This window comes from Barbatula barbatula, assembly GCF_947034865.1.
Source record: "Barbatula barbatula genome assembly, chromosome: 17".
Taxonomy (NCBI): Eukaryota; Metazoa; Chordata; class Actinopteri; order Cypriniformes; family Nemacheilidae; genus Barbatula; species Barbatula barbatula.
The window spans coordinates 13,456,803-13,745,160 of NC_136780.1; the positions used below are offsets into that span (position 1 = coordinate 13,456,803).

At 39.5% G+C, this 288,358-nt stretch overlaps 16 protein-coding genes across 20 annotated transcripts; 7 read left to right on the forward strand and 9 right to left on the reverse strand.

The window, feature by feature from the left end:
* The first annotated feature begins 14,231 nt into the window (after positions 1–14,231).
* ttll9 (tubulin tyrosine ligase-like family, member 9) lies at positions 14,232–17,533 on the forward strand. The gene is made up of 13 exons (XM_079478156.1): positions 14,232–14,266; positions 14,406–14,498; positions 14,581–14,692; positions 14,804–14,989; positions 15,091–15,159; positions 15,277–15,367; positions 15,448–15,488; positions 15,617–15,704; positions 15,818–15,876; positions 15,989–16,185; positions 16,551–16,664; positions 16,742–16,863; positions 17,004–17,533. The coding sequence occupies exons 3-13, from the start codon at positions 14,648–14,650 to the stop codon at positions 17,081–17,083; spliced, it is 1,092 nt and encodes a 363-aa protein (XP_079334282.1). The 5' UTR covers positions 14,232–14,266; positions 14,406–14,498; positions 14,581–14,647; the 3' UTR covers positions 17,084–17,533.
* Positions 17,534–18,093: 560 nt separating this feature from the next.
* On the reverse strand, positions 18,094–22,014 carry fam217ba (family with sequence similarity 217 member Ba). Its single transcript, XM_079478157.1, has 5 exons — positions 21,642–22,014; positions 21,337–21,540; positions 21,155–21,254; positions 21,013–21,071; positions 18,094–20,486 (listed from the first exon to the last, which is right to left on the reverse strand). The coding sequence occupies exons 2-5, from the start codon at positions 21,441–21,443 to the stop codon at positions 19,127–19,129; spliced, it is 1,626 nt and encodes a 541-aa protein (XP_079334283.1). The 5' UTR covers positions 21,444–21,540; positions 21,642–22,014; the 3' UTR covers positions 18,094–19,126.
* Positions 21,918–23,835, forward strand: ppp1r3da (protein phosphatase 1, regulatory subunit 3Da). Of its 2 annotated transcripts, none has more exons than XM_079478159.1 (2): positions 21,918–22,180; positions 22,472–23,835. In XM_079478159.1, the coding sequence occupies exon 2, from the start codon at positions 22,522–22,524 to the stop codon at positions 23,425–23,427; it is 906 nt and encodes a 301-aa protein (XP_079334285.1). In that variant the 5' UTR covers positions 21,918–22,180; positions 22,472–22,521; the 3' UTR covers positions 23,428–23,835. The 2 variants fall into 2 exon arrangements, with proteins under 2 accessions (XP_079334285.1, XP_079334284.1); XM_079478158.1 differs by having other exon boundaries at positions 21,929–22,202.
* Positions 23,836–24,338: 503 nt separating this feature from the next.
* sycp2 (synaptonemal complex protein 2) lies at positions 24,339–39,054 on the forward strand (the record flags this gene model as incomplete). Its single annotated transcript, XM_079478289.1, has 44 exons — positions 24,339–24,362; positions 24,462–24,602; positions 24,692–24,824; positions 24,907–25,007; positions 25,128–25,152; positions 25,237–25,322; positions 25,511–25,599; positions 25,869–25,903; positions 25,999–26,177; positions 26,269–26,321; positions 26,562–26,607; positions 26,719–26,823; positions 26,976–27,036; positions 27,191–27,339; positions 28,681–28,755; positions 28,863–28,967; positions 29,054–29,153; positions 29,238–29,404; positions 29,499–29,573; positions 29,660–29,726; positions 30,209–30,319; positions 30,946–31,238; positions 31,408–31,520; positions 31,599–31,635; positions 31,714–31,778; positions 31,868–31,910; positions 31,979–32,022; positions 32,147–32,204; positions 32,290–32,452; positions 32,657–32,721; positions 32,831–33,007; positions 33,108–33,384; positions 33,465–33,700; positions 33,929–34,174; positions 34,247–34,301; positions 34,373–34,549; positions 34,683–34,823; positions 34,998–35,143; positions 35,318–35,412; positions 35,497–35,596; positions 37,670–37,728; positions 37,906–37,984; positions 38,160–38,216; positions 38,309–39,054. The coding sequence occupies 44 exons, from the start codon at positions 24,339–24,341 to the stop codon at positions 38,378–38,380; spliced, it is 4,725 nt and encodes a 1,574-aa protein (XP_079334415.1). The 3' UTR covers positions 38,381–39,054.
* A 125-nt stretch (positions 39,055–39,179) lies between these two features.
* Positions 39,180–69,343, reverse strand: phactr3a (phosphatase and actin regulator 3a). The gene is made up of 12 exons (XM_079477658.1): positions 69,137–69,343; positions 53,034–53,195; positions 47,800–47,955; positions 46,651–46,848; positions 46,352–46,571; positions 46,123–46,265; positions 45,577–45,730; positions 41,369–41,424; positions 40,637–40,698; positions 40,210–40,350; positions 39,941–40,017; positions 39,180–39,712 (listed from the first exon to the last, which is right to left on the reverse strand). Exons 1-12 carry the CDS (start codon positions 69,240–69,242, stop codon positions 39,697–39,699), a joined length of 1,491 nt encoding a protein of 496 aa, XP_079333784.1. The 5' UTR covers positions 69,243–69,343; the 3' UTR covers positions 39,180–39,696.
* A 600-nt stretch (positions 69,344–69,943) lies between these two features.
* On the forward strand, positions 69,944–77,379 carry pigt (phosphatidylinositol glycan anchor biosynthesis, class T). Its single transcript, XM_079478794.1, has 12 exons — positions 69,944–70,331; positions 71,363–71,540; positions 71,648–71,775; positions 72,202–72,302; positions 72,785–72,871; positions 73,475–73,562; positions 74,096–74,193; positions 74,302–74,458; positions 74,656–74,856; positions 74,961–75,126; positions 75,216–75,299; positions 75,368–77,379. The coding sequence occupies exons 1-12, from the start codon at positions 69,977–69,979 to the stop codon at positions 75,618–75,620; spliced, it is 1,896 nt and encodes a 631-aa protein (XP_079334920.1). The 5' UTR covers positions 69,944–69,976; the 3' UTR covers positions 75,621–77,379.
* Positions 77,236–79,840, reverse strand: wfdc2 (WAP four-disulfide core domain 2). Its single transcript, XM_079478795.1, has 6 exons — positions 79,625–79,840; positions 79,082–79,219; positions 78,657–78,794; positions 78,232–78,369; positions 77,803–77,940; positions 77,236–77,628 (listed from the first exon to the last, which is right to left on the reverse strand). Exons 1-6 carry the CDS (start codon positions 79,719–79,721, stop codon positions 77,576–77,578), a joined length of 702 nt encoding a protein of 233 aa, XP_079334921.1. The 5' UTR covers positions 79,722–79,840; the 3' UTR covers positions 77,236–77,575.
* A 12,749-nt stretch (positions 79,841–92,589) lies between these two features.
* Positions 92,590–171,546, forward strand: lgr6 (leucine-rich repeat containing G protein-coupled receptor 6). Of its 2 annotated transcripts, none has more exons than XM_079477866.1 (18): positions 92,590–92,984; positions 122,729–122,800; positions 139,928–139,999; positions 148,588–148,659; positions 152,358–152,573; positions 152,935–153,006; positions 158,371–158,439; positions 159,102–159,173; positions 160,088–160,159; positions 160,726–160,794; positions 161,600–161,671; positions 163,021–163,086; positions 163,311–163,382; positions 164,062–164,133; positions 165,734–165,859; positions 166,760–166,914; positions 168,046–168,126; positions 169,407–171,546. In XM_079477866.1, exons 1-18 carry the CDS (start codon positions 92,800–92,802, stop codon positions 170,639–170,641), a joined length of 2,850 nt encoding a protein of 949 aa, XP_079333992.1. In that variant the 5' UTR covers positions 92,590–92,799; the 3' UTR covers positions 170,642–171,546. The 2 variants fall into 2 exon arrangements, with proteins under 2 accessions (XP_079333992.1, XP_079333993.1); XM_079477867.1 differs by lacking the exon at positions 92,590–92,984 and adding an exon at positions 115,055–115,180.
* On the reverse strand, positions 171,503–177,405 carry ube2t (ubiquitin-conjugating enzyme E2T (putative)). 3 transcript variants are annotated; one of them, XM_079477868.1, is made up of 8 exons: positions 177,263–177,368; positions 177,103–177,183; positions 176,930–177,039; positions 176,010–176,079; positions 175,813–175,918; positions 173,477–173,575; positions 172,716–172,799; positions 171,527–172,542 (listed from the first exon to the last, which is right to left on the reverse strand). In XM_079477868.1, exons 2-8 carry the CDS (start codon positions 177,159–177,161, stop codon positions 172,426–172,428), a joined length of 645 nt encoding a protein of 214 aa, XP_079333994.1. In that variant the 5' UTR covers positions 177,162–177,183; positions 177,263–177,368; the 3' UTR covers positions 171,527–172,425. The 3 variants fall into 3 exon arrangements, with proteins under 3 accessions (XP_079333995.1, XP_079333994.1, XP_079333996.1); XM_079477869.1 differs by lacking the exon at positions 177,103–177,183 and having other exon boundaries at positions 171,503–172,542; positions 177,263–177,405; XM_079477870.1 differs by lacking the exon at positions 177,103–177,183 and having other exon boundaries at positions 176,930–177,050; positions 177,263–177,367.
* Positions 177,406–178,803: 1,398 nt separating this feature from the next.
* LOC306906690 (SCAN domain-containing protein 3-like) lies at positions 178,804–180,702 on the reverse strand (the record flags this gene model as incomplete). Its single annotated transcript, XM_079478290.1, has 1 exon — positions 178,804–180,702. The coding sequence occupies one exon, from the start codon at positions 180,700–180,702 to the stop codon at positions 178,804–178,806; it is 1,899 nt and encodes a 632-aa protein (XP_079334416.1).
* Positions 180,703–181,063: 361 nt separating this feature from the next.
* Positions 181,064–183,254, reverse strand: LOC306907164 (putative methyltransferase YdaC). Its single transcript, XM_079479085.1, has 2 exons — positions 182,506–183,254; positions 181,064–181,760 (listed from the first exon to the last, which is right to left on the reverse strand). The coding sequence occupies exons 1-2, from the start codon at positions 182,939–182,941 to the stop codon at positions 181,564–181,566; spliced, it is 633 nt and encodes a 210-aa protein (XP_079335211.1). The 5' UTR covers positions 182,942–183,254; the 3' UTR covers positions 181,064–181,563.
* Positions 183,255–189,795: 6,541 nt separating this feature from the next.
* On the forward strand, positions 189,796–202,552 carry etv7 (ETS variant transcription factor 7). The gene is made up of 8 exons (XM_079478067.1): positions 189,796–190,023; positions 190,523–190,628; positions 190,963–191,127; positions 191,217–191,336; positions 200,271–200,435; positions 200,693–200,835; positions 200,986–201,086; positions 201,757–202,552. The coding sequence occupies exons 1-8, from the start codon at positions 189,988–189,990 to the stop codon at positions 201,938–201,940; spliced, it is 1,020 nt and encodes a 339-aa protein (XP_079334193.1). The 5' UTR covers positions 189,796–189,987; the 3' UTR covers positions 201,941–202,552.
* Positions 202,553–203,851: 1,299 nt separating this feature from the next.
* Positions 203,852–207,486, forward strand: pnpla1 (patatin-like phospholipase domain containing 1; the record flags this gene model as incomplete). The annotated part of the gene is made up of 8 exons (XM_079478291.1): positions 203,852–204,056; positions 204,804–205,036; positions 205,194–205,259; positions 205,378–205,587; positions 205,811–205,871; positions 206,382–206,612; positions 206,693–206,825; positions 207,225–207,486. 8 exons carry the CDS (start codon positions 203,852–203,854, stop codon positions 207,484–207,486), a joined length of 1,401 nt encoding a protein of 466 aa, XP_079334417.1.
* A 15,216-nt stretch (positions 207,487–222,702) lies between these two features.
* On the reverse strand, positions 222,703–224,412 carry kcna10a (potassium voltage-gated channel, shaker-related subfamily, member 10a; the record flags this gene model as incomplete). The annotated part of the gene is made up of 1 exon (XM_079478292.1): positions 222,703–224,412. The coding sequence occupies one exon, from the start codon at positions 224,410–224,412 to the stop codon at positions 222,703–222,705; it is 1,710 nt and encodes a 569-aa protein (XP_079334418.1).
* Positions 224,413–246,833: 22,421 nt separating this feature from the next.
* On the reverse strand, positions 246,834–248,321 carry kcna2b (potassium voltage-gated channel, shaker-related subfamily, member 2b; the record flags this gene model as incomplete). The annotated part of the gene is made up of 1 exon (XM_079478625.1): positions 246,834–248,321. The coding sequence occupies one exon, from the start codon at positions 248,319–248,321 to the stop codon at positions 246,834–246,836; it is 1,488 nt and encodes a 495-aa protein (XP_079334751.1).
* Positions 248,322–261,934: 13,613 nt separating this feature from the next.
* LOC306906899 (potassium voltage-gated channel subfamily A member 3) lies at positions 261,935–267,743 on the reverse strand. Its single transcript, XM_079478624.1, has 2 exons — positions 264,982–267,743; positions 261,935–263,074 (listed from the first exon to the last, which is right to left on the reverse strand). Exon 1 carries the CDS (start codon positions 267,614–267,616, stop codon positions 266,072–266,074), a length of 1,545 nt encoding a protein of 514 aa, XP_079334750.1. The 5' UTR covers positions 267,617–267,743; the 3' UTR covers positions 261,935–263,074; positions 264,982–266,071.
* Positions 267,744–288,358: the final 20,615 nt, after the last annotated feature.

Below are 288,358 nucleotides of genomic sequence, written 5' to 3' on the forward strand. Positions count from 1 at the left end.
CGCCATAAATATACATTTGTTGTGGCTTGGGTTAAGAAGAATCTACTTTTGCTTTGCACTGAGATGGAGACGATGAATAGAAATGCGCTGGTGTCTGAAATGGAATTGTTTTGAAAAAAAAATTTACAAGTAGAAACGATCACTGTTTATTCAATAAGGACATTGCAAAATGCGTCTTAAAGCTGTTTTGTTACTTGTGAGTTTGCTTGACATTTTGACCCACGGTAAGTTCCGAAAGGATATCATCTTACTTTTAAAATGACAAAATTATTTCTGTTAGGATAAATGTTAAATAACAAGTTCTATTATTTATAAAATATGATTATATAGGCCTACATGATTATATTTTGTATATTATGCATAAATCAACATTTATAGATATGTGGCCATTCAAGTCCAAAATGTAAACCTCAGGAGTGACAGAACAGTCAGTATAGATCCAGCATCAATGTGAAAGAATGACAGCATGACAATACACTGGATAACTGTGATACAAATCCAGGTTATCGCATAAAAATATCTTCTGAACTTTTCCTATAATACATGTATTAATGTGAGTGTTGTATTACTTTAAAGTGAATATTGTTTTCTCTTTTACCATCTTTTCTGGTATTCTGACCTGCGTTTTAATTTTAAGTTTTAAGAAATTAAGTTTTAATTTTCTGTAAATAAAAAACATTTGGAAGAAATATAATTAGTCGTTCCGAGAATAAAACTAAAATATTAATTTTACATAAACACATACATATAAATATTAAAATCAGAAAAACTCTAAATGGTCTTTGAAACGGTCTCTTGCTTTTTTCTGTGGCTATATTTGTGTGTTTGATTACGGTTCAATTTTCTGTTGAAATAAAAGGTGCACCATCATCGGGGACGAGAGAAGGGCAAGACTCAAAGCTGAGCTCTCCTTCAGTCTTCTCCTCTGAATATCTGAGCAGAGGTTTGCATCAGCAGTCAGAATCATCAGCAGTCATTTCAAAGTCAAACTCCCACCCAAGATCCAAACGCTGCACTTGTTACTCTTTTAAAGACACAGAGTGTGTCTATTACTGTCATTTGGGCATTATCTGGATCAACACACCAGGGTAAGTACATTTATTATTAGTCCATTACAAATGAAAGTCAAATAAAAACAGTCCCAACTAGATAAAGCTATTGTCATGATCGCGGGTGGTGAGACACGGACAGAGGACCCAGGTGTAGACAGCGGGTAAGGGCCTCTCTCCACACAAAACATGAGACTCTGTCATGATCCTGCCACTAAACCAAGAGAAACATGACATGATGCGGCAGAATCATGACAGCTATAGGGTTTGCCCCATGCAGTTCTTTGTACATTTCGGTCTTGATATTTCTGCTATAAGTAACAGTAGAATATTGGTCACATTAAGCATTAGGGTTAACTGATGCAGCGTGTCTTGTCTGTGCCAAGTGAGCAATAGCCAAAATAAGCTGTAAGTATGTAAGGCTCCCATACTCCTACCAATATTTGCTCTGCATACAGTAAATCGCAAACAGAGACTTGTTATTGCTGCCTGTGAAGAATCACTCTCATCTACTGCAGCAAAGACTCTTTAATGAAAAAGCTATGTGCATCGCTGTACAATTTGTTAATCATGTGTTTTTTCCAAATGAAATATACTAAGGGAAAACAAAACAAACTTTGAGTAAACAAAAAATAATTTAGATAACTTATATTGACAACTTAACACCTTATTAACTTGAATATTGATAAGTACAGTGCCATTCAACATTCATGGCGTGATGTTGCTTGCGATTGCGGTTGCTATCAGAACTGCAGAATGCATATAAACATCATTTACAAACATATAAGATACAATAGATAATAGAAATAGTTAGTTGTGCATTAAGTGGCACAAACATGTTTTGATGGGATGTTGTATGTTCCTATGGTCACTGTCCATGGTGCTGAAACATAGAAGAAATGCCTTAAACATTAACTTAAAAGAGCTTGAGATAAAACTTATTTCGGACACATTGCATAAACCTTTTTAATAAACTACATTTATTCTGGTTTCAATATCTAGCCGGTCCCTTTCTGCATATAATATAAAATATAGTCCATGCGAATACCTAACCTTGTAAATTTGGCAATTATTAAAACAATTGTGTTAAAAATACCCCATTTAAGCTTAATTTTCCATGCTTTGCCAAAATAATGAAATGCCATAAGTTATCGCATGCTTTTCCAAAACGCCACAGGACTTTAAATGAAGTTATGACACAGAGCTGTTTGAAGTGTTGAAGTGAATTTCTCAACATAAATATTGACAGACGAGCCCTCGGGCCGCTGGTTCCACGGTGAAACCAAATGGTCAACATCAGACCAAACGCCTCAGATCTCAGCTGAGAGATGTTCATAACGTACCAAACAGAGTGGCAGAAGATCAGAGAGAGGCTCATATAATTGACATAAAACGTCTTCCAGATGAGAGCGCAGAAAGAATTTTTGGCCAGAAAATCCCCACCTCTTGCTATGCATCAATGCAATGTCATTTCGTTTAAACTTTAGTCTCTCTCTCTCTCTCTCTCTCTAACTATCAGTATTATATTGGTTTACACTTGTATAGATCACAAAGCATGCTATGCAAGGTTTCAAGGTATATAACTACAAGCCTAACTCAAACCTTTCTTTTCTCTCTAAGCTACTTGTTGCTACTCAGTAAAATGCCTATTTAACACCACATAACCTTTATGAGCCCTTTCAGTCTGGTTTTCACCCATGACACGGTACTGAAACAGCCTTGGTTAAAGTTCTTCTCTTAGCCTCTGACTCTGGTGCTCTTAGCGCTCTCCTTTTATCAGATCTCGGCTCAGCTTTTGACACTGTTTGCCATGAGACACTCCTCACATTGCTCTCAGAAATTATAATTTCTGGCACTGTCTCTCAATGGTTTTCCTCCTATTTGTCAAGGTGTCAAAATAGTTTTACACAACACGACCTAAATCAGCCACCAAATTCATCAGTTCTGGAGTACCTTAAGGTTCTATTTTGGGTCCTCTTCTTTTCACTATTTATATGCTACCTATTGGACAAATAACCAAAAGGTACGGATTTAATTTTAATTGTTCCGCAAAATTTATTTTAGTTTACCTTACACCTCAGTGTTTCCTCCACCTGCTCTATCAGCTTACATAAGGGGACTTAAGCTCTGGCTGGAGACAAATTATCTCAAATTTTACTCTCATAAAACAAAAATAATTCTGATTTGCTGATGCCCTCCACATCAGTTCAAAATCTTGGTGTTTTCATTGATTCCACTTTCTCATTTAATGATTACATTGATAAAGTGGTGAAAACGGCTTTCTTCCACCTACGCAATGTCTCTCGAATACGTCTCAGTCAGCAAGATGCTGAATCTTTCATACATTCCTCTGGTTTCTCTGCTTAAAACATCAAGCGATTACAAAATGTTCAGAACTCTGCAGCTTGCCTGATCACCCACACAAGAAAGAATGATCACATTATGCCTATCCTCTATCACCTCCACTGGCTTCCGGTTTAAAGATAACCTCGGTCCCAAATATTTATCTGACTTACTTAGGCCTTATTCCCCGGCTCGCTCCTTACGATCTTTCGGGGTAGGTTTGTTAGTCACCCCAAAAATTTGTCTGGTAACTATAGGAGCCAGGTAATTTAGTGCTGTGCAGCCCAGATTGTGGAATAATCTGCCTCAAAACATCCGTCAAGCATCCTCCGTTCTTCTTCAAAAACCTTTTAAAATCTCATCTGCTTTCTGAATATTACTCCTCAGTTCTTGATCTGTGATTTTTTTTCTGAATTGTTCATTGTAGAAATGTAATCTGCCCTCTGTGCTTGATGTTAATGTTTATTTGGATTGTTCTTATATTGAATTTGGAAAGCTATTATTGGGCCATATTGCTTTCTATGTTGGGCGTTCATTGAAATATTGATAAGATTATGTTACAACAGATTCTTCTACCAGGGAGGAGGAGTTCAGCCCAACATGTACCATATGCTATCTGATTTGAATTCTAATAATCCCTTTAGGACGACTGTGAATGTTCTGGCTTTCCTAAAATATTTATGTTCTAATATTCATATAGACAGTGCCTCACAAACAGTTTAAAAATTTTGCAACATCTTTTCAGACCTAACCCCTCTTCATTTTAGATTGGCCAAATCCGCCATCAAAAGTCAGATCCCAAATCCAGATTATTTACTACATTCATTTTAACAATTTTAAGAGAAACATCAAGTCCATACATATTTTCTGAAAGACCCTTCACATAAAGCTGTTGAGTTGTCTGCCCTTTCCAATAATCTTTTGCAGAGGAAGCTTGTTTTCATTTACCTCACATATTCTCATTTTTGCATTTGTTTCTTTTTCCTTCAAAAAATTTACATATTGACTAACTTGAATAAACAATCATCTTTGAGTGTCAGTAAATCTCAGTGTGTTGATTCAAAATGGCTCATTTGTAACTCTGAACCACAAAACCAGTCTTAAATAGCACGGGTATATCTGAAGCAATAGTCAACCATATATTGTATGGATCAAAATAATAAATGTTTCTTTTATGCCAAAAATTAAAAAAAAATATTTTATGCCCAAAATCATTAGGATATTAAGTAAAGAGCATGTTCCATTAAGATATTTTGAAAATTTCCTTTGGTATACATACGTATACCAAAACTGTATATATGTGAGGGGATGCAGCAAAATCAGGAAAAAAATGTCAAGAAACACCTTTAAACTTCACTCGCTGTTGAACGCTCTTTTGGAATTACCCGCTTAAGTTTGGTATCTGTGTAAATTTTTGCTTTCGGGTTAATTTAACAATACCACTGCAGTTGTAAGCCAAAAGACAGCATTGAAACAAACCTGTTTCTTCTTAGCAACGGCCTGCTACAACACCTCTGATGGACAACTTCAAAGGCAATTTTCTCAATATTTAGTTTTGTTTGCACCCTCCAAATGTTAAAATAGTTGTATCTCGACCAAATATTGCCTTACAAACCATACTTCAATGGAAAGCTATTCAGCCTTCAGATGATGTATAAAAAATTTACCCTTATGACTGGTTTTATGGTCCAGGGTCACATATTAAAATTGCCCACGGCTTATTCATGGAACTTATGTATTGCATCACTAAAAATACTGGACATGTTATGGCCTAGAATTTTACCATCAAGAATAAAGTCTTTAACATGTTCATGTAACATTTAGATTAGTTCTAAGTATTTTTTGGTTGTGTTTTGTTCTAACATTGGTTTAGTTTCAAAACGGCAGAAAGTGCCATCTATCTCCAAGTTTTATATCTGTCCTGCCTTTCTGTCTGCAGGCGTACAGTTCCTGATGGCATATCAAGTCACCGCAACCCTCAGCGACTGAAGCGCTCAAGTGGCACAACACTACACAATCGATACAAAGTGTCACGACTTCTAAGACACATGGACACGTGAAGGGAACATGCAACAGTGTGAAAGACAGATGAATAAAGATACTTTTCTGGATGAAACCTTTGCCTTTATATCATTTATGTATGTTGCAGACACTTTTACCACTTTAAGTGACTTACAGTCAATTTAAGTTATACACTTTGACTGTGTTCCCTATAGAATTAAACCCACAACCGTTCTGTTTATACAAACCGAGCTGCAGAAACATCTACAGAATTTGTGATCAAGAACTTATGACCAGTATCAGCCTGGACACATAAGTAAGCACAGGTTTTGGATTGTACAGACCTCCCAGCATTCCTCAGCGTGCTCTATTTCCTGGAAAAAGCCCAGACGCATCTGGTTTGCGGTCCAAGTGAATTCCTTAGAAAACTCTTTGCAGATTTTGGATGCCTTCGTGGGACCTGCGCTATGGGCCTATAACATAATGGTGTGGAGACAGTTTATGTAATGCAAATATAAAGTCGACATCCTTGAATTGAAGGAAAATGAGATTTGCATAATTCCCTATGCATTATTATTCACTTGGGACATCTCCAAAAACCCACAGAGGGATTTCTGGGCAAAGATGAAGTGCCTATTTAGTATTTGTTTGGAGGCTTTTTCAACATTTAACATTATGAATACATTTTTGTAGTAAATGAACGAGGATATTGTAAGCATAGATTAAGCATTACCTTTTCACATTTTCAGTGAAATTTCACCCCAAAATTATGTGAGATAAAAAAACATCCTTTACCCTCAGATTGTTCCAAACCTCTATACGTTTATTTGCATTGCAGAACACACAGGAAGAAGTTTAAGAATGTCAGATCTCATCCACTATTTACTGCCATAGTAGGGAAAATAAATACCATACGAGTCAATGGGGGATGATATTTGACAAACTTCCTCTGAATGTTATGTTATGTAAAATTATTTCTAATATGTTTTGCAACTTTATATGTTTGTAAAGCTGGTCCAGAGCATACTGGCACTGTTTTTCTACTGTTGATTTGTCTCTCAGGTCAGACACATCAGATTCTAATAATATGCCTGAGAAAACATATCACACCTCTTGCATCAATCATCAGTGAAGTTAACATCTAGGGTAATGTTTCAGTTCTAGTGACCTGGCTCTAATTCATTATCGATTAATACAAGCGAGCTCGGTCACAGTCCCCTCACGTGGGCTTGTCCCTAAATCAATCCCAGCATGCCTCTTGTTTTTTATCATCGAAACAGTGGAGCCTTTTAAAAACAAGGGCAAGGTAATTGCTTTTAGGCGTTAAGGGAAATTTTGATCCCCCTGTGACAATCTTTCACAGACAATTAAGCTTGTTGTCTTGTTGATCGACAGTCTGTGCCGGAGGAGTTATCAAACTCATTCTAGATGCAGCTGACTGGAGCACTTTTATAACAAGCTATTTTATTACACTAATTCTCAGGTGTATGATGCATGCATGTATGATATAATCCGTGTTCAATAAGAGATTCTTAGAAAGCAAACACAATATAGTATTGTATGTAGATGTCAGAATGAAAGATCTGAGAACTAAATACATACTGAATTCATGTTTAAACACAGAGAGCGTAGTTGACTGAAAACTTGTGAAAGTAATGAATTGCTCTCTCTGTTGCTTTGTCAGAGATCACTGTGCAATAAAAGTTTATATGAAATGAACTGGTTCACAACCAACTGTGCATCTGTATTGTGATGTATTTCCAAGTTAACGTAATTTAATAACAAACAGAATATTCAAGTAAAAATGTAGGAATTTTTTTTCATTGCTTCAGATATATTTCCAGAAAATAATGCAGTCAAATAGCAAATAATTCCCTAATAATTGTTTGCAATTATATAATATACTTGTTTGGCATTTCAATTATATAAAAATGCCCACATAAACATGTTTGTACATAATTAATATTTACATATGTAATAAATGTGTTGTTGACAAATAATAAAAGGCATTGTATGTGACAGCAAAACAAAATAACAATGAAGATAAATATGCCTTAAGCGATTTTATATATACATACACACATACATATATACATACACTGTATATATATATGTATATATGTATATATATATATATATATATATATATATATATATATATATATATGTATATATATATATATATATATATAAAACAGTTAATAATTAACATTATTAACACATTAACATATGCACGGTTTCTTTGTCAACTAACCATATTTATATTGAAATATAATATAGTTAAAACATGACACTGATCATAAGGAATAAGGTTTTGTGAAAGTCAATAGGGCACAAGCAGGTTCAGTTTTGATTTTTATCTGGGTTTTTTTGTTCTCTAATTTTTCGTATTTTCTGGTTTCAAGAGATGTTGATTGGGTAATTTTGTTTTTTTTTGAGGTCGACTGTCATTAATGTTTAGTATTGTGTAACGATAAATCGTTTGAATGCAGTTGTACTGTGAAAATTCAATTTCCTAATATAAGACCCGCTAAATAGTTTTGGTCTTATCCAATAATTTAGCTACAACCTTTAACAATTTGGCAAGAGTTTGGATTGAGGAGAGAGAGCGTTTTGCTGTAAATGTCAAGAGATCCTTTGCAGCACTAAGCGGACAGTCTGATGCATTTGGTTGATTAGAAGGTTTGGCTAAAATCTGTCTGGATCAATATGTCTACCCTTAAAACTATTTTTCCTAAGTCTGAAACACATGTCATGCTGCTCTTGTTTTCCTCTAAGAGCATCAAAACCTCAAACCAGGACAGGGTGCATATAGAAGTTAATCTTTTCTGGGATCTTGCCCTATTTAGGAGCTGAGCTGTCAGGATAAAGACTGCACGCCATATCCCGCAGATAAAACTCCTGTTCTACACTCTCCAATATCCTTTCACACCAACATTCCTATTTCATTCCGATGGATTCAGATGGATTAGGGAAGATCTATGCTATTGACTATGGACCACCGCCAAAGAACAAATATGTTTTGCATCAGATACCTTGCTTTTACTTCACATATTTATCAAGGAGAGATGAAGGATGAAAAAAGTGTAGACTAGGCAGTGGACATGGTAGGAATGGATAGTTATTCTTTCCCTGTGCAGCGAAACATTTTCTTGTAATCCAGGGATAGAATACACGATACCACCCTGCTTTGTATACTTTCAAGGGTGGACTGATCTGTTTAACTGCTTATTGATCATAATGATTATCGTATAGAATTCTTCCATCTAAGAAACATCTCTAACCGCGGCCAATGTGTCTGCTTTAGATGCGGAGAAACCTATTCTGGTATTTATGACCTCACGAATAGATTATTGTAATTCATTGATGGGGGGTTCTCCTGCAACGCATCTGAATAAGCTCCAACTGGTTAAAAATGCAGAAGAGCTAGAGTGCTCACATCATCAAAGAAATTTGAGCATAAAAGCCGAATTGACCTACGTTAAGCTCCTCTCCTCAAACGAAGATGAGCCAATGACAGCTGAGTATAAGTTGCACAGGGACCAGAACTCGGACGACTTGAGGTTTAAGCGCCATATAGAATCAATGCAAATCGGAAGCTCTCGCAGTTTCTACAGTGTTTACAAAAATGGTAAAACCATATGCCTGGGGTAACACTGATTCCAGGTATCCGGAGAGGATTGGGAATGGAAATTATTTCATTTCATTAGCTGAACCTGAACAAGACACAGCAAAATGAGGGCGCAGTAACCTGGAAAACCCCAAAGAAAACATTTGTCATTAGTATCATGATTACAAGTTATAATTTTCATGTGTTCTAGCAGAACGTTAAGGTCATCATGTGCTTCAACAGGGTATCACTGGCTAAAAACTGTATGGTAAGTGAGTCCATGCTGACACACTAACCTGAATAGCTAACTGTTCTCGCATCATGTTGATTGTAGGTTAAGAACACATAAACAAAGTCAACATGTCACTACTATATTAAAAAGGTTAAATGTAAATGAATTTAATCTAACCCTGTGGTAAATTAACAGTATTGTCACTTGCCAAAATGACGACCGGCTTCTCCCACTTGCATTGTGATCTGTAATCCCTTGCTTCCAAATGAATCTTATTATAAAAAATGTTATGCTGTATATCCCTCAATGATATATTTAAGTCCCACTAGAATGCTCCCCATCGAGAGTGTGTGCAAAATGTGTGAAAAAGCTATTGGGACAAGGCTTTCACACTGACAGCTCTCATTGTAAGACATTTGCGAACTCTGCGTGTTTGTAGGAGTTAGCGTCAGTGTCTGTTATCACTGCACTGGCTGGCTATTAAGTTCTGTGGTATATGGAGATACATACCGAAATAGTAAGTGTCGCTTACGTACCAGTTGCGTAGAGAGATACGAAGAAGTGCATGTGGAGATGCGATGATAAAGAAAGTCAAAGTTGCTTACTTGTGACCCTGAAGTTTGTTTCTGGGAATACACAACATATTTGCGACGAGGATGGCCCTGCTCGCTCTCTGGCCCCCCTGCTTTGTTGGAACTCTGACCATACTGTTTCATGAGTTCGCTTAGCAGATAATAACTACGGAAGAGGGATGGATATTACAGTATGTGGATTTTTGCGTGCTGTCCTGGGGAGAGGGCTCCTCCGAACCCTGAGCGTCCAACCCCTTGTCAAGATTCCCATTCTGTTAAAAAGGTGGCTTATTGGAATGTGAGAACTGAATATGGAGGAACCATATTGAGTTGGGAGTGAGTCGGTTTCTGGCGCCAACAGCCTGAATTTCTGAAATGCAAAAGGGGAAAGTGAGTCGGCTATTCTGTTTGGGAACGTGCTTCACGGTGAGAGGGAATTGGTCGCAGGCTGAAATCCAAACGAGGCGTCTCAGGCATCAATGTGGGGGAGTGCGAACTGCCTTTGTTTATGCAGTGCACAGCCTCCTAGTTGTCGCAGTGGACAACGATACAGGTAGAGGACCCCTCCTTTCCACACAGAAATGCTGCAACGACTAGAGGGTATAGTTTGAATAATGCTGTAGCTGTGAGAGGCTCCGGTAGGCCTGAGAACTGGGGGGGCCACTTGGAAGCGACCGTGGTAAAAACCCCCGAAACTGATGGACTGGGTGGCCTCGGTGTATAAATTGATATCGAGGGGGTGAGAAATCGTGATTTTGTAAAAGAAGGAGAGGCTGTTCCATTGTTTGAGAAAGTTTATCCATAAGCTTAGCTCGTTGCGGCACGAGCTAGTTAGGGATAATCGATCCTCTAGTGCGTGGACGGAGGATGTGAGAGAGAGGTGGTGTGAAATGAAAGGGCGGCCTTGTGGGATGATGTGCATCGTGAAATTTAAGTAGCCGAGAGCAGAAAGCAGCTTGTCTTTGGAGCAGTGTGTGTTGCCGATGAGGTTTGAAGCGACCAAAATAGTCCTTTCGATTTTTCCCTGGGCAGGGATGCCTAAATTGATTCCTAAGAATCCGATGGACGTGCACGGACCCTTGATTTTTGGAAGAGGCTAGGGGATCCTGCGCTTCGAAGGAGTCATCGTTTGCATGAATTTCAATCTCTGCCATGCTGAAAGACACTAGAAATGGTGAAGGTCTTCTTCTTTAAGGTTTTATTGGCGGTTGAAAAAAAAACAAATGGTGTATTACCGCCACCAACTGGTATGGAGTGTAGATCAAAATTACTATAAAATAAAAAAATTCCATTCCCAATCCTCTCTGGATACCTGGAATTAGTGCTACAAGTACCCCAGGCATATCGGTTTAACATTTTTGTAAACACCGTAAAAATGGCGAGAGCTTCCGATTTTACAATGCTTCTATATGGTGTGTGAAAACTCAAGTTGTCCGAGTTCTGGTCAGAAATTGCTTAGACTGCGATTTGCAGTGAGAGATGCAGCATCACAAGAGCGGCTGGAATCTGATGGGATCATAGAAAAGTGGAGTCATCTCAAATGGGTGTCGCCGCTGGTGCTGGTGGTCATCCCCAAAAAATCTAGAGGAATTTGTTTGGCTCTCTTAAATCAACGCAAAGTCAAAGCCGTGGTGGCCGAAAGTCACCCTTTGTCATTTTAAGCGCCCAGTCCTGATAACAATATTTATAATAATAATATACCTAAATTTAATATACTTTGATTGAATAATTTACAGTTTCAGAAAATCCACTAACATCAGTGTACATTGCATAGAGAAAACTTAATATCACGTATCTTAAAAAAATGTATGGTACTCAAAAGTGCCCCAGAACTGTTTGTTTTCCTACATTCCTCAGAATATCTTCTTTTGTGTTTAACAGAAGCAAAAATATACAAAAAATGTTCCTACTATGGCAGTCAATGGTGCTTCAGAACTGCTGGTTGCTAACATTATTCCAAAATATCTCTCTTTGTGTTCAACCAAACAATGAAATGTATGTCTGGAACAACTAGAGGGTGAGTCATTCATGACAGGATTTTCATTTCTGGGTGGAGTATCCCTTTAATACCGTATATTCGCTTAAATTTTCCCCTATTATTATTATTTTTTATTATGATGTATGTAAAGCTGCTATGCAATAGTGGATAACGCTAAATTAATTAAATTGAATTAAATTGTATTGAATTGCACATGTTTGTTCCCAGACACTAAAGTTTGAATCTGCCTGCCTTTGTTTGTAGGTCATTTTATATTATAAAGCATTTATAATGTAAAATAGGCAAGATGCACTTAACAAGCTAGATAATTTGGCAAAGGTCAGGAAAGGTGTATTTCCATAGATAACATTTATTTAGATTATGCTGCCACCTAGAGTATACACAACATAAGTACACGTACAAATGGTTTCATGATTGTGAATTTTTGCATTTATTAGCTACCTATTCATTAAAATGTATTGCACTTTTCCAGGTACATCTGATAACAGCTAAATTAATCACATTCTCAAAATACTGCACTTTCAGACAGCTGACAACTAGGCATTCGACTTCATGCGTCGCTGCGCAGACCGATCCTCTTATGAAATCACTCTTCCGAGCTCTCGTGGTACTTCGTTGTCATACGCCGAACGGCCTGCGCAGTACAGTTGGTGCGCTCGGTGGTTGTTGGCATGACAACACACACACTACACAGCTAGTAGTCTCACTCTGCGCGTTTATTTAGGCTGCTTGCTTTTTCAACCATGTCCAAAAATAGGGTAAGACAGATTCTCTTAAATTCAAAACCCAACGTGAATGATTCATTCATTTGCGTGATATTTTGTGCTTAAGCCGAGAATTATTATCGCATGCTGCCGAAATAAACGCTAGTAATACAACCCGAATTCAGGAATTCAAGTTGGGACGTCTTTTAAAGTTGAATACAATGAAAACTAACGGAATTTCATGAGCCAATATTTTATTCCGAATAGAACTCAGATAACACAACAAATGTTTAAACCGAGAAACTTTGCGCTTTTATCCACTAAATTAAAATGTAATGCCTGCTACAGGTGTTAAAAGAGTTGGGAAGGTGGCATGTTTTCACCATGGTGTAGCATCTCCTTTTCGACGTCTGGGCATTGACGCTATGAGTTGCTGGAGTTTTGGTGTTGGTATTTGGTCCCATTCTTTCCTTATATAGGTTTCCAGCTGCTGAAGAGTTCGTGGTCGTCTTTGACATATTTTTCGTTTAATGATGTGCCAAATGTTCTCTATTGGTGAAAGATCTTGACTACAGGCAGGCCAATTCAGTTCCCGGACTGTTCTACAACGAAGCCATGCTGTTGCAATAGCTGCAGTATGTGGTTTTGCATTGTCCTGCTGAAGTATACAAGGCCTTCCCTGAAATAGACGTCGTTTCGAGGGAAGCATATGTTGCTCTAAAACCTTTATATAGCGTTCACAGAGCCTTCCGAAACATGCAAGAAGCCCATTCCGTATGCACTTCTGCCCCCCCCCCCCCATACCATCAGAGATGCTGGCTTTTGAACTGAACGCTGATAGCACGCTGGAAGGTCTCCCTCCTCTTTAGCCCGGAGGACACGGCTTCCGTGATTTCCAACAAGAATGTCAAATTTGGACTCGTCTGACCATAGAACACTATTCCACTTTAAAATAGTCCATTTTAAATGAGCCTTGGCCTACAGGACACAACGGCGCTTCTGGACCATGTTCACATATGGCTTCCTTTTTGCATGATAGAGCTGATGGGACGGCGGATTGTGTTTACCGACAGTGGTTTCTGGAAGTATTCCTGGGCCCGTTTAGGAATGTCATTGACACAATCATGCCGATGAGTTATACAGTGTCGTCTAAGGGCCCGAAGACCACGGGCATCCAGTAAAGGTCTCCGGTTTCTCAGAATCTTTTGATGATGTTATGCACTGTAGATGATGAGATTTGCAAAGCCTTTGCAATTTGACGTTGACGAACATTGTTTTTAAACAGCAGTCTATCACAGATTGGAGAGCCCATCTTTACTTCTGAGGGACTCTGCTTCTCTAAGACATCCCTTTTATAGCCAATCGCGTTACAGAACTGATATCAATTAACTGAATCTGTTCAAAACTGCTTGCTTTTTTAAACATTTTTTGCCCCCGTCCCAACTTTTTTGAGACCTGTAGCAGGCATTACATTTTAAATGAGCTAATTTGGTAGATAAAAGCGTAAAATGTCTCATTTTAAACATTTGCTATGTTATCTATGTTCTAGTGTGAATAAAATATTGGCTCATGTCATTTGAAATTCCTTTAGATTTTATTTTATTCCGATTTAAAAAACGTCTCAACTTTTCCGGAATCCGGGTTGTAGTTAATAAATGTCTTCTGCGTTATAGTGACAAACTTACATCAAATTGCAATAAACTTACTCTACTCAGCAGACACCTGCACATAAAGGTTACCAGAAGAAAAAGGAGGGGTAAGTCTATTACATGTATACGGTAACGGTGTATCTACAATAACCTGTTTTGTTTTCCACCCATTAAAACGGAAGATAGGTGACAAAATAATATACTGGATAAATCTGAAGGCACAATGTGACTTCATTTTGATCTTAGGGAGGGGAGGAGCTGTATAAGGTACAGATGTGGTCTGACCAACACCATCCAGGACGTCCTTAACCACAGGCCAGGCTGGGTAGAGGTTAAAGAGTGAGTGATGTCCAGCATTCTCCTTGTACCCTGTTTGTAAACCCTTGTATAATGCATTTGTGTGGCTGATTCATCTATACAGCGATGGCGAATGGGACTTTAACTGGTGTGATGTTGGCTGGCTCAGAGAAAACTTTGATCACTTTTACATGGGGGAACACATGCGAATATGTCACTTCCGCAACCACTATGAGGTCAGTCTTGCAGCCTACCTAAAGAATGACCTGAAAGTAATGAATGTATCATAATATAGACACGTTACTATTTCCCACCTGTAAATGATGTTATTGTGCTGCATTTTACAGTTGACCCGTAAGAACCTGATGGTGAAGAACCTAAAGAGGTACAGGAAAACTCTGGAGCGGGAGTCAGGCCGTTCGGAGGCGAGCAAATGTGACTTTTTCCCCCGCACATTTGAACTGCCAAGTGAATATCACATCTTTGTAGAAGAGTTCAAGAGAAACCCAGGGAGCACGTGGATCATGAAGCCAGTTGGTGTCCAAAAACTGCTATTAAGTGTTATTTAAACAAGTACCTTGTGCACTGTACTGACAAATATGTGATGCATTGTTACACTATCTCCCAAAAACAGGTGGCACGATCACAAGGGAAAGGCATTTTCCTCTTTCAAAAACTTAAAGATATCACAGATTGGAGGAAGGTAATATACATTTCTTAATCTTAAAGAAATTTTTCATTATTTGCTTTTTGGAAAACAAAAGGAGATTTGTTTGTTTCTTCGCGCAGCTATGGCATGCTCATTCCGTTGTTTTTCTAGGACGGGACCCGATCTGAAGAACAAAAAGATGAAGCTCAAGTTGAGAGCTATGTTGCTCAGCGTTACATAGAGAACCCGTACCTTGTTGCTGGTATATAGGATGTTTGATTTTTATTTGATTAAACCCGAACTTTACAATCATAAATGAATCATATTTACCACTATTACCAGGAAGAAAATTTGACCTGAGAGTCTATGTTCTTGTAACATCAGTAAGTAAGCTATTTTATATTTTATTCATTTTATTGCTTTTTTACCCATAAAACTCCTGTGTGCGCTATATAAAGCTAATAGTGATGCAGAATTTACATATGACGGCAGCGAAACACATATTTTTCAGTATGTTCCTCTGAAGGCCTGGCTTTACCGTGAGGGTTTTGCACGATTTTCCATCACTAGATTCTCTCTCAGCAGTATCGACGATCAATGTATCTTTTGCATATATTTCTGGATTACACATATACACTGTTTCTTACCATGTTTTATTGTATGAGAACAACCATGGAATTTGCTTGTTTTTCCCTTATACTTAATATCTCAGATGTACATCTCACCAATGTTGCTGTGCAAAAAACAGCTCCTGATTATGACCCTGAGAAGGTATGTAGAAGGAACAGTACATACTGTTTTGTTTATTAAAACTTGAACAAAAACGGGTAATCTCTCTCTCTCTCTCTATATATATATATATATATATCTTCCTTATTTTTAGGGTTGCAAGTGGCAAATGCATCAGTTGCGGCGGTATCTGACAGCTACACATGGTTTGGACACAGTGCAGACTCTGTTTAAAGAAATTGACAACATATTTATACGCAGTCTGCTTAGTGTACAGAAGACAATCATCAATGACAAACACTGTTTTGAGTTGTACGGATACGACATATTACTGGACCAGGATCTAAAGCCGTAAGTCACTAGTTTGTGTTCTAGTATCTAGTAAAATATGTAGATTGATGAGTGCAGATCTGTGTTGAACTTTTGTTGACTCAGACATTTTATGGCCAAAAGCTCCCTTTGCTGTAAGTTGAGCAATAAAATGTATCAACACAAATATTTTTGAAATAGCACATCCTATTGATTTACATCCATTGAGCATATGGTGTAATGTATTTTTGAAAACAAAAAGTAATTTCTGGCTGCCAAGCAAGATCAATTGGCAAACTATAATCTGTTGCCTGTAAGTACATTTCACATTCCAAGTACATGTGGATGTAGGAATATCATGCATTTCTGAAAACAGGAGTATTTCATGCGAGTTGGTTATCGTGCAGGTGGCTGATTGAAGTAAACGCCTCACCCTCCCTAACAGCCAGCAGTCAGGAGGACTTTGACTTGAAATACAGACTGCTGGAAGACACCCTGCACGTTGTAGACATGGAGGGCCGGTAAGATTCGGCAAAATGATATAATACAAGCAAACACAACTGAGTCCTCTTGGACACTTTTGTCAAAAACACTTTAGTCTGACAGGCAAGGAGAAGAGGATCGGAGGATATGACCTGATGTGGAATGATGGACCTGTCTACAAAGATGATGCCCTGGAGGCTCTGGGGGGTTCTTCCCTTATAGCAAATACACACCTTGGTAAGTGTTTGAGATTTGGGCCTAAAAAAAATTATTAATGGAGATTTGTGCTGTTTTGACATCAGAAACAGGACACAAAGTTTGCCCTAAAATGGCAGCATTTGATTCATATTTTAAATCACTTGATTTGTTTTATACAGGCTGTGTGAATGACCGTGAAAAGCAACTTCAGCTGATTTTAAAGCCTTTCCCAGGACAGAAGAAGCTCTGGCGGATCTAAGGGTGGGGCCAGAAGGGCACTGGCCCCAGTTGAAATCTTATTGGCCCCAGAAGTGCCCCTGTCCTATCAGCCCCTCTATGGCCTACACCTGCGCGTTTTGATAGATCGGATCACAAGTGAATGAATGAATGAATGAGGCATTTATATAGCGCTTTATGCATTTTCCTGTACGAGGGAGGTCTCTCCATAACCAGTGTGCATCATCAACTTACATTCACATTTGGCAGACGCTTTTATTCAAAGCATTGTACTATACATCTGTTTCCATGTATGTTCCCCTGCGATCAAACTTATGAACCAAATAGTTCAGCGACGAATAATAGTGTCTGACACTCAAAACACTAAAGTATTTTGTCATACCAAAAGTTTTTGAAGTATATATGTTATGTTGGCTTACTTACTGACCAATACTCATCTCTGTTTATCATTAATAAACCTGCATCATTCTCCAACTCATCTCCAGTGGGTTTTTTTCGGAAATCTGGTAGTGCCAGCAGCAATTGAAAAACCCCTGCTTTTAAAAAATCTTTGATCGGCCACTGAGAAGACATGTCAACATGTCTGTGAAAACTTCTGAAAAAAACATAAGTGTTTAAATATGGATTTAGAGTGCATATATTATTATTTGAATACATAGATTTACATTGTACACACTATGTCTTTGTTTAGTTTTATAACAAGAAAACAGTTGAATGAGAAAACAACTATTGGTAACCCTTTACAATGCATTAGCTAACATTAACTAACAATGAACAATACTTACAGCATTTACTAATACATTATTAAAATCAAATGTGTCTGTTGACATTAGTTAATGCACCACGAACTTGCACGAATAACTGTATTGACATAAACTAACATTGACAAGGATTAACAAAATGCTGAAAAACGTAATTGTTCATTGCTATCCAATGTTAGCTAATGCATTTACTAATATTAACCAATAGCACCTTATTGTAAAGTGTTACCCAACTATTATTATTGCCTAAATAAATTCTGTAGACATATACTGATGGTGTAATGAAAACTGTTTATTTGTATTTCATAAAAATAGCTGCATTAAACTCTACCAAAATAAAAGCACGATTTGACAAAGAGCAAAAGTTCATATTCTGGATTTGTTTTGCCTTATAACGGAACAATACAAAATGAAATGATGCTGCATACATCTAATATAGAAATGCAGAGCCATGTATGGCTTTACTCTGCATCAGCCAGCTTTCAAGTGCAATATTAGACTATATAATCCCAAAACCCACTAACATAATTGTTCCTTTAAAAACAAAACATGCCAATTGATAGTCGATTTAATAACCTGAAAAGTTCTCAAATAAATAAGTATACAAACACAGACAACCTCAGGGCTTATCCTGGGCTCAGGTCCAGCTCCATCAACAAAAACTTACCATAAGCCATCCAAATATCACAATTTCACCACATCTAAAACATATATAACCCTTTGTTATATGTTCAAAAACTAAAAACAAAATATTACACGGAACATTCTAGTCTTATGGTAAAAGTAAACAAAGGGCAAACCATAGTGATAAATAGCAATATAAATAACAAGATGTCCCTGCGAATAACACATTACAAAAATACACACAGCCATTACAAAACAATCAATATTTATCTTAAAAATATACATTCTTTAACCAATAGTGCTTGGTTGTCAAACGTCACAAATTGACATTCTCTGCCATCAAAACGAAAGATGTGTCCACGCATACATGGTTTAAGTATGCCTTCATTTAACGAACTGCTAATTTTACACAGGATTTGTGCGTAAGTTAAGGTAGACTTCTTGCAAGTATTTAAACATACAAAATAAATATTTTTAAAGAAATCGACTTCCTATTTGAAAACAATAAAAGCCATGATTTCTAAGAAGAGACACATTTTCCTTATTTATATTATTTAACAAATAACTACAATAATTGGAGTAATGTTGGCATGATCTGTTCTTACAGTATGAGATATTGTAATATTTTGAGGCTGTTGCAAATGCAAAACCAAACAATCCTGAAAATGACAAAGCGCTTACTACTTTGCATACTGAGCATGTTTAATTTTGCCAGTATTTTTGGCAGGTGTGGATTTAGCATTACAGCTGTCAGCCACAGTTCTTTTAGCTCTTATTCGTAGTTCCCCTGTTTCGGCTCTCTGCCCATCTCTATCGCCTCTTTTCAGCGGACCACCACCATCGCATTTAACAGCGCCAGCGACCCGCTTGTCAGCACTCCCGCATTTCACTCCCAAGGCCTGATCTTTCCGTCTATCCGTCTCGTTCGACCTCCCGGTCTTTCCTTTTCCACTTGTAGGATGGGATTTGCCTGGATTAAGTTCCTGGGACGCTCGGCGCACATTTCCCGCAGCCTGCATGTGCTTCTGGTGGACTCTTGTGGCTTGAGGACTAAGCAGGTGCTGGTTTTTGGATGTGTTGGGGTTTTCGGAGGCGTAGGCCCTGCTTTCGCTGCTGCTCCTCTTTTGGGCATTGGCCGGCGGGGCTCTCCGTTCAAGAAGAGGACTGAGACGGGAGTGTCCCTGATATGCGTATGCGGAGCAGCTCCCCTTGCACAGCGGGTAGCGGATGTGGCAGTGAGGGCAGACGGGGCGAGAGAGTTGAGAGAGCGATGGGCTGCCGGTGGAGGAGACGAGGGTCAAAGGAAATGCACGCTGACCCTGTGGAAGGCTTTTCGGGGAGCTGAGACGTGTCGGAGGGGCGGTGTGAGGCCTGGGGCGGTTTGCACTGGGAGCCTGCCCTCTTGCACGGATTAAGGGAACGTTGTGCCGTCCGCTCTCGGTCTGAATGGTTCGTATCTGGTGCCATTCCAGCTGCAGGAGGCGTTCCAGATTCTTCTCTAGCTGCCCTACAGGTTTGGGCCTTGGAGCCCGTTTGCCTTCTGTGTTGAGGAAGATGGCGAGCTGCCTCAGGCTCCACGTGTTAAACGGAGGTGGCAGGAAGTCCGGGTAGCAGTAGCTGTCGTCATCATCATCATCATCATTCTCCAACATCGTTGGTCCGGGAATGTGGGGATGCAGGTCCATGGTGTTGATCACCTCCGCACGGAGGTTGAGCTGAGGTGGAGTGCAGGGGGAAGGCAGGACAGGGAGCCTCTCGGAGTCAGACAGGTCACTTGCGCTGTCTGTGTCGTCCTCCTTGTGTTCCATGAGGCGGAGGGCTTCCAGGTGCGAAACTTGTTTTTGCAGGGAAATCGAATGAAGTACTGGCTGAGGAGCCAAGGGCAGTGAGAGAGCACGCTTGCTTTTCTCTAAGGACACATGGCTCTTGACCAGCTCACTACAGCAGTGAGACTCAAGCTGTATCTTCTGCCTCTCTTGTCTACGCTCTGTGCATGAGAGTTTGGGACGGGGGGGCTTCATGTCAACCTCGGCCTGTGTGCTACAACAAGAATGTTTTTTATATTGCGTCAAATGTCGTGACATGTGATATTTTATAAATATATTATTACATGACGTTTGATTTTGATTGCTCAGTCACAAGATTATTAAATGGGGTTTTTTGGTATAATTAATCTCAACACAATTAGTGAACTGTAATATTACGATGATTTGTTTTCAAAGTGACCACTTCATATTTTGTCACGGGTCTATAGATAAAAAAATTGCGTTTTTGGCTATGTGTGTCACATTTGGATGTATAGCCATGTTCAATAACGTGCACCCATTTAGGGTGGTGATATTTGGAAGAATGTTAGTAAACAAACAGATCTCATCCCCCATATACTGCCGGAGTAGGGAAAATACATACTATGGAAGTCAACGGGAGATGAAATCCGTCCGGTTACTGACATTCTTCCAAATATCTTTCTTTGTGTTTAGCAGAAACAAGAAATGTGTACAGGTTTGGAACAATCTGAGGATTTCCATATTTTCATTTTTGGGCAAAATATCCATTTAAAACTCACCCACGCAAAGTACCAGTAGTTGGACTCTTAGCTTTCTTTGGTTTGATTCCATTTTGGACCTTTTAAAAGACCATGGGAACATATTTAAATTGTTGCCAACATGAATCTATAAACAGAAATATGATGTATATGAGAAACTTACAGTTTCGGCTTTAGGCGGAGGATCCTTCTCCTGTCCCCTTGTCACAATTTTCTTAACGGGCTTTTTATTCTGGTTCACGTTTCCTCCTCGGTTATTATTGCTGCGAATAAAGCATCATTGCTCAGAAACGTTTTCTGCCATTTCTGTATTTCTCAATGCAACTTTGCTCTATTCAAACATACCTGACAACAATCCCAGTGTTTTCTGCATTTTTCATTCTAAACTTCTCCTTGCCTGGCAGCCTCTTTAGTGTCGCAGACGCAGTCCGTTCCTGCATGATGGATCCCATCGTAATAACAAATACTACGTACTGGAGGAAGATCGCAGTTGCGATCTTATCAAATGTCCCATTTGTGAGCGAGCAGACGCACAGCTTAAGAACACAGCTGCAAAAACAAAGCGAAACGACACTTCATATATTATTATAGTTCGCATGCAAGTCGAACGCAACAACTTATTAAAGCGCGTCAGATAACCCGTTTCTTACCGTTGACGTTTAACGCGGACAGCTATCACCTTTGCGTCTTGGTTATGAAATCCCCAACATCGTGCAATATGCGAAATTCGCTGAAATCGTTGTTACTACGCATCACTTCAACTGCTCGTTCAGTGTTGTTTACCTGCTGCTTTGTATGTCGCGTCACTCTCGTCGTGATCCTCGACAGGCATGATGGGAATTGAAGTTTACAACGAAGCGCGTGCCAAAAGCGCCCTGTTTTCGTTTATATCATATATAAAACGTGTTACTATACGTAATAGGCTTAGGTCGTGTGTACGTGACCGCTGACGTGACAGTTCTACGCAAAGTCAACACCGTTGGATCACAGCCACAGACAGCATTTCCCGTGCACAGCTGACACGTTGGCCACGCCCCCTGCGTTTGTCACGCTCTCTTTCCAGCTTTGCGCAGTTTGCATGAAATGCATCTTAGTTGATCACGTACTTCACCTCTGCATGGATTTATTGCATGCCACCATTGCGAAGCACTTGCATTAACATCGAAGGATCTACAAATGCGTCTTGAAGGTAAACACGACGGATTTTACTGGTGAGACAATGCAACACGAACTTAAAGTTATTTTTGAGTTATGCAAAGCGGCTCGGTGCTGTTTCGAAAGAGTTAGATGCAGTTTTACTTAAAAATTGTTAATCAATCCATCTGAAATGTATGTGTTAAGGAAAGCTGGTAAATCTGTCGTGTTTCCACAGCTGCACACTGTGACCCATGGCAGACGTGCACGTTGTTTTTCGTGGAATTTACCTGGAATATATATATATATATATATATATATAACGTCGATTGTTTCTCTTTCTAAGGTCTCTCGACCTGAGTTTGTCTGCATAAGGTTCACAGCAAAGAAGTAAACATGGCCTGGTCTATGGGATGTTGCCAAAACGACACACCTCCTGAAGAGATGAATGCCGACCTATTTTTTGCCAGGGTATCAGGTGACTCAAAAAAAAGTTCCACATTGAATTTGCAGGGCATGTGCTTCTCAAAAACAGACTGGGAGAAAAGACCTGTGAAAATCCGTCCGCCGAGCCCAAGGACCTCTCCAAGGCAATCTGCGGGCCACAGCCTGTCGTGTGAATCCCCGACCAAATCCATCATCCAGAGACGGAGTCAGTCTCTCCCGTCTCCATCAGAGAGGAGGAGGCTGAGTCGCAGAGCGAATGTTCGATTTGTGGACTCCTTGGGATTGGATTTGGCAAATGTCAAGGTCTTCAAAAGGGGAGAAGACCCGTTCGTCCCCGAGCACGTTCTCTTCCGGCTTTTAATGAATGCCGAATTAAGCTCAAGTAAGAGGCTGGAGATAGCTCTACCATATTTGCAACCAATGTTCCCTGTGCAACCAGGTGACTCCTCCAACTTCGTCGAACATCTCCGTGGACAAAAAGTGTGTTTGGAGCGGGTTTTGTGCTACGAGCCCGGCATCATAGGGATCGTTCAGGTGGTAAACTTGGCATATGAGAAGGAAGTGACTGTTCGCTACTCTTTCACAAACTGGAAGAGTTGCACAGAGACCAAGGCTAACTGGGTTGCGAGCAAATCCATTTCAGATGGAACTTGCTGTGATTCTTTTCGGTTTCACCTTCCAGTTCCTCCGTTCATCCTTCATCCCGGTGCAGTGCTGGAGTTTGCGATCTGTTATAAAGTCATGGGCACTCAGTTTTGGGATAACAACGATGGACAGAATTACAAATTAACCTGTCAGAGTTATAATATGCCTGTGCCAAAGGAATGTGAAGACAGCATGATACACTTTATCTAAGGGCACTGATGTTAGCATAAACTGTTTAGGGCACTGGTTTCACTTTATTTACATTATTTGTAGCCAGCAGAAGTACTGTAGGATTTTAAGGTAGTCTCTTGCTAATTCTATTCTGAGAATAACTTAAAGCCATATGAAATGACCTTTAAACACAAAGATGTAAGACTGTTAAACCAAATGTAGCACCACTGATGGGAGAAGCAAGTGACTTTACAGTATTTTTGTACATTATTTTGTGATTTATTGCACTCTTTTATCTACTTATTTCACTTTGCAGTACATTTTACATTATATTTGGCAGATTTTCATAACATTTGTAGAATAAAAGGGAATAACATGAGCTCTGATGTTGATGAAATAAATAAGGAGAAAATGTCATTTTCTGCAACGTGTTTCTCTTCACTGCGCAGCTGCAAGCGGGCACGCGCACCCCGATTTAATTTCCCGCGTTATCAAACTGACTGTTAAACACAGTCGTCTATCAAGACACGTCTTTTTAAACGCGTATTTTAATAAGCCGTCAATATTGTATTACAGTTTCATTCAAACTAGTATTTGTTTTAACATTATACGTTATTATTGAAAAATGATCTGAACGTTCATACCGAACACCACAGTGTCAATCATCATCTGAGGTAAGATCCAGACGCAGCTAACCGGCTAGCTACGATGCGACGCTACGCCGTCAAATGAACAACAAAAAAACACATCTGTAACGTGTTAATAGTCACATTTTATAATAAATACATTCAAATCGTGAGACAAATTTATTCTGACTGACTTTAAGAGACATCAGAGTCGTAATGGTAGCGTAGATTTAAGTAACGTCACTTAGGTTTTCTGTAACGTTACTGAGGTCAAAGTTCACGTCTACTGTCTTCAACGTTTTAAACAGGCCGTTTCTGTGCATCATGGCACCATTAAAGGACCGTCAGGTAAAAATGACACCCATTGAACCCTTTCAAACTCGATTCGGGCTTTTTTTATAATTTCCGTTTAATAGCGCAACGTTGTTCTTATCTTTTTACATTCAGGTGGAGAAACTGTTGGACGAGGCCCTCAAGCACAATAACTTTGAGGCTTTAGAAACCTTCTTGCAAAATGAAAGCAAGCAGGACAGCAGTTTTCAATGCTCCAGACAGTTTATCACTAAACTGGACAAGCTGTTTGTCAGGGTTTGTTGTGTGATGTGTATAATGTATGTTAATACAACGCTTTACTGTTTGAAACTCGTGTTGACGTGTGTTGTTTTGTATCCCTGCAGGAGCTGGACATTGGACACGTGTTCAATGCTTGTCTGGTGCTTACCATTCTACATAAGCGGAGCGAGACGCTGGTCTTTCCAGGGGGTGCAGGGATATCTGTGATGATATCTCAAGGGCTTATTAGAAAGATGAGTACATCCCTTTTATGCAGTCTTTATGTCTTCTTTTGCTGACACAAAAATGTAATACTGATTTAATATGCATGTTTACATGGTGCAGTGGTTCGAGAGAGCCAGAAGGTTATGGGAGGAGGCAGGGTCGGCAAGAAATGAGCTAATGATAAAGCTGGCTGAGGACTTCTTTGACGCACTGATGGTTAGTAACATTTTTGGGGTGAAAGCTTATGTAACGGTCATTGTTATTTATTCGTGTAGTGGGTATAAACAAAAGGGATGGGGAAAAAAACTGTAACATCTCTCAATGGATGTTTTTCAGGTTGTTCATGAAAGTTGTAAAGAGGGTGAGTAGTTTGTTTAGGATTCTTAAAGTATATGAACTTACCCTGATAAAGATTCAAAAATGGGTAAAGAACATTATCCATCAGGTCGGTTTGAAGTTACTGAATCTCTATTCAGTCACATTGGCAAAGTGGCCTCTGATCCCAAAATAAACGTCATGATCCAGAAAGAGGTGAGACCTTTTTTAGCTTCAGTCATCACTATTATATGAAAGCAATTTTGACTTTATCGTGAACTCATGCCGCACATCCAACTGTGTCATGACAAGTCACTTATGTTAGCATCTTTGAACAGACTTTTCACAAGTTAGAGAATGCATTATTGGAAATTATTGGATTTTTTTATTTCCTCTGATGGCAGGCGGCAAGGAAACTTAATCTCATTCTAGCAAAGATTCCCATGGAGCTAAAAAAGAAGATCTTGTTGTCTCGGGAGGCCTCAGCTATGATGTAAGTGTGACAATGATGTGTTATATTATGGTGCACCGAAAGGAATACTTTAGCATACTGTAACATTGTGTCTACACCGAACGCGACAAGAGACAATAGAACGCATTAGATCCCATTATAATAATTTTGTCCATGCTGGATGCAGCGCAACGTGACAATCCCATTAGAACAAGCGTCCGGTGTAGACACAGTGTAAGTATTTATGTTTATTCAGGAAAAGAGATTCATATATTCCTCTAATCTTAAACTTGTTTTTATGTTTTATTAAGGAGCGATGTGGCCAGCCGAGTCCTCCAAGGTGGAGGTTAGTGACAAAACCTAAAATATTATGTTTGGTTCAAAAAGCATATAAAGTTAAACAATTCTATATTGTTATGAACGTTATTAAACCCGTCTGAAGACTTGGACTGTGGCTGCATGTCTGCTTCTGTTTAGATTATGACCTGCAGGTTTCTTTAATGGAGGCTCTCTGCAGAATGACTTCACCAGCTCAGAGAAGTGAACTAGCTGAACGCTGGTTTACCATGACATTTGTCTCCTCTGCGTTCAAGAAGATCAAGGAGTCTGAATTTGAGACTGTGATTATAGCCCCCAATTATAATACAATCATATTTCAATAATTTGAGGGGAATATCATTTCGTATGGGTTTGCATGTCTTTTTGAGACAGGATTGTAGGAGGTTTCTAAATATGGTAAATGGCATGCTAGGCGATGGGAAAAGGTACTTCATTGTTATTAATTATTTGGATTATTAAAGGGATGGTTCACCCAAAAATGAAAATTCTGTCATCATTTACTCACCCTTATGTCATTTCATACGTGTATAAATTACTTCCTGGACATCACTGATTACAATTGTAGGAAAATACCGGTTTGAAACAACATGAGGATGAGTCCATGATTACAGAATGTTCATTTTTGGTTAAACTTTCCCTTTAAGTTTTGTTTTTATCTTCCACAGTGTATATTCCTACCCTTGTCTTGAGGCATTTTTGGACAAACATGAGGTTTGTTGTAACATATTACCAGAATGAGTATTGGAATATATGCTGTACTATGTTTGCCTTTTTTGACAGTGTGCATGTAGGCTTTTGTATAAAGTGGTATTATATTAACAGCTTCTCATGCCTGTGGATGAAAACCTTGAGGCGTTCTGGATTGATTTTAACCTCGGGAGTCAAAGCATCTCTTTTTACTTCTCTGTGTCTGATAAGGATGCCCAGGTATCGGCACTCCATTGCATCAGTCCTGCGATTTAGTTGTTACAATACATTACAATGTAAAACAAGATATTTTAAAACTTTGATATTGCATAATAATGATACGGTACGATGTGATTTGCAAACGTTGGTAAAAGTTTGCTCTCTCCTATAAGGATGGCCAGTGGGACACGCTGTGTATATCTGAGAATGAGGTCAACAGTTACACAGTGGAAGGTAATCTCCTCTATTAGATTTGCCTGTGAATGCGCTCAAGACCCACTAAAAACTTTGTGACTCCAGAAGTGTTAGCATTGTTTTAGGAACAGTGTTTTTGTTTAGAATCGCTTGCCCTTCAGTTGTGGTGTTATGCTAATGTTTGGTTCCACAGAGGAGAATGGAAGATATGTTCTTAACCTGAGTTTGACCGACCCGATCAGCATCGGCAGCTTTGAGGGCTCCAGAGTCACCATCAAATTCAGCTCCTGTCTAGACATCCCGCAAGCCACTGAGAAAGTTTATGGTCAGGATAAAAACAGGGTGAGGGAAGCGAGTTAACTTAGACTGTTTATGAGAATGACATGGCAAAGGCTAATCTCATAAATATATAGTACTGTATGTCATGTTTTTGTTGCTAGGTACCTTTACTGGAGGTCCAGTTAATATTCTTAATCCAAACCAGTGTGCAAATGTATGTTGATGCTTTATCTCAAGATCAGAAGTCAATAGTAGAGTATTTGCTCATATCCAAGATGTTAGAAATAATAATGTGAACAATTTAACATCAAATTACATTTAGAGAAAAATTGTGCAAAATAATTTTCACGGTGTAGTTTGTCAATAGCATATTGATGTTCTTTTTATTTAACTCGAGCACACAAATGAATATGTTTGGTTCAGGTAATGGCTTCAGTGAAATGACCCATATTTGTAGGAACCTGGGCCTATACATGGACAGTTAACAGAAAAAGGAACATGCTAAGATATTTGGAAGAATGTAACAAATCTCATCCCCCATTGACTCCCATAGTATTTATATTCCCTTCCATGGTAGTAAATGGGGGATGAGATCTGTTTGGTTACATGCGTTCTTCCAAATATCTTCCTTTGTGTTCTGCTGAACAAAGACATTTATACAGGTTTGGAAAAGCTTGACTGTGAGTAATTCATGACAGAGTTTTCATTTTTGGGTGAGCTATCCCTTTGAAAAGGAAGTTATATCATCTTAGGTCTAATCCACACGCACCAGGGTGTTTTTATACAGAGTTTTTCCTTCTTCGTTTAAAAATAAATTGCGTCCACACAAAAATGCAAAAACACACTGCAAAGCGCTATCAAAACCATGCCAAACCAACAGGCCCTACCCAAACCTACCCATAAAGCCGTGTTGGCCAATCGGAAGCCTGGAATCTGACAGCAAACAAAGGAGATAGCGGCACGTATCCCAACATCATACGATAAATTTCCAGTTTCACCGTCTCTAGTTTCTAAAAATCTTCACCTTGGCCGGAGTTAAAAAAAAAGTTTGGTTTCAGTGACCAGGTGCTGCGTTTGAGTGTGGACGAACGGCCAAACCGCATAGAAAATGCTGCGGTTGAAAAAATACCCGCGTTCGTGAGTACAGGGCCTTAAATTCAAACTTTAAGGGTGTTTTTAAAGCTTTTCATCAAAAGTCTGAATCTGTTGAAACTTACATTAAAAGTTTGATCTGATATGCGGAGTAAACTCATGTTTTTATATTATTATTATTATATCATAGGAGCTCATCATTTGCTTAATACATCTACGATAAGGCTTAAATTGGCACGGCTAATGAAATGTGCTGAGGGGAAGAAAACATCTGCGTTGAGAGCAGGGTTTTTTTCTTTTTCCTTTTATTAGAAGTCTTTTAAGAAGACTCCCTCTGTCGTGAAAACCCCAGTTCAGGTCAGCCTATGCTCGCAGGAGAGTTCACAGGTAGGTCAGGTTATCACTATATCCACGAAGTAGAGAAAGTGAATAGCAGCATTACAAATATCTGTTGTTTACCAGCATTTAACTGTGATGTTATGTTTATCAAACAGGTTCTTGTCCTTGAAAGTCAAGTGTCAGATGAGAGAGAGTCATCATCCGTAAAACACGGCTGTCCTGGCCAGTCTGTCACACATCTAACTCCAGATAGAAACAAGGCAAGAGTATTTTTAAAGTCAAGGGGTCAGAAGGGGGTCTTGTATTATTGCTCTAAACTAAGAGAATAAATGTCTTATTTTCTCAGATTGTAACCCCAATGAAAGTATCTGAGTCTTGCATGTATATCACTGGTAGTGTGGGGCATAAACAGGGCAGCTGTTCTTCCAGCTGTGTGCTGCCTGCAGGTGGGTTCATTAATCTACTGATAAAGTCATAAAGAACATCCATCTTTGCCCATGATTAAAAATTGGTTTCGTTTCTCATCTCAGTGTCTTTGACAAAGTTAAAACCGGCTCTACAGATGATGAGTTCCTCAGAGAGGAAGAGAGAGTTTCAGCTTCGAGATCTCATGATGTCCAGAACATCTTCCAGTATTTCTTCACTCAATATTCACTGCGAGACCAACCAAAGGCAGACTCACTCAATTCAAGCACGTGTACGGGTTTCCATTTCTATAAAGCACGGTTATCCTATTAAAGCCACCAGTTTGGTTTTTCTGTATTGATCTTAAGTCTTGTGTGTGTTGTTAGTCTACCCCTGCTGTTCAGAATGTGGACAAACAGAAAAGCAACAAAGGCGAAACTAAAGCACAAAAACACCACAAGGTATTTAAGTCATATTCATTTGTTATTTTAGTTGTTTGATCATTCTGTATAAATGTATAAGTCCTCTCTTCTCTTGCTCTCTACAGCAGATTACTGTGGACAGCGTGTTAGAGATCAAGCAAGCCGACCACCAACATGAACAGGAGATTATTGGTATTGTTATATTGTACATTAAACATGCTACAAAATTCCACTGCCCTGATAATATAATGAAGCGCTTATAAAGGTCCAGTTTGTAATTTCTTGACTGATATATTGAAAGAATTACAATATTATATAAATTATATATATATAACTATGTTCAAGGATGTTTAAAGATCTTACATAATGAAGATGTTTTTTCATCTTAGTATGAAATTCTGGAATTCACCGTGTTGTTTCTACAGTAGCCCTAAACAGACAAACTGCTCACCAGAGCGTGTTTCCTAAATACGTTATCTCATTCGGCAAAGAAGCAGAACGCAACAACATTTTAGTTCTGTGTCAGCCACGTAGTGCTTCGAACGGGAGGATTGAGTGGTGGAGTGAACCGTTGGTTGCAATTCGTAACCTCACCTCAAGATGCCGCTAAGTCTCATACACTGGTTCTTTAAGGTTGTTTTGCTAGTTAGTCGTTTTCTTTCTTTATGTAAAAGATGGCAACATAGTCCCAGACACCCAACCTGCTGTGAGCAAAAGGAAATTCTCTGTATCTGGACCACTGTTTGCTTTGCCAAAAGACTGCACGGTGAGCCGGTCTATATCAAGTAAGTGACAACTCAGAAGACAGTTCATTGTAAATGATATTTTAAAATATTACACCCACACATAAACACCTTTTGTATAACATGATTCCCAGGAATCATTGATTGTGATGGGTCAATAATGCAATTTACCAATTGACCATTCTCATATGGGTTATTGAACCAAGGCTGATGGTACGTTGCCTTACATATACATTAGTGGCTTAAAACATTAACCTGTTTTCACGGTATGCCTAACCCCTTTTTTAATCATTAGACGGCATGCATTTTAAAGGAGTAGTTCACTATAAAATACAAATTTTGATCATGAAAATTATAATTCACTCATCCACATCGTCATACAAGCCTTCCATGTGTTTACATGTGTCAAAAGGCTCTGAACAACGGTTTCCAAGAAAACAAAAAATGATATACTTTTGAATTATAATGGACATTGTATTTTTTAGTTAACTATTCCTTTAACTACCAAAATGCGAGTAAAATACAAAAAAAAAAATTCGCATCATCTCATATATCAAAGAACACTTTCATGATCTAGTATTTTTAACTAATCAATTAGAAAGTCACTTATAATTATATGAATCAGATGTTGCTTTGTGTAACCTTGCATTTTGTGTAACCTTCTCCAGATGGAAGTTCTTTCCCCCCTCTTCAGCGTCTGTCCCCGGCCCAGCGTGCATTCAGAACCCTGACCCAGAAGCAGCTGCACACCCAGCTCACTCAGAGACTGGAGGAGGTGCTGAGGGACCAGCACGCTCCAGATGGCCACACACCCACAGACAGGAAAGCCTCCTCACTGGATCCCTGTGCTACAGGTCAGGGGAAGGAGAACGTGAAGACGTCTATAAGGTCCACACCCGCTAGACCTGCGCAGAAGAGCAGGAGAGTTCAAGACAAGGCTTCATACTCAGACAAAAAGAATGTAAGATGTCTTTTGATTTGCGATCAAGTCATAAAATATGAATTCATTTGAATGTCGAGTACAATAAGTGCTGCCTAATGTATGCTTGGCCTGTGTCGTCTCTGTCCATTATTTCCTTTTAATGTATATTCCATACATGAAATAAACTCCATGTGTTAATGTTCTGCAGAAGCGGCCCACAGCAGACAGTATGGTGAAGATGATATCCAGTCATTACAAGAAAACTACCAAAGCAGCATCCCCTGTGGCCAGTGCCCAGCTTAACATCGCACCTACAAACAGGTGACGGATTGACCATTCTTTCAGCCACACCTATTTCCCTCCTTCATCACATGATATCTCACCTTTCTGTTCTTTCAGATATCTGTTCAATAAAAGCTGGTGTCCATCTTCCACTGTAAGTCATCCAGACAGTAGGGATCATAAAAGGTACATTTAACACTAGATAAAGAAAGTTTTAACTGTTGTGTTACAGGAGAAAACTGCTACCCGGAGTCTCAAAACACTGGGACAATCCAAGAAGCCAATCCAGGACATAGAGTACTGCATCTTGCTTCATTCCCTCAAACCAGAAATATCGAAATAAAACATATCTGTTCTATTTGATCGAATATCTTTTCTCTTTTCAGTGATGTTTATGCTTTTAAAGAGGACACATTAAACATTAACGTGGTAAGCACACAGTCATCCTCAAGAAACCTTGCTTTTAATGTTGTCATTAATAATCATTTCTGCTTCAGAAAAAGACTGGGAAGTCTTCTGAGACATCCAGAGTGGACAGCAGGTAATACTGTTAAAATGTTTTAAATCAGCTCCCCCTCTAGTGGAGCCCAGTAGAATTACATTTCCTTCTCAAGAAACCCCGCTCTTGTATCTTAATGCACATTTTGTTTATTTCTCTCTTCTAGTGCCTTTAGTAACTCTTCCGCTTGCACGAAGTCTGTTACAAGACCTCAGCCTCCGAAGGTTCAGTGTTTCTTCAATTATACATGAGATGCAGATTTAATATAAGCATATAATAGTTGGTATTGTGTGTGTCCTTACATCCTAGGCTGTTACTAAAAACATGAAGAAAAATCTGTTTAGCGATACAGACACGGATAATATGACCGAGGTCAGCTGGCTCAACTCGGCCAACAGAAAACCCAAACCTAAAGTGGCAGACTATAGCAGGCAGCCGGTCAAACCCACCATCCCACCAGCCAACTCTTCATGTACTCAACACAGATCTCTCTCCTGGATATTCATTCTGTAGTTGCTTTCTGACCATCTGTGTGCACACTGTACTGTTAAGACGGATTGTTTCTTTTTAGCGAAGATGCATTTGCATTTAAGGAATAACTGAAATATCTGTTAATAAAACTATTACTGCGTCTTTCATGTGATTTCACATTAAATAATATTTTTTTCTGTTTTAGTTAAATCTCCATATACACCCTTATCTTCACCAAAGCCAATGAAGAAGCCAATCAAGCCTAAGCAGGTATGGTGTGTGTGTATAAATATATATATATATACATAAAACAAATTTTTTCACTTCCTCTAAACCCACCCTCATATTTCACTTTTCTGCTGGACTGGCTGTTGGAAAGAAGAGGCATAAGAAATTGGTTGAACGCCAGGAGGATACACTTAAGGCTAGCATCGGTAAAAGCAAACCCTCAGCAAGACCTCAGAGAGCTGCAGCCCAGACCAAAACCTACAAAGAGCAGTCTGAATCAGACCACGAGTCCAGCCAATCAGAGAGCGAAAAACCACCACCACCTAAGGCATGTGTTTTTCACTTCTTTCTGCTTCTCCTCAGTTATATATTTTATTCTAGAGTCAAGATCTGGACATCAATAGCCTGTCTCGCTCTCCTCCGAACAGAAAAAGGCATTGTGGCGAACAGCAATGCTTCCTCAGACCGTCCCAGCTCAAACCACAGGACGAGGACTAAAGAACGAGACTAGCTCTTTTGCCAAAGAACACCTCAAGATAAGCGAAAAGAAAGACAATGAGTCAAGCAGGAAGGAAAATAGTCCAGGGCATCAGATTGTGAAGAAGGCCCCATCCACTCAGGGCTTGGCGAGAGGACTTAAAGATTCCTGGATGGCGAGACTGTCTTCAACGTTTGCCTCGCCTCCCTCCATTGAAAGGATGAGATGTAAGAATAATTGAACTGCTGTAAAGGAGATATTTGCCTTAAGAGAACACTTTAACACAGACAATCTTTTCTTTCTACAGCGGTTGAACTAACAACAAAAATGAGGTCCCATACTACACCCCTGCGTTCTTTGTCCATCTCTCCAATTGAACCCGACTCCCCTCCACCAGCGTCGCTCAGTCCTGTTAGAGACGTCCAGGGCTCCTTGTGTAAAACACCGGGGATTAAAGGTGCTGTTAACCCTCCCTCTGTCTCCACAACAACACCTGTTTCCACATCCACCAGAAGCTCAAAGCAGAAGCCACCTGCTCCTAAGGTAAACAAGCAGGATTTGATTTTATATCAAACAGTAGATGTTCTACTTTTAGGACACATTAAGATGGCGGTTCTAATTATACGGATGCTCCGTATAAAACGTTCTGTTTTCGTAATTTGAAGGTTTTACATAAAGTACTTTTGATGAATGTGTTTTGGGACACTGCAGGTGGCTCAGCACATTCTGTTCCAACATTTCAGATCTCACTTTTCCACTATTTCACGTCAGCAGGTTGAACCGAGTCCGGTCCACTCATTACTGAGCCCAACTGAGCCCTCCATCACACCCATTGGCAAAGAGAAATCCACTCAGTCCTCTTCACTCATATCGGCAGACCTCCAGGAGGAGCAGAAGGGCGTCGTGAACAGGACCCGTCGAGCATCTTTTGACAGGAGGTCCATCATATCTGTAACAATGAGTCAGTCTTCACACATATCTGTGAGCAACACGGCCTTGATCTGCACCGAGATGGAGGTAAAAGGGTTTCATAACTACATCTTTTGGTAGAATTACATTTTAGTAACCTGCTTTGTGTCATATTTTTAGAAAACACCAGCATGCTTTAGAAGATGTAAGGATAAGATGCCTGAATTCAAGTCAGGTGAAGAGATTTCCATGTTACGTATGTTTGTTAGTAGTTACAATATAAAAATTAAGCTTTTTTATCTTTAGGTCCGTCAGTTGCACACAAGCCTCCCAGCTCGTGCCACTCAGCAAGTCTGTCAGAAGGAGAAAAGTACAGTGAGGAAGACAAAGAAAACAGACCTCCTTCGCCCTCCCAGCTAGCAATGAAAATGAAGCCGAGAAAGCTTTTCAAGTCAAACGATAAACGTGCACCTCAGAATAAAGGTTCACTAAAAACACAATGCAGCTTTTAATTCTACATTGGAGAAGTCAAGTTGAAGTTATTCAAAGTTGCTGTTCAAATGTCTGTGCACTGGACAGATTAACATGGACATAACTTTCTGTTGCTCTGCCTTAGATGTTGATGTCAAACAACCTGTAAACAATCAGAGGAGCTCAGAGGAAGAAGAAGTGGAGGAAACGGTCGCAGATAATAGACGAAGAAAGAAATGCTACCCAAGAGGCCAGAACAAAAGAGCCAGAGAAACAACTACATCCAGTAATGACAGTCTCGTGGGAGAAAGAGTTGGGAACAAAAATAAGGCCTGATTATAACGAACAAATTACTGACGGATTTGAGATTTCTTATACAGAACTGATTCGAAGCTCACACGCAAACAAGTATGTGTTTGAATGTGCTGTGAATTAAATGTATGTTAACATATGTTTACAGCTGAAGGTGAGGAGACATTGTCATCTTATATGAGGTCGAGATGCATGCAGTCTGCCGTGGAGGAAGATCCAGAGCTGACACAGCCTGCTCAGGAGGTGGGCTTTATCTGCCATCAGTTCAGCTCAGAGCTTAAGAGGAAGATCAAGGTGCTTGTGGTCTAATTTTTATCAAAACAATCATCTCTGGCTAAAGGTCAAGAGACGATTAACCTTCAGCTATTGAAGGTTCACTTCCTTACACTGTGCCGCTGATCTCGAATCGTTCGATGACTGTTTGTTAGCTTAGTTTTTTTTTACTAATTTGTCTGCTGTGTTTGTTAGCATCGCTCTAGGAGAATGGATCTTTACACCAGGCAGTCTTTAAAGACATTTCAGCAGCACATGTTCTCCGTCAGAGTCCAAGTACATCAGTACAGGTCAGACATACTGTTTAGAGGGAGGGCTTCAACCGATTTGATCTGTAACTCTTTTTTTTTTCTTCTATTTCTTTTTTTACATAGTTCACAGAAGCTGGAGAAAATAAAACAAGTTCTGCTGGGTGAAATAAAAAACCTGGAGCAGGATGACATTGCTCTGAGGAACATGGAGGAGGAACTGACGGTAATATAGAGTGCTGCGACTCATAAAGAGCTTGACTTTGCTGTATCCAAATGAAATTATTAAATTATTAAAGGAATAACTTGGGAGTTGCAAAATAATACATTCCTATTTTAGAAATCAAACGGATCAAAATGAAATAATAATGTTTCAATTTAGGCGGCGGTGGATTTAAACCAACATTGTATGTCAGGGTGTCCGCGCGGTAGTAAAAGGTAGTAAAAATAATCTACCACAATTATGCCCTTTAAAGGTAGTAAAAGGTAACAAACACAATTTGACTTGGTAGTAAATGTTTCATCACCACCCCAATATATAAGTTTCCATTTTTTGCTTAATATTTGTGTCTCCATGTTTTATCTTCATCTAGCCTAGTTTAAAAATATATACGGTGCTAACAGGACCCTGAGTGAGTCGGAGTTGATAGCAATGACGTAGATGTAAACTGTAGAGTTCCGTGGTTGATAGGCTATCAGCGACGCCAACAACATTTTCTGCCTTTTTGCCTCATTTGATATTAGCCAATTGCTTCTATTTTCTACCAAATTTACAGTGTGAAATGGGGAAAAGTTTTTTCGCAAACTTGGGTTAACGACCCGTCATTTAAAGACTGGCTTAAGCCCGTCAGGAGGAATGACCGGGAAGCATTTTGCACTGTCTTCAAAAAGACTATAAATGTTACCTGAAACGGCATAACAGCTATGAAGCCACACAGTGTATCGAACATTCAGCAGCAGCGGCTTCGCGTGAAGGGGGAGCAGCTCCCTATTTCATTGTTTTGCGATGCTAGCAGCACTACACATGTCGCGGAAAATCATGCCAAATCGAGGTCAGCTGTCGTCACACCACCTCAGCAGCAAACCAGTGCCACCAGCACCACCACAACAGCGATAGCCAGACAGCAGACCTTACCTCAGGGCTGAGGTTCTCTGGTGCCTGAACCATCATTCATATAATTCGAATCAGGGCATTGGGTAAAACGGCGTACATACTTGGATTCTGCATTGCTCCACATTTTAAGGCGGCATACTTGAACATTTTGAGTTTACTCGCATCATTCGCGCATGAAATTTGCTTCATTAGACGCGAATTCGCGTCATGGGAGGGGCTTCTGCCGCTCGCTCACAGCCCTACTAGAGCAAGCTCCTGATTGGTTAACGCTGAACTAAAAAGTTTAGATATTTCAACTCACGCGAATGCTCAATTTTCGCCGCCTTATTCGCGCGAATCGCACCGCAAGTAGGTCATAGAGTCTTTGCATTGACTTAACATGTAAATCACTTGCGCTGAACGCTTCATTCGCGCTTTGTGTGAACCAGTGGTCTCCAACGTGGTGCCCATGGGCATCTGGTAGCCCGCATTAACTCTGTAAGGTGCCCGCTAAACACAGTGCTCACCAATAATGCTCAAGACAGTTGACAAATCTGTGACTATACCGATCAGCCAAGTGCTACATCGTCCTGAAAGTTTATTATTAGCAAGTGTCATAAGCTTTAATATATTCAAGTGCAAAAATATCTGAAAGAAAACTGAATTTGGTTCTGTGAGCATAAAAATAAGGCTTCACATGTTTGAAGTTTGAAAGTATGTTATCAACAAGTAGCCCTTTACAGCAGGCCTATTCAAATAGCGGGCCCGGGGGCAAATTTGGCCCGATTGAAATTTATTCTGGCCCGCGACAAGATTAAAAAAAAAATGTCTAAAAATTAAAAAAAATCTACGAATCTGCTGCGGCGCACAGATAATTATATATATATACATTTGCATTTACATTTATTCATTTCAACCGGCAACCTTCTGATCACAAGCCCAACGCTCTAACCATTAGGCCACAAGGCACTTTGTTGTAGGTTGGAGACCCCTGGTGTGAACACACCCTTATAGTAAGTAGTAAGTGGTGCTTTGCATACCCCCCTCCCCCCCAAAAAGGGCTGCTGCTTGATGTCGTGTTGGTAGTAAAAAATATTTTGGAGGTGGTAAAATAGGTAGTAAAAGGTAGTAAATTAATCTCTATGATTCCTGCATATACCCTGTATGTGTAATTTAATCTGGCATTTAATATTTGTTTATGAACAGACGTACTGGAGAAAGCAAGCCTCGTCTTTTCACACATACCAAGAGAAAGGAACCTCGAGGTAAAAATAGAACTGCTTCTGCATAAACTTGACGTATGCAGATTCACAAGGTCTAATGTGAAAATAAATAAGATCACTAAGAAGATCTGTGGATTGTTCTACAAATTTGACCAATCATTTTCAGTTTTAACTGTTGGATTTGTAATCCTTGTCCTCTACTCCACCATTTTGTCTCAGGCTAAAGCATTTGAAAAGTACAATTCAGACCACTGTGTGCGATGGCTTACAGTATGAGGAAGAAATCTTCTCATCCGAGGTGAGGATTCAATCTATATTGAGTGACATCTTGTGAGTATTCTCTATACTCTGTGTTCAACCATATTTGCCTGATCGATCAGAGCATCGCTCGTCATCCAGGATCAATTTAAATTTGGTGGGTTACTACATTGTAAACATCTCAATTCGTTTCTAAAACTTGGTTTTCGTTCCAGATGTATTCGATGAAGGAAAACTTGAAGACAGTTCAGGAGCGCTTTTTCAAAGAAATGGTGAGATCAAGTAAAGCCACAGATACAATGTGAGGCAGATATTTTCTAGTCAGGGGTCAGATAAAGTTTGAGTCCATTTTTTTACTTTGCAGCAAGAGGAGGAGTTGTTGAATGTGAGAAGAGGACTACAAACCTTGTTCCTCCAAGATGCATCCAGATTCTGACCAGAGAAAAAATGCCAACTGCTGTATTTTAGATGTTCTTAAAACATGTTTACATGCTTGAATATTACACGTGTTATGTTATTTAAAAAGCAGTATTCTTTTTAACTGGTTGAATACTCTTCTCTAGAAAAAAGTTTTTTCTTGCATATTTATATTATATAAAAATATAGATTTTTAATTTAACAATAGCTGCGAAAAGCCATTCAAATAAGTCAATGATAGAAAATTATTTATTTGTGGATTGTTAAACTTTCAGCACCGTCAGATTTATTGGTGTGAAAGGTTCAACAAGGAAAATATTAGTTTAAATATACCGTATGAAATGTTCGTACAGTCAAAGCAGCAACATGACAAGAATGAAAGCTCTTTTCTCTAGTATATAGTTGTAAATATTCTCAAGATTCTTGATCAGCAAGATCCGGTAAATGGGGTTCAACTTATGTAACAGAGTGATGTTAGTTAGCAGGCGCTCATTTGACACATAATTTAGACAATGTTTTAACATTATAATACTACATTGTATGAATTAAATGCGTATTGTTTCCTTCCTTTGTGAATGCTCATTACAGAAAAGAGATTCACTTTTGTGGCATGTAATGTTTGTAAAAAAAACTAGAGATGCTAGAGTTATTTTTCCATGTTGGACATCTGAGAATAAATATTTTGTGACTTTTATAAACGTTTCTTGACTAAAAGCTTAGTATTGAGATGGTACTACTATCATCTACTTACTACCAACAATGTTGCCACAACTTATGTAAGTGCTTTTTGCTAAACAAAACAAAACGGGAAGTTTTTTCAAAAAAGTTTTATATTTTCAAGACAAGTAGTGCTTACAAAGATTTTTTTTTCAAGTGATGACATGAACAACCCTGTTCAGTAGAACTTTGTACAGTTGATATGAAACTCATTTATAGCAGGTTTATCAACCCCCAAGTTTTCTTTTTACTGTTTTTATTTTTAAGTTTTTAGGTTTTTCAGAGCGGAGCTGGTTACAAATACACAAACATTACCCAAAACAAATTCATCTTTTCTTCGCAATCACTGAAGTCCAGTTTAAAAACATAAAAAACTCAATTTCCCAGCTACTTCACTCCGTCACGTTTAATGCGGCCGCACATTTTCCTCAGGTTTCTCCCTGCCGCCGCTCATGGTGGAGATGCAGCCGCCGGCATTAAGTAAACCCAAACACCATCCGGCCCAGGGCGCTGGAAGAATAAGAGAATCCCACGGCCGACGCCACGGCTCTGGAAGAGGCATGTCCAGGATTTAAACACAGACGTCACTCAGTATTTTCTTCACAGAAGAAAACCCTCTCAGGGCCTGTGAAACCTGGTTGAGAAAATCAACAAAAGTGACTTTCCTAATCACGACCATCACATGCTTGAACAAGACTCGATTATAATGATTTTTAGTGAAAACAAGCTGATGAAGCTCCGACGGACTCGGTGCTGAAGAATCAACCTGTTTGCAAAAAAACCCACTTCTGTGTCTCTTTAGTGCTGTGAATCTAAAAATAGCACAGGCACATCTGTGAGAAGTTCGTGCATTCATGCTGACCTTGTTAGGTGCTTGCTCGAAGCGTGAACCTCCATCTCGGTGCTTTTGAACTCGTTGAGCTCTTTGCGGATAGCTGCCTGTATAAATAAAAAAGCTCCTTTGATGCCTCTTCAAGTGCATGAGTAAACACAATAAAATGTGCGGGCTATTTGAATAGAAAAAGCATATGAACTACTGATACCGTTTCGCCTCTTTCAGTGCGGTCTAGCTATATTGTCTAACATAAAGCGTGGCTACAGATTTGCTGACATCCGTGTTGTGTCACATACCTTGTCGGCTGCAGACAGTCTTGTCCAGGGTTTGTCAGCTCTCCTGTCATAATCCTGGGCTTTGGCAACCTCCACATAGTCACTGAAGCGGATGAGGATCTTTCGTTCCCTTAGTTCATCCACTGTTGGCCTCTGGTTGAGCTATAAGGTAAACAGCGACGTCTTAATACGCCGGCCAAAGTTAACCTGCCTGCTTACACAGACTCATTCTGTTCTGTATGAGGTCTTGGAATCAAACACCTTTGGGAATAGGGGCTTCAATCCAGGGTGGTGTTATTCAGAAAACAACTCAACTCCCATAACCAGTTACTAAGTACGTAATGAAGACCTTGATGTTTATTTAGAAGTTGATAACTTTTTCTAGCTGATCCGAGATGTATTTTTTCAAACCAACAGCAACATTGAATTGAGCCGTTGCATTGTTTACCTTTCTGTTAAGCCTCTGTTTGATCTCTCTCCTCTCTTCCTGTTCTGTCTGATCATTCCTCTCTGAAAGAGGAAGAGAGAGGTGATGACCACACACAATGATGTCATGAAGAATCTGATGCTCACGCAGGGGTCATTGCAGGGTTCATTGGACTCCCAGCTCTGTTTAAGCAATACTTGTTTGTGCACCACTGCCAGGTTGACCGATGGGAAATAAGATCATTGCATAATGTAAATACTACTGTTCATGAGTTTAGGGTCACTTAGAATTGAAGAATAATAAAAGACCTAACTTCTGTGTCGTCGCCAACTTTTTGTGGTAGTGTATCTGCAGATGCTTTTAACGCATTAAAGGAGTTCCCATATACCGTTTCCCCGATATTATTAAGTCTGAGACATCCTTTTAATGATTAAATGATTTGTCTATAAAGTTTGTCAAACGACAGCGCGTTGCATGCTGGGGCGGCGCCGCCATCCTCGGAGGATGTTTACAAGCGATTGTTTTGTTTTACTACGTCATGAGCAGCAGTTTTGTACAGTATAGTTTAAATATAAAATATAAATAAATGTAGGCCTACATGTTAAGCAATGAATGTAAAAAGGCAGCAAATATTATTTCGATGTTGTTATTAAATAATTTTGATTCTTTTTAAGCACCAACAGTGAACACACCCATATTTTATGAAGTCATGCATTTATCATTATATTCATAAGATCGATCAGTACCACTTACGTTTTAAGATATTTCTGCACTCGAGCTCTTCAACGGCCGGCCGTTGACTGAGTCTCCTGCAGAAGAAGAGCAGAATGAGTTTTTGTACCATGATTTCTCCTTCAGAGATGCTAAAGTGTCCGTGCTCCAGTGCGCTCCTCATCTGGATCCACGGAACTTCCTTTCGGCAGCTCGCCATTCAAACATTACGGCCTGATTATCTAATACAGTGTCTTCCGATTCTCTTCAATATTACATAGTCGGTGAGTAAACTTGTGTCTTGTGCTCAGTGTTGTTGTTCGCACCACGGGGAGCTCTCTCTCTCTCTCTCTCCCCACTGTTCAATGTAGCGGTGTCATAATTAGGTTAAGCGATTCCTTTCATCGTTCCACAAATGAAAGCAACAGGAAGGTTAAATAGTGTGAAGAAAGCATTCTTTAGGCTACTGTAGATCAAAGTTTCTGGCTCCTTACTAAGAAGTACACACTATTGTCTCAATTATCCTCATGAACATAAACAGTAGATTTAGAGTAAAAAGTCAAATGTAATAACCGTTGTTACATTAGAACCAGAAAATATGAATGAATTTAATGGTTATAATAGGAATTGTATTGTTTTTTTTGGAAACTATAATGGTGCTCACAGGTAGGATTCCGTTGGTGTCAAAAATATTATAGTTCTGTTTTTATTGTATTTTTGTCCATATTTTAAATTAGCTTTCATTTTGTTAATTTAAGTAAAATGTGAAATTTGGTTAATTCGTTTTTGTTATTTTGCTAAAAAATTTTTTTTAATTGTTTTAAACGAAAAAGTTAACGGTTCGCAGTTGTTTTTTACTGAACACCCTTAAAATTTCTGAGATGGTTTAATTGTGTTTTTTCTGCAAACTTATTTGACAAATATAAATGAGTTAGATTGAATACTCCTAATATTATCACAATTGATATTTTTATAAGATGATAGTACATTTCTGGTTTCTATGGTTTTATTACAAAAAAGCAAAAACTGTGTTTTTGGTTAATTTTCATATACATGTGAAAAAATATTTATATGATATAAAACTTATTTGGTTGAATGTGAAAAACAACTCGAAATAAATACTGAATGTGAAATATTATTCAATCTTTTTTGTTTCAGTGGATTTTGCCATTTTGTCCATGATTTGTACTTATAAGAACACTACAATGAAGAGTATTTTAGAAATATATGACAGCCTCAACAGGAGATTTTTCTAACAAATAGAGAAATATTTCAGCCAGTTTTCACGGATACATTTTTAACTTTAGCTCTTTATTTCCATCATTTGCATTCTGCAGTCTTATATAAACCAAAATAATGTGTAAAGCAGTCAGTCATTGGCTTTTAAATACTATGAATGAGTAAACTGGCTTAATAGAATATCATAAAATGCTACACTTAATCGTCTAAAAATGTCCTTAATGCTTTTTCATTTAAATAGTCAAAAATATACAATAATATTCCTGAATTGACATAAAACTACGTCACCAACAAAAGCCACCTGTAAGTGCTACTGATCCTGGGTAGTAATGGTTATCTGCTGCCGCAGGTTCGCATTCATATGAACGTGAAAACACTTTATTACATTGGAAGTCTGGCAGTGTAACACTCACGTGTCACTCTTATAAGCTGAGTAAGTGACGGGATTCCAGCAGATGTGGCACCATTAACATTTCATGAACTGAAATGGAGAACTACTCCCAACGCTCCTCTTTGGAAGCCGCCTGGAAATTATTGACCTGTCTCGTGGGTTGCCTAGCAACAGCAGCTTCCCTGTCGATGCTGAAACAAAGAAAGCTGACCGTGCTACGCTGGAATTGGTCTGCATTGCATATACAGCTCATTATTCATAGCGGTTCATTTAGATGAAATGTGCTTTATTCTGACATGACATCATCAATTGTGAGATCTGGTTATGAGACCTACGATATGTCGACCGTGTGTGTTGTATTCACTGCTGCATGCACGATGGAGCAGGGAAGCGTGCACTACGATCTATTATTCACCAGTCTGAGCTCTAAAAATAGCCCCGGCCGTGTCTTTCTTCTGTCAAAGAGTAGAGCAGGGTAAGCCAAAGATAGGAGGGTCATGACACACTACTGCAGCGAAGTGTCATCGTGTGTTTAGCTCAGAAGCATGTCCGGCAGGCGCAATGACCGTCACACTTGATGATGACCTCGTTCAAGCTTTCAAGAACTTGATCGTATGCTGACTAACCCACCTTTCTAATCTTAGATTAAAAGCCTAAATTTTTAGGCTCGATTCTGGTTCTCAGCAACATCATCAAATAGGGACGATGGCGTCGCACATATTATTATATAACAAAATAAATAGAAATAAATGTTAGCAACTGTTTCTTGTACCTTTGTACTAATCCAGTGTCGGGTCAAAATATAAACATCTTCTGTAAATAGGATCGATTTTAGCTTCAAAGTTAAAATTCCTTTATCATTTATTCACCCTCAATACAAACCTTCTGCAGAACACAAAAGATGGATTTTGAAGGATGTTGGTAACCAGACAACACTGAACCCCGTTGACTTATATGCACACAAAACCACTGAGACATTTCTATAAACATCTTATTTTGTGATCCACAGAATATGTACATGCAAGTTTTGAACTTAACATGAACGTAAAAAAAAACGATGAGAGACTTCTTATTTTAGGCTGAACTGTCCCTTTAAGAAGCCATTTAATTCAGTGAATGCAGATGGATCATAAGCACAAATGCTAAAATCATATGTTCATTTACATAAGTGCGAATCCCTGTACAGTGTCATAAATTGCCTCACGTCTCTTTCTGAACACATCTTCCGTCATGGTTCCACCACCGCAACATAACTGGTCGAGATCATTTATAACGGGGTGTGGACATTGCTCAGGACATTTTAGATCTCCTCTCATCAAAACGCTCTCAAAGATGAAATGAACCTGAACATGACGGCTGTTTCTTCTAAGAATCAACAAAGGGCTGGTGAGAGATACCACGGCTGACCGCAAGAGTTAACACGAGCAAAACTCACCGTCTGCTCTTTCCCTGAGCATTTCTCACCACTTTCATGTAAAGATCAGATATTAAATATTGCATTGCTTCCGGCCATCTGCTAGCCCTATATGACACCTTTGTTTTTATTTGATTTGACATCTTCGCACTCTGTAGTGTTTATCATCTTTAAACCCCTGAGATCTACATCTTAAAAACCATTTATTTGCACGGACCCCAGTGTAAGTATAATACCCTTTTAAAGTGTTTGTTGATGTGTTGCTTCGAACTAGACGGAACAATTATGGTCTTTATATAGGGGTGTGACAGTTCAACATCTAATGTCAAAGTCCAGAAACCTACCTCATGAAAGCTACACACCTATACATAATAACACAACCAGATGGACCACAACATGAACCTGTTTTTTATAAATCTATTTATAAAGTATTATCTGTCTTTAGGTCACTTGGGAATGATTACACAGTGTAAAAATGTTTTGTTTCGCTCGACCTTTTTATAGCTTGTGTACGGTTCTGTGGTGCTTATAATTGTGGTTCTATTTATTTTCATGTAGCATCAATGTTTTAGTGTATATTAAGCTCATTTATCACCATATATCGGTATATTGCACATAAAGAAAAACTGTACACGTTTTCACATATTAAAACAATTATCTTCTAGTTGTCACTGTACTCTAGACATTTCTGCAGCACAGGGAAGGTGGGATGAAGCTATGATGGGTGGCTACGTCTGGAACTTGGTTGGTGAGGACAGTATTAGTCATAAAAGACAAAAACGATCAAACGTACACGTCTGAAGTTTTGGTACGACTCATTTTTAGTAACTTTTATATTAAACTGTTGTTTTGAGCTATGCGTGTGAGTAATAATACTGAAATGTATAAATGTGTGAAAATAGTTTTTAGGTATTTTTTTGTGAGTACCGTCTATGATAAAAGAAAAATACGTGATTTTTTTGTATTCAGCATGTTAAACTGTAAAATGTAAGCGAAATACAACTTGTGCAAAAATGTGTTACATTGTGTTATTGAAAGAAATGCATAAAGTATACACCGAACATAACAGCAAGATTTACTAGATATTAATAAGACGCTATAATTAGGCAGAATTCATCATTTGTGTTCATGCTCTCACAGTCTGAAAGACACCAGCAGGGGGCGGTGTAATATTTGATATGTTTGGATAACACATGTGGGACTCACTTGGCGAGTTTCATTTCTATCTGTTGCCGGATCTCCTGTCTCTCCTGGTCACTCCGTGTCGGAAAAATGTTCCTGTCCTCCAGCTCCTGTTTGCTGGGCCGGTTTCGAAGCTTCACAGCCAGCAGCTCCTTCCTCATTCTCCTTGGCAATGTGCCTGCACACAGATTCATATTTTTACCATTAAATGACACTACAGGACGACAGATCGCTACAGACAATGATATAAATGATTATCTAACCTTTCTACCAGCAATGATTGACAACATTGTGTGTGTAAAGGAATTTATGTTTGTGCGTTTTTTTCTAATACAAGTTCAGAACTGGTGACATGTGACAGGCTATTTGTATTTCCATAAGAGATAACTTCACCTCTCAGTTTTTACATTTTGACCATAAAACCAGTAAACACAGGGAACACTTCACCAGTATGTAACCAGTCAAAACCCAAAACCCAAAATGTATTTTAATGCAATTTAATTACCTGAGGGACAAGTTGACTATTGTCGATTCTTTATTGTAGTACTACTGTATATGCGATAAACCCACCAGAAATGACAGACTCATTCCAGCTGTCGATGTCACAAATGATTCCTGAAGCATCGGTGAAGCAGTGGTCCTGTCTAACATTCTCCTTGTTTTCCTCTGCCTCCTTCCTGTTCTCACAGTCTCCACTTGGCTCCCGCTCGATGCTATTGATAATGATACGTATTATAAACCTCCCACAAACCAAACTCAAATCGGGAGATATGAATAATAATTATATGACCATATTTACCTATCTTGTCTTAGCTTTGTTGCCAGGGCACGGTGCAGTTCCTCTATTATACAGCTAGGGGGCAGCGGCGGACGCATGGTGCCTATATGTGGCGAACCAGTAGCATTGCCAAAAGGCCCCCGTAAAACCACAGGACTGGGGCCGTCAGGGATTCTGGATAATTCTTTCGTGAGAAAACAGTTTGACTGAGGCACAGCTGCGATGGCGATTTTACTCGGGTCTGCAGAAACAAACAAACAAAGTCACGTAACGCAAGAATTGAGCTTAAGTGTGTTTGTCATAGTGTGGAATGAACAAACCTTCCTCAGCGCTGAGTTGGGACGCGAGATCGCAGTGACTGTTCGGAGGAGACTGTTCCTGTGGTTCATCGTCTTCATCTTCTTCTCCGTCCTCGGCATCCTCATCAACGTCTTCATTCTCATTTACAGGAACCACCTCCTCTTCCTCCTCGTTCGAATTTGTCGAACTGTCAAAATATGTGTCTACTGCCAAATGATCTATAACAAAAATGGAAAACAAAACAAAACTCATTGCACCTGTTTGGGGGATTTAATGCTGTGTTCACACCAAACGCGAAGCAGCGTGTTCCTCGCTATTTATTACGCGCATGAATAGTTCCTTATTTCATCATTTTATGCGAAAAACATCAAGCGAAGAGGAATGTCTTCACGCGTCAGGACGTGTCAATCAGCTCTTGGCGCGAAATTCTCAGTCGGGCTGAAATTTTTCTCCGTACGATTCGTGGCATCTGCCACATTTTATCGCATTTTTGATCTTTTTTGTTTTTTTTCGCTGTTTTATTCATATGGTTCTTTCTACATCAGTCCGCCCAGGGATTCCCCAGGGTCCTGGAGCACGTAGGATCAGGCATCATAGCACTACGCTTCTAACCAAATCTCGAGACTTGTAGTTCCAACCACACAAGTTTGCTATGCTGCTAGCGTTTTATCGTTGGAACGATTGTTTCGGGACACACTTGTAATGTTGACCTAAGCTGGAACGAAGGAACTTGCGACCATAGTTGCCTAATGATGCTTTTGGGAAAAATGACCTGTTGACATGATCTGGGACATGCTATTTTTATTAATGCAAAAGTAAACTTTTTTATATTTGAGCTCAAATAGAGTATTTTAAAGTATAGCTGTACACATTTTCTTTAGGTGCTTCCTGGGAAAGTTATCAAACAGTATTGAAGGTGTAAACAGGTGTGTCCTATACATACTGGAGACTTTCCCAAAATGTAGTCAAATTTGTCTACAGGTATGTTCTCTGTCACGGTGTTTACAGTTTGTGAAATTCAACCTACAACAGCTTTCCCATTTCTACACAGCCTACTGTGTTAAAACTAACGTTTAAACATTAAAAGCAGCTTTATTGGTAGGGTCAAGTGTATTGACCCTTATCACCAATGTTTCCCCATCATCTCCAGTGTCATTGAGCTCACTCACCGGTAGGGAGATTGTCTTGCTCTGAGCTGAGGTACTCCATGCTACTGATGCTGAGGATGGGCCCCTGAGAGCCCGGCAGCCGGATCTCTGCATCTGAGATGCCCTGGATGGGAGAGCTTATATCTGGAGAGTGAAGTCCACAGGCCAGGGCCACATCTATACACAGATGAGCGTTCATTAGATTGACAAACACATATTAACCTTCAACCTGTGCTTTTCTTCACACGCACATACCAACCCATCACCCATCTGTGTCATCATCCGGCTAATGTGATTGTGATGTAAGTATATGGTGATTCAGGAATATTATTTGGGCTATATTTTGTGGATTGTAAACCTCTGGTCTTTGGTTTAGTGCTCTATGTACACCGCCGTTGGGTCTCTGTTGTGGCCTTTATTACACACACATTACATATGCACCGTCGTTTCTCTGTCAAAGTGATTTCTTAGACATTTGACAATTATTATTATACATATAATCTACTATAATGAAATCATGATGGCTCCATGAGATCAATTCAATTATTATAAGCTTGCAAACAACCACAATAAGTCATCTCAAATAAACTCACTGGTCAAACATACTTGAGCCTAGATATATAAATAATATATATATACACACACAAATATATAGTATAAACATATACAAATATATTTACACACATACATCTAAACCCACATCATTTAAATTTACCGTATGCATTAGGCAGGCAATTTAATCCACGTGACTTAAGGTGCATATAGACATGAACATTCAAGAGTTTAAGTTTGCTTCCTCATTCTTATTTCCCTCAAATCTTCTTATCACCCGGGAATGCTTTTAGACTAGTATTTAAGACGTGTTCACATGCTGGTCTCTTTAATTTTCTTCACTATTAGTCACACATTTTAAAAACATTTTTAAAGAAAAATTCAGTTGTCCAATGAAATAAATTAATGTTTAATTTGATATGCCCGAGAGAAATCTGGAGTGGCAATGTCCTCACTAGACCCCCGACCCGGTTATTGTCCTTCTGAAAGCTCTGGTGTCCAAATTCGCTGTTTTTCAGGAACTGTAAAAAGCACTGTACTTTTTTAAATACCTGTATATTAGTCATTTGAAAAACCCAGTGACTAACATAAAGGGTGACTAATAATGATGATTAATGGCAAAAGAAACGGAGATATGAGGTTTTAGAATGACAGCAGCGATATATGGACTTAGATAATACATTGTATTATTGCAATCTTCTCATTGTAATGCACGTTAACGAAATGTCATTTAGATTGATTAAGTTTGTAACTCAAAACACAGCCATTAATGTCTAAAACCGCCTGAGTACACCCCTAAGTGAACATGTCCAAATTGGGCCCAAAGTGTCAATATTTTGTGTGGCCACCATTATTTTACAGCACTGCTTTAACCCTCTTGGGCATGGAGTTCACCAGAGCTTCACATGTGCCACTGGAGTCATCATCCACACCTCAATGAAGACATCATGGAGCTAATGGATGTCAGAAAGGTTTGTGCTCCTCCAGCTTGCGTTTGAGGATGCCCCACAGATTCTCAATAGAGTTTAGGTCCATCACCTTTACACTCAGCTTCTTTAGCAAGGCAGTGTCTGGTCTTAGAGGTGTGTTTGGGGTCGTTATCATGTTGAAATACTGCCCTGCGGCCCAGTCTCCGAAGGGAGGGGATCATGCTCTTCTTCAGTATGTCACAGTACATGTTGGCATTCATGGTTCCCTCAATGAACTGTAGCTCCCCAGTGCCGCAGGCACTCATGCAGCCCCAGGCCATGACACTCCCACCACCACGCTTGACTGTAGGCAAGACAAACTTGTCTTTGTACTCCTCACCTGGTTGCCGCACACACGCTTGACACCATCTGAACCAAATAAGCTTATCTTGGTCTCATCAGGACATGCCACAGGACATGCTTCTAGTAATCCATGTCCTTAGCCTGCTTGTCTTCAACAAACTGTTTGGGGGCTTTCTTGTGAATCATCTTTAGAAGAGGCTTCCTTCTGGGACGACAGCCATGCAGACCAATTTGTTGCAGTGTGTGGCGTACGGTCTGAGCACTGACAGGCTGACCCCCGACCCCTGCAGCACTCATATGTCTATTTCCCAAAGACAACCTCTGGATATGATGCTGAGCATGTGCACTCAACTTCTTTGGTCGACCATGGCAAAGCCTGTTCTGAGTGGAACCTGTCCTGTTAAACCGCTGTATGGTCTTGGCCACCGTGCTGCAGCTCAGTTTCAGGATCTTGGCAATCTTCTTATAGCCCAGGCCATCTTTATGTAGAGCAACAATTCTTTTTTTCAGATCCTGAGATAGTTCGTTGCCATGAGGTGACATGGTGAACTTCCAGTGACCAATATCAGAGAGTTAGAGAGATAACACCAAATGTAACACACCAGCTCCCCATTCACACCTGAGACCTTGTAACACTAAGGAAATGGGAGAGGGAAAATGGCTAATTGGGCCCAATTTGGTGTGTACTCACTTTTGTTGCCAGCCGTTTAGACATTAATGCTTGTGTGTTGAGTTATCTTGAGGGGACAGCAAAGTCGCACTGTTATACTCACTACTTAACATAGTCATTGTAAAGTATATAAAGTGTCATTTCTTCAGTGTTGTCACATGAAAAGATCTAAATTGTGAGGGTTGTACTCACTTCTGTAGTAAGAACAACCAAAAAAAGGGTCTAGGTTTGTAATCAGTTGACTGATGACTAAATAGATGACAAATACGTTCAATACAAACCTTTTTTTAAGAAATGGAGGGGCATCAGAAATCATCAGAGTTCAGTTTTTTAAACCTATGACCTTGGTGCATCTGGCTCTATGCTCCACCCTTTCAGTGACAGGGACAAACAATAATCTTTAAAATCTTTTCCTTCCATCTTGTCCTCTGCACAGAGACAGCTCTCCTCAGGGCTGTAAATGACCTCTGTCTTTCTGCTGACTCGGGGCTGTTTAATATTCCTTCTCTCTCTGGAAGTTAGGTCTGTGTTTGATTCTGCCTTTCAGCTGTTGGCATCAGTAAGGCAGGAAACTCCTCTGGTCCAATGACAAACAGCAGTTTGTTTTCCCTTTCCGAATCATAAATCATCAATCAGTGTTACCTGAGGTGTCCCCGGAGAATCCGCCCTTGCTTTTGTTTCTCACACTACAGAACGTTTCATTGGACGCGTGTGCCGGGACAGCAGTTAACTTCGGGTCTGTGTTTGGCTAGTGTCTAATATTATAACTATTTATATTTAATTTAATTTATGTTCATATTAATTTATATAATTATTTTATTGTATAAAGTTTTGTTGAATTATTGTATGTTCATTTTATAAAAATAAACAATTTGTTGAATGGGTCCTGTAGTTTGGTTGCATTTAAAGTCCCAGTGAAATAAAATAACAATCCTTATTTTTTCATGTAATATTGCAGTGTTTTTGTAAATAGTTTCTCAATGTGGGTCATTCCTCTTTTCAAAATACGTGTCCCTTCATAATCTTTAGTTAAAATCTGAAAATGAACATCCTTTGCAACGGCTGTTTTTATACATCCAATCAATTCGCAGAGAAAGACAAAAGCCACGCCCACTATTTTTCTCATTTGAAATACCATTTCACCAAAGAGTATAGAATACCAAGAGGCGAAACCTTTTGGGAAACAGCATTTTGGGGTGAAAATGCTTTATATCTGACATGGTTGCTAGCGAGCCAAGGCGTTCGTCATCATGTATTATCATTTTAACAAAGCAGCTGATATAGCCATCGCGACAGCAAAAAGCTTTCACCCCAAAATGGCAAAAATCACAGGGCGTTGTTTGCAATGGAACGTTCTACTGAGTTTCTCCTCTTGGTATTCTGTAATTTTTTATTTCACTCAAAATGCTTCAAAATAATGATGGCAACTTCTGGTTCACGGGGACTCACGTATGGTATATGGACATCTAGTGGTTAAACTTGGTATCGCAGTCTAAATTCATATATTGGAGATACAAGTTTAGCCAAGTAAAGGTTCTTCTAGGTTTATTTTGCTTGTTATCAGAAATAATCTACAGGCGCTCTATTGTTTGTCAATGTGTACCGGAAGTTAAGGGTTACAAAAGTAACGTTTGTTTATGTTGTCACTTTGAAAGCATCTATACTCTACATGCCCCTCCGGATAACAATTGCCATTTCAGTGTCTATTGTATCATAGATGATGCATCTGTGTTACCTGTCTGCATCTGATTTAAAGCTCAATACTGATCAAATAGAGGGTTAGCATCTTTATGGTATAGCTCGATAGATAAAGCTTTCCATTAGCAGTGGAAATGTTGTGGTGGTCAAGCCCATTCACAAAGACTCTATAACCTTAATATGATTATTTACAAGCAGGCTCTTAAAGACTGTATTTCTTAACCTTTGTAATACACCTACACAGTATCCTTTCCTCAGTAAGATCAATGCAGTAACAACTGTAACCTTCATGGTCTTGCACAACAGATTTTGGCTGCTCCACCCTTTACAGCCCTGCCTGTATCCTGAGCTAACCTGTTCCACAGAGACATCACACAGCTTCTCTCACTGTACTGCACTATTATCCTCTCACAAAACTAAACACTAAAACAAGCATATCTGCTCTACACTTCTGCCCTGTTGATAGTTAATGTTTCAAATAGTTATATAGTTATTAGAAATTATTGTATTTCTTTTGTATCTTAAAATGATTAGACTTATTGATTTAAATCAATTAAAACATTAAATAACAACAAAAACAAAAATAATAATACTAATAATAACATATTTGTATTGTAAATGTCTTAATTATTATTATTATTATATTTTTTAGAACTTAAATGTGCCGTGTGTACGTTTTTGGAGGATCTACTGACATCTATTGAGATGTCCTCGGGGGTGTATAAAGACCTTACTTAATGAATTTACATTATTTCTCCCCTGAAACTCACGTTTTGCCGTCATTTTTTCTGTTGAACTCCTGTCATAACTTTAGCCGGCATCGCTAACGGAACAGAGTGACCCAGAACCCGAGCGGATGGAGGGGTGTGCTCTGAGGTTTCCTGGATTTTGGTACCCAAATGTTGACAGGTATGACTTAAGGTACATCAATTTTTTTACAAACACACACTAATATAATAATAAACGTATATTTACACTAATATAATATATATAATATCAACTAATTCACACAATTTGTTATATCACCAGCATGTGAAAAGGCATCAAGGCATGGCTTGTCTTACCTGTAGAGCTTTGCTTCATCTTCTCGTTTTTCTTTTTCCTCCATTTCCACGGCCTGAAAATGCGCCCCAGCGTGGCCAGCTTACTGTGGCGACGGATGGGAGGGGTGTGAACTCCACACACCAGACAGCTGGAACGCAGAACCTGCTGCTGCTCCATCACATCTGTAACAGACCAGACAAATGCTCTCAGCTTCCATCAGTGATGTCCAGTGCAGACTGTACTGACAGATGATATTGGACTAAATTTATACAGACTCTAATGTGTGCTTTACGTCCCCAACTGGCTGCTTCATTTAGACCTGATCTTAATTAAGACAGTAATGCGATTAAAGCAACTGATATAAAGATTAAGCCCATAATGATAATTCAGACCCACAAAGCACTGATTATAAAAAAAACCTGACAGATCTACCTACATAAAGCTACAGGCATGAAAGGAAAGTGAAATACCAAATGAAATGAATTGTGAGTTTTGGCAATGCCAGTGTAAACTTAAAATGTAAACAAACTAAAATAATTTATATGTGGAGCACAGAAGAAGATTTTGTGTCCATACAGTGGAAGTCAATGAGGTTTTTTTGGTTAGCAAAATTCTTCATTATTTTGTCTCCATCAGAAGAAAGAATGTCATTCAGGTTTAAAACGATATGAGGGTGAATAAAAGATGAAAGTTTTTGTATTTATGAGTGAACTTTCTCATTAAAATGCTCAGAAAGTTTTCGGAAAACAAAAGCTACCACTAGCACTTGAATTTTTCCAGTTTTTGGGCCAATGGACAGTAAACCTACCGACACTTCTGGTTGATGTCTTGCCATCTGCCCGCCCGCATACACATACTCATGCAGCCCCAAAAATGTGTCATCAGAAGAATAACTGCATGGTGTAGCACACAAATCCTAATACAACAACACCCACAGCAGCATCATTTCCTTCGGCAGGCTACACTAATCCTTTAAAATATTCACACATAGGAACAGCTCCATTCATACAGTAAATGAGTCAACCCTCGGCGAAGCACTCTGGTACTGAAATAGTGCCGTGTGGGCAGGGGTGGCAGGCCAGTGCCGTCACAGAGCCAGAGGTGCCGAGCCGCATGCATGGTGGTCCTCTGATCGCTGACCACGTACTAGAAAAGAAGCGGGTCAATCGAGCAAGTGTCTTTTGCCCGACTAACCAACGCTACAGAATCCAGGTCAAGCTTGAATAACAGTGTGTTGAGGCGAGTCAGCAGAGGCAGGGTCAGCACCTAGCTGTTACTATGGTTACCGCTCCTCCAGATGCAGCGAAGCCCCCTCGGAGGTAGAATTTGAGCGCGGTATGAGGGGCTGCCACTGTCTGAGGAGAGGGAGGATGGGGAAATGGGGAGGGGGTGTGCGGAGGGGAGGGGGGTCTGTTGCTATACGGAAGCGCTTACAGAAGACCCAGTGTAGCCAATCACGGCCCACTCTTTCATAGCATATAATATCAAGCATACTATCCTATCTTCAATGCAGGGAGGGATGATTCAAGACTGGCTGGTGTCATACCGCACAACCCATTTGCTTTGTATAATGAACATAAATGTAATTTAAGGTTATAACACATAATCTCACAGCTGGGTTTTATACGCCCGCTAATAAAATGTCCGGTTATGAAAGCCGATGAATCCTAAAAGGAGTTATACAATCCAGTACCAAACAAAAAGGACAATATTGAAATGACGTTATTATTGGAGCCCAGCACGGCATTTTATAAACAGAAAGCCAGTGAGTGCAGAGGCCTGCATAGTGGCTGGGTGCCAGAGATGCCCACGTTTCCGATTTCATTGAAATCATGCCAAATGTTTGGTAGCAAATACCTGACCGTATCCACTAAATGTCTTCACAATAATACAATGCATAAAAATTAAGCACACCATCTTGTGTTGCGATACTGATGCTTTAGATGCAAAGAGAAGATGCTATTGTAGAATACAATCTTCTACTCATTTTATGGTATTACTGTTAAAACAATTTATGCATTTGGCATGACCGTTATTTTTAAAGCAACTAGATTTTAAATGCAACTTCCAAAACAGGAAAATTATACAATTATATAAAACGATATTTTAGCATTTTCACTGTAGTCACCCTTTGACAAAAATTTGCAGAGATGTTCTCATCGCATTTTATCAAGCACCCTGAGAATTGTTTAAACAATACTCAAGTTTCCATTTATTTTGTTTGCAATGAGAAAAGTTTATATTTGCAGGAATTACATTTTTGTCGACACTCTTTTCCGTATCACAGGCATTTTCTGATAATCTCATATTCATCTTGCAATACAGTAGTATCGCATACTTCGTATCTTCGAAGTGTATTTAGTTTGATCAAATTTATAAAAGTTGTACGATTATTTCCGAAACAACACAAGCTGCTAGAGGGGAGACTAGTGGGGGAAATGGGATGGAACTACAGAACGAGCAAAGCTACACATCATCACATTAATCCCTTCGTGTTTTGTACATTATGCACGATGTGAAGTTCTCGTGAACTCAGTATCTTGTCTCGTCTCGTGGGATAAGTGTCTGGTCACACCTCACCACACACACCACCACATTTTAGTGACATGATACAAAGAAATGTAAGAACATACTGTTTGTGGTCATTAATACTTCAATATCACGTTTTCAATCTCATTTCTCAAGATCTCTCATCAAGGTCTCGTGATATCAGCATGATGGATGAGGACGGTGAAATTAGTATTGAAGATGCCCTGCCACTTTTAAATCATATTATAATTCATAAAAATAGACGTAACATAACATTCATTTAAGGTACATTTGAAAAATGCACATCTTGTGCATAAGTCTCTCGTCATACTGAAAGATCACTGAACTGCAAACAACTGCCAATATTATGAATTTAGACTGCGATACCGCTAGATGTCAATGTGCCATACGGTTTCTTTAAATGCGACCGAACTACAGGACCCAATTCAACATATTGTTTATTTAACAAAAGGAACATAAAACAAAATTCAACGAATCGTTCATTTCATACAATTATTACACAATAAAATACTAATATAAATTAATATTAACGGTTGAAACGGTTTATAAATATTAAACCAATGAAACGGTCTATAAGAAGGTAAGAAAAAGATGGTTGACTGAATGGTTCTTGGTGGAAGCAAGGATGGTTCTTCTATGGCATCGCTGTGAAGAACCTTTCAAGCAGCTTTATTTTTAAGAGCGTATGCTATACTTTTGTCTGTATATGTATGTTATTTTTTATTTTAGAAGTTCACAGGCTTTAATCTGTCACAGTATGAACACGCTTTCAATGTGGCAAATGTCTTCGCGATGAACAGAATCAGAGTGCAAAGAGAGAGAGAGACTGGAAAATCCAACAAAACCCAATATAACACTGCAGACTGGCACATTTCTAGCTCTGTCAACAAATCTACCATCTAAACAAACGTAAAAACGCTCATTGTGATGCTTGTTCATCAAAACGCTCTGCACACAATATCAAGTGTTTTGTTTCCTTTCTTTTGTTTGTAGGACAGATTGAATCCAAAGCGCTTAATGGGAAATTCCATTTGGTATCTTTTTAAAAGGACTAGAAACATTAACAAACACTGTCACACATTATATATCGTTGCAGATTAAAATGTCATGAAATGATTACTCATAGGCATATTTGAGCATACGCAAGCATTTGTTAATGTCTTAATAATGAAGATTGTTATATAATTACCGACGTATATAGAAAAACATAAGGATAATACAGTCATTAATGCAAATGAAACCCTTAGAGGATGATCAAGACACAGAAATCTGTATACTGCTTATTACACGGATACTAAGCAAAGAAATACATAAATATGAGGCAAAATTATGTTATTATGGAAGAGAGAAGCTTCAGAGGAACATTTTGACAACTTGAGTCAACTGTCAGTTTTACATTGACATTGACGAGAACACCGCATCCTCACGCAATTGGTGCTGGGCTCGAGATCGCAACTAATTTAAGTTGCATATGCTACGTATATTTAACCTGTGCGACCTCAAAATATATTCGGGAGCATTTGTGTGAGTCCACATTTTGTTGTGGTGCGACCTGTTTTCATTACTGTACAGAACACGATAATAACTGCACATGTATGTCCCTGCTGTGAGCTACAATGACATGCAGACGACGTGATTTTCCATCCAGCAACGTTTCTCTATGTAAACACGCGCTAGACGGATGGTTTCAACATTCACGCACGTCTATCACGCATTAAAGTGATACGTCACCACAAATGAAAATTCTGTCATCATGTACTCGCCTTTGAGGTTTTCCAAATGTGTATACATGTCTTTGTTCTGATGAACACAGAGAAAGATATTTGGAATAATGCTTCTAACCAAACCGCTCTAGTGTAATTTGTTTCATAAAATACAAGTTGATTTTATAATGCCTACATTTATGGCATTTTGTGTTATAAGTTGAATAAGAGAAAATGTTTCCCTAGATATTTCATTATTGAGGATTTCTCAAAAAGGCAAATTGTTTTGTCTCGTTTCGTTCTCGTGAACTCTCGTGTCTTGTCTCGTCTCGTGGGATACTGGTCATACCTCTACATTTTAGTGACATGATACAAATAAATGTAAGAACATACTGTATGTGGTACGTAACACTTCAATAACACGTCTTCAATCTCATTTTATTTATCCGCTGAGAAAAAACGCACAAGAGAATAAACCTTTCTATCGCCTGGTGTTGCATTTCAGGTCCAACCTTTTAACTCGCGTGTGATGGATGGTTGATTTAATAATGCTGTTTGGTATTGGCAAAAGCTGAAATTAATGTATGTAAATGTAATTGAGTTGTCCGGTTGTCCTTTGGGGCTCGTTCGGTCTGAAGAAGTCTTAAAGACGCCAGACTCGGCCTCTTACTATATACAGAATAAATCAGTGTGCTAAAGCCATTTGTCTTGAGCAGATACTTCGGAAAAGCTTGCTATTGTGATGTCACCCCTGAAAAATGAAAGTAAGAGATTAGTACAGTGTTCTATGGAAAAATCAAGTCCGTACACCAGAGAAACGGCCGTGTCTGTTAGGAGAACACAAGGACTGCTGTGTGTTAGCTGCACAATATGTGTCTGCCTGTCACAGCGAAAGAAAAACAATAAATCTGCCCTGACCCGATGTTTCCAATATATGTTCGTAACATTATATTATTATATCCCCCTATTCTGCTACTTAAATGCATATTTTGATTTAGTAAATCTAGTCTAAACTATTTGTTTTTATATATGTACATATATTATATTATAAACCACTTTAAGTGCACTGCATACATCACACTTTTTTATTTTATTTATTCAATTCTATTTTATTGTATTACTATATTATCTTTCTTTTCGTTTGTTTACATATTGCACAATATGTACGCAGCACAGCTGCAAATGCTTTGGAAATAGGCATGTACGTTTTGTCATGCCACTAAAGCAAACTTAAATTGAAAATTGAAATTGATCAGGAATATTATTCAATAAATCAATGACATTAATCCAAGCATAGGCGACACGTGAATGTGAGCTTCATTGAAATGAATTGTAATAAAAGATTCTGGGGGTCCTCACTATTCAGGGCTGATCTGAGAGCGGTTGTGTTGTTTCTAAAGCTAGTGTAAACTTCATTGCCATTTTCCAAACACTGTCAATTTCCGAAAACTCAAAAAGGTTGTTCAATTTAAAATTCGATGCGAATCCAGTCCACTAGTCTCATTACAAATCTTTAGTATCTTGATGCAGTTTCATTGGTGATACTTAGAGTCACATTCAAATCCATAGACAATCTCACACAGCGCCCCATCAATGGCTCATGAGAGCAGGTAGTTTAGTGTGCGAAACGAACACTCGCTTTCGTCCAAAAGAAGAAACCCCATAGTTTACCCCCCGGCTCAACGGCTGCGCAGCCATCTGTCAGAAGACAACTGCCTGCGGCGTGGCCTCCTCAAGATGCTAAAAGTGGAACGCACTAAATTACAAGTCTCTGATGAGGATTAAAAGGACTTGAGACAGCTCTATGCTTTGGCCACTGTTGCTTCAGTCACATTAACCACTTTGGCTCTTTATATCAAACAGAGCCCTGACCCTCCGTTACATCTACAGCTTTACAAACTCTCGGAGGCACTGACTGAAAAGACCAAGACCTGAAGGTGCAGTCTGGGTCTTAAAGGGACAGTTCACACTAAAAAGGAAAATTTGTCATCATTTGCTCATCCTCAAGTCATTGAGAACCTTCTTTCATGGGAAGAACACAAAAGAAGATATTTAGAAGAAGAATGTTGGTAACAAAACAACATTAGCACCCGTTGACTTCCACTGTATGAACACAAAACACATTTCTCCAAATATATTTTGTGTTCCACAGAAGAAAGAGACATACAGCAAGACATTGAACCCCATTAGAGAAAATAAATAAATAAGCATTTAATTTGTTTACTGTTCCGTGGAGCTATGTTTGCTTGTAAACTTTATTGTACCTTTACTCTCTGTGTGATATAATATAGACGTGAAATATTACATCACATTTTAGATGATAACTATGATGGCTTAATATTCTAAGTGTATGTTTAGTCATCATGGGATACAAATGGCCTCCTGACCTCTTTCATTGGACCTGCTGAGAAGAACAAACCATCTTCATGCAACTAAATTTAAAGTTCTTAATCTAAATGTAGACGCGTCTTGTCATTGAGTAAATCTTATATAAAATAAAGTACAGATCTGTAACATGCTCTCAATAATACAATAAACAATTCCAGAGAGTTTTAAAGGAAGCATGACATTTTTGGGAAAGCACTTATAATCTTTTGTTTGAGCTTTATATTTATAGAATGTGTGGGGCTTTTGTTTAAGGCGTATAAACGTCCGGCTTTGTATAAATAATATGAATCTTGTGTTATTGATTTGTGGATGTAAACACTCGCTTTCTCATAGCCTTCCGACTGTCACTGCTTAAGTTATCAGCTTTACATGATGATAAAAATGTAATATATGCACAGAAAATGTTAGTACGCGATTTTATCATACAAATCTCACATTTAAATCTCACATTTATTCTGGTGTAATGCCTTGCCGCAAAGACTTTCATTTTAAATGCATGAATTATTTACCCTTTTACCCTACTGGAAAAAATGTAACATTCAAGATTTGTTTTAAACAGCATTTCTGCATGCATGGCAGCCATTTCAGTCCAGTGTCTGTTGAATTCCGACAAAAGCAAACCTAAGGAGTGCCGCGAAGTGATCCATGTGAAAGACCGAGAGCATGCCGAGAGACAAGAAAGCTCCAAACATTGGTATTGTGTCGTTTCTAAATAAATATGAGCTTGTTTTATTTGCAGTATTCGAGGTCTGACAACTTTGCATATTTTTGTTGTTTTGACAGCTTGTGCAGTTTCTTTCCTCCTCTGAAAATGGTTGCAAATAAAACAATATTTTATTAAGGAATTTATTCATTTTACCTGAACAAATATCTATAAATACCTGTAAATAACTTTATAAAGTACTATTGCTGTCAATTTATTACAAAAATAATGTATAACTAACTAAAAATTTACATCTGCACTAGATAAAACATTTAGCACTGCGTTTCATGCTTGCCTTGAAAAAGAAAATTAGTCCTAAAATATGAAATAAATGTCATAAAAAGCATGTAAATATGACTTTTTTTATACATTATTACAACACTGATGTCATGTTGTTGATTCTGTGCTTGTAAATGATTGCTTTAATGAATGTTCTGCAGACAGAACGGTATAATGATAAGCGGAAGGTGCGTATGACAGGTTCCAAAAAAAATCCCCATTTACATAGAGGATTTTGATATTGTACACTTAGAAAACATTAAGGGTCTCTGTCTTTTTCATATACGAAAGAGATTTGATCTCAAAACTACTCAGAGCGCAGATATAATTCCAAGGCGACGAATTACACAACCTTTAACAATATATAGAGTAAACTCTTATGTGAGCGTGTTAGTCATGGTTTGCGATAGAAGTAGTGCGTCTCCCTATTGTTATATTTGCTCTTTAATGAATCCACACTGACTCTCTTGTGAGTCACTTAAGTCTCTTTCACCTTCTGCGTCTCCCTATTGTTTTTTCCACCTCCCTTCCCCCCCTCCCACTTCTCTCACTCCCACTCAATCTCTCTATTCCATCCTGTTTTACAGTCATGTTTTATTCTTTTAACATTTAATATTTTGCCACGTTTCTCTCATTGGCCGGCTCAAAAGAACACTGAATAGCAAACAGACACGGTACAATAAATCTGGCTTGGCTGGGCGACTTCCGACTGCGTGGCACTGAAGGTATGAATGACAAATAAGGTTTCTAAAGTATTTCACATGGTTGAGGCATGCTGAAGGTGAGCTGCTCTTTATGACAAGAGCATTGCTCATTGTCCCTTCAAAATTAACTACATTTCCTCTTGCAAATACTGACTACGAGCAGAAAGCCAAGATACTCAGATCTGTTGACTGTGCGATACATGTTACAATGTCCTTGAATTACATTTCATGCAGTGTGTTATGTTGCTGTGTGTGAATGTAAGCGGTCTGCCAAGTTGTAAAACCGAAAGTGAACGGATAACAAGATGATTGGCTTGGGAAAAAAGGAGTCGACTCTGAATCACGCGAACGAGTCGTCTGTCGTTCTAATTTCAGTTCTGGGTCAGATTTGCGTCACGGGGTGTGATGCTCGCCTACGTTCCATTTGCGAATCTGCGACGCTGTACGCGCTAGACCAATCACAGCAGACTAGACCATCTGACCAATCAGATCAGAGTAGGCTGACAGAAAGGAAGGGATTCTACAGATGAATCGCCAAACGAATCATTTGAGTCAGTCAAGAAGTAATGTTATTATGACTGCATATAAGAAAATGAAAGTGTTTTCCCAGTTGATTAGGTTTTCATATGCTGGTTAGGTAGGTTTTGAAGCATGATAGCTGGTTTGTGCTGGTTTAAGCCGGTTTCTTTTGGTTTAAGGTGGTCATTTGCTGGTTTTAGCTGGTCATGATCTTGTCATGTGCTGGTTTAGGTTTAGGACCATCTTAAACCGGCTCAGGACCAGCTTAAACCAGCACAAACCAGCTACCATGCTTCAATACCTACCTAACTGTCGTATGCTAGTTTTTTCAACAGGGTTTACACCTTGTTTGTACGTAAACTTGTTGTTGGACACTCCAAAATAGGACCTTAAAAATCACAAATCATTTACTCTTTAACGGAACAGTTAAATAAAAATGGTCTCCCTCATGTCATCCTAGATGTATTAATTTTATCAGTTCATCACAAACAAATAAAATGTATCAAGTGCTGAAATGAAAAGATAGCACCATTTTAATTTAATATAAAATAATTGGTGTTCAACTAAATTAAGACATATACATCTAAAATGCTCATGACTGAATCATTCAAACTAATTTGAGAACAGCTTACTTTAGATGCTGCGTCTCAGTTTCTCTTTCTTCACTTTCAAAAACGTGAAAACATTTAGGGACATACACACAGCTAAAAACAGACACGCTGTCAGACGTCTAATGTGCTTTCTGTTTTATCTCTCGGGAGGCCGTGGAGCTTGTTGTTGTGCTCGGTTTTCACGCCTGAGGAGAGCCGGGAGCCAGTGAACTGTGCTTGACAAGGTCAGGTCTCGTCTCCTCTCGGATGCTATACTATGTGTGCTATGCATCAGTCCGTGTGAAGGACAGAAAATCTCAAGCGGGATTTCTTTAAAGCCAGAGAAACGATCAGATGAACAGACATGTGCCAGCATCACTACTAGCGTTCAGGGTTAGAGATGTGAATAAAACTCACATATGTTTGTGCTACAGGCACCATTTTCATGGCACTTGCAGATTGTATGGACATGGCACTTGCAGTTTGTGGATTGTTAATAAAAAAGATCAGTAGACCTGCATTGAAGGAGAGACTTGAGACACATCTACAACAGAATATCATGGAATGGACACTTTTAACTTAGACAAGTAAGCAACAACCTATAACACAATAGCAAACTTTAAAACTTTAAAATGACAATGGATTTAAAACCACACCATAGCAATGCCCTAGCGACCACCAGCAAAACCTACCATCATTATGCCCATTTTTCCACTGAAGCACTTCGTAATTGTGGGGCAATTCCAGTGTTATGGATGTGACATATTAACTCTCGGATAAAGTTTTTGTAAGCAATATATTGAACCATCTGTTTATATTTTATTTGAGTGTAAACATCTGAAAAATATCTGAATATTGTAAAGGAGGGAAATAAAAGTTACAGGATGTGACAAAAAGGACTCTTTCTGTGATTTCTGTGAATTAACAAACCAGAAGAAATACCTTCCGTAAACACCTGACCGATCAGTTCGGACTTCTATCTCTTTTCTACTCTTCCAAAAAAAAGAATGAATAATATTTACGACTTAGCTCTCTATACTGTGGTCGGCTATATGAGACTAGTTTTTATTGCGCTTATGCTTTTTGTTGTCCTTATGCTGCTCCAATTGCTTCCATTGTTTACCTCATCTGTAAGTCGCTTTGGATAAAAGCGTCTGCTAAATGACTAAATGTAAATAATACCCAACAAATGGAGAAAGGATGGACCCTTCATTGACCCTAAAATAGTGAGTATATTTTGATTATCATGTGCCCATTTATGAGCAATACGTAGAGTTCTGAATGTGACAATTGTGAAAGCAGAACATACCAGACTATGGAAAATCTTGCTTTAAAAAAGAAACCTCGTATGAGTATAAAGCATCAAATGTTGACATCTGTGCCATCAGTGTGGTAAAAAACCTTTGGTAAAGCTTTGTTTCATGGTACAGTATATGTTATAATGAGAGTAAAAAAAAGCATAATATAAACTGGCAATAAATAAAGGAGCTTTAGTGAAACACAGACTCTGCCTTAAATGCTACCAAACGTAGCAAAATGTCTTCTTTAAAGCAGTAGTTCACCTTTAAAATGAAAGTTCTGTCATCCTTTACTCACCATCTTGACACTCTCAAACCTGTCTGACTCTATTTCTTCTGCAAAACACAAAAGAAGAGGATGATAACAAAATGTTGATAACAGAACACCACAGCCCCCCATTCGCTTCTATGCAAGTGAATGAGGGGCCGTTAAAAACATTCTTCAAAGTATCTTCTTTTGCATTCTGCAGAAGAAAGAAAGTCGTACAGGTTCGAAATGACAAATGAAATGAGGCAGAGTAAATGATGACAGAATTTTCACTTTGAAGGTGAACTACTCCTTTAAGCTTGATTTATCATCCACAATCACAGTCAGTCGAAATAAATATTTTATGCAAATCATACCCAAGACGCGGAGAATGTATGAAAACTGAAATATCAGGTACACAGACGCACTCTTTCACGGCTGGCGAACAAGTGCTCACACCAGCCCCTATACGAGAGAAGCTGATGAGTCATAGTTAACCTCAGAAAGCTGGCCATTGTAATGTAATGTTATGCGTTACCGATATAGCTTGGTAAAAGAGCGAGCCAGCAGACCGTTTTTCAGTGTTTTCCTCATGAAAAATTCAGTGTTTATTACTCAATTCAAAGGGAATAAACACACCTTAAAGGGATACTCCATCCAAAAACTTAAATGATGTCATGAATTACCCCAAGTTGCTCCAAACTGCTGAACACAAAGAAAGATATTTGGAAAAATGTAGCCAAAGGTGCAACAGAACTGTTGCTTTCTTAATTCTTCAAAATATCATATTCTGTGTTCTGTTATTAGACTCTGTCTATGAGGAGGCAATAGAAACAAAAAGAAAACCGTTACAATAATTTTTCTTACTACGGTAGTCAATGATGTCCCAGAAATGTCAGCTGCTAACATATTTCAAAATTTCTCAGAGTAAAGAAATGAACACAGGTTTGCAACAACTTGAGGGTGAGTAAATGATTACAGAATTTTCATTTTTGGGTGGAGTATCCCTTTAAGAAGCTTGTTCAACACAACCGATGATGTGGTCTTAAAAAAAGAGATTGAAGTTTCCTAAACCTCTGGTTATGCAAGTCAGACGTCGAATAAAGAGTCAATTTTCATCCCATTTTCAAGGGCAGGGAGATCATGGAAACTGTGAAGTGATGGGGTGCACGTGGTGCATCATAGACAATTTAGTCATAAATAAAGACACTGTAATGACCATATTTGCTACAGACAACACCTAATGAAATATATGACAAATCACATTTACATCGTACGGCTGAATACACTACAAGACTTTTGCTCAAATTTTGAACAGATTTTCAGTCTGGACTTGTTGAAGAAAGTCTGCGCTAGTCTGCAGATTGTATCGCGTAGTGTGTGATGCCCTGTTTCTCCCTGCAAACTGTCAAAAAGTTTGCAAGTGTGTTCAGATTGTAAAAGTCATGTAGTGTATTTCAGCCTTTAAGTAACATTTAAAGGAGTGGTAACATGCTACTACATCCATTGTGCCTTCTTTCTACTGTTAAACATGCTATGTCCTCAAGCTTAACATGGTTAACTTGTTAAAAAACGAGTTGGACGCATGTTTAGTATTTCTGTGCTCGTACGCGAGAACTAAAACCTGTTTCGGAAGGTTTTCTAAAGGATCTTATGGTTTATTGGCCATTCTCCTAGAAGAGCACGCCAATGCATGAACCAGAGAGCGAGCGGAAGAGCGCGTGTTTCCTTCCTGGAGAAGCCGCGGCGAGCACGGCGCGTAAAGTGTATTGTAATTGTTTTAGCTAATAATGGTTTATCCCGGACAGCAATGGAGTTGGGAAAATGTGTTTGTTTGTGAACCTCATTTTGAAGACGATTGTTTCTCAAACAAGTTCCAGTTTTACACTGAATGTTGGAGCGGTGCCAACGATAAAAGTGACCGTTCTGGAGTCTGAAACACAGCCGGTAAGTAAAATGTTGTCAAATATCTGTGTTTTGTTTGCAATTGGTGCATTTAATGTAAACAGCACAACATTTTGGGTTATCCCCAGTTTGCCATTTCAGTGTTTTAAAGTAGAAAATAATTATATTTTAATTTATTTGAAATGACAGCTTTTTTTAATTGTTAGAAATGTATACTGGTAAGACACAGGATTTCATAGTGTTGTGATCTTTTACGTGAGCTTTCACAAGTGATAAATTCCCAATGTCAACGTCCATCTGTAGTCGTAGTTGCTGTGGTTCTACTACAGACTCGGGGTCCGATTCAGGATTGTATATGTATAGCTCGATCACACTGTGAGCCATAGTTAACTAAACGTCTTTGTACAGTATTTACTTTCATGCAACAGCTGGCGGATTGTTACGCCCACGGAAGCTTGGCTTTTTCCGAAAAAAAATATGAGAAAACTAAAGTTTTTTGGAGACATGAAGAACGCAGTGCTACTCTACAGGTGCTCAAGATTAAAATAAGTTTGGCAGAAACTGCTTCCGTAACCAGTAATTTAAAGACACATTTGCCATGGTTTTAAACACCCGCCCAACTCTGAATGCTATAAGAGGTGTACTTAAACTAATAGGTTTAAACGCAGGATGTCTATCAAGTCCACTACAGTGGGCAGATCTACAACATTTTACTGTAACATGAAAACTGCCCCTTGTGGTTTAACGTAAATTGTGATTATGCAATTTATATTATTCAATACGCCGGATGAACCAAGTACCCTTAAAATGGGTATATGTTGCTCTCTCAAATCGCATCGATTCGAAGAATTCATGTTGTAGAAGGAAAATGTACTATAATTCATTTCCGAAAGTACCTTAAATCGAGCATCAGATGGGTAAATGAAACCAATTTGTCCTGATACCACACAAAACAGAGATTTCGGTAAAGTTCACACATTGGAATACAAAACAATGATACATGTGATGGAAAATCAAGGAGCAAAAACAGAATCATTCTCACACAATCCAAAGTGTTAACAGACACATCTGTGAGCACTGAGTTACCGTGATGCAGCAGTCTTCTTCAGCGTGCATGACAGACAACAACCACATGTCGTTCAAGCGTTTAATTAATGAATGTTATGTTCGGAAAGACAATGAACCATTACCCACAAAACCTAGAGCACAAAGACCCTGAATATAAGACATCATTAGTAGACCACACCAAACTCTTTATTTCTGTCTGTATTTATCTTTCTTGACTCTCTTATACTTCATCTGTTTTCACTGACCTCCTGTAATACAAACATTTGAATGCAACCAACAAAAACAAATAAGTGCCACTCAGTGCAGCCAAGTGACTTTATTTCTGAACAAAATCTGAGCCACTTGCCAGGTTCATGTTGTAATGTATCTCCTCTTTGTGGCCTCAAAAGTGAACAGATACATCGCTCTCGCGATGGCAATGTGGAAGTGTAATGGTACCTGCATGTCATGTTAAGTCTGATCTTTTAAATCACTAGAGAAGGCAAAGGTTAACACAACACTTACTCTCATCATTGATTGGCGGCACAGACGGGATGAAACCCCGTTCCCTACAGAATAAACCAATCACCTCGCAAACAAACTAAAGGTGACAATGCGCGGGTTTCAAAAAAAGTTGTCTTTCTTTCAATGGGTTGGACTTTTAAGATGGATCAATTGCCATTTTCTCCGAGCAGGATTGCCAGCCCGCAATGACACATCATGAATTCGCCTGATTCTGTCAAAGTTCAAGTCTCTTGTTGATTGAGGCTCAACCAAAGCTTGACAAAAACATGTTAAGGTTCATCGAAAATGCATTTAGGAAAATGTGTTCAATTCCATGCCCATGTCAACAGTAAGATGAAAAAATCAAAGGTTTTCACCACACTAGTCAGATATCAACCTTTGGTGGTCTAATACCCATGTAAAATCACTCTTAAAGTTTTTAAACCGTCGTTTTTCTACATTGTCACATCCATAAAAGAATTTCAAATGATATCCATAACAGTCAATATATTCCTCATTAATGTGCACATGAAAATTCAAATATTGTAAAATATATTTAATATTCTATAAAGAGCCATCCCATCTCCATTGTTGCTTTTGGTTTGTACATTTTAATTCACAGCAATCCTAAAGTATGCCGTCTCTCAAAAGCGTGCATCCTTTCTTTCTTTCAAAATGGAAAACTCATATATAGACCGATATTTTCCCTGATGTCTGGACTCTATCATCAGGTATTTAGTCAAATAAAAACGTATGGTTTAATATATTGGTAATACATATATTCCTTTAGAATTTATATTTCAAGTTTTGCCTTAAAACGTCACATAATGCTGGAATCACCGATTTTTAGATCTTCGTGTTTATAATGTTATGTTTTTTATATGAATAAATTAAAATGGAAAATACTGCAAGAATAGAAAAAGATACAAGATTCTTTCACCTTTCTTCGATTTTTGGATTGTTATATGACCAAAGATGCTCTTATTGACAATGGTATACTGTGATGCTAGATCTCAGCTCACCCTAAATACTATAAACTTGTGCTCGTCTTCAAAATCACACTGAGTTGTTTTCGCTTACAAGAAAGAGCTGAAGGCACACCATTGACCCCCTCAATTCAATAGGCAAGAGGCGTTGAATGCGCAGTCTCAGTGCGGAATGAAGGCCAGCAGAGCATAGTATCAGACACACCAGTTTGATGTTGCCAAAGAAGCAGAAACGCATCTCATTTCATTAAGTCTTCTATATCAAATCTCTATTACACGTCAAAGCGATACACGTGAAAGACAACACGGACAAAGGTTAACCAAAATGTCAATGAAATGAACTGAATGTTTTTGTCTTTTAATTCTGTGACAAGAGCCACAGTTGGCACATAATCTGTATCCTGTGTCTAGTGTGGATGCTCTCAGTTTCTCTCATTGTGTCCCGTTATACGATAACATCCAGTAGTGCATTAGTACGATGCATTTCAACTGGATACATCAATAGACACGGAATCAAATGCGGCGTTATTTGATTTATCTCAATCCTACAGTCCACTGTGTTTCCCAGCATGTAGATCAAAGCGAGGGCTATTAGCGCAGGTTACCGGGCCACTTTCACACGGGAATGAAAAGCGATGTGTTTTAAGAGCCGGAGCGTTTATTCTAATGGCATCTCTAGACAATAAATGCATCATCTTACCTGCGCTGTGCGAGAGATCAATGCCAGACTCGCTGAGGATGTTCGGGTCACTTTGAGATCTGCCTCTGTGCAGAACGCACTTGTCTAGTCCATCCGATGAAGCCATGAGGACATGTGAATAAAATATTGAAATACAGCCCAAGCCGACGGTGAGGTGTATGCGTCTCGGTCTAGCAGCATCCAGCAGCAAGCAGCATGGTGAATTGGTACCCTTTACACTGAGCGCGCGCGCGCGCGTGTGTCTGCGCGTCTGCGGGTGCATTAGGGAGGGTGAACTACTGTCGTTCATGACGGGTGAACACAAGCCACCTTTATCCTCCCACGACGACCCACTTAAGGGTGTGGATCCGCTTTGATGAACAGAATGTCTATTTTAGACATGTTTTTACAGCGTATGCTAAACGAAGACATCATTTTAGGATATTACAGCTCGTGTTGCTAGAGAGCGCTATTGACAGTAAACAGCGACACCTCAGGCACAGTTCTGTAATTACAACGAAGAGATTTCTCTGATGCAGTTGTACTTGCAATAATAAACGACTCAGTAATTGCATAATTAATATGAATAGCTTAATTTGTATTTATAACACGGCAAGTGCATGAAATGTCAGTTAAAAACAGAGGTCCAGAGGTAATGAGTTTGTGTGGAGGTGATGAAAAAATGACTGGTTTTAGCTTTCTAGCTGTCTCCATCCAAGTGTGGATTTAACCATTTTGCTCCCATTGGTCGGTTTTTAGTCACCCGCCTTGTCATTGGTCAGATTTCACAAGCTCTACTCTCATTGGTCTCCTGTCGTCTTCCACATGCAGGAAGCGTCGCGTCAGGAAGCAGAAGCAAAAATGGCAGCGCGCAGATGCGTTTTGTTTTTGTTATACAGTTTGCTGTTTTCTGTTGCGGAGTATCGCAGTAGCTGTGAAAAATCAAGCGATAATACAGGAGAAGAGCAAAGCGACGCGATTCGAGAGGTGAAAAGTGACATCAGTGGAAATAATCAAGACGAAAGGCAATGGCTGTCGACAGGTGTCGAGATGGACAAATCGGTCGAGGCGAAAGACAGCGAGTCTTTCAGACCAGCACCGAAAGATCAGTTTCAGGAGGAGTTGATCATCAAACCCCTGCAGTCTGGGGACATCTATGCAAGCTTCCAGTTCCGCACGCTATGGGACACAGATGACTTACAGGAGGGAAATAAGGGTGTGTGATCAATGTCGCTGCATTTGTGGATGCTTTTCTAAACGCAACGTATTGTTTATATTATCTACATTTTGCACTCTTAATTATTACACATTTTAGACGTAAAAATCGAATCTTAACATTACTGACAGAGCAAAATGTATATTTTAGCTTCTGTTCCTTCCATCCTTTGCCAAGATTACCTGGCAACCAATGGAATGAGGTGCATTCAGGGATACTTTTTAAAGTGATACCTCACCCCAAAATTCTGTCATCACTTACTCACCTTCGAGTTGTTTCAAATGTGTATTAACTTCTTTGTTCTGATGAACACGGAGAAATATATTTGAAAGAATGCTTATAACCAAACAGATCTTAACACCCCCATAGTAGGAAAAAGTACTGTTATTACTATATTATATTAGTACTATTATCAGTTTGTTTATTCTGTTGAACACAAAAGAAGACTTTTTTTGAAGAATGTAGGACAGCAAACAGCTCTGGGGCACTTCTGACTGTCTTTGTATTTTGGTAGTACTATGGTAGTCAATGGTTGTTGAGATTGGTTTAGTTATAAGCATTATGCCCAAATATCTTTCTCCGTGTTCATCAGAACAAATACATTTATACACATTTGGAACAACTCGAAGGTGAGTAAATGATGTCAGAATTTTCATTTTTGGGTGAAGTATCACTTCTAAAAATACGCAAAACAAGTCAAATGTGTCCAAGGTTTTGGTCTGTAGTCATAGTACTTAATGATGACATTCTAATAGATGTAATTATTATAATGGGAATCTTATTTACGGAAGCTATCGTGCACTCTGTGGGTCTATACTGGGAATGTGTTGAGTTCTGTTGGTGGAATGTTATTGGGTGGATATACACTTTTAAATATTACTGACACAAAGCCTAAACAACACTACATGAATGAATATTGTAATGGTTTAATGGAAATTATAACTATATGTATATTAGTCTTTGCCATGTCCAGCATAGTTAATCTGAGGTATTACCATGTGTTTGTTTTCATGAATTGTCCATTTTTGCAGTTTCCCACTACCGGCTCTTCCCCAAATCCCTCGGCCAAGTGCTCTCCAAGTTTTCAGTGCGGGAGCTGCACATCTCCTTCACGCAGGGCTTCTGGAGGACCATGCAGTGGGGTCAGCCCTTCATCCCCTCTCCACCTGGAGCAGAGCTGTGGGTGTGGTTCCATGACACTGTCGCTGAGTAAGTGGATGTTTTTGTGGCCAGATTGTTATAGCATGATTACTATCACTGTAACTTGGTTATACTGTCATTTGAAATGAAAGAAAACTAATAGTCTTGCTTTCCAGTGTGGATGAAAACTGGAAGGAGCTTACCAATGTCCTCTCTGGAATCTTCTGTGCGTCTCTGAACTTCATCGACACAACCAACACAGTTCAGCCCAGTGCTTCTTTTAAACCCCTGGGTCTGGGAAATGGTATGGCCTTATTTTCAGTGAGAGCTGGCATTTTGTAGTGGAATCGACCATGACAGCAACTGTTGGTGATTTAACACAGCTGAACAGAGCAAAATATCAGAAGTGAATGACACCCTCATGTCATTTTAAACCTGTATGACTTTCTTTCGCCACAAAAGAAGATATTTTTAAGAATCTTTGTAACCAAACAACATTGGACCCCATTGACATCCATTGTATGAAGACAAAGCCACTGAGAAAATATATATTTTTGTGTTGCACAGAAGAAAGGGTCATGTACAGGCTTTGGACCGCATGAGGGTGAATATATGATGACAGAGTTTTTATTTTTTGGGTGAAAAGCATCTTCCTGAAAGCATGTTTGACACTAGCACTGTTCTCTTGTCATCTTCATGTTCTTTATTTGTCATTTTTCTCACTGTGTAGCTACAGATCATCGTTTTTTACGCTACGCAACATTACCACGTGAGATCGTCTGCACTGAGAATCTGACGCCGTGGAAGAAACTACTCCCATGTGGTTCTAAGGTTCTAACAGTCACATTTAATAACATTTGGTTATACTATAGTAACATTATATCCAGAACAGAGTCATTATAGTTTGTTTTATGAATATTTTAAATAACCTATTTATTTTTAGATTTTTATATTCATTTTAGTTAAAGTTATAGCAATTATGGTATATGCTTTTGTCATTTTACATTGTATTTGTTTATTTTTTATGTTGCTATAAGAGATTAATCTTTTATTTTAGTTTTTGTTTATTAATATAATTGTAGTGCTTATTTCAGTTTATAACTGGGGCAACATTTTGATTTTTTTGTTCTGTTTAGGTTATTCTGATAATTCTTTATTTGATTTGATTTTAAGGAACAGAAACGTAAACTAAAATAACCTTAATCCAGAATAGTAAAACAAATATAATGGGGATATGATGTAATGTGATTAAATGTTCTTCATGGTTCCAATGACCCAACAGTTCAAGTTTATAGTTCAAGTATTTTCTGTAGGCAGGTCTGGCTGTTCTCATGAAGTCAGAGAAGCTGTTCCACAGTAGTTTCCACTCCCAGGCTGTCCACATCAGACCTGTCTGTCAGGTGAGCGGATTTTCAGTTCCTGCACTGTTGAGAAAAAGTTCAAAAACAATAGACACATTTTATCGTGGCACAGACTGAACTCTGTCTGGCTCATTTCTGTTAGAGAGTAACTATCACAATCTCCTTAAAATTACATTTCATGCAGTGTGAAATGTTGCTGTGTGTGAATGTAAGCAGATGTAAAGCCGAAAGGTAAAGAATAACAAACTCAGTGGCTTGAGTAAAAAGGAGTCGACTCCTAATCACAAGAACGAGTCGTCTGTCGTTCTAATCTCGGTTCCGTGTTGGATTTGCGTCACTCGATGTAATGCCCGCCTATGTTCCATTTGTGATGCTGTAGACCAATCACAGCAGACTAGACCATCTGACCAATCAGATTAGAGTAGGCTTACAGAAAGGAGGGGATTAGACATCATTAGATATTAATCGCCAAACAAATCATTTGAGAGTCAGTCAAGAAGTAAGGTAATAATGACTGCATATTGCCTAGTAAATGAAAGTGTTTTACACCGTGTATGTACGTAAACTTGTTGTTGGACACTCCATAACCACAAAAATCACAAAATATTTACTGTTTAATAAGTTAAGAATTGTTTCTTTCAGGACGAGCAGTGTGAAAGACCAGCATTAGAGCTGAGGCAAACTCTCAATGTTGTGTTTGATCTGTACACTTCAGGTCAAGGCAAAAAGGGTGAGTAATCGCAAAATAAATAGTGAACTTTTTTTGTCTCTTCTGTGTCAAAATGCTTTCTTGTTTTCTTTGGGGGGGATTATTATATCATGGCCACGAAAATAATTCGTTCCCACGATTGGTTAATATCAATTAATACCAGGTTTGACTAATTTCTTCCCTCATTTTAGTTCAATTGTGCTTACGTTTTATTTAGGGAAATTATACTGTCGTTTTAATTTATTGTATTATATATTTATTCTGTAAGTTATATTATATGAAAAATAAAAACACATAAATAAATGTTTTGTAGATTTATTTTTAATGTTTAAGTTTAATTGATAAAAAACTAAAATGAACTAAAAGAGCTAGCAAAAAATATACTGATTTTCCTCCTTATTTGTGTTCGACAGCTGGATAACATAATTTGTTATTACCCTAAAAACAGTCATTGCTTTATGTTATTGGCACCGAAGTTACAGATATTCGTCATCAGTTTTGAGGAACATTCATTCAGTGCTGTGCTTCTTAAATGTGTCATGATGTTTTCACAGAATGGTCCCTGTTTAAGATGTTTTCTAGAACTCTGACGGAGGCCTGTCCTCTTGCTTCCTCTAGTAAAGTTTATGTGGATATCACAGACAACCCTGAGGTAAACCAAAGACAAAGATATATTTTCCGTGCTTCCGTCAGTGAGCGCTTTTTTAATTCTTAGAAGATGCTGTTTGTATGTTGTTTTATTTGTGATTTTGTATAACAGGGGGAGCTGTTTGAGCTGAGCCCTGCCACTCCTGTCCTCAGTCAAGCTGTTGTGCTGGGGGATCGCAGGACGTATTCAGTGTACGACCTGACTAAAGCTGACACGTTTGGACAGTTACGTTCACTCAATCTTCTGCTCCGCTGGAAAGGAGACAACGGTAGGATTATTAAAGGGATACTCAATAAAAGGAGACTGTTTAAAAGAACGCTGCAGGGCTGTATTTTGCATAGAAAATCTTGTTTTTGACACTTTGCTCATGTTTAGCATGAAAATCCTACACTTGTAAGCAAGAAATGGCTTTGCACGCCCCCTTTTATATATTCTGTGATTTCTTTAATTCCAATTCTGCCTTAGGTGACATGTTGCGTGCTCTGCTACATGTGGAGCGCTATGTGGCCGGTTTTGGCTTGCAAACAGGGGAAATCCACACTCTCGTCTACAATAACCACCCATTCCGGGCTTTTCCGGTACTTCTGCTGGACTCTGTGCCCTGGTACCTGCGGTTATACATTCACACCCTTAAGGTCACCAGCAAGTCTCGTGATAATAAACCCAGTGAGTAGAAATTAGGCTCCCACAGCATCAGAGGTATCTGTGTCACTTTACCAAATTTATCAACACGTCTTATTTATATTATATCATATATTTTATTTTTAAAGGTTACATTCACTACCAACCCTCTAAAGACCGCCAGCGTCCTCATCTACTAGAGATGCTGATCCAGCTACCACCTCATTCTGTGACTGAGGTCACTGTACAGTTTGAAAGAGCCCTGCTTAAATGGACCGAGTACCCCCCGGACCCAAATCATGGCTTCTATGTTGGGTATGACTTTTGATGTTGGCTTTGTTTGTTCAGTTTGAACTTAAAATATGGAAGTAATACATTTGCATAACTCATAAATGTTTTTGTAGATCCTCTGTCATCAGCGCCCTAGTGCCAAGTATGGTTGCAATGGACACTAACGTCACCCAAGAGCATCCGTTGTTTAGCAGTTTGTAAGTGCAAAAACTACTATTACTAGATTTATTTTATTCCTGTTAATAACTTTGTAATGTACTTCCAGTTTCCCAGTTAAAGAGGAGTCTAACTACTTCATGCGAGTCTACACCGAACCCCTGTTGGTAAATCTACCTACGCCTGATTTCAGCATGCCCTACAACGTCATTTGTCTCACCTGCACTGTGGTCGCGGTGGGATACGGCTCCTTTTACAACTTGCTGACCCGCACATTCCAGGTGGATGAGCCGAGCCTGCCCCTGGCAAAACGACTGGCCAACCTGATCCGTCGTATCAGGGGAGTCCCGATGTTGACTTAACTCCAGAGAACATGTCTAAAACATATATATTAGGCAGCTGAGAGAATCTTGACGCTAAAACTACAGATACTTGAGCTTTAATATGCTTTTAAATCCTGGTGGGACTTGAAGCAGAAGGACTGTTTTGAGCTTATGTTGAACAAATGAGTTCCTTTTTGTGACATATGGATTAGCATAATTGTTTGTTTTTATATTTTTGTTGGTTTTGCAATGTTGCTTTGAGAAGCGTGGATCTCAGCAATCAAATGCATGGTAAGATTTGCTCAGGCATCTGGGAAAAATCTAAATGGGGAGATGTGATGTTAAATTGTCTCACCCTTTTGGAGCGTGAGCAAGCATTTTTGAAGCACAGGCGGTACAACGTAACTACTGAAGATGGAAACTTGCTAGGAATGAAGAAAATATGTTCCATTTGCTGTGATGCACTGATATTTAAATAGCTGTCGCTTCTACAAAACCGTTTTTATTTTGTGCAGTTTTTGCAGGCACAACACATAACTGTGTTATTCGATTCGGATGACTGAATCAGTCCAACTTTCCCATAATAAACTGAACAGAAACTAATGTGCGCCGGGAACAATATGTACATGCAGCAGAGTTGTTTTTTGCCTTAAAGCATTTTGAGGAAGAATGTGATCTTTAGTGACAATTCACCCAAAAATGTTAATTCTGCCATTTTACTCACCCCATTGTCATTTCAAGTTTTAATAACTAATTCTTCTGCATTACAAGATATTTCGAGATTTGTTAACGGCACCCATTCACTTGTATTGGTTTTGCATCTATACAATAGAAGTTACTGGGTGCCAGCATTGTTTGGCTACCAATTTTCTTAAATATTGTTTGTGGAAGGAAAATTATACAGGTTTGAAATGACAAAACGGTGAGTTAAAGGATGACAATTTTCTTTTTTGGGTGAACGATCACCAACAAGTCCATTTGGCTGCGGTTGTGCTGTACTGTTTGAAAGTGAAAGCCCTTAAATGTGAATGAACGTCACAATCAAACGATGATTTGCATCCTGTATAAAACCGTTTACATAATACACAAGTTTATAAATACAATTTAATTTGCACAGAACAAAAACATGTATATTTACCAATAATTGATATGCAATGTGCGTGTATGAGTTTATAAAAACAAAATTAACATCAGATTCTACGGTTTAAATTGTCATTTCATACCTGTATGACCTCTGCCACAAAACAGTATGTTGAAGAAAGTTGGTATCCGAACATTACAGGCCAAATTCTGTTGTATGGATACAATCCCAATGCAAGTTAATGGGTGCCAGTTTTCAACATTAAAAATATATTTGTTCCGCGGAATAAGTCATACTGTTTAATTTACACTTGTGAACCAGGTCTTTAACAGTCATTTGGAATAAACTTAGCTTTGACTAGCTTGTTTCACAAAAATGTACACCTGCCGTACACCATTAAATGTAAACATTATAGATTTTGTGCATGTTGACCTCAGTCAAACAGAAAAGTTTTTCATTTGGGTGTAGATTCTTTGCTGCACATGTGATGGTTCATGTCAGTGTTTCACGGTCATGATTTTTCCTGGTTTGCCTCTTGCTGCGGAGGATGGAAACCGAGAGCTTTCATTTACCACAAATGTTCTGCACAGTTGGTCTGGGGGAAAAGAGCCATCACATTCCCAAGCACTGATGCCAATAAGATGTTACACAAGAGAACAAATGTGCACTGGCATACCAAAAATACCAATGTTTTAATAAAACAAATTTTCACCACAGAAACAAGGTTTACAAGATCCATAAAGTTTATTTGGTGGTAACCACAAGGCAAAACATCACATCCCCTAAAGAGAGTAGTCAACGTAATGGCTTCATGTAAAAGTTATGAAAAATCATTGTCTCCACAACTTTTAAGTCAGCAAGGCTCATGCATGCAAAAGCGCTGGTGGTTGGGCAACATTTGTTCTGTAGGTTACTAGCCGATACACATTGGAGTCCTCATCCAAAGAGTACACCAACCAGGTTTCACTGCATGGACAGATTGGATATTAGACCCGCGTCAAATTCAAGACACAACATACATAAAGAAAATAATGTGGACAAATGGCACAAAGCAAACATTGCTCCACAGCTATGCAGGCAGTGACACTAAAGATGACATTCAGAGGGTTCATACAGATTTTAGGCAGTGTGTTTTATTACCCGTCTTTGGAGTGGTACATTGATGCCCACATCCATTACTGCAGCACTTCTCATTTCCTGGGCATTCGCTGTCATTGGCACACAACTCGGCACACAATCCCATTTCAGACCTTCGGCTGGGACACACTCCCGGCTTTACTGTGGTAAAAAATATGTCACAGAAGGTTAAACCTCTCATTTCTTTTGAATAACCCAAAGCACTGGTACTTCATATCTGCAGTGATTTGTTTCAGTTGTTTAACAGATATTTGAATTTTAAAAACGATTTACTAGTTTCTAGATAATGTCCAGCAGTGGATATGCACCACAACTTTCTTCTGAGGTGATCATAATGTGGACAAAGATCACACAGCACAACATTTCTCCACAGCTATGCAGGCAGTGACACTCCGAGGGCTCATACAGATTTTAGGCAGTGTGTTTTATTACCCGTCTTTGGAGTGGTACATTGATGCCCACATCCATTACTGCAGCACTTCTCATTTCCTGGGCATTCGCTGTCATTGGCACACAACTCTGCACACAATCCCATTTCAGACCTTCTGCTGGGACACACTCCCGGCTTTACTGTGGTAAAAAATGCATTGCGGAAGGTTAAACACCTCATTTCTTTTGAATAACCCAAAGCACTGGTACTTCATATCTGCAGTGATTTGTTTCAGTTGTTTAACAGACATTTGAATTTTAAAAACGATTTACTAGTTTCTAGATAATGTCCAGCAGTGGATATGCACCACAACTTTCTTCTGAGGTGATCATAATGTGGACAAAGATCACACAGCACAACATTTCTCCACAGCTATGCAGGCAGTGACACTCCGAGGGCTCATACAGATTTGTCAGCGTTTTATTACCTGTTTTTGGAGTGGTACATTGATGCCCACATCCATTACTGCAGCACTTCCCATTTCCTGGGCATTCCCAGTCATTGGCACACAACTCTGCACACAATCCCATTTCAGACCTTCTGCTGGGACACACTCCCGGCTTTACTGTGGTAAAAAATGCATTGCGGAAGGTTAAACACCTCATTTCTTTTGAATAACCCAAAGCACTGGTACTTCATATCTGCAGTGATTTGTTTCAGTTGTTTAACAGACATTTGAATTTTAAAAACGATTTACTAGTTTCTAGATAATGTCCAGCAGTGGATATGCACCACAACTTTCTTCTGAGGTGATCATAATGTGGACAAAGATCACATAGCACAACATTTCTCCACAGCTATGCAGGCAGTGACACTCCGAGGGCTCATACAGATTTGTCAGCGTTTTATTACCTGTTTTTGGAGTGGTACATTGATGCCCACATCCATTACTGCAGCACTTCCCATTTCCTGGGCATTCCCAGTCATTGGAACACAACTCTGCACACAATCCCATTTCAGACCTTCTGCTGGGACACACTCCCGGCTTTACTGTGGTAAAAATGCATTGCGGAAGATTAAACACTTCATTTCTTTTGAATAACATGACGGCAGGTGTTCGCCAGTTCAATCTTTATCAGAAACAGATCCCCAGCAGAGTGGTCAACCCGATGGCCATTCATCACAATGGGATCCACCAACCCCTGTGCAGAAGGCCTCGAAACCTGCTACCAACAAACACTAACCATTATCTCCCCTGAACTAAGAAACGCTGAATTAAATCAAAATATATTTGCATATATTTTTCTGACCGGACCCCGTTCCCACCCCAAGCCGCAAAGCTCAAAACTAGAGCCCTGCACTACAGAAGATACACACACCCTCCCGTGTCACCCACCGTGGACACCGTGGCATGGGGCTGTAAGACACGCGCCAAAAGACCACGAATGTTCTCACCTGAGCGGTTTAGTCCTGGAGGAGGAGGAGCATCGGCTGCTCCTGGCTTCAGCAGACATAATAAACCGCAAAGCACGCAGAAGACTTGCGCTTTCATCCTTACGACGGTACGACCTGTTCTGTCCTGCGACCACAAACTTATGTTTTATTAAAAAAGTTCGGGAGGAGCACGTGCGGATAATTACGCACCTGCACGTCATTAGCGATTACGTCACCAGTCCTATCAAATCAAGAGCGAGCTCTATAAATAGTTAAATCGTCATATCTCATTTCAGCATCCCTTCTCCAGCCCGACTCTTCAGTTATGTTATCTAGGACCATCGAGTTGGATGCAAGCGACTCCGGCAGCACCTACTGCTCGCGTCATGTTGATACTATGTATTTTAATTAATTAAGGTTTCGAGCCCGAAGGGCTGAAAACCTATTGTTTTTGTAGTGATTTTTATTCTTATTATTTTTCCGCCTTAAAACGCGTCGCCCAGCCCAAACCGTAAGTCGTAGAAACTCGAGACTTTTTACAGTGAACCAGCCAAATCGGCCCATAGGTGGCGCTACAGCGATGGCCAATGCGTTTGGGCTCAATGCTCGTAAACCGGATGTCGCACAACAGTGTTTGGTGTCATTCGAATCCTTGGCTCCAAACTTAAAAAATGGCTATCTCCGATTTCATTTCCGGTATGCAAATATTCCGCTAATTAGCGTTTTATGAAAAAAAAGAACTAGTCCCTGGATTTTTGCCCGATCGGAACCAAACCAACGCTGATGAATTCTGTGGAGTGTGAATGTAAATATTCATTGAAAAAAAGTTGAAGTTTCGATTCAGGGTTGCTAGGGGGCATCAAAACATCAAAACTGGAAGTAGCCTATTTCACTAAGATGACCATAACTCGTCTACCGTTTGAACTATCTTCACGGGGCTTAGACCGTATATGTAGACCCTTAGTCCGGGGTCACAATAAAAAAGACTCGGTGTTTGGCCACTAGGTGGCGCTATAATAGCAAAGAACTCGAAAAGGGTTAAAACTACGCAACCGTTTGCCCCGATCGACTTATTATTACTTTGGCGTTTCTCAAAAAACGTGGCCGCCATCGGCCAATGAATTTTGAGCACTCATTACCAGGCCCGGGGTGAGTAATCGGGAGACTCGGGAGAATTCCCGGTGGGCCGCTTCACTTTTGGGCCGGTCAAGTTTTTTTTTTCTTTTTTTTTCTTTCCTCTCTTCACAATAATCAAATATCATTTGTGACAAATAGTTAGTTACATTAGGCTACACACGTTCAACATTCTGACACCGCAGCGCGCAGCCTCTGTATAGGTTGTACCATGTGAGGGAGTTCTCCCCTCCCCCTCCCATAGAGTTGGTTGAGTCCACAGCGCGTCTTTTCCAAAACGTTTTCTCAGGTACGATAGCTGGCCGGGCCGGCCCTATCGTGACGGTACGCGTCAGGGAGGATGGATGGGAGGAAGAGGCCAGGAGGGCTGAAAAAGCCAGGTTAAAAAAACGAAAAGCATTGGAGGAGGATGCTGCCAAATGTGCTAAACTCACGGATTTGTTTTCAAGAGGACAACAAACACAAGTGGCAACAGCAGGTAAAGAGAGACCGGCCTATTCATGATTAGCATTAACGTTAGCAACGCTGCAACATAATTATTCGGCTAATACAGTTGTATCATTGTCAACCTATTCACAAAATATAAGATTTAATAAAAACTTTTTTTTGTATCACCCAATACATGGCGATTCATAGACTTTGCAAATATTATGCAATTTAATATTGATAACAAACTCTAGCTTGATCTGTGTATGCAGTTAAATGACCTTTACCTATTTTTTTTAGCTTCTGAGCAGCAGATAAGCAAGTCCCCCGCTGAAAATGAGGAGGCCATGATGACTACAGGGACAGGTAGAGAGGATACCAGAATAAACAATATGAATTAAAGTTATTTAACCCTCAGGTTGTGTTCAAAACCCTATTGTGTTGTATTGTATTGAACACTTTTTGTGTTCACAGTCCAAAATGACCGGCCTACAAAAAATAGCTTATAAATCACTTGTTATGCTATATAATCACCCAATATTGGATTCAATCTTTTTGTCAACTTGTTTTCTTTCAATTAAGACTGGTTTTATATTTCTGTTTGCATCTGATTAATCATAGGCCTCATTTATCTGAGAGTAGGTATTACGTTTTTGATTAAAAAGCATTATTTTTGAATAAATTTGGAAATATTAAATAAAATATGAAAAAAATTGGTAATGACGGCCCCCATGAGGTCTCATTCCAACAAATCCGGCCTACTGCCTAATCTGAGTCTGACCCCCGTGGTATATGCCCTTATGCCCTTTTTGTTATGCAATACAGGTGAGTTCCAGAGAAGCGTGTCCGAAAAAAGAAAAGAATGCCAGGAGAGCTTTTAGATGATGAACCAGTAGCCTCATCTGATGCTGCCTTTGAGGTGAATGTCCATAATGTTATTCTGGACACTTTGGCAGGTAGCATAGATAGGAGGTTTTCAGCAAATGCAAAACTTGCCTCAGATTTAGCTTGTCTTGACCCTAAAAACTTTCCTGAAATAAAGATAAATGGGCTCCCTAACTCAGCACTCCAGGAAATCAGCAAATGTCTGCTTAGGTTTGATGACAGAGCTACTGTTAGCACATTACAGACTGCGCTTTCTAGCCTGGCATACCAGTGGGACAGACTGAAACAGGCCTCTCTTGAAGGTTATACTGTCAGGACATGTAGTGAGGTGACACATGAAGGTCAGGAGGATAGTGGTGGACTCCCATATATGGAAGAACCAGAGCTGGAACTTGAAAGCAGGACCTGTTCCTCCTGCTAAAACTGTGTCATTTTTGTCCATTTAATACTCTCACAGTATAATCTTCTCACAGATGCTTATCATGTGATTGGGTTAGCATATAAGTTTCTGTTGACTTTGTCCATCACACAGGTTGCATGTGAGAGAAGCTTCTCAACTTTAAAATTTGTGAAGAATAGGCTACGAAGCTCATTGAGTCAGGACAACTTGGAGGCTTTCATGTTAATGTGCACAGAGAAGGAAATCTACATGTCTATTAGCAACGACACCGTTATCGATAAAGTGGCTGAAACCAGTGCACTGCTTAGGCGGCTACTGATGCTGTTGGTGCTATTCGCAATGTAACCATAAACAGTACTGTGACTTGAACTGTAAACATTAGTTCAATATGCCTCTTTGTGGAAGAGTGGGATACATTTCAAATGCTTTATTTATTTATTTCTGCTTTTGTTAATTTATCAACCTATTCTTGTGGAATATTTTTTGTTAACTTGAACTGTAAACATTAGTTCAATATGCCTCTTTGTGGAAGAGTGGGATTGGGATACATTTCAAATGCTTTATTTATTTATTTCTGCTTTTGTTAATTTATCAACCTATCCTTGTGGAATATTTTTTGTTAACTTCTTCTGTGAATTATTATTTAACCTTTATATTATTTGTTAACCCATCATATTAATAAAAAACTACAAATAATAGGAAGAGCTGAACTGTTGCTTCATTTATCCAAATAGGAAAAAATGCTAATTTGGAATTCCACCATGGAAAAAGTGGGCCAGTTTTGGGCCTGAAACTCCCGGGCTGAAAAGTGGCCCCACTCCGGCCCTGCTCATTACACTGGGTTAACGGGGGCCGATCGAATCGACACTCGCAGGGCTTGTTCGACTCGTGGTCCTGAAGGTCTGTAAGAAATATGAACTCATTCGGCCACTGGGGGCGAAAAAACGTTTTTTGCAGTGCTTAAGCAATTGTGTATCACATGACATTTGACATATACTCAAACTGTTTACATCATATGATAGCTCCTCTCATTCTGAACAACTTTGCCTCTGGACACGCTTCTGTCGATCAAACGGTTCGTGAGTTATCGCTGATGATGTCAAAAACCTACTTTCGCGAACTAGTCCTTGGTTTTTCAACCGAACGGAACCAAACCAATGCAGATGACTTCTGTGGAGTGTGCATGTAAATAATAATTGAAAAAAAGTTGTAATTTGTATTCATACAAGGTAGGGGGGGGCAAAAACTGAACTGGGCGGAGCCTATCACATTAAAATGGCCATAAATCCATAACGGATTAAGACATCATCATGGGGCTTGGAACATATGTGTAGACCATCACTCTACAAAAAGGTGGCGTTTGGACACTAGGTGGCGCTAGACCAGTAGAAATGGCAAAATTGACGCGTATTTCATTACTTAAACAATTTTGTATCACATGACATTTGACATACACACAAACTATTGATATCATACGATAGTTCTCCACATTCTGAACAACTTTGCCTCTTGATCCATTGATGTCAATCAAACGGTTCACGAGTTATCGGTGACGATGTTAAAAACGTACTTTTGCTAACTAGTTCTTTGATTTTCAAGCAATTTCAAAATTTCCACCACGGTACAATTCTCTGGACTCTCTAGGTCAATAATGATTAAAAACATGTTGAGTTTTTTTGTTGTGTGACCATTACAGGGTCCTTTATTATATTAACGTGAAGAATGTACGTTAAAGGTTGCTACTCCTTAATAAATAATCCAACTGACTTGCAATTAAGTAGAATAAAACATATTAAGAACCCTGAAGGAATGTTTGAGACTGCACACTTATGAGCTTCGCGTGATTCCCGTCTCATCTACCCGAGGATTGCTGCTTAATCCTGTCATTTTTCTGTGTGTAGGACTTTGATCCGTCGTGGGTGTGTTGGGGAGTGCCCCCTGAGCCTGTTCAATGATGTCACAGTGCCTTGGATGGGTCAGATGACGAGAAACCCGTTATTACTGCTTGCAGTTATATTTTATTTTTATTATGCAGAAATACAACGAGGCATTTCAAAAGTATATAAGAAGGCAAACTGAGCACGTGGCCTAACAGCTCAAATTCTTCAATAAAGTAAAATCACTTTTTCCCAACTTTCGATTTAATTTTACTTAAAGATTTACAGTAATTCCATTTTTTAAAGATCCAATACAATGGTTTTGTTACTTACACTTATGGAAATACTATAACATTTCCCCAAGATAACGATATTTCTCAAAAATCCAATGTGTAACTCTTTCATAATATTTCCAAATAGTATAACATTTTTTGAAAAAGCAAACGGATCAGACCAAAAAGCTATAAACATTAAAAAAATAAATGTGCCGTTGTTCCAGTTTCTGAACCACAAAACATACAACTAATATGATAAACACTAAACCTATATCTGATAAGTTCTAAAGAAGGATATATCTTTAAAAACTTCATAGTGTACGTCCTTGGAGGTATAGGAAAGGAAAGATGGTTCTTAATTTATTAATAGAGCTCTTTGACAAAAGCCGAAACACATTTCGATTACACAGAGTTTTGAGAGAAATTGATCACGATTTAATCAAGTTAGTGTTAGTTTGTTTAGATTCCTAGTAAAATCTTTCCCATTTATTTGTAAAAATGGTAAATTAATATCTATAAGGATACAATGGGCAACGTATTTTTAACCAACATAACAAAAGCCGTAGGAATACTATTTAATACCTTATGATATTTCTTATCATCACATTGCAAATAAAACTTGTGATTGAAAAATTTACCATTCTCATCTAGATGAACAACAGACCAGATAACTGAAAATACTTTTTGAAAGATTTCTAGGGGCACAAAACCAAAAATCATTATTATTTAGTTAAAAATATTTAAGCCAATTCATTTTAAATGGGGGCCCAAGCCCCTTATACCTGAGAGCATATAAGGTCTGCATGTGCTGCTGTTCTCAAGTAAGTATATTCGCTTCTCGTGCAGCAAGCAGGGCAAAGCTGGTGGATCTCTTGATGTTTCAGAGAACGGGGGTTACGAGAGTGTTACAATAATCCCTGATTGCCAAGTAGGCCTACACTCACAGTGAGGTTCTGAAAGCCAGAACAGGAGGGGTGATGCTTGATACATCCCATAATCATGCACCTGACATAATTCATGAGGCACACGCATGTTTTCTGCAGCTCAGTGGTAAGATCATTGCATTAACAACGCAAGGTTGTGGGTTTGATCCCAGGGGTTTGCAGATACCTATGTATAGGATAATACAACGCAAGTCGCTTTGGATAAAAGCGTCTGCCAAATGTCTTAATGTGAATGCATGTAATTAACCCAGCAACACATACAGTATATAACACCCAGGCAGGAATGTGAATGCATGCTTGGTGACGTGCATGGCCCGCCGGCCCATTCAACCTTTGTTACTATTACAATGTGTAAACGGAAGGTAGAGGAATATAACACCACTGCTTTCTCGGGTTTGACATACCTCACATTCTGAAACAAATACCCTAATTTCAGGGTTAATATACTCAAAGTTTTCATTAAACCTACTTACTGAAACGGGTCCCTGAACAGTACAGGCAAAACTGCACATGTGTTCTTAAAACTTGCCATCGGTGGATTTATCACAGAGATCTAGACCCATGTTCGGTTGTTATTTCTGTGGCTTTCGAAACATTTCTTGAACCTTCGAACATCCTTTGTTTCGCATCAATGTTTAGAAACTCCCATGTTTCACCACAAGGGGGTGTTGATATGAAAGAGAACACATGCACGTGTCTCTACTATGATTTTGACTTAGGTGGTCAATTTGTACTATGCAGATTTATAAAACAGATATGAATCAAATATGTTTGTAGAAATCTATGGTCGGTAGTCATCTTAAGATGACTACCTGACACGAAATCTAGACAAATTGTACTATAAACACAAACAAGTCACCACCTCATCAAAGTTGAAACACATGCACTCCCTAACACCCTGATTTATTGAATGGACATGGAGATGATGTTCATAGACAAGGAATGTATGAAGTGCTTCACACTGACTCTTCTGGACATCTTACAGACAAAAGTGATTAAAGAAGACATTTGATGTGATCAAAAGTCCTCCAGTCTTAAAAACCACAGGATATTTATAAGGCTTTTGTGGGCATGATCAGAGAATAACCATTTTCAATGGTGGTGGAGAATAAGGATCTTTTTCTTTTCAAAAGAGGTTGTTTGCAAAAAATCACCTACTGTAAGTGAAAAGAAAGTGTAAAAAAATGTGTGGTTTAAAACGAAATTTGTAACATCTTTTTGAATTCTTACAATTAACATCTGGAAATAAAGATTACGTTTGTATGGCCTAACACGGAAACATGTCCTTATCCAGATTTATAACATAATGTTTACTTTACCTCCTCGTCTGTCTACACCGCTTTAATGACAAAACATGACTAAAAGGGAAAAGCGATTAATGTGTGTTAATGCTCTGAATATCACTTATATTTAATAAAACGCATGGATTTATAATTTATTTAAAACCTTATACGTTAGCAATTGTTTTATTGTTGTCATTGAGTTTGGTGTGTGAACTCGATGCTTTTACAACATTTTCACCAGGGGGCGCCAGAACGTGGTGTTTCGAACTCGTCGACACCCTGACTCATTATGCAAAGCAATTTGTTCAATTGATTCAAAGCTCGGTTTCTCCCATCACAAAACACAGTTAACTTTATTAAATCCAAAAGTGCAAACATAATCGAAATACAAAGACTTGGCATAAACTAACCGAAATTGTAATTTGTAGAAAATGTAGACATGAATGTAGAATGTAGACATGAATTAAAATGGTTAATGCGTTGACAATTAAATGCATTTGCACAGAAGTTGCCTTCACTCCATATTTGTGCCATTCTTGTACTTTTGCTCTAGAGGGCGCTGTAATACATAACTTTTCATGTTAAACGTTTAAGCTCAGATATTAGTGGAACCTAATGGCACAATTTTACCATAGTTTCTCAAAAATGTTCTTCGTGAACTTTGATTTAGGATTTCAGTGTACTATCAACATTTATATAAAAATCTAAACTGATGTGCTCTATCAAACATATGTTAATGCAAATAATATACTAATGCTAAAGAGGTGAAGTGTTTATTCTCTCCCTCCCTCTCTCTCTCTCTCTCTCTCTCTCTCTCTCTCTCTCTCACACACACACACACGCACGCACACACACACAAACACCTCCTGCTTTCCGGTCAATCATTTTTCTCTGGTTCTGGTTGGCTGGAATCAAATGGAGACAGTAAAATATTATCAGCCAGTGTTAACATTCCAACTGAGCTCTAATCGCTTGCATGCAAGATACGATCATCACTTACCTGTGTCTTTCTGTCTCTCCCTCTCATGGTAAATCTATCTGCTCCGTGAATCCAAACACAGCTCCACACCTTAACAAGCGCATCTCATGCAGCTTGTGCACTGTCAGGCAATGCTATGAAGGTAACTTAGTTGGATACAATACTGTTTCAAGGAAACTTTTGAGGCTTTGAGGTTTACCTCTACATTTAACCACAATGATGGATCTAACATAGCCTAGTTAAAAAAAAAAACATTGTCTGTTTTATCATCTGCCAAACACAAATTACTGCAGTAAAATAAATAGCACACCTTTCATCACCGACTCAAATCTGAGCTTTCATTCATGTCGAAAATTGTTTCCGGATAAGGCAATGTCATACTTTTTTAATGGTCTGATTGTAACGTTTTATCCAACAGCAAAATAATCTGATAATACTGTCAGCTCTGTTTCCATCACATTTAAAGGTAGGCCTTAGTTATTTCTCCCATGTCTTCCTCTGTGAAATAGAACCAGTAATACCACACGTGTCTCCTGTTTTAGAGGAATATCAAAACCTGCGATCAAAAGAGATTTTGATTGCAACGCAAACATTTATTATCAAATTCTTCCAAGAGGAAATGACATGAACTTGTCTGCATAAGAAAAAACTCATTTATTTTTCGTTCGAAGAACCAAGAGACAATTTTCTTTCAAAGATAATTTAATGAACTGGTTACAACATTATAAAAGAACAACCACTAAGTAGTATCCCTACATTTCTAATTTTGTGACGTACAATTTTTAGGGATGTTTTAATTGATTTCCTAATATGGACCTATCGTTAAAATGAACTTTTTACAGAATATTTGCAATCTTCACTCACAATCTTTTATACTCTATAACCTGTTATACCTACCGCCATATAACACGTGCAAGTTCTTGCCTGGAAATAATTGAAGCGATCAAAATTTGATACATTTATTGCGGTTTAATTCATTTCCCCCCTTACAGTAGCTTCTATAATTGGAGTGCCAATGGCAAGACATAAAGTGGGTTAAAAAATAAGACTCTTTTATTTCTTCTCTTCTCTCTTGCGGGCTCTGACCTGCACATGCATTATGACGTATACTAGCTGACTGTATTTTACACTTTGAATATGATTCTCATGAGCGAGCCGACAAGAATTCAGCTCGCTGCTGTAAACTGTCTTGTTCGCGAATTCTTGCACGGATTCAAAGTGCACTTCACAGCATTGCATATCTAAGATTAAGCAAAAGAACAGGACAAGACGTCTTCTCAAAAGTTTCTCTTAGACACGGATTGAATCGACAGCAAATAAAGACTTCTGGTGTACTTCTCTGATGTTTATCCTGAGCAAAATACCCCTGAATTCACTCTCACTGCCCAAAACGCAGAAAGAAGATATTTTGAAGAACGTTGTTCACCACACTACATTGAAACCCATTGATTTCCATTGTTTGAGACATTTCTCAAAATATCTTCTTTTCTGTTCCTCAAAAGTCGAATATGGGTTTTTACAACATCGGGGAATACAGGATGACTATTTTGATGGTGAGAGGAACACATACAAGATGATCAATCATTTCCTTTTAGAAAAACATCTGAATACAACAGATATCTTCTTATGGTTTATTTGTGTGCATTTGCTATGTTTGTCAATTTAAAAACAAATTTCGAGCAATGTGCTGCACAGTGACATGGCGATTTGCAGATGTAGAAACTCTGGAGACGTATCTGCGGTTTTATTTCCTGAGACGTTCCCCTCAAGTGAACCGAGCAGGTGGTCACAGCAGCCAGAGATGACTGCGTTCACCAGTAATTGTCTGTTCCCAGCCTCTGTAAGTGGGTAGAACCATGTCTCCAGTTTCTCCCTCTCATCATGCAGCCGCTGAATGGACTTCCGCGCTTGACAGAGCTCGAATAACCTGTGGCAGATTCAGACAGGTGAGAGCCAGGTAACTGCTTCCCTTTTGTGCCTTAAAAGATTGCCGATGCCTGGATGGAGAGTGTGTGTGTAGGGGAGGGTGGATATGAGATTGAGAGGGGAGTGTAGGCCTTTGATCTCAAGGGGCAGGGGACGGGGGCAGATCTTCCAGCGGTCCCCGTCGCTCCAGCCATACAAGTAACCCAACCCTGTTTTGGCCTCCGACGAGCAGGTGCCCAGAGGTGGGAACTGTTTGCAGAGCTGTGTTTGGTGACAGCACATCTAACTTTCAACTTCTTTACTTCTGGCACATTGTTCACAAATCCCTGCTTTTCAGCACCGGGGCCTTTCAGAATCTCTCGCTCTTTCAGTTTCGCTCTTCACGAGAAATAATGAGAGGAGATTCATTCACGCTCTGCAGAACAACACAAACATCAGTCTGTACTTCGACTGTGTGTGTAAATAAAGATTTACCTTGAATTGTGTTAACATTCATGTAAAAGAAAAATCACAGGATCACAGTTTTTCTCTTCAGTTAAAGTTCAGTTCACCCCAAATGAAAGTTCTTTCATCATTTATGTATACAAAACCACTGAGACATTTCTCAAAGTATCGTCTTTTGTCACATACAGGTTTTCAACAACACAAGGATGAAAAAATTACGACAAATGTTTTATTTCTGGGTAACTATTCCTTTAAAGAGTTTAAACAGATGCAAAACATGCACAAAACTTAATGTGAAAGTCCACCCAAAAATAAAAAACATTCTCACCCTACATCCTGTGATTTCAAACCTGGATGGCTTTATTTTTCCTGCATAACACAAAAGAAGAAAGAAACAGCGACGGTACCAATTCATTTCTCTTGAACATTTTTCAAAATATCTTCTTTTGTGTTCTGCAGAATAATGCAAGTCATACGGTTTGAAATGACAGGAGGGTGAGTAAATGATGACAACATTTTTGGGTGAACGGTCCCTTTAGTCAAAATTTTCCTTCTAAGACATTAGGAATCTCTAATATGTTTCATGCCGTGTTTAAGAGACCTCAATAATGAATGTGCTCAGATTCCCCAAGACAAAATATATGATATGAACTCGAGCCTTTCTTATCAAGTTTGTCCACCTACCAAATTATCTGAACTGTGCTCTCTACATTCATTTTTTGCTGAACTGAAGTTCCGTGAAAATGTATATACTTCAATGAGAATTTTATGTTGTGAACTATGAATAAAAAAATCTTCCTATAAAACAGGCTTTTGCCGGTGTTTGCTGTGTGCTGCGCTAGCTGAGTTTTTTGGCATGTGAGCGTGTGTGTGTGTGTGTGTGGATAATGAAGAGATAATACGATGACTACAGTTCAGCCGGGCTTTTTGAGGGAATGTAACAAAGGCTCCACAGAAAATGGGCTCAGCTGAGGAATTTTAATGAATTAATGGAATTCATTTGAGCTCATTGTGAATGATTTGACATCAGACCAATGAGCAGGACTGCAGATCCTCAAGCCAGAGTCGTACGAATCATAAACTCCTTGAAAGAAAGTTAGATTTTGTGACAGATGGAACAACTCAAATGAATGCGAAACAACCGGGGCGCTCAAACTAATGTTATTTGATTGTCACAAATTGGCTGCAGCTTTATGAAAGGGTCCACGCTAACAATTATGACCCTCCATAAACAAAACAAAAATAAAAACATAAACAAACTTTTTAAAAAATGACAGAGGTAGGCAGAGTGACAAGGGATAATGTTGTCAAGCACTCCCATTTAAGACTCCCAACAGCTTGTTTCTCAGGAAATGAATGGCAGCATAGATGGCGATAATAATAACACTTGCAACCAAACGACTCAAACAACCCAGTACATACAAAATCCAAAGCATGACAACACAATCACGAGGATGGGACCACTCTCTACCTTGCTCTGTGAAATCTAAAAGGCTGAATGTTTGAAACAGACAGCAGCAGTCGCATTCCCTTTCATTGTATGGAAAAAAGAAATTGAAGCTGGAATGTGGCTGTCAGACGATAACTTTTGTCTTCCACAGAAGTAAGAGAGTCAAGTGGTTTTGGAACAACACGAGGGTTGCGATTTCGGGCTAAACTATCCGTTTAAAGTGGAGTCGTACACACACAAACTCAAAGGAAAACCTACAAGGCTTTCCAAGAACAAAGTTGTACACTATATTGTTATAAAGTACACACGAGTGATGCTACTGTTAGGACCCTTAATAGCAAAAAATCATTTATATTTAAATAAATACTATTTATCCTTCAGGGATCTGGAATATTCCCAAACATTCCCAAACAGAACTATTCATCAGATGCTGAACGATCTACGCGGATGCCCCGGCCTGCGGTAAAGTTTGTTTGGCTGAGGGGAGCCCACAGCTTAACTCGATTATTGTTGTTCAGGTTATAAAACACCATGTAAGCGTCGCTCCAAGAGCAATGGAGCAAAACGATATTCACCTATGATTTATACGGCCATCAACAGCAGGAGAAGTGGTCTGCGCTTGACGTCTAAATCTGTGTAACAGAATCAAGAGGGAACTTTCCACGAAACCTCAAGGCTGGAACTCTCTTTCAGCCTAACCATAATGGAAGGCACGTGGTACCTTTACAAGACAGATGAAGGCAAGACTCATTTTAGTGATTAGAGCTCACATAGATCTCTGCGTCTGGTCTCCGCTGTCTTTGGCTGCAATCTAACCATCCGCTTCAGCTGCCCGAGGCAGAAAGAGACCGCGCGGGAGAAAGTAGGAGGAGTGCTGAGCCCAGCAGCTACGCCCTCACAAACCTCCAGCCAATCACATGCAGGCTGCAAGCTCCCACTACAATAGGTGAATGTCTTCCAAGTGAGATGAGACGGGGGAGAGAGAGAGAAGACCTGGGCAACCCCCAGACTGACTCAAACACCCATGGGAGTTTGAAGTGACAGAATAAATCTACAGAGACGAGGCTCGGGATAGCATTTCACAGAGCTGAGAGCGGACAGAGCTGCACCTCAAGAGAGACTGGACTGACACACAGAACATCCACATAAAGACAAGAAGTTGGAGTCATTGTCATGTTGGGGGTGTTGCTGATCCTGCATGCCATCTCAGGTGCCCATTCCCACGGGCCGTCGGGTGGCGTTAAGCAGTGCCCGTCCTCATGCCAGTGCGAGGAGGATGGCATCTTACTGCTGGTGGACTGCTCCGAACAAGGATTATCATCCGTGCCGAGTGACCTGAGTCCTTTAACATCCTACCTGTGAGTATCTCTGCTTAGATCACCTGTTTCATGCTTTGTCGTCTTCCGAGCAAATGAGGCGTTTCTAGACTTGAGAGATGTGCTTTCAAGATCCTTTGAGGTTGTCTGAATGGAGCTTAAATGAGACAGGTTTCTTGAGGGATCCACGTACCTTAAATTAGTGCTCATGCACACGAGGGTAAAGAACGCGCCCGCTCACTCCAAACACGAAAGCAACGCACGTTTCCCATGTGTCCTGTGACAGTTCTCAGTACGGCGGTATCTGATGGGAACGTGTGTGTAGAGTGATGCAGTGGGGCGCTGTGTACAGTATTGGGTTTCTCTGTGTCAGCTGGAAGCCCGTTGGGTTTAAGTCCATGCTAATCGCTAAGGCATGCCATATGTCCCCTGATTGTGAATGATGACGCAGAGAAGGACTCAAATGTTCGCTCATAAAACGTTGCGCAGCTCACGTGAATCAATAACCGGGGAGAGTTGTGTTTCAGGCTTAGGAGGGATTGGATTGCAAACACATGTATCCCCACCTTTCGAAACGTATTGAAACATCTTGAGCGGCGTCCTCTAGACATTTGCATGCGCGCGAGATTGGATCTCTGTTTTTATATTGCCGACGCTGAAGGGAGTTTTATTGCCAAGCGCAATGTGTTGCATGACTTGAGAGTTTATTAAACTCGGCTGCTCATTTTATTAACGTAAACTCGTGCATGCTTGATGGTTTATACTGACCGAACAACATTTTAACAGAATCTCACTACCGAATTGTTGTTTAATGTAAAAAAACACTGAGAACACTTGTTTTATTCAAAAAAAGACTTGCGTTATCTTTTGAAGTCTGTAGATCCGACCAGAAGAAATGGTTGAAATGTAACACCTCGTCTACTTTCTTTCTTTACTGAAGGAGAGCAAATGGATGTAGTAAATATTGACAGAGCTTTGATGTGCGTGTCATTGTTGAGATGTCAGAGTGTGTTTAGGAATGATGAGGACGTGCCGCTCTGCAGGAGAATTCGGCTCTTCTGAAGTTATTCAATCGAAGTGCTCATTCATTTCTCATCTTTTTTCATGTCAATCATTAGACAAACCCAGAAAAAGTGTTTGCAAAAGACACAGAACATACTGTTTCTGTCTGTTTAAGCCTGATTCCTATTGCTTTTGTTCTGGCCAATTGTCTTGTTGTTATTATTATTATTAATAATAGTTTTTACTAATTTTGACTCACTTTTACAGCAGTAACAGTTTTTTTCCTATAGTACAACTGACCAAGATCTTGATCACATCTTAAACTAGGACTATGCCTTAGTTGAATTATGATATTTATGTTGCTTTTAAAATAATGCCTTCTGAAGAATACATCACTGGTGTGCATCTTAAGACCAAACAACGGCACTGAAATATTTAAAAATATTTTATAAGACAGGTCAAACATTCATTTTAGTCTGGGACTAGCCTTAAGCCGTGTCTGTGTATTTTGGAATTAGCCTTCATCAGACTTAAATTCAGATAGAGAGCTAAAATTTCTTCTCATTTTTTCTTCTTCTGAGTTCCTCTCATGGGCCGAGTTGCCTCCTGGAGACTGACATGGCGAGAGTTAATGCCTGTTATTTGAATAAATGAGTAGTAATTCTAAAGTTTTGCTTTTGCATCCGCGTCACTAGGTGTCAGTAGTCCAAGGCAGATAATAGTCAAGCTACAGTTTACTGAATGCATCCGTAAGGGGTCACTCAAAACATATTTGCCATTGGACTCAGCCCAATGTCAAAAAGAAGATGTTTTGAAGAACGTTGGTAACCAAACAACATTAGTCCCCATTGCCGTACATTGTAAGGACACAAAACCGCGTCATCTTCTTTTGTTCTCCACGGAAGTCGTTTACAGGCTTTGAAAAACATGAAGGTGAACAAATGATGCCACGATAGAAATACTATTTTCCAAATTAGAGTTTTCGTTTGATCTACTCTGTGGTAGCCTGTAGTTAGTATCTTCCTGTACTTCTTGCAGTAATATCTGATGATTTTATTCATTTATTACTGGTATCAATAGACATGTGCATCAATAATCTTAATGGATGCTTAATTCAGTGTTAAGAGTAAAGGCGCAAGTGTTGTGTGAACATGCTACCGAGGAAACTGGAAGCAGGCAGCAGTGCTGGACAGTCTGCCAGTATTAAATGCCTGTCTCGCTCGGCAGCGATCGCCCATATGGGACAACAGGTGCCCTGAGGCGCGGAAAAAGTCTGTCACTAAGAGACTCTGTTTGTGCACTGGTTTTTGTTTGTTTCTGTTGATTTCGACAGGAGTGGACGCTGAGGTGCTTCAGACCAGAAAAAGTTTAGAGATTGCTGTTCTATCCTGTACAATAACACGAACAAACACACAACATGCACATTTCTAAATATATGGTCTATATGCGTCAGTTTCTGGCATAACACTTTTAGGATTAAAGCTATCTTTACATAAACTGTGTAATAAAGCTTTGATTGCGTATGGTTACGGTACTTCAGTGCATATGTCAATGTATACAATAGTGGCCAAAGGTTTATGAACACCATACATTTAGTCCCTGATGTTCTGTTGTCATACTTCCTTAAGAATCACAAATTAAATACTGCATGCAGACGTAAATTGTGCATCTGATATGCAATAATTCATACAAATGAAATGTCTCTCTTTATATACTCGCCCTTGAAATGCGTTCAACTTGCTTTCTTTCATGGAACAAAAAGAGATTAAATACCTTTTTTGTGACTGACAGCTTCAGTCTCCGTTCACTTTCATTGTATGGAAAGTTACACAGTGTCTACATTCTACCAAATTTCACCTTTTGTGTTGAGTGAGTGAATTTTGGATAACATAGTATTTGAGGAAAGATAAATGAACGGATTGGTGTATAGTTTCTGAAAAAATGTCAAATAAAAAAATAATTCCATAACACTACACATATTATATATGACATCACGTGCTTAGGTGTGTTAGAAAACACGGCTTTTCTTGTACTTCAAGGTCTAATTTGGCAAGCCAAACACACATACACAGGACAAAGGTAACAAGATGCATTTTAAAGCATTAAAACCGTCTCTTCAGAAGTGTACCGATATCAGCGGTACGCATCAGGGTCGCTGAACTAAAGACGATAGCAGGCAACATCCATCCAGCTTGAACCTCAAAGCCATCAACTCATGAAGCCAAGGGCCATATATTTTCATCTCTCTCAGGGCAATTTTCAACACAAACACAAATTAATGTTGAGCTTGTGCTAAGGGCTACAGACACATGTTTTCGCTTACCGGCCTGCCTCGACTTCCAGTGCTTTGGCCTTGAAACCTTTTAGAGTCAGAAAGAAACAAGACCAGAGAGAGTGTGTGAAAGACGCCTTGAAGTTCTGAAGCGTGTTGTGTTATCTGATTTGAAGACCATAAATCCATTTGCAGCTCTTTTCGCCACTGATTTACGTTTCGGGGGTCAAACGGGCAAAGTTAACACCTTAATCATGACGTAACAGATATTACAAACGCCTGGAACGAATTTGAGATCCACATATCAATTATGTCAAATAACCACAATGCTGTACCAAATTTCACGTTTTGGTTTAGTTAAGCTTAAGGTTAGCGAACAACTTTAACATGAAATTGTGTTATTTTACTCTTAAAATGTGATGTCCATTTCAAAATAATTTTTAAAAAATCATAATTTTAGTTTCATCCTGTGAACTAATAACAACTTTTCTCCCAAATTTCACATACAAATTTAGAATATGAAAACGTGAAAAACAGGTCGCATTAACAGAAAAGATGGTCTGTATTTTTAAGACCTCAAATACTGCAAAGTAAACAAGTTGACATTAAACTTTTTGTTTAATTCACTTAGAAGCAATACAACAGTCGTATTTGTACATGTATTTAGGAAAGTTAAAAAACGATTTGGTTATATGATAACCTGGATTTCGTGTCATGCTGTCTGTCAGTCACATTGCTGTTGGATGACTCTCTGTCACTCTTAAGGTTAAATATTACTGAAATTCAACAGACACTGTACTGAAATGGACACAATATATCTAGAAAGCTGATTAAATGACAATTTAGAATAATCTCTTAATGTTTCCTTGGCTTTATGTCCCTAAAGTAAACCCTGCAGTTAACATGTCGAAGAACATTGGATAAAGTCGCAAATCTTCGCTTTGTTTATGCACTTTTGTATCAGAGTGAATTGAACTCTGGCAGGCGGCATCATTAAACGGCTGTGAGAGCTCAAATGTTCCCTCTGTTAAACCACCTTAAGCTCTTCAGTGAAACAGGGTGATAATGGTCTTTTCATCCTGGCAGTCCTCAACGCATTGAGCTTGATAATGTGGTAAGTTTGTAGGCGGATCCCTTAAGGGGTGCTTGCAGATAAACTGCACAGACAATTCCCCACAGCTTTGATGCCCACGGAACCACTGAAAAGCAACCCAGCAGGACTCACGGAGCGATGAGAAATAACATCACAGCTGAGGTGCTCCGGTGGATTTATATTGCTCCATGTACGGCCCCATCAACAGCCCATTACCAAAACCCAGAGTCTCCGAGAAGCAATAGTCGAGCGTTAACAAATATATGAAACACATGGACGAATTTGGCTAAGTTCAAGACTCCTGCTGCCCCTGAGAGAAAGAGGAAAAAAGCATTCTTCATATGAGGCTCCAGATATCGACGGGGTATCTGGAACGGCAAATTTAATAAAACCTCCAGCTGAAGGAGTTTACGATTTACAGAGGACTCGTCGTACAAAATCTCACCTCAGGATTAAATAAGCGAGTGAAAGAAATGTATAGTATTACGTCATAACGTACAACAGCGTAATGCAATATGTCATAACGTATTACGCTGCGCTAAAAGCAGAACGGCGGATGTTTCTGTAGCGCTGGCGACACCAAGGTCGTAAATGTAATTTCTAGGAAAAACAAACTGATTAAATGTATATCCTGGACGCACTGTAAGTGACTTTGAGTAAAAGCGTCTGCCAAATGGAAATGTAAAGACTGCTCAGACTCTCTGCTTGACGGTTGACCTCAGCTTACGGTACCCCAGTGACCTGTTTACCTGCGTCTGGTTCTGCTTTCTGTGTCAGTATAGGTCATGGAAAGGCAACAGGGAGTTCAACTATTGATCTATTCAGAGCATTGGTGAATTCAAACAGACATAGGAATCTGTCACACTGATGTGCAATGTAGTGAGTGAGTGAGAGGGTCAGAATGTACAACATACCCTCCAGCCCGAGGTATGTTTACACCTGAGAGTGTTTTTACGGCTCTATGTGCACACTCTTTGAGGTGTAACGTGCCAGACCAAGTCCAGTAAAATGTTTACCAGCAAGTTTAACCAGTTTTAGATAAATAAATCGATGAAATAGACAATTCACTGGATTTGTATTTAATTACAAACATTTTAGAAACCTTTTTTTGTGTTTTGTGCTTTTTGCATTATGTGCTTGTAAGATGTGAAAACAAAAGGTTAAAGGGATAGTCCCCCCCAAAAACGCTTCTGTCATTACACAAAATGTCTCTGTGGTTTTGTGTTCATACAATGGAAGTCAATCGAAGGCCAGTGTTGTTGGTTACCAACGTTCTTCAAGATATCTCCTTTTGTGTTCTGCAGAAGAATAAAACTCATCCGGAATGACATGATGGTGAGTTAATGATAAAGGGTTGAACTATCCCTTCAAGCAGTCAGTGGAAAAGACATTCTTTGATAAATTCCTCGGTTCCTCAATTCAAATTCCAGATAAAAAAGGGGCCGAATGGAAAGAAAAACAAAAACATATAAACAAAAAACAGCAGGCCATTGCATTCCCCCCCAAGATCAACACACTACGTGAATGGAGTCGCAGGCTCACTCAAACACGATAGTTCATTTCCTGTTCTTCCCGTTACCTAACAGTGAAACGAGAGCAATTAGTGCCCTGTGAAGTCAGCCCGAAAATAGTCAGAGCCCATGCAGGATAAATAAACCAGCGGACCTACCGCAGACTGCCTCATCTCCAGGACATCTTTAAATAGATCCAGAGCTCGAGAAGACCTGACTCAAACGCTTCTGCCTGACGTACTGCCAATCCGAAGGAACTAACTTTACGTTTTTTGGTACCCATTGAAAAAGTTTGTGGGACTGCATGAATTACATATGACCATTGATGAACTATCAACAACATCTGTGACTAACTTCCCCTCCAGATTATTAAAACGTCTAGTCTTGTACATCTAGTTAAATAAATAAAAAATGAAACCCTCAAATATTTCAATAGCTCCAATAGCTCAAGCATTTCTTGAAGATAGCATTGAAGTTAAAGGGAGGTGAAATGGAGTCGTCTGCCTTCTCAGATTTTTCTTTTTAGTTATTAAAAATGATGTCTGCTGAAGAAAAGAGATCTCAACAACAGTCACAAACTGTGCTGAGATTCGTGAACACAATAAATGCTGCAATCGTATGTCAAAAAGTTTCTTTACGAACTTTAACCTAAACTATTTGCTTATGACCGTTAGCATGTGCAAGATAAAGTGTTCAGATCATTGTTTTCATGAGAAATTATTCCTGGACCAAATTAATAAATTAAATGAATTTCAAATTTGTTTGTAGTTGACGTTAAGAAAAACATCCGAGACAAGATTGATAATCTTAATAGTCTCCTGAGCTACAAAAGAGAAAAAAAAATGTCGATTGTGGTGTGTCCAACATTTGAATGGTAGAGAAGATCAAGTGTGGATTCTGCCCTTTTCAATGGCAAACGTTCATAAATCACCCCCTGGGCAAACTCGACGATCCATCAGAGGCCTCTGTTGGGGTCTGTGTGGGGGTCTCTTAACCTGTGGTTAAGTCTTTAGCCACATTTCACCACCGGCCCCTGGGATCTGACAGAAGCTATAAACTGTGGTTTTGAGGTGACATGTTCTCACCCCCTCAAACACCATCAAAACCCTTCAGGGAGGACAATGGCCGGGAAAGAAGACACCCGGAATCCTGTCGTTAAGTGGGAATGGTTTATACAGAAGCTCAGGTTCCAGATTCATTTCCTTCATCCGTCAAGGAAAGCAGTCACGTCACAATGGGCACGGTTAGTTTCTCATTCAGTGAGGGTTTGAGTAAGCAGATGTGAGAGTTTGCTTATATTCACCATATTGAAAATATACAATGCATCCCAGATTCCACCAATTTATAGGTTTGGTGGACAGACAGTGTATGTTTCCGGCAGGAATTTAAAACTGAGATTTTCCTTCTCTGAACAATTTAGGGAAGAGTCTCACATAAAAAATGATCACTGGCTCTTCCTGGTTACACCTGTATATATTTGACAAGCTAGTGATGGAGAATCACATAACAAGTCAACAGTCAAGGAAGATTTGCGTAAGCATTACAAACAACTGGAAACATTCTGTAATGAGACAAACCTTCCCAAGTAATCCAGGAATGCTGCAGTATTTCCTAAAACAGTTATGTCTGTCAGAATGAGGCTGAGTAATTTTAGTCTGTTTTGGAGCGCGGAGTTTGTGATGTTAGGAGATTTATGGCAGATGGCTCAGGTCCACTAAGGACCTCGTGTCTAGCAGTAACGGACGAGGGAACGGTTGCCTATGAAGCGAGCCATGAGGTATGCGTGACACGCGGGGTCACATCGCTCGCAGCTGCACAGCTCGAATGTAGCGCAACAAAGGAGCTACAATCCAAACAAATCCATTTGACGCACAAGTAGCGTTGAGTCATAAACCGGCCAACTCGCTGCCACGATGCAGGCGGAGTCTTTGCAAAATCAAGAACCTTGTAAATAGCATCTTTGAACATTACGACCTCTTTTGATGATACGTAGGACTGCGCCAAAGAAAACATAGTTTGAATTTTAAGAGTAACTCTGGAAGCATTGAAATCAAAGTTTTTTCGGAACAAGCGGTTTCTCGGAAGGATGGGGGGGATCCAAGTGGATGTGAGGTTAAGTGAGATTAAGTGTTATTGTACTTTAAGGGTGAGAGTGATCAGACTTTAATGATGGCGTAAATAAACTTCTTTGGAGGCAGGATACCTGTGGTCTGTGAAGGTACGATCCTTTCTGAGTAAAGCCATGGCATGCTCTTACTTGCCAAACTGCTGCCGAACATCAAAGCAAAAAGGCATTAGAGATGATCTGCTGCTTTGAATGCGCACAGTTTTTCTGCTTTGACTTGATCATCATAAAACGTATCTGATGAAAAGAAATGAACCGATTTTGAGGTCACTGTTCCCATGGCGTATATCTGAATTTCGTGTTTCAAATCGCTCCTTTCACAAGCGGATTAGGTTTCCCAACTCGTGCACAGCAGCATGAAAGTAAACGTTTACAGCCAAACCTCATCGGATATCGTGCAGTCTTCACCATAGAGCAGCATTCCGCATGGGTCGGTGGTGCATCTGCTCTAGAGGCTGCAGCGGAGATGAGGAGCTCTAGGGAAAGGGTGAAAGGGAAAGACAAGGAGGGTGTTTCCTCCACCCAACCTGCAGCTGCTTCAGCTGCTCGCCACTGGGGACACCAGGAAATTTATTGCAATAATACATCTCTCAAGGCAACACATTAAATAACGCATTTCTGCTTTGAAGGTGCTTTGAAAGACATTCTCTTTGATACTTGATTAGAGAGTGAGAGGGAAACAATTCGGTCTTAACATGTAGAGAGATGTCGGATACATTCTGTTTTTTTCTATCTGGTGTTAAAGCTCTAGATTGGATATTGGGGAAGAACTAGGATTTGAGGAGATAAGTGGGAAATTTTTTTTTAAAGGTAAAGTGTGCTATTTGTTCCAAGATCTAAGTATAGTTTAACCAAAAATTTTAGTCGAATGTGATTATTTACTAACATTCATATCATTAGAAACCTGTTTGATCATTTTCCATGCTATTCAAAAATGGAAACTGAGGCTGTCAAATTTTGAAAGAAAGATTGAAAAAGCACCATCAAAGCAATAGTCCATCCAAACATGTATTCATGCCTTCAAACATGAATTCTAATCTTTAAATTCTAAACCCCTGGAGTGTGGATTACTGAAGTGAAACGATACGTTTGTGAGTGAAAGTGATTAAAAGCCAAATCTATTTGGTTCTGAGACATGCAAGACCCAATGAGATCCGACGTTGAGGTAAGAAGACCCGGAATGCCGCCCTCACGCGTGTAGTTTTCTCATCTATGTTCAAAGTATAACACAGCCTTCTTGGTTAAAACATATTTTTTACTCATAGTATCATTTCGCTACAGAAGACATTTATTTGAGCTTAGTTTGAAGCTCAAAAACAAGAACACTATTGAATGCCTGACAAAGCTGGAAAGAGCCAGGATATTTCTCAAAATCATTCAAATCATATGGGATTACAAGAGGGACTCACTTTGAATTAAAATGATAATTTGGGGGTGATCTATCCCATTAAAGCATCTTATCAGTGATCCATGTTTTTATGAACTGATAAAATTCAATTAAACTAATTTAATTCAACAGATTAAATAAACAGAGATTATCCTCTTTACTCATTTCCTCACTATGAACTGGGGGTAAGCTAAGGAATGCTAAACTAAGGAAAAGTACATTTAGCACACATAGCAGCTATTCGCCTCAGTAAATTCAACTCTAACCGCACTCTCTGACAGCTTTGACAGAAATGTAATCCACACATCAACTCTGATCGGCAATCATGCGGACATCACCAAATTATGGTGAAACTAAACCACAAAGACAAAGCTGGGGTCGGTCTGTTCTTCCACACGGTTTTCCTTTGTAACGCATGCACTGGATTTACTCATCATTCCACTCGCAGATATACGTGGCTCTGTCATCCAAATGAAAGGCAAGTTGCTCTTGTCTTTCTGACTTTTTCTATCGTTTTCTCCCCTTGCGACCGCAAATTGCTGTCATTATGTTCCGCATTGCAGTGGTGATGGCTAACCAGAGTCTGGCCTGTGGAGAAAACCGCGACAAGCGAATTAAGAGTTGAGGGAAAATGAGGGCTTGCTTGTGTGTATGTGTGTGTGTTTGGACCACCCAGACTCTCATAACCAGAGGGTGAGACCACAAGCAAGAGCGACTCTGTTCTGGAGCCCGCATCTTTGTCCCTGTCTGTATTTAGATCTATTTGTTTCTTCTTTGTCTGTTGCTCAATCACTCCTGTGTTGGTGGAATGAAATGAAGCAGAACTCATGAGAACCCCTACATTGCGTTTAATGGACACTTTACTAGGATGCTTATCATTTAATGCGCTCAGTAAAGTTTTAAATCTGTTTGTCATGAGTGTAAAGTTAATTGTGGACAGTTGGTAATAAAATGGTTAGTACACCAAAGAAATGAACATTTTGTCATCATTTATTCAACCTCAAGTCAAAACCTGTATGTGACTCTTTGTTCTGCATTACACAAAAGAAGACATTTTGAGAAATGTAAAAAAAATTGGTTGTGGTTCAACATAACTTATTTTGTGTCCTGCAAAAGAAAGAACGCTGTACTGGTTTGAAATGACACGAAGGTGAGAAATAATTTTTATTTTTGGACAGATTACCAGCAGGAATAATCACATATGTTTTTTCTTACAAAACATTTTATTGGACAGACATCTGTGTGGTACAAGATGACTCATTCAATATTTTCAGCCTATAATCTCACAGGAATTATTATAATTTTTTTATTAATACGGACAATATGATTAATAGAAATATAAAGCAATGTCATTATGTTATTAACATACAAATGAGATTTACACAAATTGGCCACTTTTTGTAAAATGTAGGAATTGCCATGAGAGAAAAAACAGTGTAATTTTTCATTTCATAAAATCCTAAATTTTTCAGATTCAGGCCATAAAAATGACCTCAAAGCTAACACACAGACAATAAATTCTTTAAAGATTGCCGCATTCACTCTGAAAAGTTATTATTGTGGATGTCAGAATTCTTAACAAAATGGCAAATTCGATTTTGCGTGTGTCTTGGCCGTTCTTGGTCTCGCGTCTTTCAAAGACTTCCTCCGAACGTTAATCTCTTCCTGTTAGGTTCCCCCTCTTCCGTATTGCATTCCTCTCCATGCAGCAAAAATAGTTTCCATGCGGATTCCCCATTATGTCAGTGGAACGATCGCTATCTGTTCTGACCCAGGTCAAGACACAATGTAAACAGGACCGTGGGGCGGGCGGCCTTAGATAGGAGCCACGCTGAAGCCAGACGACGGGACAGGCCCACTATCAGCCCCAGCATCAGGCTGCTGACTCCAGATTGCTCCGCACAGACCTGAAGCTCCACCTTGTCCCCTCATCAGGGGAGAGAATGGGTGTTCGTTTGTGGTTGTTGAATCTTCAATGCATGATGAGTAAAAACTCTAAATGTAAATGTAAGTGTTGCGCTTCTATTTGAGGAGAGCACACTATGAGCAGGATACTGTTCCAGAAAACAACATTGTCACATTGCACTTGACAGGCATTTTGGAGGTTTCAAGTGTAAAATTGTGCTTAAATATTATTTCTTCCATATACTATATATCATGACAGGAGATATGCTTATGCACAAGAAGGTTTAGAACGCAATATTGTCATTCTTATTTTTACACAAAATGTGTTGTGGCTACACATTTAAACAGCATGTGCTTTGTGCATTTATTCAATACCTTAAACATTTTCGTGCCGATTAATAGCAGCATGTTGTTTATCGAGCCTCGTACTGAACTTTCTGCACTTAAACATAACGTTTGTTATTATGCTAACTTGAAATTTGTGTGTCAATTATCTGCAGTATTTAACTTAGTGTTTCATGTATACATTGAGCGGCTCTGTTTGAAGTGACAGGAAGTTTGATGACAGGGAGTCTGTTGAGAGGGACGGGTGCGGTTTGATGTTTGGCTGCAGGCCAGCGTGATGTTGTGAGGGAACAGCACTGATTGAAAGATGGATGCCTATAATTACTTGAGGGCCAGTATGTCGAGGAGGCCGCACGGTTCAGACATCCAGAATGTCTCTATTTGATGTTCTATGGGAACTCATTTTGATGGTACAATACATTACAGTATCCGATGAAAATTTATAAAGCTAAACCCACAATACCCATATTAATGTGTGAAAAAAGCAAGAAAATATTTACAGAAATCATTCATTACTACCCATCATATCTGTGTTAATGGAACAGTTCACCCACAAATGAAAAGTCTGTCACAATTGACTCACCCAATTGACTCACCCAATTGACTGATCCAAATCTTTATAAATATCTGTGTTGTGAAGAACTTTTTAAGATATTTAGAAGAACGCTTGTATCCAAATGGTTCTTGGTCACTGTTGACCACCATAGTAGGAAAATATGCTTTATAAATGTTTTTTTTCTGTTTAACACAAAAGAAGATATTTTGAAGAATGTAGGAAAGCAAACAGTTCTGGGGCACTTTTGACCATTGATATTTTTCCTACAATGGTAGTCAATGGTACCCAGGGCTACTGTAGAAACAACTTGGTGAATTCCATGGAAGGGGACCTGCGGTGTACAATAGCTAATTCTAAGGTAATAAAAACAAAGATTCGTTACATAAGGTCTTTATACACCTCTGAAGGTGTAGTCATGTATATAATATTGCATTTCTGTCAATAGATCTTCAATAAAATATCACAATGCCCCTTTAAGTGAAGCACAGTCATGGCAAATGCCACGAAGATCACAGAAGAACCTGTCTCTGGCTGTTCTGTCTATGAAATCCATTAGTCATTTAGGACACCATTTGTGTTGGTTTCTAAACTCTGGATTTGTTGATGGCCCTCATCCCAGGATGTCATGACGACTGCAGCAATATCACATCAAAGCGCCAGGAGCCATATCACCCTGTAGCGCAAGACTGGTTGCTCACTGAAGCTAAGAAGGGCTGAGCCTGATCAGTACCTGGATGGGAAACCACCTGGGAAAGCTAGCTTGATGCTGAAAGAGGTGTTAGTGAGACCAGCAGGGGCTGCTCACCCTGTGGTCTTTATGGCTCCAAATGTTCCAGTATACAGATGAGGACACTATACTGTTAAAAGCAATGTCCTTTGGATAAAATGCTCAAAGATCCCATGGCACTTCTCGTAAAGAGTAGGGGTGTAACCCCGTTGTCTTCGCCAGATTCCCTCCACTAGCCCTTGTCAATCATGGCCTCCTAATAATATGAATTGGCTCTATCTCTCTCTATAGCTGGTGTGTGGTGAGCGCACTGGCACCATTGTACTGTGGCTTCCGATGCATCAACCAGGTGGATGCTGCACACTGGTGGTGGTTGAGAAGAGACTCCCTTCGTATGATTGTAAAAACGCTTTGGGTGTACAGCAATACACAGTAGAGCGCTATATAAATTCCCCATTCAAGACAGATGGCCTCAACAATGACATAGCAACTTATTAACTTTCCTCTGCATTTTTTTTAAGGTTCGAAATCTACATTCTTTTGACAAATTAAATAGACACAGTAAGGGTTTTGAAAATGTCTCATAATGTTCCTGCAGGTGTTAGTGATGCACAGATACAGACCTCTAGGGAACACACAAACAGATTAAATGTACAGTATATCTTGTGATGCACTGTACAATAAGTTGCCTTGGATAAAGCTTTCTAACAAATGCTTAAATGTAACATTTTTGCATGGTTATTTTATTATTTGATCTGGAAAATTTTGTTTAGTTTTGGTCTGCACTTTGAGAATTTCATCCTTAAATGTGTCACCAAATAAAATGAAATTACAATAACTGTCTAACAGGCTTTCCTAACCTCTTTCTTGTCTTCCATTGGTCTGCCAAACATACAGTATACTCTTGCCCCCTACACACACACCATTGGTTAAGTCTGCAGAGTAAGACTGACTGCATTATTGTTGACACTGTAAATAGTCTATTCAAAGACTTACGTTCAGATACCCAGCTGAGGTCCCACAGGAGTCAAACACGCAGTGGCGTTGTGAACAAACACAAAGTAGCTTCCGCTCAAGACAAAGGTACAGTTATGTTCCCGGGGAAGAAGGTGGCAGGCATGAGGTTTCATTCGGCCCACCTTTCAAAAGTACATTGCCCAGAGACAGATGCTAGATGACAGGGTTATTATGCCAACAATAGCTTAAGTAAAGGTGGGGGGAAGAGACAAAGAGCAGACTTAGCTCAGCCACAGCGATATTTCCTGTTCCTGTCAAAGGCATAAAAAGAGCTAAGGTGTCAGTGTCAATGTTTGTGCTCACGGTTTGAGATTGCGGAGTTGATACAAGGTGATGATGGGAGGGCAGGAAGTTTGAGCTGATGATACGGTGAGGCTTTTCCAGTCTATACTTGCAGGAGTTGCTTTAGAAGAGGCCAAGCCTATTAACCAAAGTTTGCCTCTTTATGTGTCAAAAGAGCGAACAAAAGACACTGCCTCCAGTTTTCAAGCTTTTCCTTCCAGATTATAGCGAATCAGTGACTGTACCCATCTCAAATTCCTCCGAGCAGGGCTTTGCAAATGTGTGCGTGTTTTGAGGTCACTCGCACAGAGTACGACGCTTGCGCTCGCATTGCAGAGATTCCTCCTGCGCCGTGGAAATCTGCCGGACCTCTGTCCTGTCATCATCCCCCATTCTGTACCGCCACAAAGGGGGCATTGTGTTCGGTTCCAGACCCGGGCAGACTGTCCTCGAACCAATCATGTTTGGCAAAGTGAGCCTCGTTACAACAGATGGATTAGCAGGAAGATGAGGGCTCGAGTTGTTGACAGGATGATGTGTACAGGAACTCCTTTAAACCTTCAATGAAAAGCGGACGAATATGGATGCAAGAAGGGCATCACGATGACATCTCATGAAGCCAAAAACTTTTATTGTTTACTCACCTCCATATTTTTTTATGGGAAAAATATTAATATCGGCCAAAACTGTTTGACTTTCATTCTTCTGCAGAACACAAAAGAAGATATTTTAAAACATGTTGATAACCAAACAACACTGAACCCCTTTGACTTCCATTGTATGGACATAAAAACACTTGAAACATCTTCTTTTGTGTTCTACAGAAAAAAAGAGTCATATACAGGCTTGTAAATGGTTAAATAGTAGTTAAAACTTTTTGGCTTGAATGCATATCCTCCAATAAGAAGTTGACTATGTGAATAAAATGCCCAAAAAACATATCATAGCTTTCAAACTATTTCCTCTAATCCAAAGCTCAGTTGTCTGTCCAGGTATAGTACATCTTGACCACAAGACTTTGTCAGCATGCTCAACATGACGTGGCAGGCCACAGTCAGCTTGCTTTGAGGGCCTGGCTCTGCGCGAACTCCCCTCCCACCCATCTGCGGCTCAGATCTATGGCCAAATGCGGTGAGTAAAGCCTGCTCAAAGCTCTATTCCTGCATCAGTAATTCCGCTGGCAGGCAGGTGATAAATAGTCCAGCGTTAATGACACTTAATACCCGCCCAAATCCCTGCAGTAGCATCAAAGATGATAAGAGTCCCCCAGCTAATGCCATTCTATGGAAGCAGGGGATTACAGGGCAGAGAAAAGGAGAACGAGTGACGAGACAACGGCGAACGGGAGATCACAGCAACACTTAGTGCCAACAAAGGTGGTGGGGGCGTAGAGGAATGTCTGGATGGTGGTGGACGGGAAGGGGTTGGGTCTAGGGGGAAGCAGGACATAAGATAGAAATGTCTTAATTGAAAGAGGGGGAGTCATCTATATACCCTCATAGACAGGGACAGAAACCGATACCAAGATTGTTTGAAGGACACAGGCACTTCAAATAGTGTCATCATGGAGGATAGCAGCGAAGGCTTAGGTGTCAGACACATTGTCTTTATTTCAGACAGCGGCGATGTGGCAAAAGTGCAGCTGGCAAGCTCTGTGAGAGTTCAGACAAAGTCCAAAAGTGCTGTCTTACTGAATTACAAATCCGCAAGAATTGCATATAAAATTGCAGGTGAGGCGCTTAAACTGTCATCCCAAACTCCAGAGGCTTTCTTTTGTGGGTAAGATGATCATAAAATGTTCTTGAAAGAATCAATGATGGAATTCTGCCTGTAATCCAGGTAGTTCCATTGGATTTTCATTGCAAACAATTGTTTGAATACCTTGGCGTTTGCCAAGCTTTATTTATTTTATGGATAAACTTTGTGGATTAACTTCAATGGCAAAACGTTCTTCTACTTGGATCAAATCGGGGTTTCCAGCTGTTCTCACCGACTGGATCACATCACCAAAATGGGCCTGTTCACAATATCAATAGCATGTCGGGTTGTCATTTAATGTTTAAAGGTAAATCAGGGTGTGAAAAACAGTTGTAAAAAACTGGCTGAAGTAGTCCACTTGTGGCTGCACACGTCAAACAAATGCTAAAGAGCCATGCATGCGGGTCAAAGGCTAACGGTTATTGTATAGAGTGACCAGTCTTTTCATGAATGTCTCTAAACTTGTATGGAGGAAGTAGGACTATCGTTCCACTTCCTGTGAGCATTGTCAAACGTGGCGACCTTTGACTTATGCCTCCGGTCCAAATTACATCATCTTTTGTCTATATGCAAAAAGAGGTCGATGGAACAGAACAATGTCTGTTCTGGCTGTGTGCGTGTGGGAGGTAAAGCGAATTCTGAGACATAGTGAGCCTTCTGTGCTGAAGTGCATGTGTGTGTTGTGCAGGCTTACCGTCTGATGTTGGTGTTTGTATCACATTTGAATTTCCCTGAATTCAATTTGCTGTTTGTGCACACAAAAAAAGTCCTTCGGGGGACCAACTCCACAATGCCGAGACGTTTCTGTTAGTGACTTTTTCACACAGTCATACACGGGGGCATTGGAGAAAATCTGACAAGCGATTTCAAAAAAGACCAACAACCATTCATTGCAGATGGACTTGAAAAGATTTGTGCAATGAGAAGGAATACAGTCAATGTCAATCTAAGTGTGTGAGCGCCTTTTAACTAGAGATCAAGGCTTCAGTGAAAGAGTTATAGTGAACAGGAATTCGTTTCTCTATCCGTGTTTGTGTTAAATGGAATGACATCCTTCCAATGCCCAGAGGGAAAGAAGAAAATAAAGCACAGCTCCCATGATGTTTCCACAGACTAAACATACAATTTCGCCACTCAGACATCTGACTCTCTCCCACCCTGCCTCTTTTTAAACCATTAAGCATTTGTGGTATACGGAAAATAAAGGCCGGCCAATGAGAATCTGTCTTTTCCACCCTCATTCTTTTTGTCCTCATTTTCTTTCTCTTGTTCCCTCCCTGTTCTTCTTCCTCTTCTTCTTTTACCTCCTCTTGTGTTTTTCGCTCAGGTGAAAGAGTGTCCTCTTGTTCATTGTGCTGGAGTGAAAGGGAGGCCCTCTGCTCAACAAAAGACAGAATATTTAGCTCAGGAAGCCTGACAGTATGTCATAGAAGAACATGTCTGTAGGAAAACAGAAGGAGGGGAAGTTGGTATTGTTTCCTCCTTCCTGTTGCATTGTGAATTTGTGTGAGGAGAATGCTAAGCCAGACGGCTTTGAGTGCTTAAGGAAGGGCAAAATATTGTTTTCTTTAAAACACGTTTTCGGTCTCGATTTTCCACAGTTTTCCATGCATCTATTGGGGTCGGGATATCACATCCCCTTTCAAACCATTATTGTCGCGTTTTCTCTGCCGATTACATAATGGACACTGCATGTTTTTTTTTCATCGCTCGGCAAACATTTTCTTTTCAAAATCACCTTGGTACGTGTTTCCAAATACACCTTTCAATGATCAAAGCAATTGAACAAGTTCCTGTTCACACTAGCGTGGTCCTTTATTTATAAGACATTCATTGGCTGGGATGCGTGTTGAGACTTGCGTGGCTACATTGAGACTTTTGAATGGAGGAACATAAAGGGTTTATAAGAAAAGTTCACCCAAATATTTAGATCCTGCCATCATTTATTAACACTGATTCCGTGCCAAACATTTGTGCTGTTGTTTTTCTGTGAAACACAAAAGGGGAATTTTGGAGAATGTGCACACATGTACTTTTCAAACAACAGGCACAATTTGTAAAGGGCTCATGGCACTGAGGAAGGGGTACAACCCGGATACGTTTTTGAACTTGTTTATTTTCATATAAAAGTAATTTTATAGTTTTCTTTCCGATTGAGCTGTTAACAGCTGTGACCAAATCACTGGGTCATTAAGTTGAACTGAATCAGTTTAGTTGAAAACATTATTTTTCAAGTTTTTTTCACAAAATTTTAAACAAAATTATGTGTTACAATAAAGTTGGATTTGTTAATATAGGCTACAGCTGCAATCTGTAACTTTTGCCTCTATATCTCCATCTCTGTTTGAAACCAAAAATTACAGGTTGCTTTATACAGTGCTTTATACTGTATAAAGTCCCATAAAGTCCCTCTTTATTTGCGGGGCCGCAAAGCAATGCACCTTACACAAAGACTTGTAATCTTAAGAATAGAATTTTTATTTTATATTTATTTTAACCAAAAACATATTAACATACAATTCTGAAACATCTATTCTTTTGGTTGCTGGGCATTTTTTTTTGTTTTTTTCTGATACTTTTCTATGATTGCACATTTCATACAATTCACATGACACAAAATCTGTGGCCACGCTGGATCCATCTTCAAGCCGCCACTTTAAAAACCACTGACTTTACATATTTCTATGTGGAAAAAAAGAACCTTTCCAGTGAAATTCAACCTGACAGCCCAAATCTTAAATCATTATTAGTAGGTTATTATTGTAATTCGTGGTAAGGTAAAATACATTTTCAACAATAATTGTTTTATGTTGCTCAAGCACTGATTTCCGATTATTTTTAAGCAAAACATTACAGTTTGACGCTTTAACTTCATAAGTTTACATAAATGAACAATACTACAGCAATTATTAATGTAAGCAAATGTTATTAATTTCAACATTTAGCGAAAATGTTTGTTAACATAGTTAATGCAAAATCAAACTACAGTAACATGAAGAAACATTGAAAAGTTTTGCTTTAACAAAAACTTTGTTGCATTTGTTAGTTTGTATAATCCAATGTATTAACTAACGTTAATGAATGAGGCCTTATTTTAAAGTTTATTTTTAATTTTCATTTTGCGCATAGTTTTATTTACCTTGCAGGAACAATTTCCTAATGGTGTAAAGAGTGTGTATGGCAAAAAGAAAGTGCATGAGAAGTTAAGCCACAACCTGTTGCAGGAGAACGAGAAGCGAGAGAGTGAGAGACAGATATGTCTGGAGGGCCTTCTTCTCTTTTTTGGGGTTTGACCGAAGAACAAGAACTAGAGCAGCGGTGTTAACGACAGAGCTATTGAAACGGATCCAGGCCTTTGAAGCGACAGCAGCACCTGAGGACAGCTTGTTGATCTTGTGGCTTTCCACCAGTGGCTCAGGATTCACAGCACTGTGTAATGTTTACCTAAACATGTCAGCTTTTAAAGCTGGAGGGTGATGAAGGGGAGGATTAGCTCTGCCAGGCAGAGGAGGACGAGAGTATGAATGGAGCAGAAAATACTGAAGGACATTGCGAGACAGAGAGAGGGAAATGGAGGGGGGTTGTAGTGACGTAGTGGGTGGGAAGTAGCGAGAAAGAGAGAAAGGTCAAACAGTTTGGATTTGACAGGACAGAGATCATTTATGTTCTCTGTTTCAAAGTACGGAGAACATATCTTGGCATTGGTGATGTGGTGAATGTAACCTCTTCGTATAAGAAAAAATCATATATATTTCTCCACAAAAAAATAGATTTTTAATGATAATGTACAAACCGTTCTAGACAGACCAACCATGAGCTTAGAGCTTAGGTTAACCAATGGTATGCGAATTTATGAAAGCCCCAAATCTCAACCAAATGTTCACCATCTTTGTTGAACCACATCTAAAACTGTTATGCTGGCATACAGACAGGTGTCACAACAGATCCAGTGCTTTGGTGCAGTCCAGGTTGTGTCAAGTTATAATAATATTTCCAACCAACAATTAGACCTGACATTTCAGCTGTAGCACATTCACACAGGTCGTCCCTCACAAGTCTCAGTATAGATGATTTAAGAAACAACAACATAAACAAAAGTTGTGTGGCCCAAACTTAACTTCTGGTAGACCTCTGCAAAGAATCATTAACAACTGAGTAGCTTTAATTTAATTTAAAGTAGTAAAGTCTTTTGACTTGTCTTTTGAGCACAAAGGAAGATATTTAGGGGACATCCGAGAGATTTCCAGGTCTCCTCATAGACATCATGACGAGAATGCTTAATGACGAGAAAGCTTAATGCGTCAAAGCGCTCTCGTACAAAAATAAGACGAAGAAGAAGTGCTCTTGTGAACGCGCACCATACACTGACAAAACAGAGGAGAATATATCAATGAAAGTTGGTAAAGTAGGTCTGTGTTTAATGTCATGTTTAACGTCATGTGGTTAATTAAAAAATCACACAAAGTTGATGTTTGAGAGAACGTCCCCTTTAATACAATTAAAATATGACAAAATGCGAATCAATATCAATTAAATATAAAATAAATTGTTTTATTATAACCAAATACCGGCAGTAAACTTGGATCCGATGAATCTGTCTATAGAGCCCCGCCCCAGAAAATAGTTTGTCTCTATTGATTGACGTTTGGCTCTTTTCAAGGCGGGACTTAGTTAGAGTGGCCAGGTTCTTACAGTTTACTAAAACTAAAACAATTTAAATATATTATATTATTTGAAGAACTAAAACTGTAGAAGAAATGCTAGTTGTTTCTGCAATATGTCACAAAAATTATGAAATTAAAATAAGCAAAAGCTGAAATTAAAATGAAAAATAAAATTGTATTCTACTTCAACTCAAAATTGTATACAAGAAATAAGCAAATAAAAAATCAAATTAAAAACACATAACAAATATGCTAAAAATGGAAAATGAAAACAAAAAATATAAAGAAAATATCTGATTCAAAATATTAAAATGAGAGCTAGATTTCTCCCCCATTCTTTTTAATATCAGTATCAGTGTTTCAATATGTTGAATAAAGTTAATAATAATTAATAAATGAATAAAATAAAAGTTGAAAAGTTTAAGCTAGCCATATTAAGAAGAATAAAATCCGGTCAGGAATGGAGGGCAGTGTGGTCCGCGGTTATAGCCTGGTGGTCCATTGTACAAAGAGGAACCCCCATTCTCACCGTGACTCTTCAAGGGCAATATGATGTTTGACTTTATCTCGAGTTGTATGTGAAAAGCTGTAACTTCAATCACTTGTTCCTCTCCGGGGTGGTCTCCTCTGAAGCTAGTGTAAAAACACTTTGAGAAGCTTCGGCCCCTGACTTACAGGAAAGTGTTTGCGAGTCATACGCACAAGAGCGTCTGTTGAGGGGAAACAAAAAACAGGAAACCTGCCGACAATGCTCACAATGTTCCAGTAGTGCTGATAAATGTTGCTGTCATCAAGGGGCGAGAAAGACAGAATATCTCTAATGAACACATGCGGAGTTCTTATCAACAAACAATGAGGCACCAGATATAGCATTAGCTTATCAGTTTACAGTCCGTTGTGTGTGAGGATGGAAAGTTTGCAGATTACAGGGAACGATATCTGAGCAGAGATTGTTATTTTGAGTCTCTTTGATACGCCATTACGCCAGCTAGGGGCGAATGATGAATTGAAGCATAGCTTCATAGCTCCACACTTTGTTTCACCCGAAAAGGTCTCGAAGTTCCTCGTCATGGAGACTGCACCAATTTCTTCCAAACTGGATCCTAATCTTTGGAACTGTCTCACTTTCCTTGCTTTCTTCTTTAAACATTTTCGTACAGTCCTCAGCAGGAATTTTGCATTTGTCAGATGTAACTTGAATTCCCAGAAGTTTCCTTGCTGTTCACTGTGGATTCATCCCAACGTTTTTGCTGATGTGGTAGGTCTGACTCAGAAGTCATCATCATCATCAAATTCATCATCATCCTTGTCAAATTTTGACATGCCTTTGTTTGTTTAAACTGGAATACACTTTTCCATAGAAGTATCTGAAGTGAAGACCATTTTTCCTCAAATTGATTCTTTAATCGGCAGTATTTTAAAGTGAAGAGCATGCCAGGATTGTGATGATGAGCTGGTGTGAGGAAGTGAAGATTAAAGCATACCTGTGCCAGGATCTGGCATAAGGAGCGAACCCTCAAAAGCCACTTCAAAGATCTCCTCTCTCGTTCTCAACCTTTACACGACCAGCTGAGCAATGTAAAATTGAATTCAGGTGTGTCTTGCACTTAACACTGGATCACTGTGTGTATGCGTGTGTGAGTATATACGTAAAGACTCTTAAAGAATTTATTTACTCAGCAGACTTAATGCAATTCAACAAATATTGAATAAAAGCGTTCATCCAAAATGAGTCCACCCTAATGTTATTTAAAACCTATATAATTTTCTTTGCAACAAAAAGAAGCAAATTTCAAAAATGTTTCCGTGGTTTTGTGTTCATATAATGGCAGTTAATGAGAGTCAGTGATGTTTGGTTGATAATGTTCTTTAAAATGTATTCTTTTCTGTTTTGAGGAAGAATGAAAGTCATACAGGTTTGGAAATGATGATACATTATTGGGTAATCTATCCCTTTTAACATTAAAACATTAATTCAGAATTGTCAGAATTTTCCACTTTTGGTTTATTGACAGCATACAGTATGCCTGAGCTGGCTTGGACTCCACAACATGTCCGGTAAAAGAGTAGATATTCATTTTCACATTGCATAACATGTTGAGTTGGTATACTTAATGGTTGTAAATCAACATTTGGAGAATTCGTTTCAAGAGTTAAAAACTTAACAACAAATGTTTAAAACAAAGAGCGAGAGACCGTAATCTCAACATGCTGTGCCTCTCTCTCGACAGGCCGGTTTTCAGAGGGCTAAAATGCTTTTTTAACCTCATTTCACCTTAGTCCAAAGCGATAAAGTTATGAAAACATGGCAGGGGGACACAAGTGACTTCACTTCACAACAGTGTCTTCACTTCACAACATTTTTAATACATAAGAGGACATCACATCAAATGCTTCTGATGTCAAACAGACGTTCATTTATGTCAGAAACTTGAATCATTAAGGGAAATAAATTCTAAGTTTTAGCAAGAAACCCAAAACATAAAAGAAACTCTGTGATATTATCATTTATACATTGCGATTACAGTTTCTTATAAACTATACATTCAACAGCTTTGGAATAGACCTATATAGACCTCCTATAAAAAAGACATTTGGAAAAAAAATCACATAAGAGAGTTATTCAGACCAATTGCTTTTTCTATATAACTTATATTGTAATATATTGATCAAATGTGTGTTCTAAAGGCTTCCCTGTAATATATAGTTGTTAGTTTGGCTACAGAGATTATGTAAATGCACCATGAAAGGGAGAGAGACAAGCACATACATAAAAAGAAAGAGGCAGCAGCTGTCTGAAAATTGTAAAGTCTTCTTTGCACATGTTGACATTTATGAGTATCATCTCTCGGAAAGCCGCGCATCAAACGCTTCACATGTGCATACGCCAGGAGATTGCAACATAGCCTTTATATATACCATCTCCCGCAGGACATGCTGAAGGGGCAAGATTGTTATGAACAAACGCCATTCTGACTCGCGCCATGGCAAGAACATACAGTATTTAATATTAACAGAAATAATCATCAGGAACCATGTGTTCAGCCTCATGTCTGCCAGCTATTTCCTTTGGTCTTTTGAACGTAATGCACATTGCCTCTTGTGAACTGGGACTGAGCCCGTCACATCTGCCTTTTGCTAATTAAAAAAGAAAAAAAAACAATAAAGGAAAATAATATCTTCTCGAGTGCGGCGGTTGCAATAAGAAGCTGCATGTCTGGTGTGAAGAACATGATAGGCTTTCTCTGAAAACACTCCATGATGTCTTAGATCAACAGTGCCCATCTGGTAGCAAAACAAACGTACTTTTCATTAATTGTAATTATTGCTATAAAATGCATGTGTTATTGCAAGTGCGGGAAGAAGTTACCACATGATGAATTGGTTTTACATTTACATTTACACATTTGGCAGACGCCTTTATCCAAAGCGACTTGTACTATACATTTGTTGCTGACTATGTGCAATCCCCTGGGATCAAAGCCATGACCTTGGCGTTGCTAGCACCATGTTCTAACCACTGAGCTATAGGGAAGCTTAAATTTGAAAGAAGTATTTTCAGCAGGGTTTTGTTGTATACTAAAAAACTTTTTTCGTTGTTGTATACTAAAGCAATGTTTTAAGAGTGCATCCAAACAAAGACAAAACAACATTTGCAAAACAGAAATATAAAAATGACTTCGACATAAGAATATCGAGGCTAATAAGATGAACCAAAAAAAATCACCAAAATAAAATAAGCTTTAAAATACATTATTATTATTTAATACTTAATTATTATTACCCAAATATTACATGTTGAGTCGTCTGGCCTGTTTTGGAGACAACCCACCTGCAGATGGGCGATGTGGCACATAAGGTAAAATAAAGCTCATAATGTTCTTTAAAGTCCCCGTTGCAATAATTTTTACTTCTGTTTTCTGACACATTTCTGAGTGAAAAGAAATTTCAAAGGAGATAATTAGTGGGTGTGGCTTGCAAAAGTGAACATTAAGCCATTTGCAACAACACTAGAATGAATGTGAAAAGTGTCAATCTCAATTTTCACAATCAAGCTTTACTTAAATGACCAGGCTCTAAAGTGTTGATTTGTGTGTTGTTGTTATGCCTTTCACTGCTTGCATGTCTTGTTATCCGCTTGGAGACCTTGGATACATATATATATATCCCTGTATAGCACAGCAAAGAAAGCAAACTAAATTAGTGGGAATGAAAACACTGCAGAAATAGAAAAAGGAACACAAACAGAAAAAAGAAAAATTTACAAGAAAATTGCAAAAATATTGATCATACAGTTTATTTTAAGGTTTTGTGTGAAAAAAAACCTGCGTTGCCTGCATTTTGAAAGTGGGGGGACGGAGACACTGTCAGTTGACTTGACCCTTTGTTATAGATGCCCAAACTGCGCTAAAAGTTCATGCTCACGCACATGAATCAGTCGCTATGTGGTGCATGACACCGTTCTTCTCGGTGCTTCAACTGCAAAGTGACAGCTCTAAACTTTTATCCTGTAAAACGCAGGTTTGCACCCTAAATAGTGCCCTTACCTCCACATACTCTTATCATCCATTATCGACACTGTACCTGATTGTTTTTAATGCGTGTATATAGGCCATAGCTTTAGTAATCAGTGCCAATGACCCGTTTTCAGTTGCCTCTACAACAGTATACAACAGTGCGCTGTTCATGCTTCCATGTGTTTGAAGCTAAACAGATTCTATGAAACGTGTCCACGAAGACGATTTACCTAGTGACACTCACTTGTGATCGGCTGACTGTAAGTTCACTCAAATCTATGTAAACGTGGACGGTGGTGGAGGCGGTGTGTCATGCGGGGGAAAGAATCATCTTTATCTGAAAGTGGGGTGGACATGTCCCGTATTCCACGCATTCTACGGCCAAGCCGCTAGCATTACTAGCTAGTAGTAAAGCATGCTATTTAAAGAGATTGGATTAGCTAATTGCAGCATATTAGCACTGTTGACAACAAATTAGATGATCTTTAGTCAATACGTCTTACAGAAATGCATTAAATCTTGTTACGCTAACTTTTGTAATAGCTATTTACTACCATAATGAAACAGGATGGATTTTGTGAAAACCATGGACATAATTTTTTTTATGCATTCTGGTTGGTTTTATGTAGCTGCTGTAGACTATCAGTCAAACCCCTCAATGTTAATGCTCATTAGGTCATAAATACCAGCTTGTGTGTATGATATTGGGAGGTTTTCAAATCCCAAATATTCCCTATGGTTTAACAGGTTTGTGTTGAGTGCATTCCATGCCACCGTGTCTGTGGAAAACAGCGGTGGTCGAGTCAACTTTCTGTTTCTGAGTGAACTTTTCCAGCCCTCATCTAGAGCAAATTAGCTTTTCACCTTGTCACGGTTGACACACTGACAAAACAAATAAACAGCCAAATATCAAAGTCCCTATGATGAATATTTTAAGACATTTCAGTTTATCCTCTCAAGCCTGGTGGTCTTCGGTTATGAGAAGCTGCCCTTTCGGCTGTTCCAGGCCTCCTGGGACAACAAATGAAGTAATTTTGCAGTTTGGTTGCATCAATGTCAGCTTGAGCAGCCTAAAAAAACCTTGCTAAATGTTCAAGCTTAGATGTTTTTGCAGTAAAACCGCTATACCAACACCACGGCACTGTTATGCCTCTGCAACGGCGCCCCGTCAGCTTAAATGTGCTATTACGTTAATTAATGTCTTCAAACAATGCTGACAATGCGGTTAAAAAAGCTTTTCAATTCATACATTTTAACCTGTTAACAAATGTTATTTACAAAGTTGAATTTCTAGTGTAATTTTACAATTAATGAATTATTATGAAATTGGTTCTTTCTAAAGCTAATATGATTTTGTTTAGGATCATTATGATGTTACCTTGGTTTCATTATAAGGTCACTTATTTTATTAACTGACTGGACAGGTATGTAGGATTTCAGACGCAGCCATCAGTGATCGCCATCACAGGTCAAAGGTAAAAATGAAGGTCGCATTCAGAGGAATGATGGCAATGAGAGTAAAAATAAATATATACAGAGTTGTCTTTCGATAGAGAAGGAAGGAGAAACATTTTAAAAGAAGATGGTTTGATTAGGTCGAAGGCAGCAAACATCTGGAAGCCTATGCAGCCTACTCCACACAGACACACTTCGTACAAACCAGGGAGGAAATTACATCTGTCGAACGATAATTCAGAGTGGAACGTTTTTTCCACTCTTCCTCTCTGATGGATGGTAAAATGTGCAGGTGCGTGATTTCTTTGATATGAGAGTGCATATGTTTCATTCGGAGAGGTCTTGGCTGCGTTCGCTTGGCTGGAAACCGTCAAAGTCAGAGTCTCTCATGGCTTGACCCGGAGATTATCCAGGTCACCTGAAAAGGAGCTGTCTAGATATGAGCAGCTTCTAGAAAATATTACTGTCGGCAAGGCCGATAACGCAAAGCACTCGCAGACACCAGATCCCTCTCGCTGTGTCAGGATTGGTTGGTCCGTCACGATCTCGACACTAACTCTGGATTTCATTCATTAATGAAATGGGAAATTGAGAAAGGCACGCATAAAAAGAAATAGCAAAGCCAGATTTCATATGTTGTAATCAAGAGTTGCTCAGTTCTTGAAGCCAGGCAACTGGAGCAAGCGGGATTTCGTTTGAAATGTGAGAACGGGGGTATGGATTACTCATAATTGTTTGATTAGTATAATCAAAATTGTGCCGTTTTTCATCTTGATCGCACTAAAAGTTAAATGAGGATCAGGAGGAGGATGAAGAAGTTCTTTGGAGGTTGCACAAGCACATTAAACAGAGTCATTTTAGAGTCATGGAGTCATTTACTTACAAGCACTTATTTTTGCACCTCATTCACTAAAGGAATTATGTGAATTAGGTAGCAGCACAAAAATGAGTTCTGTGAATAGCCTAATCCGTATCTGTGAAAAACTTTGTATTACCAACAAACAGAAATTCATGTTTGTAGAGCATGTTGTGTTAATATAACTATATTTGCTTTTAGGATTGTTGGTATGAAGGGGAATACTGTTTAGTTGGCATAATTTGCAAGATGTACACACTGGTTTAGAAACACTTCTGGTTTCAGTGTTATATACAATTTAATCTTTAAGATTTTCTTTAACATTTTGAATCGGTTATAAGCGTTCTGTTGGTCAAACGTTTGTGTGTTAGAAAGTGACACAAGTTCTTCTGGACCAGCACTGGTCTAGCGTTGTTTATGTCTTCTAAAGTGGTCTATTGACGCCTTTTGCGCCAACGTCACGCTTAGGTCATAGCATAAGCTGGAGGCAAAACAAAGGGAAAACTGGAGGCGGCCAATACAAACCAGCACAGATTCGGCTACATAAGGAGTTAAATATCGTCTTGTTGTGTTGTTTAGTGCCACATTCGACAGAATTCAGTCTCCAATTTGTTATTTTAACACAAAGGCCTATACCTGCTGGCCTTGCAAAACAAAAACACTGATGACAGCTGTAGTTAAACACAATAAAACGAGCGGATTGAACAGAAACAATCATCTAAAATGCTTGCATTTCACTTCCTAACACTTAAGATGAGTAAACGACTGTCTTTTGTTGATGTAGAAAATGATTAAGGTCTAAAAAAATATCACGTATGCCCATATGAGAAACTGGGCACGTAGCATTAGGGTATGCTCGCTAACTTTGTTTGTTATAGGGCCTACAGCAACTAGCAGTTAACCATCGGCCAGACACTAAACATAAAGGAAAGTGTTTGTCATCTCTTTTTATTTAGTTGTGACAAGTCTATTAGTATAAAAGGAGAGGGAACAGTGAGAAGGCTCATGTTATGTGTCAGGTTTGTGTTCAAGTAAATGCATTTGCTAATGTTTGCCACTGTTAGTACACGCACGGATAGATGCTCTCTATATACTATACACGCTTGGTTTCTCTATCTGGTAGGTGTTCTGTAGAAGTCAGGCCACTAAACTGGAGGTAATCCTGTCAGTTCGTCATTGGATCCATTGAGTGAGCGCGTACAGCTCAGCCAGGTTCCTTGCGTTAAAGTTAACTTTTTCAAAAACATACAGAGAGTGACCTTACATGTTAAATTTAATAAGATTTGTTCTCTAGTCATTGTCAAAAAGCAAGCAAACAAAACGTGCTACCTTGCATTAGTAATGCGGTCAGGGGGATCTTTCTGCCTCCACCTAAGCTCCGCCCACAAAAACGTCTCACGATGTTTTCTAATAGAAAAGCCGTCTATACCGTGATATGTCAATGATGGACGTGGCTAACTCACATTCAGAATTCTCACACACAAGCGCATGAAAGTGTGATTATTATTATAAGCACAGAGTAAGACAAACGCATGGATCACAAGGATGCAACATCAAATCCTGAGGAGTAGACAGAGTAAAGGGGGTTCAACATCTGTGGTGTGGATGCAGTTTCTGAGATCATCCAAATGTTCATTTATTCAGCATTTCTATTGTATTGTGGCCATTCCAGTCCATGGGACACATTTTAACAAAATCAAACCTCAGAAATAACATAGTCATCCAACAGCAATGTAAAAGACAGCATGATAAGACACTTGAAAACTATGATAAAAAAATCCAGGTTATCACATATGACAAAATAACTTTTTAACTTTTGCTTAATACATGTAGCCTACAAGTAGGGCTGTTGTATTGCTTAAAAGTAAATATGAACTTGTTTTCTTTGCCGTTTTTGAGGTCTGAAAAAGCACAGAACTTTTTTGTTATTTTGACCTGTTTCTCCATTGATTCTTTAACATTTTTGGTTGGTTGGTTGGTTGGTTACACAATGAAACCTATACCTATAAATTGTAAATTTAGTAAACTGAAAATAATTTTGAAGCAGCAATATACAGTATAACTACATTGTGGTATTATTACTGCGGAAACAAATGAATCATCATACCATCCCTGTTTGTGCATTAACAAATAATGTGTATAAAACATGGATTTGCGTTTCTGTGTTTCCTGTAAGCTTTCCATTGTTTTCCAAGTCATAAAAACGCATGCTGCACTCTTCCAGTCTCACCCAAAGACTCTCAGCTTTCATGAATAATGTAACTGATATCATCGTCATTGCCGTTGACCCTTTGTTTCCTCTCTCTGGTTTTAGGGATCTCAGCATGAACAACATCAGTGAGATTCAGCCCAATGCCTTCCACAACCTGCACTTCCTCAATGAACTGTAAGTACATTTAAACTCGACCGAAACCAAGACTGCCTTGTGTTTCAGTTAAATCAATCTCACTGCATACACAAAAAATCGTGATGATGAGCGGTTATTTATGTTTAGTGGTTCATTGAAGGTTAAGTCAGAGACTGACGCAATTCCAGATGTGTTTCAGCAGTTTATCATGAAATCATGAGTAAATAAATAAATGAAGTCATCAATTTGAGGGTAATTACTGTTCCGTAACATGCGTTCACCTGTGTATTTATATCCTGATGTACCTTTGTCATTCCAATCTTGTATTTTTTGGCTTGCATTATAAAGATCAATCAAAATTTTCGACACATTCTGAGACTGTTGGGAAAGCTACTCTAAGGCAGCTACAGAAACTAATAAAAGCAGCTAACTATCACTGTTTACTTCTTTAGGGATAGCAACTATATCAATACTTAAAAATTAACTAGAAATGTCAACATCATACAGTATAACCGTAATGGTGGATTCTTTTCCATACAGCTTTATTTTATTGAACCATTTAAATTAACTGTTTCAATAGAAGGAATCAGACTTTCCAATGCTTCATTTGAAACTAAGTGAGCAAGTTTGATTATTTTCTCAATGTTTCTTATTTTCTAGATATGCAACACAATTGCAATGTAGCTCATTGTGGGGCTACACTGCTAAACTCCAGAAAAAGTAGCCGTCACGCTGCTGTAAATGTTACGCTACGCAACGTCAAGCAATGTTATGTTAGCTTTACCACTTTTGTGTCAAAATAAAAACATGTCAGAGATGCTAGCATGTGCATACTCTGTCCAGAAAACCTTTACGTGTAAGCCATCGATCAAACTAAGTTGAAGTGTAACGCAATGTAGCATGTCTGCTCACACTTTCCACCCTGAAGGACCAATTAGCTCAGGTGAGAGCTAGCGTAACCTCTTTGAGTCTCTGGAGAGCGTTAGCATTGAAATGAAAAGCACCTGTCCGCTACAGCAGTTTGCACATGGTGCCGGCAGCAGCAGAAGCAGGTCTGCAGAGCAGCTGGGCCTCTCGTCCACCTGACTGACACAAACAGAATAGACTGGGAATGGCCGAAGCTGTCCGAGAGTGTCGCAGAACATGTGGACGACAAGAGCACTGCAGGAAATGTAACATTTATTGAAGGGAGTCAATATTTACGTTGTGCGTGTCAAACCCAACTGTCAAATCCTCATTCTGCTTGACCGAGTTAGTCCTTCTGGGAATGTTGAGACATTGTTCGATTTCAAACAAACGGACGAGCATGTGGGGCGTCAACAAACCAACAAACCTCAAGCACTTCGTTTTGATTTTTTTTCAAGTTGCTCTTAAAGACAACATACTTCCTTATTTGAACTTCAGAAAGCATTGAAATGCCCCCCAAAAAAGAGGGATCTACCATATATCATTCAGTCCTCGCCCCTCTGTTAACCAAGACTTAACAAATCACTGTTTTGCGTTATAGCTGGAATCTTAGTAACATTGTGTTCTATTTCACAATCAAATAGCTATTGTTCTGACTGCAGTTATTGCTAATAAAACATAATGGCCCCCTTTGTCCTCGTTCAATACCGCATTATAAACAGTGTGAAACTCCCAGAAACAGTTTGACTGAAATTACAGTCACATTAGCTGGAGATAAATTTCACTTTTGCTCTCTTTGATGTTCTGATGGGATTGAGGAATTTGTGTGTGTGTTTAACCCTACGCTGTGTACTCATTTACACCCTCCAGGCAGCAGGCTTTGCGATGAGCAGTTTCACGAGTCTAAATTGCGCTTTTGTGGGTTATCTGTAAATTTTCATTGCCCTCAGGATGACAACAAGCTCTCTAAGAATATCAGTTCTTTTATCTCCATTACACATCAAAATCCAATTAATTGAATGAATGTGATAAAACAAATCGCTTAAGCATGCACACAAAGTCTCCTTGTTGGTCATTTAGAGAGGCAGCTTTGACCCAAACGCTGTCCCTCAGCATCCTGTGTTTGAGTTATGCAGTCTGTGTCCACTTCAATCAGAGTTCAGACTGAACCATCTGTAACACTATAACCCATCAAAGTCCCACAGAATTGCATAAAATACTCCCACGGCCCGCCGCTGTCAGATTCTGTCTGCTATCCTATCAACTCCAAGGTCATCTGTGAGCGTAGAAGAGGGCAGAGGAAGTCTCTGTGTTTGCTTTTGTGATGGATGAAACGCAAGCTGAGCCGGGAATGTCTTTCTCCTTCCTAAACTTCACCTTTAGACTTTTTCTGCTGCACCTTAGCTTCATTGAAAATGAGCATACATACTTTCTTCTCAGTACTTTGCGGTCTGCTGCCTAAACACCCTGCTGGAAAACCAGTTTAGATTGGCAGGAATTTCCAGACCGGTGCTGGTTTGGGCAAATCTTGAGGTTGGTGTCGGGTCTGGTCATTCAGAATACTTTTCAGATTGAGCAAGAAAATCTTATTAGTTGACTCTTTCTGCAGTATTGGATAGATTTGATCACAGAGGTTGTTGCAAAAATGTTGCTTTTGTGTTGGGAACACACATCTGCGGTACCTTACGTCTGATGTAGACAGGGAGCTCTACTCCCGAGAAGTTTTTAATCTCAAAAGGATACATATTTAGAGTATGACAAAGGAATCTTTTGTGTATCACTTTTAGTTAAAGCTACAATCCGAGGGATACATTATTGAGAAAATACATAAACAAGGCCGTCGATTGGTCAGATTTCGCAGGAAATGTTTGTGTTTTTAAACGTTGTAAAAATGGCACCTACTGTCATGATTCTGCTGCATCATGTCATGTTTCTCTTAGTGTAGTGGCAGGATCTTGACAGAACCTCATGTTTAATGTGGAGAGAGGCAATTATTATGGTCTTACAGACACTCTCTCTGGTCTCGTCTTTGTACCCATCCTCTCGTTACCCTCGTTATTGATTAATGCCCTACACCTGTTTCCCTCTTGATTTGCTCCCTTACTTAATGCCCTTGTGTCGTTTGTCTTGTGCTGGTTCATTGTGATTTGGTTGGTGAGTTCATGTCTTGTCAGTTTAGTTATTTGTAATTCATGTCAAAAGTTAATTGAAGTCTTGTTTAAGTGTAGTTAGTTTTAGTCCTGTCATGTTATTGTATCCCTGTTTTGTTCTGTTACCCCCACGTGGGTCTATGTTTTATTATTTATTATTAAAATATGTTAAACCCTTACCCGCTGTCTGCACCTGGGTCCTCTCTCCGTGTCTCACCACGAGAATCATAACAGAATGAACCAGCCATAATCGGACCCAGCAGACAGAGGGATCAATGCGGCAGCGGTCGAAGCCGCCGGGTTCCCTTCCAGGGTTAGAGGCTGCCGGACTCCCTTCCAGGGTCGAGAACGCCAGACTCCCTCCTGAGTCGGGGCCGCCGGACTCCCTACCAGGGTTGAGACTGCCGGATTCCCGCTCGGGACCGAGACCGCCGGACTGCCTTCCAGGGTTGAGACCGCCAGTCTTCCCTCCAGGGTCGAAGCCGCCGGAATCCTGTGGCCGCCAAAGATCCCCAGCCGGGCATTCCCGGTCGGTGCAGCCAGGCATTCCCGGTCGGTGCAGCCGAGCATTCCCGGTCGGTGCAGCCGGGCATTCCCAGTCGGTGCAGCCGGGAATTCCCGGTCGGTGCAGGTGCATGCGTCCATTCCAGCCCGGTGCACGCAGCCATTCCCGCCCCAGCTATCCCAGTCCGTGTGTCTGCCGGCTATCCCAGTCCGTGTGTCTGCCGGCTATCCCAGTCCGGGTCTGCCGGCTGTTCAGCTGGCAATCCAGTCTGTGTAATGACGGTTATCGTGTCTGCCTGTCTTTGGACTTTTGTTTGGACTTCCCCCTTGTTTGGACTTGTGTGCCCCTTCCCTTGGACTCTTGTGCTTCCCCCGTTTGTTTTACTTTATTATCATGTTGCTCTGTTTTGTTAGTGTCACAGTCTGTCTTGTCTTGTTTGTGCCTTGAGGAGCATCAGGTTGCTGCTCCTTGAGGAGAGGCTTCTGTCATGATTCTGCTGCATCATGTCATGTTTCTCTTAGTGTAGTGGCAGGATCATGACAGAACCTCATGTTTAATGTGGAGAGAGGCAATTATTATGGTCTTACAGACACTCTCTCTGGTCTCGTCTTTGTTCCCATCCTCTCGTTACCCTCGTTATTGATTAATGCCCTACACCTGTTTCCCTCTTGATTTGCTCCCTTACTTAATGCCCTTGTGTCTTCTGTCTTGTGCTGGTTCATTGTGATTTGGTTGGTGAGTTCATGTCTTGTCAGTTTAGTTATTTGTAATTCATGTCAAAAGTTAATTGAAGTCTTGTTTAAGTGTAGTTAGTTTTAGTCATGTTATTGTATCCCTGTTTTGTTCTGTTACCCCCACGTGGGTCTATGTTTTATTATTTATTATTAAAATATGTTAAACCCTTACCCGCTGTCTGCACCTGGGTCCTCTCTCCGTGTCTCACCACGAGAATCATGACACCTATGGTATTTCAACTTAAAAAGTTCAAAAGCTGCTTTAATTTTAAAGTTAGATCAAACTGGCTTCACAAGTCATCTGAACTTAAATTATATGAAACTGACTCAAAACAAACTCAAAAAACAAGTCAACTTCAAGTGTAAAGTCAATATGATTTTATTTAAGTAAACTATTATATAGTGTAGGCCTCATGTAACTTGCAAAGGTGTATACCAAACAGATTGCATCTTTAAATATATGAGCTGTCATTACACAAATATCAAAATCTTTTTCCATTAAACAAACAATCAAAAATATCGTAAACTCTACCCCATTTACACTGCTTATACCAGACTGTAGTGGTCAACATGGCCCTAACTGGTTTAGCCAGTGCCAAAATCCCTTTAAAACCACCAAAACAGACGAGTCTAACCAGCATGTTTCTTAGCTTCTGTTTCCCAAAAGGGTAACGTTGAAGTACAGGCTTCTTTCCCAGGCTTCAGATGCAGCTGACCTGCAAGCACCCTTAGGAATGGTGCACTCCAGTGTTAAAGACCTGGAATTCCTGTCTCACACCCAGCCTCCTGTTTTCTTAAGTGCTCTAATCTTCCTCATCCTGTGTGAGATGCAAGGGTATGGCCAGCTCCCCTCTCCCATCTTTCTCTCTCCTTTCTGTAATGGCTCTCAGCTGAAATCACAGTTACGGCTCTTCGTCATCAACCAAACAAACCCTGGCCAGATTGCCCTGTTGCTTTATTATTGCAAGCCGATGCTGGGCCATTAGAGGGCCAATGGGTACCTCCATCTCACTGCAGCGAACAGGACTGAGCCGTCAGTCCTGAAGGGTTTTAATGGCTGCGTTGTTGGCCCATTTGAAAGTGGTTAATGTCTAGTCTGAAGGCCATAAATCAACGGCTCTGACGGAATTGTGGCTGGCTGGAAACGCTGCTGTTGTTTGCTTTTCTAATTGCAATTTGTAGCTAGCGGGAAGCTCTCACGTTCTTTCTGGTAAAGGTCCACTGGAACACGCTGTCAGGAAATGCATATAGTCTCAAGGATGAATGGATCATAATAATAATAATTTAAACGTTGGCTTTAAAACTACATACTGAAGACATATAGTGCAAATACTAATCTAAATTCAAATGAAATAATTGTTAAAACGTTTTAGTTGAAATATTTTAATAAATAATTTATTATTGTACCTGATGCATTTGGGCGTCCCAACACAATGTCATTGCAGTTCGTAACCATTCTATAGGTTGCTTATTTTGTATGAATTTTTACGATCTCATTAATACGTTTCATCCCAGGGACGTTAGGTTTAGGGGTTGGGGGAGGCATTCAGTAAGGCGTTTACATCATATGAATTGATACAAATCAGCCACCTTGTAAAATAATTACAAATGTCTGTGAGATCAGACTGGACACTACTGTTGTAGTCGAGACCACCTAAACCGAGATCTAGAAAAGACCAGAGGGTGTCAAGACCAAGACAAGACCAAGGCAGGCCGAGACTGAGTCAAGACCAAGTTAAAATTAATCTAAAAGATCCACATAACACTTCAGAGTTCCAATTACAGAATCATGCATTTCAACTGTGCTTATCTATTCAGTGGCCGACACAACAGTAACAAAATAAATCTAAAAATAAATAAATCAATGATTGCTTTTAAAGCCAGAAGTTTTACATCCAATCACATGAATGATGTTAACACATAAATCAGACAATGCACCAGCAATTTAGTGTAATTCCCCGTTGTGGTCTTGAAATAAAATCCAGAGACCACTAAGTCTGAAACCAAGACAAGACCGAGACCAAAAACAGTGGAGACGGAGACAAGACCAAGACCATTAAAAATTGCTCGTGAGACTCGTCATTCTAAAAATGTAGGACCGCTGCGGATTATCCGCTGTGTAATCCGGCGTGGGATTTTGTAAAAGAATGCTGCAGCGCACTAGGCCGTGATGACCCAAAAGCCCCTGTCTCGCACATCTACTCTGACTGTGTATTCAGCTAAGCCTCAGCATCTTGTATTTTCTTTGCAGATGCCAGCGCAAACCTAACCAAAATTTGATGAACATGGCCTTTTTTTGCTGCCTCTGCATTATTCTCTGGAGGCAAATTTTGAGACGAAAGCCACAAGGTATCACATGAAGACCAGCTGCAATTTTATTGGAAGCAACAACCTCGACAGACTCAACTCTGCCTTTGTCCCTGTCTTTTAAATAAAGATTTATGACAATAAGCCACAATAAGAAAATATAGAGCTCGTGTCTCTGGCAGGCTCAAACCTTGGAGAAGTGCAAAATCTTTTGTATGTCCTCTAGTGTATGTCCACTTTTATGTTGTAACTTTTTTTGGAGACACACTTGTTGCTTTTTGTAATGTGGCTGACATTGAGAGGACGTTTATGGTGTTTTGAGCTTTGTAAAAGACAACATAATCACTGATACAACAATACAGTAAGGCAGATAAGTAACAATAAACACAGAGAGGTAAACTGTGCTTCGGCACAGCTTACATGAGCACTAGGTAGTGTTCAGAATGGAAAAATTATGAAATTGACCTGGAGCGAAATGGAGAGATCATCATAGGGGAGGTAAATGATGTCGAAGCGTAATTGTCCAAGAAATACAGAGAGGTCCTTGAATAATTTACTAAACACAAATCACAGCAAAAACACACAAATCACTTCTTGACAATGTTTGGAATTCACATCTGTTAGGTGTATGTTTATACATGTAATTTGTGTATTTTCACACAAAAAAAATTGTTTACGTTTCAGCCAAAGTGAAAATCTAGGTGACGAGAAACAGTTTGAGACAAATAAATCATTTTATGAACTCTTATGTGTGCACCTTATGCAAATAAAAAAATACAATTTCTACACATAAACTGTCAATATACTTCATCGATAAATAAAAAAACACATAGTATAAAACGTTGTTAATGTTGTTTAAAAATGCATAAGGAATTAACGCTAAATAAATTGAAAGATATAAGCACTTGGTTCCTATATAAAGAGATTACTATATAGTATTATGTTGTAGAATATGTTACATTTTATTTTCCAGTATGTTTCCATATATTTAGTTTAGTAACGGGAAGGAAGATTTATTGAAAAAAGGCATTGATGTCATATTATGTTAATAAACCTTCTTGAGGACACTCATATTGGATTATGGGTCATTTAAAGCAAAACCATTAAATTTTTGCGCCACTAGGTTAACCAAACCGAATGACGGTTTTCAACGGTTTTACATTTACATTTATTCAGTTGGCAGACGTTTTTATCCAAAGCCACTTACAAGTAGGAGAGCATATACTGTAAACACTTTGTCAACACGTTAAGCAGTACCGTTGGTTTACAAGACCATGCTACTAGGATCAAAGCTAGAGTAAGCAAGGGAGAGAATGAACAACAAGATTTTTAGACAGTTATTGGTTTGTCAAATAAAAGCAGAATATGTTTTGAGCTGTTTTTTTAAAGTTGTGAAGGATGCTGCAGTTCGTGTGGAGGCTGGCAGGTTATTCCACCACAGGGGATCCGAATGAGTAAAGGTTTTTGAAAGCGATTTGGTGCCTCGCTGTGATGGAACAACCAGGCGTTGCTCATTTTCAGACCGTAGATGACAGAAGGGGATGTCGACCTGAAGCAGTGAGTTAAGGTTAAGGAGCGAATTTGCCGTTCTTGCCTGCCATTAGTCTGCCAAACATAAAGCCTCCCCAAACAAACATCGTTGGTAAAGCACATAAGCTAACACTTTCAAGACGACCCTAAACCAGCTCAGGACCAGCTTTAACCAGCACATGACCAGTTTAGGACCAGTTAATGACCAGCTTAAACCAGCACACCACCCTCTACCATGCTTCAAAACCTACCTAACCAGCACATGGTGTAATTTTCAACAGGGGACACGTGACTTGAAAATGCAAGCAGTGAAATGTTTTGATTGACGCCTGTCAGTGCGCATGACAGCGCTGCAGTCACCTACCGCAGAGCGCTGGACGCTTTTTCCCGCTTCATCCTGCCATAATAAACCAGAACCCAAATGTCAGCCCCCTCATATGGAGCAAATTATACTGTGTTGCTATATCCATCAAACAGCGTCACAACCCCCCACCACCACTCACACACGTACACAGTGTAGTTATTTGTAAATTGTCTTGTTCAATATGATGGTTCTCAGATCAACACGATGTGATGTGAGGGGATGAGCTACGAATATTACCCTCCCCACACGCTCTTAGGGCAAGAGAGAACCACACACGGAGAACTGCGCTGTCTTAACATACCAACAAGCTTCTGCCGAGCAGATGAGCAAATACAGACACTCGCTCATATATATTCGACATGAAGGCCGATGACACGCGCTTAAAATAACACAGAGCGCGCAAAGTGCCAAAAAGCACATGACACACCGTCTGTGTTACACAGCAGCAAGCTGTGCCACAAATCAACCTAAGCTGGAAAATATAACTACTCAAAATCCAGTAAGTGAGCGGTATGCCTTTAAGATCGCTTTACACACATCAGACGAAATAGTCTCTGGAATATAAATAGGTCCATTAAAACACACCTAGCAGACATACAGAATTAGACGTGTTGTGGCAGAGCTTGGCGCGGCGCCAAAACTGCAACTACTGTATTTAGATATCCTCCACCTAGGATTCTCAGACTTTCAGCTGTTTTCGTTGCGCATCTCCAGACACCTTTTCATTCTGTTTTTTTTTATTAATGCATTATAATATTTTTATCCAGTGTTGGGTGTAACTAGTTACTAAGTAATTAGTTTCTGTAATTTAAAAACTTTTCCCTTGAAAAATTGAGAGATTACTCTGTTTTTTTTTCTGTAATTTAATTACAGTTACTTCTGATGTAATTAAACTAAATACTTTGTGTAATATATGTGTGTGCAATAGTGGAATTGACATCAAAATTCAAAGTCTAACTTTAAAATCCTTGCTTTAATGTTTAATTCTCAAATTTGTAATACTTTGTTCAGTTAATAATACTGCTTTATGTAGTTTTATATTATTTATTTGAATGAATGAATCAATTAACTGATCAATGTTGATATAGGATATAGAAAGAAGTAATGAAAGAGTCATTTGTACAGTAATCTAATTACACTATTGAATATGTATTTTGCACATCCAGGGTTAGCAAATTGCTCAAATTGCATATGAACTTATACAGAGTAAACTTAAAAGACTAGGCATGCTCATTTTCTATGAACTTTAATATTCGCACACACCGTCTGAGGCAAAGTGATGCCTTTTACGTGAGAATATCATATTTTAAGTCAAAATGAGTTCAATTATATATTTGAGCCATCCTTTACCCCTGAGGACTGTTTCTAACCATTTTGAGGAGTGTCTTAAACGCATCTCCATGGTCACCGTGCAATGCCACCCACTTATTTTTGTAGATTGTCTCTTGGGGGCATTGCTCCCCGTCTCCTCGCTCTTTAATTCTCCGCTTTTCTAATCCCTGTCATTAGACATTCATTTAACACTGGAGGCCGACGCGTCATTAAACAATCTTCATAGCTCTTGGTTTGTCTTATATCCTGTAATTAATGAGGGATAATTAAAGCGTCTTCAGACCTGAGGATAGAGATGCATGACTGTGTGCCAGTCGGCATTTTAGAACGTCTCCCTTAATAACCGAGTTGAATATCACGCTTTACTGTATCCTCTCATGTACGTGGAGCCTTGGCTTGCCACGATACTGTGATCTCATTACTGTCCGAAGTGTGCAGTGAACTGATGACAGCTGTGTTTTTAAGTCAAACTGTATCTAGAGCGATCCTGGTATGCAGTACATTTGAATGTCGGTCATTGCGTAGTTGTTATTATATAAAAAAAATTACAATTCTGATTATAGCTGGTTACAGGAACATTCAACCTTTTTGGTTTTAGTTGATCTCACCGCCAAGCATTCCATTCTGTAAAATAAAGTTAAAAACATTAGATATAAGGGCAGTCGTGGCAGCCCTCATCCTCCAAATCGACCAATCTGATGCAGTCGTCGGCAGATCTAAATTGTATAAAAAAACAGGATAAATGACGTAAAAGTTTACACTTATGTGAATATTGAATCCTTCATGCAATGACTAGCTTTCCAAGCTAACCATAATGTGATTGTGACGTAACTGCAACGCATTCTGGCAACCAAGCTTTCATTGTGGCAACCTAAAAAAGGGAAATTCTTTGAAGTTCACAACTTAACTTTGTGACTTTGTCGGTACGTAAATCAGTAAATACTGTGACGTTGTGACAACATCACAAATTACGTATTGACAATGTCACAAACAGGAATGTCGCTTTTCTGGTTGTTTTTTGTGTTAAATACATAAAAGGGACAACACAAGTTGAGTTAAAAGTGACTCAAAATGTGTTTAACCAGAAATAACAGAGATGTTTTGGTTAATCGAACACAACTATTGTTTGAACAGTTTTTAGAGGGCACAACTAGACCCTATTTATGAATGTCTGGTGTACTAATTTATAAAAAATCCTTTCTTAAGTAACAGGACAGGCACTTTATTTTGTATAATTTTTTAGTTACAGAGTACCGCAGACCCAGAATGACCCGAAAGACATTTATAAAGTGTTCAAAGTGCCTGTGTTTGGGTGCTTCATGTGCATTAATTTGTGATGTAACTGCCACACTGAGGCAAGTACAAAAAAGTACAAATCTCAGAGAGATAAAGATCACACTTTCATTTTGTTTGAAATATGTATCTCTGAAGTAACATGCCATCAACCTTAAAGGGGTCGTATCAGGAGGAATCACATTCTCCTTCATCTTTTGAGATAGAGAAGCTTGATGCACTAGGAAAACATATTGTAACCCAAAATGTAATGAAATTAAACTGTAGAAATGTCACACAGATGGACACATAAACATGTGATCTTCGTTTACGCATCAGTGTCACCTGTTGGGTGATTAGAAACTGTAGCGTGCAGTCATGGTGAGAAATCCGAAAAGTAAAAATTCAATGAATGAACTATAATATGATGGACATTAGCTCTTTTACTCCACAGGACAGCGGTCCAGTATTACATTCACACTCATACTGTAAACACACTCAGATTAGTGCCTACGTAAAACGCCCACAACCTTTACAAGCATTTGATGATAACCTGTTCTCCGTTCTCCACTCTTCTCTCATATTCTCTTCATCAGAGATAGCCATGTGGAAAGATGGGAGATGGCAAGCCAGCCAATCAACACCTTTCACAAACAGACACGGAATTTAAACCCACCCCATCTACCCACATTTTGATTCTTTCTAGGAACCAGAACACATTGTCAAACTGAATCTCATCGTTCCGTGACTGCAGCTGTCTGGATATCTCTCACACTTCGTGTCCGATTAGATTGAATGTTGTTTGTCCCCCTTCTGGATTCTTTTAAATATTCAATTTGATCTATAAATGTTTCACACTATACGATAAGATAGCTCACCATTTTTTTTGGGGGGGGGAGGGGAGTTAAAGGGATAGTCTACCCAAATAAATGTCATTCAAAACCTGTACCATGACTGTGAAACATTATTTAAAATATCTTCTTTTGTGTTCTGCAAAAGAAAGTCATACAGGATTGGAATGAGGAGTGAATGATGAAAGGACTTACATTTTTGGGTGAAGTGACGTTTTGAACGAAAGCCTTCATGGCTCTCTGCAGTTTCGATGATAAAGCATACTTGAGAATGATAAAAAGTCCGGTTTCAGTTTGTCTTAGTTGGCAAAGCAAGCATTAACATGACATTGTATTGAATTATATTAAAATTAAGTCTTGAAAACGAGTGTTATGATGACTGAGAAAGTCTTTAATCTTATCTGTTTTCTTGCGATTTTCATTTTTGGTTACTCTTATCAGAGATGTATTGCAGGCCAGACATATCAAAGGATTCTTTATCTCATTTCTCACACAAGTGCCCTCATGGGACGGAGCTCTGCGATAAAGATCTGTGTAAATGCCATAAAATCAATCTGACGTTTTACGAGGGAATCAAAAGGGAGCGTGCGCAGGCTGCTTCCGCGCAAGTCAACGTTTATAGTCGTGATGAATACACACTGTGGAAGACGAGGTCACTTTCAGAGATCTGCCGACAGTTTGGGTTTCAAAGCCAGAGGAAGTGCAGTCAACATTTTCCATTTACAGATCCTGCTCAGGCTGGGATCCAATCAAAAATGATTTAGCCCTGGAAACGCTTTCCATCACGCTATGAAATCGATCTGGTTGGAAACTGTGTTACGAATAAAGTAACCCGGATTTAACAGAGCTAAAACCGCTGATATTTTCACCAGTTGGACAATTCGTAAGGGCCAATGGTTTAATAATGCAGTATTTATGCGGCTGAGAACATTTGTTAGAGGACAGGCTATTTGTTTTTTGGCAACAACCTAAATGATGTGCTTTTAAAACACACATAGTACTAGTGTGCATTGCCTAGTAATCCTTAAAAACTGACACTGAAACAGGTACAAAACTTGATCTGACCACTACAAGTATACTTTATGTACTGTGTAGCTTGTAAGTGTACTATTTCAATAACTTTTTGGGAAGATTTGGCGTCTTTTAAGTAAATAAAGGAAAACTTTTAAGCATACTTTGATTTTAACAATAGTATACTGTGAAGGGATGGTTCACCCAAAAATAAAGATTCTGTCATGAATTACTCAACGTCAAGTTGTTCCAAACCCTTATAAATTTCAATGTAAGCCATTTGAAAGAATGTTATTAACTGAGATTTCTGGGGCAGCATTGGCATTCCTAAATTCTTCTAAAAATTGTTTTTCACTAAAAGTATCACTTAAAAATGTTGAGAATTTCCATTCTGATCCACATAATAACCTCCAAATGCCATGCAAATTTCATACATGTAAATCAACCAAGACTTTTAGGGCCTCTATGGTGTAAAAAATATGAAATATGTCCCCCCAATGAATCTCAGTAATTGCTGAACCCAGTGATCTACTGTATCTGTACTAGTCAGCACAAATGTACAGTACATAAGCGGCTGAACTACCAGTTAAAAAATACAAATTTGTAAGGCTTAATGTTAGTGATGTCCACATGTTACCACTAAAAATACACTTCAGCTCTATAAAACCAACAGACATGAGGCAGAGAATGTGTTATTATCGTGAATAACAGGTGTTGCAGCTCTGCTGAATCTTGTGAAGGTTTCTGTTGATTTCGGTAACCGCAGATTCCGTCTGGGATTGTGGATGAGGAAAACACTTTGCAATTCAAATTCCTCAGTAAAACATTCAGCCAAGGTTTGAAGGTAACAGAGTATGCATTAAGAGTTCCACCACAACCTATCACGTCCATATTTCCCCGCTAACAATTCTAATGAAACTCAATAGCTCGTAACCAAAAATGAAAAAAATGAAACTAAAAAAGACGAGCATGATTAAAGTTTTACGGTATTTTGGCCCCCAATGAGGCATCTAACAGGAGACAGATGGTTTGCAGGGGGAAATAACATTACCCAGCCTTCCCAGAGTTCTTCGCCTCTGATTTGAGCTGCTTGTTGTCAACACGGCCTTCAGCCGTCCAAAAGCAATGGACGGCCTCCACCTTTTACCGCACGATAGTTGCGACGCAGCCGATTCTCGTAAACTTCTCCCAATAAACATGCGGTTGCCACTTTACAAGGTTGCAACTGACGCTAAAAATGGACTGGGGCAGCAACAATGGAGCTGTTAGTAGGTTGTGATGACTCTTTTCACAACCAAATGTGCGCCAACACTTAATTTTAACAAGCATCTGTGGTAAAACTGGCAGTTTAAAAAGACTCCGTTCACACTTCATCTGAGAAAGGCTGTTTTCGTAAATATTTCTCAAGTAACTTGTGCACAGCAAATGACATTCGTGTTTTTCAAAAGAAGTGTTTTTGTGTAAAACTTTGGTGCCGAACCCCAATCTGATCTTTTGATATGGTTGCCACCAATAGCATAATTTTCCGATTCACACCTTGTATAAACTCAGCATTCAATGATCTTTTGAAGTAAATTGTTGAGGGCACCTTGGCCAGTGTTTGGATCTCAAGCAAGCACTAGTGAGCTGGCACAGGTTATTAGAGGTTCAAAGAGGTTTGTTAAACTTAGATATCAGGGCTGCTTTAGAAATCCAATCAAATTACCCAAGGCAAAGTTTTATTGTGCGGAGGTTGCTCTTTCATCAGTGCCGTTTTCATTTATGTTTCATTTAAGTATAAACTCTGTCTCAGATGTTTCTTTTAAACATGAATTCCAATGGCAAATATTTAAATAGAAACAAGAGCGCATGGCTATAAAACTAATGTGGAGAACATTGCTCAGATAATTTGATCTTTGAAGGATCAAATTGAACTTCTAGGTCATGAAAATCATCCGACTTTTGATTGTTCAATAAATTAATCATTGTGAATCTCCCCAAAGGAAACACAAGATATTGTCACTAGTGGTTCAGGAGACGCAGTATCGCGGCCATCTACGCCTGTAACGCGAGGGAATACATAGAGCAGAAAGCTGTGGTGTTTAGATACATAACTGAATTATTACAAGGGATAAAAGTTGACCGCAGAGCTGGCAAGGGCTTCCAGCAGAACAGCTTGCTGTGGTACGTGCCTGAAACCTCATCCGACACACATGTGAAACCATCACTCGTCTGTTTAAATGGGGGCGAACCGCTAAGCTCGGCAGACTCCAAATCTCACACTTGTAGTTTTAGCTTTCTTAAGATTTCTCTCTCACCCGTTTCCCTCTTTTTGTCAGTCTACGCAAAAACAAGTGCTTGTGAGAATAATGCAGCACATGGCTGTATCGGAATTAGAGTCTGTGGAGGAGGAAGTGGTCTGGCACAACTTGAAGTGATAGCCATTAAAACTTCACGGTTCTCTGGTGATGAGTGCGTGTGTGGAGGATTATTCATTATTGAGTGGACCGGATGTTTTCTCCAGCCGGAAAAAGTCTCAAAAAGACAAACATCTAGTTTAATATACTGGAATATTTGTGATTTGTGTATTGTTTCACTGTGTGTTTTGCCAGAAAACACAACATTTGAATGATTGTCAACATAGAAAGATGCATCTTGCGTGAATAACTATGTAGTTTTCTGACTAGTCAAACCCTTTAAAGGTCAAGTGATGAAATTTAGCGGCATCTAGTGGTGAGGTTACGAATGGCAACCAACGGCTCACACCACCACTCAATCCTCCCGTTCGAAGCACTAGGTGGCTGACACAGGACTGATATGTGGTCGGTTTACGTTTTCGGTTCTTGAACTTAGGAGATAATGTATTTACGAAACAGGCTCTGTATTGTCAGTTTAGGGCCACTGTAGAAACAACATGATAAATTGCATGCAAGGGGACCCGGGATGTATATAGATATAGATAGCTCATTCTAATCTAAGAAACAAAACGCTTCATTATGTAAGTTCTTTATACACCTCTGGACACAATACAGTGATGTATATTATATTGCATTTCTGTCAATAGAACCTCCAAAGAATTACACACTGGACCTTTAAGAACTGTCAGAACTGTCAGTGCGGGTCATGGTTTTGTTTTCCATTAATGTACTTTTGTACAACACACTTGTTCTTACGTCAGAGCTGTCAAACCCATCACATTAGCTGACTTACATGCTAAACACCACCCTCAACAACTTCACCTCGTCGAAAGAAACCATTTGGCAAGATGGTTACTCAGGCAGGATGAGGCAAAGCGGTACGGGTGGTCCCGTATAGGCTGTCATGAGTCTTTATGAGGCTTCAACAAACTATTCTCAAACTGCCACCCAGGCAAAAACCGACACGGATGCTTATTAGGTGATTTGTTTGATAAACAAATTGATTGGACTGGATGGGTGAGCCCACAGCTGGTTGATATTTATTCAGACTCTCTCCGAGAAGGTCCAAGGTATCAGCGGCGATGTTCGGCTCGGCTGCGGCTGGAGTGCAACTTATGAAATGTTTTTGAAACAATTCTTTTTTTTTCGTATCTGAATTTGATTTAGAGGAGATTGTAAAAAGGAATTCCGCACAATTCAATCTGTAGTTTGACACCAAAATAAACAAAAAGCGCTCAAGCACTATACTGTACTCCTCAGGTGTATGTGTTGTTTTTTATGTGGCTTTTGTGGTCTCGGAGAGGTTGTTTGAAAGCATTGTTGCGATGTATTTATATTTGTGCTTTTAAATACCCCCAATACTTTGTTTTCACTTCTTTTAGTGAGGCTCAACCCCCATTCCATGAGGTATTATTTTCCCCTCAATAGCAATTGTATGGCTATTTAATATTCTCTTCATTCAGTACTATGACAAGTGTGTGGCCATCTGAAATGCATTCAGATCCTGACTTTTCTTTCTAAATGTGTTGACATGACATACAAAAAAAGAGTGGTATGCGAGCAGTAAACTCGCAAGCTAAGAGCCGGAGAGATTTGAACCCCAGATGCCGCTGCTCATGCGTCCAAGGAGACCCCTCGCCTCCCCGCCAGGTTTTGAAAATGTTTTGCTGTGAGCTTTCCAGCACACACACATCTGCTCACGCGTGCACACTTGCCTTTATGAATTCAGCAGATTCTCCTCCTTCTGCTAAAGTCATCAATGTGTTGGACTGTAAATGAACCATGGCACTTCTTTTGTCTTTCCACAGGAGGCTTTCGGGCAACCACCTGAGACACATCCCAGGCTCCGCGCTTCAAGGCCTCTACAATCTTAAAGTCCTGTAAGTAACGAAAGACAGAAATGAAGAGTGTTTCAGTCAACGTTTCTACGGAAAATAACATTCAGATGGATTCATTCAGAAACAACTTTTATAGGAACGTCATTCACCACAAATTTAGAAACAGAATGTCTGACGGGTGAAAAGTCATTGATCTTTGCCCCTTTTTGTGTTGCTTCTTAGATAACTTTTCTAAGGGAATATTTTATGAACCATTGGTTTAATTGAAGTTAAAGTCCTATCATCAGGAATTTACTCGCTCTCATGTCGTTCCAAACTGTATTACTTTCCTTGCGCAAAACACAAAAGAAGATATTCTGAAGGATGTTCAAAACTGTCTTTCAAAATGTTCAAAAATATATATTTCTCAAAATACCTGTTCCATAGAAGAAAGAAGCATACAGCATACATGTTTTGAACCACATGAGGGTGAACAATTGATGACAGACATTTTACTTTTAGGTGAACTGTCCTGTCCTTTAGATTTTAAAACTGTGTATTACTATTACACTGTAAGTTCCGTGGTTTGTTTTTAAAGTTTATATATATTGTTGTGGTATTCAGCATCACCACACAAACACTTGATTATGGTAAATTTGTCAGACGGACAGGTGTCTGTCTCGTTTCCGCTGTGAGAGCCCAGCCCTGGAACACCCTCATTCACCCCAACATTCTGCCAAAAATGTCCACACCTGGTTCAAACAAGGTTTGCTTTGCTGAAGGGAGAGTTTGCACTCTCATTCTAATATTCACCTACCTAGCCTTTTTATCACATACCTCTGAAAATTGTCATTTTACGCCCCAAAGTGGAAATGTCTCTTTAATTAACCTAAATACTCTAATTTTTGTCTTGATCGTGTGCCATGATATTTTCAGTAATTTGACTTTTCATTTGAAGTGCTCGATGAGGACAGTAATGTAGACGGCAGGCTAAAAACATGTTTGTTGTCAGAAATCTTATTACGTGGGGCAGGCAGAGACTGGGTTGGGCATTACAATAGTAAAACGTCTTTGCTTTCTGTATGCTATTGTGCTGCTCACTATCCTATTCAACTACCCAACCTGTCAATGGCACGAGTACTTGACCTCCCAATGTTTGTAAATGAAACGGAATCGAAAAAAATTATTGTGATTTCATACAGGTTCAAAACACTCCCTTCATTTGTCATCGGTCAGACAAACAGATTATCCCGCCCCAAATTCACCCTTTTGTTTGAGCCAATGTAACCACATGATGATGCTCAAACAAACAAACTCTGGTTGTCACAGTGATTAGACTTTTAAGAAACGTTGAACTACTTTAATAAAATTAGAAAATAAACCTGCACATTAAATATAAATGATAAATTAACATACATATTGATAAACCTGAAAAAACCCACATATTAAATACAATTAATAAATCAACCTACATTGAATAACATTGGAAGATCAAGCCAAATATACTACAACATCTCACAGAAACAACATAAGTTTTACAATGTGTCTAATTTTTTATAATTCATGTAAAGTTAATTCAAGCGAAATTAAGTCAGATAGATTGATTCCTGAGAAATCGTTGCGACAGCTCGAAGTTTATCCTTTTGAATCAGAGCAAAGAAAATAGCTTCGGACACTTTTTTCCTAAAGCCATGTAAATATGTCTATATTTGTACTCCCCAAAAAGATGAAAATCTCACATCATGAGAAGTTGTTAGTCAAAATAAAACAATCCCACACAACGCTTAAAGTTCAGGAAGATGAATACATACTTTGTTGCATTCGAAACAAACTAAAGAACTATCACGTCATGTCTGCCGGACATTTGAAGACTAAGCTCACAATAGCTGTGGTGGCACCATGATTTCCTCGATAAGGGCATCCTGCCCACAAAGGCATACTCATTCCCTCAGACACTGCTTGGTCAAATGTCAGGATTTTTATTTGATTGAACATGATAAAGCTGTCTGCCTTGTAATTAAAGCCCAGCGTCTATGACTGCATGCTTTCACGTTGAAATAATTTGCTTTGTTCAAAGAGCTTGGCGTCATTGTTCTACCGCTTCCTCCTCCTCTTGCTCTCTTATTCTAGCAGTCCTATGAGCATGACATCAGTGGCCCACCCAAGCAGCCCCCCCCCCCCCATTCTAATTCTTCTTGTTCAGTCTTTTCACCCCTCCCGTGTTCATACCTCCTAACTGATTGATGCATGTGAAATTGCAGCCGTAAATTGGTCCCCTCATTCCCCTGGGACTTACATCCGCTGACAGGCTTTTTTCGGAAAAGCGACTGCACGTTACTCTTTTGACATGCTTTTGCCTTTGTGACACACCATCCAGCAAACTATATGGAAATAACTAATTACGTCTTGTGTTTATTTACTTCATAAAACAGACTGGCAAAATACGAATTATATTTTTCGTATCGTATTTTTACAATGCAGTCTCATCCATTAGCATCCACTTACTAAGAACAATATATTTTTGAAAAATGCATTTATTTTAAAGTGAATGTATTCAAGGTTAATCCGAATATAATTGTTCATTGCTCATTTACTAATGTTAAAAGATTGTAATGTCAACTTTTAGTAGTAAATATGTATTACTAAATGTTGAAAGTTATGTATTTACTAAGATTAATATAATAATTATTTGTTTTTTTTCCATGTTTGTTTTGGAGGATTAATAAAGGACTGTATTTACTGGAATAGGTGGATTTGTATCCGCACTGGTTTGTTGGTAAGAACACATACGACTCAGATTTGAAGCAGAGTTTGTAGTTTACTCTTGATTCAGGGTGAATAGTAACAATAAGTGGCAACAGTAAGTGATATTCTTGTCAGTAACTTCATTTTCAGTTCACATAAAACCACTATTGAAGGAAAGATGATATCAATCTCCTGCATCGGAGCATTCGTATTTTGTTCGTCTCTTACTAACTGACCTCATTTTTTAAACGACGCTCTGATTGGATGAAACCTTCTTAACATTGCCGCCCCCAAATATGCCAAGCATATTTGCACTCTCTAAATTAATCAGTCTGAGAGGCTAAGACGAGTTCCCTTTGATCTGTGAATGCAGGAAGGGGGATCAAGCGAGAAACAGGCCGGGTGTAGGTCTTATCCTTAACTTGAATCTCAGCAGATCTGATATGGCCATCAGAACCTGAGAAGGTCTTCGCAACTTTGCCTACCAACCACAATGCTCGTGGTAGTTGTGGATCGACGAGCATTACCACTGTTCCGGTAGAAATGTCACTGGCATCTGTGTGCCACTTGTTGTCTGTAGCGTAGGCAGGTAGTGCTGGATGAAACTTGACCAGAACTGATCGGCCAGAACCTGACTATGCTTCCACCTTCTTCGACCCATGAGCTCTGTAGCAGGAAAAACTACGAGTGTTGGTGAGCTATCTGGCCGCCCCATCGGCAAAAATTTGGTGTAACAGGGTCAAGGTCAGCTACATTACTGGAAGTGTAACCCAGGGGCTTGCTATTAAGCATTCCCTCAACCTCAATGAGGACTGTTTGGAGAACTTCCTCAGTTACGACTTGGGAGCTGACTGTGATGCGAAGAGCAGTCTTGACCGACCTAATTTCTCTTTCCCACAAACCTCCAAAGTGTGGGGCTCATGGTGGGTTAAAGTGAAAAGAAATCTTTTGTTTAGCTAAATGTAGCTGGATCTGTGGAGTAAGCGATGCAAAGGCTTCTTGCAACACTCTCTGTCCTCCGTGAAAGTTAGTGCCATTGTCTGAATATGACTCGCGAGGTGTGCCACGGCGAGCTATAAACCTCCTTAAGCCCATAAGAAAGGAATCAGTATCGGCTGTAAGGAGGTCTAGATGAACGCTTCGTGTCGTGAGACACTTAAAGATGATTCCCCACCTTTTCTCACATCGTCGGCCAATCTTAACTTGGAATGGCCCAAAACAGTCCATGCCTGTACTGTAGAATGGGGGTTTGAGCAGACTGAGTCGAGCTGGAGGTAGATCTGCCATTCGGGGAATAACTGGTTTGTTCTTCCATTTTTGGCAGTCTTTGCACAAATGTTATATGCGTATAGCTTCTCGTCCTCTCAATATCCAAAAGCTTCTCCTTATCTCTCCGAATACTCTTTCAGGTCCTGGATGGCAGAGTTTACTATCAAAGTCTCGGATCAGTAACTTGGTAACCCAATGATGTGGGTCTAGGACTGCAGGGTGTATAGCTGACATCTCTAGTCCTTCAACTCGACGTAAACGGCCACCAACTCTTATGAGCTGACAAGAGTCGTCAAATTCTGGGGCAAGAGCAAGTAGTCGACTAGTGGAAGGTACAGATTTGTCGGCTTTTAGCAATTTGTATTCATCTGGAAAACTATCAATTTGAGATTTCTGCAAGATATGCCATTCTGCAGTTTGGTAGTCCACTGCTGACGGTGGTCCTGTATCTTCGTTTTGGAGGAGTGACAGGCCATACTGACTCAGACTTAAGCAGGAATGATGGTCCCTGACTCCATCTGTTGGGCACTGATAACTGAGAAAGAGTTTTACCTCTGGTGAGGTCGTCCGCTGGATTACTGCTGGAATCCACATATCGCCAGGAAAATTCTGCAGTCAGCTCTTGAATTTCGCCTATCCTGGTTCCAACGAACACCTTGAATCTGTATGATTCAGAGTTGAGCCAGGCTAGAACAGTAGTGGAATCTGTCCAAAGTGTCACTGTATTGATCTTTAGAGTGAGCTCAGTTTGCAAGAGTTTGGCTAATTGGGCACCATTCAGGGCAGCACACAGCTCTAATCGTGGGATGGTCAGACGTCGTTTCGGGGCAACCTTGGATCTTGCTAGTATAAAGGCTAACTGGACATGACCACTGTCCTCCTCAGTACGTAGGTATGCGACAGATCCATATGCTTGCTCGGATGCGACGCAAAAGATGTGAATGAGTCAGGTCAATGTCTAAGGATGTGACACACTGAGGTCTCTAGTTTCTTTATCTCATGTTGGTAGGCGGCGGCTTTACTGGGATCTTTCTCCAGGCATTTCTCTGTGTCCCTGAGGTTAGGAAGCACTGCCTCCATAGGAGCATGAAGTATTGGCATATCCTTCCTACGCAGGAGAGGAGTGGCATAGCGACTTACACCATCGATCAGTACTCTAACAGTCTGTGACTGCAGCAAGTCAATGGCTTCTTGGTCCTGCTTAGACCTAGTGACAGATTTCTCATTTCTGTTGGGAATCACGTCTGCTTGCCAGAGTCTCTCAACATTCTGGAACAACTCCGTCATCGAGGGATTAACGGCAATGTGCAGACACTGTTGAGATTTCACATTATCTCCAAAGACTCTCGCTGGGCCTTGTAAAGACCAACCCAGTCTTGTCTTGACAGCTGCCGGACCTCCAGGTGGACCGAGACGGACTGGTTCAATCGGAGTGATAAGGTGAGGATGATCTGCTCCAATCAGTAACAGGGGACAGGCTTTGTGAATAGGCTGTAAGGGTAAGCCTTTCAAATGCTGGTACCGTCGCTGAAGGTCTGCAACAGGGTAGGAATGTTCAGCTAAGCTAAGTAGTTCTGCAGTGAAGGCTCCCGTTATTTTGAAACTTCTGCCAGGCTGGGATGGAGTTGAAATCTGAAAGGACACTGAGGAACCGCACAGCTCAGTGATGTCTTGCCTTATAGTTCTCAAGGCTAAGTCCTCTGCCTGGCCTGTATGTCCCAGCCTCCGGGCTGCGGATGGTAACAGCATAGACCGTTCAGAACCATCATCAAGCACAGCATAAGTATCAAGGCTCTGTCCCTTATGCTTCAGAATGACTCTGACCACTTTCAGAAGGACGCTGCTAAATCCTTGAGGGCGGTCTTAGTATAGCCTTTTGCTAGTTGAACTGACTAAACAGGTCCCTTCCTTCACTAGCTTAAAGTTGACCTCATGGAGGATTTGGAGGTGCTTTCCATTACACAGATGGCAAAGTTTCTTGAGAGTACACTGTGCAGCTCTATGGTTGCGTCCACACTTCCAGCATCTGTTATTAATCTTAATCCAATCAATCACTTGATCTTTGGTTAAGGACTGGAATGTGGTACATTGACTCAGGTAATGTTCTTTACTGTCACAGAATGGACAGAAGGCAAAGCTTTTGCCTTGACTCTTGGTTGGCACTGGTGGTACTGAAGAAAATGGTTCGTTTGAGCCATGAAGGATTGTAGTCTGTCTGACCTTGGCTTTAGTTTCCTTCTGTTGATCCACTCGGGAACGGGCTCTATCTTTCTGAGGCTTATATCCACCAAAGCTCTCTGGATCTTAGCACCATGATTCGAAATTAAGCCATTTAGCTAGATCAAGCAGCATGTACACTGATCCAGGTTCATAACTCATGTGCCTGCGGAAAGATGCTCTTTGTTCTGGAGGAAGCTTCGACAAAAGTCGAGCCATATGGGATCCACAATGCAATTCAATGTCTCCTTCTGTTCCTAATGTCTTAAGGAATCCAACTAAGGCTTGTATCTGAAGTGCGAAGCGTTCAAAGCCTACAGTGTCGCCAGGCTGAATATCTGATGCATCCATAATGGCAGCAGTTTTGCTCAGGGCAAGCTGATGAGGTCGATCGAACCGTTCAGTGAGTGTTGCCAGGGTATCGGAGTAGGGAGTGGATGAATTTATAAAGGAATCAGCAATGAGGCGAGCATCGGTTAACTTCAAGTGATCTACCAAAACCTGGTATTTGAATAGCTCTGTAGCTTCATCAGGAAGTAGGTTGCTAAGGGCTAGTTTAAGACGGGCAAATTCACTAGGGTCTCTACGAGTAAAGTCTGGAATAGTTGGCTGTGGAACTCTATAAATTATCTCCTGTCTTGAAGTGTTCGTCTGCATCCCTGAAATGTTAGATGGTACCACATGCGACTGATTGGAGTAAGGAGTAAAAGGTGTGTAGATAATAGCAGTATCAACAGTATCTGAGGGAATATAAGCGTCTATGTTATTAGGAACGAAGAACTTTGAGCCAGGCTGAATTGAAGGAGGAGCATGCTGTGCATAGCTGAATGTAGCTGCATAAGCATCCGTATTCTTAGGTGTAGAAAGATGGCGCGGTGCAGGTACTGGAAAGGCTCTAGGGGCTGGTATAGACACTGAAGATTCCGACCTTTGACTTACAACTCTAGGCTGGGGAACTGTAGGGGTTAATACTCTGGACTGTGGCCTAGGTGTAGAAGTTGACCCCTGACTTTGCCCCTGGTTAACCAGCATCTCCTGCATGCCTTTCTGGATCACTATAAGTTGGCTGATCTCTTCCCTCATTGATAACTGAGCAGCACGAAGACGTTTATTCTCTTGTTCCAGATCACGTATTGTGCTTTGGACGTCAGGAAGTGACGAACGTCCATTCCGTTGAGGGCTGTATACATCTCTCTCACTCCAACGATCTGTGGTAAGATACCAGGGCTCTAAAGCCAGGCGTGGCGATTCTAACAAATCAGGTGATCCAACAGACCCTTCTCTTTGATCATGATAAGAAATAGATGCCTGTGGATGGGCCATAGGAATGTCCCTGCCCTCATCATCCTGTTGAAAGTCATCTGAGCCATGTGGATGTTGTGTTGTCTGAGGCAGAAAGACATTAGCTCTAGGCAGCCCAGCATACTGCAATTCGAAATCTTGTAAGTAAGTTGGTTGACGAACTATACGTCTAGGACGTGCTCCATGATCTTGATACTCTGCACTCTGCTCTTCTGACATCATTAGTCCAGTGTAGACACAGCATCCGGCTCGAAGGACCAAATGTTTTGGAGGGTTAATTTAGGACTGTATTTACTGGAATAGGTGGATTTGTATCCGCACTGGTTTGTCGGTAAGAACACATACAACTCAGATTTGAAGCAGAGTTTGTAGTTTACTCTTGATTCAGGTTGAATAGTAACAATAAGTGGTAACAGTAAGTGGTATTCTTGTCAGTAACTCGTTCACATAAAACCACTACTGAAGGAAAGATGAGATATCAATCTCCTGCATCGGAGCATTCGTATTTTGTTCGTCTCTTACTAACTGACGTCATTTTTTAAACAACGCTCTGATTGGATGAAACCTTCTTAACAATGTTAACAAAAGTAGTTAACAAATGCAATTATTCAACTTAATGTTAATTGTTACCAAATAATTTACTATAGTTACTATATATATATATAAGCAAAGAATCAAAGAATGTAAACATAAAGAATAAAGCCAATTTGTCTCCTTTGTATGTCAGCAAATTCAGAAACACATGACAAAAAAATAAACCTTTTTAGTTCCTATGCTCCAAATCTTTTTTTTTGTCTTTTTAAGTACAAACATCTAAACAAAACATGAAACGTTTACTTGATTAACAAAATGGCCCAAAATAAAAGTCTTGATTTCCAAAAAATAATCATAAAAATATATATTTATTCAGTTTACTTAATTTAAATGAATTTTCTTACCCCAATGGTAGGTTAAGTCTTCTTTTAAACAATATTACTTGTTTTAAGCTTTTTTTTAGAAAAGCAATATCCCTAGTCCTTTTACTTCCCAAATAAATGTATCTTGATGTTAACCTTTGTGGGTATTATTTACAACAAAACCAATTCTTTTTTGTAATTTTATTGACTGTATGTTTGCAGGATGTTGCAGAATAACCAGTTGGAGAGGCTGCCCAGTGAACACCCGTGGGAATTACCTAATTTGCTTTCTCTGTAAGTATCGCATACTTTAAATGATCACAAACAAACTTGGACTGTTATGGGGTATATGGAACACTGGTGCATATCCAAGCAACATTGGACAGGCCAGTGTAGAAGTCCTAGTTTTGACAACAGCTCCAAGATTAATAGCTAGAATACTGTCTGGATTAAAAAATCTCATGATATTGTGCTTAGAAGATCTTCACTTTATACAACAAATGGTGACGTTGACTATCTGATAAGATATATGAACAGCAGCGGGAAACATTATGAATTTGTTTCAAGTTTTGTATAAAATATTGTCTACACAAACAGGCATAAGACAATAGCTATTTTCATTCCCTCTATCAGATTTAGTATCCAGCAGAAGGTATAGATGGTCTATTGCAGTAATCTAGATGAGTAGATGAAGGAAAAGACCAGTTATATATACTGTATGCCTATTAGGACTATAAGGTCCATCATCAAGAATTCTCCACAGGATAAAGATTGCAATTGCAAAAGCAGATGGCAGTGGTAAAACAGGCGGTTCTTTGGATATATACATGTCTGGCACGTAGATTTAACAATTCACCTTTTACTTTAATACTATTAGTGCTTTAACTGTAGCTTTATGTATATTGTTGTCTCTTCAGGCAAAATATTAAAATCACACTCAAAAATCGATCTGCTAAACAATACGGTAAATGGATATGTAATGCAAATGTTTTGTTACTTTTTGATTGATGGCACAGACACAGAAGTCATGTAAGTTGACCAAACAAACCAGAAACAGAGAAGTAACAAAAGCCATATTTCTGGTTTGGACAATCCCATATAGAACGAATACATATTGAAAATAATTTAGCTGTCATGTGTTTATTGGTTTTCTCAAAGAGCTATTAGCGTTAAGCTAACTCACAGCAGAGACAAATGTGACATTCGTTCAAGACGTTAGAGGAAGATAAACTGTGACTATGTCATATTTAATATCAGAAGAGTCAAAGAGAGGAACCATTACGCGCCTGTTGGCGCATCTGGAACCCATGAGGAACCCACCAGACACTGCGCTCTGGCTCCTAAGCAAGCACTGGGAGATTCAATGAGCTGTGAAGAGCCCAATTTTCCATCAGTTACTCTTCCCTCTTCCCTTAGGTCCAAACGTTTCCCTCCTAATCGGACTCACGCCCCTTCTTAACTGGTTCCCCATGAAAAGGTCAGAATCTAAATATTGTCTGGGATTTTGTCTGGCCTTGTCCATCTGCTCCACTCACATCCACCCCTCCAATTATTCCAGTTTCCCGATGCCAGCCGGCGTCCCGGAGCGGAGCTGCATAGCCCGCTTTTTCCAAATGAATAATTCCATGTAAATATCCATGTGCTCATTTCCTTCTACCTTCATGAGGATGTTTTCATTAGAGTCATGGCGTACAAATTTAATTCATTTGCCACCAACATAGTTTTTTCCGCATGGAAGACATGCCTGGTTCCAGAAGAGGCTCCAGACGCTCGCAGAGTGCGTACGGGCCCTCCCTGTAGTGAGACAGAGCTCTGGCATACATCCAGCTAACTTACGCTCACTTTCAATCCTCCATAACAAAGAATATGCAGTGATTCAGCTAGGTGCTCCATCCTGAGTTCCCACAAGAGTGGAAAGGCATTTAGATCTTAACAAACATGTAATTTAGGGTAATAATAAGATGGGGATCGGTTAACCACTGGGGGGGCTGTAAGTTTTGAAGTCCACTGGCGCCCGATGTAGACAGGGGGGAAGATGAGTTGAGGCAGGACAGACGATTGGGGATGAAACTCATCTTTGTTTCTACACGAGAGTTTAGGACTGCAGGCTATAGTTGCTATCCTCAGCACAGAGCATCCTTTGATGTCAAGACCACCCTCTCAGGATTTGGTCTATCAAAGAGAGATCTGATAAAGACATTTATCCAGTCAAAGCTGAGCAACAAATATCGCCTTCCCTAAATAAGAGGCAATACAATACCTCTTGATCATATGCTGCCTACCAGCGAGCTACCACGAAAAGAGACCGCAAAGCAATTGAATCACACGTAATAGAAAAGCAGCTGCTCGAAAGGTCACCACCAAAAAATCTAACTTTACTCTTAAATGCTGCAGTCAAATCATTGGAGAATGTAGTGTGAGAATAAGTTGGCTTTAAGTTCTGCGGATGCTCTCTGTGCATTGTCCCGAGTTGAAGGACTTGAGGGTTGAGGAGGCCAGAGGGAAAGTGAGGAGAGGCCAGTGCAAAATGAATGGGTGTGAAAGGTCACGGTGGAAAAATGCACAGGAAGTGCTTGCGGCCAACTCCACGTGCTCTGCTGCTATCATACATCACGACTCGGCTGAGCGCGGAGATTCAGCACGCACACCACCATCCCCCCAACACGCTGAATCCGGGGGCAACATTCATTAGATCAAAGGCTTAACTTGTTGACATAGGGAGGACATTCATCTTGGTTGTAGAGATGTCAAGGTCTGTGAACAACTGGCTTCCAATCGTCTTCCTTTTCAATTATTTCCAGCAGCCTTTGATTGTTTCTTCACAGCTTTTATCTCTAGTGCAGTTTCTTTCTTAAATTGCCAAAAAAGTTAGAAAGGAAGAGCATCTCAAAGCCTTCCAGTCAACATAGTGCAACAATCACTTGGTGGGCTTGAACCAAATCAGCTCTTCATGCCGCAAAGCTAAAAACCATGAAATTAACAATTGGTGCTTTATTGAACCACACGAGCACAGGAAGAAATGAAAGAGAATTAGCTCATTTCCAAATAGGCCTTCATGTGGTTGGACCAAGTGCGGAATCTTTGTTTCGGAAACCCGTGCACGCCTCGCAATGGTGCTTGCACAACTTTCCTCCACATCCTCTAAAAGTCAATGGCGATTTAAGACTCCAAAACTTAAAGTTCTTAAACATCCACAGAGGTGTATACTGCTGATGCTTTTGACTTAAATGTTATGAGCAGCAAGCGTGCCAAAACTCTTGTTAAACAAGTCCATGCTTGAGAAACCAAATATAGCTTCATAAAACAGTCAAACAGAAAAACTAATGCATTCAGATAGGGGTGCCAATTCATACACCAGCCGAAACAAAGCAGCAACGAAATCATCCTTTAATTATATTATTGTCAAAGCAGAAACGTTCTGACCGCAGACCACGGCATGGTACATCTCTTTATTTAGCCACAATTGCAGGCCCTTTTGTTCACTTGTTTTCACGTACCTCTGTAGGGCGTTGTAGTTTAATAGGAAAAAATAAATGCTGTAGATTCCGTGACAGTAACAGGACTGTTTTCGTTGACTGGGTCGCAAATCCCGCAGCTGGAGTCATGCCAGGTCGGGCCTCAATGTTGAGAGGTCAGTAAAGATCATGAAGTATATTTTGACGTAGGGTGGGTAGAGCGTCTTGTTGACACAGGTTTAGAGACGTCCATCGGTGATTCATCTAAAGAGAGAGGCACAATAGAACGCCGTAAAAAACATTCCTGTGAAAGCTCGATGGCTTTCATCTCCGGATTCTTGTGCTTGGTAATTGTTCATTTTCACAAACTTCTCCTGTTGTTTTGTCATGACAATAATGCATCTTTTAGGTGAAAGTTAGAACCACAACCTGCTGACTGCTACACATGACTGAAGTAGATTGTGCGGATGTCAAACACATAAACTGTTTACGGGTATAAACATATGCAGATGCTTCTGTTCCTCTTGTTGAAAACAGACGTCTGGATGCCAACCTGATTATGGACGTCCCTGCCAGGACATTCTCGGGCATACGGTCCTTGCGGCACCTGTGGCTCGATGACAATGCACTGACGGAGATCCCAGTGAGTGCGCTCAATGACCTCTCATCACTGCAGGCCATGACCCTTGCCCTAAATCGCATCACCCACATCCCAGACTTCGCCTTTAGGAACCTCTCCAACCTGGTTGTGCTGTACGTATTATACTCATGATTTATTGTCTAACACAAATGTAATGACAAAATATGATTGGTTGATTGGGGTGTTGCTGCAGGACCAGATGTAAATCCAAGAGTACTTCCTGAGAAAACCAGACTAGCCAGTGTAGATGTGTTAGTATGACTGGATGATGATAGGAATACAACAAGGAAGTCAAAAAACATACATTGGCTTGACAGGAAACCACAGGAATCCAAACCTCTTTGAAATACAAAACAGTGAAATGAAAGTGGATTGAGTTTATATCATCCGCCACCGGTTTACATTAATTTATAGCACAGGTGTCATATCTGCGGTTTGTTCTGATGTTTACCTAATGAATGTTTGCACATTCAGGCATCTTCATAACAACATGATCCAGACTCTTGGACGGAACAGCTTTGAGGGACTGCACAGCCTAGAGACTCTGTAAGTAAGACCGTGTCTTCATGACAGATTATAAACAACATAAAAGCACTTCCTGTTTTTAACGCAAACACTCTCTGGTCTGTTATTTGATTTTGGCATCTTTATTGAATCATTATGGAAGAGCTTGTGCCTATAAATTCAAACCAAAATTACTACCAAACTCGACTTCTGATAAGTGGTTTTGGTTTGCATGGACTATAAACAAAATCAATACCTCAGCTATTGAGACGTGAACTTTAATTGTAAGTGCCTTGTTTTCTCAAAAACACTCTTGTGTCTAATTAAAATCAATGAATGTGCGGCAGACTTTCATTTTCTGTGGTGGAAATAACAAAAGTGTCCTGACGGTGAACTCAGAAGCACTTGCACGGTATATGCATGATCGCTTGAATACATAGAAGAGAAGCGTTTTTCTGCTACAGTATAATGTTTTGGTGTGAGACAAACGTTTTGTTGCTAATACACATACACATTTTGTAAGATCAAGGAGTCACTGATGCTGAGAACAACCTACTTGAAAAGCTACATTCAAAACTGCGTGCAAAAACAAAGCTTTTTGATTCTTTTTAATGGACAAAAGTTAAATGGAAATTTATGGCAATATTTCTGAAAACAACTTATACTAGGTTTCCCGTCATTCCCGTCAAAATTCCGTCATCTTTTTTTCACCCTGTTGTTATCTCTTTCATTCTTCCGCAGAACTTCCGCAAACTAAATAATTTTGGAAACTGAACAACCGTGGTACCCATTGATTTACAGATTGGTTTTGTGTACATACAATGGAAGTAAATGGGTACCGCCATTGTTTGGTTACCAACATTCTTCAAAATATCTTCTTTTGTGTTCTGCTTGAAAAAGTCATACAGATTTGAAATGACAAAAAGAGAAAAAAATCACAAAAAGAGAAATACATAAAGAGGCATTTATGCATTTATCATCTGGCTGAACTTTTACAATTGTAATATTACAGCTGGACACATTCTCTGCTACATTTAGGCCATATTATTATATATTATTATGCGGCACCGAGCACTGTACTTTCGATTAAAATGAAATGTTAAAGAGGTCCAATAAATACATGAGAAGCGCTATTAAAATTCATAAGAACGTTTTCAAAAGGGCCTAAGAACCACAGCCAACATATATTCACTAATGTATGAAAGACATTACATGAGCCGTGCTATGAAGGCTTGGCTTTAAAAGAACAAGCATATGCTGAAGTCATGGTGGTCTCCGGGATACCGAGAGCTTCACACCTGCTTTTTTTGAACGGCCTGCTGAAGTGTTAAAAATGACGTTTTTCTCCTTACGAGAAAGACTTCAGAATTGCACACGCTGGGCTGAACACTTCATTCGAGAGCAAATGTCAAGGAACCATGCGCTGAGACTCTCCTGTGGGAATTGTACATCTTGATGGATTAAGCTTTTGAGGAAAGAAAATGTTTTTCAGACTATGGAACAATGCAGAACCCAAAAGAAGATATTTTGAAGAATGTTGGTAACCAAACAACATTGGACCCCATTGACTTTCATTTTATGAACGCTAAAGCGCTAAGACATTTCTCAAAAAATCCTCAGACATTTCTCAAAATATCCTCAGACGAAAGATTAAAAAATAAATGATGGTAGAATTGTCATTTTTGGGCTAAGTATCCCTTTAAACAAGTAAAACTCTGGCTTTAAATGTTAAAAATAAGGTATTACAACGTTTCACAAGTAAAGTACTTCCTTAACACATTATGTGCAAATAATTAAAAGCACTCAGCCAACAATATCTTCAAAGTGCAATTATACACTCAAGATATTATAAGAAATTTCAGTTGCCAGATATCTATGTAGGCATGTTGCATATTGAATGACATTTTAATTACCGTCACAAGGATGGCTAACCAACATACTAATCCTCATAAAGGCATGTAACACGACACACTGGAAGACATTCTGTTTTATAAATTCAGCTGTCTCAATCCAGCTGCACATGTGTGCTGTGTATGAGCCTCCAGCGTCCTAAAACACACTTGCCATGTTGTTCTATATGCATTTTTATTGATGCTCCGATAATCCCCATCACTGTAATTGTCATTAAAAACACATTCATACCCAGTTAGACAAATGTCCACCACAATGTGGTTTTTTCATGATGATTTAGCTTTCAAACAGAGCGCTGCCTGACTTTATAAATTGTAAATCAATGTAATTGACGTTTCCAACGTCCTCCTGTTCTAAACAATGAGGTCTTCTCAGGAAATGAAAAGCATTACTCTTCTGTGCCATATAAAAGTAAAATCTCCAAACAAGAGTGATGGATGTCGTAAACAAAAGTTGGATTTAGACGTCGCAGAACGACGGAGAGCGGCTCACCCACAGCAATGGTTTCTCCGCATGCACTCTGTTTTATTGGCCGTAAGTGTGAGTGGATTCTAGACTTCATGTTGTGTTTGACCAAAATTACTTAAACACTTACATGACTCACTAGAGGTGAACGAGATAATAACTTAAACGATGTCTGTTCACAGTCACATCATTTATCTAAATTGCTCATAAACCGATTATGCAATCCGTTCGGTACAGTCGGTTTGGCTGTATTTGTTCTTTATAGCTGCTGTGTGCGATTCTCTTCAATGTTAAATTAATTGTATCCCAGTTTAATGTGCACAGACAACTATAAGTGATAACTGCGGAAAACGCCTGTAATTCACAGATTGATTCCTTCAAAACACGCTACATATATTTTCGACCACTCGCTGGGTTATTTTAGTTGACTAAAATTTAATTTGTGAAAACGTTTCTGTTTATTGAAATCAAATCAAAGATTGACCTCAAAATTATTGGGAGAACTTAAACTAAATGAAAAATGTTAATGTTGCCTCAAAAATAAAATGAAACACGTTTGAAGCACTAAAATTATAATAATGTACAAACACTTTCATAAAACTAAAATAAAAATGTATTCATCTTATATAGAAACTTAGGTAAAAAATAAACAAATAAATTATAAAATGACAAAAGCATACACCAAAATTGCTAAAACTAAGATTTAAATAAAAACAAAAAATCTAAAAATAAAAGCAATTTTAGAATATGAATTAAACGAAATAAAACTATAATCAAAACTATTACTATGGGCCACACCACATTTACACTTACTGGAGAAAGAAAGAGTCTTATTGTATGTTGTTAACTGTTGTGGAAGAAATGAACCCAATGCAGCTCACAATGCCTGAGCACTGTCGCCATTGTCAATCTCACAACCAACATCAAGTGTGTTCCATTCAGGTCTTTTGGTCAGTCTTTTATTCTAAATTAAAATAGTTTTCTTTATCTTTGTTATTTTGTACACAGTGAAAGTATTTGCATGCTTTTAATTTTTTATTTATCATGTATTATAGTAGCCTATAGATGGTTTCATTGGATACATGCGCCTGGCCCAAAGTCAACTTCCGTTCTGTGTTTGGATATAATATAACCATTTATTTTATATTTAATTTATATTAATATTACTTAATATTAATATTTTACTGTCTATTTATTTCATTAAATTACATTAAAACTACAGTTTTTATTTTTGCCGAGGTGTACAAGAAGTTAAGTGTGGGCCACATAATGTTTATGTTGTTGCTATATGCTATATTTATATAGCATACTTTGTGGGATTGTATGTATGTGAGTCCAGATACAGGGGATCCCCAAATATATTTCTTGTCTCGAGGGGTAAACATTGTTGAAAGTTTGAAACATTGACTTTTGGGAAATTCAAGCGTTATGGTTAATGTGATATAATTTGTCAAAACAATAATGTTTTGACATTATTTGTCAAAACATTCTAAGAAAATGTATTTATTACCAATATATTAACTAAATCTGTTCACATTTTACAAACCCCTGATGATAGAGGTTCTGCTCCATCTATCAGTTTCAAACGATCTCCAAATCCAGCGCTATATCACCGTTTATATGACATTTCTCACTGAAATGCCATGAACAAACAAACACACCTCAACTTCTCTCACTATCGCAAGAGTAACAAGCTGCAGCCGCACGCCCACTGTTATGAAACAGGGATCCAGATTCATAAAAAACTTTCCGAAACAAGTGCTGGGGGAGTGAATCAAGCACAGAAACACTACGTCATACGTCCAACTAGTTTTTTAACAAGTTGATCATGTTAAGCATGAGAAGCCAGCACGTTCAACAGTGTAAAGAAGTCAGAATGCATGACATAGCATGTTATCCCACCTTTAACAATCGCAGACAAAACCCATTCAAAATCATTGAGAACTTTTGCAATCACATTTAGTGATTGCAAAGAAATTACACACAGATTTAGGTAAATCATTAAAAACCCTGCTTTTCTTATTTTTACCTGAAGCCAAAATCACATAACACTCTTGTGCAACAGACACATTCATGTACACACAGACACACACACACTCACAGGTTGGAATTAAGTGCTTCACCCATTCTGGATGGCAGCCAACACAGGTCCAGCCCTATTCCCCAAGCTCACTTCAAACAAAAACTTTTTTCAACGTAAAAAATGAAGAGTCAAATATATAAACATTTGGACTGTTTTGAAAGCTTACACTTAACACTTAGGGATAAGACATGTAATTATGATATGATGAGACATATTGAGAGTTGTGTGTCTTCCAACGCTGGGGACCGCATACTTGAGGAGGCAATACCGGGCCAACGGCATCTATTAACCCTGCTTTCAGTTGACTTAACTGGTCATAAGGGAGGTTTTGCGGAAGAAAGACTTCTGTTCGATCATAGGATTTTTCCAAAAAGTATTCTTTGAAAAGCAATTTTAAAATCCAAGAAAAACAACAGTCTCTGGGACGCCGGCGACGGCCATAAACACATTGTTCTTGCACCTGTGTGTATGGCCACTCGCCCTTAGCAACCGCCCGTGTTTGGTTGAAGCTCGTTTTTTTGTACACAGGTTCCCTAGAAGGCTAATGAAATGCATACAACAAAAACAATGAATGCACAGGAGAGGTCACATCATGTCAGATTAGTTTGGAACAGCTGTCTCGGTCTCTAAGGACGACCAACACGGAAAACCCGCAAGGTCACGGAGAAGGATTTTGACTGATTGGAACCACAGTTTCTCCTAAGTGTTTGCTTATGTTCCTGACACATAGCATGAAAGATCAAATTAAAATGTCAAAACAGTTGGACTTATAAGCGACACGATGGCTAATTGTTGTTCAGAAGGTGTCGTAATATATCTACGAATATTTATGCATAATGCAAACAATTTGCATATTCAAAATCCTTTATCTTAAATGTCCTCCAGGTTTCCTCGTGTTCCTCAAACTTCTGCTCTCATAGTGATTGTTATCTATCTCTCGTCCCCAGGGAACTGAATTTCAACGACCTTCAAGAGTTCCCCATGGCTATTTGCACACTGGCCAAGCTTCAGGAACTGTAAGTAACCGAGACTAACCCACCCGCCATACATGTGTCAATGTGCTTCCTTTTAAGTGGATCGCATGGCCTGGCCTCTCGCGGTCATTGTTAATCCCGGTTAGATCCCAGAATGTGGTTCTCAAGCACAATCTCCTGCAAAAAAGCAGATGCTCACGGAGGAACACTGGAGTCGTTCCTTCTCAAGTATCCTAAAGGGTTTTTGCTTGCAGTATCACCTCGCAACAGGTGTTTCTGGAAGACACAAAGGCTGTTTACATCGGCAAACTCAAACTGACATAGCCAAATGGCTCACATTATAGCCGAATTCAGAGCTTTTGCTGAAACAAAGCGAGCGTCAAAGCTGGGGAATTCAATTTCTGGACCCCAGAAAGACCTTTGAACCTTGTTTACGGAACAAAGTAAATTATTTTAGATTGTTTCGAATTTGCGGATTAGAATTTGCAAGTAACACCTGCGTTATAAATTAACTTAAGCATGTCTTCATCGCAGCGACAGCAGACGATGACGAATTATAAGCTTTCGCAGTGGCTGAAAATGTTCGTACAGAACAGATGCTCTTAGCAAAAACAATCAAGAAAGCTGTTCTGTAGACTTCCTGAACGAACTGTGGAGTTCAAGTGTGCAGATGGTCATGTTCTGATTCTGTTTGCATCTTCCAGGGGTTTCCACAACAACAACATCAAGGCCATTCCTGAGAGAGCGTTTGTCGGGAACCCACTTCTGCAGACTATGTGAGTGTCTTGTCACAAGAAGCCAAAACTCAACGTGCGGTTCTCCATAAATAACTTTCTGTGTTGACACAACATGCCAGAGTACGTGGTTTGTTTATGGAAAATTAATAACTGTATATGAAATATATAACTGGCGTATCAAACTGTCAAACCTCTGTCAAAACAATCATCCTTCAGGAGGTAATTTGACCAGGAAATGTTACTTTTTTCATAAATTGGCAACAGTGCTACCATGATCTAGATGTAGACTATTTTTATCAGCATTAAAGGTACAGTGTGTACTTTTTTGGAGGTTCTATTGACAGAAATGCGATAGAATATACATATCTATGTCTTCAGATGTGTATAAAAAATGAAGCGTTGTGTTTTTATTACCTTGGAATTAGCTATTTCTATCTGCATACACCACGGGTCCCCTTACATGGAATTCGCCATGTTGTTTCTACAGTAGCCCTAAACGGACAAACTGCTCTACAGAGCGCGTTTCATAAATAAGTTATATCCTTCGGCAAAGAAGTGAGAACGTGATGACATCTTAGTCCTGTGTCAGCCACAGTAGTGCTTCGAAAGGGAGTGGGTGGGCCTTTGGTTGCAATTCGCAACCTCACCGCTTGAAGTCGCTAAAATTCATACCCTAGACCTTTAAAGCTGCACACTCCAACTTTTGCCACTGTGTCGCCATCTTTGTTTGAAAAATACAATTGCAGGTTCCTTTACATACTGGACGTATCTTTACCATGATAGTCAAATGAGTTAAATCATGAAATGACAATTATGATTTCTAATGATGATAAAAATTTAAAGTGTATCTAATGAACTGTTAAAGAATTTGTATCTCACAGAATGTTTGAAGTTCGACAGATATGCAAGTTTAATAGGATAACCAATTTCACTTCTTTTTCTTCCCTTTTCAGTCATTTCTACGAGAATCCCATTCAGTTTGTTGGCAGATCAGCATTCCAGTTCTTGCCAAAGTTACACACGCTGTAAGTAGCTACACTTTGATGTGTGAAATGATAACGTACACATGTACAATTAAACAGTTTGCACAGTAAACTGTTTCGCTTCCGATAAAGCGCCTTCAAAGTACCGGTTGGCGAATGCATATCACTATTTCATCATTGGCTTTCATTTTGATGAATACTGTAATCTTGCTCACATCAAAACATTAATCTAGTCATTTGTCTCCAAAAAACAGCAAGTTTCAATTGTAACCTCATAAACGTCAGAATATGAGATTTATCTTTTCATGAAAGCCCTGAAAAGTCATTTATCATTCTCTAATTACATAGATAATGCATGAGATTGTTCCGAGAGTCAATCCATTCATCATTTGGATATAAAATCTACCATCTGCAGCGCTGATGCTGTTGTTTTTGGACAGTGTCTGCGGCACAATCAAAATGACTGAATCTCCCGGGGTTAATGTTTACTCTAGATCACAACAATTGGAGTGTGTGTGGTAACAGAAGACAATTCCTTGTGGTTTCTCTAGAAGACATCTTCATTAGCAGAAAGATCCTCACTAATGAGTTATCTAATCTTGTTTTAGCTCTTTGAACGGAGCCACCGAGATCCGACAGTTTCCAGATTTGAAAGGAACCACCAGCCTGCAAGTTCTGTGAGTCTGAGATCAAATATCTCCATTTCACCCAGGATCGGTTTCACTTAAGAGACTTTGAGAAGTTCTTCCCACCATTGAGGACCATGAAATAACGGTTGACGAAACAGAAATGTGTTCACTGATCTCTCATGTTTCTTGGTGGCTAGTTTTATTATTTTAGACGGTTTAAAACGATGCACGAGCATCTGTCTGACGTTCTTAATCACAGATTCACCCGGAAATGAAAATGATGTCATTATCGACACTTTTTCTCATCGCTTACACTGCTATGCTATTATTTTGTCATTGTACTACAAAAGAAGTGTAACGTATGTGTGTCGTTTATAAGTATCATGTAGGTTCTGACATGCAGCCATTAAAGGTAAATACTGTCTGTGTTCCATAACAATATAAAATAGAAGAAATAAGCTTGAAAAGAAAGGATTACTTTTTTATTTAAATTATTTTATTAAACGGCGATAATGTGATAAGTGTTCAGGATTATAGACAAACATCTAATAGGGCTCAGAAAGGCAAATGTTTCAGCTTTGTCACACTGCTAAAAGTCAATATCTTTGTCCTGCTTTCCTGTAAATAATATGTAAACATTAAAAAGAGGCATTTAGCCAACCAGCAGAATTGCTTTAGACAAAAAGCAAATATACCTTAAATATCTATTTATACTTTTTTCTCGTATAGAACGTTTTTTTCAGACAGACATTATTATCTTACATTTTTGTATTACGGAGATTGCCGACCTCCTTAAATGCACACGTATACGCAGCCTGTAAGTAAACTCTCCTTCTCTTTGATATTCCCGCAGCACGCTGACCCGAGCTGGACTGACCGGCCTGCCATATGATATCTGCCACCTGCTGCCTAAATTAAGAGTTCTGTGAGTTTCCAAATACACACCTGCAGCACACAAACACATCATTACAATCGCGTCTACATGATTCCTAAAGATCCAGGCTGGCGAAGAGAGTTCAAATTTACCCTGTGCGATTTAATATAAGAGCTCAAAAAGGCCTCTTTTATCACAAACTCCCAAACACCAGCAAGTGGAGAGCCAGCTTAAGGCTCACTTTTTGTTTGTACCCAACTGTTGCAAGTCATATTTAAAAAGCACAATGTCATAACTTCCTCGTGTTCCTGCCTTTGTCATCTTGTGTAAAGTGGGTTTCAAGAACCTCTCCTCAGTTGAGTTTTTAAATGACCCAGAAGACGCCAAAGTGCATGAAAAAAGCGTGGCCCGCTTTCATGTTTGATTAAAAAACGGTTTTATGTTACTCTTCGAAAGAAGAATAAGACCTCTAGGGAATGTAACTGCTTAACATACTGAACTCTTGCGGTATATAATGACCCCAAAAAAGTATTTTGCTACTTCTAAGCAAATTATGTATTTCATTCGAAAATAAATTGTTATATAAAGTTTATAAATAATGAATTGTGTAGACTTTCTCAAATGTCAGGCTGTTCAAAATGAATGAGGAAAACATATCATAAGTATACATTATGTTTGAACATATGTCCTTTAAATGATCTTGCATATATAAAATAAACATATATTGTTAATATATACGGTCTTAAAAGGATAGTTTACCCAAATATTTCTACTCACCCTCTTGTCATTTCATATAACAATTTGTTTGTTAATGTTGGTAGCTGAACAACGGCTGTACCCATTCACATCTATTGTACAGACACAAAGTCAATGGGTACCGCCATTGTTTCGGTAGCCAACATTTTCCAAAATGTTTTCTTTTGTGTTCTGAACAGAAGAACAGGTTTGAAATGACAAGAGGGTGAAAAACTATTACAGACTTTTCAGTTTTGAGTGAATGGTCCCCATTATTAATTTGTGTGTATACAGTATATTGTCTGGGTATTTGATGTATGTTATAAACTTTAACATTAGGCCTACTGTATATCGAGAGAAAGTATTTATGTGATAATAGTGCCTTTTATGGCAATACCATTCACAACATAGGCACACATACAATATGTCATATATTACATTTCCACATGGGTACACCGTGATTCATATATTTGAAGATAGACACTACTACTTTGTCACGCATTACGAATTAGAAATAAGTGTTTTCAGCCAATGCGCTGACAGATACTTTTGTGAGCGTATGGCTCGATATTCACAATATGTAAATACCGGCGTCTTAAAACACCGATATTATAGCAATCATCCTCATGTCAGGTAAATATAACTCTAATCTCTGTGTTTTACAGCGAGCTGTCTCACAACGTCATCGAAGAGCTGCCGAGCTTTTACCACTGCGCCTCTCTACAGGAGATGTGAGTTCTTTCAATACCAGCACATATGTGCAAAGGGCCCCCGAAACCCCCTACAGTAGAACAAATTTGACAAATTATGGTCATTACTGTGGCAATCCATCAGTGTCCACATTTTGGATGCTTTCGAGCATGTTCACGGTCACCATGTGTGATGTCTGCATGCGTGTATGTCTGGCACAACGTGTGTGTGTGATCGTGGTAATAGGATTTTTTTGACTCGGCAGAGGCCTGCAGCACAATATGATCAGACGGATTGAGATGAACACATTCCAACAACTCAACTCTCTGCGCTCTCTGTGAGTACAGCACATGATCTGTCCTTTCTGTAACCTCTTGCACACTAGCTTGTTTGTCATTAAAGTTGAAAAAAATATTGTGGGTGATACAAATTTTATTTCCAACTTCATTTTGTGGGTAATGAAAAATGCTGTTTTTTTTATTTGTGAGTATAGTGTCATAGCATAGAACTGAACAAATTGGTCAAAATAGCCTGCATGCTCATCAATACCTCCCCCTACAGGCCAGAAACGTCTAAAAATATTCACCTAACATCTGATTTATATTCCGAGCAAATGTCCTGGTTTTAAATCTTTTTTAGAAAATAATATTTATAGTTGTATCGATATGTTTTTCCAACATCGTTTGAAAAACTAAATAAAATCCTGTTATTATTCACAATGTATGTTTACTATCATAAGCAAACATTTCTAATAATAATAATGATAATAATAATAAACACACTTGGAAAAATGTCTGTAAAAAGTAATACATGGTTAACCACTAAATGCAAAATTATAGATGTACTGGCCATATAAAATATATTTGACCTCTTTAAAATATAATTGACATTTTAACGTCTTTCAAAATAAATGTGATGTCTTGATAGTAAAAAAAAAATGTCACACAGCAAACCTTCTGTTTGACACAAACTGTCTATCTGACATATGTAGAAAAATGAATGATCTCTCATTACAGGGATCTGAGCTGGAACAGGATTGAAATCATCCATCCTGATGCATTTTCCTCTTTGCAGTCTCTTGTTAAACTGTAAGTATAAAAACCAGTGCCACCCAAGAACAAACATGACACACACACCACTGATGTCTGTAAAACAACCTGACCAGACCAGATGCAGAGATTCATTGACCTGCACTTCAGAGTTTCTGTCATTTTTGTGACGCTATAGTTGGCTCGATATGAAAAGACTGTGGATTCGTGCACTGGTGAAAACTTGCGTCGTCTGTCACAGGCCATTAAACACAAACAGCATTGTGTGAAGAATGTGATGATTGAATGAGTGTTAACAACTGACGAGATGATGCATTTGTAAAGCACCGGAAAAGGTCATTGAAAAGGATATGATGATAATGCAAAGGTATAAGCTATTATAAATTATCCTGATGCAATGTTTTCACTATCGCCGAAGTGTTTGGAAAATATAAACAGTGTTTAAGAGAAGAGGAGGTGAAGCCAGAAACAGTTTTTGTCTGCAGAACTTCTGTTCTGGGTTTGATACAAGCATCGGTGACTACAAAATTATTCTGTAGCTTGTGAGAACAAGCAAAAAAAATATGTCTTCGGTTATTAAAAGCATGTTTGTGTCAAACGTTCCTTTAAGTTTAATGTAAACTGGTATACTTTGGCGTACAGCGTGGTCAAACGCTCAAGCCTTGTGTGCCAAACATGTCGATGTCGCTTTAAATAAAACATTCTTCATCAAACTTGATTGTTGGATCCACATTAACTTATATACAGTGGAGCCGAAAGATATTTCGACACTTCAAAATTATATTTTACTGGTTTTCAAGTTATTTTCAATTCACTTTTAAGCAATACTAGAGTAATATTTCTATGTATTTAGGATTTTTGGAGGTAATAACTTTTATCAGTTTTTTTATCAGTTTTCAGTCTTTCACATTGCTGTCTGACCAGAGTGACTTTGTCACTCCTGAGGTTTGATTTGGCCGAAAATTCAACAGATACTGTACTGGAATGACCACAATATTTCTAAAAATGCTGATTAAATGACAATTTAGGATGGTCTCTTTATCCCGTGGCTGTATATTAGTATCTAAACAAACATTCAATAACGTTATGTTTATTCCAAACCGCGGTTTCACATTTTTATTTTGCATACTTTCTGCTTTTTCATTCTTTAGGTCAAGAAAAGCTCTTAAAGCGAACACAACTATATTGTTGATATTTATTTGTTTTGATGTGGAATCCGCTATCCTCTTAAATTTAGAATAAAAAAAAAACTTTCTAGTTTTTCTGGCCTCTGATGTAATGAGCCGGCATTACTTAGCCATACCTTGTGTGCAAATACAAAGAACTGCTTACAAGCTGGTTGTGAGAAGTCTAGTTTCTTTTATTAGCAGATTCTACATTTTTTGTACTTTATTTTTTTAAATAGATATATTTTTCCAATAAATGACATATCAAACTGTTTTCTTAACTACAAACACTTTTTTAATCAGATCTGGTATAGATTGGGGTGTCAAAATGTAACGGTTTTGACAATAACAGTCGTATTAATAACCATAGTCATTTATATTGTGGCGTACAGAGCTCCGTCTGTAACTTCTGTACTCGTCATCCATCAAGACTGTGATTGACAGGGACCTGAATCTCTCTTCTCTCTAACCAGGGACCTGACCGGGAACAGGTTAAACAGTCTGCCACTAGCCGGACTATCCAGCCTGACTCATCTCAAGCTGAAGAACAACATGGCCCTGTCTCGTTCATTCAGAGAGGAGGATTTCCCCCACATAAGGTACATTTGTAGTAATCAGATCTCCTACAAGAGATTAGCCAGACTTTCATGTTAAACCATCAAAGAAACTTCACAAGTATCTGTGGTTACTTCACACAATGCAAACGGCTTCAGTAGTCTAAAAACACGTGAATTTTATTCGGTTTTCCAAGAAACTGTTAAAAAAATGGACAGCTTCAAGATACTAACAGCGGAACAATCTGTGGCCCGGGGAACTTTCCGTTTATTGGTATGAGTCAATAACTTATCAACTTATCTTAATACTGATCATTTTTAGATCTTTTAATAAATACCACCCTTATTCATTAGCTGCTCGGGGCTATGGATACGCTCCAAGACTTCCTCCTTGGAACCGTTTAGCACCTAAAAAATGGTAGATTCGCGTTTTACCATTTCCAGAAAACCAACTGAACTGATTAAAATGGAAATCAAATCACGGTCTCTGTGACCCAAATGCATTTGAAATAGCCTTGGAGGTGAACTGGTTATTTACTGAATGGGACATTTGCAGATTGACGAATCGTTCATTCTTAGAACTTTCCTTCCTGAATTCGGATCTTTTATTGTTTTCATATTTCCTTAAACTGAGTCAACATGTCTGTTTTGTCTTTTATTTGTATACTCGTAATGTTCAAAGTTCTTAAAGGGATAATTCACCCAAAAATATCAATGGGGTCCAAGATCGGTTTGGATATAAGCATTCTTCTAGATATCCTATTATTTATTAGTTTATGTTATTTATTTATGTAGACACGCCTGTGTATTTTAAAACCTGTGTCTTTATTCATAAAGAATAAATGGAACTCGTGGCTGATCTGTCCGTGTTTTTCCCTATTAGTATTACCAGTCCTGTTGGTTTGTCATGACTCTGAATGTTGTCTTTCATGTCTGTTGAAACAGGGTCATTGAGATGCCATATGCTTATCAGTGCTGCGTGTTTGGAGCCTGTAACAGCTACAGAACAGCCAGTCAAGGAGAAGAGCAGATGGGTAGTGATGAAGAAGACCTACAGAAGAAAGCTTTGTCTCTGTTTCCTATTCACACGGACAACAACTGTAAGCTCTAACTTCACTACTGTACCTCTCATATAGTATACAGCTTTGTGGGTTTCTCTTTCAAGTAGAAGTGCATTAATGTTTCAAACATAATAGAAAATATTAATAGAGAAGATTCTTAAAGGGACATTTCACCCAAATAAAACAATTCTGTCATCATTTACTCAACTTCAAGTAAATCTGTATAAATGTCTTTGTTTTGATGAACTCAGAGATATTTGGAAGAATGCTTGAATGAGTTCTAGGCCATCATAGACTACCATTGAAAAAAATGAGTGTTTGCTTTCCTACATTTTAATTTGTGTTCAACAGAACAAAGTTGTCTACCCCTTAAGTATTGTATTGCCTTCTTTTAATCACTTATAAAGCCTTAAAGGGTTTAGCCCCTACCTACATAACAGAGCTTCTATCACACTACAAGCCATCACGCTCTCGAAGATCTCAAAACTCAGGACTTTTGATAATACCTAGAATAACTAAATCTACCAAAGGGGGTAGTCAGTGAAACAAAATACCAACACTGTACTATACCGTTATCAAGTGACACGTATATACAGTAAACCTGTTTACTGTCTCTGTAGCCAAAAACAAAGACAACCCTCCGACACACACATGTTCTCATATGAAAGGAGCGCCAAAACCTCACGTAGCAGTTTTCCACCCTAAACATCTGAAATAAGAATGTCTATTTATATTTACACTCATCCATCTGCCAGTCTCTTCATCTTTAATTATTACACAGCAGAAACATGTCAGGGCCGTACAGTACCGCTGGTATTTGACAGATTCAATAAAAGTGTATCTTTACTCCGTGCATTCCTCGGTGTGATTCGATCAAGCTTGAAAGGACTCGCTCGTAATTACACTCAATGGGAATAAACATTGTAATACCAGTCGGCTTATCGTAAAATAACAAAACCAGAGCGTAAACAAAGCGTCGTGATTGAGGTTGAACGCACAAGGGAGAAATGGAAAGTCGAGTTGTGAAATGTGTCGAGTGGTCCTAAAGCCCTTGGATAAATTACTGTCAAATAGACTGGATGGCCAAGAGATGATGTATCTTCTGTCACACTGAGCTAATATTATCGTTCACAAAGCGACTCATTTATCATGTGCTGTTTTTACTTACAGACGACCTGGACCTGGAGGAATTCCAGTTGGCTATTGAGGAGTCCAAACTACAAGCCAGCATTCAGTGCACCCCTATCCCAGGTGTGAATTATTCGCTTACATACGGATGCCTTCATGATTGTAAATGAATGATCATGTTGATTCATAACAACCTTATTGCCTTTACAAAATGTAAATGTACAATACCGGTCAAAAGCTAAATGCTTCTCACTATCCTAAAAAGGTGTATGCTCCGCTTAAATGTTTGGAATTAGTTTTGTAAACAAAACTATAATTGTGCAAACATATTTTTTCATTACAAACTAAAATGTTCTATTTAATGGATGAATTTGACTGAATAATGCAAAAAGAACAGCCAATGAGAGCACAGAATATGGGAACTACCTTAATATTGTTTCAAAAGAATCTCAGGGTGAGATCTTAAAAAGCTCCTTGATAAAATTATAAGAGAACATTTCTTAAAATTTTAGACGAAACTGAAGAAGCTCAAATATAACTTAAACGATTAAACAACTATTTTTTTATTCAACAAAATCATTCTCATAGCTCTCTTGTGTTATTCCAAAGTTTTGATGAGCTTAGTATTTTCTTCTAAAATGCGGAAAAATATAAATAAGCAAGTCAAGTCAGCTTTATTTATTTAGCGCTTTCAACAATTTTCACTGTGAAAATCAATTTCAAGTGACTGAGTGTTCTGAAACGTTTGACCAGTAGTGTATTTCCCCCCAGTATTGTTCGTACTTTCAAATTTCTGGAATAAAAAAGTTTCAAATATTGAATGCATGTATACAATTTTAACCAACAGATCATCACAGTGAATTTTGTATCTTGTTGTGTGAAGGTGTTAAAGGAGTAGTTAACTTCAATATAGGCCCCCATTGACTTTCCATAGTCATTTTTATTCCTTCTATGGAAAGTCAATAAGGGCTTATTTTGAGGTGAACTACTCCTTTAAGATAAGTTGAGCCTCATTCATGAAAACAATTTGATGTGTAAATTGCTTCCAGAACAAAACCGGTCATATTCAAAATAAAGTGAGAATTTATAGAAAATATCTTTAAAGACATTTTTGCATGCATGAGGCCCACACTGGGTGCAAACAAACCTTAAAGTGGCGGTCTGTAACTTTTCATGGTTAAAAATTAAGAAAAATCTAATAAGCAAATATATAAGCTTATACTGTATAATGTGCATCATTTCAGCTTTCGGGTACCATTTTGCAGGAAATGTCAGTAACCTGTAAAGTACGTGAAGCTACCTGCAATTTGAACTTTTGAACAGAGATGGCGATATAGGGGTAAAACTTAAGATTGTTTTTTTATCTAGTTAAATTCTTAAAAATGTTCCTCCATGCCCTCCAGGTCCATTCAAGCCATGTGACAACCTGTTTGATAGTTGGGTGGTACGCCTTGGGATGTGGCTCATCTCTCTGGTATCGCTGATGGGCAACAGTCTTCTCCTCATGACGGTGTTTGCCTCCCCCAGCTATCTCTCACCCGTCAAGTTTATAATCGGCAGCATCAGTAGCACCAACCTGCTGACGGGCCTGTGCACTGGTACCCTGGCGCTAGTCGACGCTCGGACGTTCGGCGAGTTCGCCCTGCACGGTGCTCAATGGGAAATGGGCGCCGGTTGCCAGGCAACAGGCTTCCTTTCAGTGCTGGCATCTGAGGGCTCCATACTCTTCCTCACCCTGGCCGCGGTACAGTGTAGCGTGTCGGTATCTTGTGCCAGGGCCTACGGAAAGTCGCCTTCACTGGGAAGTGTGCGAGCCGCAGCGGTAGCATGTTTGGCACTTTCGTTGGCAGTTGCTGCTTTGCCCCTAATAGGGGTTGGAGAGTATGGGGCAACCCCGCTATGCATGCCGTCACCGCTGCCAGACGGAGAGCCATCGACGCTTGGGTTCATGGTTGCCTTGATCATGATGAACTCCCTCTGCTTCTTGGTGATCACTGGAACTTATATCAAATTGTACTGGGACCTGATGAAGGGTGACTTTGACAGCATTTGGGATTGTGCAATGGTCAAGCACGTGGCCTGGCTTATCTTCACCAATTGTCTGCTTTACTGCCCGGTGGCCTTCCTCACATTCTCATCCCTTCTGGGACTCTTTCCAGTGAGCGAAGAAGTTGTCAAATCAGTCGTCCTGGTGCTTCTGCCTCTCCCGGCCAGCATCAACCCCCTGCTCTACCTTCTCTTCAATCCACATTTCCGTGAAGACGCACGTCTCCTCCTGAGCCGAGCTCATCTACGAGATGACCGCAACCTGGATTCCTTTGTGTCGGTTGACACGGAGAAGAGCTCATATGACTCCACTCAAGCCCTGGTATCCTTCGTAACAGAAGCAGATGCAGAGGCACCGACCCAAGAGACAGTCACTCCGTTTTCTTGCCCACCCTCAGTGCCTCTCATCCCGTGCCTGCTTCAGATGAAACCCTCAACAGAGAGGGATAATGCTGGAGAAAACACAGTCAGGTTCACAGCAGGACTCAATGCAAAAGAGCAGGAATTTCTCAGAAGCAGTGGACTGGACACTCATAATGGAACGGTCTTCTCGAGAGTCTACCATTCCCAGCTTCTCTCATCTCATCCTTAAGTCTCTTCCTAAGCTCCAAGGACTCTATAAATGCGAGAAATTTCGAGCCCACGTATGGACCTACCCCTGAAACCATTACAGCTAACGAACAATAAGCGAGGTTGAATTGGGGCGATATATACCTGTAATTACATGACATTCTGAAAAAATAAAACCTTTAAAGTTATTGTGGGCCATACAATAATTTAAGCAAAAACAAACGACATGCGGCAAAACAGCTTCATCTTGTATTTTTTGAATCTTTGTTTGTGTACAGAATAGAGATGAATCTTTAAGGGATGTTCTGGGATAAATGTATATTGAGCTTCATTGACAGTGTGGCATGCTGTGAATTTCCATAAAAACTCATTTGAACTTGTCCCTCAGTTTGTGAAAGCGTGTTACAACAGACCCCCATGAGGCAAAGCAACTGATGAAAACCTTAAAATGAACATAGTTTTTAAAAGACAATTAATCAATTTGTCAATTTTGCATAGTACATAATAGTGATGTGGCACAACTATCTAGTGACATCGATTATCTATTAGTATTTTTGCCTTTTAACAGCATGCCACTGATACTGTCAAACTAGCTTTTGAGGACCTGTGGCATTCCTTTTTTTCGGGTAATACCACAGGTATGTTTGCTGATGTAGTGGGTGTTATGTATCTAAATGTTTCAATGTGAAAAATGTTTCTACAACAAACTCACTTGTATGTACTCAAACTTTTATGCATTCATTTCCAAGTGTATATGTATCAAAATAATCTTGCAAGTCGTCAATTACTCTGGTCTGCCCTCTGGTGAATGAGAACGTAACAAAAACAAAATGCAAAAACATAAAACATCCCCATGGCAAGAGAGAAGTATTAGCCAAAAAATGAAAACTCAAAACATTATTTATTTACTCGTGCCATTTTATAATAAAAACTGTAGTGTTTTGTCATCAAAACAGTTGATTTTACTACTTGTGCATTATATTCCAAAACATCTTAATTATTATTACCTTCCAATGTTTGTGCCTTTAAACTGGAATAATGTTGTTATTCAGGAAGTGAGCTATAAACACGTCAACTAGCATACACAGCAGGATTCTCTTCAAAATCCTATTTCATGAATACTGACCATATGCCTTTTAGTGCCTATTATAGGATTATTGAGAATATGGCACTGACATTGATTTATATTGTAAAACCTCTTGCGATGCATGAGATCATTTTCAGTGTTTTATGCCCAATAATATGTTTTCAGTGAGCAATACGACACAGACATTGTGTTTTTACTTTAAGGCCCCATGTTTAAGGAAGAGCAATAAATGAGATATTCTTAACATGTCACTACTATATAAATGAAGATATAAAAACATTTTGTGATTTGATTTGGTTGTAAAAAAATGGGGCTCTTTTACAGATTGTAAAGTAGGCTAGCTATTGTATTGTAAAATATAACTACCTCTGATCTAGCATGCTATTATCTTTTTTATCCTGATTGATTTCTATTCCTTTTATATTAATTGTATAATAAAATGTATTATTTTATATTGGATTTAAAGATCTTTGTACAACAGACGCTATTCTGGATGTAAATATTGTCATATTTCTGTATACATGTGATGAAAGAATGATTTAATAAAGTTATTAGTTTCATAAATGTATGTCTGAAGGCATAGTGAATAGTGCAGTGAAATGCAAATACATTTTATTACATCCATAACAACAATAAACAAACACAACAGAAATACGTTTTGTAAATATGCAAAAATATAATATAAAAGCAACAATCAATACCAGGTACTGTAAAATAAACTACATACATACTTTCTTAGATTGCTCTAAATTCTCCTGTGCACTAAGTGCTTCTCTTTTTTGAGCTGTTTTCTTATTTTTATTCTCAAGAGAGCTCTTTTCTTCTGTCTGACATCCCTTTAAAAACAAGAAAATCGTGCCATTAGAATGCGCTCAAAAGGAACAATTTCGCCCCCCACTGGTTGATATATGTAATTGCACATTACGCGACCCTGTGAAAACCCAACTACTCACTTTTTTCTGATATACCGTTTTCTACATCAAAACATTTTGCATAATGTCATTTTTACCTTGTTTTCCTGTATTGCATGTTCAGTTGTCCATTTCTTTGCCTTCTCAAGATACAGTGCTTTGTTGTATTTAAATTCAGAAGACTGAAACACAGTTCCAATAAACATACGAATAATCATTGTTTAGGAAACGCGACCCAGAAGAGCAAAAGTTATTGATATTTCTAAACAGTTACTAAATATGTCATTTTTGGTAATCCCACCCCGAACATATTGGTTGAGTCAAGGGTGTACAGTCAAACTTAAATTTACTCAGACACCTATAACATGTCTCACATTGTCACAGTTTATCTGCTATAATTTAGAAAATGATAATAAAACATGACAAGAACTTAAACGGTGTCAGAAGATAGATAACTTTGTTAGAACGTAATGGATCAGGTTGAATAGCTGTCAGCTGTTAAATTGAAGTACAATAAGATTATACAATTTAAAGCAACCAAACAATACTTCATTTTGTTAAGTCTGTGGTGTAAATACATTAGCAATTAAAGAAGAAAATGCTTAAGTAAAACGTGGTCAGGTCAAAGTGTCTGAATAACTTTACTGGTAGTATACTGTATGAAGTATTTTTGTTTATAATATGTCACAGTTTATTTTGCTATCCTCACTTTACATTAATGAACTACAGCGTCTTGCAGACGATATTTGGTGTCTAAATAATGTCTTATTTGACTGTATGTCTAGGCAATTCCAACACTTTGCGTTTACACCTATTCACTCTTACAAATGATGGTAACATTGTGGAAAACCAAACTCACAATATCTGCCATGAGTGGGTCATCAGGGTTGGGTTCAGACATGAGTAACTGTATGGAGGTCAGCACTGTTGAAATGTTGAGTGAGGGTCTCCAAGCTCCCTTATCGGAAAAGACATACAAAATCTCAACATATTAGTCACATCACATATAAACTGTTCATGTTTTACCATGAAATTAAGTTTCATAATGTTTTAGTAACAGTATTTTTGCATAGCATTACTTTACCTGTGTTTGTCATAAAAATATAAACACTTACTGAAAACATGATGTAAAGTTAAAAACTTTTCTATAAACTAAAGATAACATTTATCCATTTCTTTGTGAGATTCTGCCAGGGTGTGAAAAGTACTCAAAAATTATACTTAAGTGAAAGTACAGATACTGAGAGAAATGTTTACTCAATTAAAGGTCAAAGCAACTAGCCAAAAATATACTTAAGTGCAATTTAATGTAGTACTTTTTTACTTCGCTCAAGTATTTAAAAAGTAACAGGAAAAATTTTACGTTTCTTGTTCAAGCATTTATTCTCCGAATATTAAGTGAATGAACATTGAGTGGGAAATGGAGGACACATTTCATCTTGTATGAATCCTTACTAACACAACTTAAGGAAAAGAACTTGCTGAGAGATGATGGGGTTTCTCAATCAGTTCCCTTGTTCAGACCTCAGGGCACTGATCAGAGAGCCGGCCATTTTAAGTGCTGTCTCATTTGCAAATCCTTTTGGTGCAAGGCTTGTTCCTAAAAATTCCCACAATGCAACTCATAAACCAGGTAGTGTCAGTGCTCCTTACGTTCCCTTACTGGAAATCACGTGACAATTTGTCGCTTGCAGATGTAAATGCAGACATCTGAATAATGTTTGTGTGCTATCAGGGATACCCTGCGAATCACCTAGGTGCCGTTATCTTTTGCATGTGCAAGTTATTTTAAATGTAGATACGCGTTCACACACGGTCTTCATTTCAAATGTACACTCACCACAAAAGCGCTCAAATAGAGAGCGCCACATCACTCTCTTCTTTCCATTCACGTTAGTGCGCCAGCAAGTTGAAAATATTTCAATGCTGCAATCGCGCATGATCGCAAAATGGTAACAGCCCTTTGTGTTTTTAAGTCTACTATACCGTGTATTTTCTCACATATACATGGATGTATCCACTCACCCTAGAACCGCCTCTGCTGGTACGTCACAAAATAATTAAAGTGTTTTTCCAGCCCGTGCTGGTGCTCGCACTCACAGCTGTATTACCTTCCACCATTTTGTTACAGTAATAGGCGAATAGATATAGATCTTGAATGATATTATTTGTCAAGGTACTGCTGTTGATGTAATTGATGAGGCGTGACATCAATTCCCAATTAACGTGTTTGGATCCTTATGCTGTAAGTTTAAACGAATCTCATCGGCAGAATAGATGGCATAAGCACAACTCATTAGGTTTGATAAAAGAAAAGAAAATGACCTGCAAAAGGTACAAGTAAAAAAAAGTTTTGAGTTAAAATCGTACTCGAGAAATAATATTTGAGTACTTAAGTCATTTTACTTGATTACTTAACACCCCTGGATTCAGCTAACAACAATTTATTTTACACAGGGGTCTCCAACGTTTTTCGGGGCAAGGGCCCCTTACATGAGAGATGCATGGAGCAGGGACCCCCTTATACTAAGTGTAAACAGAGCGATAAAAAAGAAACGACCCTTATTTCACAGCACTATTACGTTAAGACATTTAATTAGCACTATTATGCATGTTATTGTTGCACAAACACACTTTCCATGTATTATTTTTATTATTAACATAGATGGTTTGATTATTTTAAGGGATTTGCAACATCATACATTTTCATTTTACTGTGAGATTGGACAATTTACTTGTCCTGAACCTTAGTTTTTATTGAGGCTTGAGATGACTGACCCTGGTTAATGGCACAGAGACTATTCTAGTGGAGGTAGATGTCACCTTTGGATGTGAAAGAAATTAGTGCAGATTTTATTCATTGTGTTATAGAAGCAGGCAGTTTTATTAAGTGCCATTCTTTTTTTCCCTCCGCTTCTCTGTGTGTTGCAGAACACATACCGCTATTTTGTAATTCTGAGCCTTGTTGTCTTTTTCGTGGTTCAGCATTGTCTTGGCTGTTACACGAAAATACACGAACAGTTTTAACAAAACGTTCCTGTGAGTAAACCGTAATTAGCAGACCCCTTGCAGTTCCACCGCGGACCCCCTAGGACCCCCGGTTAAGACTCATGATTTAACAGCAAAGCACAAAAGCAAACCATCTCAATTTAACTATTACAAATGTCCTGGGGTCACTTGTCTTTATGGTTTTACCTTTGGGGGCAACTTCAGAGCATCGAGACAAATGCGTCCTGCATTATCGATGTTAGGGTGATAGATGGGTGTAAGGAAACGCATCTTCGGGGGCTCAAATGGATACCTTCAAACAAGAAAAAAAGCAATATGCAATTCAGGTATAGAAATACATTTGTTTTGACTACATTGTGTTTTAGGGATAAGATTACTTTTACCGCTCTGGTATCTGGATTTCCAGTGTAAACACGCCACCTTCATATGGAGTGCTTGAACCTCCGACAATCTCTGCAACATAAGAAACACACAAGAGAGGGTAACGTCGGCTCATGTTAGTTTTGAAAGCTGTATGGGTATAAACTGATAAGAGAGATAATAATGGAGTGAAAACTGTATCTTATCCTCCCTCAAATACACGTAAAAGATCCTCATTCACACACTGTAATTCACAAATGCGCATGAGAGATCCAGACCAGTGCACTGTAGTTCAGACATAGGCTTTTGCACCTGTGGATTCTTTTGAGACTGTTGTTCCGCAGATCTGATTCACAAATGCAAAGAAGCAGATCTGTGTCCTTAAATGTGACGTCCACTGCGATATAGCATCCTCCTCAAGAGGGCGCTCACCGGCCTTATAGACGATACAGTTTTAAGTTACTACCAAAGGCCTGCATTTTTATTTCAGGACCATATCTGTTCTGGACCATTTCAATTTAAATGTAAACACGTGATAATGATTGATGCACTGAGCGTCGATATTTGTTAATTTATGGACATGATCCCCCACTTGAGGAGGATGCTATATCGCAGTGGACGTCACCATTGAGGATCTGCTGCGCATTTGTGAATCAGAGCTGCGGAACAACAGTCTCAAAGTAATCCACAGGTGCAAAAGCCTACGTATGCACACGTTCTGAAGTCCGAATGCAAAGCACATGTGATTTATGTGCATGAAGTCACATTACAGATATGTGTGGATTGTACAAGGATGCATTAGGATGAGTGCATTCGTACTTAGAGCGCATGTGGATCTCTTCCGTGCATTTGCGGAACACAGTGTGTGAATGTGGATCTTTTAGGTGCATTCGTGGGAGGCTTAGATACTGTTTTCACTCCATAGATGATCATGCAAACTGACGAGCTTGTAGTTCATTCAATCGTCCCTCCATCTGCCAGCACGAGACTCCGGGAGGAGGTTCAGAACTGAGGAGCTCCAGCTCGCGCTTCATGCGGCTGGTTCTCTGCATACTGAACAAACACTGCACGGTTATTAAAACAAACACGTTCTATCATTCCTACAACATTACTCACCATATAAACATTGACGATGTAGAATGCATTAACGCAGATGTATTTCGCAAAACGGCCATTGTTTCTCTACGGCAAAACTTTCTTTAACAAGAACGCGTAATGTACAGGATTATTTAGCAAGAACATTTTAAAATAGGTTCAGCGTGTTAGATTCACTTACATGTGTAGTTTCTGTCGATGTATGAAAGCTGAATGTACTAACACACTTCCCTTCAGCAGCAGTAGATCTTGATTCTACCCGCTCAATGTTAATACGTCACTGTGTGACTCGCTGTCCGGCCAGGGTTGCCATATCTGCGCACTAACCCAGAGGCAGCCCATTGGCCAATCAAAACTAACCCAATGACACCAACCCAAAGATTCATAACTAAAACACATCATTTTATTCATATTTAAACACGTTTGTATTATTAAGTAGCTAACTATAGGGATATAACGGTGTTCAACGCGGACACAGCAGCACGCCTCACAAGAAATGCTTTCCGTGTCTCATCGTCAACATCGGTCATTAAAATGTATTATTTATAGAATATACATTTAGTTAGACTACAATATTTCAATACAAACATTTCAGTCAAGTATAGTTTATGCAACATCTTCGCGGGGTGAAAACATCTGCGGGAGGTTTAAAAACCAATACTTGGCAACAATACTCGCGGGTTTTCTCCGGATGCATGATGGGTGTTGTAGTTGGATCACGGTCCTTCGCCCTGGGGTTTATAATTTTGTATCTCAGTAACTAGCCTTTGGCTTAACTTTATTTATTTGTTGTTACTGGTTCGAACAGTTTTAACCACAGCTTAAAGGGATACTTCAGCTAAAAATGCTAATTCTGTCATAATTTAGGCTACTCACCCTCAGATTCTACGCGTGTACATTTCTTATTTCATAATATCTGAAGATTGTCAAGTCTCACCCCCATTTGACTCCCGCAGTATTTATTTTCCATACTTTGGCAGTAAACGGGGCTGAGCTCTGACATTCTTTAAATCTCTTCCTGTGTGTTCAGCAAAACAAAGAAATTGATAGAAGTTCGGAACAATCTGAGGGCGAGTATGATGACAACATTTTTATTTTCTGGTGCAGTATCCATTGACACTGTTTTCAGGACTAATTCATTATATATAGGCTATATGATATTGTTTACATTTATTTTTTACCTCTATTGTAAAAAACATGTTAAATGTTGATTTAGAAATAAGTTTTAAAACTTAAAACACTAGCTAATATAGCATGAGTGATTTTTGTACTGTTATTAAAGGTGTCTAAAATAACATATTGTGAGTGTCATTTGCAAAACTGAACACCTGTTTAATTCATCTTTATTTCACAATATCTAATACAGTTCAGAAATTTCATGGGAGTGGGGTAAGTTAGGCCATGTTTGACTTGTGGCCTAAGGCAGGGGTTCCCAAACTTTTCAGACCGCGACCCCCAATATTAGACTGCTGACGACCCGCGACCCCCCCCCCCCCCTCCTTTCTCCTCTCTGTGTTTCCCTCCGACAGCTTGTGAGGATTTGCGATTTGGTTACATACTGACAGAATTAAAACAAAAAGGAACACAATCTCTAAGCCAGGCTATTTTATTAACAAATTATGGACAAAAACAAATAGATCCATAACTGTGAAATGCAGACAGAATACAAACAAGCTGCCTATAACACGCATACAACAATAAATTTGAATTCAGCAAAAATGCCTAATGTGATGGGTGGGCGCTGTGCGCGGAGCAAAGCAGGTCCACTCTAGGTTCAATTTTGGAGATCGCCACCCGCAGATCATCTTCCACGTTAAGCCGTGACCTGTGTTTGTTCTTAATGTAAGTCAGCGCGGAGAATGTCTTTTCGCATAAATAAGTTGAGCCAAATTGCATGAGTACATCCAACGCGGCTTTCGACAACTGTGGGTATTCCAGCGCGACAGAAACCCAGAACTCATCCAGCGTCTTGCCGTCAAATGCCGTCCTCAGGGTTCGATCGGTTGAAAGTTCTATCAGCGCATCTTCCATATCTGATGCCAGATGATTTGCCATGGTTACATTAAATGGTGACCTTATCCAGTCATATTGGTCGGGAGCGTCTCCTTCAGGGAAATACTTATGAAAGTGATCCAAAAGGGACTGAAGGTGAGCCGTAATAGACGCCTTGATGCTGTTAACACTGAGTGCATTTTCCTCCAAAAATTCTTCCAGGTCAGAAAACATGTCTATGCGTCCCATTTCCACTCTCTCTCTCCAACGCACCAGCTTTCTCGCAAATGCCTGCACTTTATCATTAAGGTACAAGATGTTTGTGTTTTCACCTTGCAGGGACACATTTAGTCCGTTGAGTTTTTCAAAAATACATGACAAATATGCCAGTCTTGTCACCCAGTCAGCATCAGACAGATGCTCAGCAAGTGGGGATCTTTGGTCTGTGAGGAAAATGCGCACCTCATCCCGCAGCTCGTACAGGCGTCTCAGCACATTTCCTCGCGACAGCCACCTGACTTCTGTGTGTAGGAGCAGGCCTTTGTGCTCTGATCCCATTTCATTACATAGAGTGGAAAACAGTCGTGTGTTCAGTGGACGTGATTTTATGTAATTAACAATCTTCACAGCAGTGTCAAGAACATGTTTAAACTCCGCATTCAGGGTTTTGCACGCGAGGGCTTCTCTGTGTATGATGCAGTGCGTGAAATTGAGGTGAGGTGCAACTTGAAGGACTCGTGCCTTTAGTCCTTTCTTTTTCCCCAGCATTGCCCCAGCTCCGTCTGTGCACACTGATATGCACTCGCCCCAAGATAGTCCATTATCTTTAAGTTTGCTGTCCAGCTTATTGAAAATGTCCTCGCCCGTGCATGATCCCTCCAGTTGCGTACAAAATAACATTTCCTCATTTAGTTTCCCCTCAAAAATATATCTGACAAATACAAGGAGTTGAGCGGTGCTGGACACGTCTGTGGATTCATCCAATTGTAAGGCGTACCTCCCACTCTTCTTCACTCTGTCAATCAGTTGACACTTGATATCCTGAGCCATGTCTGTAATGCGGCGGGATACAGTCCCATCAGAGAGCGGCACTTGTTCCAGCTCAGCGGCCAGTTTATCTCCATGCATGACGCGACTCATAACTATTGCTGCTGGTTTGATTAAAGTTTCTCCAATGGTGTGTGGCTTTTTGGTCCGTGCAATTAAATATGCCACTTCATATGAAGCCTTCTGAGCTTTAGTGGGGATAGCTGTTTGTTTAAAAATGACTTTTTTTTGTCCCTGTAACTCTTTCTCCTTTCTGCGGAAAAAGTCAGTGGGTTTACCTGTGAGGCTGGGGTGTTTGGTGTTCAGGTGTCTCTGCATTTTCACGGGCTTCAGACTCTCATGTGCGAGGACTTCGGAGCACACAACGCATTGAGGGTGTTGTACCTGATTTATAACAATGCACGTGAAACCATAGTTTATGTATTCCTCTCTGTATTTTCTGGCTTTCGAGGAGGGATGGTCCGTTTGCGGGGCACGGGTTTGGCGGCCTGCCCTTCCAGAGGTGGAGGGTAGTCCTGGCGGCTCATCCTCTTCTCTGCCCTCTGTATTTTCTGCTGATCCCGCTCTCTCATCAGCAGGCATCTCTGCTCCCTTCTCTTTCGATGATAATAACCACCGTTTCATTTTTTTTATCAAGTTAGACCGATATAGACTCAAAATAGACCGATCGCTGTTTAGCAAAACACCAAATCTGCATCTAGCTAGCTAGCGCATGTCGTTGTGCTGTAAATTGTGATTGACACCGTCACACTGTCATAATTAATCGGAGCAAACACAGTTTTATTTCCAGTTTATTTAAATTATCCTAAATTTATACTCGCATCATTACAACCTTTTTTAACATTTAAAAAAAAATTAAGTTTCTGTAAATCATCTCGCGACCCCCGCACCCCACTCCGCGACCCCCCGGGGGGTCGCGACCCACACTTTGGGAACTACTGGCCTAAGGGACAGTTCACCCAAATCTTTGAAATCTGTCATCATCATGTATCAATGTCTTTGTTCTGCTAAACACAAACGAAGATATTCTGAAGAATGTCAGTAACCAAACAGATCTCATCCCCCATTTACTGCCATAGTAGGAAAAATAAATACTGTGAATGGGGAATTAATACAGGTTTGAAACAACCCGAGGGTGATCAAATGATGACAGAATGTTTCTAATAAGTTTACTTAAATTTGTTTCCTTACATTAATTCGTAATACATAAATAATTTTTTTAAATGCATTAAAGACTTTTTTAATTGACAGGTGTGCTTTTTGGAGCTTCAAAACACTGCCCCAAGTCAAAAGAATAACAAAGAGTAGACAGGATATTATTTAAAATAACTGGATGAAGAAAGGAACTAAAATGCACCTAGGATGGCATGAGGGTAAGTTATTACAGCATGTTCATTTTTGTGTTAACAATTTTCTTTACCATTGACACCCCATTCTCTCTCTTTACTTCACAGCATTGGCAAAAATAGCCTGAAAAGGAATGAGATTGTCACTTCTGTTCTCCATGCGGACATCTGTGAATCCGGAGGACTTCAGGGCTTCCATATAGACATCAGGGCGCCATTTGTCTCCGGTGAGCACGTTCAAAGAAGCTGCTTTCTTCAAGCTATTCAATCTCAGCGTTGTAACCATAAGTCCACCTAAATGACACACACAAAAAAACTTCTTCGTACTGCTATATTTACTGTAAAATCCACTATGCTTAAAATTGTTAATTATTTGATTCATTCCAAACAATGTAAATGTTTTCCCTGTTCATCATGTTTTACTAAAAGCTCACACCAGTTTGCGTTCAAATTCTCCGGCAAAAATATGTTACTACACGTACTACACAATATGTTATTATATAGGAGGGCAGCTGTCCCCTTTAGCCTTTTCTATTATTTTAGAATGCGGACAATTCTTGAAATTTGTGAGTAATGTGAAATCCTCTTTGTTCTTGTCAATACAAGATAAGGGGACTGTTCACCCATAAATTAAGATTCAAGCATTTTACTCATTGTTGTTTTAAGCCTGAAAACAAGCTGACAAGCTTTTGTGGTATTACTGTCAATTTTGAAATCTGAAATTATAACCACTGAACTCGGTTTTGTGGTATAAATGATCTTAAATTGTAAGTCTTTGTTTGAATTTTAATTTATGGAATGGTAAAGCAATCAGGTTACATTTAGCTGAACCAACAAACTGTTAATTTCCTAAATAAATCTTGGTCAAATTTGTGGTCACATTCTTTAAAATCATATAATAAATGTGTAAAAACTGTATATAACACACCTCATTCATATATAACACCTAAGGAAAATTATGAAAATACTACAAGAACACTGCGTCTTTTGTTATTTCAACTGTATGACAAATATCTTAAACACAAAATATGACTCTCACCTGGTTTCATTACTTTGTGAATCGCACTCGCCCCCGCTTTCAGATCCGGCCAGAAGTAATAACAGTTGCAGTGAAACACCCTATCAATACTGTTTTCCTCAACCGGCATGGACATCAAATCAGTGAAATACAGCGTGACCTTTCCTTTAGTTATCTCCTCGATCATACGCTCACTGGCCATCCGGTGCATGTATTCGGAGTAGTCAACCCCGATCAGCTTCCCTTTGGCACCCGTCAGGAGTTGGTTGGCCGACTGCAGACCAATGCCCGGACCATGACCCACTTCGAGTACCGTCTCGTCAGGTTGTATGTTGCTCAGTTTCACGGCATTCTCATCCAATATGTGGTTGTGCCATTTTAGGAACTTAGTCACCAGCCATCCAGTTAGTGAAACAGTGGGGTGACCCAGTTGTTTGCCCACGTTTTTAGCCAGCATTTCTGAACAAAAGAAAAATTCAGTGAAGACAAACGTTAGCAATTATGCAAGATATCCACCGGCAAATGTATTATTATATAACATAGGTGAATAAACGGCATAACACTAACAAACAATTGAAAAATTACAACTGAAATTTAATTAAATTTTTAACAGATTCATTTAATTTAAGAGATTAAAAAAACACGGTTTCAGATGAAAAATATAAACAGATGTAAAAAAAGGATATTGAATAAAAATCACGATGTAGAGGTTTGTCTGACTACTGTACGTTTGCATCTTATCTCGTGCCAGATTCAGCGAAATTCAGTCCTCTAGATAGCCTTCCACAGTGAATTTACGCAACATACATTCCAGAAGAGCCCACACTCCTTAAAGCAAATCCATACATGCTTTCAGTTGACATTCTTTTAAAAAACCACAAAATCAGATGCTCTGATATACCTAGGCAAACTATTCCATAGTTTAGGAGCCCTTATTTCACCGAGCTTCTCTGTGTATTTAAAATTCCAAAAACCATTTCACTTTAGAAATATTTCTTAAAATTAAAATAAGACTGAACCAAATTCTTTACATGAAACTCAAAGTTTATATTAGTATCAAAATAAACACCCAATCTTTTTACCACCTGCCATGATTCTGCCTCAACTTTTGGAGTCTTGTGGCAGGATCATGACAGTCCTACATGTTTTGTGTGGAGAGAGAGATGGCATTGTTGGTTTGGCATGCCATGCACTCTCTCCGGTCTCATCTTTGTTCCCGCCCTGTCGTTTCCTCATTACTGTCCCTCAACTGTTCCCTTCCCTTCTTGATTTGATCCCTTATAAAATGCCCTGTTTTTTCTGTCTCTTGTGGTTTATTTTTTCCTGATACCTCTGTGCATGAGGCTACATCATTCGTCATGATACCCTGTCCCTGTCATTAAAGTTAAGTAAAGTCTAGTCAGTGACTCTGTCAAGTTTTAGTTTATTTTCTTGTGGTTCTTGTTGTTTTGAGTTTATTGTATATTAAAAGTATTTCGTTAACCCTTTCATTGTCTGTGCTTGGGTTCTATCCACATACCATGACAGAACAAACCGCCCAGAGTTCCTGCTGTCTCCGGCAAGGGGATATCGCTGTGCGGTTGTTCACCTTGGAGTTTCTGGTGAGGGAAGGTCTGATGGGATTAAACGAGGCGGAACTAACAACCATCTTCAGCGGTTGCCTTGAGGAGCCCCTCACGCCTGTGGAGATGAGGAGGATGAGGCCCCTGGGCTACATTGGTGTGGTAAAGTTCGCCATGGACCGGCATGAGTCCGGGGCCACAACCGATGTCGCACCTCCTACCTAATTGTCCCTGATCCCGGAGGGGCGTGTTGGGGCAGTCGCCACGCTGAAGGACTCCGTGCCGTCAGCCTCCGGGCCCACCGACTCTGTTCCACCAGGAACTCAATGTGGCAATACACGGAAGAAGGGAGTCGTGGGAGTTGGCGTCAGATGCTTCCTTGACGTGCCAACCATTCTCCCTGCCACAGTCCCTCAACCGGCCGTGAACTCAACAGCCTGGCCCAGGAGGAAGAGGAGGAGGAACAAAGCCACCACCACTCAGCAGCAGCCCCCTCCGGAGGCCACTCAAGAGCCGCAGGCATCAAAAGCCACCACTCGGCTGAATTGCCTGTCCCCGCCTGTGTGTCTGCTGCAGCATGTTCTGTTCCGATCTCCGTCTTGTCCTGGCCACCATGCCGGTTCCAGCCTCTCCTGCAGCACCTGGACCCTCTTTGGTGGCCTCCATGCCCTCATTGAACTCTTTTCCTTAGCCTTGGAGCCCAGGTACTTCTTCCAGCCTGGTCATGTCCTTGTTTGTCCCGTCTTCTGTGCCCGCCCAGCCTGGCCACTCTGTCTTTCCCATACCCAAGGACTCTGTACCCCGGACACTACCCTGCCAATGGCCCCCACGGGCAAACCACCATGGGCCACCCGCCCTCGTCCCACACCCTCCCGGGCAAAGACTGCCTCCAAAATGTCCCTTTACAAATCTCCTATTTAATAAAAAAGACACAAACCAATCCAACGCCATCCCCAAAACCCTGACCCATCTATTCAATGTGTTCATTACAATAGAGTGGTCCATAATATCAAAGGCTGCAGTCAAATCGAATGATACTAAAACGTACCATTCACCTGCATCCTCAGCCATCAATAAATCATGAGTCACTCATAAACGAGCAGCTCTGAAGCCAGCCTGAAATCTCTCAAAATATTATTCTCATTCTGTTTTAATTCCATTGTTTTATTGCTTCAGATTACTTGGAAATTAATCTGCTTGTTTTCTCATTCTTGTGCCTTTGTATTTTTTCATTGCGTCTGTTAATTGGAAAAGTAAAAAAAGTAAAGCATTTGTGATCAGATTTAAGGCCTAATCGTACACCTGGCACAATGCGGTGCAAGGAGCAGCGCAAGTGTTTTTGCTCGTTTCGGCCCAATGCAGCTCTCATTTTCCCATCCTGCACCGCGTTGTTTTAAATTGTGCTAATTTGTGGACCCATGGGTGTGCTGGTCTAAAGATGTTCAGGAGAATTGTTGGCATATTGGATTTTGAGGAGCAGAAAATAGACTGTGCAATAGACCAATTCAAACCTGGTCTATAGAGGCACGCTGGAGCTATTATTGTGGACATAAAATTCCAAGTCATTTGGATTACGTCACTTCCTGTTTGCTGAGAGCGCATGGTTTGAGTCGGAGCTCTTTCAAACTCAACTGCCGCCACCGGTCTTCGAGATCCCGACCAGGAACCGCTTTGCCACACTCTGTAAGACAGAATGCAACGCTGTGGTCATCGGAGACACAATCGTCCGGAATGTTCGTGCTTCCTCCACTAATGGTAAGGTGTGCACTCATTGTTTTTCCTGGCGCTCGTGTTCTTGATGTCTCTGCACAGGTACCTGTTTTCCATAGAAGTTCCATAGAAGGGAAGGAAGGAGGCGGGAACCCGGCGGACATTTAAACAATAAAACTTTAATTAAAAATAAACAAACAATAAACACGGAAGTAAAGCCACCTCACGGTCGAAACTTAACACAATGTCCTTGCCCGCTCCTCTCTCGCCAACAGTCCTGCCGGTCATCCTTTTAAGCTCCCGATCTCCTCCGTGAGAGATACGGGACTGGTGTGCGTACAGCTGATTGCAACGATCACTCACGCCACCGGCTCCGCCCTTCACCACAACAACGCTAACGTCGGAGCTGTCATGCAACATGCGGGGGTGAACGACATCAGGATGCGGCAGTCAGAGATCCTGAAGAGGGACTTCAGGAGTCTGATCGAGACTGTACGCAATGCATCACCCACGGCGAGGATCATCGCATCAGGTTCGCTTCCTACCTATCGACGAGGGACTGAAAAGTTCAGTAGACTATTTTCGCTTAATCAATGGCTGATGTCATGGTGTATTGAACAGAAGCTGCTCTTTGTTAATAATTTTGGCAGTATTCAACCAAGTTTCCTCATACCTAGCCCAGAACAATCTACTGGATGGCAAGCAGTCTGTCTTCAAAACAAACCACTCCACTGAGACTGCACTGCTGTCGGTCACAGAAGCACTGCGGCTAGCCAAGGTGGAATCCAAATCCTTGGTCATGATTCTGCTAGATCTATCTGCAGCGTTTGACACGGTCAATCACCAGATACTGCTTGCAACCCTGTCATCCTTAGGAATCTCAGGCTCCCCTCTCCGCTGGTTCCAATCCTACCTCTCCGGCAGATCATTCAAGGCGTCATAGAGGGGCTCGCTGTCCACTGCTCACCATCTGTTCATTGGGGTCCCTTAGGGATCGGTGCTTGGACCGCAGCTTTTTTCCATCTACATGATATCCTTAGGATCCATCATATGGGCACACGGCTTCTCGTATCACTGTTATGCTGATTACACCCAGATCTACATCTCGTTTCACCCAGACGATACCACTGTAGCAGCTCGCATAATAGCCTGCCTAGATAACATCTCAGCTTGGATGAAAGAGCATCACCTGCAACTGAACCTGACCAAGACAGAACTACTTGTGTTTCAGGCACACCCCACGATCCAACACGATCTCACTATCCAGTTTGGCAATTACACTATCACTCCCTCCGAATCAGCCAGGAACCTCAGAGTCATATTTGATGAACAGCTGTCCTTCAATGATCACATTGCAAAGACAACGCGATCATGCCGATATGCCTTAATTAACATTCGCAAGGTTAGACCCTACCTCACTGAGCATGCAGCATAACTCCTTGTCCAGGCCCTGGTCATCTCAAGGTTGGACTACTGCAATGTTCTCCTTGCTGGTCTTCCTGCAAAGGCTATCAAACCACTTCAGGTGGTTCAGAACACAGCAGCACCCCTCATCTTCCAACAGACCAAAAGGGCTCATGTGACACCCCTTTTCATCTCTCTCCACTGGCTACCGGTTGAAGCCCGGATCAGATTCAAGTCACTGATGTTTGCATACAGGACTATCACTGGATCACTTTCACACCCTACTACAATCCTACACCCCATCAAAAACCTTGCGTTCAGCAAACGAGCCGCGCCTTGTAATGCCTTCTCATAAGGGCACTAAATCCCTTTCCCGCTCATTCTCCTTCACAACTCCTTCCTGGTGGAACATTATTCCAAATGCGGTCTGGTCAACCACATCTCTCACAACCTTCAAAAAACTTCTTAAAATACACCTCCTCGGCAAATACTTGACAAACAAAAAACAATTGCACTAACCCTCTCTCTCCCAACAGGTAGTGGTCTAGCTTTTGTTGAAACTAGTAACTTTGTATTAGCACCTATTGTACTATTGCTCTTTGTATGACATATCGCTTATTGCTCCCCGAACTCTTTGTAAGTCGCTTTGGATAAAAGCGTCTGCTAAATGACTATATGTAAATATAAATGTAAAACAGGGGGAAAAAATTACATGACAAGACAGGACAGGACTAAGACTAACTACACTTAAACAAGACTCAAATTAACTTTTAACATAAACTACACTAGACTAAACTAACAAAACATAGGAACTCCCCCAACAACCACAATGAACCAGCACAAGACAGAAGACACAAAACTCATCAATGACGTGATCTGAGTGAAATTATGTTCACACAAGAAAAGGGGGTGATATTCCTGGTTCTGGAATTTTTAGACATTAGGCCATTCATGCTTGGTTGTTTTCCATTTGAATGGAATTGACATTCATGCTCATTTATGTCTTGCATGACACTGCCCAAAGCCCTGCATCTAAAACTGTGTGCTCTGACTGTATGCATTGCATTACATTCATGGGTGCAGAATTAACTCCTGAATTTATGACAACGAGTCCATCTGGTCAGAGCAAAATGACGATGTACCTTCTCTTAAAGCAAACACTATATAATCACAGTCAGCATTTGTTTGCTTTCCACACTGGAGATGACCTAGAGGTGATAGGCGGGTTGTTTTAAACGATTGTCACATGCATTAAATCTGAGGTAATATTTTTGTTGGATATTATGCATCTGCACATTCCGTACTGAAGAACAGCCCTGGACACTTGCTGCCTGTATCCAACTGCAAGAAGTGTGCCAATCTGATCCCGTAGAATGTGCAGGCTCACAGCAAGCTCTTCCATGCATGGAACATCATCTTATGCTCCATTTTGAGCCAGGGGCTTTTGCGAGCGGTGCTCCACAGTTGCTGTTTTCTCAATTACACATGTCCCAAAAACAAAGTCGAATATATTTTTCCCTCAATGAAATCTCAAAATGTTCTGACATAACAATGTTTGGCTGCAGGGTTTAAAGAAAAGAATCCTGAAGTGTGAAAGGTGTTCCATTTCCCTACAGTACATTGATGTTTACCTGTAACGTATTTCAGAAATATTAGGGCTATAGCTGTAAATGTTTTGTATTGTAAATAATTACTTGACAGGCTTCTTTTTTTCAAGCACACAGTTGTTTAGGAAAATATTTCCAAAGTGATTTGTTATAATATTGAAAATGACAGATGGATAAAAATGACAGCCTTGCTTAGTCCTTTTTTGCCATTAGTATCAACGTTCCTGTTCACCATGTTATTATTGTTATACATTACAAGATGATATGTATAGAAATTCCTACAGAAGTAGTAATCAATATGCCTATTGAATGTTTGGACCATTGGAACAGAGTTTAAGTCTCAAAATATAGTGGCCAAATAATGTCCCGCTTTGGAATATATATATATATATATATAAATTATGGCATGGTGGCCATATAAATAAATTTGATGTCTTCGTCCTTTATTCAAACAAGTTAAAAATGATTTGTGTCTGAGGTGAAACACTTATTGAGTAAAGGCACAAACTGCTGGAGTCTAGGATTGACAAAATAGGCCTACTGTAATAAAACTGCAGTCGATGTATTCTACGCTTTATTCCCGCAACTGTGTTTTATGCATTTTTGTATAGCCTACTGGAATTAGATTAGGCCTTTTTGTTCAAACATAGGCTAAATAGCGAATAATAATAATATGAGCTTATTTATAACTAATGGTTTAATCGAAACCGAGGGGACAAGATAGCAATTGTTCACACCTTTTTGCAACTATGCAGCTAACCTTCCAGTGAAACATCGATCGCGCGCAGCGTGTGCAGTCGGGCGAACTGACTCTTTATTTTCGTACATTAGTGTAAATGAAAGCGTTTAATAAAATTGCTTTTGATCCCTCATATACGATTTTGTAACGATACATGTTGCTTATACGTTCACACGAGATAACTTCTTCATAAAGTGTGCCCCAGACAGTGTAACCCCACAGCGCTCGAGTCTCCTTTTCCTGAAGTAGCCTACTGTTTGAGTTATTTGAAGTGCACACACCCTCTCACAGATCCGGTCTCTTTCGTTTTCATTTCCCGGAAGGATTCTTAATATCGCAGGCGATCCACATAAGACAAAACTCAGCTCTTCTAAACTGCGTCTTCATGCGATTGTAAATGCGTTCTTACGTGCTGTATATGTCAACCAGTTCATATCAGCGAACATCTTGAAGAGTTTGTCTCATATTGAAATAGAATAACATGAATGACGCTTCCTCACCGCCACCTTTGAAGAAGGTAAGTTATCTTAGGTAAACACGCAGTCATGTCACGTTAAAGTGCGTTCACGTAATCTATATTCATTCTTATATATTGCCCCGGTTGAAAACGAAATAAAATACTTAGTACATCAACACAAAAAGCTGCTCAATTAACCTTGCATGACATTAAACTTAAATTTTACAATCATTTGACAAATTAAATTCTCTCCAAAGTTGTCCCGTTCGTCAGATGTATCCATTTTTTTAGTTTTCAACATATTATGCGTCAACAAATTATGCGTCACTTCAAAATTGAAAATAAAAACTGTTGCGTGTCTCAGATTTACTTTCACTTTTGCTGTGTGCATTGATGTATCAGTGTTTTGATACAGGAAAGTAAAAGCAGTCATATCAGTTTTGTAAACGGGTGAAAAAGCACCGATCTTTATTCCTTTTAAGGTCAAATTTGCATTACAGACAGTAAAAGATAAATTTTTTATATAAAAATGTTTGTTTTCATGTCTTGCCCCTAACAGAGCTTTAATGGAGACGGACCTCCAGTTCTGTCTGATCCTCAGAATGCCTTTCCCTCCCCATATGTAGCTGTTTCAGACGAACTCTGCAAGCTACCTGGAAGACTGCGTATGCTCCCACATAAAAAAACTTCACTTTAAATTTATTACATAGGATACAAATTGACCTATTTTACAGAATGTCAACTATATGTAACTTGAACAAGTGAAATTCCAACAAGATGTTGGAAGCAGCACCACTCAAAAAGCTTTCAAGCTTGTGCATGTTCAACTCTGGTGCCTGCGGCAAATTTGAAATGAGGGTCGGCCTTTCAAAAGTGTAGATTGGACATTCTGCAAAATAACTTTTGTTTTCCTGGACAAAAAGACACCCACACAGGTTTGGAATGACATGATGAGGGTGAACAAACCATCTGACGTGTGTTTGGTTTTGTAATGTGCAGGGATAAATCCCTCCCTGTGGAATAAGGAAGATGTGAATCACTGGCTGCGCTGGGCATATAGGGAGTATTCTTTGCGGCGTTCCGATCACCAAGCATTCGAGATGAATGGAAAAGCACTTTGCCTTCTCACCAAAGAAGACTTCCGTCTGCGCTGTCCCAGCTCTGGTCTGTAAGACTAGTTATTCAGTCACACTTACTCATTTTGTTAAAGACCCTCATAATAACTGCATTGTTTTTGGATGCATTGAGAACAGGTGATGTCCTATATGAACTTCTTCAACACGTAAAGCAGCAGAGAAGATGTGCCCTTTTCAGCCCTCCGTCCAGCTGCAACACACAGTCGCAACAGATGCTCGGCTCACCTGGGACGGCAGGTGACCTACAGTATTCTCTTTTCTTTGTAGCATTTAACAGGCTGGTCCGTGAAATTAAAATGTCTATTTGAGAGAGAATTCTGCGAGCTGAATATAGTCCATAAAGGTGATCTGTAATTTATCAATGAACATTTTGTTAAACTGTCTCCTTAAGCAAGTGCCAAAAAGGAGATCAAATCAGCCTTCATGAAACACAATAAGCAGAAAGAGAAATGCTGCTTTTCCCATCAATACTTTTCAGTGTTTTCATAGTTATACCATAATGAATGCACATTTTATATCAGTTCCGCTTTTCGGCAACTTATAAAAATGCTGATGTGTTCAAATGGACAATATGGGGTTAAATGGCTACAATTCCTTTGTGCATGAGGTGACTTCCTGGTTTCAAAGTAAATAGAGCAGGTGTCAGTGGGTGTGGCTTAATCACACCTACCTGTTCTCTCTGAAAAAAATGAAAACAAAATATCACAGTGCAAACAAATACACTTATACGGATAAACAATAATATCTATACAGATACATTCAGGCTTAGTGTGTATTGATATTAAAACGTGTTATTGATCTGCTATAGCTGTAAATAAAGTACATTCTGTAACTGTGTAACAGCTCCCTCTCCTGTCCCTGTTTGTCCTGTGAATCCAAACTCTGGAGTATAAGCAGCTGGCTGGAGCACAGATCACAGCCAGGAGAGAACAAGATTATCTGTTAACAGTGAACATCTACGGGACATATGGAATTTTGAATGCAAAAAAAGTCTCCAGATCTTAGAAGATTTCGTTTATGAAGATAGTTTGAGGTGACTTAAACTATCTTCATTAACAAAATGTTTCTCATAAAACCCTTGATCTGAAGGTGTACGTTGAAATGCCTATTATTAGTTTTGTAGATAAAAATACAATTGTGCACACAAGAGTGCAAAACAATTTGATGGTAACGAGACAAAAAACAGCAAAAACTTTGCTTTAAACAACAAAGGTTATAGTGTAGCCTACAGGTATGAGGCACCATATAGGGTTTTAATGAAACTGCGCTTATGAATACATGTATAAAAGCGTGCATACAGTACACACATTTCTCACATATACAGTATTGGATGTTCAAGCAAACACATGTGCGCAATAATGTGAAATCCAATACATGTTATGTTAGTAATGCATGCATGTACACTTTTTCACGCATTCATATAAACTCGATGCGTGCAAACACACCTATACAACATTCGCACATACACTCTGCACACACACACACATCTATCAAACTCTCACACATACATATACACTCGATGCTTCCAACCACTACCACTGAGCATGCTCTAACCACTACCACTGAGCATGCTCCAACCACTACCACTGAGAAACATGCTCTAACCACTACCACTGAGCATGCTCTAACCACTACCACTGAGCATGCTCCAACTACTACCACTGAGCATGCTCCAACCACTACCACTGAGAAACATGCTCTAACCACTACCACTGAGCATACCCCAACCACTACCACTGAGCATGCTCTTACCACTACCACTGAGCATGCTCCAACCACTACCACTGAGCATGCTCCAACCACTACCACTGAGCATGCTCTAACCACTACCACTGAGCATGCTCTAACCACTACCACTGAGAAACATGCTCTAACCACTACCTCTGAGCATGCTCTAACCACTACCACTGAGCATGCTCCAACCACTACCACTGAGCATGCTCCAACCACTAACACTGAGCATGCTCCAACCACTGCCACTGAGCATGCTCCAACAACTACCACTGAGCATGCTCCAACCACTACCACTGAGCATGCTCTAACCACTACCACTGAGCATGCTCTAACCACTACCACTGAGCATACCCCAACCACTACCACTGAGCATGCCCCAACCACTACCACTGAGCATGCTCCAACCACTACCACTGAGCATGCTCCAACCACTGCCACTGAGCATACCCCAACCACTACCACTGAGCATGCTCTTACCACTACCACTGAGCATGCTCCAACCACTACCACTGAGCATGCTCCAACCACTACCACTGAGCATGCTCTAACCACTACCACTGAGCATACCCCAACCACTACCACTGAGCATGCTCCAACCACTACCACTGAGCATGCTCCAACCACTACCACTGAGCATGCTCCAACCACTGCCACTGAGCATGCTCCAACAACTACCACTGAGCATGCTCCAACCACTACCACTGAGCATGCTCTAACCACTACCACTGAGCATGCTCTAACCACTACCACTGAGCATGCCCCAACCACTACCACTGAGCATGCTCCAACCACTACCACTGAGCATGCTCCAACCACTGCCACTGAGCATGCTCCAACAACTACCACTGAGCATGCTCCAACCACTACCACTGAGCATGCTCTAACCACTACCACTGAGCATGCTCCAACCACTACCACTGAGCATGCTCCAACCACTACCACTGAGCATGCTCCAACCACTACCACTGAGCATGCTCCAACCACTACCACTGAGCATGCTCCAACCACTACCACTGAGCATGCTCCAACCACTACCACTGAGAAACATGCTTTAACCACTACCACTGAGCATGCTCTAACCACTACCACTGAGCATACCCCAACCACTACCACTGAGAAACATGCTCTAACCACTACCACTGAGCATGCTCCAACCACTAACACTGAGCATGCTCCAATCACTACCACTGAGCATGCTCCAATCACTACCACTGAGCATGCTCCAACCACTACCACTGAGAAACATGCTCTAACCACTACCACTGAGCATGCTCCAACCACTACCACTGAGCATGCTCCAACCACTACCACTGAGAAACATGCTCTAACCACTACCACTGAGCATGCTCCAACCACTACCACTGAGCATGCTCTAACCACTGAGGAGCATTCTCTAACCACTACCACTGAGCATGCTCTAACCACTGAGGAGCATTCTCTAACCACTACCACTGAGCATGCATTAACCAATGAGGAGCATTCTCTAACCACTACCACTGAGCATGCATTAACCACTGAGGAGCATTCTCTAACCACTACCACTGAGCATGCTCTAACCACTGAGGAGCATTCTCTAACCACTACCACTGAGCATGCATTAACCAATGAGGAGCATTCTCTAACCACTACCACTGAGCATGCATTAACCAATGAGGAGCATTCTCTAACCACTACCACTGAGCATGCTCTAACCACTACCACTGAGCATGCTCCAACCACTACCACTGAGCATGCTCTTACCACTACCACTGAGCATGCTCTAACCACTACCACTGAGCATGCATTAACCAATGAGGAGCATTCTCTAACCACTACCACTGAGCATGCTCTAACCACTGAGGAGCATTCTCTAACCACTACCACTGAGCATGCTCTAACCACTGAGGAGCATTCTCTAACCACTACCACTGAGCATTCATTAACCAATGAGGAGCATTCTCTAACCACTACCACTGAGCATGCATTAACCAATGTGGAGCATTCTCTAACCACTACCACTGAGCATGCTCTAACCACTACCACTGAGCATGCTCCAACCACTACCACTGAGCATGCTCTAACCACTACCACTGAGCATGCTCCAACCACTACCACTGAGCATGCTCCAACCACTACCACTGAGCATGCTCTAACCACTACCACTGAGCATGCGCTAACCACTGAGGAGCCTGCTCTAACCACTACCACTGAGCTTGCTCTAACCACTACCACTGAGCATGCTCCAACCACTACCACTGAGCATGCTCTAACCACTGAGGAGCATTCTCTAACTACTACCACTGAGCATGCTCTAACCACTACCACTGAGCATGCTCTAACCACTACCACTGAGCATGCTCTAACCACTACCATTGAGCATGCTCCAACCACTACCACTGAGCATGCTCTAACCACTACCACTGAGCATGCTCTAACCACTACCACTGAGCATACCCCAACCACTACCACTGAGCATGCTCTAACCACTACCACTGAGCATGCTCTAACCACTACCACTGAGCATGCTCTAACCACTACCACTGAGCATGCCCCAACCACTACCACTGAGCATGCTCCAACCACTACCACTGAGCATGCTCCAACCACTACCACTGAGCATGCTCCAACCACTACCACTGAGCATGCTCTAACCACTACCACTGAGCATGCTCCAACCACTGAGGAGCATGCTCCAATCACTACCACTGAACATGCTCCAATCACTACCACTGAGCATGCTCCAACCACTACCACTGAGCATGCTCTAACCACTACCACTGAGCATGCTCTAACCATTGAGGAGCATGCTCTAACCACTACCACTGAGCATGCTCTAACCACTACCACTGAGCATGCTCTAACCACTGAGGAGCATTCTCTAACTACTACCACTGAGCATGCTCTAACCACTACCACTGAGCATGCTCTAACCACTACCACTGAGCATGCTCTAACCACTGAGGAGCATTCTCTAACTACTACCACTGAGCATGCTCTAACCACTACCACTGAGCATGCTCTAACCACTACCACTGAGCATGCTCTAACCACTGAGGAGCATTCTCTAACTACTACCACTGAGCATGCTCCAACCACTACCACTGAGCATGCTCCAACCACTACCACTGAGCATGCCCCAACCACTACCACTGAGCATACTCCAACCACTACCACTGAGCATGCTCTAACCACTGAGGAGCATTCTCTAACTACTACCACTGAGCATGCTCTAACCACTACCACTGAGTATGCTCTAACCACTACCACTGAGCATGCCCCAACCACTACCACTGAGCATGCTCCAACCACTACCACTAAGCATGCTCTAACCACTGAGGAGCATTCTCTAACTACTACCACTGAGCATGCTCCAACCACTACCACTGAGCATGCTCCAACCACTACCACTGAGCATGCCCCAACCACTACCACTGAGCATGCTCCAACCACTACCACTGAGCATGCTCTAACCACTGAGGAGCATTCTCTAACGACTACCACTGAGAATGCTCTAACCACTGAGCATGCTCCAACCACTACCACTGAGCATGCTCTAACCACTACCACTGAGCATGCTCTAACCACTACCACTGAGCATACCCCAACCACTGCAACTGAGCATGCTCCAACCACTACCACTGAGCATGCTCCAACCACTACCACTGAGCATGCTCCAACCACTACCACTGAGCATGCTCCAACCACTACCACTGAGCATGCTCTAACCACTACCACTGAGCATGCTCTAACCACTGAGGAGCATTCTCTAACTACTACCACTGAGCATGCTCCAAACACTACCACTGAGCATGCTCTAACCACTACCACTGAGCATGCTCTAACCACTGAGGAGCATGCTCCAACCACTACCACTGAGCATGCTCCAACCACTACCACTGAGCATGCTCTAACCACTACCACTGAGCATGCTCTAACCACTACCACTGAGCATGCTCTAACCACTGAGGAGCATTCTCTAACTACTACCACTGAGCATGCTCTAACCACTACCACTGAGCATGCTCCAACCACTACCACTGAGCATGCCCCAACCACTACCACTGAGCATGCTCCAACCACTACCACTAAGCATGCTCTAACCACTGAGGAGCATTCTCTAACTACTACCACTGAGCATGCTCCAACCACTACCACTGAGCATGCTCCAACCACTACCACTGAGCATGCCCCAACCACTACCACTGAGCATGCTCCAACCACTACCACTGAGCATGCTCTAACCACTGAGGAGCATTCTCTAACGACTACCACTGAGAATGCTCTAACCACTGAGCATGCTCCAACCACTACCACTGAGCATGCTCTAACCACTACCACTGAGCATGCTCTAACCACTACCACTGAGCATACCCCAACCACTGCAACTGAGCATGCTCCAACCACTACCACTGAGCATGCTCCAACCACTACCACTGAGCATGCTCCAACCACTACCACTGAGCATGCTCCAACCACTACCACTGAGCATGCTCTAACCACTACCACTGAGCATGCTCTAACCACTGAGGAGCATTCTCTAACTACTACCACTGAGCATGCTCCAAACACTACCACTGAGCATGCTCTAACCACTACCACTGAGCATGCTCTAACCACTGAGGAGCATGCTCCAACCACTACCACTGAGCATGCTCCAACCACTACCACTGAGCATGCTCTAACCACTACCACTGAGCATGCTCTAACCACTACCACTGAGCATGCTCTAACCACTGAGGAGCATTCTCTAACTACTACCACTGAGCATGCTCTAACCACTACCACTGAGCATGCTCCAACCACTACCACTGAGCATGCTCCAACCACTGAGGAGCATGCTCCAATCACTACCACTGAACATGCTCCAATCACTACCACTGAGCATGCTCCAACCACTACCACTGAGCATGCTCCAACCACTACCACTGAGAAACATGCTCTAACCACTACCACTGAGTATGCATAAACCACTGAGAAACATGCTCTAACCACTACCACTGAGCATGCTCTAACCACTACCACTGAGCATGCTCCAACCACTAAGGAGCATGCTCCAATCACTACCACTGAGCATGCTCCAATCACTTCCACTGAGCATGCTCCAACCACTACCACTGAGCATGCTCCAACCACTACCACTGAGAAACATGCTCTAACCACTACCACTGAGCATGCTCCAACCACTACCACTGAGCATGCCCCAACCACTACCACTGAGCATGCTCTAACCACTACCACTGAGCATGCTCTAACCACTACCACTGAGCATGCTCCAACCACTACCACTGAGCATGCTCTAACCACTACCACTGAGCCTGCTCTAACCACTGAGGAGCATTCTCTAACTACTACCACTGAGCATGCTCTAACCACTACCACTGAGCATGCTCTAACCACTACCACTGAGCATGCTCTAACCACTACCACTGAGCATGCTCCAACCACTACCACTGAGCATGCTCCAACCACTGAGGAGCATGCTCCAACCACTGAGGAGCATGCTCCAATCACTACCACTGAGCATGCTCCAATCACTACCACTGAGCATGCTGTAACCACTGAGGAGCATGCTCCAATCACTACCACTGAGCATGCTACAATCACTACCACTGAGCATGCTGTAACCACTGAGGAGCATGCTCTAACCACTACCACTGAGCATGCTCCAACCACTACCACTGAGCATGCTCTAACGACTACCACTGAGCATGCTCCAACCACTACCACTGAGCATGCTCTAAACACTGAGGAGCATGCTCTAACCACTACCACTGAGCATGCTCCAACCACTACCACTGAGCATGCTCCAACCACTACCACTGAGCATGCTCTAACCACTACCACTGAGCATGCTCTAACCACTGAGGAGCATTCTCTAACTACTACCACTGAGCATGCTCTAACCACTACCACTGAGCATGCTCTAACCACTACCACTGAGCATGCTCCAACCACTACCACTGAGCATGCTCCAACCACTGAGGAGCATGGTCCAACCACTGAGGAGCATGCTCCAATCACTACCACTGAGCATGCTCCAATCACTACCACTGAGCATGCTGTAACCACTGTGGAGCATGCTCCAATCACTACCACTGAGCATGCTCCAACCACTACCACTGAGCATGCTCCAACCACTACCAATGAGAAGCATGCTCTAACCACTGAGGAGCATGCTCTAACCACTACCATTGAGAAACATGCTCTAACCACTACCACTGAGCATAATCTAACCACTACCATTGAGCATGCTCCAACCACTGAGGAGCATGCTCTAACCACTACCATTGAGAAACATGCTCTAACCACTACCACTGAGCATGCCCCAACCACTACCACTGAGCATGCTCTAACCACTACCACTGAGCATGCTCCAACCACTACCACTGAGCATGCTCCAACCACTACCACTGAGCATGCTCCAACCACTACCACTGAGAAACATGCTCTAACCACTACCACTGAGTATGCTCTAACCACTACCACTGAGAAACATGCTCTAACCACTACCACTGAGTATGCATAAAAACTGAGGAGCATGCTCCAACCACTACCACTGAGCATGCTCCAACCACTACCACTGAGCATGCTCCAACCACTACCACTGAGAAACATGCTCTAACCACTACCACTGAGTATACCCCAACCACTACCACTTAGCATGCTCTAACCACTTCCATTGAGCATACTCTAACCACTGAGGAGCATGCTCTAACCACTACCACTGAGCATGCTCTAACCACTACCACTGAGTATGCATTAACCACTACCACTGAGTATGCATTAACCACTGAGGAGCATGCTCTAACCACTACCACTGAGCATGCTCTAACCACTACCACTGAGCATGCTCTAACCACTACCTCTGAGTATGCATTAACCACTACCACTGAGTATGCATTAACCACTGAGGAGCATTCTCTAACCACTACCACTGAGTATGCATTAACCACTGAGGAGCATGCTCTAACCACTACCACCGAGCATGCTTTAGCCCCAGAGAATTTATTTACTTTTATTTACTGCATATATTAACCAATTAATAGGCCTTTACTGTCGTTTTTTTTTACATTCTTTTTACATAAAAATTTTGTACATATTTTACTGTGTACATTTTTACAAGTCTAGATTTATAACAACAACAATCCATTTGTGTTTAATCCATAGCAAGCTATTATTCTAAGTGCACCTTAACTTTTCAACTGTATTGTAAGTGCAAATTTGAGAATTATAAAAAAACTGCATATGCAACATCCGAGACAGATTGTAAATGTATACGTCTGTTGACCGATTGTTGGGTTAACTGAACACATTCACCTTAACGTATTGCAGCAATCTTTGGGTTTGACAGATCACCTATTTCATCTTATGTAGGATATGGAATAGTTGATGTCTGTCACAAACTTAAAAAACTTCAATTTCGGTTTTCATAACTTTAATTCGATCTCTATTATGCAGGACCATCTCATCATTCTCTTAAGGAAACTATGCAGCAGAAGCCTACACACAATGTAAGAAAACCCCCAGATCTTTTTTCTAAAGATGAACCACTCAATCTGTCAAATAAAGCAGAAAGAACTGGACACACCGCACACACATCTGAAGCAAATGGAAAGATTCCAGGTACATGTTGTTTCAAACAATTGTAACAATTAGATGATACTTCTATTATAATTATCCCAGTGGCAAAACAAGCTTGCTCTCCTTGTAAATGAAGAGTAATGAATGAACAAAGACAGCGCTTAATTTTTATTTATATTTTATTTATTTTTAGCTAAATAGATCTATCTCATATACAGTACATTTACTGTATGTATACAATTGTTCTCTAGTCTCTCATATTGCAATATAATCTACCGATCACCTCATTTTGTTATCAGACTGTAAGCTCTTATGGGACTACGTGTACCACCTGCTGTCAGACAGTAGGTATGAGGCCTACATTCGCTGGGAGGACCCAAAGACCATGACCTTCAGGGTGGTGGATCCCAATGGACTAGCACGACTTTGGGGATACCACAAGGTAACAAGAGAGACCGGTCTTGTTTTTATATGTGTGCTATTGATGCTAGCAAAGCAAAAATCATGGTTTCATTTCCCAGTAAAAAAAGCTTACTTTGAAAAGAGCTAAACGCATAAACAATATTTGCATTTATTGGTTTGGTTTTTGCAGAACAGGGTCAACATGACATATGAGAAAATGTCTAGAGCACTGCGTCATTACTACAAACTCAACATTATCAAAAAAGAGACAGGGCAGAGATTACTCTTCCGGTAAGTGGAGACACTTAACAGTCTTTTAAAATACATGTATTGTTTGTACTTGTAATTGTGGTTTACTATACAGTAGTTGTCAGTCAATGGAATTTACAATCATCTACAGTTGGTTATTTGTATTAATGTTGTAATACTGCTGATAAATTTGATAAATGATTTAATTGATTGATGTAAATGGTACATACTGTATTTTACCACTTTTAAGTTTGACTTTTAATAAGCTTTTGAGAAAAACATTTTTTATTTTGAAAATATTTCTGGATGCATCTCATGAAAACGGTTGAGGGAGGTGAAATGATGTATGTTAAAAAAAAAGCTAAATTATAAAAGTTTATTTTGCAGATAATAGTTTGCATTAATGCATAGTTTTAATGACTTAACTTAGTCTTAAGTATTAATAAAGAATACGTTTGACCAGATTTTCCACTGTGCGTAAATGATGACAAACTTATTGTAGAATAAAGTCAATCAAAATAAATCAAAAGTGTTTAAAAACAATCTGCTTTTTATGAATTGACAAACCTACAGTTCTTTTAACTCACACTAGGGGGCGCTCACATTTCTTGTAATTCACCATTTGGGCACAAACTCTCTACAATCTCTCACCATTTCACACTTCACTGCTCGGATATTTATCCTCTGGCCCTCGAACCTTTCTGTGTCGCAGGTTTCTCAAGACCCCTGATGAAATAATGCAAAGCAGGTCAGATCGTGCAGAACCTTCAGAGTCTCCTGACAGTCCTGCCTCCCCCGACAACAGAGAAGATGTTCTAGAAGTATCGCCTGAATCGTCCCCCACCTCCTTGAGCCCCTGCTCTGAACATAACTTCAGCATATCACCACTCCCGTGAAAAATACCTTCACATTCTGATTCAACATGAGCTTTTGGAATGGTTCACAATGAACTCTGATCTTCCATCAGTGTGAATATTAATTATTGCTGTAAGGGGAAGGCATCAGGAGCTGCTTAACTTTAGAGCCACGTCACTCTTTTCAGAGTGGCAGCATGCAACTCTTATCTTGTTTAGAAGTGGGGGTTAGCCGGAATGAGGCTTTCAGTAAATCTAAAGTAAACAACACTATTTTTTAATACAAGCAAATATGATACAGTTTCTATTTTCTTTTGATGGTTTAGATTTTTTTTAAGTTGATATATTTGAAATGAAAACATGAAATTCTCACTCAGGTTGAAACTTAACAGTAGCATTGTTGTTTTTTGTGTATTTAGTAAATACGTAATGGCAGGGGGTGTAAGTTTGGTTTGAGATCTAGTTCCTGCATTTACACATGTTTAGGCACTATGGTGATACAAAATCCATGAAATAATGGCATTTCTGCATGAAGTGAGGATGGAGGGCAAGCAAGTAACATTCTCCATATGGGAAATTCACTATCACAAACTCAAAATACCTATGTTTTGCATCGTTTTTGATTGTTTAAATTTATTAAACCATGAAACCACACAGTGTTTTATTCTGTCGCTTTATAGTGAAACTAGTGACTCTGTATTAGCACCTAATGTATTGCTCTTTTATGACATATCGCTTATTGCTCTGCAAATCCCGAGCTTTGGATAAAAGCGTCTGCTAAATGTAAAATGTAATATGTAGTAAAAGTTTATGTTTATGAAGGGGTAATGCCAGTATTGACTGAGAAACGGAGGAAAGAATGCAATGTAAACCTGAATCTGCGGTAGGGAGGAGACGAGCCGGATGATTTTCTTTACAAGGTTCAACGTACCTAAAGGAAGCCCACATTTCTGTCAAGCCTTGTCATAAACACAAGTGGTTGTTAAACGAACGAGTCCCATAGTCCATTATAAGAAAACAGCTTAATATAGACTAGCGAAACAACGAATACGCAAAACCAAGTTTGTATTAAAAGATTTAGTTTGTATTTAGAAAATTATAGGGGACATGTCCCCCTTGTCCCCAGTTGAAATGACGCGCCTAATGGTATTAATTTGTTAATAATCTGTGTATTCAAATCTGTTATATGCGATAACTAAAACTGACATTTAAAGCGAATTATATATTTTTATGTACGATATATCCTAAAAGGCATAAAACAATTAAACATTAAAATCATATTGATTCTAATCAAGTCATATACTTTACAATAAAGTTTCGTAGGGATGGGGGTTTGTTGTTTGGCGATTGTCCCAGGCAGAAACGACACCCATATCGAGTTTAACCAGAACTTTTTTTAAATTTTACATTTTAATCAGTTCCTCTTGTGAATTTTTACATTATAAAAAATGCTAATTCATATTTATTATAAAATGATAAGATTCAATTATATATTGATGTGATGGGAACGGATGCAACTGGCTACACAGCAAAAGAGCACCTTTAAAAACATATTTAAAGTCTAAATCATGTTCTGTTTATGTGAATTTTCATTTTCATAGTAATATGATAAATTCAAATATTTCCGACGTGTATTTTCTACTCGATTTTTATTTCTGTTTCAGTGTAATGACAACGATAATGCGTTCATTCACTTGCATGTTTTGCAGACATACATTAGACATGCATACCGCAGACAGTGTGCAGTGATAAACTGATTCGTCACAGATTTGGATTTCCATTGCTGTACATCATTGATGGTGTCCTAGAGGGGAACTGTGAATTGTTACATCATAAATGTCTTTTTGGTTTATTAATACCGTGACCGCCTGCTTTTACTCGATTCCCCCTCCTCAAATGTGTGTGAAAAGGGCTGAAACTCTACCAGTAGACATAGACGGGATTGCTGTAAACATGTCATCACCTTTATATGTTCTGTCTAACACTGAAAACCTCTCAGTGTCTTTCTGTGGTTCAGGCTTTTTAGCGACATACCAACTGGGTGTTGCGCAAAGTCTTTTGGATAATGCTCCATGGATCCTACGAGGTGCTCCAAGGGTGTACGGAGCATCTGCAGGTTCTCTCGTTGCTGCTGCCGTTGTTTGTGGATCAAATCTGGGTAACGCATGATGATGACTCAATCTTGATTGATTGATTGATGGGTCAACTGTACTGATAATTCAAAAACTGTAGGTTTGAACTCAAGATGGGACCCTCCTTAAAAAGGCTGGTACTGCTGGACTGTAAAAGACCTGTAATAAGTAATAAGAAATGACTGAAATGAATTATCCTCTGAGAAAAGGAAAGAGTTTTTTATATAATATTTTGCTGTAGACAGTAGGTTGATGCATTCCAATATATATTGCCTATACTTTCACAGATTCTGTGTAAAACAATATTTAATTTGCAATCTACATTTAGGCAAGTTAGAAATGTGTTAGTAAAATCTTTGGTCATTTTTAGTTTCATTTTAACATTCATATCACAATAAAGGAATTGAAAAGTGTCATGTTTACAGTTTGTTACAGGTAATATTTAAGTTAATATTTTCTTTTTCTGCAGTATTTGTTTTCGTAAACATACTTTGTGAAATGTTTACTTTGTGTCTAAGCAGCTCTGTTGAAAAACTGTTCTTGTTATGGCTTATTGAGTCAGGAGTTGCTCATATCGTTTAAGTAGTCATGAGTAATGCAGTTCCTTTTAATCCAGTGTAATTAGTTTCATTACTTTTTTTCTCATTGTTTTTTGTATTTTACAATCGAAATACAACATTGACCATGTAATTATTCATATTCGAAGCACAAACAACTTATCCAACACTGCTGGATTGTAAATGATTTAAGAGTCCTCAAATCTTCTTTTGCAGGTCGCGTACGAGAAAACCTCCTGGAATTTGCAAGATTTACACGTCAGCTTCCTCTCGGTCTTCTCAGCCCCACAGCTGATGTCTACAGATGGCTGGAGGTCACACTGGAGCGATCTCTGCCTGATAATGCCCACAGGCTGGCCAGCGGGCGTCTGCACATTTCCATGAGTCGTATCTCTGACGGGAAAAACGTTCTAGTGTCGGAATTTCATTCCAACAAAGACCTTATAAAAGTAAGCATTATACATAAGTGTTTAAATACAGATCTTTTATAAATACAGTGTAAAACATGTTTGCAATGACTTGTAAATCCAGTTAGATTTCACTTAAGAGAGCAAAAAAAACTACAGTGATTGATACATTTGCATTAAACTGTCTTTCTCCTGTAAGGCACTTTTGTGTAGTTGTTTTGTTCCTTTATACTCTGGCACGATCCCACCGCAGTATAAAGGTGAGGTGAGTGACATTTCTGTCTACTACGGCATAAACAGTATGAGCTTTATTTTATTCAAATAATTCCATACCGGGAAGCATCATACTGCTTGTCAAAATAAAAACAAAACATTTCTTCTAGCACTACATGGATGGAGGTTTCACAAACATCCAGCCCTTTGAAGAGACAATACCCACCCTCACTATCTCCCCATTTGCTGGAGAGATGGACATCTGTCCCTCTGACACCTCCACCACCTTTTGTGATCTCATCATCCAGCAGCTTTCCTTCCATTGCTCCGTGCCCAACTTCATAAGACTGTTAGATGCCATGTTCCCTCGAGACTGGAGGGTGAGTCCGGATATTAAGGAGGTCATGAATCAAATTATTATTATATGGAGTGCAATGTAAGTCTTAAGTCATAAAAGACAAACCAATGAAAAAATGAACACATTTTGAGGAATGTCTCTGTGGTTTTGTGTCCATACAGTGGAAGTCAATAGGGGTCAATGTTGTTTGGTTGCCTACATTCTTCTTTCCTTTGTTTAATACCATATTCTGTTTTAATTTGCAGATTTTAAAGAAAGCGTTCTACAGTGGATACCAAGATACCATTTTTTTTCTGCAGCGAAGCAGTGAGTGGTTCAATATACCCAACACGATCTCAAGAATTCTGTGGCTAATTATTTTGAGATTCGTACTATCTCATTTGTATGTTTCTGTTAGATTTGCTTTCGCGCCAGTCACGTCATGTTTAGGGGGGATCAGGGCCAATGAACTTTGATTAAATATCTGCCCAACCACAATAGGTAATTGTCCCCCCTGTTGAACCAGCCTAGTACCGGGCCTGGTGGTATTTAGGATGGGAGGGGCTTCAGTATTGCTTTTTATCTACTTAACTGTACATTTTTGTGCGACTTACATCGTACAGATTCATATAAATTAGACACCTCGTAAAATAGTTACGATTTCTCATGAGATGGTCAGATTGATATACTGTATCGCGGCGACCTGTCCAATTTTTGAAAGAAAATGTCCAACCCAAGTCCTTAAAAAATGGCCTACTTTGTGTTAGCTTCTCACTGTTTAGTAATGTTTTAATACTTTGGATAAATTAGAAATATCTCTCCCACACACCTCAACAGAGGCTTTGCAGTTGTTCCCTGACAGGAGGATGGAATCTGATGTATCTGATGATTCTGGGACATCTGATTCACTGAGCTCTGATCACTGGATGCTGACACAGAATGATGATGCAGAGGACCGAGACCAGCAAGAGGAACTTCAAAAGAACGTTAAAGAGGTCTGCTCACCCACTAGACCTTCCCAACACACACAGGAAGGACATCAGAACCCCAAAGTAAAGATTCAGGAAGGTATTGTGGTGTTTACATTTCTGAATAGTCCATAAACAGAACACTGAACAATAAAGAGAAATGTTCATTTTCTGTTTAAGTTCTGCTGTGTAATATCGTGGGTCAGCTGGAGATTATGAGTGATCCGAAAGTCTCTTTATCTCAACGGACGCTTTCATACCTGCTCTTCCTGTTCACACTGCCAATATGGAGCGCCACAGCATTTGCAAGCAGGTACTGATCCATAAATTACCCTAAAATATTTTTAACAGAAGCAGCATTTATATCTAAAATTTTGATCACAAGAAAAGCAACAAACAATGAGTTTTGATATACTGGAAGTTAAACCTGGTACAATACATCTTGACATCTTAATACATCAAGGACAATGTCTGTTTTTTTGGTTTAAAGGTATCAACAGTGGATCACACACACTGTGACTGTGACATACTGGGTCTTGCAAGGCTGTAAACTGTTTTTGATCTTTGCATTCAACATTTTCTTGTCCACTATGTGGAAAGGCATGAGAGACTTGTAAGCGCACAAACAAATCAATTCTCTTCATGATGAACACTATAACTCTTTATAAATGCATCATCGTTTTATCCCTCATTTTCTGTGTCTTTTCTAAAGGATGATGAGTCTGATCAGTTTCGTACCTTCACAAGTTCATGCCGAGTACCAGAGGGCAAGACAGCTTATTGAGAGACATGATGCCTCCTCTCGTCTCAACGGTCCGGTCTCCGCCTCTTTCCAAGACAGTTCTTCCATATCACAGACCCTCCCGAACCTCTACAAACTCCTGCGTTCACTAGAGATAGACAGCAAATGGAAAAAACACAAGATAGAGGTGCAGCACACAATACTGCAGCATATGACTGCAAGGAGAAGTTAAGTGCGTGCAAAACAAATATGTAAACCCTTGGATCTCTCTTTTTCATAATGTCCATTTTTCCCATATATTCTTCAAAATATATTCTTTTATGTTCAATAGAACAAGGATAAACACAATTTTTCCTACTATGGGGAGAAATCTGTTTGGTTACAAGCATTGTTCCAAGAACAAAGAAATTCATCTACACTGAACAAAATTATCAACGCAGAACTTTTGTTTTTGCCACAAGTTTTCATGAGCTGAACTCAAATATCTGAGACTTTTAAAAGGCAGATTTCTCACAAATATTGTTCACAAATCTGTCCACCAGAGCGGTTTCCCGTGAATTGAATGTTCATTTCTCTAGCAAATGCTGTCTCCAAAGGCGTTTTAGAGAATTTGGCAGTATATCCAACCGGCCTCACAACCACAGAGCCCAGGAACACCACATCCAGTATCTTCACCTACAAGATCGTCTAAGACCAGCCTCCCAGACAGCTGCTGTAACAATCGATTTGCATAACCAAAGTATTTAAACACAAAGTGTAAGAAACCGTCTCAGAGAAGCTCATCTGCACGCATGTCGTCCTGATCTGTGTCTAGACCTGACTGCAGTTCTGCAGTAACCGACTTGAGTGGGCATGTTGAGCATGTTTGGGATGCCCTGGATCGGCATGTTATCTCGGCAAAGAAGAAGTGTTCACCGACACGGAGTAAGACAGATTTGTGAACAACATTTGAGAGAAAAAGGCCTTTTGTGTACATAGAAAAAGTCTTTGAGTTCAGCTCATGACAAATGAGGGCAAAATGAAAAGCGTTGCGTTTATAATTGTGTTCAGTGTAAATTTGGAACAACTCGAAGGAGAGTAAATGATGACAGAATTTTCATTTTCGGGAGAAATATCCCTTTAAGAAAAGCTGGTCAACTTTTAATTATAAAATAAAATGCAGTGTTTGGTGTAATGAGATCAAACACAATGATATATTAAGGTAGAATACTTAATTATATTCCAAGTATTTTAGTCACATATTACTAAAGTCACAAGTATGTTCCTAAAATATGGGGACACAAGCGTTACGCTTACTGTACTAATACATCACAAGACTCAGTCAGTCCAAACTTTGTGATTCACATGAGATGGATTCGAAATAGTGCCCAATGAACACATTGAATGTCAGTGGTGGCTAATGCATTTGCACACATTGCTAGACTTCATTATTTAATGTCAACCATTGATGATTATATTATCTTTTTAAGGAAGATACAAAATGTGATTTTAGGAAAGCTCAAAGTTCCCTCTATGAAATAAGACGGTGGAACCAAACAGTATGTCCTAGCATGGCCTCAATCCGTCAATGGTGAGTCGTGTGATAAAGCGTCTACCTTCATCAGTACAAACATCTACTGTCTACCTTCCAAAGACCACAGCTGAAAAGCATGTCAAATTTACTTTGCATGACATCCAAAGAGGATTCTCAACCTCAACCAAGTTAAGATAATTGATCCATTATTACATTTTGAATCCAAGTGTTTAGCATGAAAGCATTGTGCATTTTTATGACATTTGGGAAGAAGTGATTTTGTGAGAATCACTCTAAAGAGCATTTGCGAAGGAATGTGACCTTTTCATGCGGGTTAACTTAACATGTCATCACATGGTACGAAATAAAAACAGAAATGGTGTAAAAGCTTTCAAGCATTATAAAAAGACAAATTTTGTGTTTTGTATTTATTATAAAACCCTTAGCTGTAATTTAACATGTAAAACACACAAGAATTTCAGTTTACAGGCTTTGGTTCATATAAGGTATTGCACAAAGACTACTATACAAATGTAACACTGTTCTTGTTTACGAAAGGAGCAGCGTCAATCCCAAGGTCACATTTTTTAAAGCCCTCAGTCTGTTCAAATCGTCTGACACTGATACCAGGAAAAAGGGAATATGATCACACACATCAAACTGAATGTCTCTTACATGTTCCCTCAAATTCCCCAACCGAACAATATAAATTTACAATGACCAGAGTTAAAATCAAATTAGCCTTTAGGCTTCAGACTTACACGACATGACAAAACAAGCGTTATCGAAACAAAACAAAAATAAATAATTTACATATCCGTAATATATAAACCTCAGTAAATAGGGATTCCATACTGTGTGTTGAATGTCAATCTGACATTTAGGCTATCACAAAACTGTACCCCAGAGCTCAACTTATAAAGTTTATACACAGTTTTTTTTGTACTTGCTTAATAAATCAATGAGTTGCTTTAACCATGCAGTTACGGTTCGCAGCTTTTTTAATGTGATGTGTCATCTATGGGGCTGTTATCATCCAGACAAGCAGCAGATGGCAGTCAAGAAGAATCTTCTCTTGGAACAAACTGAATATACTTCACTGTCTGCTCTAGTTCATCTGACACTGTCTCAAAGTATTCATTTAAACTAGACAACTAAAACACTATATGTAGCAAAACGTGGCTCGACCAGTTGTGACTATGCCACCCCGAATTACCGGGGAAATAATCTATTAAACGGGACACAAGTCCGTTTGCTCAAGAAAGGCAGGAGGCGTGAGTTCACAATTAAACAAACAATTAACCAAATAATAACTCACAATAAATTATCTTGATCCGGTAAACAAAAGACAAATTATGTAGATCACTGCAGGGGCTGAGGCCCCGAAAGCGGGCTAACTATAGTTGCATACGACAGAAACACCACAATTGGAAAGTCACGCTTCACTGCAAATAGTGATCAGGAATAACACAGCACTAATAAACCCCTAGTGTCAAGGTGAAGGCCGTGCATCTACCACCACCGGCCCACTTCCCAGAAAACCTAGCTCCGGCAGGATAAAGAAATAAAAGAAATAAAGATAAATAATCCACTTAAAGACAGAAAACAACAATTTATGACATAACACACATTCAAGATGACCTGGTCACGTCACAAAAATCATATAAGTAACACGACCATTTGGCTGCGATCAATCCGTGAAAGTCATTAAACCGCAATGATCATGCAGCCCGAGGCCTAGTGACAGAACCAGCTAAATCCTTACAAAGACAAACACAAACAAAAATCATGAAATAACAGAAACAAGAACCCTTTACGGCCCATTAGAGCCTAAGACAGATCGTTTAAACAACAGACGAGATGGGATCCCAAGGAAGTTCTGTTTCCCCCAAAGCAGCAGACGCAGCTCGATAAGAGAGGGTCACTTGACATTAGGTTGAAAATATATCGCTCAACCCTAATTGAATATTGGCACGCACACACAGCCACACACACACACGCGTAATCACAAACGCACAGAAGTCATATATACATATATACTACATTGCGGTACCCCATTGGCTAAATATATAATGAGGATGACGTGGTAACGAGTCACTCACTTCACTACATATAGTTTTTGTCAAATTATCACATTGAAACAAAACGCATATTAAAATGACATTTTATCTGATGCTTGATGAAGCACACCACACGGTGTTAATGAAGACATATACTGTACAGACAGAGATGTCGCACCAAAACACTGCAGCATGCGGATCCTCTCATATTGAAAGCGTTTATTTTAAAATTTCTTTAAATTGAGTTAGTGAGTAGTAGGCTATAGCTGTTTTAGGCATTAACAACATCTGCCAATTGGCAACACTCAAAGTTCACAGTAAAGTAAAAAAATCTGAAGCAGAAATCTATTTTTAAAGACTACAATAAATGGTTGGTTGCGACTACAATAAACTTCTTCCTGGGTCAGTGACATCATGAATCCCAAATGTGACCTAAACCCTGCCGATTGGTACACGGATAGGGTAATGGACGAGACATCTCAACACACACTCTGAGCAGAAGACCAATCACAAAAGACCGGCTCAGCGTTGAGATGACAGTGAAAAACACATGTGAAATATGTAATATAGCATTTTTTGATAATTGCAACATGAACACCTATTGTTTAGAACATCATTAACATAATAAAGATTTTGAAAAATAGGCAAAATAAGACCCCTTTAAAACTCTGCAGTTACTGTAAGATTGATATGCAAGTCTTTCTTCATCTACAAAGTGATCTCACACTATCAAACCAGATACAACGCGATACCGAGGCACTAAAGGGACATAAAGGGACATATCTGGTGAAAAAAATATGAAAGGAAGCGAACATATTTCCCTTTCCCGAGAATATTACATTCTCATGCAAAGCTATTACGTTCCCCACAGAAAATCTTTTCGCTCAGAAAACGTTCCCCTTGCAAACATGGCCTGACTTTGATGAGATGAGGGACCCCCACAGATGAATGTATTCTAAAACGGTCCACATGATGGCGCAATTCATTAAAACTGCTGTTATTTCCCAAAAGAGTAATGGCTCTATGCCATTATGACATTGTTGTTAACGGGCATCCATTCACTTGCATTGGTTTTGTTTCCATACAACATAAGAGAATGAGTGCGAGTGCTGTTCACTAACCAACCTTCTTCAAATTTCCTTTCTTTTGTGTTCTGCGGAAGAAAGAAAGTCAGATAGGTTTGAAATGATGACAGAATGTAAAATTTTGGATGAACTATCACTTGAACTATGATAACCATTGTTTTTAGTTTTATCTGTATTATTATATAGGCTACATATAAAAATAATATAAATGATGGTCTTATCAACAGTGACCATTTATTAGCTAGGTTATAATTTTTTAATAATGAACTCAAGTACTCCCTCTTGGCTTTATTTATAGTTAAATGTGCATTCAGACCTTTGAAATAGCATCTAACAGTATTTTCCCATAATCTCTTTACAATGTAATCTGCAACATCCATCAATCTAGGCATGGTTAGTTCCTGACCAACCCTTAAATTGACAAACCGTGAGACATCTTGTTTACTTATTCTGTTCCATTCTGATAACATCAAAACACTTGACAGCTTGATGGGAGCAGCAGCCTATCACAGCAGAATTCAATCTGGCTGGCGAAACATAACCTATGCTTCTTAGACAAACCGCCACAGAGAAGATGTTCTTAAATTCCCTTAAGAGAGACCAGAAGCAAGTCAAAATAAGCTTTATCGTGGCTCTGTAGTGTATTTTAAACAGATATAGGCCTAGAAATACCTTGTATCCTCCAAGTCACCCAAGTGAATAATTCACCCAAGTTTAACTCAACTCCAGCAGTTTAAATATTTAGAGGCAGGTTAACACTAATGTTAGATTTGCTTGATGTCAATCGGCCAGGAAGCTAAAGGCGACATCCTGCCTTTTGCATTTAAATCTATATGCACACTGTTATTAAATCAAGATTACTTTATTTTAAATGCCGAAGGAGTCATAATTTCCTTTAACTTCTGGCACTTTTGAACCTTTCAAACCTTTTTAAATGATGTGTTATTTTGATAGCATTCTACGGTGGGAATAAATAAAAATGTTTTTTTCTATTAATATTTAAATATTGTGTCATTTTAAAAGTAGTGTTACAGAAAAATGTGAAATGTAATACATTAGATTAAATAATGTTGAAACAAAATAAAGTCAAAATAATATTTACCTTTATCTTATATTTGAATTCAATTTAATCTGATATTTAAACATATTTACTTGTCTTGTCTTTTGATAAACCTGACACAATTGTTCACTGTATAATGTCTATCTGGGTTTCGGACAAAAATACAAGAAAATAAAAGATATAAGATAAAATGTAAGTTTCTGAACCCACTGCATATGTTGCCAATTGAATTGTCATGTGTTCAAATCCGACATGATTCATTTAGCACTGTAGGACATTGGGTGTCCCATAATACAGTAAGCTGTAAGCTTTCATACCTAAATGTCTGAAAAACACTCACTTTTTCACATACTTTACATTATTGTACACTGTAAAATAGGCAATTTTCAGATTTCTTTTTACAGTTACACAAATAAATAACAAAGAAAGAAAAACGGTGGGGAACATGTCATGGAAACACTATTACTTCACGGTTCCCTTCTGGCTCCCCAGCCCATTGCAGTTTTTATAAATGTTTGTCTGGATATATGTAACTAACAAAATATTGAGTTATTTTACACAAACTAGTTAAACTGTTAGTCTTAAACAAAGTGCCTGAACCCACTGAAAATGATCTTTTTCATTTTCTGTCTGACAAGGAAAAAGCATCGTGTCTATGTTCACAAAGCACAAGGTCAGCAAAATGAGGAGAGAAACGTATAGAGCTGTATTGATTGGGCAGGTGTGAAAAAAAGTACAGACTGCTGATAAAATATATGGAAAAAGAGAGTAACAGAGCCATTTGGAATGATGAATGATGCACATATACAGTGGAAACAGATGGACGATAACACACCAACACAAGCAGCGATCATGTGAAGAAAGAATGACAAAGTGGAGAGCTATAAAATGTTAAGCAGCCTTGACTCGTGACTGAGTCTGTCCTCGGATGTGCCCTGCTGGTTAAGTATACGTGACAAGTAAGCACGCAAAGATCATTTAAACTGTTGAGTTTAACTCTCTGTATGACAATGTTCCTATAGTGCGACCACAATGAGGCACATTTCTGCTTTTCAGCGCTGTACTGTATATGTTTCGTTGGTTGTTTAGAAGATTAAATAGGTGCCCGAACTTACTTTTGGGTACTTGGTGACATGTTTGTAATTGTGAAATAGCAAACGAATATTTTCTCTTTATGTTGAATTATGTTTCTTATAAACCTACTGTCCACCCAACTACATCTTGCCAAATGAATTGTCCTGTATCCCATAATGCAACATGATGATTTATTTTGGTTTCTGTATGCCCATGCATAAGCACAGATGTGCACATGAGGGCTCTTGAAAGAAAATCTAAAAGCGATCAAATTATGGGCATTTATAGCCAAGTGTTGGGCTTGTATTTTGGGTGTCGCATAGGTCTTTATTCTTAAAGGATTGCATTGCAGCATCTGTCTTCACCATTTCTTCCGAACACATTTAATTTAGTTCCAGTCTTTATGAATGACCTTATTCTGAAAAGCTCTCATTGGTCAGGCCGGCCCATTCTGTTGTGACATAGTAGAGCGCATGTTGGAAATGTCCACCTTACATTTTGATTCAGTCTAGAAGCCTTTATACTCAGATAGGTACGTCACTATTTGAAAAAATACACCATCACAACTTTCGTTACAAACCTTTACTTTCATCTCAAACCAATGAACAATGTTTAGAGGTTTATTTTGAGATGAGATTGTTTAGAGGTACATATTGAGAGACGATGTTTTTACATATTGTTGTTACTTTCCTGATCACCATGAATTGCATAGAGTATCGTATTGCTTCCAATGACCATGTTGGAGTTAAAGTGTCCCAAGACATGGCCAAAATTTTGCTCTTATTTACTGTCAGTTATCCAGACGGTCATCTCTGATGCCTTTTCATGGCAACCAATATGTGCAGCCATGTCTTTGCTGATCTCCAAGCATGCCTTTACTAAACAGCCATGCAGACACCTTTTTATTGGGTTTATATGTTAATACTGAGAGTCAAAACATTAAAGTAAAACGTAAAAATAAATGTCATGAGTTTAAACGACAGCTGTAGTTGACAGCTTTGTCACACAACAGATATTTTTCATAGATTTTTACATTAGGAATGTCTGAAGTACCCACACTCTTGGGCCACCATAAACACTTATTTTGTGGAGTTCTTTTGCGCTGGTAAGGTGATAATAGTCTCAGTGATTAAGTCTCTTTCTCTTTCTGTTTCATTTAATGTATCTCTTTTACGTCTTACTCTGTTTCAGTTTGTTGGTTAGCGTTGTCCTCATGTATTTCTTTAGCCAGGCCTGGGCATAACAATGTGTTTGTGATGTTAACGGTTTAATGGAACTTGTGTCATCTAAGACGCTTCTGAGGATTTTTCTTGACTTGTTAAAATTGCATGAATTACTTTAACCAGATCTCTGTGACGGAAAGTTACGTGTAACTGCAGATAAACCAGTGCATGGGTCTGGTTTGGTTTCTTGTAAAGGGAGGAATAGGTTTTTCTTAGTATGTGCGTTAACATTTGACATTTCATTTGGTAAAGCATATTTAATAAAATAAGCCATTGTAAAGAATTGGTGCAAAATCAGAGTTGGAAACATCTTGAAAAAAAAATTCAAGACACCGTACCATACCAATTTCTCGAAACAATGATACCCAGTGATACGTTTCGGTAGTGACAATTTATTTTTGGTATTGAGAAAAAAGGAACACTTAATCCTTTATTTTGGGAAATAAACATCATTACAATCATTACAATCAATACAATCATTAGTATTTTAGTATGTTTTAGTAGTGATATAGTATGTGAGCTGTGGCTTTTCTATTAGATATTTACTGTCAGAGTTGTGTCTGCTACTGTTTTGGTAGTGACAATTTTTAAATACTTTTGAGCCTAGCTCAAAGATGCTAATCAGCACATGGTTAGCAAGCAAAGTTCTGAACAAACTTAAACACATAACAACTAAATTTTATGGAATAACGCCCAAAAAGTTTGCTTAATTGCAGAAGAAATATGTTTGGCGGTGATGTTTCTGTTAAGTTACACACAGATCTTCAGAATTTTGAACACATTTACTTCAAAATTAAAAGACCGATCTTGCTCAACCTATTAGAGAGAGGGACACAGAAATTACTTATGATCAAAAATGTATGGGTAAAATCAATCTCAGATACACTGTTCCGGAAGTGACATGAAAATCTGGGACATTTTTTACATAAAGTTGAATTGTTTTAAAATAAAATGTATTCAGACACTTGATATAATTGTTTTATATTTTTTATTTATGTAAGTTGGTGCAGGACACTATAGTTAATTTATGTAGGTGAGTATAGCAAAATAAATAAAACTGTTACATATTATACTCCAAATATTTTCATACAGTGGACTACCAGTAAAGTGGATATAAATTTGGGCACTTTGACCTAACCATACTTTGCTTAAGTGTATTTTCTTTAATTGCTAATGCCTTTTTACACCACAGACTTAACAAAGCTAAGCATTGCTTGGATATTGGTTAACCTAAATTGGTTTGTGGTAGTGAAATGAAATCAGGAATATAGCAAAAAGATTAGTTAAACCTAGGGACAATCTTTTCCATTATGAATAAAATATCTCTATATACGGTATGAAGAGTTTGGTTCCAAAATGAGATAAAAAATAAGACAATTTTTTGTGTCTTTCAATGAATATCAATCAGACTGCAAGCTTTGTTAGTTTTGATTTAAGCCATAATAACTAAAAAATACAGCCAACTAACTCTTTCATAATACAGCCAACTAACTCATGAAGTCTTTCATAGTCTTTCCTGAGCTGGCAAAATCAATTGATTTAACTAGGTCAAGACATGGATTTAAACATCAAATCTTCCAACTAAATTAAACACCACATTATCCCAATCTAAGCATTAATCTCAGACCGAAAGTCCTTTCCTGCTGAGAAATCAAGCATTCGATTGAATAGTTCACCCAAAATCCTGTTCCCTCATGTCGTTCCAAACGCATTTGCCTTTCTAATGGAGCACAACCGGATTGTTTCTGAAGAATATTTGCGATGTGTTATGTACAGGTTATAGGTATGCAGCGTTGTGCTGGGGGAAAAAGATGTAGAGATCAGCCACCCCATTTGTGGTTTATAAGTATGCACCGATACCACTTTTTCCTTTACTGTTCTGGATACTGAAGTTGTCAGGACTCTCTCCTTCCTGTCTCGAGTTTTCTAGCTCCTTGGGCAGAGTCATGACATTGCCATGTCTTTCGGGTTTTGTTGTGTTATGTGTGGAGACACGTGGCTTTTGTTGTTACTTGGCACCATGTGTCCTCCTGTCATGTTTCTCAGCCCTGCCCTTGTTTCTCCGTCAGTCATGCCATTAGTGTTTAGTCTTGTTTCATCCCCCTAGTGGGAAGTGTTTGTTTTGCAAGTTTTTGTTCACGTGTTTTCCCCATTGTGGGCTTTTCATTTAAATAAGGTTTGTTTTATTTTTACCCTACGTCTGCCTGCATCTGGGTTCTGTCCAACGCTTTTCTGACAGAATGCACCAACCACTGTTGAACCCAGCAGGCAGTATAGATGTGACGGCCCGCGCTTGCGAGGCGTACTTCCTCTTTGGCCTCCGCCAGGGAGACTCATATATTTAGGATTTCGCCGACAAATGTTTGCCGACAGCTAAGCGAGGCTGATTCACGGGGGAGGAGTTAAAGGTGATCTTCAATGGCTGCCTCGCAGAGACGCTCTCCCCCCAGTCAGAGATGAGGATGCTAAGACCCCTGGGCTTCACAGATCTTGTCAGTTGGATTTGTGATTGGGATTCGCCCTGGGTCTCGGCACGCCTCGGCTCCATGACACCGTTGGAGCCAATCCTGAGGGTCTCACCCTGAAAGTCAGGGTTGTGACCACCGCTGCTCCGTCCACCTCACCTTCTGCAGTCTCTCCAACACCAGCTAGCCTCCATGGCAGGTGTGGACGGAGGGAGTCGTGGGACTCCCCGTCCGACTCTTCCGGAACGGAGGTAACCGGATCAAAATAGGGGACACAAAATAGACTCACGGAAAATTTGTGAGAAAAAACGCAACGCAATACATACCATTTGCGGTACAGTAAGGGCATGGCTTCGACGAGTCACATTTGTTATGTGCGGCTCAAGAAGTTTGCGAAGATAAGATATTCCTTCCGTGGAAAATCTGTATCTTTCATACAAGTTAGTATCAGGATAGTCAAGGGGATTTTGTCTGTCCCTAAAAACTCTTTCTCCACGAAGTGCTCGTCTAACAATTTGCGCAGAGATGTCCACAGGATTTGGGAGAAGGTATGAAACCATTGCAACAGAGAACAGACGCTGGGAATTAGTTACGTCACCTATATATTCCTTTGCTCACAGCTGATTGGTCAAACTTCAGTCTGAGATCTCGAATCCAGAACATAACCTGCATCATTTGTGTGAATTTCTATTTCTTCATTCTTTGTTTTGTAATGATTTCTCCATCCCCCGTGACGTTAGGTTTAGGGGCGGGGTTAGGGTGGGCTTTTATCGTTCCTTTGCCACTTCAAGAAACTCACATTTTTTTATTTGCATTTGCGGCTGTGATTTTAGGGTTTTGGGTGAGGTAAGGTGTTGGTTAGCCACCTCCTTTAATATGTAATTCTTTTGATATCAGGTTATAAATGTGTATCGTATATACACACGCGGAGACATGCTGAGTGACATGATTTTTTTGTTTTTACCAGTTTTTAAAGTGAGTTATGTTATGTCTGACACACATCTTTTCTCATGTTATTCCAAACCTGTCTGACAGTTTTTCTCGTTGGATCACACAATATATGTTTTGTTGAATGTTCATCAATGACCTCCTTTGACTACCATTGTATGGACACGAAAACACAATTCTGAAAATATCTTCTTTTGTCATTTCCAGGTTTGGAACGACACAAGGATTAACAAGTGATGACAGAAATTGTATTTTTGGGTGAACTATCCCTTTAAGCATGTGTTGACATACTGCATATCATACAATGTAAACATACTGTACTGTCAATGAAAGCATGGCTGTACTAAAATAAGCTTGGCAAACCTGATACATCATATTGATAGGAGGGTGCGTTTTGCATTAATGTCTCTTAATTCAAATTTTCCGTCATAATTATTCATTCTTGTTTAATATTTTGGCATGTGTTTACTTTGCAACCTGTTTGTCAGTATGTAGTGCAAATGGGGTCATTCTGTTAGGTCTGTTTACAGTATGTACATATTACATTAGTTGTGTGCGTGTATGTAGGAGTCCGATATCATGAACACCGTCAACATGTTCGTTCTGTTAATTATTTCTGTGAAAGGCAACACACGCACACACACACACACGCACACGCACACACACACACACACACACACACACACACGCACACACACTAAAGACCTAATCTCCTCATGAGGCCTTGTTCCAAACCGCATGCTATGTAACAGATCTGAGCATCATAATGACACTCATCAAACCCTTCAAAAGCCACATTCAGTACCACGAATAACTGCAGCAATGCACAGACAGATTCTTTCATCACCTTACTCTCCTGCTCACAGCTCTGTTTCTTTCATAGAAGTGGCATGTCGCATTTCATGCATCCATCCAACACTGTTTCACTGCTTCCTTTGACCACTGGTCATTGACACACGGCCGACAGCATTTGGGTAGTGTTACACATTTAAGTGAAATGTCACATCAGAGGTACGAACCAATCTGTGTGGGGAGGTGGTCTTTAAGGCAGGTAGTGCAATGCGATCACGGTGAAGCACCACAAAAGTGCCGGTGGTAGTTAGTGCTAGTTGGTTAGTTTAGTCTTTGGCCGATGTTCAGTTTTCTGGATTTGTACTGTTTTTACTTCTTTTTTACCACAGAGCCCATTTATATGCCAGTGGACATATAGTTGTTCCATATACACATTTAAAGGGAACGTTCATCCATAAAAGTATTCTTTCACGTTTTAATGTCAAACCTGTATGACTTTCTTTCTTCTGCAGAAGATTTGGAACAACATTTTAAAAAATATCTTGCACAGAAAAAGATGTCATATACAGGTTTTGATTCACATGAGTGTGAACTATCTCTTAAAATGTATTGCAGACATTCTTATCCAGGAAAACATATCTTCTTTTTAGGAAGAGGTGGATTTTATAGCAATTTATAGTTCCTGTACACTGGATTTCATGTTTTCATACCTATCTTAATGTAAAAGTCTTCAAGGTATTTATTAGTATGCGTGTTCTCGGGCAATTGAACCCAAGACCTTCATGTAACCTTCACCTGTAAATTGGTTTCATAAGGTATTTGGCGAAGAAAATGCAGATACAAAACTGAGAAGCTGTAAAATCAAGTCATCGTGAAAATAAAGATGCAATGTTTGAAAACAAGCACAGGTTCTGTCTCTGATGACGGAGAAAAAGAGGAGGAGCTCATGTTACGGTGAAAGCTAAGCCTGACATTGCTGTAATGAGGACTTCTTATATGACACAGAGTAAATGAATGAGTCAGTGGGGTTTCTAGAGAGGTGGGTGACCTAAAGACCTGACCGCCACATAACTCCATGGTTTTCCTGTTAGAAGTCTGCTTGCTAATTAACATAAGAGACATGTTACATTATGTCACAATTACATCAACTAAAACTAAAGTTAGTCCAGCTTTGTCCTGTATGCGTTTGTTGCAAGTAAAATGGCAGATATGGGCAATTCCATAAATACCCATGTAAAGTATTCAATATATTGGTAATAAATACATTCTCTGAGAGTTTATACAGTATTTAATTTCAAATTTTAAATGAAAATGTCACATCCATAATGCCAGAATTGCCCAGCTAATGGTAACATGGATATTGACTTGAGACAACTAAGATGACATCATATGACTTTTATTTTGTCAAATATATGTACAGTCTCATACATTAGGACCAGCTATCCTCAAGTTCTTTAGACGTTTTACCCTTGAATATATTATTTTGCGCAATGTTTAAATGTGAAGGGCAACCATGTCATAGAGGTAAAATAAATGAAAATCAGGTAGCATTCTGCTTTACCATTTCTCCCTGCACTGATACACAATATCAACAATAACAAACCAGTTGCCCTGTCAAAAACAGAGAATTTGCTCATTTGTGAAAAAACTGCCCTTTGAATACATATCTCTACTACAATTATGAAAATGACAACTTCAGATAAGTAAAAAATAGCAGCAGTTACAGTATTTCATATACAACTAGTAATGAAAATAAGCTTTGTATACATGCGATATGTTTACAGTGTCCTGAGAAGTTTCTTAGCGAGTCTGATTTCTCATAAGTGCAAACTAATACAACTTTAATCATATGTGATAATACAATGAGATCTTGACTCATAGCTCCCCAGTCCTCTCCCCTGATATAACTATAAAGAAAGCTGTGATATACTTGTTCTACTCTAGACATCAATTGTCACTGATGAAGAGAAACAAATTATTATATATAAAACCAGCAGAAGCAGGTTAAAACCATTTGACTAAAAGGCACTAAATAGGAAACACATTTCAAAACATAAACAACAGTCATTTCAACAGCAAAATGTTTGAATTGAGAAGTGTGCTGCTTAATCTGAAAACATATAAGCAAAAACATACAAACTGATACAATAAAATGTTACGATACTGTTAGAAATAAATGTTAGAGGTGTCTTTTCATGTGTCAGCAAAGAGGATATTTTGCGTGATGGAAATTTTAAGCCACCTAAATGCACTCACACAACAGGACAGTTGTCAAAATTAGACATTTAATTCCAGAATGATTAAAGATAAATTTAATTACTCATAGTGGACTCTGCGTGTTGTAGGTTTATGAGATCATGACATGGTTTCAATATTATTATTATTATTATTATTATTCAATAATAGGATTATACAACATTACTTACTCTTTCAGTAAACCTATAATCTTATTTAAACCATTTAGGATAGGATATATTTTGGTAAAACATATTATCCTTTGTTCACAGAAATGAAAGAAAAATCGGAACATTTTTAAATCATTTTCTCTATGCCTGTGGGGAGCATGTCTATTGATAAAAAATCATAATTTTAATAATTATGTATAAGCACAAACACTGATTATGCAATGCCATAAACGTACCATTTTTGGTTCCACAAAGAACCAATAAGCCAAAGGTTCTCTTTCTTACTTTTTTATAATCTGAAGAACCTTTCATCAAAAAGAACTTTTTTGTGAAACGAGAAGTCTCTTCAGACGTTACAGGTTCTTTATGTAACCAAAATGTTCTTCTATGGCATCAAAGAACCTTTTGAAGCACCATTTTTTTAAGATTGTATTGAATCATTAATATATGTTTTGCATTTTTGCATTGTTTTACGTACATCAATCAAATAAACGAAAGTCCCGGAATATTGATGAATGTTTTGCAAAATAATCGAATTCACATTGCATGGATCAAAAATTAAAAAAAAGATAAAAGTTCAAATGTACATGTCTCGGTAGTAGTATAGTACTAAATTTAATTTATTTTGAATTATCTAAAGCATCAGAATGTATTAGTGATGACAATTTTGTTACATTCTTCTCGCGAAAATATTATCATAATGTATAAATATCCTAATTACAATGCCTAATATTCTTTCTTAAAATATTATATTTTTATTACTAAGGAATAAAACATGACCCATGTCATATTCACCTATTAAAAATTAAATTTCAACATCCTTTTAATACTTTGATTTGTTTGTCTGCCAGCTCCCATTTGCCTTGTTCAGAGAGGAAGTGCTGGCATGTTTTGTAGCGTTTCCTAACTTCAAATCAGCAGCATCTGCTGTGGGCTGCTTGTCCTCCTGATCTGTTTCTCTATGATAAAAGTAGTTGAAGTTTGAGACTATTACAGGGACCGGCAGGGCGATGGTCAACACCCCGGCAATGGCACACAGAGTGCCCACAATCTTACCCCCCAGAGTAATAGGACACATGTCTCCGTAACCCACTGTGGTCATGGTAACAACTGCCCACCAGAATCCATCAGGGATGCTAACAAACTGGGTGTTGGGATCGTCCACCTCAGCGAAATAGATGGCGCTGGAGAAGAGAATGACTCCAATGAAGAGAAAGAAGATGAGCAGACCAAGTTCTCTCATGCTGGCCTTGAGCGTCTGGCCTAGGATCTGCAGGCCTTTTGAGTGTCTGGACAGCTTAAATATTCTGAAGACTCGCACCAGTCGAATTATTCGTAAAATGGCTAGCGACATATTCTGCCCTGTGTTGGACTTATCGGCAGTGGTCACTGTTTCGGTTATCAGAGTGACGAAATAAGGAATGATGGAGACGATGTCGATCATGTTCATGATGTTGTTGAAAAATTCCCGTTTGCTGGGGCAGACCAGGAAGCGCACAAAGAGCTCGAAGAAGAACCAGATGATGCAAGCCGTCTCGATAATGAAGAATGGGTCGGAGAATGTGGCGGTGATGGTTTTAGGAGTGATGCTTGGCGGAGAACCCGAGGGACGACCGTGTGTCTGGTTTAAGGAAAAACCCACGGTTGGAAAAATCTCCAGGTCCTCACGGAATTCCGGAAGAGTCTCCATGCAGAATATGATTATGGAGATGACGATGACAAAGACGGAGACTAGAGCAACCCCTCGGGCTGCATTTGAGCTCTCTGGGTATTCGAAAAGTAGCCAGAACTGCCTGTAGAACTCGTTGGTAGGCAAAGGGACCTCCACGTCTTTGATAAAGCCCTCCTCCTCGCGGAACTGCTCCATGGCTTCCTGTCCTAACTCGTAGAAGAGGATCTCATCCGTGAAGACGTCCAAAGGTACGTTGGCGGGCCGACGGATTTTGCCACCCGACTGATAGTAATACAGAATCCCATCAAAGCTCGGGCGATTGCGGTCGAAGAAATACTCGTTTCTCATTGGGTCAAAAAAGCTTATTCGTTTCATAGGGTCCCCCAGCAGGGTATCTGGGAACTGGTCTAGGGTCTTGAGGCGTGTTTCGAATCGAAGCCCAGCGATGTTAATGATGACCTTCTGATTTCCATCATCAAGACCTCGCTTGTCCACAAATAAGTCTTCGTAGCATTCTTTGGCCAGCCGACTCAAGATGGTCTCACTTTGTGTCCCTTCACTGTTCATAAGTAATTTCCAATTGGAAATTATACTTGTGCAGCTAGCCCGCCCCCTTCTGGTGTTAGGGGGCATGACTGGCGATTGTGGTGATACCTCCTGATTCTGGGGGATTTTCTCTTTACATTGGGACATTTTTGAAGTGTAAGTGCAGCCAGGGCTAAAGTCTGGCATATCGAGCATCAAAGCCGTCATTTCGTTGGGATAGTCTGGATCGTTGAAGTTGTCCACGCTGCTGTCAATCTTCTCCACATTATCAAAGTCCATTAGTGCCATCTCCATCCTTCCAGCCTGGACCGTCATGTGACTCCAGATACCACACCAGAATCAAGCATTCACCGGAACAAAAGCACTGGTTATTTATTGCATAGAGCCTTCACCATTTGATGTTGTAGACATCAACATGTTTAAGGAAAAACCAACAACTGGTGCCTGTGAAACAAAGAACAAAGAGTTAGAGCGTGTATGTTTAAGGGAAGGGTTCACTAGTGAGTGATGTCTGGGAGACTCATTGCTGGTCTGGGTGGAAGGCTGTCGATAGCAACTGGTGATAGTGAGAAGACATATTTTGGGAGTCAGCAAAACACTTCCAAAAATGTCAGGTGCCAGCTGCTGGGTTACTTTTGCACTGCAAATGTAGGAGTGACGGGGAATTTTTTACACATCTATAAAAGTCTTAAAGTATTAGTATGTTCTGCGAAAAGTATTTCATAACAATTATGTAATAAATTTTATATTTATGCATTTGGCAGACACTTATCCAAAACCACTTACATTGCATGATACTAAACATTTGTTTCTGAAGACGTGCAATCCCCTGGGATCAAACCCAAGACCTTGGCGTAGCTAGCACCATGTTCTATGAAACAGGAAATCTTTATAATGTGAAATAAAAAATTATGTATTTTTTACATTTTTTAATGTAAATTATTTATAAATAATGAATGCATTTGTTTTTATGCCTTTAACGTATCCTGATTAAAAATGATTTACCGTCATTTTTAAATCAATTTGTATTTTATATTTTTCTGTTGTTTAGTAACAAAAAATATTGTATTACAGCAAGACCTAATGGAATGCTGTTGGGTAAACTAAAAATATCTAGACATAATCCATGCATTAACTGTCATTTAATTGAATTATGAACAATGTATTATGAAATGGATTATAAATTGTATTTTCTAAGCTATCACGAAGACAAAGTGTGGTACATTTCAGCGCAAGAGCTGACAGCACGTGGACAAATTCCACACAGATCTTAATGTGACACAGACGGACAGTATCTATGGTGACACACCTCTGACACAACAGTCGGCCAGACATCACCCCAGCTAAAGTGCAACCCTGTCAAACACTTGACACCAGAGTCCAGGCCTGTGAGCCAACGTGGGCGGATAAGACAGCAACTGAAAGAGAAGGAGCGAGATAGTAGCAGATACTGCAGGTAACAGAGAGAGAAAGAGAAACAGTTGGCTGTGGCTGTAATGAAAACAATCGCCCCTCATCTAATTCACTTACTATTCCAATGACCTTTATTGGGCCTGTAGACAATGTTGCGATGTCATGAGAAAATATCTGCTACCAGTAAATATCATACGAGTCATGAAGAACGGTATTGTTTCTTTTCCGGCCTAAGACCAGATTTAGTAAAACATTTTCATCACGTTTTAATTCAACACAAAGATGCAACATGAGACGGTATTGTTAAAACGGCAATAAAATAGCATCTACATTTACACACCTATGTTAATGCAGTCAAACTGACATTTACTGCGAAATTGTACCCAACAGCTCAAATGATTTATCATTATTATGAGCTTGCTATTATATACATACACAGATATACAGTATATATATACTAATATATTTTCAACAAAGAATATTTGTACTTGCTCATGATTTTTTGTTATTTTTACCCCAGACGGTTACAGGCTGCGACATTAACGCAAATTTCACGATATTTATTTACATTTCTGTAAGTGATCAAATCATAATTTTCATGGTGAATCAAATACAAAATACTATAGACAGTTTCAATGTTATTTAGCCCAAACTGAACCTCCGGTAGATCTCTGCAAAGAATCAATAACTGTTGAGTAGTGTTAATGTAATTTAATCCAATGAATATAAAATAACATTTTTATATAAATGTAATATTATAACCAAACAAAGACTGGAAGTGAACTGAAGAAGCCGTCTTTAGTCTCATGACGTGGTCTCACTAGATTATTATTTCTGTTGACTTCCATTCATGCGAATGCAGTAGACCAGAGATGCCAGCTTCTGCAAAAACTTTGCATTTTGCTGTGTTCCAAAGGTCGACTTTGACCTGTGAATTCATATCACAAAACTACGTGTGACCAATAGATGATCAATATGCCACAGTGTGACCTTATCAGTTGGATGAAATGCTACTAATAATAAAATCACAATCCGATTTGTACTTCAATCTTGTACTTGCACGTTACTATATCAAAAAAACAATCTGCGACATTACATCGAAAAACCACTACAAGAATGCCTTAAAGTATAAACCACCTGAAACATCCCATAAGAACACAATAGCCATGTTCACGAGAGAAACCAGATGAAATGAAAATAGACAAACAAATACAATTACAGAACAATACATAGCTGGAATACTTTTAATAAAAGTATGGTGGGGAGATATCCACTTTAGAATGATCAGACTGAAAAGGATAAATCTCACGTAGCAGCGTGGAAGAGACGCGTGGACAGATGTTTAATTAAAGACGCCAAAAATGAGTCATCAACATGTGCGTCACGGAGAGAGAGAGAGCGATACTGTCATTAGACAAAGGATACGAATCCACAAAAGATGACAGAAAAGTCATTTGAAAAAAGAAACAGAGTACTATACAAAATCTATAGTGTTGTATTAACTATACCGTATGTGTTTAAAGTTCATTGTATTTCTGTGTCTTTTTGCTGTCTTGAACATAAAGTTCATAACCTAACAACATGCACATGAAAAAACTGAGATTTAAAGACGGGAACTGACTCAAATCTCACTTTAACCTCACATGACCATACAAGGAAAAACATTTCAAAAAAGTATTATAAGTGCGCTATTTTGGTGATATTTTGCTAATTATGAACAAAACTTAAATCCTGTGTGGTTCATACCATCAAAAGGCTGGTTCGCGTAACATATATCAACATATCACACTTCCTAGTCGGCGAAACCGAACCATTATTTTTACCGAACTTATTTTACATTTTAACATATTCTATTCAAGCCATGTAACCGAACTGTTTCCATTCTGTTAAACATTGAAATGTTTGCATCTCAGCTACAATCACAGTATCATAATACATACTTTAAGCTATTTAATGTCTACATTCCATCCAAACAATTTATCTAGACAGTTCCACAGATAAAACTCTTAATTCATTTATTTAGCTAATAATTCCATATGATAACTACAAACATGGTAAAGCCTGAACAACACTCCAATGAACAGATTTACACTTCAGAATTCACAATTTAGGGTCAGGTAATAATAAAAAACTCCCATTACACACACACATACATGCTGGCATTATCTCAGAAGTGTACTCAATTCCACAAACACACGCATTTAAAGATAACAGGACGTTTGAACAGATGTTCCCTAATTCTCGTTTATTAAACACACACACAGGCCTACCTCTCGTGAGAGAGGAGTCTCCTGTCGAGCTGTCTTTCTGTCTCCAGCATGTTCTACATTTGGGTTCAGAGTGGCCTAATCTATTAAAGACAGCATTGGGTAACCTTATGCTGGCAGGAAACAAGAGCTGGGATCCACACACACACAAACGCAAACTCTCTCTCACACTCAAACAAACATTTATTTGAGTTCACACCCAGACACACACACACACACACACACACACACACACACACACACACACACACACACTCAATGGTCTGTTCACAAACACAGTGTGTAGAGAAAACGCATCACACATCAGTCAACTAAAGTTATTTTGTTTTACTAACCAACTATTTTATTTTTGTGAGGTGTAACCTCAGGATATAGTGCATCAAATGAATGTATGGAATTACAGTGCACTAGAGACGTACTGTCGTATCCAATCCGCGACACTCCCAGCCTTCTTACGTTAACTAGAGAGAAAGATGCGTCCTTGTTAAACATCCGTCACCTGTCACACAGACTTTATGGCGGCATGTCGGACACGCTTAACCTCCTGCTGTCTAGACACATTTGATGAGCGTTGATGAACGTGTCTGGGCTGAATATATCTGTGTCTCGTCCAGCATGAACACCCACCAGACCGACCGCTCGCCTATTACATCAATCCACTGCTTAAACAGATCACTCCGGCTCAACAGCTCGCCAGTTCTTCCTCCGCATTTACAACTCACCTCCATCAGGAACAGACGTGTGGGAGTCATTGGAAAGCCAGAAGACTATACTGTGTCAATTTATCTGTTGATCCGTGGAATCGATTTTTGCTTGCATTACATAGAACTGAAAATTTTTGCAAAGCAGAAGTCGATGTGTTTTTACGTTGGCTTGACAAATCCAAAGATGGATTTATCGCCTGTGATAATGTAACCAGCCAATATTGGTATTGATTGATGATTGATTGATTACAGAAGGAGTTGCCTTGGTTTTTAAAGGGCAAGTACAGCAGAAGTTTCGATCGACTTCAGTGAATATTGAAATAACAATATTTCAAACAATAGGGCCTGGCTTATGTTTTCCACAAGTAGAAAGCACACATCAGTGGGCATTTCAGAAGTACATTTTTACATTTTAATTTAAAGATTTCATACAGATTACAAAATATTTTTTTGTGTGGGTGGAAAGACAATTATTTGTTCGTGGATTGACTTTGACAGATTAAGTGTTTGCCACAATACACACTGTAAAAAAAATCCCATATAAAAGTAATATTGTGGGAGCTGATCATCAGAAAAATATTTTTTTGTAAAGTAAAATTACATGTTTCTCGTGTAATTTTACACCCGAATTTGTTAACATTTTTTGTATTTTTAAAATGCATGAAAAATCTGTAAAATAAACAGTAAAATAACAGTGTAGCAATGTGCGCTAACAAAGTAACTATGTTAAATAGTGATTTCATGGGGACTTTAAGATAATTTAGAGACTAACAGCAATATGTATGAATGCAGCCCGAAACAACTGACTGAATATTGTCTTAAATTTTTCTTAATAAATAAATAAAATGACAGTTTCACACATTTCTTCCCACATTCTCATTAGTCACATATTTTTAATCTCTCTCAATTTGTCTCCAATAACTCTAATAACCTACAGACCTGACAGCTTTTTTAACTTTTAGACCAAGTTCTTTTTTCGATTATTCTGACACTACAGTTAAAAGTTTATCATAAAATAGCATTTTCCTCCACAAACAAGACATTCAATATTTCAAGAGTATAGATAATAGATTTAAAGATAAAAGCAGCATGTCAGTATCTTGTAATAGAAAGATTAAGTATATACTGACCGGAGCTTTCGTAATATGACATGATAAATGACTACTGGCTAGAATCCAAACACCCTCATTAATTTCTCTGTCTAGCCATTAAACCTGGTCATTAAACTTAACCTGGACATTTGTTATACCTTTCAAAGAAGCTTCTTTAAAATTCTGTGTCAAACAGTCACCACATCCCGAAGTGTCAAAGCATTCGTTGTTAAACAGCTGCTCTCTCTCCTGTCCACTGAATACACACATCGCAAAGGAAAGGTGTCATAAAACAAGCACGCTTGCAATGTTTTAAAGGGATAGTTCACCCTAAAATTTCAATTCAGTCATCGTTCATTCACCAACAAACCTGTATATGACTGTATATTTTAGAACATGTATCGGGGGTTTTGTGTCAGGGTTGGGCCGATGGACGATGCCAACGTGATCATGGCATAAAGACGTGCCTCAATTTTTAAAGCTGCAGGGCGATGTTTGCGTCCATCGCAATGTTTCCCTGTCGACATTGTCCAATCCCAACCTGATTTTGTGTGCATACAGTGAAAGTAAATGGAGGCCAACATTGTTCAAAATATCTTCTTTTGTGTTCTTCAGGGATTGAAAGTCATACGGGTTATTTGAAATGACAAGAGAGTGAATAAATTATAAAGGAATTTTCATTTTTGGGGTGAACTTTAATCCCTGTAACCTCCCGCTGCCACTTAAAAAAATAATATGAAAGTTAAGAGCCATTATAAAGGCTAAGCATGCAAGGAAAAGCCCAAAGACTGTAATTTGTCCTTTGACTAGATTGAGCTGCTCTATTGATAGATGAAGGACTTAAGTGGGGAAATCCCAAAGACGGCAAAAAATATCAGGAAATATATCTCGTGCAGATTTGCACAAATTTGCAATACACAAATTGTCTACAGAGCCAATGAAGTAAAATGTAGAGTTTTGTAGCTTTATGTCCATCCAAAATTGTCCTAAAGTTTGACAAAATGTACTTTATTTAGTATCAGTTAGTATCAGTTCTTTCTTTTCTCACGTTAGAGACTTTCATCCAAAATTGACCAAACGTGAACCAAAGTGTAATTGAATTATAATGAGAATCTCACGGTGGTATTCCGTGTCTCATCTTGAGGGGGATCACACTGGGCAACTCCTAAACCAGAGCCGGTGACTTTGGGCTGGGTCGGGATGCTTCTAAGAGGATTAATCTGGCTGAGGGAGCTCAATGCTATAAGCTGACGGATCACCTCTCTCAGTTGAACATTAGCCGCCACATGTCTGCGAGCTCAATTATAGGATGGATGGCGTGACTCCAACACATCAATTAGGATCAGGAAACATTCTCACAGAATGAAAAGAAAGTCAGGCAAGAGACACTGCCAGAAATCTAAATGCAACTGGAGCTGGATAAAACTACACAAATGTACAATTATTATTGTTAATTATAAATGTCAATAATAGACTGGGTCACCCTTATGAGTGCAAGTTGCGCCTGTGCATTCTAGGCTAAAATCTACATATTAGTGACAAGCATCAGAGTTTGATTTTAAAAATGTATTTCAATACGATTTACTCTAAGTCGTTGACCTGGCATTAGTCAGTCAAAATAAAACTAAATCAAGATATGAAGATTATTCCTTTCCCAGGATATTCTTTTTTAAATTATGTAGGTTGCAATAAAACCCTGCCCAAAACACAATAGATGCAGATGGGAATCAATAGAACACAATAGAACACAAACAATTAAATTAAATGTTTCAATGCTTTCAGCGCCAGCGTTTCACTGCACACAAACTCATAAACAAACACCATTTGCAGCGATCCGTCAAATTAAAAGTCCTAAAACGCTCTTTGTATAGAGGACTGGGAATGCCAATTTGAAATAAAATGAAGAATCAATTGATGAATTTAATAATTAAAACATAAAAATTTTAACAAATAAATTCAACAATAAAAAGTTAAATAATTGTTTTTAAACGTATAAATAAATATATACATTTAAATCGCATTTTAAAAAAGCATTTGCCAAATGCTTTTCTCTCTCTATTTGCCAAATGCTTTTCTTTGTCCATTTGTCAACCGGGTCAAGAAAATGCCATTGAACAGTACACATGTGGGGGCATCCAATCAGCTTCCGGCTCAGTTTTAGGATACACCCCTTCCGTACATGTCATACGAAATAGATGTAATGTGGAATTTCATTGGACAGCAAGAAAGACCTACCGCCATTAAAACAGTACCGTTATACCTTGTGTGCCATAACTACATGACAAGGCATATATGTGTAGAAAAGCAATTGACAAATAGAGAGAGAAAAGCATTTGGCAAATGGTGTTTTAAAAAGCGATTTAAAAATGTGCATTTATAATGTGCATTACACAACTTTTTATTTTGTAGTATGAATAAAATAAACAGTTTTAAATCTATCTATTTATTTATACATTTTAAATTATTTTTTATTTCTACGTTGTATTGTTCAATTAAACTACATTTTATAACACAAATTAAATAAACCATTTTAAATAAGTCTATTGATTTCCCAATTAAAAGAGTAATTTATTTTGTTTACATTTTTATGTTTAATTATTAAATTGATCAATTGATTATTCATTTTATTACTACTCATCACTCCCAGTCCTCCATATCTTTGCGGTGTCCCATCAAAATAAAAGTCCGGTTGACTTGAACAAGTTATAATTCACTCACATTACACCACACCACCCCCATTAAATTTTTTATAATTCGACCACAGAGTAGATTGTTTACTTTACTAAACTGAAGTGAATGTGCTACTTATCATAAAAATAGAACTTAATTAAGAAAATAGGACCAGTAAGATACTGGTTTATTAACATAATTGTACATTATACATGCATCAGTTATAGGTATCGGTATCAGCGAGTACCAGAAAAAACATATGGGTACTTGTACTCTTACCAAAAATGGTATTGGTGCATACCTAGATTTTTCACAAACTTATCGCTCTGAAAAGCAAGGTGTGCTGTGATTGGCCAGTTAACCAGTGCATAGTGATTGGTCTAATACCGCAAGCGTGTGTCAGAAATGTAATGCCTCTTACCATATTTTTATAACATCAGGATTCAAAGCAATCGTACTGACAGGTACGCCCACCTTACTCTCGTATACATTTGGGCGGTTTTAGTCAAATCATAACACAAATTGAAGAAGATTTGTGTGAGTGCGGTTACACGAGGCGTTTCCGGCAGGTCTGGGTGAGCATTCACTTTTAGATAGAATGCATCTTTTGTAGTTTTACATGTCTAATACATGCATGAGCAACTTATAACACACCAAAGACAAAGAAAAACACGTATTCGCACTATATGACCCCTTTAATGGAAGCCACTAGAATTTCTGTGATGGTTTTTATTTTTTAGCAGGGTGGGTTTATGTAGAAATAGTAGATCCCACATAAATGTCTTTAAAGCTGTCAGACAGACGGACGGACAAACAGACAGACTGCAAAATGATTCATATAAACTGAATTTGTTTTTGTGCCCACACAATGGAAGTCAAAGGAGTCCAGTGTGGTTTGGTTACAAATGTTCTTCAAAATATGTTCTGTTGTGTTCTGCAGAAGAAAGAAAGCCGTACAGGTTTGAATTCACACGAGGGTGAGTAAATGATAAGAGAATTTTTATTTTTAGGTGAACTCTTTAAACGGAACCAATTAGAAATGTCCATGTTCTTGTTTGACGTCATAGTCTGAGCTGTGTATCAGTGCAACTATCTACTGCTTAGCCAAGCATTCATTTTTAATCTATTCTCTCTTTGTTTTCCAAACATGTCCCCTATTCGACTCATTTGAACAAAATTCGGCTTCTACACTGCTTAAAGGAAATGGCAATCATTAAATCTTTTTTTAGCTCCAGAGGCTTTTAAACTAAGTCTAAGATGTCCCTTACAGGCCATTGAGCTCATTTTTGTGTGTTTGCCAGAGTGTGTTCTTAGTATAAATAGTTTTAAGTTTCCTACTTATTTTGCTTGGACTAAGAAGCCCCAGCGAGAATTCCAATGAGGCGGAAATCACTACTCATAGCATTGGAGCTCTTTACAATTTTCCTTTCTGTTTTCTTATATCAAAATGTTGCATAGATATATAAATATGGATTGTAAAATGGATGCTGCACAGCCTCTCTCTCTCTCTCTCTCTCTCTCTCTCTGTGCGTGGTCTTGGCAAACCTACAGTGTGGGGACCAAATATACTTCTTTATAAGGATATGTAGGACCGCCCTTTCCACAGCTGCCCCTCATTACATTTAGAAATAAAATTGGATTCTAAATAATTTAGAACAGGATGATACTGTACATCAATAGCATGTGAACTGACATTGACACAGCCAGACTCTGTCTGGTGTCTGTGTGCCCTCTGAGGGATGGTGGACTCACTCAATCCTTGCATGGCAGCTGTTCTGACCTGATTTGGTTGCCAAATCACATCTGCAAACAAGTCCCAACAAACTATGGGATAAGAGTTGAGTCTAGCCACACAGATGTTCCAATTCCTCTACCACTTACAGATGACAAATAAAACATTTTGCGATATCTACTGTATGTTTCCCCTTTTAGTCTGGTTTCTCTGTACATCAGAAAATGGGACTTACTGTACTGCATGGAGAAAAAAAAGATTGGCATTGCCAACTGGCAGAGCGTAACCACAAAGAAACACTTAAGCATGTAGGGTATGCATTCCAACATGAGCTAAACCAATCACACACCAGCGTATTTTACGATTCAAGGAAATCACACTTATTTTAATATGATCTTCTTACACCCCCCTGGCGGTTAAATAAATGAAATAAAATAGTTTTAACTTCTCGCTTGGGTTGAACTTTGCCCGTACACAAAGCCCTGTCTCTCTCTACTGTATAGTGTCTCATGACATAGAACAACATTCCTAAGAGCCGAGGTTGTTTGCCCACTCTTATCTTAGAAGAGTTCAACTCTGTTGCCAGAATCGGCAGCGAAATGGTTTCCAGTGTAAATAAACAGCCATCAGCAGATCCTTTTTTTTCATTTTCTGATCCAAGAAAACCTCCCGGACTTCACAAAAATACCCTGCAAGGTTCACCAAAAGCATTAGCTTGCGAGATCGCAGGGGAAACCCTTCCAAAATTTCAGCTAAAAATACCATGCCCCTACCGTGCTCCCATCTGTGCACTTCTCAACAAGGACAGGCATTAGTGTCTACACACACAGCCAGTGATGGTCGCAACGGCCCGTCATCGCCTACGCCTGATGCAAAAGGTCCTTCACAGTGAAGCAGAAGGGCAGAGCTTTCCTCTTAACAATATTCTTATCTTACCCAAGCAGTGCTGACCTTCACCTGCCAACTCCAATCATCCATCCCATCATCAACAAGACGGATTACAATAGTCTTGTTTACTGTAAAATTAAGGCTTGTAAATGATCTCAATAAAGATGCTTATACCCAAAGGATGACATCTTATTCTAGAGCGAGCTTTTGTCTATCAAAGTCACAAATACTGTAAAAAATGCATGCATACCATCAATCCCACTTGCAACTGCATTTTGTTTAAGCTAGCACAAGCTTTATAACAAAAGTATTTTCACAAAAAGAAATGTATTTGGTTTTAAACAATAAAGCAATATCATGTTTAACATTGGATCATAAAGTCTTTGGGCACTTTCTGGTTGTCAACCGCTTGATAGAACATGTTCATATTTAATGTGGTAAACTACACCTGTGGTTACTTTGCTAGGACACCTGTGAAACTGAGTTCACACGTCCACTGACAATCACCTGAGACTAGTTATTTATTGCAAAAGTAACTGAAAAAAAAGAGTTTTAAAATAATCATCATTTCAATAAATTGCTGAAAAATCGTCCTGGTCGTTTATGTCATTATAGGGCCTATGACGTATGAGTTAAATCCAAATTTCCTACTTTTGTGAAATGTAAATCATAAGTAAGGCCTACAAATTCGCATCGATCACGTTCTTTTGACATTTATAACGTTGTGGTTTATTACATTTAGCCATGAAACAGTATGAAGTAATAGAGGTGTAAAAGTAGACATTACCTGTAGATCAGGTGCAGTGATGCGTCGCTGACCGCTGCGTGACGCCCGCGGCGTAAACACCGAAAGATGCGTCAAAATATGTCGCGAAGATCGAAGATAGTAACGGATAGCTAACATAGAGCACAATTATCGTGATCAAAAGAGTGTACACGAAGTTCCCAGCATTGTTGGTGAAGTTGTGTTCATCCCTGATGTGAGCAGAACATGTTTCAGTCCGTACTGACTGACTTTCCTCTGTAAGCTCACGAGGGGCCGGACAATTCAACTACAGACAGATGTGTCGTAATAAAAGCACGTTTTGTTCAGCTTTAAAGTTAATAAATGTATGTTATAGGCTATAGAGGTTTTCAGCCATAAGTTAAATTACATTTGTTTTAACTCGTTGTTTTTTAAAGCAGCTGATTCAAACACCTGTGGAATTGTGATTCAACACAAAATATTATTATTGTGCCTGTTTACATACAGTGAATTCAACAAAATATCTTATTAGAGGATGTATATTTTACTTTACTAAACACGTTTACTATATTAAGACCATAGTTTCTCAATGCAGACTAGACTTGTTCATAAACCAATTAAACGTGGTCCTTAAATGGCATCTACAACAGGAAAACGATAGATTTATACAAAAATAGTTGGGCTTTTCTACACCATTGGCGTTTCTCATAATGTGAGCCATAAGAATAAAATGAAATTCTGAATAGGTGGGAAATTATACAGTTATATAACCACTTTGTGACTTTCTTCTGCTTTACCTTTTGGAGCGAGTCACATGAATTGTTTCTGGATGAATATCACGCCCCCTGCAGGACACTTTACAATACTGCCTGGCTGTCAAATTCACAATTTACACTCAGGTTGTCACAACAGCGTAACGACTAGATATATTTATTAAATGAATCTTAGTGCCATATTTTCAACTGACGAATGAGTCTGAGTCTTTCATTTTAAAGCAGTAGTTCACCTTCAAAATGAAAATGCTGTCATTATTTACACGCCCATTCTTCAAAATGTTATTTTGTGTTCTGCAGAAGAAAGAAAGTCATACAGGTTTGAAATGACAAGTGTGAGTAAATGATGACATCATTTTATTTTGAAGGTGAACTACTCCTTTAAAGTGGCATGTTGTTTTGGAAAGTGGTACACGAGTCTGACACTAAAATCCATGTCACTTAAAGCAGAGGAAAAAGGGTTAGACCCAGCTATTGGGTTTTTTTAATTTATAATTGTATTACAAACAAGAGTCACAAGTATACTGTAACTGGATAAACCCAGAGCTGCTTTATAATAATTTCCAAACAAAAAATGAAACATTGTCATATATATCCAATAGCTAATAATAATAGCTGGCAAATGAACTGTCCCCATAAACCATCTTTATGTTGTCATCCACACATGTATACATGTACACGCATTGTTTTTATACAACCTTTCATGTTGTCTTATATACTACACAACGGGTATATTCTTTCCCTAATCTTACTAAACGAGAACATTTAGGTCAGGTTATTAATAAAACAACAATAAAAATGCTAAATTGGGCACGAATCAATGAATCAATCAATAAAATGAAATTTCATATATAAAGGGTCAAAATGTGTTTTTAGGATGAAGGGTTTAATTCTACATTTGCGGTTTGGGGTAAGATGTCAAATGTTTTTACATGTTATGTACGCAATTCCTAAAGGTTAAAAGAACAGCGTTCGCACTGCAGCAGCTGTCACACATCAGTGGTGGATATCAAAGAAAGAAAGCCTTACAGATTTATGAATATGATGAAACTAAGTCATGTTTCATGTATTCTCATTTCATCCCAGCAGACAGAAGGGGTCTTAAAATATCCAACCCCTATTAATATTTCACCGCAACGTACTTTATCTTTGTCACGGCTTGCTGTCTCTATCTCTCCTGTTTTTTCTTACCACATTTCAGTATATGATGATAAAAAAGTGCCAACTTTTTTCAGAATCTATTTCATAATAGTGATGATCCCTATGCCAGTTTCAGTCCTGTTGGGTGTTTGTAGGGATATCCGTATGTCTTATCTTCTCAATGCAGCCTTGCCCTTTTTTATTCAATGATGGAACACAATCCATCATGTCTAGTTCAGTCCATTAGGAGGTTTGTTGTGCGTTTCTTTCAGGCTCAAAGCTTCTGACTAAGCTCTCAAATGCGTTTTACAGCTCAAGTGGATGATATTGTGCTGAGTGACCATTAGCAGTCAATGACTATTTTACTCTGGCAATTTCCTCTCGAGCTCAAGCACTTTCTAGTTTGGTAGCACTGACTGGTGTTTTCTGTGCAAACCTGGTAACCAAAGGTTTATCTGTTGGAGCGCTTGAAAAGATGAATGTCCGACAGTCAAGAGGCTTTCTATGCAAACCAATTACTGGAACACATATTGTGCATTCAAAATGTGGTAACACTTTTCAATATGATTGTATTTACTAACATTCATTGAATTTTTTTATTTATACTTTCACATTTATAAGTCACTTTGGTTAAATGCGTCTGTGAAATGAATAAATTTTACATTAGTAAACACATTAGCTAACTAACACTATGCAATATGGACATCTTCCGATGGTGTAAACAATGCAAGTTCAACGCAGGTCTAGAAGAATTCCTGTTTTAGTTTTTTACACTACACAAAACATTTGCACAACATACAACCAACAGAAATCAAAATCAAAATGTTAAACAAATATCTTTAGGATTTAATTATATATGTTTTTAATATAAAAATGCTGATAATAAATACATTTTTAACTGAAACCAGTAGTGCTTCTGTACCAGAGTTTACATCTTGCAAAGTGGTGTATAGTTTACAGCATTTATTTATCTTTATTACAATTTGTTAATGTCAATACCTGTGTGTTCATGGTGCATGAACTAATGTTAACAGTTGACATTTTACTTAAAATGTATCAGTATGCGTTGAAATGAACATACAAACATATAACAAAAAACAAACATCAGCTTTCCTCATCTTATCCAATCAGGCATAAACACAAAGGTGTGTTAGTCGGATGCTATTTTTAGCTGGATGTTATGGATGCAATGTTTACGTCATAGAGAAAGCATCCTCGTTTGGTTTGGAAACGACAATGCATCAATGTGTAGAAAAGAGACCTGATTGTTTACATACCTATACATTTATGTATTTATGTATTGGCATGAAAAGATATCCAACGTCATTCAGTTTAAATATCATGAATCATGCTTTTGTATATTTATAGTCCATAAGCCCAGAATAGTTTCTTGCGGAATGCCTTGCCTTTCTCTGGGGGTGATCTTTTTGTATCTGGAATTAGTGTTGTACCAATTCATGTTGAATAAATGTAGTTTTAAAATTAAAATTGTTCACCAAATTAAATTAAAAACCTTTTATACCTTTTTTTGTTGGAAATATTGGACAAATGATTGTAACCAAACAAAATGGTGAAAGGACAATAGTCAAAAGTGCCCTAGAACTGTTTGCTTTCCAACATCCTTCAAAATATCTTCTATTGTTTTCAACAGAACAAAGAAAATTATAAAGTAATTTTGCTACCATGGTAGTCAGGAACTGTTTGGCATTCTTCCAAATATTTTTTGGACATTTATACAGATTTTGAAGGTGAGTAAATGATGACAGAAGGTTTATTTGGGGGTGAACCCTTTTAATGTGTCAATACATACACGCATTTTGGATGTTATATCAATTTTCTTTTTTAGAAAAACTATATGTACATTAAATCCTTTTTACATTCATACTTTCTGAAAATAATTTAAGTTAGCAAGGAAGTAGCTGAACCTATGCGAGAGGTAAAGGGAGTATTTAGGGAAGAACCTTTAGCAATTAAAATCGATCAAAGCAGTATGGATCAATTTCGGCCTCTGCCCTTTCTCACGAGTACCAGGCATGAAATGATTCTGAGTAACTGCATTATGAGTCATGATAACAGATATCTAAAGGTTATTTTCAGGTTTTGTGTCTACATTATCAGACAAATTATGTCTAAGGGACAAATAATAATATCGTTGGGTGCTACAGTGCTTGTACACGCTGTTGGATCAGTACACATCCATCCGTTATGTGCACTGATCACACAAAAATCTAAATTGACATAGCAAAATCAAAGCTAGTACTCACATTGTATTAAGAGCCAAGTTGAAGCCCATATGCATCGAGAAAGGGCCTTAAACTGTCATGTACATATAAGTCTCATTAATAATGACAAACACATCTCCAAATACTTTATAAATCACTTTTCCCATAGCATGTTTCTCCACTTAAGTACAGAGAAACTTAAGCAGATGATAAATTGCTTATTTGCAGAGTGTTAGGAAAGCACCCGTTCTCTGCTGGCAATGCTTCTCTCCACCTCGCTGTATATTAATCCAGCGCTGTACATCCCAGCGGACCTTCCCAGCAGTTCCCTGTCCTACTTTCCCAGACCAAGCAGAAGTAGTTACAGAACAGTGGTGGGACAGCGGCGAGGTCATTCGGTGAATGTGTCTCTGTGGGATGCTATGGTACAACTGAACTTTAAAGTGTACGGCCATCAAATTAAGTCACAGGAAGTGGACTTCAGAAATTTCTGGTGAATGGTGTGGTATTTGGATAAAAGGAATGAACTGGAAAATGAGGTAAAAAAAAAATTGGTTTAAGTTAAAATATTCATTCAAAACCGGTAAATGACTGGGCAACACAAAAGGAGATATTTTGAGAAATGTCTCAGTGGTTTTGTGTCCATACAATGGAAGTTAATGTGCGGCAATGTTGTTTAGAAATATATTTTGTGTTCTGCAGAAGAAAGACTCAAGTGACAGCTTGCTGAATTTTGATATTGACTCTGAGAAAGACATTGAAAGATATATGAGCTTCACCCCGCTGTTCTTCTGAGTCCCCAGGTGGCGTTTTCTGGATCAATAGCCATCAGATGCATCGTTCTTCTATCTGTTGGATTTATTTCATGTCATGCATTCTGTCAACACACAGTCCCTATCATTAACAACATAACAACATTCAAAGGCATCTGAGGCAGATACTATTGTGACAGTGGGGTGGTAATAGTGTTGAGCAGGTTTGGACCTGCCAAGCAGAACTCTAACAGAAGGAGGTGCACTGCTGGACGGGTGAGTTACCCAGCTGAAAATATTTGCTCTCCCACCAGTTATCCCTCGCCCCATAAGGAGTGGCTTGTAAATAGATGACTTTGCTTTCCTGATGCAACACAAATGCATTTTAGTTCACTTAGCAGTTGAACACAATGCATTAGGATGCCTCTCTCTCTCCTCCTGCTCGCTGCCGTTCGATAGCGACAAAAAGATGTATGTGTTTTGTGTACGGCAAAGAGAGCATTGACTTTTTCTAATGCCTCTGGCAGCATCTTCAAACTCTTTAAATATACATGAAGTGAAATATCCACTTTAGATGTGAAAACGGCGAAAAACTGAAATTAAAGTAAAAAATATATATTATACACTTAGACCACATACACTTTGTTATGCAATGTTGTGCTTTAGGATTGAATAAACAACACAATCCTACGTCTTAAAATATAAACAAATAAAATGCTAAATGTGATTAAAATGCACAACAATAATTATATTAAATTGTTATGATGATTATTAAATAGCATTTTGCTAATGGTTTGATATATATATATATATATATATATATATATATAGGCTATGTCACACTGAATAATATTATATTATACAATATAATTAATATTAAAATGAATCAATATACTATAATATTACATAATAATTAATCCATATCAACCAACATAATTAATATCCAGAGGCAGACACAAGCAAGAGCCGTTGTAAGCTTATCATAGTTTATAATATACTCATCCTCATAATCATTATTATTCATAGATCTCTTTACAGTTATAATCTTTTGGAAGGAAAAGATGCATCTCTTGTAATCTTTCCAAGATTGTCTTTAAAGTTAGCATCCAGAGGTCCTTGTAAAGTGCACGTTTCTTTTATCCCATTATGAGAATGTATTGAGTCCTCCATCTGCTCATCAGTTCCTCACGTTGTATTACTGTGTCCGTTTTTCTTTAGAAAACAAAGGCTTTGTACAAGGAATGAATTTTCAGGCCTCCTGGATGACAATTTGGGAATGTCACATACATGTATAGATGCAGTCCAACGCCAAACACCTCAGCTCATCTGCTGAGCCCCCCAGTTCATTTTTTTTTTCAAAGCATGTGACATCAAACATATCTCCTTAGTGAAGACAGGTCAGCTTTGCAGGTAATGATCAGATGAGCCAGACCGGACAGTCATAACTTTGTCATCTGTAGTTTTATAAGGCCTTGTTCAGACAGACAACACAAATGAGATTTTAAGGAGTTATACTACACAAAAAAGAATGTGAGATACAGTAACATCTGTAGATGTGTTTTAATGAACTCTTTCCCCCTTGTCAACAACATGGCATTTGGATAGTAGCAAATATTGAATAAGTGAGAAGTTAAAGAACATTTGCATGATTGCGCATAATATTCTACTTGGTTGTGGAAGTAGAAAATATTTTGGATAATGTTTTTGTGCTGATGCTTAAGTCATCTGTATGGCAATCATTGTATAGTGGGGTTCAAACGCTTCTACAGCATTTGGCGATATAATAATTTAATACATATTCGAATCATCGGCACAATAATTTGATTAAAAAATACCTTTGTGTATATGTAAAGGAGTGTTCACACTAAAAACAATAATGCTAACTGTATTAGCATCCACACCATTAGACATAATGAAGTTTCAACTGTGTTTATATGAACTAGGCTCATGAAATAACGTTGTTCTATGTTTGCATGCTGCAGTGACACATTTTAAAATTGTATTTTGATTGTTCATGTTTTATAGTTCATCAACTGGAAATAAACTGCTTTACAGTTATCGCCGTTGGTGTGAACAAGTCTTAACTGACCGATTTTCAGTGTGGCTTCAGACGGACCACACTACACATACATTGCATGTCACATATGTTTACATTCAAAACGAGAGTGCTTTTAGTCAGTTAAAGAGATCAGATTTTAAAAACAAATCAGATTTGTGCGCAGTGTGAACAAGGCCTAACTTTCATTATAAAATAGCCGCTCTTTTGCTAGCTGATCACTCTTTCTCAATTCACTAACCCAACAAGTAGCGAATACATTTTTCTTAATCACACATTCTCTTGTGCTCTTAAAAGTCAGCCGATCTGTCTGTTCATTAGTCCACCCATTCATGTCAATATATACACTGTATATCCATATTGCATGTACATGTTTATAGCAAATGAGGGCTCGTCCTTTTTTATTTATCCAAAAACATGCCTGAGTGTGATCTGCAAAGTCTGCAAGGACATTCAGTTAAATATTGATTATATATAAAGGCTTGATTTGATTGCTGATACATTTATAAATACCGCAGTAATCAATAGGCAAACCTTCTATGATAATTACAGTTAATTTTTTCCCTGTTTGTGCTTAACGTTTATGAAGTATACCAGTACTACAATACATCTAAATTTGAATACGGATAAAGGACATCATTGCAGCTGTAAATTTCCTATTAAGCTATTTAGCTATTAAGAAACTGCGTAACATCGAGGCGTTTTATAAAGCTATAGCTCATGTTAAGACAACAATGAAAGCAGCGGAATTCTTAAAAAGTACCGTCACAAAGCTGTGTTTGTATATAGACGTTAAAGTACTGGAAATCTCGAAGGTATTACAAATGTACATACCGACTGTCGTAGTGAACATATTAAAAACAATATATTCAAAGTTTCAGACAGAACGAGGCAGCTATGGAGATGCTATTAAATATCATATTTTGAGAGCATCAGTTAGACGTATTTCTCTGTTAAGCTCTTACTCTTCGTCCTCTAGGATATGACGTTTTTATGCCCTGGCAGTAAAAAAGGGCTCGTCCAATTACTTGCATACCATCATTTGCATGAATATCCTTTAACGAAAGGGCTTCGATGCATGCATTCAACAACACGCACAAAGACATTAATAACGTCTGTGTTCCTGAGGTGGTTGACAAGCTACCTCAGAGTCCTGTGTATTATATGGGTATAGAGTCCTAAAAGGCAGGATGCAGCAGTATTAGTGGAAAAGGGATGAACACTGAGCTTTTGAAACTTGGATCACATTTTAGCCGCACTAACGGTTTTGTAATGAGTTGTACAAACTGTTAGTGCAACTTATTACGTAGGCCTATACAAATCTATAATCATATTTTATCAGATTGTAATAAATGGGCAATTCCAGCATTATGGATGTGACCTTTTCAGTGAAACCTTAGATATAAACTTGCAGAGAATATATTGAACCACTTTTTGTCTTTAACCCTTACTGATAGGGTCTACAGTAGACATTAGAAAAATATCAGTCTAGGCCCGAGTTTTCTGTTTTAAAGGGAAAATGGCTTAAGGTTGAAGATTCATGTTGACTTTAACAACTCATTTAAAACAAACGTTTACAAAGACGTGGTCATATTCTTACGATTTAATGTGTAATGTGTCATGTGCAGAAACAGTTAGTCAGAGCGGCACCTCCATTAAGGCCAAACTTAAATGTAATGAGATGCAAAATGTCACTCCATTTTCTGTGAGACACACCTACAATAAGCTGGTGAAAGCAGTTAGCCGGGCATGGATCTAAACCTCAACCCTCAATGGATTTCTGGAAAGTGTAAGCATAGTGTAACTTGGATGGGCAATATTTGGAAAAGGTAGAGTTAACATAGCACCACATTCTTGGGTATGGCTGCGATGCGTGTATTGTTCTATTGTAGTATGACAAACTGTCTCAAAAGCAATATTCTATTCTGTGCTGACGTCCTGTTTGAAGAAATAGTAAGTTTGGGCTAGACATGTTATTCACTTTATTTTATTTTATTTTAAGACACAATGCCAAATCATCCTTTGCTACTTGCTATTGCTGGTTGGTTGGTAGCAAGTGACATCATGGAGGTCCATGATAACAATTACTGGCAGTTTGACTGTGCAGTATAATAAAAAATATTATTTTTAGTTTGGTTTATTCGTTTAGTTCCCACCTTTAAGAAAAATTGGACAAAGATCGACTATAAATAATAAATTTTTATAATAAAATTTATAAATTTAACTTGAATAATATTTTTTTTCAAAATGCCCGAATGGCCATCAATGAGGAAACATGCTTTTTGACTGAATAATAATAGGCTAGCTTGGCATGAGGGGGAGACATTTGTTGGAGACGACAAAACTTTGGTCCATTTTTCTAGAAAATACATTTGAAATATGTGTATATATATATATATATATATATATATATATATATAAATATGCAAAACAAAAAAGGGGTTCGCTATCATATGGATAGCTGGAAAGCGAACAGGCTCTACAGTCAAACTATACATGTACAGTGTAAACTGGGGCTGTCACGATATCAAATTTTGTGTTTTGTCTTTTATTTGGGCAAAGAATCACACAAATATACGGAGGCAGAGAAAGAGTTCGCAACCATTGTGATTCTTAAGGCAGTTTACGATATTACGATATCTGTGGAATTAACATGATATCGATAATCATGGGGTGTTATATCACGGTTATTTGCGGTAACAGTATATTTCGACACCCTAGTATTGTATACTTTTAGTGTGATTACACAACATAAACTCACATCAACATTGTAAAGATGTAATCCAGAAGGCAACCCCTTCCTTAGAATCCCATATTATTATATCAAACAAATAAAACTGAGTTTAGTTGAAACTAAATTAGTTTAGAAATAAGTATCCACAGATCAATGAACCAATAGAATTGACCAATCTTCGTGGTGTTAGACCCCGAAAGTGGGCACTAACTAATATATTAGCCAACTTACATTGAAGACCATTGTAAAATTTTGCAACCATAAAAAAAAGAAGCATTTATAATATTGCACGTACCGTTAATCTCACAGAGAAAAAAATATTTAGATTGATAAAGATATGAATACTTATTACTAGTTTTGTGTGTAAGCATTATTCTTACTACATGCATGCTATGATGAGTGTGTACCAGACATGCACCACAAAAGTAGTAGAATATTTCCTATCACTTACAAAAGCTATTTGAGGAAGCATACATTTCACACAACTTTCATTCAAATTCTCCAGCATTATATTATGAGCGAATGCACCATGAAATGGCACTGAAATGTAAAAATGAACACAAAAATGCATCAAACAGCGGCAGTGAATTATATCTTTGGTGACCTGACATTGTGAGCTAGTGTTTTGCTGTTGTTGGCTGCTATGTCACAGTAAAAATATCTACACTCCTGCAACCCCCATCAGTGCTTGTAGGGTTAGATCCTTTCTCGTACACATGGAATGCTATGAAGTCTTACGATGCTGGGAACAGGAAGTGACGGGGAAAATGACACAATGGAGGAAAGCTGGTCAAGCGGTACAGTGGAACGAAGAAGATGGAAATCAAGTGTAAGACTTTTTACTCTGACATGGAACACATAGAGATATCTTAGCACGCTGGCAGAGAAAGAGACGTCATACAGAAAACAGGCCTTGTAATGGCCATTCCAGGCCTCCGAGGTTGGTCGTGCATCTATTTCTCTGTCACAAGATGGAATGTAAAATGTTTATAGGTACCACACACAATATGCTTTTGTTGCTGGCAGGACACGCAAAATGTGTGCTTATGCAGAGATATACATCCTCCATTGTTATTCCTGTTGATTACATGTTCTCATTTTATATGCCACTGATCAATTGGAGTGACAAAATTACTGTTTTGACCAGGTACAAATACACTCAGGTTGGCAGTGACCGGGGGAATGGGCATCAGGAATTGGTCCCTCTATGCTACGCTTTTATCTATTGGTTAGGCTACTGTTTGGATACTGTTGCAAGCAGAACGACCACTGGAACAGTCACACAGATAAGACAGACTCCATGCAGACACTGAACACAGGAATGCAGAACAACGCCCCCCACCAGTCAAGTTATCCACAACTGGGAGAGGAGCGAGAAGGAAATGGGATGGAATGGTGAACCTGTCTTCGTCATTGAGTCTTCGCTCAAACTCTTTCAGTTCTCCTGTATCCAAACTCTCGAGTTGGGCCTCTGAAGCCTTCAAACTCGGGGGTGAAATTCCCTACTCAAAGCTCTTCATTCTACCTCCAATGGAAAGGCAGTTCAAAGTTATACATCTGTAAGCATTTTGGTGATGTTAACATAGTTGGTGTTGGTAAGGGTGCAGTTGCCGGTCTTGATGTTCTCTTCTCGGAAATCGTCATTGCTGTTGTGAACGACCTCTTGGATTTCCATGTAGTCGGATTTGCTCATGGTTGATCCGCTGCGGCTCTTTTTCAGGTCCTCTGAGGAATCAATCTTAGGGACACTGGTCACGTTGAGGTACTGCGCCTGCTCTTCACCTTCGGTCTCTCTGTGGTAGAAGTAGTTGAAGTTTGAGACTATGACGGGCACGGGCAAGGCGATGGTCAGCACACCAGCGATAGCGCACAGGGATCCTACGATTTTGCCACCGATGGTAGTTGGAACCATGTCACCGTACCCCACGGTTGTCATGGATACGACTGCCCACCAGAAGGCGTCAGGGATGCTTACAAACTGCGAGTCTGGCTCATCTGCTTCTGCAAAGTAGACAGCACTAGAAAACAGGATGACTCCGATGAAGAGAAAGAAGATGAGCAGCCCGAGCTCCCTCATGCTGGCCTTGAGCGTTTGGCCGAGGATTTGCAAGCCTTTCGAGTGCCGAGAAAGTTTGAAGATCCTGAAGACTCGTACTAATCTGATGACCCTCAATATGGCAAGTGACATGGCTTGCTGTCCTTGTTGACCGTCCTCTGGCTTCTCCGCTAACTCAGTGCCCAAGGTGATAAAGTAAGGTATTATAGCCACAATATCAATGATGTTCATTATATTGACAAAGAAGCCCGCTTTACTGGGACATGCAAAGAACCGCACCAAGAACTCAAAGGAGAACCAAATGATGCAAAGGGTTTCCAGAATGAAGAAAGGGTCAGTAAAGTAGGTGGAGGTGTAGTAAATTGTAGAGTTGGACTTGCCCGTGTAAGCTTTTTGCATCTCCATTTCCTCATTGCGAAAAATGGGAAGCGTTTCCAGGCAAAAGCTGACTATAGATATGAGAATGACCATGACTGAAATGATGGCGATAATCCTGGCAGGCCCTGAACTTTCAGGGTACTCGAACAGCAGCCAGACCTGCCTCTGAAACTCATTTTCCGGCAGTAGCTTTTCCTCCTCCTTGATAAATCCTTCATCCTCTCTAAACATCTCAATTGCTTCCTCCCCGAGCTCGTAAAAACGTATCTCCTCTGAAAAAATATCCAACGTCACATTGACGGGCCTTCGCAGCCTGCCGCCCGATTGGTAGTAATAGAGAATGGCATCGAAACTTGGGCGGTTCCTGTCAAAAAAGTACTCGTTCCTCAGAGGGTCAAAATAACGCATCCGCTTTTTGGGGTCCCCGAGCAGCGTCTCTGGGAACTGAGAGAGAGTTTTGAGCTGCGTTTCAAAGCGCAGGCCGGAGATGTTAATGACCACCCTTTCGCAACACTCATGGTCCGGTTCCGGGTCATACGTGTCCTGTGGCTGACCCGGATGAGCTGCGGCTTCATCGACTGGGTCGCCTGTGGCAACAGTCATGCTTTGAACGAATGCAACCTGCAATTTGTGGTCAGGATGCTACGATGTGACCTCTGGAACACTTTGTGGGGAAAAGTAAGGAAATTGTGGGTTTCTTCTCACTTGATGACACCTCTCAAAATCACTTGAACCCAGGAAACACTGAAATAAAATAGAAGAAAGTACTTAAAATAAATAGTTTTTTTTAAATCACAATACTGTAAACCACACTGCTTGCATGATATGCATTTATTCTCTCCTGCTGTGTTAGGCAGTTAGATTACTTCGAATTCTTTTTAGTCCAAAACGCAAATTGTACCAATGAAAGACACCATAAATTTCTGTTGAAATAACAGCAAGCAGATTTCTAAAGACTGCAGAGACCTGAAGCACTACATATATGAGGAAAATAACAGAATTCTGAAACCAGGTCTTCTAAAACATCCATCAATCAACTTGGCCTGACCACTTTGCACATTCTTTGGATTCAATTGGATTGGATTCAATTTATTGTCATTACACACATACAAGTACAGTGCAACGAAATGTATTCTATTTGTTTTTATCTGCCAAGTAGATCAATACTTGCCATGGCAAGACTATATCATGCCTCTTATGATTCAATTATGCACTGTAAATCTAATAACAGCCTGAGTGCACTTAAATCATAATTGAATATTCCAAAACCTACCCAAATGCATTTTCACCAAGACAGCATGACTTCTCTCTCCCTGAGATAAGCTGAAGCGATGCAACAATGTCTGCCTTTTTTCCACCCATCAACAGGTAAATATATATTCGATTTTCAAATGTATTTGAACACACAGTACAAATACATCAATAATATTCCCTACATCACAAATATATCGTACAAAAATCCATGATTCACTATTATAACAATATTAACCATTTTTACAGTAAACATCCTCGCAACCACATATTTATTATGGTCTAACCAAAATAACTATAGTAAAACTATGGAATCTGTGCTAAAACTTTGGTAATGCAATCTGTCATAACAGGCATGGTTACTACACTTCACATGGTTAATATTCTACATTTTCTTTTGCATTGCTTGTAAATTAAATTACACAAATAAATCTGAGTGAGTTGTGCAATTTAAAAACAACTTCATGAAATGAACCAAACAGTTTGTCACGCAAGCTTACCTGCAAGGAGGACTCCTCAACGCCCCAGGACAATCATATGCCAGAATCGTTTTGTTAACGTGACATCAGCAGAAGTAACAAACGTCTCGTTTCCAGGGTCACTTGACAGCTGGCGACCGGATAACATACAGCTGCATGTCTCAAAGAAATGGGGACCCCCTTAAGGCGTTATTTTCAAAGAGCATCCCATTGCAACTGTCCAAAGATGCTAAGGTCAGCAAAATCTGACGCCCCCTGTGTCCTCATAAGATGTGACGTTTTCTGCAACAGCAGGAGTGTTGTCTCGACTCAATTCCGAGATCTGCAAAGAAACAGGGCAGCTGGTTGCGCTGGGCGTCGCCACAAACATGCTCACATTACACAAGTAACATTTAACAAATGAGACTGAGAAAAAATGCCTAAATACGAGTTAGGCGGCCAAATTGATGCTCTGAGGAGCGGCAACATCTTGTTGTTGAGCAAACGTGCCCATCTCATCATATGGGTACGAATCCATAGAGCATCGCGTTTAAAATCAGTCCTCAGTCATGCCTTTTCCCCGCAGCGCAAAGAAAGCGTCCCTTAATGTGATATTCAATCGCCCCAAAACGCGGTTATGTGATTTTTTTTACACATATTCACATCCCAGGCTCATGCACCCATGAAAAACGCACCACACCGACACCGGCTGCGCTCCGTGTTTTAAAGCCCATCAAGCAAGCGCAAGGTGTCTGCAGGGACATGCTTCAGCAATCGGTTCCTCTCTCTAGGTGGATCAAAGCATGCCAGGCAATTCTCAGGTTTAAAAGGCATTCAAACGGCATTCACGCATGCATTTAGAATAAAGAAGTCAACCTTCCCATGTTGTTTTCAAGATGCACGCATCCGGAAAATGTCCATCAAAATATGCACAGGGGTTCCTCGTGCGCTTAATTGCGCTGGCTCCGTTCATTTTAGGGAGTGGCGCGGCGCGGCGCGGGCGACCGATTTCTCATCAATGTCCAACTTTTCTTCTTTTACTCATAATGATGCTATAAGAGCGGTTTCGGCTGCAGTTGTGCACTGCCGCGCATACAAAGAGCTGTGGTGATGCTCACCACTCCTTACTGTGAAACAACAAGCGTGGGCAAATTAAAGGGGACGCACCTCCACTGCGCCTCTATACAGCTGCCTCGACAAGATCATAGTCCGGGTCTCAGCAACACGTCCTTTTTTTCTGTAAATATATTTTCATTGTTTTTTTACTAGTTACTATTTTTAAAAAAATGTAAATATGCAAATCATTTTTATTTGCATTAAAGCTCCCAATCCTTTATGCCAAAAATGAACTAAAACTAAAGTTATTGAGCGAGCACACATAAAATCAGTGTTCAAAACTCGCAATGCTAAGCTTATAATAATGATTTCTTTTTTGAACTGTCTGGTAGGATTTTGCAAGAACTGCCAATTTATGATTCGAACCAAGATGGCGATAGAGAGGCAAAAGTTATGAATGTGACATAATACAGTAATGAATGTTCCACGATAGTCTCTATGAGATCTATTTATAATAGACGTAACATAGCAGTTAACCCAAGTTTAGTCATTCTTCTCTAGGTTATAACATGACTGATGGAGTGAGTATAATTAACAGCTCTTTTTCTTACAGTGGCCTTACTTGCAATCTAATGACTCCATCCATCTTTGCCTCTCCAGCCGCTCGCTGTCTATAAACTGTAAAGATTGGATTTCAAGCATTGATGTAATACAATAAGAGCTAAGTCTTATAGAAAGCCTTCTGGTTGCAGTAATAGCATTTTCAATCTGGCTCTGGCGAGCACACCCAGCATTTCATTATAAAACCTTAACCATACAGCAAAATACATGCAAACTGCCGAACCGTTTTACAGGTGTCCAATACCTTCAATGCCTTTGATAAACCTTGTTTGGCATGGCTGCTAAAAGACCTAAATATGCATGTTGATTCATAAGGCGGAATGGGGAGTTACATTGGGGAGGTGCCGAGGTCTCTCCGGGGACTGTCGTTCTGTTTGTACAAGAGAGAGAGAGAGAGAGAGAGAGAGAAAGAGAGAGAGAGAGAGAGGACGACCTGTGTGTGCCTGCATGCGCAAGCATAGAGAACAACCGCCATTGGATGTTTACAAAAAGAGTACAATAAACATCATGTAACAAATTAAAACGGATCATCTTCACTTATTGATGCCGTTGGATTGATGTGATGGAGATCTGATGAAAGTGGGTATTATGAATGGATGTTTGTATAAAGAAAGGTGATGAGGAGATTAGGGTTTAGGTGTGTGTTTTAGGTTTATGATGACTGACTGATTATGAGCAAAAGGTTGAAAGGAGAAATATAGCTTCTATGTATAGTTTTAAAGAGACAGTTCACCCAAACGCAAAACATCAGCAAAGACGTAAGAGCATATGGAAATTTTAAATCAGTGACATCACATTCTCTGAGCCAAGGGATTTTAATCTAAATGTGAGTGCAAATGAGTGGACGGAAAATAATTACTTTATGCTTTTTTTATTTGATCTCTTCTGTATAATAGCTGCAAGCTTCCTGTACTGCCTCATATATTCCTTTCATTATTTTAGTGTAAGCTAGTTTTAAAATGCATCCCCTTAACCGCAAAACACAAATAGAAATGCTGATGTTGCATTGGAGAGCCCTGGTTATTCCAACACATAATGTCATACATGCATAATGACCACAAACAAAGCAGAAAAGTTGCTGTTTTTTGTTTTTCCAATTACAGCGTGGACTAGCCGACTTGGTTCTATAAGAAGGCTTTAAAGAGAAATGCAGTCGTATAGAGGGTGAACAGTGATGTTGCAGTAATGTACAGTATGAGAGAAATCATGTGTTTTTGAACTTTAAGTCATGTATTCTAGCAGACCTTAAAATTCTTAACTTAAAAATGAGTACTTTTTAAATTTGTAATATTCTTCACAGTCTTCAAAGGCTTTATTTATAGTTCTTTTAAAGTGCCCATTATGGTGTAAAAAAGGATCTTCGAGTGTATTATTTTGTGCAACAGAGATCTGGAATTAAGAAGATCTTTTGGGGGGTGAATTGATCTCTTATAACAGCATTTCAAACAATCATACCTGTTTTTCATTTTCTTTTACTTTTCAAATTCAGTACGGTTATAAATTCCTGAAAGACTCAATCATATTTTCTCCCAGTTTGATATCCCTTAGTGCCAGACTGCTAAATGGAATGGAGTAGCTCATTGATGCATCACAAATGGATCCAAGCAACATCTACGCACAAGGTAAGCCTATGAGCTCCCGAGATGCTCGAAAAACCTACTGCTTGCCTGCTGTTATGTCCAACTGAGATTAGAACCCGGGTCTACCGTGTAGCAGGCGAAAGCATTACCAAGGTGCCACAAGGTGGTGTGTTTAGATCCAAAATACAGAGACAGACACAATAGTTCAGTTCAAGGGTTTTACTTGAAAAGGTAGGTCAAAAGTATCCAGCAAGGAACAGGCAAAAACAAAAGTAATCCGCGTCAACACAGGGACAATGACACTACTCACGGACAGGTTTATTCAACATGACTTCACCAGTGTCAACTCAAGACTGCGCAAGGAACTCAAAATGACAGGGGTATTAAATAGGCAGCTTGAACAAGGTTCAGGTGAAACCAACAAATCAATAACGAGAACATATGACAAAAAGGAAACTATGAGGACCTCACATGGCCAAAAAAGGAACAGTCACATAATTCATGACACCTGCTGCTTATACAACAACAAAACTCTTCCTTGGGCTTTATAGCTAAACTGATAATTTTGTCTTATATCATTCAGCTCGAAGTGATTTTTTGGTTTATGCAAGCATGCTGATCCCCCTTAAGAGGTTCCAGCCAATTGGTCCCTTTTGGTGCGTTTACTTGCATGGAGAAAGCATGATAACCGAAGATGGGTTGGACCCAACCCTTCTTGGCTTCCATCTCTACACAACTAGACATACATCTTAACACATTCTGTATATGGTCGCCTGCACGGGGCCCTGATGGCCTGCTGATAATTTATGAGGACAATATCCCATTAAAATGAAAGCATTTCAAATGAATCTGCTTCCCCCAAAACAAACCAGTGTAAATGTTTTGCATTAGCTAGACAGCATTCATCCATTGTGCTCCGTTGGTTTTATTCATAATACTGTGTCTGTGTACTATTATTTGTTGCCGATGGAACACACAACCTTCACTGCTCAGAAAGAAACACACGTTGACCTTTTGCACCAATAATGGGAAGTTGAACCTTAACCTGCCATTGTATATCATAGTTTTTCAAATAATAAATTAATACAAATAAAAGCACAAACATGATTAGTGTAGAAGACATATGTATTCAAAATATGTAAACAGATATATTGGCCAATAATTGGTTTATAAAAGCAATTTTTCACACCATGGGATAGTTTAAAAACGGCAGATCGTCAGGTCTGATATATCCTGTCAATCAAAATTGGACGGCATAATGCTATAAATTTGTGCTCTGTATATACAAAATGTTAAGAAACATCACCAGTTTGATGTTTAATATTAAAAGTCATTATATTAATTAATAACATAGAGAAAGTTAAGTTAATATTAATTTAATCTTCAGTACCGGTATCGGCAGATATCACTCTGAATAATCGCCATCTGTGCATCTCTAATGACAATAAAAACACACAAAACATAACTTCAAATTAAAATAAATGTGACACTTGCAACAACCTGAAATTTATAAAACAAAATCCTGGTATTAAGAACACAAATCAACCCATTGGTTATAACCAACTTTCATCATATGTAATTTATTGGGGTTTATTATGTTCAACTTTCTCAACATTACAAAAACCGTCAAAGTTTAGAGCAAAATTGACTAAAGAAAGATTCATATTTAAGACATTCGGGAGTGAGATGTTCAACTTTGATGACCAGCAATAGTCACCCATGTGTCTACTTACTGTCTACACAGCAGCCCGGTCTCCAAAATACCCATCTTACTAAACTATACATCAAACTATTTTGACGTGTCATTGCACCCAGCTTTCCAAAGTTGCTGAACTGTAAGCTATCTGTAATAGCTCAAGGAGATTGCATACGTGTAGAGTACGTTCGTACATATATAGTGTTCATGTGAGATGGAAGTGAACGTGCCATTTCGAGCTGGGGAGCGATTTGCTCAGGAGACCTTGACGTTTTACCGTAGCAACCAGCACAGAAGACAGCAGTACACAATGACTCAGACAAGCTTTATCCTCTAACCAAACACACACACATATACTGCATCACCAAAAGAGATGTAACCAAGATTGATGTCTTTATTTCTATGCACTAAGTGCACTATCATAAGTACAGTATAGTGAAAATGTACTTCATGTATTGTTCTGTAAGCGTATGCTGATGTAATACTTATATATAAGTGTTACATACGCTTAAAGAACAATACATAAAGCCATTTTTCAAATATTAAACAAAACTTTAATGCAGAAACTACAATTCACCATATAGCCTTTATAGCCTGTTTACAAACAGTAAGCAACCACAAAGGCTCCTCTTTTCAGCATTTATTTTCACATACGCCAGTGATACGGTAATCAAATTTATAGGGAGTAATGGAAACCCTAACCAAAATGAGAACGGGAAGCTTGTTAGCGGACAATCTCCCAGAGATAACCGTGCAACATAATTGGTTTAGACATTATGACATCATTTCCTCCGATGCTTCATTACAGTAACTCTTCTGAAGCTGCCCTTCTGATATTTTTAGTAAACGTATGCCCCGCTAAAGTTGCTGGTGGGAGGAAACTCCGCCCATCCCCCAAAGCACATTTATGGGTTCCAATAGCTCACAGCCGACACGGTGTCATATTTTGCATGCTGCCTCTGAATGGATTCGTCTATTGATTTAAGGAGAGAGTTCTCCTCCCTCCCCATTCCGGCTAGTGGAAAAATCCATACAAGGGCTCCTCCACATTACCTGTAGAGCTTTGGCTTGGAATGGAATGAATAGGTTGAAACAAACAGCCGGTCGGGTCAGATCAATCTAGCTTTCATGAGCTCTGCGATTAGATGCATGTACAATACACAGCAAACAGCGACGGCACACACTAGAGATGCACATAAATACCAACCTTAATGTATGGGAGTGTTCACATCAATTCAGCTGACACATCAAGGTCGTTGAGCTGTATTTGTTTTTCTTGTCGTCCCAGGATGCTTCTGCACTGTTATTGAACGGGCCGTTCTCTCACAATCGATGTTTCTCTTTCTCTCAAGTTAAATGGGCTTCAGAAATAATTGTTGTTTTCTATAGGCTATAAAATTCAGGCTTATCAACATTCAGAGAAATCTCGAATAGTACACAAGCTTCAAATAACAAAATACAAATGTACGAACTAAAAGAAGACAAAAAAAATTATCTTTAAAAAAAACATTAAAGACAAAAGAGAGAAAAGATGAAACAAAACTTGTATTCAGAATAAGCAATACGACTACTTCTGTTAATAATAAGAAAGAACACTAGCGATATTGGCCAACACTCTTTCTCTCTCTCTCTCTCTCTCTCTCTCTCTCTCTCCTGGATTGTACTTATGCCCTGAGGAGACTGTAAAGGAAAGAGAACACCTGCCATTGCGACAGAGAGCTTACTTTTCACCTCTGGCACGCTGTTATGATGTTCTTGCCCCCCTTGCTGGGCTCTAGGTCAAATAGAAAATAGTATAGATAGCGCACAGCAAGCAAGCTACAATAAACTTGGGCAAAAACTTGTGCTGGCATAAATTCAGGTATAAGCAGGCCAAAAACTGTTTGTGTGATGCTTTGAAATGTCCTTTAAATATTTTATTTGAAGATTATAATGATAAGAAACATCAATATGTGAGATTTTAGTAAAAATGTTTAACTGCTTTTGCACTGCAACTGAAATGTAAATGGCTTTTGCCCATGTAAAGCATCCCATCCTATGGTTATGTCATACTGTTGCTGTTGTTGTCATGATTCTGCCTGCTCTTGTCTTGATTTTCTGGTCTAGGGGCAGAATCATGACAGACCCACGTGTTTTATGTGGAGAGGAACATATTATGGTCAATCAGGACATAATATGCGTTCTCTCCTGTCTCGTCATTTGGCCCTGCCCCTCTCGTTTCTAGTATTGCTCTCCTCCTGTGTCGCATTACCCACACCTGCCCATCGTTATCCCCTTTGTTAGTCTCCCTATATAATACCCTCTTGTCTATTGTCTTGTGCTCGTTGGTTGTACAATATCCCTTGCTTGTACTCCTTACTGTGTCCTTGAAGCCTTGTAAAGTATAGTTTAGTCTTAGTGTTCAATATTGAGTTCTTGTTGAGTGTTTAGTAATCAGTTTATCATATTTGTTATTGTGTACTGTTTTGTTACTCCCTCGTGGGTTTTTGTTTTGTTCCTGTTTTATTATTTATTAAAGTCTTGTTAACCCCTTCATCTCCTGTTGCCTGCGCTTGGGTTCGTTCTCTGTGATTCCTGACAGAACCAACGAGCCACTACAGAACCCAGCAGGCATCCATGGATGGTGCAACCTTTCCCCGATGGCCGTGCACCTCCGATCCTGAGTGGTGGAAGGATATGGTCTCCCAGTCCCAGGCCGGAGGAGGCCCATTCCCTTCCCAGTGCCAGCGTCCCTTGCTGGACTACGCCCGGGACATTGAGGCCAGGAAGGCATCCCTTCCCGATGTGCTGGTCCGGGCATACTTGGTGGCTGGGATGGACGATCCTCCGCCTTTTCCGGAGCGGGAGGAGATGGTGTATCAACCGTTCCCGCGCTTGGTAAAGCAGCTGCAGCTTCGAGAGGAGCTACGTAGAAGCTCCTCTTCAAGTTGCTATCCAGCCTCTCGTTCCGGTCTGGCGTCTGTCCCGGAGCACTGTGTCCTGGGTGTGGTCACCCGGGGAAGGTCCACTCAACCACCTACAGCCTCCCCACCCGCAGTCAGCTTTGGTGGCAAGCGTGGGAGACGGGAATCCTGGGGGTCCTCGTCCGAGGCCTCCAATCCCGAGCCGCCCGTGCCCTTCTCGTCATTCCTTCAGCCGACCACCAGGCGGGTGGCTCGGCAGAAGAAGAAGAGGCAACGGAGGGCGGCTCGGAGTCCGGTGGCCCCGTCAAGTCCGGTGGCCCCGTCAAGTCCGGTGGCCCCGTCAAGTCCGGTGGCCCCGTCAAGTCCGGTGGCCCCGTCAAGTCCGGTGGCCCCGTCAAGTCCGGTGGCCCCGTCAAGTCCGGTGGCCCCGTCAAGTCCGGTGGCCCCGTCAAGTCCGGTGGCCCCGTCAAGTCCGGTGGCCCCGTCAAGTCCGGTGGCCCCGTCAAGTCCGGTGGCCCCGTCAAGTCCGGTGGCCCCGGTGGCCCCGTCAAGTCCGGTGGCCCCAAGTCCGGTGGTCCCACCTGCACCCAGTCCAGAGTCAAGTCCTGCCCTGCCGGCCTTCCAGCCGGCGTCAAGTCCTGCCCTGCCGGCCTTCCAGCCGGCGTCACGTCCTGCCCTGCCGGCCTTCCAGCCGGCCTCAAGTCCTGTTCTTCAGCCGGCCCCTCCCAGAACCTCTGGGCCTTCGCGCTCTCGAGCGCCGCCCCCCAGGGTGTACCCTGGTACTCCGCGCTTCCGAGCGCCAGGGACAAGGACTGTTCCCCCTTGTGCCAATCCCTTCGGATTTACCCCCCTGGACTCTTGTGTTCCCCCCATGAACTCTTGTGTTCCCCCACCCCCCCTCCCCTGTTTGTTATTTTTATTATGTCACCCCAACCCATTGATTATTCTTGCCTGTCTGCCCTTGTTATTTTTTACCATGTTTTGTTGGATGTTGTCCGTTTCCCAGTCAGTCTTGTCTCGTTAGTCTGCTCCTTTGGTGAACGCCAGGGGGCGTTCATTAAAGGGGGGGGTCCTGTCATGATTCTGCCTGCTCTTGTCTTGATTTTCTGGTCTAGGGGCAGAATCATGACAGACCCACGTGTTTTATGTGGAGAGGAACATATTATGGTCAATCAGGACATAATATGCGTTCTCTCCTGTCTCGTCATTTGGCCCTGCCCCTCTCGTTTCTAGTATTGCTCTCCTCCTGTGTCGCATTACCCACACCTGCCCATCGTTATCCCCTTTGTTAGTCTCCCTATATAATACCCTCTTGTCTATTGTCTTGTGCTCGTTGGTTGTACAATATCCCTTGCTTGTACTCCTTACTGTGTCCTTGAAGCCTTGTAAAGTATAGTCTAGTCTTAGTGTTCAATATTGAGTTCTTGTTGAGTGTTTAGTAATCAGTTTATCATATTTGTTATTGTGTACTGTTTTGTTACTCCCTCGTGGGTTTTTGTTTTGTTCCTGTTTTATTATTTATTAAAGTCTTGTTAACCCCTTCATCTCCTGTTGCCTGCGCTTGGGTTCGTACTCTCTGTGATTCCTGACAGTTGTAACCTTGCCCCAAGACAACGTTAACTAATTATTTAATTTTATTTGTCATTTATTTCTTCTGCTAAGATATTTTAAGGAATGTTGATAACCAAACAGCATTGCCCGCTATTGACTTCCTTTGGACACAAAACCACTCTCGTAAAATATCTTCACTTGTGTTCCAAGTGTCACATACAAGAGTTGAATGACATGATGGTGAATAAACGACAAAATATTTTTTTGGGCTGTAAACTATCCCTTAGATAGTATCCCTTAGTTAGAAATGCCTCATGCCTTCCCAGTGAACCGGAAACGGGCCGGCAGGAATATCCTGTTGGAAAGGCCGCTGGTGTTCTCTCCGTGATGGACCATGTAATGGAAAAAGGTAGAGCCAGGCCTGGAGGACAAAGGAAACCCCCTCGAGCCTCTGCTCTCTATTTCATCTCCATCTGAAGTCTGGAACATGCTGGAACAGTATGGCAGCCTGGCATGGATGGGGATGGCAGTGTAGGGGGGACATGGAGAACACCATCTGTTTGAGTCTGTTTGGACTCTTTAAAGAGATTTACAGAAGCTTTTGTGCTGACGCGAGAAGATTATGGCAGACGGTGCAGTTTGTTGAGAATAGCCAATGATATGTGGTAGTTTTATATGAGTGGCTGATCATTAAGAAAGCACAGACTTACCAAAGATTGGTGGTGGACAAAAATGTTGGATTCTTACAGTCAGACCTCCATTCTGGTATTAGGAGCTAATGGTTAAAAAGTAAACATCTACTAGAGAAAACTCCATCTGGTCACAGTGTGTCAACATTTCCTTTTAACTCCCTCTCCAAAATGGTGTCAATCCAACCCATCTGTGGCCACAACATGACAACCATAGAAACTAAACACTTGAGCATCATCAAAATCTGCTCTTCAGTTAAACAATACATTATAATTATTATTATATTATTTTTATATTTTACACTGTAAATTACTATTATATTTATATTATTTTTATATTTTACACTAAACACAATAAAAAACGCAACACTTTTGTTTTTGCCCCATTTTCCATGAGCTGAACTCAAAAGATTTAAGACTTTTTCTATGTACACAAAAGGCCTATTTCTCTCATTTCTCTCCACTTTTTTAGATTTTAGACAATCGTTAGGTTAGGCCTGTTCTGATTCAACGATTATATTTATAACAATAAAGCCGTTCTCATTCTGTTTCAATCGTCAGTTCTGATCAATAACGCGACATCATCTAATAAATCCGATAAATTTTGGCTGTTGCGCCGGGAAAGAGAGACCTCTCACTCACGGGCAGCACTGGCGACATTTTCTCACTGAATGAAATAGGAGGCTTATTGAAGATATGCGCTTCTTCATACGGCATTCATACGGGTGGCATCCCTCTTTTTGCATGACAGTGTAAAGCATATCACTACAGAATGATGAGGTTTGCATCATTCACAGATAAATCCTCACGAAAAGTGAGAAAGAACACAGTCATGATGCTAGACAAGATGGCTCTTTGGGGCATGTCTGGAGAACTGGATGTGAGAACTGGATGTCGGTACTCAAAATGTCCTTCTCTTCCTGGACTCTAAGGACATTCTCTTCAGTATTTCAAAGTCATGCAACTGGGCCACTGCAGATCTAAGTACAGCTTTTTCAAAGGCACATTGAATTATGAAACACAAAATATTGACGTATATGATAATTTGGTTTTAAGCTCTTTTTTTTGTGAAAAGAATTTGAATTATGGGTATCATTGAGCTCAAACTGCTCTAGTAATTCGGCACCCAAACAGAAATACATTTATGAATTTGCACATATTGACTTCTCTGGGAATCAATCCTTCACACTACTACGCTGTACTCTTTGAGTCTCCAACCTGTTTTAGATACAGGCGTGCTGGAAACAGACCGACTTTATTTTAAAGCCCAAAGAATATAAGAAATTGAGAGATCACACCAGTTTTTTCTATCCCCATTTCTGTCCCCATTATATGTATACAAATAAATTCACCATTCACTTTAAAATAAATTTTATTATTAAGGAAAGTTCCCTGAACATTGAGATAAAATATTTTAAAAAAGCCGGAAAAAATGGCCTTAGTTATGTACCCCCACTATCTACTGTATAATTATACCTTACCATGCAATATATAAAGGTTAAATCCCTCAAATATCTTTACATTTAATTTGATTAAAATTTTATATTAAATCTATGCTTCAATTTTTTTCATAAAAACCGGAAATATTTTAGATATATTGCACATTTTCAGTCGTGTCCCATGGTTTTTACCCAGGCATGCTACCCTAGCACATCCTAACCTCTGTAAACTTTAAAATGTTCAACAAGACATATTTAAAGCAGAAGGTTTCATCATGTTGGTCTTCTGAATGCCAAGTGAATAACAAACCTCAATTTCTCATTTTCTTTTTGTATATTTTATGATATTTTAGCAATGGCTGGAGAGGTTGAATCACAACATACAGTCCTATTTCCTATGATTTTTTGGAAGTTACTTGTTTATAATTTATTTAGCAAATCACTACAATTTCCTTGATGTCCTTGTGTTATTAACAAGTTCTCCATGTGGCTATTGTCAGAGTCACAGTGCCACTAACCACAGTGCCTCTCAAGGTCACAAGGGCACTCTCCACATTCACCCGGATTGCCATATACACTACATTTCCCATAAGACTTTGGACTTGTTTATCTGTATTACATTCAACTGTCTCTAGTCACCTCTTGCACCTGTCTCTATATAACAAACCTGCTTCATTATATCAGTCTTCGCAAGGTTTGACACACTTTGATTCTGAGAGGTTTACATGTTGGATTGTTGTGTTTGATTGTGGATTGTTTATAGTTTCTGCCTGTTGTACCGTTTGTGATTGTTTGCTGCCTGTCCTGACCATTGCCTGTATCGTTTTGTGGAATAAAGCTGCATTTGGATCTTCTGACCTTGAGTCTCGGAGCAGTTTGTGACGGCTATATTTCTTGTACTTTTGTGCTAAAAACTCAGTCCTGTTATTTTCATCCATTTTAAAACCATAAAGGAAAACATAAAAATCTTTCCGCGATTAACCAATACACATTTTTAATGGTAAAAAGTGTGTTATTAGATTCAGTGTTGAAAATGGCACGGACCTGACCCAAACACAAAATTCAGGAATGACATAGTCACCCAAGTACAATGAGAGAGCGCATGAAAGTTGTGACAAATTTTTTTCTTTTTTTAGCGAATCCTAGAATACATGATAAAAACATGAGTATTGTGATGTTTAAACATAAAAATAAAAGATCTGCAGTCATTGTATCTTTTTCGTATTTTGACTCCTTTCAATCTTTTGCAAATAAAAGCAAATAATGGTTCACAGAAAGAAACAAAATGATAATTTTACTTAAACACTACCCATAAATAGTAAATTCTGAAAAAATTTTTTTTGCATCTGTATCTTCTAGAAGAAGGATAGTCTAGTGCTTTAATAGTTCACTAAGAAAAAAAAGATTTAATTAAAATCGTGTCCTGCGACCATTTCGCATAAACATTAGCCAAAGGTGCTATATTTTGAATACAGTACACTGCATCGTTAAGATCTAACAATGCATTTCATCTGTATTCACAATGCATCAATGCCTCCTGTACCATATTGTTAAAATGTACGTTTCAACCTGATGCATTGCACCATAACAACAACCTCTGTGTCATGGCTATGATGTGGCAATAAAGGGACATACAAATGGGACCAGAGAAAGAAACCAACGCCACTCAAAAATGACAAGGAGGAAATCACATTTATGACTATCGTTTATACAGCAACGTCAATGATGACATCACAGTCTGACGACACAGCTGATGGATTAAGCATAACTAGCACACGCCGCTCGGCTATGGCGGAGGCCGACGGGGGGCATGTTGGAGCACTTATGTGGAGTTAAGAGTCTTACTTGTCGCAGCAAAAACAGAACATGAACACAGAAGTCCATCTTCTTTTGGAAAATAGACACTAAAAAGGCAAGTGGTGTGCTGTGGGGAAATCAGGGCCCGGAGGCTGCAGGGGGCGGGGTTTTGCAAGGCACCTCCTCTTGTAAGTTTGGAGGAGAAGGGAACAGTCCACAAGGCCCTACGTTTGGCAAGCTGGGGTCCACACAGGCAATCCGGCCTTTAGAGATTGATCTCCTTTAAAGCGTCAACGATCTCCTGTTTTCTCATATCTGTGGGTGAACAAAAACACATGAAAAACTACAGAACAGCCATGATGCTAGGGTGGTTGCCAAGGAGTTCCTATCTGACATAATTTTAAGATTAGACTGTTGTGAGGCATTTCAGTCAATACTGAGAAATACCGAACCTCAACCTGCACATTATTTCCTCGAGATTGTTTAACTGACCTAAAACCTGAAAGTAGATCTCGCCTGCCCTGAATGAGGTCCGAGAAATGAGGACTTTCATTTAGGTCTATTATGCAACATGAGCAGCAAAAGCTTTAAAAAGAGCAGAAATGCCTCTGGTACCAAACTAGTCAAAAGAAACAGCATAGGATACGTGCAAGGATGCAGGGAAAAGGGTTTAAATTACAAGCAGCTACACAGACAGACAAGAGGTAAAGAACAGCTCTCTAATGCTCCCCAAGAAACACAGCCTGTCCTAGATTCCCCACAGTGACGTGTGCAATGTGGCAGAAGATCAGATGATCTCTCTGCATTTAAACGTGTCATTGTTTTACTGTCACAACTGGGTTTTGCAAATGCGTGACAATCTGAGCATCACACATTTTCATATTTAAAGTAAATGTGTATCTGATATTACTGTATAAACTTTTTTATACACACTGACCCAAACTTTTAAAATCACTGAAATAAACAAATTATAATTTTGAACGGCATAATGAAGTGCATGTCTTTCGTGAAAGCTGTTATAATAGCAATTATACATATATAATGTATGTCATGATTTACAACTTAAAAGTAAACTAAAGGTAAGTGCCTATAAAAGTAATAATAAACTGTAAATGTGTTCTACGTGTGGGAGCAAAAGATTGAAGTTAACAATGAAGTTAAATCTGTTTTATTTATATTTTATATACATCTTAATAATATAAAATAATATATTATAAACAGTTTGTTTTCTAAATAGGACACATGTACAGTATATTTGTCAATATATAAGCTGACTAAAAGATTTCAAGATTTCAATATGATGTGCCAGTGGTTTAACAGCTTCAGGATACACACACATTTAACAGCTTAAGCAGATTGCTTCCAGTATGAGGCTAAAAACAAGCAGAGCACTGTACCTGTTTTGCAAGGTGTCAATTATAAGATTTGTAAACAAACTTTGAGCATCTTTATTTCTTATCCATATGGCGCTGGTATCATTCCATACACTAATGCTGTGCTAGCTGGCACCGCCTAATACTACAGTTCTTTACTTATGTTTGTGATATGGATAACCAAATACATACTTTGCTTATTCCTACTTTAAAATTGGACAACTTAATTGAAAGGGCCATTAAAGGGATAATTCACTCAAAAATGAAAAATCTTTCACCATGTCATTCCAAACCACTATGACCTTCTTCTGAAGAACACAAAATAATTACGTTTTGAAGAACAATGGTAAACAACAACACTGGACCCCATTAACTCTCATTATATGGACACAAAACCACTGAAGTATTCACAAAATATCTTCTTTTCCCATGCAGGGTTGGGGCCACATATATGACAATCAATGTATAAATGTATTTGAGTTGAACTCACCCTTTAAGGCCACAGTCATTTCTGAGCCACAAGATGGCAGCACTGCCACACGGTCACTCTTTAAATCAATGTCACCTTAAGGTGAGTATAGGTGTGGCAGCTACGTGTATCACAGCCTATTTATTCAAACCCATAAGAATAAAGGCAAGAAATACTCAAAACTCTACAACGGTTTAAACAACTGTACAGCCAGAGCTTTCACAACACTTGCCAAGCAAACCATTGCTCACAATTAAATTGTTTTGGATTTTATGACTAGGCTGTATCGTCCCATAAAGACATTTTACATACACATAAATGCATATCATGCATATTTAGCTAAACAATAGTAAAACATTTAGGTGTGGTGTGTGATTTACCTTTATTATAACAAGGCGAGATGTCCATCCTACATGGGAATAGAAATGGCAGGCTACTCAAAGCATTTGGCGTATAGGTACCGCAGACCCTTGCGAATGAACAGTGTATCGGCAGGCGGTGTGATTCAACACTCATCAATGTTATACTTTGTGCCAGTTAGACAGTGTTTTGTTTGACAGTTGAGTGATTAAACATGTATTGCACTTTATCCCAGAGTGTGGCTTAGTTGTTGGAAACTTCCAGTAGCCAACAGTTTATAAATGTGGAAAGTGTAGTTGTTGTCCTATTTCCGTTTAGATTCCAGTAAGGTGGCTGGTCTATTAGCTCATCTGGGTATGATGTTCCAGACTTGACAGCATTCCTGAGGTATACTGTGAAAACCAAAAAGGATGCCATGGCAACAATAGCGGGGTCGCGTCGTCGCTATGGAGACTGCATCACTCCGACGTGATCCGAAGTATCGCTTTCGGTCTCTAATCGTTCCTCACCCTCTTGTGTCCTTTATAGACGCACATTGAAAAGTCATTGAGATGTGTGCTCGAATTATATTTCAGGTCGAAATTCGTATGTTGCTACGTCTGCGCGAATAGCAGAACAAAAGTGCACTAAAATCTTATGAGTCTTTTTACCACACGAGAAAAACACACAACAGAAACGCACGATGTCATTAGGCTAAAACACCTATTCCAACAAGTAATATATGATCCGAACGACGTTTGTCCGTAATGTAAGACAATATGCAATATCTTTAAATAACAAACCTATTTTAGTTCACAGCCGATGCCCATGTAGGCTATGCAATAAATAAGCAATTAGCACATTCGAATATCAATTAAGTCGATATATTATTTAACGTACTGCCTATATGACTGACTAAATAGATTGCAAGCCAAAACGTTATTTATTCTCACATGGAACAGGTGCGTGGGAACTTGCGTAAAACACGTGTAACAAATTCCTCTCGATCCCATAAAACGATACACCCAGCACTTGGCCGTCAAGCCTTACACCCACAGCGGTGCCTTTACGCATATCACGATTATTGGTACGTCTGGAAAGCCGTCGTGGTTCTCAGACCTAAGAAAAGGTCTACACGTCTGTGAACATCTTTTTAATGTTAACGCAGTTCTGGATGTTCGGAGCGGGGAAGTTTGGCTGCTTGATGCCCTCCTCAATGACCATGTACTCCGACTTGCTGAGAGACGACGTGCTACGCGTCTTCTTGAGCTCCTCGGAGGAGGACAAAGGCTGACAGCTGCCGATGTGCAAGTACTGAGCCTGCTCCTCTCCCTCGGTCTCTCGGTGATAAAAGTAGTTAAAATTGGACACTATAACAGGCACTGGTAAAGCGATGGTCAACACGCCCGCAATCGCACACAGGGAGCCAACGATTTTGCCCCCTATGGTGACCGGATGCATGTCGCCGTATCCCACGGTCGTCATGGTTACCACCGCCCACCAGAACGCATCGGGGATGCTGCTGAAGCCCGAGTCAGGATCGTCTGCCTCGGCGAAGTAGACGGCGCTCGAGAACAATATAACCCCGATGAAGAGAAAGAATATGAGCAAACCCAGCTCTCTCATGCTGGCTTTGAGCGTTTGCCCCAAAATCTGGAGACCTTTAGAGTGCCGCGACAGTTTGAAAATCCTAAACACACGGACTAGTCTGATGACCCGGAGAATGGCCAAGGACATCGCCTGCTGGCCGTTACCTTGCCTCTCCGCCAGCTCAGTTCCCAGGGTGATGAAGTAGGGTATGATGGCCACGATGTCAATGATGTTCATGATGTTTTTGGAGAACGTGGCTTTGCTCGGGCACGTGAAGAATCTGACGAGCAGTTCGAACGAAAACCAAATGATACAAAGCGTCTCGACGACGAAGAAGGGGTCCGAAAAGGGACTCGTGATGTAAGGGAGAGTTCCGTTTAAAAGCGGAGCGACCTTTGGAGCGTCTTTGTCGTCCCGAAACTCGGGTAACGTTTCCAGACAAAAGATCACGATAGATATTAAAATGACCAAGACCGAGACGATTGCAATACCCCTGGCTGGACCCGAGCTCTCTGGATACTCGAAGAGCAACCACACCTGTCGCTGGAATTCGTTTGTGGGCAACGGGCGCTCTTCCTCTTTTATAAAGCCCTCATCATCTCTGAATTTCTCCATGGCTTCCTCGCCAAGTTCATAGAAGCGTATTTCTTCGGAGAATATGTCAATGGGAACGTTAACAGGTCTCCGTATCCGCCCCCCTGACTGATAGTAATATAAGATGGCATCGAAGCTGGGGCGATTTCTGTCAAAGAAATACTCGTTTCGTAAGGGGTCGAAGTAGCGCATTCTCTTCTTTGGGTCTCCAAGTAAAGTCTCGGGGAACTGAGAAAGGGTTTTGAGCTGTGTCTCGAAACGCAAGCCCGATATGTTGATGACAACTCTCTCGCAACACTCGTGGTCTTGCTCGTAGCGCTCGAGCGAGTGATGCCCGGGCAGCGCCGCCGACTCGTCCAGCATGTTGTCACACGCAACAATTGTCATGATGTCCTGCTCGTTCTCGGTGTAGCCGTGGTTCACGAGGTTGTTGCCCCGGTGCTTGGCTGAGGAAGGCGGAGGAGAGTGGATGAGGCTGAGGTGGTCGTCCATACATCTGTTGCTTAGGTCGGAGGGGCAGTGGAAGTCGCGCCTCCTCCGCGAGCTCCAGTCAGCCACAGCCGCCCGTGCTCTCGCTTTCTCCTCTCACCCTTGAATCGCTACTTTCTCGGTCCAGTCTTCCCGCCCACGGCGCGCGTACTGAGGTTTATACACATGCCTATTCCCGCCCAGGCGCGCGGACGCTCGTCGCCCAATCGCAAACCACACAGACATAAACATGAACCTCAGGCGCGCGCGCGTCACTGAAGCCCTCAAATGTGCCATGTTTGTGGCACCCCTTACTAAAAGATAACGTTACCGCGGTTTTACTCACTAACCATAACTATATAGTCATTCAATCATAGTAACCGCAAATGTACCCATAGTAACCATCAACCATGATATTTGGTGTGTAGTAAACATACATGCCGATAAAGGGCAAACACATAATAGCCATCATGTTACTTGTCTAACCAGACCAGCAACTAATGAATAAATGCTGTCAATGAATGCTGTGATGCTTCAGCTGTCTCTGGCGTGCCTTGAATACAGTCTGAGCGAAAGCTTGTGCATGAATCCAGACTGTCAATGAGATGTGGCATGTGCATCTGCCCTCACTTTAAAGATTAAATGACATGCGCTGATTGACATTTAGAGGGCTGCAGGGTCTTCATCTCTATGCGAACTCAGTGTTACGTGCTCACAATGTTGCATTAGCTCATTTGGGAAATACAGGATCATGGTTATTTGTTTAGGCAGGTGTGTAGGTGTTCGTGTTTTTCCTTTTTAAATGCTGCATGACTTTGATGACTTTATTTTAAGAGACACTGAGAATGAAGAAACAGAGACACCCTTTACAAAGCACGTTGGAAAATTCTATGTGACTTGAGGCAAAAAGCCAGAGAAATATACTGGAGCTGTCCATAGTTCTGAAACCAGGACATATCTATCTGTCCGTCCATCCGTCCATCCATCCATCCATCCATCCATCCATCCATCCATCCATATAGCCACCCACCCCCTCCCATCCATTCATCAAATTAATTCTATGCGAATCTACCCTAACTCCTAATGTTCATGTTGAAGGCTCTTATCTTAAAAGACTTTAATATCTTTTTAACCTGATTATAATCTGCATACATATGTGTCTGTCTTTAGTTCCTTTAAAAGCAGGACTATATTTACTCCCATTATTGATTCATCCATATTCTTTTGTGGTATCTATATCATACCTGACCCAAACCTCATTCCAAGCGTTGTGTTCTTACACACCCAAGCACTTTCATTTGAGGTGAGACACGGAGGTCTTTGTAATTGTCCAGGGAGTATCTGCAGATCTGATGTGACTTCATTAATTCTCTTGTAATGGTTAGGTAATTGAATTCTGCGTTTCAAATTGTTCTCCAGTTACATTCATGACATGCTCTCTCCTGCTCCTTCAGAGAGACTTTTGTTTGAGCTCAGTGTGTCCTTGAGGCTGTTTTCAAACTCCACATTTACACGTCATCCTTGACGCACTGCTCTGACAATGTAACACATTGAATACGGACTCACACACGCAACTTGTATGAATGCACTTGTGAATACATTTTCAAATTTGTCTGTGCAATTTTAGATTTGTGTGGAAGGTTGTCAGGGCATTGTTTTATTATTAAAGTTTTTTTAGCACTTTAGGGTCCTCTAAATAGTGGTTGGAGACTAAGGTGCCTTGTTTATTTTAAAGTTATGTGAAATTAATGATGTTGTATGGCCCACGATACATATGTAAGATTGCAGAGAAAAGTAACATCACACACACCCACAACACATCTTCAAATTCATTTTTCTATTTGAAAAAGGTTTATCTATATAGGGTGCGGGATTCTATCTTACCTTTAGTAATCATTTTATAAGAAGATATTTTGAAGAATGTAGGTAAACAAAATAACAGTTGATGGGCCACGGTAAAACATTTCGAGGTGGTTAAACTTAGAAACAAGAGTTCACCTGTGGCCTTAAAAACTTAAATATGTGTTTTGTTTAAACTCAAATAGATATGTTTCAGTTTACCCACACTGTAAAAAATATAACCTGTTTCAACTTAGAAACTTGAGTTCAAAAATTTTAACTCACGTCTTATTAGTTTTACAATTCATTTGAATAATTTTTTTTATATTTTGTCTAGTGATAATTGCTCTTTGTTGACATGATTCTCACTAGACAAATTACTTGTAAAACTAATTTGACTTGACTTAAAATTTTAAGGCAGATTTTGAACTCAAGTTGAAACGAAAAAAGTTAAGTTGAAAATGGTTAAATTATTTCAATGTGTTAAGTAAATGGAAAAACATGTGTGAACATAATTTATTGAGCATATCATTTTTCACAGGGCACTTTTGACAACCATTGTCATTTTTCAACTATGGTAGTCAATGGTTACAAACAGTCGTCCAAATATCTTTCTCTGTGTTCAACCAAACAAAGGAATAGGTTTGGGACAACTAGGGAGTGAGTAATTCATGACAGAATTTAAATATTTTGGTGAACTTTCCCTTTAATATGATAAAAATTTGCAACCAATGTATCTAATATACTAACATATATATATAATATGCTAACTAATATACTATACCTCTTTAATTCTTTCTTCAACGCACAAGCCAAAACATTGCAATTAAATAATATTTCTCTGCGACAACACCTGTGTATGCATTGAACGTATAATAGCCAAGCAGTGCTGCAGTGTTCGTTTTCTAAATTCATCTCCTTATTCAGGCCACGTTGCTATAAAAAAATGCCAATCGTGTTCTGGCGAGAGAAGAGCGATGGGACGCCACAGGGGTTTTTAGCATGGTTTCCACTGCCTTGACTAAATATAGTTGAAACTGAGGCCTTATTAACCCAGTAAATGAAGCTGTCTTGCTCACCACATGCTTTTAAACAAGACATGCTCGGTGCTTGACTATGAAGCAAGCTTACTCAAGGAACAAAGGAATGATGCTTCTGGCCACAGCAAATTTCTTTTCTTTTAAGCATTAAACACAATAAAACAAAATAAACTGGTAATGGCAAATAATGGATTAATCACTAATGCAATACATTACAATGTGGCTTCGTTGCCTTATTGAGCTCAGACATTTTCAATATCAGCTGTAAAAAAGCTATTCAACTTTTGAGACAATACACACCATTCATGGATGCACACCACTGGAGTCTTCATCTGTTTTAGTTTCAACTATTGTGATAATGAATCCCAAATGATGATTTATTAGCCGATTATTAAAAATTATTTTGATATACGGTATATTATAGTGCAAGGGCAGGTGCTTGTACAGTCCCCAGGCTGTTGACTCCCATAAGCAGTGGGCATCATCAAAATTAATCTTTGATAGCAGGGAGAACATTTCTTCCAGAGAAAACAACAAACAACCCAAGGGAAGAGAGGAGGAAGATTGAAACGATTGGAAAAATAAACAACAATTTGGGCTGCATGGTGCTGCCCTCCATTCATGTGATGTAATCTCTCAGGTATTTAGGTCATGTTTAGTAAAACTGGTGGCGTCATATAGAAGCTGTACAAACTCCCCAAATATTGAGTTCAACCTGGGTTTCAGTAACTTATAATATTGTTTGTATTTTCTAAACACCCCCATTTTATGCAAATGAACTGTGACATAAGTGTCACGTTGAAATTCCTACATCTGACAAAAAGCACAGAGAATCTACGATCTCTGACAGTTTAATAGTTGTCAGCATGACAGACCCGAACATTGAGTAATCTGAGCCATATCTGGAGACAACAATGATAGTTTGAGTGTCTTTGATTCTTTTTTTTTCCTTCTCTTAATGTCTTGTCAATTATGCCCTCTTTCAGCCATAATCTGTTATTTCCTGCCGCGCAGACAATAGATGATTTAATTCATCTTTTTACAGTTTTTCCCATAGCTGTATAGGATGCCGGTAGTGATTTGTGTTTTGAAAAACTCAGCTGTTTCTCAAAGTGTTCCTTCAAAGAGAACACACACATGCTCCAGCTAATGAACACAGCAGACATTAAACCTCAACACCAGCTGCTAAAAACACAGTCATCTGCGACCATTGAAGAGCTCTGCTATGGAAGCAGAAAAATTTGTCTTTTACTAAACATGAAAGCCAGACAGTGGGAAAGATTTATTTATTCAGGCCATAATAAGTGATGGTCTTAGGACAAATATGACTTTACTTTTACAAATATTATTTGAAGTATGTGTGGATAAGGATATTGAGTATTACATTTTAAAAATGAATGTGCTAATGAAAATAAATGGCACCTTAAATCACGTGACTTGTTGAGAAGCAATCTTTTTAAAGCATTTGGATTTTTTGGATAATAAAAAAGCAATATAATCTCTTACGGCATATTGAAGCAGGGATCATAATCAGCTAGGCAAAATATTTTTTATTGGGTCAGGAAATAACCACTTACCAGCAACTCCGCATACCCTAGCAACCACTTAGAAACCTCTCAGAACACTTTAGAAACCTCATTAGCAATTCCCTGGCAACCACCAAAAACAGTGGCATATGTTTTATTCAAGCAAGTACTAAACTAAATGTATGTATGATTATAACTTTAATATGCTAAATGTTTTTGCATAATCCAGGTCTGACTGAATGAATTAAAAAAAACATCTTTATTTGGTATATCAGCAGTTTGTTCAAGCAACATGGACTTGACAAGGGGTGTGGCCATTGCACATGCATTGATTACATTGACCTAAGAGCGATCATTTAAAATAGCAAAATATGATGTAAAAGTGCCTTTTGTAAAATGTGCTTAGGTTCAGAGATTTCACTTTAATGGCAAATAGGATGTATTCATTGCCATTAAAGTGAAATCTCTGAACCTAAACACAGGAGTCTGATAAAAACAAAAATTTTAGAAGGACATTTGTAACACTTCTCATTAACAGTTTTGCTTTGTACACAAAAGTGTGTTTGACTGCAGCAAACTGCTGTGGAGGGTTTCAGTATGACATCGGCAGGTGATGAATGAATAAATAAGTAAATAATTTATGAGATGTCACAAATTCTCTTTGGTCTGTGGAAATGCCGAAGAAAAGTCCACTGGCTTTTTACATTTCACCATTCTATTCAATCGATGGACTACAAATAATACAGTTTCATGGATTTACCTTTTTTTAAGGAGCTCAAAAACATTCATAGGAATAGCTGTGGAAAGTACAGTTTAACAATTAATTATACTGGTCTTATGGCCTCTGGGTGTTTCACAGTTCTTCAACTCTTAAGTTGTGTTACACAACTGTTATCCATTTAAAAAATGGACCTAACCTTCCTTACCACATTCATTTAGTTGTATTCGTATGAAAGTGGTTCACAGACTTATTGTTGCAGTGGAGGGACAAGTGAGATGAGATAAGCAACAAGGCTAAGGATAATTGATTAATAATAAACTGTACCATATTTCATTCAAAGGTCCAGTGTGTATTTTTCGAAAGATCTATTGACAGAAATGCATTATACATTACTATGTCTTCAGAGAGATATAGACCTTACACAATGAAGCGTTGTGTTTTATTACCTTAGAATGAGCTATTTCTATCTACATACACCGTGGGTCACCTTACATGGAATTCACCATGTTGTTTCTACAGTGGCCCTACACGGACAAATTGCTCTACTGATTGCGTTTCGTAAATACGCAATTTCCTTCGGCAAAGAAGCGAAAACGTGACGACATCTTAGTTCTGTGTCAGCCACCGTAGTGCTTAAAGGGATCGGTGGAGTGAGCCGTTGGTTGCAATTCGCAACCTCATCGCTAGATGTCACTAAATGTCTTACACTGGAGCTATAGATAAACTGAAGATTATCAGTAAAATAAATACATTTCAGTCACGCAAAGCTGTTGTATGGCTTCAGAAATTGTTTGTTTTTCAAACACACCAAAACCAAACAGTTGGGTGATTCAGCTTTGCTTTGGGAAACTACTGTATCTGTCTTGCTCTTTGACAAACAATCGTTTCCCTCTGGTTCATGGTGTTATTTGACTGACATAAAACAAAGCAGTCTGTTCAGCTCTCTGTCATATCTCTGCTTCACCAAGGCTGTATTGAACAGCACGCTATCATGTAACTATGACTACAGTAAGCATACCACGTGCTTGTATATTTTCTCTATGCCTGAAATTGTCACATTACCTGATCACTGTTTGTGCAGTACACAACACAACAGGCACTGCTTGGAAATCTACAGTATATCCCACAATGCAATGCATTTTAGTTTACCTTCTGGTTTCAGTGAGACAAATAAACCGGGTATTAGTCGTAATCAGGGGCGTAGCATATGGGGGGTAAAGTTAAGACAAGGGTCCACGCACCCCAGAGATCAGTTTTATTAGTAGTAACAGTACTAGTAGTAATGTAATCTAAATTATAAATGTATCATTAAATTGCAGACAAAACGTTTGGTGCGTTAGGGGGCACAACCTCACATATTTTCATAGGGCCCAAAATTACTAGAGGCACCAAGGTCGCAATGATGTAAATCCTTTTAAAGCCTGTTTCTCTTGTAAAACCCTATTTGTTAAAAGAAGTTAAAGTTGAAGCTTGACAGAAAATAGAAGAAAAATTATGGATAAAAATGCAAAGTGGTTGTTAATATGTTAATTTCCCAGATGAAAGCTTATTTCATTCCAACACAAACGCAAGTTCGTGTGATAAAAATTATGACCTTTCCATCATGTATTTTAATGGCAATTATGACATGTATACATAATGTATTCTGTGGAGTTTGCAGTTAGCATTGTGTTTCAAAACATATCCAAATATTTTGGTACTGCTGAATATCCCATGTGAAATTTTGCCGAGAAGAACGTGTTCCTGGGTAAACATCTTTTGTTGACACCGTACAGCAAACATAGTCCTATCCTAACCCAAACAAAAAATACTAACCACCCATTTAAGAAGGCTAATAATAAATTCATATGACCAGACTCAAGCCTTAAGCCCATCTTTGAACATTACCATAATTTTTGTTTGATTGAATAACAGGAATGTTGCTCCAGAACCAACAAGGATGTTGATCCTGGGACATGTCTTGCTTGGTAACCGCCCAGCACACATTAGCAGAGTGTCAGCCAAAGTCCTCAATTCCAAACGCAGCAAAACATTTATAAATGTCCTTGCACCATTTTATACTGTAGCTCTCTTGTTTGCACTCCTCACTGGGACAATGAGACAAAAAGACTCTGTGTAAAGTTAATATATAATAATATAAGTTTTATTCCCTCAATGACATTTCTCTCTGTATCTCTGGATGGTGCAGTAGTGATAAGTCATTTATATCGGCCAGCATGCACTTCTGCTCTTGTGTGGCCTGCCTGTCCTTCACTTGTACAGTCTTGGACTGGCTGTGTTTAGTAACTGGGTCATTCTGTCTTTGCCAAAAGCAACCTCCTGAAGAGACCCACTTTGCTTTACTTTACCTTCAAATACTCCCTCAATGTTGTGAAGGACTCTGTATGTCTCCTTTGTTATTATTTTTATTCTTTGTGCTTTGCAGAACGCTCACATTGATTCTGAAGAGCACGGAAGGACGCATTTATAGGTCTGCTTGGGTCTTATGTCTATGTTTCAGTAATATAATTTTACACAAACATAGTGGCGCTAAGGGGAACACACAAAGTTAAAGTTGAACAATCAGTTAGAAAGTGCAAAAACAAATAAATCAACAGGTCAAATACATAAAATACTTTAATATTAAATTAAACTAAATCTGCCAAATTTCTAGCAAATGTAAGCACACAAATGGCAAACACCTGTACAATGTACAAAAAAGTTATTCTCAAAGCTAAACTTTAATTGATACCCCAATTACAACTTTCCAATGTAAAAAAATTCTGCAAATAAGTTTGATTAAAAGCAAAGGCTTCAAATATCCAAAGCTGGATATTTTGCTTGGGACTGTACATTATGAAAGTGGTGTTAGCATGCTATAATATAAAGCTAATGCAAATGCCATTTTTTCTGTAGCCTACTATGACTGACATCCTGTCAACACCAGAAATGACAAACATTTAAAATTGGATATATGAATAATATGAAAACTCTTTATGGTATGTTCAGAACAGGATGAGCAAACACTACATTTCTTGTCCAAAACTCTTTGAGGGCTTTGAGATGGCTAAGCCTTTGCTTTGACCCAGCCTGAGCAAAACCAGATGCTCTGCTGTCCAAGACATGAGAGCCAACCAGAGACAGGAATTTAATAAAATGTTTCCACATTATTCACCTTCCCCCATCGAATGTGCATGCCAACATCTATACACCAGCTTTTATTTAACTGAGAGGTACAGTACAGCTACAGTACATTCCCCCCAAGCTGTGAAAACGCTCGGCTGCATGTTTCTGATGTTCAAAGAGTTCAGTCCAGGAGGAGGCTAACCCTAAAAACATGTGGAAAAAATCCAGTGAATTCATGAGTTAAAGTTTGATGAATGGGCATTTCTTTCAGAACAGAAGCCATGAGACATTTGTGTGTAAATACAGCAGCAACATCTTAAAGCTCACACTCTAAAATTCACTGTTTTTGAAATACGGTTAAAAAATGTATGAGAAAGACTGCAAATTCAAGAAAAACATTAAACATTTTTATTTTACAGCTGCCAGAAAGAGTCAAAATTTTATTTCGCTGCAAGACTCACATTCGGTTGCAGAAGCAGCCCTCACATCTTTAATTGTCTCTCTCCGAAGCCCTTTGTTGGATCCTGCTGAATGTTAATAAACTGCCCTTCGTCCTTCACCTGCTCAACGATTTTTTACTTATCGATTTCCCCAATTCCAAACTTCCACGTCGGCATTCCCCTGTCCATTGAGAGAACGCAGGGCCCATCTATGGCTTTAACATTTTTAGGCATTCAACTCGATTCGGTCATGATCCAAGCTTCCCTTCCTCGCGATAAACTCATTAGAATCTTTCACAGAAGAGTTTTCGTCACGCAGCGCAGCTTCTAATCACGTTATGCTTTCCCTCCTAGGCCACTTAAACTTTGCCACAAGCATAATTCCCCAAGGCCAGTTATTTATCTCACGCATGCTTACCCTGACCCATTCGGTGGCGGAACTAAGCGTTATGATTTTGCTAAATGCAGGAAGCCGTTCCGACCTCAGATTTTGGTCCTACCTAATTAATAACTGGAAGGGAAGAACTTTTTTATAACGATGCTTCAGAATCACTGCTCGACCTGAAATTGTTTACTGACGCTTTGGGGGATTTTTCATAGGCCATTGGTTCGCCGAGAAGTGGCCACACGATTTCCCCAAGTCCGCTTCCGGGGTTTGTGCCCTCTTGTCTATTGTCTTGTGCTGGTTCGTTGTACGTGTACCTTGGATGTACTGTATGCTGTTCTTGTTTCCTGCCATGTCCCCTAGTTCTCTGGTCTTGTTCGTAGTGTATGTATGGTTTCAAAGTACCTTGTTTTAGTCCTAGTTGTTTACGTTTGCCCCCCCTTGTGGGATGAGTTTGTTTTCAGTTTTTTTGTCTCCAGTTTAGTTAGTGTTTTCCCATTGTGGATGTTTGGTTTGTTCTTGTTATTTATTAAAGTATATCTGTTAACCCCTTCATCCCCGTTTCGCTGCCTGCAATTGGGTTCTCTCTAACACATCCGTAACAGAACGAACCAGCCAAATCTGAACCCAGCAGGCAGCATGGACACTGACCGGTCCAGCGTGGCCCGTCGCCTCTGTAGTCTTCGCCAGGGAAGTGAGACTGTGGACGAGTATGTGGAGAGATTCCTGGACATTGCGGAACAGGGCGTCTTCGGGGAGAGGGAGCTGGCGGTGCTGTTCAACACCAGTCTCAGAGAGCCACTCTCTCGCTCGGAGATGAGGGCGATGAGGCCGTTGGATTTCGACGCCGTGTGGGTAACTGCCGCAGCGCGTTCGGAGTCCGCGACCTCATCGAACCCAGTTTACTCATCTCCGCTGGTTGCGATACCCGAGAGTGGTCCTCTGCAGATTGGTGTTGTGGGCATTGCCACGCACCACTCTCCAGCCTCTGCAGCCTCTCCACAACCGCCCAGTCTCACTGGCAAGCGGGGGAGACGGGAATCCTGGGGGTCCTCGTCCGAGGCCTCCAATCCCGAGCCGCCCGTCCCATTCACATCGTTCCTGCAGCCGACCACCAGGCGGGTGGCTCGGCTGAAGAAGAGGCAACGGAGGGCGGGTTGGAGTCCGGTGGTCCCGTCAAGTCCGGTGGTCCCGGTGGTCCCGGTGGTCCCGTCGGCGTCAAGTCCTGCCCTGCCGGCCTTCCAGCCGGCGTCAAGTCCTGCCCTGCCGGCCTTCCAGCCGGCGTCAAGTCCTGCCCTGCCGGTGACTTCGCGCTCTCGAGCGCCGCCCCCCAGGGTGTCCCCTAAGTCCCCTGGGACTCCGCGCTTCCGAGCGCCAGGGACAAAAACTGTTCCCCCATGTCCCACACCCTTTGGACTTCCTCCCATGAACTCTTGTTTTGCCCCACCCCCCCTCCCTTGTTTGTTATTTTTATTGTCCCATCCCAACCCATTTATTGTTCTTGCTTGTCTGCCCTTAGTTTTGTTTACCATGTTTTGTTGGTTGTTGTCTGTTTCCCAGTCGGTCTTGTCTTGTTAGTGTTCTCCCTTGGTGAACGCCAGGGGGCGTTCATTAAGGGGGGGGGGGTTCTGTCATGATTCTGCCTAATCTTGTCTTGGTTTTCTGGTCTAGGGGCAGAATCATGACAGACCCACGTGTTTTATGTGGAGAGAAACATATTATTGTCAATCAGGACATAATATGTGTTCTCTCCAGTCTCGACATTGGCCCCGCCCCTCTCGTTCCTAGTATTGCTTTCCTCCTGTGTCTCATTACCCACACCTGCCCATTGTTATCTCCTTTGTTAGTCTCCCTATTTAATGCCCTCTTGTCTATTGTCTTGTGCTGGTTCGTTGTACGTGTACCTTGGATGTACTGTATGCTGTTCTTGTTTCCTGCCATGTCCCCTAGTTCTCTGGTCTTGTTCGTAGTGTATGTATGGTTTCAAAGTACCTTGTTTTAGTCCTAGTTGTTTACGTTTGCCCCCCTTGTGGGATGAGTTTGTTTTCAGTTTTTTTGTCTCCAGTTTAGTTAGTGTTTTCCCATTGTGGATGTTTGGTTTGTTCTTGTTATTTATTAAAGTATATCTGTTAACCCCTTCATCCCCGTTTCGCTGCCTGCAATTGGGTTCTCTCTAACACATCCGTAACAGCATCACCCTGTTATGCGACAACAAGGCAACAGTTGCCATTAATAACAAATGGAGATCTCAGTTCTCCATAATTTCATTATCACAGCCAGACACATTCCGGGCCATCATAACGCCATCGCTGACACTCTATCTCGTCTTCGTCTGCAGGCATTCAGACGATTCTGCCCTTCGGCAGACCAGGACCGATTGCCCTGCCCTGATCTAGAGGAGATAAAGCTGGATTAGATTGTCTAAAGGCGTGGTCCCGTCGACACTTAAGTCATACACTTCCGCCTGGTCCCAGTTTAACATGTTCTGCTTCTCCTTCCAAAATTCTGCTATTCCCCATCTCGATCTCGTCAGTCTGCTCCTTCCTCGTCCAAAATTATGAGAATCGTAACCAGACAATATACTCCATCTTTAGACTACTGGCGGGAATTCAACAAGGTATTGCACAATGTATACGCAAGGTATTATAATAACGATTATCCGAGCCTCTTCACCAATCCCTCAGTGTGTTTGTTGCTCAAAGGCTTGACCCATTCGTTGTGCAGTCTTCCAAATAGATGCAAGCCAATCACCTTATCTATATTAGACAGATTTATCGATTCCCTTCGCGGCAGGCTTTTTACTCCTTACGTAAATGCATTGCTGGAGGCCATATTCCTCTCAGCTTTCTATGGCTTCATGCGCCCGGGGGAATTCATGCCAGACTCAATGAAACATTTCGACCCAATGCAATGCCTTTAGTTTTCTGACATCCAGTTTTCATCGGAAGCCTTTCCCCGTGGCCTATCGGGACCTCATTAATGTTGCGGCCTATCGGGGCCTTCTGTCACTGGGGCTTGTCAGGGCCTCGTCAGTGGCATGACCTATTAGGGCCCCGTCTCAGTGTAGCTTTCGGCTCGCTGACCGTCATTCGGTCATATCATTAACTCAACATTTGCCTCCCGAGTCTTTCTGGTAGAAATATAGCTTCAGCGCAATTTCTGCCGGGAAGACTGAATCTCGCATCATCCACTACCAATCAACGCCTTGTTGGGAAGTGGAAGACTTCTTGGCCCTCTGGATGCGAGCCACAGACAGGGTCTACTCCAAAGCAACTCAAAATCCATATTTACCATAACCATATATTCTGTTTACCAGTTGTTTAATAAATGTTCAATACTCAACATTTTGCCTTTTATCCAAAGCGACTTACAAGTAGTTTTTACAGTGGCACATTAATGCAGAGCAATCAGGGGTAAGGTGTCTTGCTCAAGGGCACTTCAGTCATGACCTGCTGGCACTGAGATTCGAACCGGCAACCTTCTGATCATTCACTTGTGCTCTTATACAGAATAAATAGCCATATCGCAAGCATCTTTTTATTGTGTTTATCAGTATATTCTAATCATGTATAAAGTATACAATTATGGTGGTTCCTGATGTCTTAAATAGTCTTAAATGTCTTAAAGGCGGTAGTTTAAAGCTATGATTTAATGCACCATAACCTTGAACAGACGCTTACTGATACTGAACGCGTTCTTCTTTTATGGCACGCAGGCTGGCTTGTGTCAAGAGGATCTACCGCCACCTACTGTCCCTGTGTGTTTATATATCTGATCTTATCTTTTAGGTGTCATATTTTATGTAATATATGGAAAATGTGTGTGCTTCTCTGTTGCGAAAGAGAACAGGTTTAGGTTGCAACCATTTGACGTCACAGATTTTGACGGAAAAAATGGCAGCCTCCAAGTAAAAATATTTTTTCAAAGTTTATGAATACTGTGAAAGTTACACTGTTTTTTTATTTCACAATTATAAAGTCAATGCTCATTTATTCAGCCATACATCACTCTATACCCAAGGATCCTTTTTTAACATTAGTTGCAGTGAATTATACATTTTCATGCTTCAAATTGTTGAAATCACACTAGGCCTACGTAATATATATATTTGCGAACAAATATGAATTTACAAAGAACAACCGCTCTACATAAGTTATTATAATAAATGAATCATTGTCAACCATTTAATATCACGTTGGTATTTTTGTACCTTATGTAAGTAATGTTAAAGAATTCTGTGAATGACCAGTTTTTAAAACATTTTAATATGGTGATGTGAGCCGAGTCATCTCAACCATCGGATTCCTGCAATAGGAAATAGACATAATATTTTAATGACAGATTTTTTCTCTGGTGATGGAATTTACGGTGTTGGTAAAAATATAGATTTGGGTGAAAATGCGAAGTTTAAAAGTGTGTTATTGTAACAAGTATTATATTACCAAGATTTTATTAGTAATGCTTTATAAAACTGCGTTACAGCAAAAACTAATACATTACTGTAATATTGTTACTTTTGTAATGCGTTACTACTTACACTGTTCCTCATTAACCTGACCAGATGTAGTCATAATGCTCTCTTTCTCACAGAAAGCTTCAAATGATGCACATGCTTCATCTGTGATCAAAGACAGCTGTGTTGGAGCTGTGATCTTGAAGTTAGTGCATGTGGTCTGATATCTGACTGTCTGGGGTGCTAATACAGGCAATGTGGGAACAAGTTAAGCTTGCGCCCTTGTGAAATAAGCAAATTTCCACATACAGTAGTGCAAACAAATTAAGAGACCATTCCAAATGTGTATTTAATTATCATTTCTAGTTGTATGTGGTAATTTCAGTTCAGTTTCAAACTTAAGGAGTAACAAAAGAAATGTGAAAGACTGACAGCATGACCAGACACATGAAAACTGGGATAAAAACGTCTCGGTTACGTATGTAACCTCGGTTCCCTGATGGAGGGAACGAGACGTTGTGTCGAGACTGACAGAATGGGGTTTGACTTGAGAACCTATCGTCTCCGATTCTATTTTGAAAAGGCTAATGAACTTGGCGAATGGGATGCCCATTCATTCACCTTTTTGGGCTGAGGAACTTGAGAGGCTACAGCGGGCCGGCACAGCGCTCGTGGCATGATGGACACAACGTCTCGTTCCCTCAATCAGGGAACCAAGGTTACACAAGTAACCGAGATGTTCCCTTTCTGTCGGTCTCTCGACGTTGTGTCGAGACTGACAGAATGGGGTTCCTGTCGAAAAGCCATGTTGCTCCGCCGCGTCACGATTTCCAGCGGAACGACACTGACCAGCCTAGGCAAGTCCCGAATGAGCGTCCCTTCGAATCGTAAAAAAACCAGTGGTGTAGTTAGACATCAATTCGTGTGACCACGACGAGAGGTTCTTCTACCGCCCGTACAGGCGGTGGCCTTGTTAGTCTAGAGGCGAGTAGGCCGCCCGACACTGTAAGGAACACTGAGAAGCGCTACCACCTAGCCTACGGGGGGGACGCTACGGAGACCACATCTACCGAAGGGATCATATGTGGAATACCTACAGGGTCTCACCAGGATAAGAACTCATGGGAGTAGTAGTGCGGGGCCCAAACCAGGGGTGCACATAAGCGGTGGAGACCACCGAGGGGAGGTCACAGGTTCGCCGACAGGGGAACCAAGATTGAGAAAGCATCAGACGGGACCACACAAGGAGGGGAGTCACTATGTGTGGAGCACGAGGGTTCACCTCGTGAGGGAAACTCACATATACTGGGCGTGAATACGAGCACTGCCGCCCGATGCTCACGGCTGTTCGGGCAAGCACGCCTGACATCTCCACGTGGGGCTCGTCCTGGGCTCGACCGGCCATAGCCGGGAGCTGCAGGAAGTCCTCAGCGTCTGATGTCAGGAAATCGCCACCCGATGTTCCGGCCGAAATCTCATCCTCTGCACGTCGTGGCGCGGATCCGTCTGGCGACGCCCATAGCAGACAGGATCTGTGAACGTGACGGGGCCTGGGCGGTCCTCAGCAATACTGCAACGGAGTTAAGCCCACCGGGACTCCCATATCACCCCCACCGCAGTCAGCTTTTTAGCCGCTGTCGGGAGGGAAGCAGAACGGTGTTGTGGCAGTGTCCAACGAACACGGCCAGCCATGACCGCATTACCATTGTCACGAACGCTACTTCAGCATGCCGGAGCACGTGCCTGTCTGTCTCGAGGATGGTGTGGTCGCATCCAAGACTACAGCGGCGAGACATGCCTGGCGACATTTGCACTCTGCAGGAGAAATTGCTCTTTTAGAGATATGCTCTTTTAGAAATATGCTCTTTTAAGACATCTCTGACCAGCTACTGAAACGCACAGGGGAATCGCAAACACCAAGACTAGTTCTGCTGCTCTGCGTCGTAGATCCAGTAGGAAGAATCGAAGATCGCTCCGCATAAGCCTCGCAGGTTCCGAAGAACAAAAAGTTCATTGGCCTTTTCAAAGTAGAATCGTAGACGATAGGTCCTCAAGTCAAACCCCATTCTGTCAGTCTCGACACAACGTCGAGAGACAGACAGAAAGGGAATCCAGGCTATCACATAAATATATTTTTGAACTTTTCCTATATGCCTCTCCTATGTACAAATATGTCTATGCAATGAATATGAACTTGTTTTCTTTGCAGTATTTGAGGTCTGGAATTTTTTTTTTGTTATTTTGCTTCAGTTTTCAATTTCTACAAATAAATGCAATAGAAACAATAAAAAAAAATTATGAATAGAAATAATGTTAGTAGGTCACAGAATGAGACAAAACTTTTTTTTACATAAACACATTAATAGTAATAAATAAATATTTATAAATTATGTTTTTATCATTTGTAGATGTGTTGTGACCATTGAACTGTCAAATTTCAGCAAAATCAAACCTTAGGAGTGACATAAAGTCATCAAACAGCAATGTGAAAGACTGACAGCGTGACAAGACACAAGCATGTGCAATACATGTACAAACATTAGTGTTGTGTTGTTTAAAAATACATTTGAACCATTTCTTATATATAGCCTAATTCTTTTGCACTATACAATCTAAAACATTAAACCAGTGTCACCAGTTTGTTCAGCTTTTACAAAATGAAACAACATTGACAAACACATTCCTATAAATAATAACTTGAGAAAAACTTTATTATTCATATTTTTCCTGTTTCAGTTGTGTTAATAGATTTTGATGATTTAGCTGTTGAATGAACAGCATTGTGTTTTTATACTTTAAGTAACAATTGTAATAGACCAAATTATCCAAAGTGAACTAGTGATTTAAAGTCAATGCAAGCCAACATCTTTAAAAAATCTTTTAAAACAATCCACTGTCTTGTTAACTACTTCCTAATATTGGATGTGTATGATTAATAATCTCAAATTTACTCCCAGCATTGGCATAATCTGTTCATAATGTGGGATGGGAATGGAACATTTTGTCTTCTGCTCAGCGGTGAGGGCCAAGCGTTCTTATTGGCAAGACTACTCTGCACATTCATTTCGTCGAGCGTTGTGCTTCTTTTCTCTATCTTAATTACACATATACATTTACATTTATGCATTTGGGCTTTTATCCACAGCGAGGTGCATTGCATGATACTATACATTTGTATTTGAGTATGTGCAATCCCTGCGCTCGACCCCATGGCTAGGGCCATGCTCTGACCACTGAGCAGGAAAGAAGCATATGAGTCCAACATTGACTTCAGCGTGTTAAAAAACAAGCCAGACTTGTCCCATTGCCATGAAAACGGGTTATTAATCAATTATTTTTGATCAAGTTGAACGGGTTGCTGAGCTGAGGGGGCTGTCTCATGTTTTGAGTAGAGTAGAAATAGTTTTATTGTAACAATACTGTCGTATTAAATACAGGCCTGTGTTTTGTGAAGAACGGCACAATATTTTTATCTTTTCAAATATCAATATAAGCACATCTCAAAAATCTTGCCAATCAATAAATGTGTTCATAGGATTCAAGGGTGCTTTAAAGTAAACTTTAGGTGTAAAGGAGGATGAAAGCAAGATTATGAAAACAACAATAAACCTCTCACATCTGTGCAAACACTTCAGCGTGAGCGTAAACGTTCCTTAACTGATTTAATTACAGCCATAAAACATTGACAAACCACATGTTGAAACTCTTTCCAGTAAGTCTTTGTCACTTATATTAACAGGTGGGCAAATAGAAGGCTGTGAACAGCAAAGCACATGTTGAAGGGAGAGAGTGAGTCATCTTCATTAATTTCTGGTTGTCTCTTCTGGTTTTTTAAGGACATCCCATATCACAAGCAGTGTACTTTACACAGCACATAAATGAATTCAAGACTTTTGCCCAGATTTTCAATCTGGACTTGTTGCAGAAAGTCTGTCACAGTCTGCAGATTTATTCAACAAATAAAATCATAAGAACAAATGTGTGATCGTATCTTTACATATATTTGAAGTCAAAAGATTTCATTTATGTAGCCTTGTTTTAGATGTTACTCCACGAGACTGTATTGTGTTAGCTCTGTTCAAAGACCAAAATAATAATAAAACTGTGACACACAAGAAATGTAATTATTTGGACCTTTTAACACTGCAGGAAAGAATAATTTACACTGTAAAAAAGTACTGGCAGAGAATTACCAGTACAATTTCCTTTATTTTAACGGACATTTCCGTTAATCCTAAAATGCAATTTAAAGCAGTGAAAATATGTAAACTACAGGTAAAACAGGTGTAAAGATGAATAAAAAAATTCCTTCATATTAATACAGTATATTTTGTCTTATTTTTGCGAATTCTTTTAGAGTGTACTTTTTAATCCAACATTTAGTGCCAAATAAGACATTTATTTATGTGAAACATTTATTTAGTTACATTGTATTTTGTACATCCATTTGTGTAATTTTTATATTCATAATAATTATTGCTAGAAAATAACAAAAGTACCATAGTCTAAAACTCTATTTTTGTCATATCCAACTTTGTAACTGGATAGTAATTATTAAAACATCATAAGAAAAATGTCAAATAAAACATCAGTTATAATATTCTATATGAACACCTCGGATGCCCTGTTCAAGGCGTTTAATCCAGCTCAGATTGTGTCCTTTTTTGTACAGTGTCTTCACAGATACCTCCTAACATGCGTTTGTGATCTGTATTCCTGTGAGAGACTGTTCTCTTTAGTAATCTGTTCTAGTTGCAAATCTATTCATGTTGACTGTTGACAGTGGGATCTGTGAAATTATTTACTACAGGTAAACTCCAAACACATCTGGAAGTGTCTGTGTGGATGAGCATAGGCTACATATAACCAATGTTAACATGTATCAGCATTATCAACAACACTTGATGCTTTATAGCTCACACCATGACAGGGATGCCCTCAGTTTGACCTGTTACCCTAATTCCAGTTTTTCGCTCACTATCTCTCTGAAATGTATTTTAACCTGTGGTAAGATTTAATACAGGTTTGATACAGGGTGCATTTTTTTATATTAATAAAGGGCAAATCCACTTTATGAGACCAGGGAAGCATCCCTGTGAAAGAAAACATTCTGTGAAATGCACAGTAGTGACTGTAATATATATATTTAGGTATATGAGTAGAATATTTAGAGTTTTGACATTTGAACTAAACTCGGTAATCTAGTTTTAAATGGAAAATTTGGCTGGTTTTATTGCAGATCTGGAATCCCCGTACAAATATATGGAGATCTTTAGCTGTCTTACACCAGGTCTTTAATGGTATGCCTTTTACAAATCATCTTCTCACTAATAGAGCATGGATCCCTCACTAGGTTGCCTTTTAATGAAACAAGACCACGATCTGAGAAAAGTGACACTATACGTACACATGGGGGCTTTAGGAGGAGTTTACTGTATGACTACATGATGGTACTGTACATCAGAGCTATTTGATGCGACAACTATAGAGTAGAAAACATAAATGTTTCTCCTTTACGTTTAATAAAAGTTTCACATACACTCGACACTGTTGTCAAAGCGATCTGCATTTACATGGATCTGCAAAAATGAGTAAAAACATTGTATTAGGCAACTTTGCGTTGTCAGTCCTTAAAACGACATTGTCATGTAAAAAAATGAAAAACGGTTTTCCTTTTTGTGACGAGTCACCCCTAGCGCAATCAGCGTCGCCATGGAAACCACGGGAGGTAACGAGGCACAGCTGTCGGTCGTCAGGAAATGATCTAAACCGGCATAAAAGCCGGTTTCACAGACAGCACGAGGAGCTACAACTCCATGGCAATACTGTGTCTAATGATTCTTTCTCCTGTGACTTTGACCAGGTTCGGACTACTAACGACCAACAGCGGCCACGTACCCCCGAAGCCAGCAGCACTACCCCACGAGGGATTGCACGGACACGAGGGATTGCACGGACACGAGGGATTGCACGGACACGAGGGATTGCACGGACACGAGGTTTTGCACGGACACAAGGTGTACACGGACGCACGGGACTTCGAGGAGACGGGGCTAGAAGTGGAGCACGGCTCACCACCCCGCACCGCGAACCCGGAAGCACCGGAACTACACCTAGCGCTCTATTGTTTTATCACCGGTTTTATCACACATGTTAATAAATTCCCCTCCGGGCGGTAAAAACCAGCAAGAGTTGTGCGTGTCGTTTCTCTACTCGTGACAACTGGTGGAGAATGCGGGCATAACAACGAGAAACAACACGTACAAACCTCTTTTTCTGCCATTGCTCTCTTTCTCTCTCTCTCTCTCTCGTGTGCTCAGGAGGACATGGATGAGATCGTCCGCCGGCTCACGGAGATCAACATCCGCCAGCAGCAGTTCGCAGAAACTCTGTCACAACGACAGGACCGTACGGACCGTGCGGTCGAGAGGATGAGCGAAGTGCTGGCCGTGCGGGCTCCTACGCCAGATCCCCGGTCGAATGCACACCACCTCCTGACAAAGCTGGGGGAACAGGATGATGTAGAGGCTTACCTGCATACCTTCGAGGTGATCGCTACTCGGGAAAACTGGGTCAAGCCTGAGTGGGCCCGAATTCTGGCGCCGTTTCTGTCTGGAGAAGCCCAGCTCGCCTATTACGCCCTCACTCCCCCGTCCAATGACAGCTATGAGGTTCTCAAGGCTGAAATCCTTGCCCGGGTAGGACTGTCACCGATTACCGCAGCCCAGAAATTTTTTCAGTGGACATATGATGACCAAGCCCCGGTTAGGGCACAGGCCGCCCAGTTATCGCGGATCGCCCATCTGTGGCTGCTCGCCGGGGAACCCACAGCCTTACAAGTGGCAGAGAAGGTGGTGGTCGACCGCCTCCTGCGAGCCCTACCCCGCCGTCTTCGCCACCCTGTTGGTATGCGCGGACCCACAAGTTTCCGGAGCTTGGTGGAATCGGTGGAATTGGCGGAAGCATCTGCCGCCCGTGATGCGGGAGAGAGAGTGGGGCTGCCGCCCCGGAGGGTGAACCCACCATGGCGACCTGTGGAGGGTACCTCACGACCAGGCAACAGACCAGCAACTCCCAACCCCACTGACGAGCCGATGCCAACAGAGCCGTCCACACCAAGTACCAAGACCTGGATGATCGGCTACACTGGGCACTGGCGGACCCCACCCGGAGCGCCGCAGAGGACGGTGCACATTGACGGCCGGCCGGTCACAGCTACCCTCGATTCGGGGAGCTCGGTCACACTGGCGCAACCCG

Bases quoted from the DNA above. Each gene is read 5' to 3' on its own strand.
- ttll9 (XM_079478156.1), top strand. From the start codon at position 14,648: ATGGGGGAACACATGCGAATATGTCACTTCCGCAACCACTATGAG. The intron at 15,489-15,616 runs GTAAGTAAGCTA...CATATTTTTCAG, and splicing joins TCTATGTTCTTGTAACATCA to TATGTTCCTCTGAAGGCCTG. The intron at 16,186-16,550 runs GTAAGTCACTAG...GTTATCGTGCAG, and splicing joins CTGGACCAGGATCTAAAGCC to GTGGCTGATTGAAGTAAACG.
- fam217ba (XM_079478157.1), bottom strand. From the start codon at position 21,443: ATGGGATCCATCATGCAGGAACGGACTGCGTCTGCGACACTAAAGAGG. The intron at 21,255-21,336 runs GTATGTTTGAAT...CTTTATTCGCAG, and splicing joins AACACTGGGATTGTTGTCAG to CAATAATAACCGAGGAGGAA. The intron at 21,072-21,154 runs GTAAGTTTCTCA...GTCTTTTAAAAG, and splicing joins CTCCGCCTAAAGCCGAAACT to GTCCAAAATGGAATCAAACC.
- ppp1r3da (XM_079478159.1), top strand. From the start codon at position 22,522: ATGGCCTGGTCTATGGGATGTTGCCAAAACGACACACCTCCTGAAGAG.
- phactr3a (XM_079477658.1), bottom strand. From the start codon at position 69,242: ATGGCTTCATCGGATGGACTAGACAAGTGCGTTCTGCACAGAGGCAGA. The intron at 45,731-46,122 runs GTGGGTTTATCG...ATCTGTGTGCAG, and splicing joins GAATGAGTCTGTCATTTCTG to GCACATTGCCAAGGAGAATG. The intron at 41,425-45,576 runs GTGAGTCCCACA...CTTCTTCTGCAG, and splicing joins ATAGAAATGAAACTCGCCAA to GAGACTCAGTCAACGGCCGG.
- pigt (XM_079478794.1), top strand. From the start codon at position 69,977: ATGGCAGCGCGCAGATGCGTTTTGTTTTTGTTATACAGTTTGCTGTTT. The intron at 74,194-74,301 runs GTAAACCAAAGA...TTTGTATAACAG, and splicing joins ATATCACAGACAACCCTGAG to GGGGAGCTGTTTGAGCTGAG. The intron at 75,127-75,215 runs GTATGACTTTTG...ATGTTTTTGTAG, and splicing joins AATCATGGCTTCTATGTTGG to ATCCTCTGTCATCAGCGCCC.
- wfdc2 (XM_079478795.1), bottom strand. From the start codon at position 79,721: ATGAAAGCGCAAGTCTTCTGCGTGCTTTGCGGTTTATTATGTCTGCTG. The intron at 79,220-79,624 runs GTGAGAACATTC...TTTTTACCACAG, and splicing joins TCCAGGACTAAACCGCTCAG to TAAAGCCGGGAGTGTGTCCC. The intron at 77,629-77,802 runs GTAATAAAACAC...CTGTCCATGCAG, and splicing joins ATGTACCACTCCAAAGACGG to TGAAACCTGGTTGGTGTACT.
- lgr6 (XM_079477866.1), top strand. From the start codon at position 92,800: ATGTTGGGGGTGTTGCTGATCCTGCATGCCATCTCAGGTGCCCATTCC. The intron at 148,660-152,357 runs GTAAGTATCGCA...TGTTGAAAACAG, and splicing joins TTACCTAATTTGCTTTCTCT to ACGTCTGGATGCCAACCTGA. The intron at 166,915-168,045 runs GTAAGCTCTAAC...TTTTACTTACAG, and splicing joins TATTCACACGGACAACAACT to ACGACCTGGACCTGGAGGAA.
- ube2t (XM_079477868.1), bottom strand. From the start codon at position 177,161: ATGGCCGTTTTGCGAAATACATCTGCGTTAATGCATTCTACATCGTCA. The intron at 177,040-177,102 runs GTGAGTAATGTT...GTGTTTGTTCAG, and splicing joins ACATCGTCAATGTTTATATG to TATGCAGAGAACCAGCCGCA. The intron at 175,919-176,009 runs GTAAAAGTAATC...TCTTGTTTGAAG, and splicing joins GAAATCCAGATACCAGAGCG to GTATCCATTTGAGCCCCCGA.
- LOC306907164 (XM_079479085.1), bottom strand. From the start codon at position 182,941: ATGCTGGCTAAAAACGTGGGCAAACAACTGGGTCACCCCACTGTTTCA. The intron at 181,761-182,505 runs GTGAGAGTCATA...TGTGTCATTTAG, and splicing joins TCACAAAGTAATGAAACCAG to GTGGACTTATGGTTACAACG.
- etv7 (XM_079478067.1), top strand. From the start codon at position 189,988: ATGAATGACGCTTCCTCACCGCCACCTTTGAAGAAG. The intron at 190,629-190,962 runs GTATGCTCCCAC...TGTAATGTGCAG, and splicing joins CAAGCTACCTGGAAGACTGC to GGATAAATCCCTCCCTGTGG. The intron at 200,836-200,985 runs GTAACAAGAGAG...TGGTTTTTGCAG, and splicing joins GACTTTGGGGATACCACAAG to AACAGGGTCAACATGACATA.
- LOC306906899 (XM_079478624.1), bottom strand. From the start codon at position 267,616: ATGGACGACCACCTCAGCCTCATCCACTCTCCTCCGCCTTCCTCAGCC.